The sequence below is a fragment of the Lytechinus pictus genome, chromosome 2 (genome assembly GCF_037042905.1).
Source record: "Lytechinus pictus isolate F3 Inbred chromosome 2, Lp3.0, whole genome shotgun sequence".
Classification (NCBI taxonomy): Eukaryota; Metazoa; Echinodermata; class Echinoidea; order Temnopleuroida; family Toxopneustidae; genus Lytechinus; species Lytechinus pictus.
In genome coordinates, this window is record NC_087246.1 from 10,244,027 (window position 1) to 10,532,384 (window position 288,358).

The following is a 288,358-nucleotide window of genomic DNA, read 5'->3' on the forward strand; positions in this document are numbered from 1 at the left end:
TGTAAAAAAATGAAACAATTATTGATTATGATTTCATGTAATAGGCCTACCATAAGAAAAAGTAAAGTGGAGATGTGACATCATGGCCCACGACCACGTAATGCATATTCATGAAGAAATGCCTCGAATAATATTGTTTAACCGGAATACTACAAATTAAGCTTTGTTATTTGTTATCCAATTATGATGAAATTTTTTAGCATTTTTCTCTGTGAATTTCAATTTATTTATTGAGATATAAATATCCTCAGCCCGGAGTATCCCTTTAATGATTGTATTTTTTCCAGTAGTGCTTCTTTTGCCACAGCATTAAGCAAGTATTAGCTTGGCAATAGGTTTATTGTTTAGTTTTTCGATCTTACGGGCTAGCTTCTACGTCAAGGAACAACAACACATCATCAACATCATTCATCCAGATCCAGTCAATTACCCTTTGCATTGATAATCAAACATTGATAATCAAACTTTGACTATCAAGTTCTGTCGAGGAGAAAAGAGTGTATATTTGGCACAATGGTACGTAGATCTTTATGCGAACATAATTATTTATTTACTGTGAAGTGTGAATTTTATTATTGATCTTTTGCCTATTTTGAATTGCGTGTTTGGTTGTGTGCAGTGGCAGAGAAAATTTGCAAAATTGCTGAATCAGAAAACACTGTAGGATGGGGGATCGGGTGTCCGGACACTTTATATTTTTTAAGCCTTCTTTTTTGTCTTAAGATTACACTAAAAATATGAATTCAATAGTTGTAATCATCTTATATTTTGTTCTCTATAATATTTCCTTACATTTTGTACTAAAAATTGATGACACTTCGCTTGTAATTTTTTCCAAATGACTTTCTAAAATTGATCGTCCGGACACACAACCTGTCCGGACACACAACAACTGGGTATACTTCAACAGACTTGACTCGTGCCATGGCTGCACATTGCATTGGCATTGCCATTGGAATTGCGCAATAATAAACAATGTCATGTCTGCACCCCCTTATAATAAGGCTGAAATCACAAAAAAGATAAAATTAATAGATCTAGACATGATACTATTGATAGATCGGCCTGCCCTTATTCTGAAATAAGTTGCCTCTTCTCGTGTGTGTCAGTGTGTGTAGCCAGGAGGCTTCTAGTACAAGTTCTACCACGGGCGAAGTTCGCGTTCGTGCAGGCTCCACTCCATTTCACTACCGCTGCACTGTGCACTACGCTCCACCTAACCGAACTTCGGGACGGTGAACTCGATCGGATATTCCGAGTGACAAAGGTGGGATGGAAATGTTATTTATTGTAAAAATTATAGAAAAAAAATATGAGAAAGTAAAATAGCTTAATTTCTTTGTACTCTTCACCCGTATTTCACTCCGTGTCCATCCTCCAGTTATCCTCAAAATTCCTCACACGTATTATTCACGGCCGATTTCAAAACATCGCATGTGATCGGTTTGACCTGCGACCGATCGCATGCGATGTTTTGAAGAAAAAAAATGGTACCCCATGTCTGCGCACTCATTCACTTTGCACACGATTCAGGGATTTTGATGAGAAAGGCTGCATTTTGAGGCCGTCACATGAAATGCCCTAAATTCATTATTTTTCCACTATTTTGAGTCAAAATTTTTCATGAATACCTGTCTATGTATTGCATGTGTAAAGTCTGTGTTCGTTGCGTATCTTCTTTTAATAGAATCGCGCAGACACGCGAGTGCACAGACAAGGGGGACTGCGCAGACTTGGGGGAACCTGCCATACTTACACTTACATGTAAGTCAAGAGACTTCATCATCATGGACTTGGAATTGCGCAATAATAAACAATGTCATGTCTGCACCTAGACAGCTGGCAGCCGTCTGTTTCAAGGAGTTTTTTAACATTTTTTTTTTTTTTTTTCTCCTCGTACACAGACAGCTTGCTATCATGCAGCCACCATTAGGGGGTTAACAATGCAAAATCCCCCCGACGGGGCTCATCGATTTTTGTCTTTATTTCATAATAAATGTATGAAAAGAACTGTACCAAAATAAAGGTTATTATTCTGTTTTGGCCTGAAATGCACCAAAACAGGGAAAAATAAACTTAAAAGGGGAAAAAACAGTGACTTACTTCAGCTGTCGCGCAACTTCACTTCCCTGTTTTATCCGAACTTAATACATAAAGATATGGCCATTCAGTCCCTGTACAGATTGAGCTAGAACTTTGGTCTCTGTATTTGGTGAGTGAGCCAACGGAGTTCAGCAGAACTTTGGTCTAGTCTGCACCCCATATAGATCTAAAGTTAAGGCTAAGAAAAATTTAAATAAAAAAAAGATAAAATTAATACCGGTACTATAGACATGATAGATATAACATTAGAGACTTCATGGACTTTGAGTAACCTGCCTGGAAATGCGACATGTTTTGTTAAGCTTTTCTGCAATATTGTTTTTTGTTCTAAAAAAATGTCTTTTCAAAATTATTGCCTGTCTTTGTAATGTAAGGGGGGGGGGTTGTGTCCAGACACTTAAAATTTTGAAACCTTCTTTTTTGTCTTTGGATTGCACAAAAAATATGAATAGTAGTAACTTTTTTCAGTTTTGTTCTCTATAAATATTGCCTTAGACTGTGCACTAAAAAATTGATAAAACTTTGCTTGTTTACTTTTCAAATGGTTGTTTAAAATCGATTGTCCAGACTTTGGACACACAACAGATGGGTATATCTTAAACCAGAAGCTTCGGTCTCTGTTTTATTGGTTGTTCCGCTGAACTCCGTTGGCTCCACTCACCAATTACAGAGACCAAAGTTCTAACTTGATCTGTACAGGGACTCGATGGCCATATGTTTATGTCTTAACTATTAAGTTTGGATAAGAAGTGGGAGATGCGTGACAGCCGAAGTAAGTCTCTGTTTTTTTTTTCCTTATAAGTTTATTTGTTTCTGTTTTGGTGCATTTCACGCCAAAACAGAATAATCATCTTTAGTTTGGTCCAGTTCTATATATATGTTTTTTGGAAATAAAGACAAATATTGAAGAGCCCCGTTGTTTTTTTTTGTTTTTTTTACTGTTAACCCCCTAATGGCGGCTGCTTGATTGCAAGCCCTCTGTGTACGAGGAGATATAAAAAAAAAATTGAAAATGTTAAAAATAGTTTTGTATCTTTGTTTGTATCTAGATCTTTAATAGACCAAAAGCTTCGGTCTCTGTTATATTGGTTGTTCCGCTGAACTCCGTTGGCTCCACTCAGCTCACCATTTACAGAGACCGAAGTTTTAACTCGATCTGTACAGGGACTCAATGGCCATATGTGTATGTATTAAGTTCGGATAAACCAGGGAAGTGGGAGTTGCGCGACAGCCGAAGTAAGTCACTGTTTGGTTTTTTTCCTTTTAAGTTTTTTTTTCCTGTTTTAGTGCATTTCACGCCAAAACAGAATAATAATCTTTATTTTGGTCCCGTTCTATGTATATATTTTATGAAATAAAGACAAAAATTGATGAGCCCCTTCAGGAGGATTTTGCATTGTTAACCCCCTCATGGCGGCTGCACGATCGCGAGCCGTCTGTGTATGAGGAGAAATTTAAAAAAATTCTAAAATGTTTTTAAAAAACTCCTCGAAACAGACAGCTGCCAGCTGTCAAGATCTTTAATTGCCGTTTGTTTTCACCTTCTATCTTAAAATTTCGTATATTCTTGAAATGTATCAGGAGTCTCTAGGACCCTGATTGCCTGAAAACGATTTTGAACAGGAGGTGTTGGTTTAATGAACTTTAAATTTGACAAGCAAAAAAAAAGGTTTTCAGTACAGAATGAAAGGTCAAGCTTCGGTCATGAAGAATTATTTGACAAGCAAGAGAAAGGTTTTGCTACAAATTTAGGTCATATTTTATTTTTGGTTACATTTCTGCTATACGGAATGAAGGCCTGCCGCAAACATGCCGTCAACATGATTTCTTTGCAAGTTCAATGCGGTACAGTTTTTCAGTTTTCTCTTTTTGATTGGTCATTTTGAAGATACAATTCTAAATTTGGAAAAACATTCATGAACTCAAAACAAAACTACACATTTCTTCATTTTTTGGCGACCCCTCATTTTAAGTTTATGCATTTAGCCACCGAGTGCTCAGGAGATACAGATGGAGCATATTTCGCATTTTTAATGGCTTAATTTGACTTTTTTTAAGGGGGTTTTGGAGTTGAAATCAAGGAATTTGATGTGGTGAGTGATAGTGCCTGTTTATATAAGACCAAAACTTCAGTCTCTGTATGTGGTTGTTCCGCTGAATGACATTGGCTGCACTCACTAATGTCAGAAATTGTTAAATAAAAATGTTGTTAAACTGCAGATGCCAACTGGTTAGACAGGTGCTTTACATACACATTACCCTTTTTTTTTTAAAGTAAATGTTCTTTGAAAATTTTAGTATATACCTCAACGTTATAAAATTCTATACCTCTGCATTGTTCTTTACGTTTTTAATATTAGGATTCTAGCCAATTTGAGGATTGCTTGGTGTATACATGTTTAGCAAAAAGAAAAGAATAGTTCCATCAGAGGTGGATCTTAGAAATGTACAAGAAAAAAGGGAAGGTTTTCACTCCCAAATTGAGGACATTTTGTTACAGGAAAAATTTGACATGCAAAAAAAAAAATGTCCTCTGTATGCATGACATATTTCCCTCAAATGTTTTTGGGTGCCTCTCAAAAGGGGGGAGGGGGCACAGGCCTAATGTGCCCCTGTGCCCCTATCTGGATCTGCCATAACCATGGTGGGAAACAAGAGGGAGAATTTAATAAAGAGAAAAAAAGGTGAAATATATTATTATAAAATGCAAGTCCTCCCCAGCAGAAAGTTGAATTTATTACAATAGGAAATCAAATTTTATATTTATTTCTTTTATCTCTACAGTTTGGATTCAACTCATTTGCCTCATTTCCTAACCAGTTCAAGACACAATACAGATGTTTTTCTGTATCTATGCTGTCAGGGACATACAGAGAAGATGTAGAAAGAGGAGGAAAAAGTAAGAGGAATACCAAGATTTGTGTGATGGGACACTTTCTGTTTATAATATGGACAAAACTTCTTAATTCAGGAAGTTAACAACCTTTTAAAGACTTTATATTCGATGTACATATTTCACCAAAACTCTGTGAAAATGTTTGACATTATCTACATGTACTTGAGTGATGTTTTGTGATGTTTATATGCTACATGTATGATATGATAAACTTGAAAACTTCCCAATCATAAACATCCTCTTTAAGGACATTTACAGTGAGGTTACTGTGTTCTGTTATTATCTATAATATTCCTTTGCAATAAGTGTAGAAATTAAAATACTAACCTTCAGTATGTCCATCTGTTTTTGGCAAATTACTTGGGGAATCCTCAGGACTTTGGCTTTCTGAACTTCAGAATGACTTTTTTTCTTATCATCTTATCGATCAAATGAAAACACAATTCATACTGTTGAGATAATTTCAAGATCAGCATGTGTTATTTTCTTCCTTCAAAAAGTCTTTGGAATTGGTAATTGGTGGTAATTGGTGTACTTAAAAATGCTAGAAAATAATGCAATAGTATTTGCTACTAATAATGATTTTCATTTATAGGTAATTCATTTTTAATATGGTGTTTCTGGTTTAAAAATGATAAGATATTAATATTGATTCTCGTTTCACATTATTTTTGCAGTTATAATGCCACCATCTGCCCTTGACACTTTGTGTAAGTATACATGTAATTTCGGAGGTTCTTTTTGAAAAAAAGTATTATACGATTAAAGGAAATTTAACTTTAAGTTACATAATTTTGGGTAAAGGAAACTACCCAAGTACGTACATGTAAGTAAGCCAACTAATATAAAGTAATTTATAACTTTTACCCAGTGAATTGGATCACATGTAAGGCAGGAACAAAAATCTTTGAATCATCTGCTTGTAAGGCTATAACTCTCACCAGCCCAGGAACAGTCACAATGATAAAGGAATAAATAACTTAGCTCATTTATTATTTTTTTTAATGTGACTTACATTTATAGTCTGCCATGGACATAAGAATGGAATTCTAATTTTTCAAACTTTCCTTGCAAGCCTTTTTCATTCTATTCACCAATTGTTTTCTTAATTTTTTTTGTGGTCATTTTATACATGGCTTGGGCACAACAATGCTATTTCTTCTTGACAGCAAATCAGATGTGACCATAATTAGCCATACAAAAGTAAAGGTTCATATTTGTTTGGTTAAAATAAGGCACTGCTTTAGTACATTTCATGTGCAATTAGGATTTGTTAACTCATATACATGTATATATCATATATGATAAACCAATATCGTTCTTTGCATGTAAGTCAGAGAATGCTAATTGGTAATACTACAAGTGATGTTTATTATTATTATTATTGACAAGTCAATGCCAGTCTGTGAGGAGTAATGTGACTTATTTTTCACCAAACAGCACGGCTTCACATTGAATACCCAATGCTATTCAAGCTCACAAACAAGAAAGCAAACAGGACAACACATTGTGGAGTCTTAGAGTTTGTAGCAGACGAAGGCAAAGTATATCTCCCATACTGGGTAAGTAATTCACTATAAATTGAAAAAAAACTGTCTGCAAAAATACTACTTATATCATATCAATCAGTGTATTGAGAAGAATCGATAACATAACCACAGCAGCAATAATAACAATAGATGATGAGGAGGATGATATTAATAATGATAATGCAATGAATATGATGCAACATTTATATAGCATTTAGTACGAATGCTTCCAAGTGCCTTTAGCATGCTCTGTCAATAAGGTACCTTAGCATTTCAAGAAATAAATACTTAGAACCCATATACCTCGACTCACCAATTATTTATATCATAAAGAACAGTGATATTATAATGATACTAATGAATGATGATACTATTTCCAATGATGTTCTAATTTTCAAGCATTTGATGGTAATTTGATGACACCTGTATATAAATCCTTACTTTGTTAGCTTACCTTGATATTCCACCCTTTCGTCCTACCCAATCATCTTTTCATCATTAATTGATGTGATATCATTTCTTATGAATAATTTTCAACCATATTCTAATATATTCCCTTTTTTTTGTTGTGTCTCGCCTGACACCATTTCTCTTTGCATTTATTAATGTCTTAATCAATTTTTGTTGATGATTTTCCAGATGATGCAGAACTTATTACTTGATCAGGGTGATTTATTAAACATCCAAGTAGAAGCCAATGGTTTGTCTGTGGCAACGTATTCAAAATTTCAACCTCAGTCAGTTGACTTCCTTGATATATCAAATCCCAAGGCGGTGTATCCTTTTAAAATTGTGTCAAGTAATTTTGTCATTTTGATGTTTAATCTTAGGATTCAAAATTTTCAAAATTAAATCAAAATATGTTTCTACCTGTACATGTACTGAATTTGCAGCAAATGTATTGTTGTGGTTATGTTCATTTTAGTCTAGCTTTACAATGTATTTCCTTTATCCATTCTAAGGTGTGTTTTTTTTTCTCAATTTGATTGTATATTTGCTCTTGCTTGAAACTAATTAATACACGAGTGTGTTAAAATAGCAGAAAAGACCATTTCGGTACCTTTATATACCTCTTTAAATATTGAATGTTGTGTTAATTGGTTCTTTGATAGATATTAGATCTCTTTTTTAAGCCTATGTTTCCTTAACCAAACATCAACCAACAGTCTTGAGAACATCTTACGAGGATTTGCTTGTCTGACCAAAGGTGATATGGTGGCTATCAAATATAATGATAAGGTAATGTCTACCTTAATAACATACAATGTATTTGCACTTGACATTGTTATCCTTGGTAGCTCACATTGAGAAATCTTGGTAGCTCTTTACAATGGTGTACATATGTGGGGCTTGGGGGCTGTTGACTCCCAGGACCAAGAAGAAAAAAAGAAAGAAAAAGAAAGAAAAGTAAAGGAAAAACTGAAATATTCTCTGAATATTTCAAAATTGATCACAATTTGATTTTTGTATCTAAAAGTTAAAAAAACAGCTTTTTGCTTTAACAGATTTTGCACTTAGCCATGTCTGGCCCATCAAAATGTTTTACTCATTAGGCCAAGTGCTGGCTCTGTATGAAAAATCTTTTCATTGATATTCACTGACTAATCTCTTTGCCAAATAGATGATCAGATCTAAGTGAAATTACTGTCATTCAGTCATATGTACTTGTGTAATACTTCTAAGTTTGCTTTTGTGTTGTCACATATTTTTAAAAAATAACTGTACTTTAAGCAGATGACATAGAAAAACCATGAATTTTGAAAATTTGGAAAATATTTAACTGGTTGTGATTATTTTAATATCTTAGTATTTAATGATAATGACTGTATTTAAATACTCTTTTTTACATTTGTACATTGTTGATGATTATGTCATAGGATTAGAGTTTGAAAGAGTTTCTAACTGTTATGGATGAATTTAATAATGATATATAAATATGCTTTATTATTTAAAAATGTCTTTCAGATCTATGAGCTAGAAGTTCTTGAAACTAAGCCCAGTGATGCTGTATCAATCATTGAATGTGATATGAGTGTAAGTAGAATTGATTTATTTTGAAATTCAAAATAAAAGGTGCTTTAAAAAGCCAAGTAATTAATCTTAGAGTTGAATTGTTACAATTATTTGCATTACTATATTCAGTCAGTCATATTTATCCACTGTACTATTAACCCACTTAGCCCTATGATACCAGGGCCCAGGTTTGAATTTAAATTAGACACTCTTGCTTTGTAAGAATTTGTTTACATGTGATTAACTTGAGTTTATCATTCATTTTGATATATTTAAGACAGTGGAATTTGGTTATTCAGGTTATCATGATTTACAAGAAACATGACACCGTCGTGAAATTCAAGGGTTTTGCCAAGTAGGAATTGGCAGCTTGACACAAAGAAACGGAAGTTGGTCTCCAGGGGGAAGCTATAAAAAAGGCCCGTCGTTTGCATAGGACACCAGTTTGCAAGTCTTGGGGGTTGGTGTGATACCCCCTGTGTTGCATATTTATGTAGGTTTTCTGCATGTTTGTAACATTTTTTATTGTTTTATATCACTACAGGTTGAGTTTGCACAACCGGTTGATTATGTTGAACCTCAAATACCAAAAGCAAGGGAACACCAACAAGAGGTAAAGTTATATTTCATTATCTTTTAACTTGTTTATTTAAAGACCGTCTACCATCATCTATCAAGGGAAAATTAAGAATATTTTGCCAAGGCAATGCAATTTTATCATTTATCATTTAGCCTTTTACGCTGTTGCCCAGAAGACGGATGCTGACAACATGCATTTCAAATTTTATTTCATTATGAGTGAAAATTTCAATCATCCTTTTGTGTTTCCAGGGGGGTGTTTCACAAAGATTTAAGTATGACTTAGAGTTGCACTTAAATACTGAGTTGCGATTTGTATGAAAGGCTTGACTGCATTGGTCAGATCGTGTCATGAGGACGCACACTACTGTGTATCTATCAATAAGATCGCGCATTGCATATCATATACGTGTCGGCATTTAAGTGCGACTTAAGTCATACTTAAAAAGTTAAATCTTTGTGAAACACCTTCCAGTACTTGAAAGCTCTCCCCTTTGTCTCTTGCATTTACCAGCTCCAGGGCCCATCTTATATTTGATTTTAGTGTGTAATGTGCACGTTGTTTACAATGCCTATTCTCTGTGTTTATTTGAAACAGGAAATGCAAGTAGACAACACAGATTATTCACAGTACATTGATGCAAGCAAATTCAGGGTAAGTTAATTTTTATCTCTATCTATATATGAAAAACTATTGTAATTGATTTTCTCTCCTCGATACTGTAATGTACTCACTTTACATAACATGATTTTTAATGTTCATTGTTGTCTTGGGAATTTGAAATGTAATCATCATTATGAGTAAAAATTTATAGTAGCATGCTTTTGAAGTCTACATTCACATCCACATGACTTTTCCTCTCCCCCTCTCTCTTTCTCTCTTCCTCTGTCTAGGCATTCCAAGGAGAAGGTCACAGGTTAGATGGCAAGAAGAAGAATGTAGAATACAAACCTGTCATTCCTCCTGAAGATATCCCACAGAGGTAGGCATCTAAATCTATCCCATTTTGAAAAAAACAATCTTTTTAAAGAGTCTCTTAATTCACAAAGAAAGTTTTCAAACTCTGGTTCGAGACCACATTTCATGACAATTAATCCACCAGTCATGCTTGATAATAGCTGAGAAAGGTCCAATTGAGAATACATGCTTTTGTAAAACGGCCCTAAATTCACACAATATTGACAATTTCTATGTTTTTTTGCACTTCCTTCATGGTGGCTGTAATTGTATTCCAAATTTGTATAAATGACTATAAAAGAGTAGTGCACTGAATTTCTCTTATATCCACAGATGACTCAATTTTGTGTCCAAAAGAAATGATTGAATGGCCCCATAGTGCTCTTTGACTTATCACATTTGCCAGTTCATTAGCATGTGTATGTTCATGGATGTTACTTTCCTCTTACTATAATTCCACTCAAGAAAACAAATACACTGACCTCTTTTATTCACTATTCAGAGGCATCCCAAACTATGATTACAAGAAAGGCACTTTGACGTTCATCAGGAGAATACGACCTTCTGCAGCTAGCAATGGGGTAGGCACGGTAAGTATGCAGGGATATGATGGGGGTGATTTAAGATTGTAATATGATTCAATTTTCTCAATTATCCCTAATAATGGGAACCCTGTTCTACAAAAATAATCCAAAAAATTTGGTCTTGGGTTTTGTGACTGAAGCACAAAGCCTCCATTGGCACCATAAATTACCACACCTTGTGTGCAAAGAGAATAAAGTACAAAATAGATTATGAATTTTTGTTTGTCTCTTTGATTGATGTCTTCAGTACTGATTAAATGAAGAAAAAGTAAATACATGTACCACAAAATATGATTTTTTTCTTCTTTTTTTAGTTGACAATTATTTTTGATAAAGAAAAATGTTGATCCATTCTACCTACATGGTTAACCATTTTTGTTGATGAGAACCAAATTCTAACAAGAGCAGGTCCGGGCTTGGCCTTATACATATATAGCAATGTAAATTCGGCTCTACGACAAGCCAGTAATAACTCTATACATAAAGAAAAAATATGCAGTCTTTTCCAACATCTTCCCTTTTTAATAGTAATGAATAATAATGATATTTATATGGCACATTGTACCGGTGTTTAAAATACAAATCCTTTTATCCTTTTTTCTTTCTATTCTAGGATGAACCAGACTCATTTGAAGCTTTCAAGGGAGATGGGAAGAAGCTACGCACAAAAACAAGAACAAAATAGAGACTAAACATCATACCATAGTTGTGTATATTTAACATTTTGCCATGTGGTGTATCAGAATGAGACAAACAGTGGTGATCTGGGGCCCGTCTTGCAAAGAGTTGCGATTGATCCGCAACTATTGACGGCCAGCAACGTCAGAATCTATTGTTTTTTTCAAAATATTTTCTAGCTATGATGTATATTCATGCATTTATTGTTTTCTTGAAAATTCAGTGTGCTTCTCTTTGGTTACAAAGGACATTGTGCAAATTTCCTGTAGAAAAAAATATGACCCTGGTGGATTTCCACAGTTACGATTTATTGGATTAATCGTAACTCTTTGTAAGACAGGCCCCTGGTATCATGCATGTATCATACTGTAAACAAAACAATTGACCAGAGATCTGCGCCCCATAACACAAAGGTTAAGCGATTGATCGCTCATTTGAAAGAACAATTCTGATTGGTTCCTTGTCAGACTACTGAGCAAAATGCACATGCAACAATGATCCTGATAGGCCATTTCATTTTGCGATTAATCGCTAACCTTTGTTTTACAGGGCCCTGGACCCTGTATCACAGAGATGTAATTGATTGTTATTTCACATGGTCTTGATATAACAAGGGGAAACCTCTAGCCTAGGTTCTTCACTTTCAAATGTCATGTAATAGAATCCTTATGTTACAATGTCATATGAATGGTTCCTATTCCCACTGAAATAACAATTTGACCATACAGCCAGACTAGGCAGCCCTCTTCTGTGTTCTTTGAATCTTTGTCGCCTTCAATTAAAAATTCACCCGTTCTTTAAAATTGCAGATTTTGTGTGTCCCAAGAACTATCCTCATATAAATATTTCAAATGTATATTGTCTGTGAGTCCAGGGGGCCGTTTCATAAGGCTGTTTGTAAGTTACGAGTGACTTTGACAACGACTGGTGATCCTTTCTTGTGGTAAATGATATTCACCATTAAATGTTCATTGGTTATTATTTAGCATGTAAGAAATGTTCACAAACAGCTTTATGATACACCCACCGGGCCATGTAACATAAAGGGATGCAATTCAAATTTGCAATTGATAGTAACCTTTTGTACACAGTTGACCACAGACTTATGGTTATTCTTAAATGAACAATTGATTGTATTTTTTATGTTACAAGGTCATACCCTGCTGGTCCACTTAGGATCAAACTTATATTGTGCATCAACATTTTTTTCTTTGGGATTTGTTTTAATCTCACTGACCATGATTTCATAAGATCATCATGCATCAATGCCCTTTAATGCTCCTGAAGATGATCATGTCATGTTCAGCCAGTGCTCGGTCTTATGACTGATTTTCAAACAGGAATTTTTTTTTTTTCACTTCCATACAGTATATAAATCTGACCCATTATACACAAGATCTTCCTCATGATTCATTTCCGTATATGAAAACGTATAATGTTCTTCAATAATCATGGCTGGAGTGTTTGTGAAGTGAAATAGAGAAAGAGCGGCAAGTTTGGGTCAGACATACAATAGATTGATTATTTTATAGAATTGTCCTTTCCATTTCATTATCCATTTGAATATTAGTACCATGTTTTGTTAAAATATTATTGTAAGTGATTCTGTAAGAAACAGTCAACAGATGAATCAGCAGATATATAACTTTACATTTTGCTATTTATTAAAACAAATCTTATTCTATCTGACTAAAAGGTAAAATATTGCTAACCAGCAAAAGCATCCTCATTTCTCACTTATGGCTGTTTGTACCAGACTGTATTATACTTGTCATCCATGGACTTTATTTTTGTGAAGGATATATGTGGGGGGGGGGGGGAGCGGTCATATAATGATAATGAAAAGAAACAGAAATTCTTATTTATTTTTGGCTTACTCATTGTGAACTCCTGCATGGGCATGGCTTATATACAGAATTATTTCATCTATTTATTTATTTAGTTAATAGTATACTGCTTCTTTATTGATAAGTGTATTTTTATTTCTATAATATAAAATTCCGGTACAATTGTAGTAGGCTTCCGGGGGGGGGGGGGGGGTGTTTCAGCAACAATTGCTTCAACAGAAAATGTGCACATTGAGCCAAAATCTAACTAACCGAACTTCAAACCTAACCCTAAGTCTAATATGAATTCTTTATAAAACATCTGTATAGAAATTAATTCATGAACAATTTTTATAAGGGCGTAGGCAATTAAATGGCAGGGAACATATTTACGATAAGTTATTTAAATAAACTATCCAATCACATTTATTTTTCATAACCCTGTTACGTTATGTCAAGCCAACATTTCTGTATTGCACAAGATATTGTCCCTGATTTCCCTGTCATGAGTCAATGACAGCATGGTCCCCCCCCCCTCCCCACTTTCAAAACTTTTCTACAGCCCCTGATGATATAGATAATTGAGAATCCATTCATATTACACTTAGTATTGTCAAATTAACAGGTCTTAACATCTTAGTCTTTAAAGCAATATACTTCACCATATTCAAAGAAGATTTATAAACGGTGCAGATATGATTTCTGCCATGTTAATGTATTTGTTTTGTAGAATACATGTAAATGTTTATGATAATTATATATGAAAATAGAATTAATGACAATGTAATGGTGTGTTTCTTTCATGTTCATTTCATGAGCAATGTGATATGGCAGTTAGCTTTACTGGTCTTTGTTCATTTTAGTTCAGGGCCCCATTGCATAAAAGTTACTGTTATGGTGACTTTATCATCCAATAATAACTACCATGGCAACAATACTCAACAGCTAATCAAAATCAAGGATTTCATCAAAGTTACCATTGGATGGCAAAAGTAGTTCATTTTTTATGCAACTGTGCCCAGATCTTAAATGTTCTCATGTTGGAGTGGATAGGATGTGACATTTAATTCAAAATTAGTATTTTTCACAAAGGATAGTTAATAGCTTTAGAAAATTAATATATGTATCACAAATTGATGATCCAGTCAAAGAAATATCATTTGTATTGAGAATTGGAGGAAAGAAACTTTTTATACTGGTATGAAGTGAGACTGAGAAAATGGAAATTAAAGATGAAATAGAGGGATTAATAATGGTTAGAGAAAGAAAGGAATATTGGAGATTTATTGAACATTTTTGGCTAGAAAGAGGGGGGCAGTGTCATCTTCAAAAGATATGGAATGAGACTGAGAAAGTAACAGATATAAACAGGGGACGAAAAGCGAAATAGAAGGAATTATGAGAGAGGGGCGGCGGGGCCTTCTTTTAAAGCTCTCGAATGAGACTGAGAAAGTAACATGAGATATAAACAGGGGACTAAAAGCGAAATAGAGAGAAGGAATTGAGAGAGAGATGACGGGGTAGTCTTTAAAAGAAATGGAATGAGACTGAGAAAGTTAAAATGAGATATAAACGGACTAACAGTGGTGAAATAGAGGGAAGGAATTAAGAGAGAGGGTGCGGGGTCGTCTTTAAAAGATATCAAATGAGACTGAGAAAGTAACATGAGATATAAACAGGGGACAAAAAGCGAAATAGATAAGGAATTATGAGAGAGGGGTGACGGGGTCGTCTTTAAAAGATCTCGAATGAGACTGAGAAAGTAACATGAGATATAAACAGGGGACTAAAAGCGAAATAGAAAAGGAATTATGAGAGAGGGGTGACGAGGTCGTCTTTAAAAGATCTCGAATGAGACTGAGAAAGTAACATTAGATATAAACAGGGGACTAAAAGCAAAATAGAGAGATGGAATTATGAGAGAGGGGTGACGGGGTCGTCTTTAAAAGATCTCGAATGAGACTGAGAAAGTAACTTGAGATATAAACAGGGGACAAAAAGCGAAATAGATAAGGAATTATGAGAGAGGGGTGACGGGGTCGTTTTTAAAATATCTCGAATGAGACTGAGAAAGTAACATGAGATATAAACGGGACTAAAAGCGAAATAAAAAAGGAATTATGAGAGAGGGGTGACGGGGTCGTCTTTAAAAGATCTCGAATGAGACTGAGAAAGTAACTTGAGATATAAACAGGGGACAAAAAGCGAAATAGATAAGGAATTATGAGAGAGGGGTGACGGGGTCGTCTTAAGATCTCGAATGAGATTGAGAAAGTAACATGAGATATAAACGGGACTAAAAGCGAAATAGAGAGAAGGAATTAAGAGAGGTGACGGGGTAGTCTTTAAAAGAAATGGAATGAGACTGAGAAAGTTATAATGAGATATAAACGGACGAACAGTGTTGAAATAGAGGGATGAGAGGGAAGGAATTAAGAGAGGGAGAGGGTGCGGGGTCGTCTTTAAAAGATATCGAATGAGACTGAGAAAGTAACATGAGATATAAACAGGGGACTAAAAGCGAAATAGAGAGAAGGAATTAAGAGAGAGGTGACGGGGTAGTCTTTAAAAGAAATGGAATGAGACTGAGAAAGTAACATGAGATATAAACAGGGGACTAAAAGCGAAATAGAGAGAAGGAATTAAGAGAGGTGACGGGGTAGTCTTTAAAAGAAATGGAATGAGACTGAGAAAGTTACATGAGATATAAACAGGGGACTAACAGTGGTGAAATTAAAAATAAAAACGAGAGAGGGGCGGGGTGTTCTTCTTTCAGAGAAATTGAATGAGAATGAGAGACAAGCAAGGACTAAAAGTGGTGAAATAAAGTTGGATGAGAGAGGGTGTTGTTTAAAAAGCAATGTGTGCATATCATCCCATTCATTAATATTTCATTAATACATGTAGATCTTGTAACTGAATATTCATATTCTTAAAACTTGGCGATGTTTCATAAAAGTTATTTAGTAGCAAATGCCCTTGACCAATAATGACAATTTTATATTTCAGTAGCTTACAATGAGTTTCATTCATTTTAGAAGCAAAACGCATAAAATAAATCTTTCAACGATATCACTGTTCCGATTCGATATCCGTGACGTCACTAGGTTCCAGTAGCTCCAACCAATAGGAAAGCTTCTTGGACTGGATCCAGCTATGACGATTGTCAAATGTGACGATATCTTTTAGGAGAGAAAAGAATATTAACTTGTATTAATAAATCTGTTTCTCAGTAGTGATGGTGGTGGTGGTGGTGGTGATTATGATGATGATGGATGATGATGGATGATGATGATGATGATGACACCGAGGTTGGAAATGGTACTTTTGATAATGGCGATGGTGAGGGGGATGTAATGACAGTGATGTTATAATAACGATAATGATGTTGGTGGTGGTGATATTGGTGATGTTGATGGTGGTGGTGATGTTGGTGGTAATGGTGGTAATGATGATGATGATGATGGTGGTGGTGGTGGTGGTGATGGTGGTGTTGGTGGTAGTGGTGGGGATGGAATAGTGTGCTATGTATGAACATTCAGGCATAGCCGACTTTGATTTAATTTCCATATAGGGCCTACATGTAACACTTTAGCAAACAATTTGAATTAAGTTTGTTTTCTCTGTCGAAAACAATAATTTCATAATAGACAAAAGTCTACTTACATTTTCCTGGCTCGGTTATCAAGACTTCACCGTTTTCTGGCACCATGTGACTGTTGTATTTCTCCAGTTTCAAAATAGCAGTCTTCTTACCATTCGCATCTGCTCTATCAAAGCCGAACTTGATGTCATTGCAGTCTGTCTGAAACTCATACCTCAGATATTCACGCACAAAAAAAAAATAATAAAGTTGATACGAAATTAACACTAAAAGTTACTTGATACAAATTTTGTTTTTCTTATGTGGATAGACTGGAATATTGTCAATATTCACAACCAAACAACTAAAAAAGAGAACATTTAAACAGGATGGTCGTTTTAAAGAAGAAAAAATGTAAATCGAAAAATCATTTTGGACACTCATGGGTTTTTTCCTTACAAACACACACAAAAAAACGTTCACTGTCACCAGCTCCTATATTTATAGATGCTTCCAAGAAAGAAAAAAAAATTACTGTAGGCCTATATTTTTATAAACCACAAGGCACTGCGTGGAAAAACGGTAAATTTTTGGTCTCAATATCATGACATTGATTGTAGGACGTACGTAAGGAGAAATATTTTTCCCACAATTGAAATTCAGCCGTGGAAAAATGTTAAATTGTTAGATAATTTAAAAAATATTTAAAAAAAGGCCCAAACAATGTTCATTACAAATTTAGATTCCTACCTTAATACACTGTTAGATTTGTTAACCTGATACTCGAAGGTAACTACCCCTGCTCTGGATACTTGATGAGTCGCCCAGGTGTGGGGCGGCTCACGGTCTTTCTGGTAGAAGGATGTAGGGATTGCACCTCCAATTTTGATCTAGAAGGGTGAAGTAAAGGAAAAAGAGCATCTATTTTGTAAGAATAAGGATATAGGAATCTTTTGAAGATATAGGTTCCTTTATTGACTTGTTATGAATGGATGAACTCTGGTTCAATCACACATATTTCAGTGTAAACATGGTTAAAGAGAGTTTGTCTTTTCAGAGATGTAAGATTTATACCATGTGTGGGCAATAAAGAGTATACAGTATTTATATTATCATACTGTGTATAGTATTTGTTCGGAAAACATACCAAGATCAAGTAGCAAGATATTTGCAGAGGCGTTTTATACCAGAATACTTTCTGTATTTTATTTTGTTAAATCATCATGTGCGCTGGGGCTAAATTTAAGAATGTGAGTAATTTTGAAATAAGTTTGAGTGATTGTACATCACCGGGTGTGCAAATCAGGGGCTTGGGCCATGTCTCCGTCTTCAAAAACAGTTTCCAAACTGAGAAAAATCACAAAGTGAAAGGAAAAAGGTTAAAATATAATATTATTTTCCTAATTATGTCTAAATTCTTCACAAATTAGATTTTTTAGTGAAAAGTGTCAAAGTTTTGCTCACTTGCTCTAAGTTTTTTTTAATTGTCCATATGCCGTGCCTGGCCCCCTCAAAAATATTTGCTCATTTATTACCAGTGAAGTACACATCTCATTTCCATCAGGGTCAGTCTTAGTTCCTCCCCAGTAAACTGGTAGCTGATCAGCGTCGATATGCTTCAATAATACCTCCTTCCAATTACCTGAGAGTTTTAGATAAATTCAGAATTTACAAATTAATTACATTTATATTTTCAAACCTACAATCCTCATATCTTTTCTATACAAGGAGCAAAATAAATGACAAATGCCTAGGGTATAAGATAATCGTAAGTAATTTTCTTTGATTGGGCTGAAAGCTACATCCGACTAATGTACAGGTATGGAAGCATATAGTAGTACTAGTCTGGCAATGCAGTGGATACAGGATTGACCAGTCGGGGTGGGGGCACCCTTTTCCCCCAAATTCGGTAAAAAGAACAAAATGGCCATCACTCCAATTACCTCCAATCAGCCTTGACTCTCAGGAGGGGGTGCTATTATATTAACACACCTTTTGTGTTGTCTTTAGTCATATATTTTCCTGGCCGGGGGGGGGGGGCTGGATCTGCTACTTGTCTGTAATGTAAGCTGGTTAATATCACCATATCATGTGAGAGAAAATCTTATTTTTGATCATCATTAATGTCATCATTGACATCATAATAGCTATTTTTTATCATTAATAACATCGACATTATATCATGATCAGCACCCACATCATTATACTGATGATTATAACGAATATGCTATAGCAGCATACTCATCATTTATCATCATCATCATCATCATCACCCTCACCACGATCATCATTGAAATCTTCAGCATTGTCTATTTCATTATTATCTTTCACCACCATAACCACCCGACCACCACCATAATCATCAACATCACCCCCAATCACCATCCCCACCACTTCACCTCCATCACAATGTATCACCCACATTGGCGGCGGAAGCCAAAAAATTAGGGGGGGTCCACCTGAAATTTTGGGATGGACACAGAAAAAAAAATTGACAACCAAAAAAAAAGGTTATCAACCAACATTTTAGAGGGGGACCACCAAAATTTTTTGACAAGCAAAAAAAAAATGGGTTGTCAACAAAAAATTTAAGATGGGACAAGACCCCCCCCCCCCGCTTCCGCCGCCTATGATCACCCACACCAATATGCCTATATATCAATTATTAGGACCATCGCGCCTTCATTTAATCATTGCTATATGTTTCATTGTCAAGATGATTGCCATATCTACCATCACTACAAAGACAACTTAACCTTACTTCCTAATATGTGTAGTTTTCTCCGTGTATCTTCCTGTAAGAATGGTTTAAAGATGGTGTAGGCCACTGGAAACACCATTGGAGCACGGATGACAAACAAGCGGTGGATAAGCTCGGGATAATGCTGTTCAGCTAATTCAGCCATCTATGGATAATTACAGAATTATTATTATGGATCAGATTTTTTCGTAGAATGTTCCCATGAATTATATTAAAATGTATCACTGCATCACGACCTTTTGTGAATTTGTGAGGAACACTTGAAAACTGCAGTCCGTTTCAAAAACCTAACTCTCATAAGTCATAACGAATATGAAAACTTGCCATCTATGCAACTACCATGCAAACCCTTGTTTTTATCATGGACCTAGTAGTAGGTCCACGTTTTTATTGACTGTTAAGCTACGTTACTCGAAAGTTACAAGTGGTGAAAGTTGCCTCTTCTTTGTAAAGGTGTTCTTATTCTATTCATGATATCTCTATTCTTATCTATTCGACTGATATACTAATTTCAATGTTTACGGGGCATGAATCTATAATATATATTTGCATTTACTTTATTATATATTTCATCATTATGAATTTGACTTGATTCTAGTCAGAATTTATAAACAAATTACACAATTGAATCTGCACGATAAATAAAAACATCTTGAAATCATAAATCGCAGTATAGAAATTATGTAATTTACCTTGATAAAGATATCAATACCAGGTTTCCATAAATGATGTACACCAAGATTCTCCATGTCAAAAATCATCAAAGAACCTTCAGTATGCTTTAGCCCTCTCTGACAAAGTAACAAGACAAAAAACATAGGGGATTCCAATAAATCATGAATTGATATATGAATATTGTATTTTTATAACTGCTCATACCTGGCATTTATGGGGATGTGTTATTTTGCTGGAGAAACGAGGAGAAATACAAAAGACAATCATAATTAATAGTTTGAATTTGAAAACGGACCGTCGACGTAATACAAAACCAATCAATGAGGAGGAGGGGACGTGATGATGATAATGATAAAGATTAAAATGGCAATGATAAAGATTAAAATGGCAATGCTAAAGGTGTAATAATGGAGTCAACTGGTGCCTGCCAAAATTTCCAGTAATATTGATAATATTCAACACTTAGAAAAGCATAATAACATATAGACAACTATGTCCGCTAAAATTTAATATGATACTCAATCTAATATTATAATATTTTGGTATCGACTTTCATCGAAACTGTTTATCTACTTGAAATTAAACCAACCAATATTGTTGAACTCTTTTCTAGAACATTAATATTTTTTCAAGTACCTGTTCGGATAATTTCTTGTGACAGTCAATCATTTCCTCGAGTGAGTGTGCATAGGTCTTTAGGATATCACTGGTCTTAGCTGAATACAATACACCTACAAAATAAAACTTTAGTGCATAATGATGAATCTAATAGATGGTCCACATCGGGTACTCGAAGATGTTATTTAGAGGATATTTTTGGTCTTCACTAAATACAGACCAACTATACATAGAATCGTAGAAAACAGATTGCGTCTTATCATATACTGAACAGAACAGTTATATCACTATTTTTTTACATTCACCTGCATGAATACAGCATTCATAGTAATTGGTTGTTTTTAGTACACGGGTCTACTATGTCGATCATTATGTATTCAAACTTTTTTAGTTCTGTACAGTGAGTAATAACGAAGATATTTTTGATACTGAATGATTATGTTCTGTAGCCTACTCATTCACATATTATATACATTATATATATTCACCAAACAATTTACTAATTATTCGTAAAAACTCTGAAAAAATACGAGCAAATTGCATGTTCGATCAAATTTATCTCATTACAGGGTCTACCATATACAGTAAACGAATGCATCCCTCTATTAGAAAAACTAAATGGACGTGTACTTAATTATGGTGAAAGTTGATTTCATTTAATTTCCTATACCTTTTGGATCAAAGTTGCCCATGGGTGATATATAAACAGCATGGCCCTCTTTATCCAAGCCAGATACACCACCACACCAATGCGTTTTCAAAGCCTTGAAATAAGAGAGAATGACAGCAATCTCGATGAATAACATTTTTAAAGTGGACAATCTAAAATTGCGACAGATTTTTATAATTAAAAAAAAAATTATGATATTTTATCATTTTCTCTTTCATGTCCTTTCTTCTTCTTTTTTCCCCCTTGGTAATGGAACTTTTTTGGGGAGCAGACAAACAGTAGTACCCTCCTCCGGTCCCCATCTGTTCGCCATACAGGGCTTAGATTGATGAATTGTTGATTATTCATAACAATTTGGGTGAAATCGCCTGTCTGTTACAAGCTCAATTACTAGACGTTTAGATATCAGAAATACATCGAGGAGATTTACCTCAGGGACCTGGTATGTTTCTAGAATAGTGCTGACGTTGTTCTCCTTTCTCCATTTGACATCCTAAATAAAATCATGTAGAAATACATCAGGTTAATCATAGCTAATTAAAAAGATAAAAACTCAAACTTATGAATTCACACATTTACGATGACCATTCACCCAAAACCCTTTAAGAATAGTGGAGGTGTTATTCAAATGCCATGTTTGTTATTGTTTACAAATCTGGCTCAAGGTTCATTGTCCCTGACTTATTCTTTTCAATACGTCAAGATAATTCGAATTCGAATTCAAGTTTTTCATTTATTCAATATAAACCTAGTCATTATACATGACACAGTTAACATGTAGTTACATTTGATACAAACAATTAAGTAGACAAACAGATTATTATTTTAGTTTAAAACAGTTAAATATAATTGTTATATTAATTCCACTTATGTTACAGTCACACCAACGAGACGTGACCCCATACTGACCGATCGTTTGTCATCAGTGTACGGTTGGTTTCGTTTGTGAGACTGCGACATCATGTTGTATGCCACTAGTTTAAATTTCGTTTAACTTACGTTTCTGAACATCAACTCTGCTTTACCAATGTCAAATTTCCTAGCTGAAGAAATAAATGAATAAAAGTGATTATCGAATATTATTATGATAAAATATTGTAAATTGCGCATGATTCATAATAGTCTGTTATGTTCAATTCAATTTATTCAATTTCAATTTATTTCATTCATAAAAACACATAAACATATATAGTAATAAACAAAATATCAATATAAGAATGTGGAGACAGCTTAGAAGAACCAAGTCTTATACAGTGCTGCCACCAAAATGTAAGCACAATCATTTAAAATGAACATTTTAACATAATAAGTAGAAAATAAGGATGATAAATACAAATACAAATTATTAATATTCCAAGACAAACCCTACACGATACTTGAACAAACAAAGCCTGATAATTTTATAAGTAATATTTTTTTTTAATAATCGTTTGAAATAATTGAGTGATACACTTAATTTAATGTCATCAGGTAATGCATTCCAAATTTTAGGACCCTTAAAGAATATAGAATTGATACCAATATTAGTTCTCTCAAATGGCAAGTGAAAATCTAATGGCTTTCGCATATTATACAAGTAAAAATCAGAATTCAATTAAAAAAATGTTGAAAGACTAGAGGGTATAATTTTATCAAAAACTAAAAACATGAAAACTGCAATATTAAAATCATTCATATCAAAAATATTCAATAACTTCAATTCTTTGAAAATTGGTTTAGAATGGGCAAGATAATTGGCATGAAAAACTATTCTTATTGCTTTCTTTTGTAAGAAGAATAATCTCATCATTGAATCTAGAATTGGCCCATACAATATTACAATAGTTTAAATAAGGTGAAATTATAGCATTGTAAATCATCAATAAAATTTTACGTGGAAAATGCCTCAACCTATAAAGTACGCCAATGCATTTTGAAACTTTGTTACAAACTTGATTGATGTGCTCATGCCATATCAGTTTATTATCTACAATCACCCCAAGAAAATTGATAGATGTAGCAACATTTATTTTAGTACCATTCATCTCAATAATAATGTTATTGTAATTAATTTTCTTATTGGTGAATATCATACATTGAGTTTTATTTACATTTAAAATCAATCTATTTACAACAAGCCATTGAGATAGTTTGCACAACTCATTATTGAAGTTAACCATTAAATTGTTAATATTTGCGTCAGACATAAAAACACTTGTATCATCAGCATACAAGATAAAATGTAATTTCTCAGAAATATTGCATACATCATTTATTGTTACTGTTCTTTATGATAATGTAATTCTTTAGATGCTATTTTTTTTCAAGGGTACATACAGTGTTATGGTGCGATGGTAATGTCTGCAACCATTTGGGGCTGGCTTTTCAGTCAAATATGACATTTAAGCCTTAATTTAGGATATACCTGATTATTTTACAATTCCATAGAAGTTAACATAAAACTTGTATAGGATTTGAAACATATCGATGCCTTATTAGGTATGTGATTATCAATATTGTATTATCAGACCCACTTATAATTATTCTCCATTTATTTCATTGAATGCAATGATTATAAAATAAACGGATAAATCAGTTGCTATTATTTAATAACAATAAAAACATACATTTTATATAATGGAAATGCTGCTATAGCGTTCTAAGAACGTGCCAGAGTTTGATAATGCTTGTAACACATTAAACTTATTTGAAAAGTGATGTTACCATGGCAAGTCTGCTTTTTAGAATGACACACATTGCTTTGACGAGGACTGGCTTTGACGACATGTGTTTTGAGAAGATAACTTGGCACTACATCCTATGTCACATGACGGCATGAATGTATTGTGTGCTGTCAGCTTGCCAAGATATGTTCTTCCCATAATTGAAGTTGATAAGTTCAGGGACAGCGAAAAGGGCGCTCATCCCATAAATTTGCAAGTGATGATCAAGAGAGAGAGAGAGAGTAAGAAAGGGTATAAACAAAACGTGTTTTGTGGTGTTACTATTCATTATAAAGATAAATCAAACACAACGTTAGGGTCATCCCCTCCCCACCAGGTTAAAACTAGTGCTACTCCTGGATAATAAGTTGATATTATCTTGATGACGTAGATTTGACAAACAAGACGTAATATATTTTTCCATAGTTAATGCTAGTATTACAATCATACCAGAAATGATCAACTCACCACGCAAAAAACGGAGAAATACTGCATCATCATCCTCTGGTCCAGAGATGTTTGAAAGATTTTCCTTTAACTGTTTCAATCACAAAGACGTACAGAGATTGTTTTAATCAAAATATAATGTATCCATATCCAACTCGTAACGATTGATATATTTTTACTAAATAATCATAACGTAACTATCATTTTTAATCATGTTTACATGACTTTTGGGCATGCTTCAATATTGCAAGTTTCATTGCCGTACTGGTACTGCATGAAGCAATTAAAAAAATGTTTTCGAGGATATGAGTTTTAGACCAAAAAAATCAATGAAAATGTGCGAGAAGGCGAAGCAAGCAAGATATCCACTTCCCGTCAAAATAGATTTATTAAAGGGGAGAATGTGTAGTGTTTATACGTAAAACTTAATGCTGTCAGATTTGCAATAAATTCAATGAACATTATAAAGTTAAGAATTTCTAAGAATTAATCATTCATTATAGCAAAACTGTTGAGGTATCCATTCCTTACTCCAGATGTGGAGAAAAGTTTAATAATAGGCCTACCCAATAATTATTTCCGTAGGCCTATGTCCACATCCGTATCTGTTAAGTTTGTTTTTATTTTGAACGTTGCGTATACATAATGTGGTGCCCTATTATATATAATAACAAACTTAATTGGCTTCATGACACTTGATGAACATTAATCATAACGGATGCAGATCGATGCACTTGATAAGTATTTTGTAATAGACATACATGTATGTACAGTATAATCTTAAGGTAAGTGGTTGGTCTTAAAGGGGAATCCAACCCAAATAAAAACTTGTTTTTATAAGAAAAAGAAAAATCAGACAAGTTGATAGGTGAAAGTTTGAACAATATTGGACAAACACCAAGAAAGTTATGAATTTTTAAAAGTTGTAAATATTGGCAATCACTATACTCATGGAGACTTCAAATTGGCCGCATATGGTATGTCATAGTGATGTAAGGCAAGGACGACTCTTCCATGTACTCCAATACATATTATGGCTAAAATGTCATTTTCCCAAAAGTTTTACTTCAAATTATATTTTTCTTTCATGAGGACACTAAACAAGTAATAAACTACCTGGGTTATATTTATATTACTGCCCCAGGGGAATGGGTACCTAGGAGAAAACCACAAATCCCTGATAATAAAGTACATGGCCTATGGAAAAGTTGTCCTTGCCCCTTGTCATAATTTACTTACCCAGTTGCCAATTTGAAATGTACATACTATTAGTGATCTCAATTTTAAAGCAGCTATAACTTTCTTATTGCTTGTCCGATTTCTTTCAAACTTTCACCATTCTGTTTAATTTATTTTTCTCCTTCCCAACAAACCATTGTATGGCCAAGGTTGGATTCCCCTTTAATACCCTTTTATTTACAACGAGCATGAAAATTAGATTCCTTGACGGAAAATACCAATTCACTGGCGTACTAAATTAAAAAGATTTTAAAAATAGAACATAATTATATACATCTACAATTGCCAATGAATATTCAGTCTATTTAACTTTAACTGTAACTGTAATTATAAGTTAGAAAATGAATGATACAAGTAGAAGAAACAATACATACCTTTTCTAGTTTAGCCTTCTGCCGTTCAGAAAGGTTACCTGGGAAACCGCTCATCTTAAGTTGGATTACAGAGTGCTCATGGGGCTAATCAAGAAGCAACCGGAGATCATGTGCGGTAGATATTTCTCGGTTCAATGAACTTGCTGACTTAAATCACAATAATATTATCTGTATATAGCCAGAGTTCAAGCCGGATACTTCAAAATCAATTCTTTAAAAAGTTTTAACCCACAATTAAATCATGAAAGAAATCTGAAATGAATTCATGATCAAAATGTGAGATTATAATGATAGACAAACCTATAAAATAGACTAAGGAAACTAATGTCTGAAGATATCAAACACTCCACTCATCACTCCATTTCAATGCTTCTTCTTAACGAGCAACGTGGATTAGAGCTTTACACTAAATTTGAGTGTTTCCCAATCAGGCATTAAACACCTCGTATAGTACTCGTATCATGCAAGAGCTTGTTGATGCATATTATGCTCCGTGTAATCTTGTCGGTAAAGCTCAGATGTCTGTCTCTATAGGTCTAGTGCGATTTTGGTCTGTGGCGTAATAAGCCACAAACTTTGTTCGGGGAGCTGACGGCGCTCGATTTCTGAGGGGGTGCGAGTGGGCAAAGCGAGTGATCACCAGAATCGACAATTTGAATTGAATGTGCCACACAATGAGTTGGCAATATGCCCCTATTCTAAACTCAGCCATTAACTAAAACTATGTTCTTGCTCTAAAGTGTCTTACGGAAAGTCAAGCGTTTTATACTGCATTCCCCCTTTTCATGAGTTTACTGGGTGAATAAAGTATTATAGTTATCATTGCAAGACTATTTAAAAAAAATAGAGTTGATTACGCTTATAATTTATATTTTGTATTATGTTTGATTTGATTTGATTTATTGTTTTCTTCTGCATTTATAACATCCGTATATGATACATTTTTCATTGCATTGTTTATCTTTAGCTCAACAGGGCCCTGTTGAAAAAGGGACAGTTTCTCAACATGTTATTTAATAAATAAATGAAATAAAACTCAAATGTAAAACATTATGTCATTTTGGCTCTTCATGAATTAAATCATAGGTTGAGGCTATGGTCTAAGTTCAGAATACAGGCATATGAGTACAAATTTATCTCCCAAAAGGACATGTCATCAGTCTATACCAGAAAGAAATTGGGTTATTGAAAATACATCACAATTACTTTTAAATAAATTTTTAAGAATAGGGGGTTGGAGTCCCTTACAGCTATACGCCAGATGTATTTTTATAAGATAGATAATCACTCGACACTTATTATATCTAATTATGACAACACTCTAGGTTACCTATAATCAGATAACCAGCAATTCATCTCAGATGGGGCCAAAGATCAAAGGGGGGAATGCACTGTGTTTTGTAATAAGTCATTATTTATTTAATGATTTATTCATTAGTTCATTAATTCATTCGGAGTTTAGGATTGGCTTAACATTCGGATATTCCATCTGAGCAATATTTTCGCCGGAGCAAATGCCATGGAACTATTCTATCATTGTTATTAGGTCTTGCGGAAAAGGTATAAGCCATATTCATTAAAATAGACTTTGGCTTTAACATCTTCATAAATTTTAACCACATTTTTTTTTTTTTTGGTTTCTTTTGCTTATCTGCGCTCGAGTGTAATGTCATGTTAAATGCAAGGGGGATCTGGAGTGAACCCCTTCCTCTCCCCCAATTAAAAACCTTCTGGCACAGAGTAGTCACTTTGATCTCTAGTCTGCATATATCTAAACCATGTTTTTGAAAATTCATGATTCCCCTCCTCCCTCTTCAAGCAAAAAACTTTTATGTAGAGCCATGTAATGGGTTGACTGAATTGAATTTCTAATAGCAACTATTGAGAAAAAATGATAAAATCAAATTCAGTTGATGAGCTTAGATTTATTCACATGCATTACAAACGTATTATACACATTGCAACGAACCACCTTCTGTAAATATATATTAGTTTATCTTTACTAGCAAAAATAGATATGAAATGAATCCAATCAAACTAATAAACCTTTTTGTAATCTCAGATTGTACTCAACTGCATGACGAGTGAGTATCAGAATGATACACAAGACTGATTACTATATTTTCCTACATCAATTTCAAGTTTATGATTATCATAAATTAGACACAATTGCAAGCTTTTGTTCATGTTCAAAATTTATGTGACACAGACAGTAATATGCACATTATATTGCCCTTTCCCTCATTTTCGTTCAAAAACCGATGCGATAATAAAATTATAACTGCATGAAGTAAACGTTCAATTTCTTTTTACATTTTATTTCATTGATTAATCATCTGTGACCGTGAAAGTTTCTGAGATAATAATGTACAAGTTAAAAACGAGATTTTTTGTATGAATATATCACTCTTTATTTCAGAACAAAACATTATCATATTCTTTGATTGATCAAATAATTTATACATAGATTCTAGCATCTTCAATATAACCAGACTCGACACACGTGATATCGCATAATTCTATTTCTGTATATTGCGTAATCCATCTACATATTAAATAACATGATGACAACATCAAAATGTTTGCAATAATCGTTCCCTGTGATTTACTAATTCTTATAATCAAACTTAAAAACTCATAATTCTATACGAGCATTGAAACAGACAATAATGGTCATTTCAATAGACATATAATCGTAATTTATACTGACTTTTACTTTTATAGGCCTACGTTAAATTCAAAATATGGACAAGCAGACTGTAAATAAAAACACAACCACACATTCACCCCCCCCCCCCCCATACAAGAGACATCGATCCTGGGGGGAGGCAGGGAGCAAACATACGTTTCACATCTTGAATAATTCATAATATGCAATGTAAATATATTATTTTTTTTAAGCATTGGTAAGCACTATTACATTAAACTTAAAGGTGCTTTCCGCGCAAAAATAATTTGGTGCGCAGGGCGTTCGCATTCTTCTTTATATTACCCTTGCGTGTGCATTCTTTGGCCGGTATTCTCAAAGGAGGTTTAGTTAGCCCGGGTTTAAATTTAAACCATGGACTAATTAGCCCGGGCTAAATTTTCAAAAACTGGTACATGTAACCCGAATCTAAATCGGACTCTGATCTGTCTCCGATGAATTTTTGAGCGGGAAAAAGGGTGAAAAAAAATTGCAACTTCGCATGCGCACGAAAGTTAGTCCATGGACTAAATTTTTTAAACCACCCATGAGAGCTGACTAAAATTGATGACGTAAAACGACGCGTTTAGACCACGGACTAACTAAACCCCCGACTAAATCACCTTTGAGAATACCAAAATTTAGTCCATGGACTAAATCGGAGGTTTAAACCACCGATTTAGTCCATGGACTAACTAAACCTCCTTTGAGAATACCGGCCATAATATCTTTACATTTCTCTTTTTCTAGATTTTCTCGTGTCCACATGATGTCGTGTATAATATTTAATCGTTGAGGTTGATGCTATCGACTCCTTCTGTCATCTCCTGAAACTCCGGTTCTACGTCACTCGGTTCCAGAAGTTCCAACCAATAGGAGAGCTTCTTTGATTTGGTCCAACTGTGACTGTTGTCAAAGCGAGCAACGTCTAAATAGAAAAAAATAGAGACCGAAAATCGTCTAACCGGAGTTAAATCATGAGAAATTGAACAATGTTTTTGTCATATTTACAATTATGTATTACAATGTTTGAAATTTTCAGTAACTTACCGACGTCGATTTTTCTCTACAAGAAAAGAGATTCACCTTTTCTTTTGATATTTTTCCCCATCTCCCGTCTTTTGTTCTTTGTTCTCCCAAATTTTAATTTCGACTGGTGTGATAATGTTGACCATTAATACTGGTGTGTCATATCGATCATTAGTAGAGTGTAATGTACAGGGACAGAGCAAACTCAAGCTTTGAATATCAAGATCCTTGGTCAAACAATATATTCCTAGCATTCTCAAAATTCTGGCTCCATTATTATAAGGCTAAAATGTGTGTGTGATACCTGATCCATCAGTAAATAAAGTAGGCCTATTATGAAGGCCCTAAAATTTCATTGAATGAGAACATGCTATCGTAGAGGGCGTACTTTATAAAATGAAGGTTCAAGTAGATAGGGTTTATTGACAATTCTTTTCATCTAATGCCAATTCGTCCAATTGCCAATTCGTCTAGAAACTATCATTTGGTCTACCATAAGTTCGTCCACTCACCACATGGTCTTCTTTTATTTAGTCTAATGCCATTCCGTCTAATAACCAGTTGGTCCAATAGCAATTTAGTCCATATACCATTTGGTCTAATTGGACTAAGTGTTATGAAAATGAAATGGATATTAGACCAACTGGTTATGAGACGAAATGGTCATAGACATAGAGACGTAGGCGGCGGAAGCGGGGGGGGGGGGGGCGGGGGATCCTGTCCCCCCTAAATTTGAGGTGGGGGCGGACCCCCCTAAAATTTCTGTTGATAACCTTTTTTTTACCGTATAATACCAGGACGTCCATTATTCTCTGATAGTTTGCATGGTCCGTGATGCCGCCCTGAAAGAAAATCTTTGTCAAAATAATTTATGAGTTTAGCACTTACATGTTCCAGGCTCTGCAATCATGATTTCTCCATTCTCTGGGACCATGTGACTGTTATACTTCTCAAGTTTCAAAATGGCCGTCTTCTTTCCTTTACCGCCGTCTACTCGGTCGAATCCGAATTTGATGTCATTACAATCCGTTTGGAACTCATACCTAAATTCAAGAATACAAGGTGCAGTAGATTAAAATTCATTGAAATTTTTAAATCATGGATTATTGCGTATCACAAAGTGACATCCAATTAAACATTGTATTTACTAATCAATGTTGTATTGTATTGTATTGTATTGTATTTATTTTCCATTCATAAAAACATACAAAATACAAACAAAATACATAAGATATAAATACAAAATAAAATGAATACATATGAATGGCTGGATTGCCCATTCAGAGTGGTAATTATTACCACTCTGTTCTGCCTAGGGGTCCAGAATGTAAGAAAATAGGTCAAATTGTATTATAAACATCAGTAACAAGCAGAAAAGAACATTGTTAACAAAATATGAAGTAATGAAAACTAGACAATAGACATGAAACAAAATTTAAAGTTATGAAATTTTAGTTATGAAATGTTCTAATCGGAATCCAGTATGCATACAGTTTCTGTAATTTCTATGTTTCAAGATCAAGGTCAGTTTTGGGTTTCAACTTATCAAGATTAGGACCTCCCTTTTTTTTAAGACCAAAAATAAACGTAAACCTTATTCAATGCAATGCTACAATCATTCCGACGTAACCGACACATGGGGGTCGAAAGTTGCTGGCACTGACTAAATTGTCAATGTTGACTATTTCAGTGCAAACCTTGGTTTTGATTGGCCAAGAAGCAAGAATGGCCGCTGACTGTTACTATGGAATATGTCGGAGGAAGAAAACTTTTCCGCCCTGACAACTTTCATGAAACGGTTCATAGACCGACCAAATCTGTTACTCTATTTCCAATTGGTATGACTATAGATTCCATACTGTCAGGAAACAACCATCAGTTCGATTGTGTGAAAATTTGTTTAAAAAAATATTTAGTTAATATCTTTTAAAGAGATATCGCGCGTACATTTTGTTTAGCTTGTCAAAATTTCCGGACCCCAAATAACTTTTACTTTTGAGTGATGCCCCGCCCCCTTGTAGCTTGTCAAATTGTGAGGACGAAACGCATCCCCTTAAAAAATAAACCTTTAATCGTCGGTTCAACTAAAATGAATAAAAAAAAAATCAATATTTTGTTTACCTCAGGACGCTGTTTGGATTCTTGACTTCATACTTGAATTCGATGACGCCCCCTCGTGACACCTCGTGTGCTGTCAGGGTATGGGGCGGTTCACGATCTTTCAAGTAAAAGGACTTTGGAATTTTGCCACCCACTCGTATCTATACATACAAGCATAATAAGTGGATGATGATAATTAACATAATGATAATGATAAGTAACGTTTCATGGCCCCCAAAATATAGGAAATGATAGTATAGTATATATTTATTTAGATGTCATTTTGCCAGTTGCTAAATATTATTTCTAATTTAGAAAACTATATTTTTGTTGCTAAATTTTCAGTATGAAAATTATAATAGTAAATAAGAAATAATTTGATTGAACATATCACTCTAAAGACTGGGTAAGATGAGTAAAGCGAACCAATTTAACTATCGAAAGAAGGAATTGTATTATGTTTTCCTTTTGAATTTAAATTAATTATTGATAAAAACATTTTAAATTACCAGTGAAGTACACATCTCGTTTCCATCAGGATCTGTCTTAGTTCCTCCCCAGTAAACTGGTAGCTGATCAGCGTCGATATGCTTCAGTAATACCTCCTTCCAATTACCTGCATTAAGCATGTTAAGCGTACATTCGGGTTAACCCCTTTCATATAAGAAAATATTAAAAAACCTGTTCCACTTTGGAAACAACTAAAAGACAGGGAATCTCTTCCTTATTCAATAACCAATTACTTTTATTATAATTTAAGATTCCCTCAAAAAAGTACATCAGGCTGTACATCAGTCTCACTTATTAAAGATTATTAGAAACCCACTTGTTCACTTCAATCCCTCATTTACTTGCCCCCGCTAAAAAGATTGCCTACGACCTTGCCCCATTTATTTTTAATGTAGGCGTAATCATCATTAAACGTATTCATTTTATCTATTATCTTCTATAGGTTTTGACTTACTTCACCACTCTACCTATTATCTCAGGGGTGGCACCTGGGTAAATCAAGACGACCTCAACTGAATAATAGGGGTGTTATATATTGTTAAACAAAACTAAACTATCTTTTATGATGTCCTTTCTATTTTCTCACTTTTCTTCATTTTCCTCTTTTATATTTCTTAACAATTCATAAGAGTTCGTCCCCTTCCTACTTTGGCTCCCAGCACAATTTCAAAATAGGTGTGGGTCTAATGCAGTGTCAATATGCAGCTACCATTATACGACCTCTATCTTTCATTTTTAATCAAAAAGCTTCATATAAAATGAAAAGAAAAAGAAAAGATTCTTACTTCCCAAGACCTGTATTTTCTTTCTGGTATCCTCGCGAAGGAAGGGTTTTACTAGTGAGTAGGAGACCGGGAAGATCTTGGGCGCTCGGATTATGAAGAGACGGTAGATCAATTCTGGATAATGCTGCTCGGCAATCATTGCTGTCTATCAATTTGTAAGAATTATCAAAAATATAAATCATACATAAGATTTCAATATTTTGCACCCGCCAACTTGTAAAAACAAATAGCTGGATGAAAATTGTAAATGTCTCGGAAATGTTTGTAAAATCCTTTAAAAAATGTAGTCTGATGTCTCGAGCCGAGAAAATAACTGGTCTGAAAGAAGAAGTACTTGACAAGTTACACATAGATCATTATTAAGTAAACATAGGCCTACAGCTTGAGCTTTATGTGGTGATCGTGAGTGAAATATTGCTTGAGCAACACAAGGACAAGCTGATATAATGAGATTGGAATAAGCAGGGTAATTATCCCCGGTAATTATATTATGATGATATAGATACATCCATTCTATAGTACAGCTAGGTCGTTTTCCTTTTCTCTATACGTCATCCACTTCGATTCCCACTTTGTTTGCTTTCTTTTCTTATTTCTTTCTTCTGTATTGAACAAAATGCGGCTTCATACCTAGTATCTAAAAAGCCAAACTCCCCCTAAATTGCCAACAGAGCAGGTAGGATGGGACCATAGTGGGCTCTCCATACGTCAATGATTTAAGTTTCACTCCGATTGATACACATCAAAGATTTATCAAACAAAAAAGCCTAAGCCCGTAACACTTGCCTTGATAAACATATCAATACCAGGTTTCCATACATGGTGTACACCGAGATTCTCCATGTCAAAGATCATCAAAGATCCCTCAGTATGCTTGAGCCCTTTCTGTTAATGAACATAAGAATGATGGTCATGGTCATGACTGAGGACAAAAAATAGACCAAACACCTTTAAGATAAAGATTGCTTTGCTATTTGACCTATAATTGAAAAGGGGACAACAATATTAAAAATAAAAAGAGTGGGGGGGGGATCATCGCTATTTTTTACACGTCACCCCCCCCCCATGGATTCGCGCCTGTCTTGCATGATGGGCAATAAAGTTATCTCATACCTCTTCAGTAAAGCGCCGATGATTCCTGATCTGGAATTCTATAGCATGTGTATATGTCTTCAGGATGTCACTTGCCTTGGCTGAAAATAAGACACCTTCAATATAAACAGAAATATACTCTTTATGATATGTGCTCAAAGAGAAAGAGGGAGAAAAAAAAGACAGGGCAAGCGAGAAATATATAGATATATAGAGAGGGGGAAGGGGGCAGAAAATTCTACTGCAATATGGTGTATTATATCAGAGCGCTTTCTTTTTTAAAAGGGGCACGATTTTCGGGTTGATAAAATATGAGTATAATTAGATAAACTGTAGATTTAGCAATAGCTTAATAAATTAGACCTACTTTGATATTAACCTGTCTTCATAACTGTATTTTATTTGGCAGATATCGATAATATTTGATAATTGCATGTTAGATTTATCTATTTCTTGCGCGATACAATATGTTTGATGATCGAAATTGCTATAATTGCATACCTTTGGGATCGAAATTTCCAACAGGTGATATGTAGACTGCATGGCCTTCCTTGTCCAGTCCACATACTCCGCCACACCAGTATTTCTCAAATACCTCAAATATGCATAAAATTTGGTGGCAATACTAATTAAATAATTCATCAATCAATCAAACAATAAATGTAAGATTTTCTTCATTTTAATTCGCGTATTATTATTTTTCCATAATTCATCTATTTATTCATTTATCCATCTATTAAAAATATTTAATTACTGATTAATCGTTCATTTCGATTAAAAAAAACACGATATTTCTACCCACAGGCTACAAATGATTTCATATAATAATACTTGTTTGTCCTTTTGTTTTATTTTTCAACATGCAAAACATTATACTCACTGACAGAAAGTAGCGTTACATTTGCAGGTAATGAAACATAAGCAAAATATGTTTGAAGCGCAGAGTCCGTTCAATAACATTGTAGGTAAGTTAATCGTTTAAGTGATCTGTGAATTTATCATATTATGAAAATCAATAGTTCCTAACAAATAAGGTAGTTTAGTTCTTAATCTACAAGAAAAACTGGAATACATGCAATGAATGTGGCATGATAAATATTTACCTTAGGAATCGTGTACCAGTCCAGTATAGTACTGACTTTATTTTCCTCCCTCCACTTGATGTCCTACAAAAATAATTAGTAAGCTCAAGTTAGAATTTATTTGACAAAAAGAAAAATGAAAGATACCACAAAATAAATTGGACTTAATCTGCCAGTCCAAGATTAGACCAGGGTGATAAGAATCGGCTAAAACTTAAAAACAATTTTAAAAAATCTCTTGAGGAACACAAACTTTGATAATGGCCAACATTAGTTAGCTCTCCAATTTCATGGATTTTATTTCATATCTTTAAAAAAAAACACACAAACAAATCAATGTAGAAAAAAATATACAAAGTAAAAGGCATCAATGTAAGAAACAAAGCAAAATGATTCCTATTCTGTTCCGACGAAGATGACTTTCAAAATTAGTCATAATGATAAGAATAGCTGGATTTATATAGCGCTCTTTCCAGAATTATAGATAGCATAACTATCATTAACCCGCCTTTAGCACGGGCTGCCACTTATTCAGCAGAACTCATTACATTCAAAGTGGAATAGTTTTGTCAGGTAGCCATTCACCTAACCAGAGTTGAGTGCAACATAATGTGGATGAAATTCTTGCTGAAGGAGAACTCGCCATTTTGGGGATTCGACCCCACGACCCTGTGTTTGAAAGACGAGAGTCAGAACCACTACAGACCAAGACCACAGTAGTCACAGTTACAGGTCAAGGCAAGGGCTACTCACCATACTCTGACATTATGTCACAGTCATACCACTGACATCGACTCCAGACCTAGCAATACTATACGTTATTACCAATGACATATACCATCGGTCGGTTTGGAGTAGGATTCATCGATGTGACTTTGTATCTTGACTTACCATTCTAAACATCTTTTCTGTTCTCTTCAGGTCAAATCTTCTTGCTGTAAGATGATTTAGAATATGAAACATGGAAAAGTTAGTGTTATAATCAGTCTGAGTTCTATTAAATTACTTAATTTCTCACATAGAACTTTGATGATATATATATATGTATTATATATCATCAAAGTTCTATGTGAGAAATTAAGTAATTTAGGTAATTTACATTTAATGGTTCATCAAGATGGATACATGGTAGAGGGTTGGTGTACATATGTATAAGGGAGGTGGGAGGCAGGGGCGGATCCAGCTTTCGCCAATAGGGGGGGGGGGCCGAAAAATATTTTCATCAACATTTTTCTCGATTGGCCGCTATAATCTGATTTTTTTTTGGGGGGGGGGGTTCAGGGGGTAGTCCTAACTAGAGACTGAAGTTTTAAGTATATGTTAGTTTTTATTGTTATAAACAAGATAAGGTATCTCATGTGGTCTTAATATATAATGCGAGCGCGAAGCGCGAGCTCAAATTCTTTGATATTTTATGTCCTTAGACCTGAAGATTCTGAGGAGATTTTATAATCATGTAAAAGATAAGTATCCAACTAAACAATGCGAGCGCGAAGCGCGAGCCGAAATTTTATCATAGTAACGTGAAAAGGGACTCAATTAGGACTGTTTTTAGTGATAAATGAAGAGGATACAAGTATCACCAATTAAATAATGAGAGTGCGAAGCGCGAGCTCAAAATTTTTGATATTCCGACCTGAAAACTGGACAGTCTAAGCGCGTTTTTATTTAAATACAGATAAAGCTGTGTGTCTCAAACAATTAAATGCGAGCGCGAAGCAAAAGCTCAATTTTTTTATATACTGACATGATAAAGGAGCATTTTGACAAATTTTGGTAAGAATTTCCAAAGAGGATAGGTAACTCACAAATCAAACAATGGGAGCGCGCAGCGCGAGCTGAAAATTTTGATATAAACAATTTGTGTAAAACAAAGTAATTAAAGCTTGATGTGCGAGCTAAAATATTGTGTGCAAATTGATTTCAGATCTGGATATATAAGTGTTATTTAATCCTCTTGAATGGGATTCATTGGCACAGGCAATGCGAGCGCGAGCGAAATTTTTTATATAAAGTTCTTTTTCCAATTCTTCCCCTCACCCTTTTCTTGTTTCCTTTCGGGGTCGGGCCGGCCGTTGCGAGGTTGTAAATTACACATCCTGGGTATGATACCTCTTTCCTACTTTTCTTTAGTGTTTTTCCTATAGTACACTTTTTCTGCAGGTTGACAAAAAATAGGGGGGGGGGCCGGGGCCGGCTCGGCCCCCTCCTGGATCCGCGCCTGGGAGGGGTCAACTTGTTACCAGCCTCAGGATAATAACTACCCTGATTACTATTACTGAAAATCAGTAATTTGATTAATATTATATAATTATATGGAACAGGGCTTTGCATGGTGAGATGGATGGGACTGGTGGGGGAAATTAACTTACCCCGAAGAAATTTCAGGAGTTTGACATCGTCATGTTCTGGCTTCAGAACGTCTGAAACATTCTCTTTGAACTGTTTGAAGAGAAAATATGTGGCTAATCAATCCAAGGTATTTTTCTTTATCAATAATTATAATCAATAAATTTTCAGATGTTCTAAGATCTATATTAACACAGACAAATGAAATATTTTAAATGGTTTTATTTGATTTAAAGACTACTCATTTTACATACATTGTTACCTAAGTGAATGAAGTAAAAAAGTATGAATAAAAATAGGATTAAGCGAAAATGCTATAAATTAATAGATTTATAAGTAAAAAGCAAAATTGTTATGGGGTTGTTTGCAGAATACTACTTCAAAAGCTAGTTTAGTAATGAAATCATTTTAGAAGAAACATAAAGTGCCATAATAAAAGGGATATAGTCTGCAATCTCAGCTTTTGATCGGTATACATCTCCTCAGTTATTGACATAAATTGATCGAAATGTCGTGATTAATGATATAAAAAAAGAAAAAGCTAACAAGATTTTGATGATGACAAAATGGTATATGTTTACAAACTAGTCTGGTATTCATTTAAAACAGAAGCATACCTTTCTCAGCTTTTCCTTCTGGCTGTCTGAAAGGTTACCTGGGAAACCGCTCATGTTGATGAAAATACCGTATACTATACGAGGATTGGGTGTAATATACGTCCTTCGAAAAATTTCAAAAATTCTCCTGTAGGCCTAGTGGTATAGTTTTCACTACCAATAGACAAATTCTGGTTTAAAAACAACAATCCGGTATCGTTAAAGATGAATATTTACAAAGAGGTAGTACCAAGGCCTCATTTCACAAAAAGGATATATTTAAATGCAACACAATAAATAAAAATCCTGTCCGATTTAATACGTGCCGCAGAATAGTTGAATTTCAAATTACGTTTGATATCTTTGACTTGGTTCCACTCGGAGGTGTGTCGCGATAAAGGGTTTGATATCTTACAATATCACGCTCTTTTACTCCAATCTTTCGTCTATATTTATCATAACATGAGATTACAACGACCCAAATCGCTTAATTAACCTGTAATTGTACCTGATGGAGTTTAAAGTCCACTAATGACAGGGGACTGTCGATCATACGCAACGGACGGGCGAGATGGGAGAAAAATAAACAAACAAAGTTCAATATTTAAGTGGGTAAAAAGATTTCTATCTTGGAGATTTTGGAATTATTACTTTCCGAAAGGGTTGAAGGAGACTGTTTTGGAAGTCCATCGATTGCCTATCACTGTTTTGCTCTTGAAGCCCCAGTCACATATAGACACGGATCCTCACGGATCAACACGGCAATGCCGGCATGATCCGGGGAGGTCCGGGGTCCTTTTGCCCCGGATTAAGTGTCGACGAGCGTTGATGATAGCACACACGGCATCTTCACAAGGATCTACACGGACCATGCCGACAGAGCACGTCGTCTACACGGATCATCTGGTCGTCAACACGGACCAACACGTCGTCAACACGGACCAACACGTCAGCAACACGGACCTACACGTCAGCAACACGGACCAACACGTCAGCTACCTTGACCAACACGTCAGCTACACGGACCAACACGTCAGCAAACGGACCAACACGTCAGCTACACGGACCAACACGTCAGCTATATTGACCAGCACGACAAATGAAAATCTGCTCATAAAAATGAGCTGATTTTTGTTTTATTTTTTTCATTCATTTTCTCATCCTTGTCGCAACATCGAAATTGTTTTCTGAGTGAATCATAAAAAAAAGTATATAAAAACTCAAAACCTCCTTAACCAGTACAAACGCTGTTTTATTTTTTATACAACACAGTTTACTGTTTTTAGAGTAGTTGTTAAGTTCTTGAAATCTTAAACAAGAAATTCAATTTTGAATATTTAATCTTAATTAAATTAAGCATATGCTAATGTCAACTGTTTAGTAACTACTGAAAAGTTCATACAGTAAACAGTGTTGTAGAAAATTGATGGGGAAAAAAAAAACACGGACTACTAAATTATACTCCAGGCAGCTACACGGACCTCCACGGCAACTACACGGACCTACATGTCAGCAACACGGACCAACAGGTCAGCTACACGGACCATCCCGGACTGCTTGTCTACCCGGCAGTCCACGGATGACGCCGGATGTTTTTGACAGTCAAAAACTGCCGTGTTGGCCTCCCGGACGTTCAAGGACCAACACGGACCACCACCACTGAACTGGAAATACGTATTTCCAGTTCAGTGACCACCACGGACCTCCAAGGATGCCCAACACGGATCTCTCCCCGGACCACCCGGATCAGATCCGGGATGGTCCGGGGTCTATTATGTGACTGGGGCTTAAAGAACAAACCAAACACGCAAGTGGCCTTCCTATATATACAAGTCATGTATGTGAATGGTATACATCATGACTGTATATACAAAGATCATGAAATCATTATAGAATAGATATTCAAGAACGGCCTAGGTATACATGATATAAGAAAATATCAGGTACCCATGAGTTGATAAATTGACATGTACACATGTTGGGCAACATATACTGTCCACTGTTTTGGGTAATGTATGTTGGTAAAAAAATATATATATTCTGGGCCATTATTATCCAATTCAGCAAATTTATCACCCAATTATTAGTTTTTATTACCCAATTTGGACATATTTTAACCAATAGTTGTGTGGACAGTATGTTGTCCAGTGATGGTTAAAAATTGACCATTTTCCCCCAACCTTTTTAAGAGTTTAAAAGAAAAGTCCTCCGGGCAAAAAAAAACACACAAAGAAGAGTCGATTGTTTTAGTGGAGATTATGATATTGACTACGATGCATCAAAATATTAATACATGTACTGTTAGATGAAAGTTCGCAAATTAAAACTCTGTCTGAAGCTTGCATGGTAATGATTTTAGAATATCGTCAAACATTAAATTCTTATAAAATTGTAAAGTGACCGTGAGATTTTTTTTCACCCGTTGTTTCATTCTGAAAAAAAGAAGTTACAAATGTTTGAAGTTTATATTTGAGGACATTTGGCTCTCTCTCTTTCTCTCTATTTTCTCTGATTATTTTTCTCTTTGATAAAAAAAACCCTCTTCAGCAAAATGAGAAATATTTCCATCCTCACTTCAAACAGGGGAGGGGGTATAAAACACCGTGTGTCTATACGTGCATGATAGGCAAACTGTGTTATAATGATAGATAAGTCAGGTTTGTTAGTATTTGTTTGATATATTTTACAATTGTCAGTTGGATCATTTCAAACCTACAGCATAGGCGGATCCAGGGGGGGGGGCCGAGGGGCCCGCCCCCTATTGGCGGAGCAAAAAATTAAAAAAGGAAAGAAAGAAAGAAAAAAGGGGAAAATATGAAAAAAAGGAGAGGGGAAAGGAAGGAAAAGAGAGAAGAAAAAAGAAGAGGAGGAAGACGAGTGAATAAAATAAGATGTAGGGAAGACTTGGAAATATAAAAAGAATATTTCATGTCACTATATAAAATTTTCGCTGCATTGCCTGTTAGGTGATTTTCATATCTTGTTCAATATGGAGTTTAAAAGTCAAGTTTGGAAGTTAATATACAAAACATATTTCACCTCGGAAATCGAACATTCATTATTTTGTGTAATTTACAAATTTATTTTTTAAAAGTGCTCTGTAAAAGTGTCAATTTTATGGTCTGAGTATTAACATTTTCTGCTCGCGCTGCGCGCTCGTAAAATTTTGATTTATTTGGTACCTATTATTTTCGTGTATTCCATAAAGTTTTCAAAATATCCCTTTTCAGGTCTGATTGTCAAAACGTATCAGCTACCGCTGCACGCTCGCATTTTGATTGGCGAGTTATGTATGTCTCAATATTGATTATACAACAAACTACTTAAAATCCCCTTTTCATGACAGTTCATCAAAAATTCTGGCTCGCGATTTGCCGTCGCTTTAAAGGTTAAAATATATTAACTGATGCATCCTATTCATAATTACAAAAGTGCTTGAAATGTCAAGTTTTCAGGCCATAATATCATCAGATTTCGCACCCTCATTAGGCATTAAAAAATAAGATATTAATTAAATTGTCCCTTTTGTTTCATCTCGCGCTAAGAAAGAGGAATAGGAAATTAGTCGTCATTTTCATATGCATGCCCTGAGGATGTCCCGGTCCTAAGTTAAAATTCAAAGTAATAATAATGTACGATCCATATCCACCTCACAATTTTTCTACAAAGCGCTTAAAATATAGAGCTGAAATCGACTCTTTTTTCAGATCGGAATATCAAATAGTTTAAGCTCGCGTCGCTTTGATTTTCATGACAAAAGATGTATTTAGAATACCTATAGATTTTAGGTCTAAATATGAAACACGCGCGCATGTTTATTTAGATACTCAACTTCTTCTCTATTTAAATCATTATCCAGTGTCAAATCACAACATCAAACATTTTCTGATCGCACTTTGTGCTTGCATTATTAATGTAGGAAGATCCCCATTTACTCATTTTTTTCATGATTTGCAAAACATGAATAGAGTGTCCCGTTTTTAGGTCTAAATCTCGATTTTTTTTCGCTCGCGCTTCGCGCTCGCATCAATTGCTTAGTTATATACCTATCTTGTTCACGATTACAAAAATTGATTAAAATTTTACATTCTTTATGTAGAAATGTCAAAAATGTTCAACTCGCGCTTCGCGCTAGCATTATTTGATTGTTTAAATATGTAACGTCTTCATGGCTATAAGTGCAAGCAGTCCTAACAGGTACAAAACGTTCAAAACAGTTCAAAACGTATATAAATTTTTCTGCTCGCGCTCTGCGCTCACATTATTAATGTAATGAAGATCCCTACTTACTCATCCTTTTCATGATTTACAAAACTTGAATAGAGTGTCTCGTTCAGTAGGTCTACATCTCGAAATTTTCCGCTCGCGCTTCGCGCTCGCACCAATTGTTTAGTTGTATACCTATTCTGTTTCATTTACAAAAAGTGCTTAATATAATTTCCATTCCTTAGATAAAAGTTTCAGCTCGCGCTTCGCGCTCGCATTATTTGATTTTTTAAAATATGTTACGTCTCCATGGCTAACTGCAAGCAGTCTTTAACAGTACTCTTTCCATCGTTCATTTCTGCTCGCGCTTCACGTTCTTAGTAATTATTCATTTGCATATACATCTTTTTCAGGATAACAATCATTGCCCAGAATGTTCAAAATTTTAGGAAAAAATACATAAGATTTCAAAAAAAATTTAGCTCGCGCTTCGCGCTCGCATCATATAAATAAGGATTATGATATTATAATATTTATGTCTATACATAGGAATAAAACTAAGAATAGACTATTAGGAATACACCCCTTCAAAGAAACCAAAAATCATTTTCGAGGGGCCGATTGGGGAAAATATGGCTGAAAAAAAATTTCGGCGAAGGTTGGATCCGCCCCTGCTACAGGGTGTGTAAAAGAGAGGCTTTTAAGAGGTGTGTTACAAGTGATTTTAACCGAAAGCATATTCTGCAAAGTATCACTGTCAAATCTCTATTTCTTTCTTTGCTTTTCTTCATTTTTTTTCTTTTACCACTGGAATATTGTTTTAAAGCCTACTTTATAGGAAATCAGGATGTATTTTATGAGATGCATTTGTGGACTTTACATGGAATTGTAATTTGGTCGGGAGACTCGGAATCACGACAAAAATAAAAAGAAATAAGTGCATTATTATTATTTTTAGGTATGAAACAATTTTCCAGGTATGAAATGTGCTGTAGCAATTTCGTTTGTAGCTTTCTGATATACAATAATATTACTCAATTTACAGTAAGATAGGTGTTGAATATTGTTCTTTTAAAAAATAAAAAAATTAAAACATTACCGAGAGAAGGCGCTAAATATCATGAAATGAAAAAGAATCTGGGGATAATAAGGTCACTATATACTTTTATCAGATTAGAATTGTAACTTATATTTTGATACATGCTAATGTTAACTGTAAGAACAGTTTTGTACTTAAAGCTATTGACAAGTCGACTCTGTCACAATGTCCTTGTAGAATAAATTATGTGGCCCTAATAACGATAACAAATAATTATAATGATAATAATAATAATATGAATATGAATACCAACCACAGCAATAATGGTAATGGTAATAATTATAATAACGATGGTAATAACAATAATGATATTGAACGTAATAATGATAATAAGTATGATGATATAAACGCTAAATACAGTGCGTCCCACAAAAAACGAAACCGAGATCTATCGATGATTTATCATAACTTATTCACCTCATTCACCTCATTCACGCATGAGTGAGCAAAAACAATTTGAAGAAAGGATACCAAAACCCATTTGGCAGGCCGTATCTGGGTTTTAAAAAGAAAATCACATGACTAAAAAGTTGATTATCTGCTCTTTAATTTGATACCTCAATTACAGAAAATGGTCAAGAAATAACAAAGTTCTGGTTATTTGAAATAAGGCTTGAATTTCAATAATTTCATAAAATGAAAAGGTTTTACAGGCTAGCGTTCAAACTCACTTGACATTCCGTTTTGTTGACGATCAGCCATGCATTAAGTCTTTTGTTACCGTGCGATAGCTTCTGTGGGTAACCGGTGAAAACACGTTTATTTAATGAAATTATGGAAATTCAAGCATTGTTTCGAGGGATCTTAACTTTTTTACTTCTTGACCATTTTCTGTGATTAAGGTATCAAAGAAAAGAGCAGATATTGAACCTTTTAGTCATGTGATTTTCTCTTTGAAATTCAGATACCCCCCGCCAAATGAGTTTTTTGTATCCTTTCTTCAAATTGTTTTTGCTCACTCATGCGTGAATGAGGGATTGTCTAAGTAATATCAGGTGAAAGAGGAGATTCTAAGCTTTACATTGGTAGGTCATTTGTCTATTTTGTTTATGATTAAGTTATGATAAATCATCGCTAAATCTCGGTTTCGTTTTTTCTGGGACGCACTGTATAACCTGCCTTTATCTTTACAAAAAGGGTTGGAAATTATCTATATGTGTGTTATGTCGAAACCAAAACAATTTTTTTTCATTCATTGTCTTTTTAATCTACGACTCGAGATACTATATCGCTGATTGAAACCAAATAAATATCAATTGCTTAATCAGTTTTCTGTATTAATAAACGCGAATTATATTGTCTCAGCTGTTCAAGTACAATTTTGCCAAGTGCGAGTTTCAATCTCTCATTTTCTCATATTGTCAGTCACGTGATTTTAACTGGCGAATAATAGACCGTGCACCATATTTGGCTCTTGTCTCACTGGTACATTTTTAATTCATAATAATCGGGATCAGGAAACGGACCTAAGGACTGAAACTCAAATAGAACATCGTCCTTAAAACGATGTAGGCTATGCATGTGCAGAGGTTGAAAGGAGGTAAAAGTTAAAGGAGTAAAGTTAAAAATCAACCGATACGTATCTGTTTTGTAAGAACCACTGAATGATTAACTGCAGTTATTTTGATGTACAATGTACTTTGCGAAAGACCACTGTCTTATGTATGTTTATATAAAACGTTATTATTCCAGTGGAGAATTGAGCAGTTTGGTATATAAAATGGAAAATACTGGAGGAAATTGAAATCAATTTACTTGCGACATCTAGGAATGACGACATCCATGATATGATAAAAACTATGCTTCGTTGATGTCATCATTTTAAAGTGAGCAGATATAGCCTCCGAAACCATGTGCAAATATTCCTTCAGGATGCAATCAAGGAAAGCATAAGAAAACACTTCAATCGACATTTTTTCTACGGTTTTCTTGCATGAATAAGGACCCGCTGTGACCAGTTGATTGAAAGTGCAGGATGGCTCTCTATCAGACTCTGTACATTCAAGTAATATTTATGCTTCTCCATGGACTCCTAGTTGGCGTGAGAGTGGATGCTGACGTGGGTGATATCAACACGAGACTTAATCATACATGCTTTTTAAACATGACAGAACACTTAGCCAATTGCTCATATCGTGATCTCCCGTCGATTCCTCAAAACCTTCCCCATGATATACGTTCTCTTAACGTATCTGACAATAAAATATCTGCGCTCTTGGATACATCGTTTACGAACTACTCACTGATTGATACTCTAGACTGTAGTTATAACTCTATAGACTTCATCCACAATAAAACGTTTCATGGTCTTACGTATCTTAAGATATTGATGCTCCAACACAACAAAATATGGTTCCTCCCTATTTCCCTCCTGGAGGAAAATATTCACATCTCCTTGCTAATCCTTCATCACAATAGACTTACTGAAATTTCTCCTGTTTTTAGGCAAACTGTACATTCTATAGGGGAAGATGGCGACGTTGGATGTAAAAATTTGTCACGATTTGATTTGTCTTTCAATAGAATCACATCAGTAGAGAAGGAAGATTTCGTAGGTGTTCAGCATTGTTTCATTGATAGCTTTTACTTAAGTGCTAACCGAATAAAGAGTCTCCCTCGTGGTGTTTTCACATACCTGCCTGCAGTCAATTTACTCATCAATCACATAGAATTACATGAATTCATCACCGCTTCTTTCATTGGTAATAAAGCGATAGTCAAAGCGACTATAACTAGGTCAGGAATAAGATCTATTATTCCCATGAATATATCGACTATTCCAACTAATCTTTTGCCAGGTGTGAATAAGCTTTACCTTCAATCCAATAAACTATTAACTATCCCAAGTTATGCCCTGCGAGGGTTTGAACATCTCCAAATTCTAGACATTGGATCAAATCATATCACTAGTGTGCATGGGGATTCCTTCTGTGGCCTTAAGTCGCTGGTTAGTTTGAGGTTAGCTGTGAATAAAATAAAAACTCTTCCCCTTAACTCATTTGCTTGTGCCCAGAAACTTGAACGAATTGATTTGTCACATAACGAAATTTTTGAATTAGATCCTGCGTGGTTTAACGGAAGTCAGCGACTACAAACTCTGATAGTATACAAGAGCAACGTAAAAGACATACATCCCGTACCGTGGAATGTATCTAATCTTCAAAGTTTAACGTTGAGTAATAATAATGTTCGTTCTATCAACAGATATTCGTTCATCGGATTAAGTAGCCTACGAGTTCTTGATTTAACAAGGAACCGTGAACCACTCGATATTGCCATGGATGCATTTGTACAAAATTATAATTTAGAAAGGATCATCATGGAAGATTTGATCAAATTGAATTTGAATGGTTGTTTCAGCAATATGCATCGCCTGAATTTCCTAGATTTGTCATATTCTGCAAGCCGCTTAGATATTTCATCTCGTGACCAATTTAAAAATACGTCGGCACTGAGAACTTTGAATTTGACCAGAACATACCTCCAAACAGAAGATTTAGTTCAATTCAAGGGCCGTGTGCCATTGTTTTCAGGTCTAGTCTCATTGATCATTCTTAACTTGCAACACAATCATTTTAATGATTTCCAATCAGTTCCTAATGCATTTACTCCACTTTACAATCTTCAGGAACTAGATCTAACAGACTGTCGCATAGAACGCATCGATTCCCGGATATTTAGGAATCTTTCGTCACTGAGAAAGCTCTCATTGGCCGTGAACGACATCAAAGATGTCCCTGAAGAAACTTTTCACGATTTAACAAATTTACGTATCCTCAGGCTAGAATTTAACGCTGTTGCGGTGATTGGGAAACATCTGTTTTCCAGAACATCGTATCTCAAAGTATTATCCGTCAACAACAATCAAATTTCCACGATAGACCCCTTTACAGTATTTCCAATAAATCTACAAACATTAGTCATTGCGAACAATCCTTTCACATGTACTTGTCAGCTTGCATGGTTCCGGGAGTGGATAGACAAGGTGAATGTAGATGTCTATGAGAAAAATGACACTCGTTGTTCTAGTACCTCGTTGGGAACGTTGAATAACCACACTCTTTGGTCGTTTAACCCAAGAGATTACTGCGGAGTCGATATATATCTTATTGTAGGTGTATCTCTGGCCGTCGTGTCTGTTCTGTCAATAGGAATTCTTGTATATGTGAAGCGGTGGTGGTTGAACTACAAGATGTTCCTTTTGAAGTTAGCCATCGTTGGGTATCAAGAATTTATTGAAGATCGTACAGCCGATGACTACGAGTATCAACTTAACTTGATGTTTCAGGAAGATAACGAGGAGTGGGTCAATGACAGCATGAAACCGTTCCTGGAAGAGAGGATGCCACACTTGGAACATATCGTCTTCGGGGATAGAGATCTACATCCAGGGTTTTTCTATCTTGACGCCATATGTGACGTCATCGAAAACAGTCACAAAACGGTCCTTTTGCTTAGCAACCAGTCGGTGAAGGATCCATGGTTCATGACTAAGCTCCGAATGTCCGTGGAACATATGAATGATACCAAGTTGGAGAAAGTTATCCTCATATTCTTGGAGGATATAGAAAATGACCACCTCCCGTATCTTGTCAGGCTTCTGTTGAGTCGAAACAAACCTCACCTGCTTTGGGTGGATGATGATGAAGATGGACAAGAATTATTCTGGGCGAAGTTTCAGAAGAGTTTGAAGGCTAACAGAGAAATGAATAATGTAATCCCAGTATAAATGATAACAGATCATAATCAACGAAAATGACTCCTTTAGTTAAGATCATCTCTTATAACTTGCTGTTGTAATTTTAATCGTGTGTTGGGATGTGAGGTATGTCTGATGATTGTGTCGACAATGAGAGGGGTGTTTTTGCATTGTTTTTGTTTGAAAAAGAAAAGGTGCATTTTTTACTTTGCCCCCACTTTCAACTTTGCTCCGCCGCCCTGTTAACATACCTTGAAATAAAGACTCGAACTTTTTATAGTCATTTATGAATACATAATCTATTGAATGTCATTAACGTCCACACAAGCAGAAAAATGTCAATTTGAATAAATAGAAGAAAATCCAACAAGCCTAACGCTGAAAATTTTATCAAATTGGATGTAAAATAAGAAAGTTTTGACATTTTAAAGTTTCGCATATTTTTCACCAAAAAAGTTGTAATCATTCACAACTCGGTGACATGTAAATGAGAGAGTCAATGATGTCCATCACTATTTATTTTATTATTCATTGTATAAATTATGCAATGCTTCATTTTTTACTGATTTAATATTAAGGTCCAACTTTACTGAACCATAAGATGTTAAAACAATGGTAATACCACATGTTCAGGAAGGAATAAATCTTTGTTTCACATGAAAATGAGGAGAAAAATATTTCATATAATGAAATTCATGTGCATACTGACTAGCATGTGCATTTAACTGTTTCGTTAGATTAACCGATGTGTTTTTACATCCAATTTACATGAAATTTCCAGTGTTATGCTTGTTTTACATTCCCCTTTTTTATTCAAATCACTTTGTCGTTGGGTGGAGTTGTCTTTTAAATGGGTTTTTCCGACCCCTCACTCACAAATTAGTGGAGTTTATTTATAGACTCTTTCGATTTGCCATTTTATTGTTAGAAATGGTATGATGAGCTCGTAGATCCGGATCACTAGGTATTAATGTGGACAACCCCCCCCCAACAAAATACATTAACGCGCTTCTTTCTCACGATAACCCATTTTCACTATCATTAAGAATGTAATGCGTTTAGAAAATTCATTCATATAACTATAATAATGGAGATACAAACACAGATTATATCCGTGTTATAATTATGAAAGTCCTTTTATTAGTATCTATATCTCATTAAGTGATGCAATGAAAATGTCTTCAAACTGCTGTAGAAAAATCAAGAATATTCATGTTTTAGAAAATTAATGAATTACAACAAGAGCTTATCTAAGTGTCTCTTATTTCAACGAAACAAAATAAATAAACAAACAAAAAAATCAAGGAATTCTTTCTGGTATAGATTGCCCCAAAAATGGAATGACGCTCTTCCAGAATATTTCATTTCTGAGTCAAGATGTTTTATGTTTTCATCTTGCCCTTTTAAAACCAAATGATTGTTCGATCACTAATTACGGAATCAGTAAACGCCGCTACGATTGTCGAAGCTCTTATGCAATAAGTTTGCCAAATTCATATCCGTTTCAAGTACATTTATCATTTTCTCATCTATATACTTAACGATCACATAATCTCAATCGACAACTTATAGTCCACTTGAATTGACGACTCATAATTCATTTATTCCATCTAGCGTTGCTCTTATCTAATTTTCATCATTATAGTAACCATTATCAAGTGGTACTGAAAAATAATGATAGTAAATTATCAATATAATGGTTATTTCAATAGGGATCTGTCATTATCCATAATCTTGGCAGACATTTGTGATTAACGGATCGTTCCAATTTGCTAATTTATATTGTTAATGAATTTGAGGTATTACAAGTCCGTATCAATATGCATAGTATACTAATGTTTTTCCCAACAACACTGTAAAAAAATGAAGTGCTAATTTAGCACTTAAGATGCTTGTATAGTGACTGCACTACGAGTGCTGATTTTCTAGTTCAAATTTAAACTAGAAAATCAATACTCGTATAGTGCAGTCACTTTACAAGCACCGCAAGTGCTAAATTAGCACTTCATTTTTACACTGAATGTATACAATATATTACCATCTTCATCACGCATACTTGAATGTGTAATGTGTGTAGAAAATGAATGTTCATTTTATATCATCTTTATTTTATTATGATTGCGAGTCTGAAACGCAACAAACTACACGGATCAAAGCTCACAATAATAAGTCGCATTGCAAGATAATCTGAAATTGGTTAAAATAGTAGGCCTACTTGATGCAATAAACAATAGAAATTCAGATAATTACCAACGAACGTAGAGGGCGTCAAAACTTAGGCATGAAAAACTATTGACACCCTCTGTTGAGAACGACCTGTAATGTTTGAAAGATGAACTCTTCCTCGACCTACTGAAGCACAGAACCGAAGTGTATGACGGGCATCCGTTTGATGAAAGGCTCAATGAATATGATAAACAAAAACGGATTAAGTTCATACCTTAGTCAAGAGTATTCAATACTTTTTAATGTCAATACCGATGATTGCTTGCCATATTTATTGAAAGAGGAATAGTGTATTGTTGGTCCCATTTAGTAGGTTTACGTTTATTGCTGTTAACTTTCATCAATATGGGCCCATAAAGGTTTAGGCATTTACCCCATGTCTATTATTAGCCATTAAATTGCAACTTTACAGAATGGATCGGAAAAATTATGAGCTCGTGGTACATTGAGGCATATTGTATTAATGTATAATTATGTATTTAATTAAAGACATTACAAGTATCTTGTGAAAGTTGCTTGCACAGATAAGAAAATCTTTAATTTTCTTACTCAAGTTTCATGGACTTGTAAATAAAGAATTCCTTCAATTAAACCATTATCACGCTGTGATCATTGTGTTCATACTCTGTCACAATGTTGTTTCCAGGTAGTACAATCATGGACCTACTACTGTAGCAGGTCTATGCATCCAGCATTTTGAGCTGGCGACCGAGAAAAATTTCACAGGTATAGCATTAATGTTGTTGATGTTTATTAGTCATATTTTATTACTACGTCAGTGAATTTTTAAGAAGAATAGTAATACCTTTTCTCTTCTTTCTGCATTTCTCTCCCTGTCTTCACTTGCAGACCTTTCATGCTAGACAAATCCAAAATGTATGTTGCTTCATAATAAACAATATCATAATCAAACTGGACTTTACATGTGTCAATTATGCACTCAAATTCCAAGGATTTAAAATAAATCTAGATCGGCTGTGAACTGAATAGTGACCAGCCGAATTATCTGTTTTTTATGAACAAAAACGCATCAGGTTATCAACAATTTTAAAGATAAATATTACATAAAGGAATAGATTTCTGCAAACACAAAATCTTTTGTAAATATTATATGGTTAATTTGTTTGTATATATAGTTATGATTTTTTTGTTTTAGTTCTCATTATCATTATGATGCTACGTTTGTTTTGATTCAATAATTATTATCATTCTGTATTATAATCAATTCCAATATCATTGACCAAATTATAGCCATGCAGGTGGCAGCTCTTTACCGAGCTTTTCGCTTTTCTTGCTGTCTACTGATAGAAATAATAAAATAATTCAAAAAATGATATGATTACTATTAATAACTGTTCATTTTGAAGAACTAAATCGAGCTTCCTAATCTGGACATAGCTAAAATTCTACTTAGGGATAGAGCAATAGTCGATGCCGCATTTTGCCTGCCTTGGCCTTAACCTTGGATAGAGTCGTATGCACTGACATAATTTTTTTTATTTAGCGGCCTGGGGTCCCTCGTCATCGATTCAATTTCCAAAAATTCACCATGTCATCTTGATAGTTGTTAATCTTCAAGTTCAGTAGTTCTGTCTCTTTATCGAATGATATCCTCGGGCCTATCCTCGAGCCTATAGTATGGTAGTAGCAATAGGTTAATGTACCACCCAAACTCGATGTTTCGACGAATATATTCTTGTCGTCTTCAAGAGAATGAAGAATACATGGTGTGTAGTGAAACCAACTACACTCTTAAAAATATTTCCTGTCTACTGCAAGTAAACAATATATTCTCTTCATTTCATCCTTTCATTCCCCTTTCAATTTTGTTATCTCCCCCCCCCCTCTCTCTCTGTTTTTTGTAACCGAAGAAGACGGATTGCTTGTATCATGGACCTACTAGAGAGTCCATGATTGTATCTGCTACAACAACCAGAACATATCGTGTATTCTAATGTCCCAATATATTGCGAATATACTATATTTAAACATACTTTTGATCTAAACAACTCAGATGACTCACTCTCACCTCTGAAGGAAATACATAGCACACGTGGCCAATGATTATTTTTTAATTAACACATCGGCGAAAACAGTTAGGGATTGATGAAAATTTTATTGATATTTAAAAGGATAAACCATGATAGGTCTTTGGTTAAACTATATAGTTCTTAATTCAACGCCATGATCATCACGCTAATAATGGTGGTAAGACGGGATGGAGTAAAGTGAACGCAAATGTTTTCATCAGATTCAGTTTATTTCGATGACAGTACTTTGTTAACGAATACATGTAAAATGATACAAATTTTTATTACAAGAAAAATGAACGACGAGATATTATATAATTGTAAAATGTACTGGATTTACACACTCTTTAAAAGGTTGGGCAAAAAAGGCCCAATTTTTAACCATCACTGGGCAACATGCTCTCCACACAACTATTGGTTAAAATCTGTCCGAATTGGGTAATAAAAACTAATAGTGGTTAATAAATTTGTTCAATTGGATAATAATTGCCCTGAATATATATATATTTTTACAAACATAATATTATCCAACACAGTGGAAAGTATGTTGCCCAACATTTCAAGTGTGCACATATGCATTGGTAGTTTGAAAATAATATTCGTTGACACTTTTGGGAGTAAAAAACAGTAAATCATCATTCTGTGGCCAGGCAGGATGAGCAGCAGGTCTCACATTATAACAAAATATGTAACAGTGTTATTCAGGGAAACACGTTGTTTTATATTAGAAAATTAGCGGGAAGAAAATGAGCGAAGTAGTGGGCATGGATTAACGTTCGCAGGAACAACAACATATAATGATGTATAATTTTTTACACCAAGTAATCTGATGAATGACCGGTGGCTGCTTAAGGTGTAAATACAACCAAATTGAAATGAAAATAGCCGAAAGTTTTATTACAATGCAGCATAGTTTTATTGTAAATAATAGAGTTTTCGAACAAATTCACTTTGGTTTGTTTTGGTAAATAAGAACAAATTCCTTTCCCTCTTTACCGATATTTTTAATGATATCCGATACACAAAAATCGACTCTCATGGCTTTTGCCAAGGTGCATATTACACCTATAAAAATACACAAAACCAGACTTCAAACCAAACCCTCTTGATCACACTGACACATTAATTCTGATCCAGAAATACTATAGAAACCTTAGAAATAACCACATGTATTTAAAGATTATAAAAGGAGCAAAAGTATCACCACTTAACTATCTGTCAATTTAACAGAACTATAATCCACTATATCCCTTCACGTTCAAACTGGTAAGAAAAACTTATACAATGAAATTCGTTCAGTATGTCCCCTTGCACACCAAACATTCACTATACAAGTACAACAATTCGCATGGAAAATATTTTAGCTTAAAACCCTTTTGTAATGTAGATATTCACAATTATTCGACGTGAAGATGATATTCAGTTTCTATTTTATGTGTGAATGGAATGCGAATATCTTTTGTCAACATAAGATGGATAATTCTATATTGACCATCATGATGGTTCTGCGACTGTAAACATTGATCACTTGGCGTACCCCTTTATATCTAGAGTAACATAATTCAACACACGCACACACACATCATCATCATTTAACTATAAAGTCAAACACACATTTTAATGTTTAATTCTGATTTCAAGAAAACACACTCACAGACGTGCTTATAAGCATCCCACATACTCGGCTCCCGTGCACACACGGCATAGACGTACACACACACTAAACTCACACACCCGCGCGCACACATACACACCCACACACACATTTGTCTGGGCAGTGTTTTGGCTTGAATACATTTTCATCTGGAAGATATCAGCATTTCTGAGCTAATTCAATCATTAAGATCAATTTGTGAAAACTCTTCACCCATCTCTTGAAAGTCTTGATCAGCGTCAGTGGGTTCTAGTAGCTCTAGCCAATAGGAGAGCTTCTTTGGCTTAGTCCAGCTTTCATTATCGAACTTTGCTACATCTGAAAAATAAAAATCATCGTTGAATAAAACGAATATAGGCATATTAAAAGAAGGTTCATTGGTATGACATAATACAATAAAATCAAATAATGAATCACACGTTCTTCATTAAAGTCTGTTTGTGTGGGGTTTTTTTTGGGTGCGGTGAGTTGGCAACACTAGGCCTATACCGACATTAAAAACAATCGTTAAAGAACTTGGATTGTAATATTAATACACATTAGGATAAATTACTCAATACGTGTGTCACTGATGATGTTTATTGTGAATTTTGACATTGTTTATCATTTTCATATCTATCCATTGGTAAATTTGAAGAGGAAACTAATTCAGGAAAGCTGAATCTCATTGCCAATTATTTTGATGCGTTTAGGAAAGTATGATATTAGAGCAATACATGTATTTACGTTCTCACTACGTCGTGATTCTGCCTCGAATTGTTTTTTTTTTCTGAAGCCAATTATTGCGGGGGAACACATAGTATTCCGGAAAGCTTCCAACACCAAGTAATTATTGATCAATATAGGCACTTTGATGTTAGAAGTATTTTAGTAACTTGATCGCAAAATATTTTCGAATTCAATCTTGACTCACATGTTCCCGGTTCTGCAATCATGATTTCTCCATTCTCTGGGACCATGTGACTGTTATACTTCTCAAGTTTTAAAATGGCCGTCTTCTTTCCTTTACCGTCTACTCGGTCGAATCCAAATCTAATTTCACTTGGTTCAGTCCGAAATTCATACCTTTAGAATAATAACACTGTTACGCTTTTTGGTGATAAGCACGTAGAACTGTATAAATAAGGGTGGCAACTTGTCAAAAATTCGATTCTCGTCGACAAGAATTTTAAATTAATCAATAATAAATACTTGATAATATCACAATATGTATTCATATACTTAAGAGGGGTTAAACCCAATACCACAGGACCACAAAGTCATAAAATGGTCGACGAATTCCTATTTTGGAGTATTTAATTTTTCCAATGGTACTTGATACGGTCTTGGGTCACCGTTTTCATTTTAACTTTTTTTTTAATTAAGGATTTGTAAACATATACATATAATAAATATGCACATTATAAATCATTTCAATGAATTATAACTGCTCCCCACACCAGCTCACACCTCCCCTCTCTACGTGAACGAAGATGTTATCCAGCTTGTAATGACAGTGCCAGGGGTTGTGGGAGCAAATAAATTAACACGTAAGATCCTAATAGTATACAAACCTGAATATACTGTCTGGTTTGTTGACGACATATTCAAACTCGAGACTACCTCCTCTTGAAACCTCCCGTTGTTCCTGAGTATGAGATGGTTCTCGTCCTTTCTGATAGTACTCTTCAAGAACCTTGCCCCCAGGTTTGATCTGAAAAAAAAAATCCAACCGGCTTATTCCCCCTATTATATTTATGAATGTAAATATTACACTTGACGTCGGGGGCTTTAAGCATGACCCTGGGAATCGGGGGTGCTGGGGGTGCTGCGTGTATGTATTATTCTCCATAGGCAGCACCCCCAGGTATTCTGTAAGATGTGTAAAGATTTAGAAATCTAACCCAAATTACCTTCATTTTATAGTAACCTCCCCCTTTTTTTGCTTTTCAATTTTTATCGTGACCAATTTTATTTCCATTTTGAACTGAAAACCTCTTTTTTTTCAAATATACATCAGCACCGGCCCCCAGTCAATAAATCGTTCCCAGGACCCTGGCTATAAGGAGGGATTTGACAACTCTCTTTTGTTTCGGATCGTATAGAAAACATCGATTTATCACCATGCAGAGAAGGATTGGTCGGTCGATTGTTAAATTGTCTTTTTTACGACACTGTCAACACTTGCGTGTCATGTAAGTGTCAAACACATTATCTTGATAAAGATTTACACTATATACTAAAAATTTCATCTCATTCACAATATTGTTCACAAATAATACTGGCTGAATCAAAATGACAAAAAATCTAATATATTAACTCCTTCAACGGAATAACTCCCTACTTTTTACGAAAGGCAAAGCAGGTTCTTTAACGTGTACTAAGTACGAGCACGTGCATAATCGAACATTTTCTAAATAAAAATACTGCAGAAAACACAAGTATTCTAAAAACTTGTCATTATAGCGTTTTCAATAAATCAGGTTAGAAACAAAAGTCATATAGTGTATTTTTTAGAACTTCAGATAAGTTGATGACCATGAAAAAGACGATTCTTAAAACAAATCACATTATTTTTTAAATCATAAACTGACCTACCAATGTTTCACACTTAGTATTACCATCCGGATCTGTCTTAGTCCCTCCCCAGTGTACTGGCAACTGATCAGATTCTATTTGCTTCAACAGTGCCTCTTTCCAATTACCTGCAAAGACAACAAATATTTATACCAGGAAACTGTTAAGATTTTTGATATTTACATCCGATGACTTTACATTTCCCATGTCATGTTCTTTTTTATGCATGTGCTGTAAATAGCCTTTGTACAATCTTAGCTTTCTTATCTTACTTGCATCTTACTAGGTATCTTTGTTTCTTTCTTTTTCTTTAGTTCTTGTGTTTTTGTTATCGTTGTTATTTGTTCAATGTATTTCAATGGACTTGAATAAATCAATTAAACGAAATTTGTATTTCTCAATAGACTTTAAAATATTCGCCATTCTCCGAAACATTTTTAACGTGTGTAATAAAAAACTATAGTTTCTCTGAATTATTATGAAAGTTTAAGAAGTTAGCACAGATGAACTTTTACTGAACTCATTTCAAGAAATCAAAATGATGGTATTTGTGTTCAAATTATAGTAAATTTTTAGCAAGTAGATGTTCATTAAAAAATGTTTCTTAGGAAGCTCTAAAGTTTTGCATTGTAGAAACGAGAATTGGCCTATATAAGGTTGGCGGAAACAAATTAAAATAAATTTTTCGTTGGATCTCACAGTTAAAGTTCTTTAAACCTATTTTATTCCTTTAAATATCTTTATTAATCTGAAATGTACCAAAGTCGTTAACAGGCCGTTTCGGGACTTTTGACATTGTGCATCTGCCAATCCCGATCCAATCAGATTTTGTGTCACGTGATTATATGGAATTCTTCGCTCAATGACAGTCCTTGCTTTTATAGATTTAGAAAATTAAATACATATTTTACTTCCTAAAACTTGAATCTTCGTCCTCGTGTCTTCTCTCAGGAAAGGCTTGACGAGGGAGTAAGCGATTGGGAAGATCTTGGGTGCCTTCACTATGTACATCCTGTAGATTGCCTCTGGATAATGCTGCTCCATAATCACTGCTACCTGACAAACGACATTGAGAACGACATCAAAAGGTGTGTCTCATTAAAAGCCATTACCATCATTCTCACCTGAAAAAGTCTAAGTTCTAATGCAGAGGACTGAACATTGCAGAATAAGAAACTCTCTATAGTAGAACACTAATTTGCGCTGGAGAATCCACTTCATATCAACAGCCGTAAAATTAAGAGGGATGCATTGAAGTTCTATATATTACACGTATACTTCAGGGCTGCTTACAGATGTACACGCAATTGAATTGTAATACCTTGGACACAAGGTGTAATAGTTGGATGACAATGACATGTCTTATATTCATAAATCAACCAATTCTATATCTATCTATCTATCTATCTATCTATCTATCTATCTATCTATCTATCTATCTATCTATCTATCTATCTATCTATCTATCTATCTATCTATCTATCTATCTATCTCTCTCTCTCTCTCTCTCTCTCTCTCTATCTATCTATCTATCTATCTATATCTATTCTATCTATCTCTCTCTTTCTCTCTATCTATCTCTCTCTCTATCTATCTACCTATCTGTCTATCTATCTATATATCTTTCTATCTTTCTATCTATCTATCTATCTATTTATCTGTCTGTCTGTCTGTCTATCTATTTATCTATCTATCTATCTATCTATCTGTTTATCTATCTGTCTGTCTGTCTAGCTGTGTTAGTTAATGATTATACGATTAAACGTATATAAATCATGAGATATCACACGAGGCTGTGTCATTCATGCTAAGAGGAATCTCCTAAAAGCATCATTTTAAAGGACCACGAGATAATAAATGCGTTAATAATCATATGTCCCTATTCCACTAAAATGATCAAAGTATGTTTAAAAATCAAAGATTAATATTGTAATATGGGACCTCGAAATCTGCCAACCTTCGGCGGTGGTTTTGTCGGATACATCCACTCCCATTTTCTCCATTCATTTGAGCTATATGCGACATGGAAATAGTTTATATTATACAATAAGCAGATACAGTTAGATTATAAATTATCAATTATACAGCTTCTGATTTCTATGAACCTACCTTCTGGAGGACATCAATACCTGGTTTCCAAAGTTGATGAATACTCATCTTTTCTAGATCAATTATCACTGTGACGCCCTCTACAGATTGTCCGTATTTCTACCAAAAAGACATTGCAGTCAATGAAGAAGAAACAATAAAGCAAATTGAGTAATGACTTGAAACACACAAATTTTCTCATCATAAAGTCACGTGAGATCGATTGACCAATCACGCAGATACAATGCATAATTCTTCATTTAGCGAAAAGGGTAAATAGTTATGACAAAGCTTCGATAAAATCAAATATTCTCTTAATACATTCTTATAAACTCTTAAGGGGTCCAAATTTATGCTCTTGTCTCTTAATAAAATGTTGTACACCTGCCCCCTATCTACGTTTTGTTAAATCATTTACATATGAAAAGATATGTCTCAATATTGTGCTTCCGTGCGATTGTAGTTTGGTATTTCACCATAATTATATACTTCTGATCTTCAATTTATTACGGACTACATTAATCATTGTCAACAGTGTTCATGTAATTGTATATTTTCATCATGCTTGTTACCCTGAAATGCTCGTCTTTATAATGACACTGGTCAATTTTTCTTCCCTTTTTTGTGGTGGTGGGGGGGGGGGGGGGTCTGGCAGACTGGCAGGGTTGGGCGGAGATTGGTGGTATACAGGTGTGAAGTGGTTCCTGCCCAGCAGGACCATTCGTCTTTATTACTTTATGAAAACTTATCCACTGTAATAAACCTTGATGAATTACCTCTTTTGACATATCTTTTTGTTGTTTCATGAGTTCTTCCATGTAATAGAGGTTGGTTTTGAGGATGTCGCTAACCTTTCCTGAATGCAAGAGACCTGGGTATAAGAAAAGATGTAGGATTCATGTTAACAAACATCGTAACAGGTATTCGTTACACAAAGCATCCGCCAATGCACTAGTACAACTGATAATATCATCATCATAATAATAATAAAGAGCACAGAACTAGAAAAGTTAAATCTTTTCATTTTCGTAGCTATTTTTGTAACGATATCTTACTCTATGATAAAGCATATAGGGTTGGAAACGGAATGCCACATGGAATTCTAAACATTTCAAAACATTCCTTGTTACCGCATTCACCTCACATGCATATTCCGGTTTTTCTCATTGTCAAAAAAGCCTAAGTACTTTTAGTCACGTTTGTCCATCACAGATAATGTAGGATCTATATTGTTTTACTCTGTTTTAACTTCTTTGTGAGAATCAGGTTTCAATAAGATACAATAAAGCGCACATATCCATTTTCATCATTTTGGAACACTTAGTTATGCACGTTGCAGTCATAAATCCAATGACTTTGTTCAACGTATATCAGATATATATATATATTACTATCATACCCTTTGGATCAAGGCTCCCAAAATCGGCAACGTATACAGCATGACCTCCCTTGTCCAATCCGCTAACACCTCCAGCCCAATATCTTTTGAAAACCTGAAAAAATTGAAACAGTCAATCAACTGTTTAATTGAAGGTGTTCATTCCAGAAATTTGGTTAAGGGGTGGGGATGGATCGACAGAGATGTGAACGATTAAAAAAAATCGTTGGAGATCGTTATATCTGAATGGCATATTATCTTAGTGGCACTGGAGTATTGGGGGGGGGGGGCTTGGGAGTACTGGGCACTGGACCCCCCAAAGTTCACAGACCGAGAAAATCAAGAGAAAATGAAACAAAGGGAAGGGGAAAACGGATAGGTACCAGTCTTAAAGGGGAATACAACCCAAATAAAAACTTGTTTTTATAAGAAGAAGAAAAATGAGACAAGTTGATAGGTGAAAGTTTGAACAATATTGGACAAACAACAAGAAAGTTATGATTTTTTTTAAGTTGTAAATATTGGTAATCACTATACCCATGGAGACTTCAAATTGGCCGCATATGGGATGTTTTAGTGATGTAAGGCAAGGACTACTCTTCCATGTACTCCAATACATATTGTGGCTAAAATGTCATTTTCCCAAAAAGTTTTATTTCAAATTATATTTTTCTTTCATATGAGGACATAAAAAATATACTACCTGGATTATATTTAGATTACTGCCCCAGGGGAATGGGTACTTAGCAGAAAACCACAAATCCCTGATAATAAAGTACATGGCCTATGGGAAAGTTGTCCTTGCCCCTTGTCATAATTTACTTACCCAGTTGCCAATTTGAAATCTACATACTATTAGTGATCTCAATTTAAAAGCAGCTATAACTTTCTTATTCCTTGTCCGATTTCTTTCAAACTTTCGCCATTCTGTTTAATTTATTTTTCTCCTTCCCAACACAACATTTTATGGCAAAGGCTTGATTCCCCTTTAATGTCTTAAATGTTGTTTCCTTTGAAAAGGGAAATAATTTCTAAGAAAACACTCATAAAAACTAAAAAAGTGAACGTTGACACCGTTATGAACCTCCCATTCTAGCTTTTTTAATTGTGATTTAAATTTTCAGCTAAAAAAAAAAATATAGTGATTTGGTAACAAATATGACCTGTAAATTTATGCTATTTGGTTTGGAATTTTACTTGTACGTTTATATACATGTAAGGGTTAACATGGTGGCAATACTTGTATAGGTTAGAATGATAAATGAAGATGAGAAAGACATTTTAATCACCTCTGGAACTTTGAACCATTCCATCACCGTATCAACCTTGTTTTCCTCTCTCCATTTCAAATCCTTTAAAGATCAAACATTATAAGAGTTATCATTCAGACAGGAAGCATAAGAGATACAACGCAATTAACTCTGTATTTATCTCCCTATAGGAGCCGCTCTAGATCAATACGTTACTTTTCTTTTATCTCACAAAATATTGTATCAACAACGTAATATTGATTGATAAGTGCTAAAAATAGCTTACCACCAGGCCTATAGTTATTTTCCAACATATTCAGTTAATTTTCAAAGTCCGATATTCTATCATTACTATATCTAACAACAACTTGACTATATCAAAGATAAAAGATTCGATCAGATTGCATAGTATAGAGCTTAAAACTCCCACTGAAATTTGTTCAGCTTATAAAAATATATCAGGGGCCCGTTTCATGAAGGACTTACAACGGTTGTAACTTTGCCATTATGGCAACTACCATGGTAACAGGGCTTATCAGCCAATCAGTATCAAGGTTAACATGGTAGTTGTCATAATGGCAAAGTTACAACAGTTGCAAGTCCTCTATAAAACGGGCCCCAGATTACGATTTTTAAATATTTGCGAATAACCAAGTAGATATATACGGGGAATATAAAAACACTCTTTGAGTGGATATAATTTTGGCACTTTTTTACAAGATGAAGGCGGTGATTGATAGCAACATAACTCTTTTCTCGTCTCACTACAAAAGATAAATATTTAGAAAACCACACACTAAAAAAACCATAGCACGTTGTTTAAGCATGTCACTCTAACAACAAGTTGTTTAAAAAAATTTGTACTTGTTTAAACTTTTTGAACAACGTGCTTAAAGTTTTAAACAGCGTTTTTACAGTGCATCACAATTCAAATGTGCTTATACACCGCTGTGTTTCAATGAGTGCTATCAGTTAAATGGAGAAAATCTAACTGACCAAATCTTGGCACAATTTGAAGAACTTAAACCGAGGGGCTATACGAAATAATGCTAATTAGTTCACTTGCCGTATGACGGATAGACTAGAACGAAAAGAACAGTTAAAGGACGGATAGATAGACGATCAGATTTGTCTTACCTTTCTGAACATATCTTCTGCTTTCTTCAAATCAAATCTCCTCGCTGCCAACGAATTGAATAAGGAAAGTGTAACAAATCAAATAAGAGCAATATTACTTTTTTCAACAGAATTTAGTTTTATCTCGACCTAACAGTCTAAATACAGTCACATTGATGGAGTAATATGTTCACTTGCATATTTTTTTCTCTCTCTTTCCATTACAATCAAGTTGTGAGCACTCAATTTACAGGTTTATAATCTTATTTTGACGGGGGGGGGGGGGGATAGAGGGATAGTAGAATGGGTCACAATTCTGTTTATTTTGTGTTTATCTTTTATGTTTGAAGTTTGATTTAATATCTAGAACTGTCCATTTTCAGTCAAATCTTGATCTAATTTAATCTTCTCAATATCTTTTCACAAGTTACCCACCTTTGAGAAATTTAAGCAGCATGACGTCATCATGTTTTGGCTGGAGGACATCTTTTAAGTTGTCTTTGAACTGGAACAATGAAAATAACATCAAACTTGACAGGAAAATCATATCATCAGGCTCTGTACAGAGCGGTTAGCGATCAGTATTTACTTTGGTGATCATCTTTACGGTGCAATATGTAATCAATCGTACATTCTACAACTTTGCAAAATTTTGTACATTATTGGTAAACATAAACAGCCTATTGAATTTCATGAAAGCAGATACCTTTTTTTTAATTATAAAATGCAATTATTTTATTGCATGAGGAAATAATTTTATTTTCAGTGGAGTAATTACATTAAACGAATAAGGAAAGACTAAGGGTATGTGCTAGCAGTAGCGCGCGTGTGTGTGTGTGTGTGGGGGGGGGGGGGGGTGGCACGTGCACGGCCCACTTCCAAGCCTGTCTTTCAATAGGGACGCAAAAAATACAAGAGGGGGAGGGGATGGAAAAGGTGATTCAAAGAATAGAGAGAAGAAAACAAACTTGCATGGCCAACGGAGGATCGGCGTTAAAAGTTGGGACACGATTACTGCGCTTGCCCAGCGTGATATGTTGGAAGGGGAGTAGTTTTAGGCTGCGTTTATGCGACCTCAAGCCAGAATCATGATTTGAATCATGATTTGAATCATGATTCAAAACACAAACATGAATCACAATATCACAGAATCAGCGTTTAGACGACCTTCATTCCAATGCTGTTTCTCCTCAGATTCGGGCCAATCCAGTGCGCATCACTAGTGCGCAGTTTGACAGAGGAAGTTTTTCGCACGTGTTTCGGCTCTCGAAAAATCTTTTGCTTCCAGAATTCAGTCTATACCTCATTTTGTTTACTTCTATCATGTAGGGTCCATATGCTTCTATTCATCTTGTTAATTTATCCAAAATGGTGTTCGGAAGTGAATTTCAGCGTAGATCCAATTTGATATTGATACTGTATACTCCAGGGGCGCGTAGCCAGGGGGGGGGGGGGCGGTGGGGGCGGTCGCCCCCCCAAAACGTCCCCAAAGAAAAAAAAGAAGGGAAAAAATAGAGGAAAAAAGGAAAAGGGAAGGGAGGAAAGGGAAGAAAAGTAGCTTTGTCGTTTTTTTTCTCTCTTTTTATTCTTTATTTTTTTTCTCAAAAGAGAAACTCCTTCACTCTTGCTTTAAATTTATATATGAATTTTGCTTCCGCGCTGCGCGCGGTTAAATTACAATATTGAAGTTCTCCATTGTTTCCCCCACCCTTTCTCTAACCCTCCTTTTCCACCTCAGCTATATGTGTTTCTTGCCAGTTAAAGTTCAAATGTATATATTAGGGCATGGAATTAGAGTAAGGTTAGGCCGAAGTATATGAAGTTATCTTTTTTTTTTATTGATCGCGCAACTTCTGGTCGGGTCGGCTCCGGGCGGGTAAAATCTTTATATCAATTTCTGCCGTCACCTCCATAAAGTCAACTTCTCCCGCTTTTCAGGTCATTACTAAACAACCATAATTTGGGGCAAACAGGTTCCTAATTTAAAAAGAGGAATGTATAAAATTCGTGTCGTATTAAATAAAAAAGTACAATATTTTTTTTCAAATTCTATTAATCTTCATGTTATTTCCCTGCACATTCATCTCCTGTCCTGTTTTGCGCCCTCAGTTTGAAATTTTGAATGACACTTAGGTTTCTTTATAATTCAAAATGAAGCGCTTCAGGATAAGTCAAAGAAATTAGGCATCCTTTTTTATATAATTCTAATAAATCACAGAAGTTTAAACTTTTTGCGCACTATTTTCCTTGTAATGAAGTTCAATAATCTTAGGAAATCAATTGAATTAGAGCCGATGGGGTATTAGATAAATCTGCATTTGATGAAACGTCCGCCCTTTGAAATTTCAGAGTTTTATTGCTCTGCGCGGGGAGGAATATCTTCCTCCCGGCATATACACTTCTTCTCCTCTGTTTTGCGAGTTAAAGATATGCACTGTCGCTAAATTGTTTGTAATCAAATCTGATATTTCTAAGGGAAGTATTCAATATATCTTTGAGAATACCCTTTTCTCGGGACCCTTTTCATGGCAAAAAAATTGATAAAACGCTTTAGCTTCCGCGCTTCACGCGGGGTTATTATGATTTTAATTTCCTCCATTGTATTCCTATTGCGTTCACAATCACTTTTGAAAACAAGGTTCAAAATCACAATAAAGTCAACTGAATTGGAGCTGATATAGGTACTAGAGACAAGAGAGACGGCTCCATTTCATTAAAAAAAAAGCTCCCCCTCCCTGCACCCACCCCCTAGGGAGCGCGCTTCGCGCGCTCTGTAAGTGTTGGCACGCTTCGCGTGCATTTACCGCCCCCTCCAAAATGAAATCCTGGCTACGCGGGTATACTCAACAACAACTGAGATCATTGTCTGTCCAGTTAAATCATTTACTAGAACTTGAAGACATGACCAAAAAAAGAAAAGTAGTGGACGATGCGATGACCAACACAGAACTTGAACATGACAAGAAATGCATGCGTAGTACATACAATGAGCCTATAGTATAGAGCGCCTTGAGCTTGGCAATTAACCGAAAGTAGCCCGACGCAACAGTGAGGTCATAAAATCATGATTGTAATCACGATATCGTTTATTCGAACATTTTCGTACGTGATTCTGCAGAAACGTCTTTCCAAACGCCCCTTTTTTCGTGTTTCATGTTTGTGATTCTAATCATTATTATATTCAATTTCGACTAAACGCAATCGTGATTCTGCAGAATCATGATTTGAATCATGATTCAGATCATGATTCTAGGGTAAAAAAGTGGCGGATAAACGCAACCTAGTCGATGTGTTCGTTTTGTTTTTGCTGATCACTAAGCTCTCTCCTTCAATACGGAGTGAATTGGTCAAAATAATATGATGGGATCAAAGGTAAATTATTCTTACAAAAAGGAACAAACCAACCATCTTACCAAACATACATATCTGTACCTTCCTACTCCTTAATGAAAAAGGAGAACATTTCAAACGGGTCTCATCAATAAGCTATAATGGAAATATTACCATGTTGTGTAGTTGATCAAGGAGGGGGATTCCCCTGTCCTGTGTGGACCTGAGATGTCCATTCATGGCTGGTTGTCAACGGTCTATTTTCTTTTAATTACATTAAATAAATTAAATAATGTACATTACCTTAGTAAGCTTCTCTCTCTGTTTGTCAGTCAGTTGGCCCTGTTGTCCACTCATGTTGATGAAAAATCATTCAAATGCAGTCGGTAATGTTACTTTGTATGCCAAAGAATATTGCAGAATGTTCAAAGGTTGACAATACGCTGATAACTTGCTTTTCTATACCATTTCACGGACAGTTTGATCTAGTTGGGTCATTAAGCATACGACTTTAATTAATTTGATAAAATAAAAGTATACTGGGTGTATATTGTGAAGTGTCAAAACAAAGTCCAATTTGATTATGCAAGTACAAGGTCTTAATGAGATAAAGACTAGATAACCCTATGACTTCACATAAGTGTACTTCTACGCTTCATTAGGATAGGAGAGAGAGAGAGAGATGGGGGGGGGGGGGTAGGGAGAGAAAGAATAAGAGATAGAGAGAGAGAAAGAGGGGAGATTCAGATTCACTGAAAGTGGATTATACAGACTTAGTATCATCCATTTTTGGGCAGGTTTCTTGCATATTGATGCATTCTAAGAAAGCAAATTAAAAAAATATTCTTATATAAACTTTCTTAAATCTAATTGTTGAAGTAAATATAATTTTATTATCATTACCATTATCATAATTATTTGTCTGATTGATTGTTTTCAGTATTATTGTTAATACCATCATCATCATCATCATCATAATTTTTTATCACCACCATCATGATCTTTGTCATTTCTCAATCTCCTATACTCAATAACTTCACACTTGACTATCATCATGCATATTATAAATCGAAATTAATTCAACCATTCCAAACTGCTACAAAAAGCAAATCATTCAAATAAGGACAGAGACACAGCTCAAAATTTCATTTCAGATTTATATTCATTAAATAAATCATTTCTTGATTTGTTGAAAAAAGCCATAGTATAAGAAACAGAAAAGTACACACACACTCATGTACTACATACATAATTAAAAAGGGAACATATTCCTATATGCGACTTCACAATCATATCCAGAACATGATTGGTATTTCTCCTAAATTATAAGTCCAATTCTGTAGAAAAATTATTTGTATTTTTCATTTCAACTCCTACTTTGTTGTCCTCTATTGACCATCTAGCAAAAAATGATTAAAAAATACAAGTAAAACACATTAATGTTTCTTTTTCATTGTGGAATTGTATACATAATGCCATCTCTATTCTCCAGCAGAGAGATCAAATAAAGCTCTGCAATAACAAGCCCCCCCCCCCAAAAAAAAAAAGGATGAAAAATAAATAAAAATACCCAAAATGAAACAAAACAAACATAGAATTGAGAACCACAGCAAAGAGAAAACTTGATAACACAACACAAAATAAATAAATACCAAATAATGACACAAACGTTCAATAACATAATTCCTTTAGCACCTGGAAAATATAAATGATAAATAATTCGTGTGAATGACGAAATAATGTTAGAATGTAATTGCAGATGATTCAACAGTAGGTTTCAATGTTAAATCTAATATTCTCCTTTAAAGACCACAGCTGTGTATTATAGAACACTTTCATCAAAGAGTGGATGAATCTAATGATTGGTCGAGGCTACAGAAATTCAACTGACTGTAGGTAATTTTCTTTTTAACAGTAAAAGAGCACTATTCTTTCTTCGTGAAATATTGTCAAATATATACCATAGGAATGGTTTTGATAAACAAGGATGAGATAAACAAAACATGAAGCACAAAACAATATGTCATTAGTTGCAGAGGTAATGAAAGCACTCAATTATGCCAAAAACCAAAATGACCCTGAATTAATACCATATTGGTCCTAGGACTCTCTAAAATTGGAGGAAATGTGGAATAAAACAGGCTGTCATTATCCAATAACACTGTAAATGGCTAAACTGATGACTTGATACCCAAACTGAATATTTCTTTTGTCCTACTTGAATACGAAGTATTATATCATGTAGACTCCATTTATATCTATTATGAAATGTCGAATAATGTTCCAAGTGAGAGGGCATAATTTGACAAAAGATTAAAATTATGATATAAAATGATTCAAGTTTGGTACGGATTCCTTTGATTTACTTCTTTGTCCTGAAATTGATAAAACTTTATCTTTAATTCATTTTTTGAAATACCAAATATACTTAAAATTGAAAGTTACTACATCTTTTGATCTGCACACATCTGGTATGACTTAATATCATGAAAACTGCCATAATTTCTAAAACTATGTAGCAGCTTTTTCTGTCTGCGGTATTGAGGTCCCAAAACAATAGCACAAGTTGCAAAAGAAAAGAAAGATCAAAATGAAATAAACAAGGTTTTGTGAGCATATATGTAAAATAAAAATAAGAAGAAATTTTTCACATCACTTGTTTGTACACCAAGGCATTTGAAGAAGAAAGTAGAAATAATAAGAACATAAAAATTGTAGTCTGTATTTTACAATGCAATATATACACTTCTAGTTAATTTATCATTTACATATGTACATATATGTATACACTTTTTCACATACACTTTGCATGGCATAAATATAAGAAAACTACATCTCAATTCATTACATATAAAGGCTGGTCAGATATACATCTAGGAGGAAGACAACTTATCAGGATAAAATAATAATAATCTTAGCATTCAAAATAACAATCTGGATGACAATACACTACTTCTTCAACATGTCCTTAAAATACAATTCATTTTATTGTTTGCTACTAATTCATTCAGTATATTTCGCAGATGATTAACTTTCAAAACAAGCCTAAGCCATTTTCATCGTTTTCTATGACTTTACACCCTGGCAAGCACATTTTCACACAAAAAAAAACGCATTATGGTTCACCATTTTCCCCCTATCTTGTGAGATTTTTTTTGACCTAGCAGTGACTGGTATTTTAGTCGATTCAAAATAATGACCGAGAGAGATTTGAAATGATTATGCACAGTCAAATTCAAGATCACATTCCAAAGCTCTAAGTTATATCGATTGTAATTATGAAGTTATGTGATTTGTGAATTCTGATTTGCAGGAGTGTTTTGATAAGGAGATGGCAAACCTAGAGCTTGACATTAGCCAACAAGGAAGTGCTTTGATCCCTTGCTGTACTCTGTCATCTCGTATGCATTGTACAGAGACTTTCCAAATCTAGTAGGCAACAGATTAACTTCAATTCCATTCTTGAAACGTTAATCCTACATCTCCTCATTTAATAATCAATCTTCAAACATACATCCCATTATGCTGTTGTAAAGTATCATACCCCCCATCCTGTTATCAAAGCTACACACTAAAGGATGTAAATAAGATAAAATAAATACATTCTATCAAATATCTAATGCACAATTCAATGCACAAGTATAATAAAAACACATTCATTTAAGAAATACCTGCCTATCAGAGAAGATTACATCATGGACATAGCGCTCTATAGGCTTTTAACATACTACATAATTTATATATCATCATTCATAACTATCTTCATATAAGTGAAGAAATTGGCATAATCATGGCAGTACGCTGCACTGGAATGCGTATTTAGTACATTACACACAAGGTATCGTAGGAATGTATTAATTTTCTACTCCTGATTCCAAAGTATTCATGGAATTGACCAATAACACAGGCAACACATGTATGATATTGGTGATCATTCGGAAGTTTAAATGGCAAGAATCAATGACTTAAACATGATTGTTTGTAAGCATGCAATACCAAGAAATTATATGAGCTTTGCATAACATTCACATAACTCTGATTTAGTACTTTTTATTACCAGTTACATGATTATATATCCACTTAATAATTACTTCCCTCTTTGTCAAATAAAGCAATACTTGGACATTAAAAGAAAAGCCTTCATATTTTGAACAAACAAATTCAGTTTCTATTGAATCACATGACAGCAAATGAATAAAAGTATATTGCTGTCTATAACTTCATAAAAGAGAGTAAATCTGCTACAATGATTTTCTAAAATAAATATCTTGATAAATCTACTGTTATTTAATATGATTTACATGTAAGTTTTCATGAATGCAGCTAGATGTAGAGGCAACAATCTTCTCAAACTGGATGCTGTAGACTGCCAACACTTTTTTTGCATTCAAAACATGAGGCCTGCATACCAAAAGCCAGCATATTCAATACAATCATGGACCCAGAACTTGAAGCTACTCAATATGGGAGATACTTCAGCAGAAAAAGAGACAGAAATTGTAATGATGATATAAGAAACTCAACATCCATCTTGTAGAATTGTACATTCAATCAACTAAGGAAAAATTGAAGGGAAATCAGGCACAAGGAAATATGCATTTGAGTTGATAATCTTTTTTTTTCTTCAGAATTCTCGAGATACAAGATTTTCCGAAATACAATGAGGTACATAATGAATATCCAATAGCATTTACTATGAGCATAGCACACTGGATGCATCCAATCTTATAACTCTGTTTATTTGTCAAATGGTTGGCTAGTAATGTGAGTGTATAGGAATTACGATTACTATAATGATCATCATTCTGTAAACTTGTCTTACATAATCATGATTATTACAGGCATAAAATGCATTGAGAATGGTAGGATGTCAAATGAATTACATCAAGCACCTTTTGAACTGAATGTTAGAGTAATTCAAATGAGACAGAGAGTGAGAAAGAAAGAGAGAAGCTGTGGGAGAGTGAGAGAGAAGAAAGGGAAGGCCAATGTACTAAAGATATTGGTCAACAAGAAGGGGGGGAGGAAGAAGAAAGAAGACTATCTATACAACTTCATCAAGGAATTTATCAAATTTAAGTAGAAGTAAATGCATAAAGGAACCAATGATTTTACTAACAGTCTTAAAATTATATGGCACTAAAGTGTTGAAAATTTGATGAGCTTTTCTGTTCAATTTTGGCACAGCATTCATCATCAGCACGGTCTCAAAGCATTCATTGAGCATTATTAATTTGGATTTTATTTCCAATATTGAAAATAGTTTTCAAAATCATCCTCTTTTTGAAAACATCTAGAGTTATGGTTATAAACCATCAACTGCACTGGTTCAATACACACTTGCATGATGTTGACAAATTACAATTCTTGACAAACTATTCAAATATTGAAAGTATTTATATTATTATTCATCCAATACACAATTCACGTACAAATTATATGATTGCCACTGGCAACCATATTTGTTTCGAGTCATATAGTTTGTCCACATTAATAATTTTTTAGGGAACTGCACAGACAACCCTCTTAGAATGTCCAGCATAAACAACCACCTAAACAATACCTTTTTTACTTTTGAATCTAGCCTGCTCTACTAGTAAGTTGATTATCTTTTGGTGAAGAGGATTTCCGACCAGACATATCATCCTTCATTGCCCATGTCCTTCACAAGTTAACCCGGTGACTACTGTATTCTATAATTCATATAGGCTTTACACAGGGATCACCTTGTTCCAGTAGGCTATGGGTTCATATATCACCATCATTTTATAATTCCTACAGGCTTTACACAGTGAACACCTCGTTCCAGTAGACTATGGATTCAGATATCACCAGACTCGGCTAAATATAGATAGCCGACAACAGCTTCAATTTTGATTTAAAGAAGACACTTGGCATCTGGGCACTTTGAATTTCTCTGTGGTATATCAACATTCTTGAGGAAATACTAGCAATCAAGCCATTACAGTTAGGACCTTGGTTTCAAGGGCACCTCTCCTGGATACTGATCTCTACCATGATTGGTCTTTCTCTGTTGCAAGCAGATATGGAGAGATGTAGGATTCATGCTAGTCCCTCATGGACTTTGACCATCTCAATAATCCTCACAAGGTCAGAGCCATCTTGGGTTTCCTTGCAACTCCTTCAGCAGCGTGCCATCCCATCATTTATGTTTCTGCTTGTTATCCGAGCTTCCAAGTTTCTTGAAGAGAGCCTTGCCCTTGGACAGCAGACCCTTCTTCTTCTTGGAGTGCTCTGGAGTGGATGTTATGGATGTCTGTTCTGCTGAGTCTGAAATGACTTGGGTCACCTCACTCCCGTGGTACTGCGCTTCGCCGTTCTCCTGCTGCTGGGCTGGGACTGCGTACTGTATGGATATAAAGGAAATGGAAATGGGTTGAGTACAACAGAACAGAAAAATTGGTACCCCTTGACATTTGATCTGAGCTCCATAGTTTATTTCCTTAGTAGAGCAGAATTGGTAATAATTGTGAAATTCATATAAATGGTTAAAAGTTTGTTTCTATTGTTCTTTTACACTGGATAAGTTTAGAATGACATCAATGATAATAAAACATGATGGTTTCATGGTATTCTATGTATGTTTGCCTCATAGTGGTGTAATGTTTGAATAGTGTTTAGTGCAAATGGTAATATAAATATATACTTTAGAGGAAGTACTGCTTTGAGGACAATGATTCTTTTTATGTGGGGGGGGGGGGGGTGAAAATTAAAATTAAGTTACACATCAAACGTCAGTTCTGCATCAACCTTATAGGCATGAGAGGATTAGTTTTTCATCAAGTTCAATCTTTAAAACAAAATACAAATTTTGCAATAAGTGAATAGGTGATGTTCTCTATATAGTATGGATCAATTCATTTTTAATCACATCATCATTTTTTTTTTTTTTTCCAACCACTCACACAGAAAACCTGACTTCAAGATTGAGCTATCATAGAAAGACACATGAAGCATGTCTGGTCATGTTTCTATTTTACGACAAACACAACATTTTAACAATTCATCCCTCTACCCCATTATAATTGAGACCTGACATTTACAAACAAAGAAGTACATATCAAGGAAATAAATGGATCAGATTAGTAAAATTGAGCATAGGAGAATTCATGCACAATCACAAAATTGAGTCATACACTGCTGTAAATGTTTGTTATGGTGGGCATCCCAAAGTCTGATAAAAAGCATGCTCAATAGAGCAATAATCCACTGCTTGCAGTTAATGAGTTTTCACACCCACTCGCTAATAACAATATAGAAATAGAAAAATAAATAAAAAGACTTCAGACAATATCTCGGAACAATATTCTTGATATTGGTAAGTGAATGTAGATGTAAGTGCCATGTGTTGAAGAGCAGATTTTAAAGGGACTTCATGAAAAAACAGACAGCATCTTGAAGATTTATAGTTTCATTCAAATCATTTCTTACCATTAAAATTGAAGAAGTTCAGTAGTGCACTCAATATCTTTAAACCTATTCTTCACATTTTAAAAACAAAATGTCTAAAACTTGACAAAAGCACTTTATCACAGTGTTAAGAAAGAAGTAGCTCACTTTTTCTGCAATTTTAAGGGTTATTGGGTGCACAAATATCACAAATCAAATCAATAAATGCTTAAAGCACATCAAACTAAGCCATACACACATGCCTTACCAATGCGTTGAAGAATGCTACATGAAAACATGCAGGGGGAAAAACATGGATGCAAGGAAAAAATGAAGTATCATGTAAAGCAAAGATATTCATGCAATGATGAGAGTTAACTTAATTTATTGATGTCTTTGATGTTTCAAGTTTGAACCCAGACGGAGGATAGGAAATTAATCTGCTTATCATGACTCTTCAGATAGATAGGGTAATATGAAAGTGAACACTTTTAGCATGGATAAAAGAAATTATTTTAAAATATCAACCAAAATATATAACCAGGCAGTTTGTGTATCCAGACAGTCGATTATAAAAGCAATATGAAGAGGTTCACATGCTACTTTACAATATTGATGGACATTCCTATTACAATTAACTATTTGTATATGAGGCAAATTTTGTGTGAGATAACAGGCAGCAGGGACAAAATGATTTTTTTGCTAATAACACAAAGACAATACCTATTAACACTATCCTCCATGTACTTCCCCACATCTTCCCTCATTTATAAGATACAGATATACTGAGCCAACTCAAGTTTTCAGGAGTGTATGAAATATACAAGCTTGAAATTGGCAATTTGCATGAAAAAGAAGAATTAAATTGCTTGCTTGACGGAAATGTAACTCTTTACTTTAAAAGGAAATTAAATAAAAATAAGACAACTATGCAGACAGTGCTACTGAGTATGGTGTCTAATAAAACATCCCTTTCCACCTGGATGTATACAAATGATACACATCTAAGCAAAGAGTAAGAATAGCTCACACGAGGTACATTTAAAGACCAGTGCTGACCACACAGAAACGTTGTTAGCCTATCAGTGCGCCCAGTCACATCTTTCAGATTGTGAAGTTAAAATATTTATTTCAATATTTAAGTATCGCATTGTTGTAACATTGGATATCGCTGCTACATTATGGGTTGTAACAGGGTCTCTGTTAGTGCATTGCTAGGGCTAACAACATTTCTGTGTGGTCAGTACAGTTCGAGCTTTGGAGACTGTATTGTTTGAAGATACCAAGCATGTGTAATTATACCAATGGTGAAAAAATAAGCATAACTTTTTATAAAATGATGTGGATCCTTGACATTTGTTAAATCAATCTTGTCTGTCTATGTAAGGTTACAAGGCAAAGTAAATGCCTTGCTATGAGTGCCAATCAATAAAACATTTTATCCACACACCATTATCATATGATATATAATTATATCTTCTACCTACATGTACACTCCTACATGCACAGGTTGAACCCAAAGATTGTGATCATGCAAACATATATATATATATTTTTTTTAATATCAAATGACTGAAAATATAAAGAATGTGCAATACTAGCACGGATCCATGGAAGCAACAGAAATTGAAGCTGAAATATGGAACATGAGGGAAAAACTTAGAATTAACACACAGAGGAACAAGTGCATGGGACTACACATTGTAAATTACAAGAATATGCATCTGCTAATAATACAGCTTGATCAAAACTTTCAACATAAGACAGTAATGGCAGCTATTGATATGGTATAGTTGTCAATATTATATCTTTTTTTACAATGCATAGTTACTGATGTTGCATAGCTTTAGATATTGCATAATTCTTGATACTGCATAATTTTCCACTACATAAAAGCAAGTTGTTATATATTTGCGTTTAAAAGAAATAAAGTAATCTATACAGAAATTGTTGATAACTAATCATTATAGAAAGTTGCACTAGCAAAGTTTCAAAAAGTCGAAATTACTGACAGATTTTCACTGTGCCTTGGACTAAATTTGTATATTTTGTTTAGATTTGCAACACTGACAATTACTGTGATTCTTATTCTGTTGAATAAAAATTCAACAATAAATATGCGAGTATGTACAATAAATTCCATGCTGTAAAACTGTTAACAACATTAAATCAGTCCTACCCTTTCATGCTTTATTAATCCCTCATTATTAAATCTTATATCTTCAGGTAAAAAATATAAAACAATCAGAAAATAATGCTGTACTTCTAATAAAAAGGCTATGGATATTGGTACGATCACACATAATCTATGATTATACAACCTATTCCAGGGACTACATACCTTGTCTTTGGTGGATTGTTGTTTATTCTCTTTGTTTCTGTTGAAGGCAGGGCTATAAGAGTGTGAAGTCGTGCTGGAGTCGATGTCAGACACTTCTTCAAGGAAGTTGGAAGGCACCAGTCCTCTTTTACCTCTAAGCTCCCCCTAAAATTAATACAATGAAGAAAAAAATCATATGAAGAATAAATAAAATGTTTATATACGGTGAAGAATATCTGTTTTCCAGAATATGGTTTTATCTTTCTTACGTCTGTTCATGCCATGCTACACTTTGCCTTGAGTCCTGTAGCAATTCAGAGTGGCACTGAAGATTCAGAGTGCAGCAATTGTATAGCAATATCTTGCTACAAAATGATCATTCACAGATGGGAGTGGCACCCCCACATCGTAGTTCAATCCATATTTTCTTGAAGAGTTGCCAATTAACAGTCATAGACAATAAGATATTCAATATACATGCTGTTTTTTTTTCCTGAATGTAAAAATTTGTCTTAAATGTTTCTCCAAAAAAAATACTCACCATAAAGAAGCCGTCTTCATCCATCTCTCCATAAACCATCAGGCTATCACCCTGACGAAAGCTGAGCTCCATATCAAGGTCAGGATTCGGAGACAGTTCCTGTGGGTTATAGTCAAAGAGCGCCCTCATGTGGTGGGGTGTAGCATCCTTGGGAATAACCAGCTGTCCGTTGGAAGGCAGACTGTCATACATGTTGACTGGAGAATGAAGAAGTGGGCAGACAATGGTAGTTATTAATTTTACAATACAGGGGCCCTGCTTATGATAAGTTCAAAGCTTCTACAGATTTTCATTGGCTGATGGTGAAGTTGAGCAGAATTTATAATGATATGTTTTGATAAGTTTTATATAATGAGACCCCAAAATGCAGTCAAGCATTCATATCAAACTCACCGTAACTCACCTCCCTCATAAAACTAGAGGACGGAGACCTTTAAAGTTTGTTGATTGTATATGTAGGGATACAAATAATTTGTTACATGGCGTACCATTGTTGATTCGTTCTCGGATGCGTCCGATTTTTAGTAGTGTAAGTGTAGTAGTAGTAACTACTACAAATTATCATCAACCCCTCACTCACTCATTTTAAAACACTGTGTTCAGACTGTGATGAAATCTTACCTTGGCTACTACCAGTTGTGTTCAGACTGTCATTGAATCTTGACCTATCATGGCTCTGTGATAAATCTCCTCGCTTTGCTAAAGGCGTCTGCTCTGGACTTTCAATCTCCTCAACCATGTTGCATGGTACGTAACCACGGCGACCATTCATCTCACCAACAAAGAATCCATCGGCGTCTTTATCTCCAATGATCTGTAGATAGCAAAATGAGACCATGTATCAAGATTAAGATGGTAAGATAGATAAAACGAAAATATATGCATGTATATAATTAACATGAGATACTTCTAATATTCACTCACTGTTGCAAGTCAATCTTGCAAAATATATGAGAGTAATGAAAACAACAAAAGCTCATGAAATAATGTAATTGTAAATATTTGAAAACAGCAGCCTGCATAATATTTTGCTTTGTATAACAATATGGTCGTAAATTGAGGACCAAATACTTAAACAAACTCAGAAATAAAAGAGGCATATTATTATGTCAAGCTTATGGTAAACAAATAATATAAATAAATTACACGAATCTTCTCAAGACTGAATGATGTAAATAATAATGAAACTGAAGAAACTGTCTCATTAAAGAATAATCAGTTCACCTTCAGCATGTCTCCTTCCTTCAAGAATAATTCCTCTTCAGCACCATCAATATTGGGTGACATAATAGCAGGATTGTAGTCAAATATAGCAATGAAATATCTTATTGTTCCATCATCAAACAATTCTTCAGGTTCACTTCCTGAGAATCCCTCCTCTTCATCATCAAATGTTTCCTCTGATCGAGAACCTCTTGATGATCTCTGAAGACTCAGACTGCTTTCAGGTGTTCTTAGACTGTCACTGTGTCTACTATGGCGGGTCCTTTCGCTGCTCTCGCTTCGTCGATGACTGCTTGATTCACTCTGAGGTCTCCCATCCGCTTGACGATGATGTCTATCATTATTAGATTTGGCATCATAGTTTTTATCAAAACTCCCAACATCGCTGTTACTACTCGCTACTGATGAAGGGTTCCATTGTGAGTTTGACCTTTGACCCTGTGTCCTTGATTGACCCCTTGGGTCTGACCTCAGTGAAGCCATTGGCAGTGAGTTTGAGGCAGACGAGACCGAGTTCGTACCAACTACTTCAGTTCTTTTCTCAGGATTGTACAAGTCTGTTTTACGGGAAGCAGCTTTTAAATGTTCATTATTGGCATCTTTGGTTATTTCTATAATATTAAAAAAAAACAAGCAACATATGAATAAAAATCATGACACACTTGATTACGGTAATCATCATGCAGACACTACAAACCTATAATGCTCCACCTATATTACACATGTTTAGTCTACAGTTAATATCACTATTATCATCAAAGTACGACTTTCTAATGTAGAGAATGCCCATAATATACCCCTTTTATCTATCATTATTTCAAGATCACAGATTACATTAAAAAAATATATCACATTTTGATATTGAATATTAATATATTAATTTTGATATCAGTACTATATTACTAATTCTATGGAAAATCTTTCTTAGTCAGACAAAATCTTCCTGCCTGCTTGACACATACTATATCTAGATTGCTGATGTGGTTTACGGTACACCATGTGGAGTGTTATAGAAACAGTGGATAGAAGAAGAGAAGAAATGGATAGGCGAGAAAGTGGAGATTTGAGAGTAGAGTATTCTTTCTTGAAAGTAGTCCTGAAAAGGACTGTAAACCAGGAAAGATTGATGAGTTGAGAACAGCTTGAGTAGTATAGCTGATGAGGAGATGCTGGCTTGAGTCGGCTTGAGTCTACTACTCATCATCTCTACTCGCCGACTCAAGCCAGCATCTCCTCATCAGCTATACTACTCAAGCTGTTCTCAACTCATCAATCTTTCCTGGTTTACAGTCCTTTTCAGGACTACTTTCAAGAAAGAATACTCTACTCTCAAATCTCCACTTTCTCGCCTATCCATTTCTTCTCTTCTTCTATCCACTGTTTCTATAACACTCCACATGGTGTACCGTAAACCACATCAGCGATTGTACATGCCACCATGCAAACCTTCAAACAACATCTATATCTAGATTGCAGCTGAAATATTGTAAATTTTGATTGTTTGTCTGTATAGCAATATCATTTCATATTTATTCTTATAACATAATCGCAAGGATGCTCATTATTTCATTCAGTAACCCATGACTTACCAATTTGTGGAACTTTCTTTGCTGGTTTCCACGGTACGGGTTCTACCACTGGATTGTGAGGGGATTGTTCTGTCTCTCTTTCATAGTCCCTCTGAGATCGTATGATGGGGATAGGTACTACTTTGTCTGGTTTGTTGAGAGACTCTACCTCTGGGTCTGTGTCAAAGTCTAGCGATGGCTTGGTGTTGTACTGTTCAAAGAGGAATATAAATAAGTCAATCAATAGGTACCGTATTTTGCCTGTCACTGACAAATAATCAACCAGTTTGCAAACTATGGTGGTGGCTCTGGAGATAACCTATACCAATAGTTAGAAGTTCAAAATAGGTTGTTTTTATTATCAATCTCAATATATTATTGTTCTTGAATATTAGAGAACAAAATATATTTTGCTCTGAATATTCTATCATGAATGTTAAAGATTGAAGGACTTACCTGCAGCACTTGAAGTGTCTCCTGGACTTTTCTCTTCTCATCATCCCCTCGCATCCTTCTCCTACCAGATGACCTCATACCTTCACTGCTATCACTAAGACCAGGAAGACTGGCATTTCCAAACTCTGAGAGCTCCTCCTCAACTTCTTCCTGGATGTCAGATAGCTCAGAACGATCGCTGTCTGACATGTAGTCAGATTCTCTCAATGCACCTGGTTTCTCAGTTTTCATGATGGGCTGTTAGGAATGAAGAGGTCAGAAATCATTAATAAATCTCTCTTCAAGGATACCCTATCAGTCCAAGTGAGTTCTTTTGCGTGGGGGCTTCCTTAAATACTATTGCCCTTGATGGATTTGAACAAACTGCACTGGGTATTGCAATCCTTGCCCCTGCACCATGAATTTACACACTACATTACAGTATCTTTGTCATCAATTTAGCTCTGAAACTACATTTAAAAATATCAACATCACCCTCATTATCCAATCTCAAATAATACCAAAATCATGATCATCATCATCAAGATCATCATCACAATCACCATCATTGTCATCATCATCATCATCATCACCACCACCATCACCACCACCAACACCATCATCATCATCACCACCGTCACTATGACAACCTCCTCCTCCTCCCTACCTTGAGTGGTAGAGCATCCTCCTTTGGAGACCCGTCTGCTTTTAAAGAGCTCTTTAGACTGCTTTTCTGCATGCTATCTTCCTCTGATGACCTTCGACCTGATATACTCCTGCTTGTACTACTTGTAGAACTATCCTCATCATCAGCATTAGCATACATAGCTGCTTTGGCCTATTTCAGAATGATATCAAAGAGAATATTATATGCAAGTTCACTACAAGCACATGTTTGTTGAAACTGTTAAATTCACACCACAAAAAGTTAAAATATGTGTGAAAGGGATATGTTGGAGGGTAAAAGATAGTGTGTGTTTAATACATCTAGATGAAATATCTTTTCTGGCTCCAAGTACTTCATCATCGATTATATCAGTAGTATGCACAAGATAAAAAATATAAGAAAAGTAGCACTACTCAATCCAGCATTAGGATTGTTTTTGTTTTTCAATAATATTTTCAGAGGCAAAAACTATCTTTTGCAGTCACATGTACACATCAAGACCAGTTCTGTTGGTAATCAACTTGATACATTTTAATATAAATTCTCCAACATGAGTCAGAAATTCGATAATTTTCCAAGAGACATCAATCAACTTGATAAGCAAACAATAGACATATCATTAATCAAACATTCATGAATAGTACACTTACATGGTTTGATATTAAATATCAACACTATTGGGTTAAAACAAGTTGATATTACAATTCATTAAAAAGGTTAAAGAACAGCATTTACGAATCGATAACGCAAAGTACATTGGATAACACTTGAAGAGGTAAGGTGCAATTCATGATTAAAGGTATGGGGAATACTACAGTGATTTGTTCCTAAATGTTAGTCATGTCAGAAAATATATTGCATTAATTAGATCACAGGTGAAATTTGATATGATTTTACTGCGCTTTCACAGAGATGACCCAAAGTTCTACTTCTAACAGCATAATATACAGTATACCGTACCACTTTGCAGGGAGAAGAGTCCGATCTCATTCTATTGTTTTTTTTTTTTTTTGGGGGGGGGATCTCTATAACATACTTTTCATGAAAACATATGTTTTGTTTTCAAATGTTGAAAAATTAAGAAAGAAATTCTAAAGCTTTACACGATGATGTCATCAGAGTATGTTTGATACCAAGTTTTAGAACAAACTTTGTAATAAACATTGTCATTTCAGAGACTGCTGCTAAAAGCTAGTATGTTTCTCTTTGAAGCAGTATTGATATCTTTATCAAAAGGTAATTTTTTAACAAAACTAATACTTCCGTCATCACTGTTAATATGTATTAGATCAAAGGTTCACATCATCACGTTAGGATTAAACTCTGCTTACAAGAGGATCCTCATCATCAAAAGTGACTTTCTTTCGACGCTGATTATGGAAAGCCACGTGGCATGCAAAGTATGGGAAGATGAGGAAATTTTATATGTTCGATTAATACATGAAGTAACTGTTTATATTACTCTAAAAATTTCAAATCTTAGATGTCAACTAAAACTGATTGAAATACACATCGTCCAAGAAAACACTAAGCTTGAACACTCTTGCCACTGGTATGAGTTGGAGACAATCATCATCCCAAGGTATAATAATCTCAAGATATCTATATCTATATTTAGAATATATTTCTGCCAAGTGCAAGGACAATCTGAAAGGATATTTTCAAAGCAACAAATGCCGGAGAATCAATATGTTACAGTAAAAGTTCAAAATTTCTAATTAGCAACTGACTTCTGTAATTCCCATAACTTTAATACAAAGGCCATCTGGTTCTAGAAGGCAATGGGTTATAGGCATTCAGAAAGTTTTTCACATATACATGTATTTCATTAAAATAGACTGATCTAACCCACCTCAGTACCTGCTTTGTCTAATATAAAACTGAAGTGACACTGGATAAGTCTGATGTTTGAAATTGACACAAATATATGTAATTTCAACCCATCCAAAAATAAATAGAAATAATAATAACAATATAATAGTATAAATGAAACAGGGATAAAATAACCATAAACATTTGTACTGAAATATCTATGGACAAATCCATGCATTTTAAAAGAAAAAAAAAAACCCAAAACTTATCAGCAGCACAAGTGACTGATCTGACACAACATCAGATAATATTTTATCTATTCATAATAACAAGTGGAAGGCCAAAGGTAAAATATTGAACTTAAAAATCATGCATGCTATTTTCTTACCTTGCCTCCTGATATGACCTTTCCTGTAATTTTGTCTTTTCTTGATTCTTCAAGGAGTTCTGATGAGATCTTTGCTGGTAAGGAGTCATTAGAACACCCATTGGGAGACAATGTTCTCACAACCAGCTCCTTTGCTGATAGCATGCGTAGCTTAGACTTTGGAATGTTCACACGGTCAGCTGCAGTAAAAAAAAAAAATTACATAATACTGTCAAAAAGGATTCATGGAACTAGTTGGAAAACAATTGTTTTCAAAAACATTTACAAAGCATCTAGACAAATTTACTTCTGCAATTTAAAAAGGTAACTGCAAGATATTTTAGCACTCATTTTTGTGTAAAAAGCTTTTACAGAAATAAGCCTACAGTCCTCTGCAATGGAATAGATCTAATACATTAAAATAAGAAATTGAATTACTGCTATTGTTTCATAGAACTCGAGTTCAAAATCATAGAACTTGTTACCTATAAAAAAAGAAAAATAAATATGACAGATTTTATTAGCATAAAACAGAGGCTCAAAGCTTGCGAATGATGGCAATTGTTCTGATATGGAACTCAAGATCATCGTGGAAAACTCCTGAAAGAATTCACCAGGATCGCATTGCATGAAGGTCCCTGTAACTATTACTTATCATCCAATAGTATCTACCATGGTAACAATGCTCAACAGCTAGACAAAAACAAGGATTCCTGGGATTCCCTGGGATTCACCACTGAACAGCAAAATTACCATGATAGCAAGTTTTATGTAGTGGGAATATCATGTTTCTTCTGATTTACAAAAAAATGGTGAGCTCCACTCACCTGTAGGAGACATCGTTTCTGCCACTTTGTTATTGTTGATGTAGACAGCATATCCCATGATGACAGCACCATTTGAAAGACTTGATGTTGTTATGGTAACCGGTAACCATTCAACAGACACTAATGAGTCATTGGTTGCTTGTCTGACCTGGACATCTAGAGGTGCATCAGGTAATCCTATAGGAGGGGGAGGGGGAGATTGTGATATCATATATTCTTACTGCCATTACAGTTATGGTGTGACACAATCTTCTGTTATTAGGTAATAATCTTCTTTTTTTAATTGCAATCTTTTACCAATCTTGCATATGCATGTTAATTCAAGGTCATATATTTTTCGATATAATTGATCAAAAGAAAATACCTGAGGGTCAGAAGGGATATCTAATTTTAGTCATATATCTACCACCCTCATAACAATAAAAGAGGAGACATACTATACATATCATCAAAGGTTTAATTTGTAGGATTTGGTTGTATGATACTGAGGTATCCAAGTTCGATAGTTGTTCAAAATTTTGTCAAGAAATTGATTTATCACAGAACATTGATGACATTATTTCCCAAAGAAATTTATGCTTAGTATCAATACATAAAATACAAATACAATACCAACATTGAAAAACTTCTTAAAAATACAAGTACATGTAATAGGAAAGATTAATTTTGGCCACTGGCACAAGGGGTCCTAAAAATAAAAGATATAAAAAATCATTAAAAAAGCATTTGCTTAAATACAGAAGCTTTCAATATTTACAATAGGCACTGCATTCTGAACAAGCTTTAATTCACTTCTCATATTGAATGACAAAATGTGAACTTTCTTGTTTCACTATAAATAAATAAATTATGTACATTGAGTGTAAAAATGAAAAAAAAAAAGGAAACAAAATATAATGATGTCTAAAAATAAGGGGCATATATTACACAATTTTACTGGTTTTTCCCTCCAATCCACATAAACAGAATTTAAAGAATAGCAAAGCAAAACTACAAGGAATTGAAAAGCACTAAAGGAAAATATTCATGAGTAAGAATCATGTGTTACTGGATTTTTGTTTTGGAGATGAAGGAAATGTACACACTTGTTTATAATCCATAGCCATGTTGTGCACCTACATTACCCTTAATCTGAATTCATGATTTCAATAGATTAGCATTTGCAGCACAATTGAAATAAACTTTCCTCTTTCTTTCAGAAAAAAATCTTATGATTATATGGGTCACACAATCTCTTGATTATTTCCAGGCAAAAATTAGAACAAAAAACAAATCAAACGACAAAATAATATTGTCAAATTATCAAATAAAACAACAATTGATAATACAACACTGGCTTACATCACTTCACATTTTCAAGTATTTTGTTTTGGGAGGTGTATGACTAAAACATAATCTGCACATAAAACAAAGAAATTTGACATATAAACATATGGCACTATACAAACCTTTTGATGGGTCTGAGTGAGAGTGATTGTATGATAGTGCCAACAAAAGAAAAGATGAGAGTAAGACAGACAGAAAGAACAAAACAATAGACACAATATAATATCTGTCCGTTATCAATCTAAAACCACACTCAAGTAACAGAAAAGACAAAACTATGCAAATCACTTTAAAAATATAGAAAAATGTGCCCTGAACAGAATCAAATTCATCAGTTGAATGAAAATACAGTACATCCTACACAAAATCAATTGTAGAAAGCCCTTAGCATTGCATTTCAAGAAGATAGAATATTATGTATATCATCCCAAAAATATTTTTTTTTCTTCTAAAGATACATGAATATTTGCAAAAAAAAACTGAATGTCGGCTGGACATGTAAAATATATCATTGTAGTAGACACAAGAATTATTGGCCTGAAGAAATAACTAACATATTGATATACACATACATGTATGAATTAAGATGAAAATAAGAGTAGAAATGAAAAGATATAGCTTGAAAAGATGCCAATAATGAAGTAAACTTGAAAATTTGTTTTCTCTGACATTAAAATGAAAAAGCAGTTATAGTTTAAATAATTTTTAAAGTAGATAGCCTGGTTTATCTTGATTTAGCAAAGATTCCTGCACAGATCAAACAGGTGTGTATGTGTGTGTGCTACTGAGGAGGTTATTGTATGCAGGTGATGGTGTGGGGGGTATAGCTTACCTCCTGGAAGAGTTTTGAACTCAATCTCTACAGAGTTTTTGCTTGCTTGAGGATTATCTGGCACAGCAGTCTGGCGACGACTCTTGGCCCTTACATTGACCCTGTATACTGACAGTGGCTGGAGACCTGTCATGAAGGAGAGACAGAGAGATATAGTAAGAAATTTAATTCAACTCTAATGATGTTTCAATCAACAGAAGAGACCTAAGAGAGTGGAGGGTGGCAGAAAAGACGATAGGGAGAGAGAAAGCAGGGAAACAAGAATGGAGAAAGTTAATATTAAGTACGGCATACCAAAGCTCAGCAGTATTTATCTTAGTGTTCAGACATGATGACAGATAATGCCCCATTTATGCTAAACAATGAAAAAAATAAATAATAATAATGAATATCAAGAAGCACCGAATAGAGTACCAAAGCATATACCATATATGAGTACATTAAAAATTATTCATTCAAATAAAAATATACATTTTGGGTGGAAATGGAAAATATTAAGGGAAGTTAGTAAACAACACAGTATATGCTGTAAGTCAACCAAAATTATCGAAACTTACAAGCAGACATGTTTTGATGTCTCATAACCCATTGATTTTGAACACAAATATGCTGCTGAGCTCCGTTGTTAAGATTTGCTGCACCATGTCTAAATGAACAATGAGAGAGCAGTAGAACACATCAGGAAACTGCCCCAAAACTTACCTGAAAGTGAATACTTGTAGATGCCCGGTTTGATGATTCGTACCTCCTCACCATTGACGGAGACGACATGTGGAAGATTACTATTAGCTGGAAGCCAGCTTATATTGGCTGAACTAGGGCCAACATTGGAAGCTTTCAGATTAGTAGGTGCCATCACAGCATCTAGTTCGTACAAAGAGAAACCATGAAATAATGCATTGACACATTTCATCTGGTTATAGCTTTTTAAAAGCGTAAGGGATTGGAGGCATTTTTACGGGCTTGGTGAGCATGCATATTCCAGAACTATTGTAAGGTACATGAATTGAGTCGAGGGAAGGTGATTCATAACTAGCTAAAATCAATTTCAACAAGATGTAGACAAGTCAAATTTCCAGAAGATAGACTTTTCTCTTGCTTTAAAAAAAATTTCAGCTGTTAGTGAAGCTTCTCCAGGAGAAAATTCAGAGAAAATCTAAACTAAATCAGTGAATTCTACAAAGTGTATTTTAAACATAAATTACTCAATAAGCAAGGAAATATCTATAGATGAGCCTCTCTTATATCCACTGCTCCACCTAATGCAACAGTTACAAAAACGATAACAACTCCAAACTGACCAATGATTTGCCATTGGAATTAATGTAATAGCCTTGGTCAGTCTGGACTCAGGTTTTGCCATTGTGACTGTGGCATTGGCTTCTAGACTTACCCCTGCCTATGACCAGCATACATGCTGCTTCCTCAGACATGCCCTTGGCTGTGACAGTGCGTACTGAGATCCTGTACGTCCCTGTCGGCTCTACATTCTCCACCAAAGCCCTTGTCTTGGCTCCCTGCTTGGTGGCAGTACGGTACTGACCATCAACATAGACTCGGAACTCCTGGATCTCCTGTAGGGTGACAGTGTCAGGCGCTACCCACGACATGATGACACTGTGCTTCAATTGACGATCTAGAGAAAGCTTCCTAGGAAAGGGGACTAGACGAGAACAAAAGAAAGAATATCAATGAAGTGATTTCTGAAAATAGAACTTATTGATTTCTGTATAAAAAAGCGAAAGTGTTATGGTAATATTTCAGTGCTTAACTTATAATCTTGTGACATCTTTCTCAGACAAGGAAATTAACAGGCACAAGCAAAAGAAAGAGGATCAACTAATTGGCTTTCCTAGGAAAACAAAACTGATGATATCACTCATGATTCATTGAAAATACAAAGTCAGTGACTTCATCGCTGACCTCTTGAAATCAAACTGAGAAAAAAAATAATAAAATACTTTGATCAGGAACTCCTAGTTACTGTATGAAACAGCTTATCACAAATCTAAATCACTGCCCCTTAAATAAACTTACAGTAATTATAAATAACTCAAATAGTAACAAAGTGAAGTTTCAATTTTTTTCCCATAGCAATGGCATCATTGACCTACCAACATAAGACACATCACTGCCAAAATCACTAAAGGATGCGAGGCTTGCATCATCACCATGACGACCAGCTACATGATGGTTATCATCATCTTCATCTACTTCTGGGATATCTTCTAGATCACTTGGATGATCACTCTGAGCACGAGCAAATCCTAGATCACCTGAATAAATTATAGAAAAATAAGTGTTAGTATAGATATTATTCATGATTATTAAAATTCAATTCATGAAACCTTGGAGGAAGACTGCTGGTTGACAAGATGCGAAAGGAAACAGCCTCAATAAGTCTGAAATATAGTACTTGAAAAAGAAGCATTTTCTAGCTTCTCTTATTTTCCGCTATTCTGTCACAGAGCGTGGTCAAGCATTACAGCTAATTGGCCCTGATAGCTACACATATGTGCTGCTGCTCTCAAAGATGAAATTTGCAGGACTATATTTTGCAAATTAAAGTTTGAAGGTTTTGTATTTATTTATAATTCAGTTTGCTTCATAAATACATAAAACATAATTTTTTATGTATTCTCATACTTTTATGTAAATTATACCACTTTTTTTTAAATTTCTATCTTTTATCAGTGTTCAACTTCTGAATATTTTTTATTATCCTGATTTTTATCGATTTTTATATAGTTCTGTAACCATTAATTCATACACTTTGTCTCTGAATTGTGTACTTTAATTCGTTGTTAAATACTATAGTTAATTATATTTACTTTATTTCTTTGTATAACATATTGTAAATTTTCTTGTAATGCATTGTATCACTTTAAGCACAATTTTTTAAATATTACTTTGATTTTTATCTCATCTTAAATATATTATTGATTTACATATATTTATGTTTTTAATGTCAGGACCATGATGTAAAACAGTTTTTTAACTGATCTTGTCATCCTGAATAAATATATTTGAATAAATAAATAAATAAAAATGAGGCAATATTATATGGTGATCATGTAGAATATTTCAATAATGTTGGGATATTTAAATTATATTTGTAATATTGATATAAAAGATGGGTAAAGATGAGTAAAGATAGAGATGCTAAAAAACTTTTTGACTTGTAATTCCAAATGCAAGAATAATCACACAACATTGGTATAACAATACTAGAGAATTAATTTTGAAAAAAAATACTATATGCGACACCTTGGAGTGGTAAAAATATCTGTAAGTTGAATACTACATTAAAACGGTATGGTAGCCTACCTGAAAAATGGTTGATATTTGAATGCCTTGCATCTGTATCTTCACTGTTGAAGTCAAGATCACTCAAAGGATCTTCTAAAAAAAGATTAAAAATACACGATATTAATCAAAACCATACCAGAAAATCATTTCATACAACTCATGAATCAGGCCAATTCTTTCATTGAAAAATTCTGCCTTTTTCATTTTCAACTTCACCCATTATCAGTTCATTGATTTACGAGACATGATTAAATCTGTATGTAAATAGGTCAAAAAGAAAAATAATTTTGGGACTAATTAGAACCTTGTTAACACTGATTCATGCGAGACAATAAAGTATTATATTAAGATTTTCTGTAGAATCCTGTCTTGATTTGATTAAATCAGGCTAGTGAGAGTTCAAGTGATATAACAAATATTAGGATAAAGTGGTAGTATGAAATCAATAAGTGCACCACATAGAATCTGATATAGAGGAAACATGGCATGAATCTTTAATGTTAATTAAAGTGCTTGAATTGTAAATGAAATAAGAATGAATGACAAAAAAGAAATGTAATGATTTTAGTATGAAAATAGAAAAAAATGAAGATATATCTAACGACAAAATCCCTAAGTAATATGCCTAGCAATTGAGTCTTGGAACTCTTGTTGGAATGCTCCCCAGGGAGTGGAGAAGGTGCATACATTGTATGCGGGCATGCAAGGATCCGATGACCGGGGTAATGATATATCTGTAAAGCGCTTAGAGACGTCGTTCCGATGTGTTAAGCGCTATATAAATGCGGAATATTATTATTATTATTATTCACCTTTCCTTAAAACAATACCACCATACATGTCGATTCACAATACTAACATCAATCATCCATTCTCATGTGCACATGCATGTTTTCATCACTGTCACTATGCATCTGCAAAGATTCTTTATGTACAATTTTGTTTTCCTAAAGTAGAGTATATACAGGACTATCATCTGTATAGGACATCAGAGCAAGTTGAGTTTTAAATCATTCTGACTCAAGTTAAAGGAGAGCTGGGTCTATATAACACCTCTTTTTTTGCTTTCATAATTTCATAGTATCCATAAAAAACAACTTGAGCATAATGCATGGACACAATAAGATTAGCAATAAACGCGGGCAATACAATCTGCATTCACAGAGATAACATAAATATGGATTTCATTTAGAACTGATATGCAAATGTCTTGTAGATATTAAATCAACTTACCTTTCAGAGGATGAATTTTTTTTATATTGCCCTTATTCAATGATATCAAAAGGCCTGTCCATACTATTTGATTATGTATGGCATATGAAAGGAATTAATGTAAAGTTGCATAAGAAAAGAGGGCATACATGAATATTGGCATTCATTCCCCCTGTATAAAGTTATAAACGCAATTAACAGGCAATAGAAAAAAAAATACTTTCATGCAAATCCAAACAAAACAGTCCCATACATACAGATTCATTTTTTTTTCTAATCAGAGTGAATATGGATAGTTCTACACATGAAATTTCATGTTATCAAATTACAGTATGTGCAAATCAAGCATGACAGACTGTAGGCATCAAATGAATGTGGAATAAAACTTGAAAAACTAAATTTGCACATTGGCACCTTCTTCATTGATTGCAGATGCTTTGGGCGTGTCTTCGCTGGTTGCTATGGTAGTGGTTTTGATGGGTGGTACCTTGGCAACCAAGGGTGTGGCCTTTGGAGCAATCTTTTGACTGCTGCTGTCTGTGTCTGTGATATAACAAGGTGAGGCCCAGGGGTATTGGGAGGGGGTTTGGTAAGCATGTCAAAGCACACACAAGCAACAGAAAGGCAATGTCATGGAATTTCACGAGGTAAAGATTCCGTAAATCGGCAATAGCAAATGGTAAAGTATAGTAGACATGTAGGAATTAACACAGCATAATAAGAAAAAACAAAGTGAGGAAATGCATAGATAACATTTGAATTGGTTATCATATTCAATGGAGGTGTAAATAGAAATTTAATGGTAATATAAACATTTCGAAAATTGTTCCATAATTCGTAATCAATCAAAAATGTGTGATGGACAATTTAGTATTCACATTGGAATATAAAATTCAGACATAACCAAATTTAAATCAATAGGATAATACAGAAAGGGGGAAGGGTTGGAAATAAAAATAATTTTTATGGTATGATAAAATCCCATTAGAGAAATTCATATAGTTAACATGAATGATTAGGAGATAGTTAGAAGTCAGGTATGTATTATTAATCGGTTCAAAATGGCAGTTGTTATTAAGTGCAGGTATAATATGGATTAGAGAATAAAAGAAGAAGAAAAAGCAGAAATAGCATTTAGGAAGGGTGATGGGTTAGGAGAGGAGTGATATAAAAGGAAAAAAATGATAAAAACTATGTGAGTATTATCATTAATGTTAGACATATGATGCATGAAAACATAAGCACCAGTATCAAATGCAATGCAACGTGCTTGGATTTAGTTTGCAGTAATATTATACACTTTATAAAAATACATATCTCAAGTACAAAAGTACCATAATATTGCATCCCCACACACCATTCACTACTTTTGACAATTTTTTCTTCTTCAAATTTAGAAACATGATCATGACATAAATTCTTAACATACCGATAATCATTATTTCATTTATTTTCATAAATTATGAAATTGTGAAAATGTACAACAAGATATTATGACAAATTTAACAAATTCTGTCTGATGAGAAACAATGTTACCATTAGATAAAGAAGTCTTTCAAATATGTTGATCAAATTCATCAAGAGCTATACAATATAAAAATAGCTACAGAGTATATACACTTACCGTCCCCCTGTGAGCCATTGTATTGCATAAAGTCTGGAAGATTTTCCTCTGTAAGAAAAGAGATATTTTGAAAAATAATAAATTGGTGCAATAAAAAAGGCAAAATTGCTCAATCAGTTATGATGGAACGATTAAGGCCTTTTATTCCTCATCAGCCCATTTTGCTTTAAAAGAATACTGTAAATTTTTACAATGTATTTTGATATATTTCTGGATATCTTAACGGATTTAAGGTAAATGTTTTATAGTGGAAAATTTTGACTGTACAATTGACGGATGATTAAAAACAGGTTAAAAGAGAGAAATTAAGGAGGGAGAGGAGAGAGAGAGAGCAAGAGAGAGGGAGAGAATGGAAGAGAAGGGGATAGGGAAGAGAGACAGAGAGCATTGGGCTGGAGGAGGGCAAAGGGTAATAGAAATTTGAAGAGAAAATAGTTTATAACACAATTTCTTTAATTTCTACAAAAAAACATTTCCATTTGGTTCAAAGTTGAAGACAAAGAAAACAGGCAAATGAAAAACTATTTCTATTTCTATGTAACTAACACTAGTGAATTTCCGTGCATTGTGATCTACATAAGATATCATTATGATGTAACTAATGAGGTAGTATCTACATGTAAATTGATGGAGGTACAGGTTTCACAAAGACATAATCTTTCTAAAACAGTCCTACAGAAGAGGCGAAATTCATGTTGGATTATAGAAAATAGATAGATTAAAAATTATGTTGGAGAGAATTCAATGGTAGAAAATAAATACATATATTCCTCATAGCTTTTTTTTAGGGGGCATAATGTTGAAACAAATCCTCTTGATAATGGAAAATTAATGTTGATGAAATATCAAACAGAAAACAAGGACAAAATATGATGGAAGTAAATTTTTTTCATTGGGAGTTGGAATGATCTATAGCACAAATGTTTGATGCATTTTTCAGAAAGCTATTGGGGGCATGTTAAAAAAATTCTACATGTACAAGAGTTTCCCCCGAGATAATGTAAAATTTATGTTGATAAGACTTACAAATATAGCACAGATTTCAGACTGATTGATTTCCATTGGAAGTTAGAGGAATAAAAGATACAAATTACAAATCTGCTACACTTTTCTAACAGCTCTTTGAGGGGGTGGGGATGTTTTATAAAGATTTGGCATCTTTATAGCAATCCTCTTAGTAACGTGACATATATCTTCAAAGATAGAGAGATAAATGGTTTGGACAGATTATATTCTTCAATAAAAACTAGTATGATCGATGAAACAAATATTGAAACATTTCACAAAAGCTCTATGGGGAAGTATGTTTCAAAGTGCTGAAATGTTTGTAAAATGACCTTTTCAATAATGTGAAATTAATGTTAATATGACATCAGATAGAGAAATATGGAATTAGTGATGGTACAAATCTATGATACATTTTTGTGACAGCTCTCACAAAGGATCTGTAAAACAAGATTGATTTTCTATTTCAATGCTGTTATACAGGTAGAAATACAGCAGGGTTGTTTAAGCCTATTTTAAAAGAAATATATTGTGTACTGTACAGCAATATAATTTGAATCACAAAAAAATTGGAAAGAGGCATATAACTAGGTTCATGAATGATAGAAAAAGAGATTGACAAGTTGTTTTTTTATAATGATCAAAATTATAGTGATGAGTTATTACTGCTTAAGGAAATGGTCAATACATTTATTAAAGAAAGACAGGAAAACAGTTACAGAGGCCTATGACTGACAATGAAAACCCCTGATGAAATGCATCCATGATTTATCCATAGAGAAGAAATATAATTTGAATAAAAGAGAAAATATTAAAACAAGGATGACAGACAATTATTTTATTTATACATGTAAGAACCCAGATGTAGTGTGATTTCATTGGAATGTTATACATGAAGAAAGAGAGACAGTCAGCAGAACGAAAAAAGCTGCTCAAATAGGGAGAAAGTAAAACATGATGCTAAGAACAAATAACCAATGGGCCTAAAAAGCACAAAGAATGTATTACTTTATACAAGAAATGGTCAAATCCTTGTTTAAATGTGTATTAGCAATTCTTAAATAAAAATGATATAATGAAAACAAAAGTCAATGGAAACATACAAAGATAGAAGTAGAGAAAATTAGATTGGGCAAACAAAAAAAAAGCATATAAAAAAGGGAAAATAATACTAATAAAAAAAGAACAAGAAAACGAGGAAGAGAAACTAAAAGTAAGAAAGAAAAGTGATAAGGAAGAATTAAACATAAAGAATAAAGAGGAAAGGAAAAGGAAACAAAAACATGCATGAAGAAAAATTTATCCAAAAATAAAATAAAGAAAGAGAGAAACAAGTAACCAAAAGATTTAACAAAAGAATGAATTAAGACCAATGAAAATAGGCTCCTTTTAACTCGGAGAAAGAAACATTCATCAAATGACTCAGGTTGGATTTACAAAAAAAAAGAAAAAAGAAATTAAAACTTCTATATCTACAGCAAAAGAAAAGTGGCAATATGAAAGAGTTGGAAGACAGGGAGGGTTTGGTATGATCTGTGCACCTGCAAGAAATCAAATCCATTGTACTGATGTGGTTGTGTGTTGTTGAATGTCATACATGTATACATAGGTCTGATGATGTGCTCACATATCAAAGCATTCATGAAAATGAGATACAACACTGTTCTGGTTTTGTGGCTTTGGCTAAAATGAATGAATGAATGTTACCTCCATCTCCTACAAGGAAATTAGCATCTTTGGTAATAGATGGAAAAGTATAGAACATAAAGAAGAGAACTCAATAAGCATTTTCTGAATGCTAGAGATTGGGTTGGATTCTACAAGATATAAGAGGGTAGGGAAATGGATGCTACAAGATCCTATTTACATTCACAAGTCAAAATGCTCCTTGCATTTTTAGTTCAAACTCATTCTAAAGAGCAAACTATAAAAAATAATAGAAAAGAAAGTTATTCTGCCATGAAGAAAATAATAGTGATCTTTTAAAGATCAAAGATTCATGCATTGTGATTAAAGAATAAATAATATTAAGCAATAAAATAATCAGAAGAAATATACCCCCTGAGTGTATGTGGGCCTTAAAACTACGTTTGTTAATTGCTGTGATGTGATGCTGCTACATGTGACTTTTCAACTCATATCAAATGAGTGAGTTCTCTTGTATTTTCACTTTAAAGCCCCCACATTTTGTATCATGGGGAAAATTTAAATGATTAATAGAATACCATATAAATCTCATGCATTATTGTTAGTAAAATAATCATTTTGTTGTTGTTCTTTTTGGTGCTTGTTCTATAGGTAGAGTAGATTAACACGATATGCTTCAGTTAAAAGTCACAAGTCACTTTCATATTGTGTGTTAAAACAACATTTTAATCTAACTCCATGATTCCTACAACTCAATGGTTCATCAATTAAACTTAGATCTCGGTAATGATGATATGTGGGTCAAATCCCTGGAATACGATTTTACATGTAGATACAGAAAATAAAGAAAAGTGTGAAAATTATACAAACAAATTAAAATGAAAAAAAGAAAAGGAAAAAAAAACACTGTTATTGTTTTGATATATCATTTGATGTGTGCTATCTTTGAGGACAGAGTTGGATAAAAAATGGTAACATACCTGCTATTCTCTCAATGAAATTTGATGGGACTAGACCTCTCCTACCGTCCATTAGCTCACCTTCATAGAAACCATCCTAAAACAGAAAATTAAATGTGGTCAAAACTTGCTACATTCACTGAAATATTGTTTTTATCTACTTAAAGGTACTGGCAGTGGTTATATTTAACGTGACTGCTATAAAGAAAACATGAGAAATAGTGAGCAACTGGAGGACTGGCAGCATATGTTCCTCTCAGAAGACTGTAATTTTCATCATTACATTGATCATCAATATAATTCCTCTACTATCAGCAGCAACAAATGAGAAAGCATCATAACAATAATCATTATTTTGCTCAAGAAACATGAAATAAAATGCATTAAATATTTCCATCCAACTCATTAAAATCAATAATATCATCAGCATAATCATTGCCATCATTTTCATAGGCATCACCATCACTACCATAATTTTTGCCACTGCCCCCATCACTACTTTACCATCAACACCACCAGCATTACCTCATCACCACCCCAACTACCACTGCGACAACTACAAACACCACCACCACCACCATCATCACTTACATCACCACCACCACCATCATCACTACCACTACCACCACAACCCTTAACACCATCACCACCATTACCACCACCACAACCATCACCACCATCATCACCACCATCACTACCACCACTACCACCACCACCACAGCCATAACCACCATCACCACCACCACCACCACCATCACAACCACCACCATCACCACTACCACCACAACCATCACCAATCGATTTACCTCATCAGGATCACCATATACATAAATATAGTCGCCAGCTGTTAGTGGAAGCTCAGAATCAGAGTTGTCATTTGGGGAGTCTTGGAAGGGGTCATAGTTGTAGCGGGCAATGAACACAGCAAGCTTGCTGATTGGTCCAGAGGAAACAGAAGCATGGTGAAGTTTATTAAGCAAGACCTGGTCTATCTTGTCACTTAGCTCGTCTAGGAGATCCCCCGGCTCACTGATAGAATCCGTCTGGAAATTGATGAAAAAATTCAGAGTAATAGCTAATTTGTATGAACAACAATTTTTTATATAAAGAACTAAGAAAGAAGTTTCAGAAATTTAATATTGACGAAAAGCTATATACTTGTAAAAAGTAAATAATGAGATGAGAGAATGAAGAAGAGCAGAGGAGAAAGGGAGAGAGATAGAGAGACATATAGATGTGCAATACAATTACACCTGAAAATCAATTATTTATAGAAAGGTAGGGGGGGGGGGGTAATAGGTAAGTGGAACGGAATGGGTAGCAGAATCAAATCTTAAAATCTGATTAAAAACTAATCAAGAGAAAGACTTAGAAATGTTTGAATATGAGTGTGCTTTTACCTGACCATTTCTTGCTGCAGACCTTTGTGAGCTCTCAGAAGCTTGGGATAAATCAGCTGCATCTAAAATACAAACACCACAATTATTCAATTATACATTTATATCAAATATCAAACTATTATACAGAGTACAGTCATATGTCTTGAATTCCGACCTTAAAAAGACTTCAAGTACAACTTGCTTTTATACTTAAAAGATAATATGAATAATAGTTTTGGGATTCAAAGAAAAAAAAATCACAATATATATCCTCTAAGTAGAGGTATAAATATTCTATTATCTTTCACAAATAAAGGAAATGCTACAGAGGTATTCAAAGAGAATCCACAGATCTGTAAAGTTCAACAATTTCTGTGAGATGATAGATACAAGCCTAGTAATGAAAAAACAAAGGATGCAAAAAATATCAAAACACAAGTAAGGGATATATCAATAATTGAAATATTGAAAATGAGGAAGGAAGCAGCAAAATGTCTGAAATGAAGAAAATGGAATGTTTCTAACCAGTGTGAACGTGCTTAGAGACGTAAATTCTGGTAATAAATTTGTCAGAGATGAAGTCTAGTACAAACTCCCCAGAGAGGGTAGGATAGACATGGTTATCTTGGGATCTGAGGAAATTGAAGAGATGTTAATATATTAAGGGGTTTCGGAGCTGAGCAAAAGGAAGTAAACAATGAATGGTGGTGGTGGGGATGATGGTGGTGGTGGTGGGGATGATGATGGTGGTGGGGATGATGATGGTGGTGGTGGGGATGATGATGGTGGTGGTGGTGGGGATGATGATGGTGGTGGTGGTGGGGATGATGATGGTGGTGGTGGGGATGATGATGATGGTGGTGGGGATGATGATGGTGGTGGTGGGGATAATGATGGTGGTGGTGGGGATGATGATGGCGGTGGTGGTGGGGATGATGATGGTGGTGGTGGTGGGGATGATGATGGTGGTGGTGGTGGTGGGGATGATGATGATGGTGGTGGTGGTGGGGATGATGATGGTGGTGGTGGTGGGGATGATGATGGTGGTGGTGGTGGTGGGGATGATGATGGTGGTGGTGGGGATGATGATGGTGGTGGTGGTGGGGATGATGATGGTGGTGGTGGTGGTGGGGATGATGATGATGGTGGTGGTGGTGGGGATGATGATGGTGGTGGTGGTGGGGATGATGATGGTGGTGGTGGTGGTGGGGATGATGATGGTGGTGGTGGGGATGATGATGATGGTGGTGGTGGGGATGATGATGGTGGTGGTGGTGGTGGGGATGATGATGGTGGTGGTGGGGATGATGATGGTGGTGGTGGGATGATGATGATGATGATGGTGGTGGTGGGATGATGATGGTGGTGGGGATAGTGGTGGGGATGATGATGGTGGTGGTGGGGATGATGATGGTGGTGGTGGGGATGATGGTGGTGGTGGTGGGGATGATGATGATGGTGGTGGTGGTGGGGATGATGATGATGATGGTGGTGGTGGTGGTAGTGGTGGTGAGGATGACAAAGAAATTCATAATTATGAAAAAGATAGTACAGAAATAGATGTAGAAGTAGTGGTTGTAGCAGCAGCAGGAATAGCAGGAGTAGCAGCAAAAGCTAAGAGGTAGAAGAAGAAGCAGGAGGACAAGAATAGGGAAAAAAGAAAAGAAAACCGAAGAGCACACATAAATAATTTTCAAGATAATTGGTTGAATGTGTGAGTGTGTGTGTAAGAGAGAGTGGGGGAAGAGAGATAGAGAAATTCTACTTATAATTAATCCCTCTGCCGCTCTCTAGAGAGACATGCATAAATAATATTAGTTGTCAGAGTGATTTATGTCAAAGAAAGACAATCGACCATTTGAGAATACAGAAAAGAGCAAAGAAAACACACACAAATAAAGGAATCAAATGCAATAACAAAAAAAAAAAGAATCAGTACTTAAAACAGATGAAATAAATAATGAAAAAAAAAACAGAATACGTACAAAAGATATAGAGATGAAGAGAGGAGATAGACTGGGAGAGAATAAGAGGAAAAAACATTTAGAGATTTTGAGGGATATCTAGAGATGAGTGAAACAGAGAAAGATGGCAAAATAGTAAGTAATCATACAAAAGGGGCAAAATAGATACAGAGGGAAAGAGGAAGAAGAGACAGAGAACAAGAGAGGGAGAGAGGGATAAATATTGCCTGAAAAAATAGGACAGGTTATAAATATATATCATAAGGGGTAATTAAATTAGAAAAGGAAGATGGGAGGGAGGAAAAAAATGTGAAAGATAAAGAGAGAAAGAAAGATGGAAAATAAATAATGAGTGTGTAAGGGCAGGCAAGGGAATGATTCTCAGATGATACATAGTCTGCATGTATGACGGTCTGTATGCACCGCCACTACTGACAATTTCTCCTGGGAAGCTTGAATGAGCTCAGGCTGTCAGAGTCGGTTACTCTGATGAGCTCAACCACTGGGAGATAACGAAAATAACCTGTAGCTCAACCCAAGACCTTGTTCATACATAACATTATAAGCCAATAGACTGTTACTCTGATGAGCTCAACCAATGGGAAATAAAGAAAATAACATGTAGCTCAACCCAAGACCTTGTTCATACATAACATTATAAGCCAATAGAATGTTACTCTCATGAGCTCAACCACACAGAAATATCAGACTAAACTTAGTTATTAAGTAATAAATGTGAAAATTCTGACACATCACAGATTCTACGGATTCCATACCTTGTGATTTTAGTTTCGAACCAGAAGCAGCTGCCGTCACCTGTGAGGGCGTCCTAGTCACAACAGCCTCTTCTGCTATCTTCTTCCAATCTTCCTTTTCAGTTTCTTTGCTTCTCACTGTTGATGAACCCAAGTTCTGTCCTGTTGATGATCTATGGAAGCATACAACAGCATAATAGTTAATAGATGGAACTACACAGAAAATGTGAATTGTACTTATTATCAAAATAGTATTAGTAATCCACAGTTTTGAATCCATTGCTTCACATTATCTGCAACTGCAAATTGGAATGCTGGTATGGCCCACTCAGACCAGCCTTTTTTCTCAAGTACTCTGTCAGATATCTGTAATATTAGGTAAATGAATCTATATCTCTTGATCTATGCTAAGTTGTTCTAAATATTGTCAATTTGGGCCCTTCACACTTCTATAGAGGAATTCAAGTACTACAATCTTACGATTTGGAAAATTTGTATAACTCTGCATTAAACCAATTCGTAGACCACCAAAATCATGCAATCAATCTCCGCCACCCTATGGAACTAAGCAGCATACAATGACCATATGGGCAACCTAAAACACCCCCTGGCATTGGTTTCACATACCTAGATGCTGAAGATTGAAGCGTTTGTAACTGTGAGTGTGTTTGCTGACGTAGACCACTCAGCTCAGCAGCATTCCTTCCAGAGTTCTGACGGGTCTCTATCCATTGCATCTCCAAGTTCTGGACCTTGTGCTCTAGTCTGGCTACAACATCTCGGTTCTGAGTCATAACCTCATCCTGAGCCTGGTCCAAGTGAGAATAAAAGGGGGGGAAATGTGAATTCTGGAAATATGCATATGGGCAGAAATGGGAGCTCATATGCTATGTTGACCAAATGAACATTGCACATTTTAGTTCATGGAGAGGCATTTCCACACCTCTAATAAAATTGTTATAATTGTAACAAGCAACATTCAAATAGCGCTTTATACAATATTTTCCATGCTCCATATATCATGTTTCACAATAAAAAACAATTTATATTTAAAGGAGGAAAGTGTTTTCTTAAAATTCAAGCTATTAATGAATAAAGGCCCTTTGATTCTGCATAAAAATAATCAAATTCATATAAAAAATATCATTGATGTTTTCCTGTTACAAAGGTCTACATCATATCCTTACCCCTAGATACAAAAGAAAATCCCCTTTCAAAATATTTTCATTCATATATATATATGAAGCTTGCTCTCATCATAGATTATCAAAGAACATGAAACCAAAATGGCCTGAAGCACAGTCCAGCTTATTAACTTCCAACTCTCTTTCAAATGACATGGCTATACCTAGAGAGGTGTCAACCAATTAAAGCCAAAAGGACATTTGCTCCATGTGGAGGGGTATGATGTAATGCCCTTTTTCCACTGAATGAATGTTGTGGGGATGATCAGGTCCTATCTGAAGACCCTCGAGTGTCAAGTAATAAATTGCTTCAATTACTGCTCCAAGGGACAATTCTTTTTTTTAAAGGGGGGGGGGGGTGGCTCGGAGTGAACACTCAAGTCTACACAACCCTCTGGGCTTCTCACCTGCAAAGCTGTAGACAAGAAGATGCAATTTGGGTGCTCATTAAATGAAATGCCCTGAGAGCACTTCCCAGAATGCAACAGTTTTAATCAAAGTACTCTATTCAATCTGTTTATTTCATACTTCCTCTCCTTCCTTTCTTGACATCCCCTCTCTCTCTCTCCCATCCCACCCCCTCTCTCTCAACACAATCTTTATTTCTTTCACTTTCTTTTAAACAACCTCTTCTTTTTCATTTTTTAAATTCACTCTCCAAAATCAAAGAACTAAAATCAATGGTATACTTATTTATCACTCTCTAAAATACCCTCAGTACTTCTCATGATGTAAGTGTTCACTCCATGTAATCCATTCATCATTCATTACCTCTTTTCCCCTCACTAAAAAAATAATTGTTTTCTGTTTTAAGTTAACAACCTTTCCCATGGTATCTATATCTCTCCTTCACACACATTGGGTTCTTACAAACATGTAAAAAAATTACACAAGCAAGTCCCTAATACAATCACTTTAATGTATACTATCTGCTACTTCCTTACGACGTGTGAAGACTTACATGTACTGTACTTATTGAACTTTATTGAACAAGGGTAGTATTTTCTCAACAAGCTCCATGGGCATTTACCCCAGCGATATCACCCTGCTTGCCGATATGGGAGTTGTAGGGTTTCGGGAGTACTTGAGCTAGTTAGGCACCCCTAGACAGACCTGACACCTGAAATGTGTTTCTTTATTGAAAATGAAACAATCATGAAACTGAAGGGCTATGATACCTTTCAACAGTTCAGTTCTTGGTGCCATATGTAAGCGAGGCTTTGAAGGAAAATTCAAACAAGAGATACACCACATACACCACTTTAAGAAGAATTACGAGCAATCCTACATTGCCCACAAAGGAGGCTACTTAGGTTTGGGAATACTTGAACTGGAATAGGTACCCCACTCAAGCCTAGCACCTGAAATGTGCTTTGGGAAAAACAAAGTAATAAGTACATGATACTTTCTAAATTTGGTCTCCTGCACCACATGTAACTAGGTTTTGACAAGATCTCACTGATCTCATAGCAACCTAAGCCAATGAGGCTACAGCTAATTTGGGGGCATTCTCAAAGACATACTAGCAATCTCTCAACAGAAAATACACCTGTAATATGCTTCAGTCAGAAGGAGTAGACATCAAATATACTATGGAATGATATAGCATGAAAAATGCAAAGCCTGTGTATTGCTTTGGGATAGGCACTTAATTGCTATGAAATTCTCCCATGAAAGTGACAATAATGCTTCAACAAAATTCTTTTCAGAGAAATTGTTAAAAAATATATTATTTCAGAAACAAAAATGCTAAATGGCTTTCAGTCCTCTCCTGGGTATATGAAGAAAATAAATCCTTTAATCAGAGGCAAATCAAACATAACATGGTCTGATACATAATTCACTACTCATCCATCACACTTCCAAGTAATAAGGAATGTGCTATAATCAACAAAGAACTTAATAACCAAGGGAAAAAAAGCATTTTAGTGTTCCAAGTAAGCTCTTCCATCAGAAAAAGCTTATAATATATAGCCAGAAGAAACAAGATTTGATTTCATATTATGCATGAGACTATTAAATGAGATTACAAATAGTATTGGAAGCAATTTTAACTTATATTAACCCTCTATTTGATCAAACCAATAGATTGCTGCTTTTCAACAGACAACTCCCTATCTTAAGACTCTTTGAGAAGGCATTGAAGCAATTAATCGTTTCAGATTTATTTCTAGAGGCAAATTGATAATTTTCCAATTATAAATAGTGAACCGATATTATTTGCATGCCTTTGGGGCATCTGTAGCTAATCATGGTTTTGCCTTGGACTATTGTGTGGAGGAATGGATAGAGGCCTGGAATGTAAAGAGATTTAAAGGAGGAGGCCTTGTTTTGTAAGATTGACAGGAGATAGAGAAGAGGAGAGGGTGATTAAAGTGGAGAATAGGGGAAGAAAAGGCATCAATATAGCAACTGCAATGGATACATCATTTCAAGAAAGAATAATTTTTTTTTTAAAGGCAGGCAAAAAAAGGTTAATTCAAGGAGGAAATTATATCAAAATAAGAAAAGAAGTTGATAAAAAGAAGAGAAAGAGACATACAATTACAGAAAAATGAACCCTACGTCCAAAACTAAGTGTTGAGAGTATACATTTCAAAAGAATAAGACAGTAAGAGCAGCAACAGATATATATGAGTGCATAACACAATTTCCATCACTTTTTAGATAAAGCATGACTGTGTCACTTTAAGCACTTGAGGGAAAACTGAAATTAAGTTCATTACATTTGAAGGCTTTGCTCTTTTTGACAACCAAATAGAAACACCATTGATATTATTGCCCTCTAGCTCTAGCATCTGTAAGGTGCAGAAGGAAACAAGCTGATATTCAAGTACATATATCAGACAGGAATGAAATGTTCAGAGTCAAGGGGTGAGTTCCTTCATGGGCAGTTTAATAGACAATAGTTGATTTTTGTAGAAATATCACATGGAAAGTACATGCATGATTTTATAAGGTCCTCATATACACAAAACATAATAAAATGAGTTGGTTGCAGTATAGATATGTCAAATAAAATCTGCTAACAGCAGTTGCATCATCATAATAACCAAGCAAAGCATATGGGTTGCATTGCACAAATGAATTCATACCATAGTTTTTGCTTGTTTGTTTTTGTTTATTTGATGGAGGGAAGTTATTGGTAATAATAATACAAAAATATGCAAGGCTTGGAGAAAGTATAGTGGGGAATTAATCATTTTTGGATGGATAATTCCCACTAATACCCTTCAAAAGAAACACCAGATATTTGTTATAAAACCCCTCTTAAGTTGAACGATAAATCTGGGTTATCTTGAGCTAGTTGGTCTGCATCCCCATTCTGCCCCATATTGGTACACCCTCTGTGGTGCTCAATGGCTTGTGATCAGTGTCTGTGCTGCAACATCGCAAGGATGGTCTGCCAGAGACAACCAGCTATTTGGTGTGTCTGAGAATCGGCAAGAGCTCCGATTAGATCATATCGGGATTTTATTGATATCATGTGATGACCAATGACCAATCATTCATTTATAATAATCATGAATATTCCTAGAAAATATTAGTAATTATTCTTATGAGTTATTTCAGCTTCATTAGCTGTTCTTCCAGGGGGTCCTGCATAGTATAGTGCTATTATTACCATTCTCTGTTCTAATATGCTGAGCAACTGACTATAAGGCAGAAGGAATAATCTTTACAGGGGGCCATTTCATAAAGCTGCTCGTAAGTTAAGAGCGACTTTAAGAACGACTGGTGAACCTTTCTTACGCGATAAATCATCGCCAATGAATATACCATTTACCACAAGAAAGGATCACCAGTCGTTCTTAACTTACGAACAGCTTTATGAAACACCCACAAGGTCACTGGTGTGTTTCTAGGTATGAAAACAACAACACAATATTTACAAGGAGATCTATCATCATTGGTCTAGCTTAATATAGATTTGAATCCATTTATGAGTACTCAAGATTCAACACTCTACATGATCTTATGTCTTCCATTTCTATCTTTCTTTCTTTGCAAGAACTTTAGGAATGTGCCTCTCTATATTGCAATGGAGGTCTTTGTCCTTTCTTTGTGTACTATATACATACACTTGAATAATGCACCACTCTTTAATTTCAATTTTGTAGACTCTCAGGAAACTCTGAAGATAAAAAGAGGGGCATGAGTTTGTTTTCTTGCTATGGAAGCGTGGATATCTGATCCTCCTTCATCTTGTGAATAATGATGGCTACCGATATCAGATAACAATCACTGTGTATCACAGTGTTTCAGCTTGATGATACTGGTATTATCATCATCATCATCTCTTCTCAAGAAGTCACTCAACAGAGTACGGTTTGTACTTTCCATCTTCACCGTAAGGTTATACTTTGTCTTTACTTTACTTATTTAATTTCTTATCATATCCATATCACATATTGTTAACAAGTGGGTGTGAATTCAGCATTAAAATGTGTAAAAGTTTTAGCTATTCTTTAAACAATGCTTCTACAGTGCGTCCCAAAAAAAACTATACACTTTTGAAATGGCTGCCAAATAAAAAATGTAGCACTTTGGGGAAAAAGACTTACATATATGGAAAGCCAATAAAGTCAACTTTCAAATGACACCAAAAAGTTGGAAAACTATTCATGCTTGAGCGAGCACTGCCCACTGAAACAAAGGGTATGAAAATTAGGGTGGGCTGGAATTAGCCTTCCGATTTATGTAAGTTTTTGAGAGGCAAATCCTTTCGAACTTGCAAAGTTAAGGGCGATGTGATAAATTAATGATCAACCATGACCAGTTTTGGTTGCTTAAGCAAATTTTATAAATTATTAAATTGAACTTTAATGCATGAGTGAACACAAGTTACACTTTTTGGGGAGCATTTAAACTTTATCATTTGGATCTCTTTTTGGGCAGCATTTCAAATTTATCATGTGGATCTCAGCAATGTGTTCATGGGCGTCGGGAGAATAGGGGGTGAGATAGGACTTAAGTCAGAGAAGTAGGTTGATGGAATAAGGGTCAACAGAACATTCAGCCCCCGCCCCCTCCCTCTCTCCCGCCCTCCCTCCTGTTGAGAGACTGATGGCTATTGTCATGTACGCGTGAAGTCCAGAGCAGAATGTTGATTTAATGATTAATTCTGAATTGGGACATCAACTTTTTCCTATCAATCATTTAATCAACAATTTATCAGTAAATCAACTTATTCAATGTGCAATGTGATCAATCAAACATTCAGTTTTTTTTTTCAATTAATTATTTCATTAATCATCATAATCATTAAATTTCTTGGTAATCATTGAAAAAAAAACTGACCATCAGCCACCGGTCACTTGGCAGTTAAGTTTTGAATAGGCTACAAATGATGCAGGAAGTGAGACAGAGAGAGGGGGGGCTGGGAAATGGAGGTGGAGAGGGGAGGGTACATATGACTTTTAATTTGTAAAAGGAAAAAAAAGAAGAGGAGTGCCCTTTTAACCAAGTCTTAGCATATCTCGCCCTCTTGCTTGTAACGGGTACCATCACATTACTCTGACTCTCACGAACACACTTCTGAGGTTCACAAGATGAATATGCAACAATAAAATTACAATTCCTGTTCACTCATGCATTAAATTTCAATTTAGTAACTCATGAAATTTGCCTAAGAAACCAAAACTTATCTCACTCATTAATTTAGCTTAACAAGTTCCAAAGGACTAACCACTCAAAAAAACTGTAAGGCTAATTCCTGCCCATCCTACTTTAGCTGAGCTTAGTCTCTCAGGAGGAGATAAGCGGGGGGGGGGGGGGGGTGAGATTGAGAGAGGGGTTGCTAAATGTTCTGTTGACCTTTATCCCATCAACGTACTTCACCTACCTAAGTCATATTACCCCCTCTTCTCCTGACTGTCGTGAACACATTGTTGAGACCCACATGATAAGACAAAATGCTGCACCCAATTCATGATCACTCATGCATTAAATTTCAATTTAATAACGCATTAAATTTTCACAAACAACAAACTGATCACAACTGATCTTTAATTCACCAAATAACCATCAACTTTGCAAGTACCAAACAAAAAAAACTGAAAGAAATTGGAAGGCTAATTCCAGCCCACCCTAATTTTCATACCCTTTGTTTCAGTGGGCAGTGCTCGCTCAAGCATGATTAGTTTTCCAACTTTTTGGTGTCATTTGAAAGTTGACTTTATAGGCTTTCCATATCTATAAGTCTTTTCCCCCAAAGTGGTACATTTTTTTATTTGGCAGCCATTTCAAAAGTGTATAGTTTTTTTTGGGACGCACTGTATAATGATATCAAGCATCTCAGTTTTGCTTGATTTTGTTTTGGATAAAGTATTACGCACCTAGCTAGGACAGCTTTCCTCTTCTTAGAGAATGGGAGTTGACTTACCAAACTTTCTCAAGAATGGATTTCCCCCTACCATTTTATGTTCTTTGGTGTTGTCTGAATATTAACATATTTTCATATTCCCCTAAATCTCACTGAATACTCTAATATGCTTTTCACACTGTATTTCCTTAAACCCATACTATCCTTAACCCCGTACTATCCTTAACCCCATACTATCTTTTTTTTATTCACACTGTCTTTCTTAACCCCATACTATTTGCTTAGCCGAAGTTAACGCCTTAACCCAGGACTATCACACAGCTCACGAATATTGATGATTTTACCATACAGAGCGTGATTAACATGCAATTTCGACTTCTGTGATTGGCTAATGCTTAGACCCACTTTCCCATAGCCCAGTTTCGTTTCACACTGGATCTCTTTGCACTGCAATTGTGGTGCTAGCACCACAATAAGCTGGCTAATCCTGCTTTTTTGCAGGGCCAGATAGTACCGTACTATTTACCGTGCTAGCCCACTTTGTTAAAACGTAGTGTGAAAACTAAGTGGACTAAGCTTAACCCCAGGAAATTGGTGGGGCCAGGGGAGGGGGGGGGGGGTTAAGGGGTTAAGGAAAAAAAGTGCAGTGTGAAAAGCATATAAATTGTCTGCTCACATCTGTTTTCTGTCTTTTATTTATCTCTTTGCAACTACTGTCTGATTTTAACACTAAACAAATCTTCTTCTCATGAGGTGCATTTCCACCATTTTTTATACTTTCATCTGCAGGGCTTGTTACAAAAGTTACATAAAAACACAAATAAAAACAAGGGAAATCAAGTGAATGAGTGCTTCTTATTGGTTAATATCAAGATGTATTTTGTCATATTTGGTTATATTTTTATTTTGTACAACAGTCTCCAGATCTAAATCTGGCTCTGTTCCAAGTCTTCAAAAACCTCAAAACTTCATACTTATCTTTACATTACCTTTCTCTAATTCTTTCCAACCACTTTTCTTCCCTTCCCTTACCATCTGCAGACTTCTGGGTCCTGTCTTAGATTCAATCATATTCCTATCTCTTCAACTACATAATTTCAAATCAATTTCAATTTTTTTATATAAAAGGATGCCCTGACATCACTCTTTCCTCCAGGCCTCCAAAGTATTTCTCTAAAATCTCTCTTTCTCTATATTTCAATCGTTCTTTCTATCATTTTCTCCCCTCTCTCTCTCTGTTTCCTTCCATCTAGCAATCTTCATTCTTACCAACTGTAGTCTCCTAATCTCACTCTGCTTTTCCTCCAAGTCTCTAAGTGCTTCTTTATTATCCCCTTTCTCTTTATTTCAATCATTCCCCTTTTCTCTCTATTTAGCTATCTTCATCCTTACCATCTGCAATCTCCTAATCTCACTCTGCCTTTCCTCCAGGTCTCTAAGTGCCTCCTCGTAATCTCTCTCCAACTGCTTACGCTTTTCCTCAGATGACTGCATCAGCTGCAAGAAAAGAAAAAAAAACAGCACATTCATGAATTTTGCCATTAAGAGGTTTGTGAATTAATTCAGTGAATTTCATTCATGAGAAACTTTAAGCACCTGACTTCTAATAAGAGATACTGGGTAGAGCAGCTATGATAATATTTTATGTATGCATAGATTCACACGAACATCAGATTGCAAAAGACATGGGGGGTAGAATTGAAGAGAGAGAGATAGAGAGATAAGGGATAGGATGGAAATTGAAGAGATTGAAGAAAACATGTGGCTACCCCATTCAATAAAAGCAACCATAAAAATGAAAGCTGTAAAATTGAGAAGACATATGAACAAGAAAGAGATGTAAAAAAAGCCCCTTTGAGCAAATGCTCATGAATTTTCTTAGTCCATGAATATAAAAGGACAGATCCCCATCAGTCAAAAAGTAGATTTTTTATGGGGGGGGGGGTAGTTCATTGTCAAATAGATTATTTGTGTTTTTATCATGTCTAATTGCATTGAAGCATTTTCAATCACAAAATACAACAAAAATGATCAATAACTATAGATTCTAATCGAAATGGGAACTTCATATCTAACTAAGATATGAATTGACGAAACAAGTGTAAAATATAATACTTGTATTGGTAAAAAAACATATCGATAATGTCAATTTAGTGAGCACTGAGAAGATTATTGCTAATATTTGACAACAGTAAGCTAACTGTCTAATACAAAATACACTCCATACTACCATCAAACCTAATTTGTACAAAAAATGAATTTATTTTTAATTAAGTAGACACATTTCTTAAATTGCGAAACATGTCATTTGATAATCGGAAGAAGTGGAAGATTTATCATTAGAGAAAATGTTGTATGTAGTATGGGAATGCTGCTGCCACCTGACAATTTATCTTCTCAATTAAAGAGCCCATGGAGATTGAGCCAAGACTTGTCTAGGGCCAGAAGAGCATTGACTCAACTCATACAATGTTAACCAAAGTTAATCATTAGCAAAAGACAGCAGAGCATGTAAGAATAAAACTGCCTATTTGAAAACTAGCTTGCCTTTGAAGTACATGATTACTAACATGTGGTATAAATGAAATTCTCATGGGAATGCCTTGCAGAGAAAATGAAACAAACAGCACTGATTGTCTGAGCGGCGCCTAAGACACTTGTCTTTGCGAAGTTCAGATAATATATCGGCCATGATTAAAGAAACAGCTCTCTCTCACATGTACATCTTACAATATGATAAATGCGCGACTACATGCCTAAACACGAAGACATGCTTTTCTTGTTTTGAATGTATTTGTTCTGTCTTCAGAGCGTAGTCATAGCGAGCCGTCTCAATAGAGACAGATTACCATGATGTACACAGGAATGCATTTCCTCAATTTGTTCACTCAAGGGGGAATAGCCTAGTGGTACTCTTCAAACAGTTTCATCAAGGGGTGGAATGCACTGCCGCATGCTTGGCAAGGCAAGTTCTAGAAATTGAACAAAGCCAGATACTTGGGATACCTGTTGACTCTTCTATTAGAACTTATTTGCATGGCCCCCGTAACGCAAATGCAGGGAAATTATGGATGCAAGGCGTGTATGACGAAAGGAAGTGCGGTTTCATTGTGGAGCCAGGTTTGCGTTTGCACGTCAGCAAGTCGGAGGGTCTGTCACCAACAAGGACAGGTGCGGCAGCGGCAGTCAATACAGAAATTGATTACCAGGGTATAAAAATAGAAATAGCTGCACTGTCAATTTAATAACATAGCAGGAATGTAACAGTGCTATATGAAAAATGTAATTCAAATCGCTTGCTCATGAAGGTGCCTTTCACACATTGAACATTGAACAGTACGAAAGTCTGTAGATTTTGAGCAAATGAGAATTATGATAGTGACGTCCATAAACAGCTGTTTCTATTCCCCCCTCATTAGATATACTCTCTGATTTCACACAATCTAAAACAGAAATTATTCCTGGCATATAAAAGAAATTCCTGAGCATTTGGAAATATTGTATGAAAAAAAACAATTTAGGCTTGTCATCTAATAACACATTTGAATATCAATCATATATTTGGAAATCGCATGTGTATGGAAGTTTTGTATCATGTACGTTGCTTGTTATTTCACAGTACTTAAACTTCTGTCATTATATAAAATCAAGGCAGGACATGAAATGTGAAGTATATGGCTGTTGTGGATTCAAGAGGTTTGGTTTGAAGTATGTGACTGTGAATATATTACAGAGGAGTCTCTGGCAATGACTTGGAATTGAAATGTAATGATATTGTTAACCAGTTTCCCACTGGAATTGAATGTTTATTGTACTACAAAGTCTATGGGAATCTCAGAATTAAAGGCCAAGTCCAACTGAACAACTGGTAGATTTCAATAAATAGAGAGAGAAAAATAATTAAACACAAATGCTAAAATATCATTAAAATCAGAGGTAAAATTTAAGACATTTAAAAGTTTCACTTATTTTCACAAATCATATGGTGGTACCAATAGACTATTTCATGGGTGTTTCCCAAAGAACTTATTTGCATGACCAATTCATCTTAACTGATATCAATCCGTTGAATACTGGAATGGTCACCGCACAAAGCCAAATAAAGAATCAGAAAAACATTTTCAATCCATGCCTGTAAGACATAACTCATACTAAAAATTCTCCAACACCGACCATTTCACCAGCTTAAAAACATTCAAAATATGTACTTTAAAAAAATCATGTTTATTCAACCATTCTAATGGGAAAGATTCAAGTGTAATTTGATCGTCATGGAAGCATTTTATCTCACACAGCAAATGTTAACCAATCTCTTTGGGTAACCTTATCATGAATGTCTCCATCTTTGGGGAATCTTTAAAGTCCATTCACTGACTAGTCGATGACTTTGCTATTAGAAAACAGCGGTTTTCAACAAGTTCCAGTGGGTTGTTTGTCAAAGTTTCCGGGACCCACTTGTGAGAACATTGCCCTTCATTTCTTTGGTTGGCTGGATGGAGGGGAGTGGTATGGATGTTTTTAAGGTTGAGACTAAAAGCTAAAAATGTTTGGTTAGATGTAATCTCAAACAGGAAGTTCTCAATCAAATGACTATCATCAATGTCTGAAGTACGCTCCACGAGAAACAGACATACAAGGAAAGGAATATACAGATGTAACTTGCTTGAAAGAATAGTGAAGAATATATGGGCAAATATCCCTAGTTCATATTACTTTTAGCTTCATTTAACTTGCAGACAACCCTCTTCATTATATCTTTCTTGTTGATAAAATATGAAAACATACATGTGTATGCTTTCAAAGTTCTTCGATGTCAGGGACAGCTTTAATGTTCAACTGAAGAATACATTGTAAAAAAAACCCGCCAGATTTGGTGACAACATTGCCAGAACACCAAAATATAAAAAAGATTAATAGAATATGATCAAAGAAAAGGACAAATATTACAGCAAAGTTAGTATGCAATATGTAAATTCAATTTCTTTACTGCAAGACCTTCTAGAAACATAAAAACAGCCCTTTCTCATCACATTCCTCTTTCCTTAGAAAATTTCCCAAAACAAAAGAACTACAATGTCTTCTTTCTGTCTCATCCATCATTCTATGATATTTTCTTAAATCCTTTTCCATAAAACCAGTCAAGACTATTTTTATTTCTCTTTTAGCCTATATATCATTTGGTCATAACCACTTACTTTCTGGCTTGGTAGAGACAGATTAGCATTAATGACTTCTTTCTGACATTAGACCGGTGCATATCTGGATTAATCTGACAGGCATGTTTTATGATACACTTCTGTTTAGTTGCTCCAAGATTTATTCTTTAATGGAACTTGCTTTGAACTTTGGAGTTTTGATTCCTGACCAAAAGCCAAGTTTCAATCAGAGTAGTTACTAATACCCCATACCCAATAATTTATGGCTTCATAGAAATAATTTAATATTAATAATTTGTTTGTGACAATGGAAAGGTGCATATCTAGTTTAATCTCAAAGACAAATTTCATATTACACCCCTTTCATGAATTCATGCTCAAATAGTCCAGATTGAATGCAGATCATAACAGTGGCAATAAAAATTGTGTTCATGAACTTACAAAGCCAGGAGAAAGTGCAGCTTATCGCCATGGTAAGTCAGTACAGTGCCTGCACAGGGAAAACAAGACCTTCAACCACAGAATAAGCCACATTATTTGAGAATCTTGTTCATGAAGTCAAACATGAAACAGAAACAGGAAAATAATGTGGATTATTTCTAGTCCTCAACCTTACGTGAATTGAAATAAGCCGCTTCCACTTGCATCTGCAAATTCGATGTGTTCATTCTTACCACCCCCCTCAGTTTTCAGCAAGAGCTTGGAACTAATAAACCATACCCATGCAATGTTTTCATCAGCCGATAAGAATTACATCTAAAAGATGGGTGCATATCTGGTTCAATCTCAAATTAATTGAAATGAACATGTAGTATCTGTATCTTTCCAAAATTCCAATACATACAACAATCAGATGTTGTATTTGTAAAAATATACCCAATGCAATTACAATTTCTATGGTAAATCTGATCATGATCAAATCCTTCATTATGTGAAGGTCACAATTCATCTCTTGCTTACAATGGCATTGGTGTATTACAAGTTACCCCAGGTGAAGTCGACAGAGCCTCAAGGTACCAGACGGAAAGGCTCACTGCAAAACTCTCATTTTTATAGAGATAGAATTAGCATAATTGATTGGGCTTGCGACATAAGGCAGAAACACAGCGAGCGCAATGATTTCAGAAATTCTGATTCATAGCACGTACCTTTTAAGCAAATTGATTAAAGAGATCAGACAGATAGCACTGGAGTAAGATAGGATCTTCCCATTTATCATCAACAATAACATCATCAAATTAAGTTGTAGTATTCAGCCCCCAATGTCTCTTTTCCCGCCTTTTTGGTATCAGATACAGATGAATATATGAAAATATGACAATATTCATAGGTTTTAAAACATTCGCCTAACAAAAATTGTACAATTAAAAGATACCATACTACTATGTTACTTGTATCAAAGTCATTTTGTTATAATATTAATCCTAATACAATTACAAGGAAAATTACTTTTTGTGTTGTGTTCAGTTAAACTTTTCATGAATACACAAAACTTCTGTGAAATATCACAATCTTCAATATAGCAGTTAAGATATACTAACAAAAATATAAATACTTAAGAACTATTCACATTTGATATTAATATCATAAACTTGAATGTAGACTGTAGAATGTAGTCATGCCCCCCCCCCAAAAAAAAGAATACATAAATAAATGATGAAAGTAGGGAGGATATGTAGAGTATGTAATCTAATTGCTTTTACTTTTTACTTCAGTTAATATCCTGAAAGTGGGTAGGTAGTATTACACTCTGAAAAGTTAGAATCCATCAAGATGATGCTTAGCTCACATTTCTTTGGAGCGTGATGCGGCATTAATTTCAAGAATCTCACCAAACAAGAGGTAGAAAAGGAAGAAGGTCCAAAGAGATAGGAGGAGGAGGAAGGACAGGAAGAAAAATGAATGTGCAAAAGTTATGTCTTCTAGATATTAAGGCAAGATTGTCAGGATGATAAGAATAAGGTAACGGCCTTTAAGGGACAGATTGGTCGGCGCAAAGGTAGACAGGTTACAAGATTACAAGATGATCAGGAGGAGATGGATACAGACGATATAGGATGACTGTTTTAAGGTCTATGATGCTATGATATTTCTGATAACACATCAACTGAACTAGCAGTGTACTAACAATGTATATCATTAAGCAGGAGGCGGGTTCACAGAGAGTTAAATTTGACTTAAAGTTATCCTTATATAGAGTCAATGTGTATTCTGTATACATGCATAACCTCATTGATGACTGCACAGTATGGATGTATCCCTGAACTGAACAAGGACTAAGATAAGATATATTGTGAATGGAACTAGAATTTTCAAGAAATATTTTAACAAATATTTTCCTTCAATTAATATAATTCATTATATATCAACAATTTTGTATATTTGCCATATCTTAGGGCAGCAGATACTGCAAGCAAAATGCAGACACTTCAAAGGTAAATATCAAACACTGTAAAATTGTAGATATTGTGGTCAGTTCATTCACCGCGAAGGTGATTTTCATTATGAATGCAGGATTTCAATAAAAAAATTACCTACTTTAAATAAATGCCTTGAAATTAAATACAATTCTTGGGCATCTCTGATCCAGTTCTCCCCTCCCAATACCAATATGAATATACGATGAGCTCCTGGGGATGATGAAAAATGAGAGGCTTGGTGTGATATGGTTTGTAAAATGTGCTGACAACGATCTTGAACAAAGTTCCTCTTACTTAGCCTAATCGCTCAAAATCTGCCAAATGTCACTTAAGATGAGAACAATAATGCAAGGTAGCTTTTGAAGATGCCTCTGGGAGGTGTCTAACATTAATGTAGCAGCCGTCATGACAGTTGGCTGGTCATATCATTTCCATTAGGGAAATAGAGCAGATATTCTATTGAGTGATATGTAGAAAGAAGGGTAATTCAAAGAGGTATTGTATGTATCATCTATCTATCTATCTAATCTATCTATCTATCTATCTATCTATCTATAGCTCTCTGAGTATTCATTTTTTCAACTTGACTATTTGTCTTATGCCAATTCATCCCACTATTTAAACTTTTGATTGACGTCAAAATTTTCATCTGCACTTTCTTTCATCCTGCGCTCACCTTTCTTCCCTCCCTCCCTCCCCCATCTATCCCGCCCTCTGCTTCTTCACTGACATCAAGGCTTAAAAGCGAGAAGTCTAGAAATAAACTATTGATTTTCCACTTAGTCAGGCAGGAAATGGATGGACCTTTCCCATCAGGAAACAGTTTAGGAATTCTAACCGATTCAACCTTGAAACATTTGTGCTTGATTGAATACGTAATGTTGTTGATTTTTGTTTTCACACGAACAGAGGGAGGTACACCTCATATTGGGTAGGATGAAAGAAGGGAGAGGTGGGTTGGGTTGAAGAAAAATGTTGGAGAAGAATAGTAATGAAGTAGGAAGAATCAAGGAGAATGGAGAGAAGATTAAAACGATATATGGAGAAAATTTGAGAGGCCAAATATAGAGTTGAGAAATTGAAAAGGCTAAAATAACAAACTTGAGAGCTGAAAACGACAAGAGCAGAAGATGAAGAAATAAACATGCAGACATGCTGGAGATAAGAGTGAGGGTGGTGATAGTGATGATGATGAATGTTGTTGATAATGGTGGTCTTGGTGGACAATGATTACGGCAATGATGATGATGATAAGGAAAGATGGAATTAAGAAGGGAAAAATGAAGCAAAACAAGATAGGAAAAATAGGTATTACCAAATAAGATAATTTCAAATATTCTTGGATGAATTAAAAAATTAACACAGACACATAACACTCTTTATAAATACACAATATGTTAACATCTTCTTTAGATAGCAAAACAAGGCACAGAGAGGTCCATGATGTAAACTCATAGTTGGACATTGTGTGGAAATGGAATATGCTTATGGATCTGGGAAAATGATGTACTTTTAGAACTTTGCTCTCAAAGTTCAATATCTCCACTAAAACTTTGTCAAGGATTCCCACTCCCTCCTGCCTTCCTCTCTTTCCAAAGACAGCAACTTCAAAGAAATTTGTCTCAACCTTGAGTTTGGTAAAAGCCTTCGCACGTACACTCCCAAACACAATTTGTGGACTATTCAAAAAAGGAGAGAATAATTGTAATGAAATGGGAAATTCTAGATCCGCTTCCTGCGACAAGGCATTTGATCTGTGACTGTCTCCTGTACTAAATTTGGGGCTTCCTTTGTCGCAGCCGATTCTGGATAGAGCAACACCTTTTCTCTCAATTTGGCTCAAGTGTGCTCGACCGCAATCCATATTTTTCGTCTAACCCAGTTTTCTATGGTTTCAGGAGGGAGGAAAAGCGGGTCAAAATGAAACCCCGGAGAGGGATATGAGGAGGGATTGTATTAGCTTACGCTCCATCAAACTTTACCTAAATCTGCTCAAATCTTCTCCAGCTCAGCAACATGAATTAAACATTCCATGGAAGGGGGGGGGGGGTGAATGTCTTCCTTTTCATCAACTATAAGGTGTTATCCCATAAACTAAATCTCTTATTAACAGTATAGATCATCAAATTTTTTCTCTCTCTAAAGTACATGTTAATGGACCTTATAATTTCCATATGCTTAATATGGGAAACTGCAGGTTCTTAAAAAACTGGGTTAATTCAAGTCAATGAATCATGGAATTACAAACGATGAAGATAACCAGCTCCCTGAAGCAGACAGACTGAAATCATGGCTCTAAAAATGATACTAGTACTTGTCAGTTTCTGAAATATTTTGCGCCACAATATTCAGTCTCATGTGTGCAACTTCATAAATCAAACCATTATGTCGCAATGAACAGCAAAATGCATAATGAATGTATCAAGTAACAAATTCTTAAATTTGCAAAGCGTACTATTTCTCTTGGCTTTTTGCTCAAAATGCTAATAAATTATATGCTCTTTTGTAATGAGTAAAGAAAAGATTACAGTCAAACCTGTGTGAGTGGCCACCCTCAAAAGTAGCCATCTGCCTATAGTGACAACTAAACAGATTCCAATTGGGGCAGATTGTGTGTATGGGAACATGCCTATAGCAGCCACCTGTCCAGAAAGGCCATATTTTGTGTTCCCTGGGGTGGTGCACTATAGACAGGTTCTTAGATGAACATGCAGGTCTTCAATGTGCATGGATTGAGAATGAATAACTCTGCATCAGATACAAAACCATACCGGGGCTACTGAATTTTGCCAAACTTCCAAAAACACACCCCATCTACATGTACACATGTTCATAACACTTAAAAGAGGGAAACCAAGTGTGGTTTCTTAATTGTGAAAAACATGCTTTAAATTTCATGTTTTAGCTGTGAACATGATCATGTCACAATTTGGTGTGTAAAACTAAAAGCAATATTCTTTTCATATGATTCATATGTTATTCTGCAATTTGAAAAAATAACAGCTTGAATAGTAGGTAATGCAAGGTATTCAACAAGTGAAATATTGCTATGAACTGGAGAAAGACATTGATCCAAATTTATGACAGTAGACAACACAGGATAAAAAAAAATTGGACAAGCATCTAAATGTATACCTCAAAGAGTCCCCCATCCTTTACCTCCACTCCTGAACCCCCAAAGACGCTTTATTAGCCTAATCTTACAGATGAGAGAACACATCATGAATTAAACATCAGAAACATTTGCCAAAGCTAACATACTCAACTTCTCTAAGCCTATATAAGCGGATAAACACTGGGCTTGGTAGACTCTTGTCTTGTCTATAGTGGTGACGATGCCTCTGATAGACATCTAAAGATGCCCAAAAGCACCCCCCAAAAGGTCAAATGTCAACTTCAAATCATACAACACATTAAAAGAATGCCACTCTAGCCACCTCTGTTACTATCTTTATCCTATACTGAAGTAATGTAGTTTGACAGGCTGATCCCTATCAGGGCCCTCAGACAGCACCTCTGTGGAAAAAAAACCACATGTAGTGCAAACTCTTAGACTTCCCACTAGAGCTTCTAACCTTAGGAGTTTTCCCAAGGCATTTGAGGGATTAAAAAGGAGTACATCACTTGAAGAGTAAAATTAACTCCAACTCAGACTTGACACATATACATTACATAGAGCATAAAGAGGAATACTGAGAATAAAAATAGATAGGGTAGTAATGGACAGAAAACAAGGGACTGGAGCATGAGGAGTTGGGCAACAATAACAAGAAAGAGGTGTGTGAGAGAGAGAGAGGAGTGAAAAGGAGAGAGGAGAAATGGGGTGAAGACATGAAAAAAAAGAATGAAATAGCAAAGGGATTAATTCTGCAATGAGAACTATGATCGGATACAGTTAAAGAAGCATGTTTAAAGAATAATCTTTTCACATCTACTATAGATAACAAATGTACAACAGGGCCCTGTTACATTACAGTTACTATGATAGAAACTTTGCAATCAACTTATAATCACCATGGTAACAATACTTAACAGCCAATCAAAATCAAGGATTCCGAATAGTCACCAATGAATGGCAGAGTCACCAAAATAGTAACTCCTATAAAATTGGGGTCCGGCCCAAAAGAAACAAAGTGGATAGGGAAGTTAAATTGGGCAGATGGGGGAAAAGGAGGGGGACAGGAACTACAAGGTACAGAGATGAGTGAGGGGAAAGTAACAGGTGTGAAGAGAGAGAAGATTAAGTTTGAAAAGAGGCAAAAAAGGGAAGAAAAGTGAGTAGGTGAAAGAGGAAAAGAGGAAGAAAGTTAAACTGCAATGTAAAGGAGAAAAAAATTGAAATATTTAACACAAAAAATTCTGAATACACAGCAGAGAACATGAAAAAAAAATAAAAAGAGTACAATGAGAAAAACCAGACGCTTTGGACAGATACATATATTTTCAAACTGTATACAACCTCTTTAAGACTCCAATATCTCATTCTCCTTGTGGATCCTGAATATTGGCAATTACCAAACCTGTTTACATCCAAATAGGATTTTTCCTTTTGATTACAAACTAGCGCACCCGCCTTCAGGCAGCATTATCCTTATCATCATGAGCTACAGGATGAATATAAAGCTGATTACAACTCTTCCGACTGATATTACAGAGAAAGTAAAATCTCAAAGATCAAATTAATTACATGTCCACTTGTGTAATATATGGTATGGCTCATGAATAGTGACAATTTTCTATTCTACTTGAGCACGCATATCCATCAATTTATCAAGGGAGTAGTTGGTGATCTTAAATTATTCAGGTTTTTCTCACAGCATCTGAAATAGCATGGCGCCCATATATTTATGATGTACATTTCAACACAAAGATGGGATAAGCTTAGTCATATTTGAAATTTGGTAATGGGGATTTTATCAAATGCAAACCTTTGTATTTTATATCATTTGACAAAGTATATTAGTATCAATAAACATATGAAATATAAAAGTTAATATTTATTTCAAGATAAAATGCCCACTACTGATGCTAAAGGTGGATAAAGTTAACTCAGATTAATAATAATGATAAAAAGGCATCACTGAATATTGTATTTGCTGATATTAAATATCCCTTGCTTTAGATTGAATCACTTGCCCTGCATTTTTGAAAACTAGGATCTGACATACTAGAAGACAAGAACACCTATAGTTTAATTTCAAGATTATTTTCAACACAGGCTGTGGATTTCCAAGAAGACTGAAATTTTGAACCAAACCTAGAATTTTGTTGGAATATCAGACTATGATTATGAGATCAAACTTGATATTTCTCTCCAATCCTGGGTGTATTGTTTTAATACATGCTTGACTGCAGGCCGTGATTACACAAATGATATTGGATGAAAAACTTAGCCTTAACCTTGAAATTGTATACTGGTAGATCACAAAGGAGCTCCTCAGATATTTCCCCCTGGCTTTATTTTCCTTAGTCAAAGATACATCATACAGTGACTTATGACGCTGTGCTGACAGAGAGATATGGGTGGGTCGTGAAAGATTGGATTTGAAGATTTTGTACATGAACACGGGAGAGTATAAGAGAAGAAAATGACAAGACATGGAGGAGGGAGGAGCAGACAGAGACAGGCAGACAGAGAAAAAAAGACAGAGAGAGACATACATACACACACAAACACCCAGACACTTAAGATGGGGTGGATAGAACACTTTAATGGTGAGAAATAATAATAATAACAAACATGAATATTGAGATGCATTGAATAGAAAATAAAGGGGGAGTTGAATTGGATGATGAAAGAATAAAAGAAGGAAATAGAGTAAAAGGGGTTGGGAATAATCAGTCCAGACAGTGATAGAGGGGGTGAGTAAACATAACACCTACAAAAAGAAATAGATCCAGTGGAGAGAAAATGACATACAGGAGAAGAAAATGTGAGCGAGAAAGAGACTAGTAGGATCTACACCATGTCACCATTGTTTGAAACATGCGAGTATTGTTTTCAGTTATTGTAAATCCCCTAATCTTAGGACAGAGATTGTCAGCTGTAGAAAGAGTTGTATGCTACACAGTGACCTCATATAGTAAAGAGGTGTGTACATCAAGCATCAAGTTCAGACTGTAACACTAATAACCAGGGAAGTGTTACTGATAAGAGGATTTAGGCCCTATTTGAACATGAATAGGTGACACTGTGATCTATGTTATGTTGAGCATGACACTCATTGAGTGGTGTTTGACATGTATTAACACAACAATTACATGTAGGGTGTAACACTAAATGGTGTTTACACCACAGTATAAGATCATCCTCTCCAGACATGACACAGGTGTACTGTTAAATACATCATAGAAATGTGAAGTGTTGAGTAATTGCAGTGTCAAACTACTCAGAAATGAGTGTTCATAAACATGAACAGCCACCGATTTAGATGACTGGGACAACCTCTCCAGACACGAGTCAGGTACGGCTATACATGTTGTGGCACCATGAAGTGTTGCATGTAACGCTGACTGTAATTTTTTCACACCAACACTCAAGTCATTGATTAGGAGAGCGAGGAAATCTTTCCAGAAATAAGTTAGGTGTATGTACTATCAATGATGTCAAAAACTATGAATAACATATGGTATACATCTAGATAAAGCAATCAGGTCATTCTTAATAATGTCATATATGTTTTCTCTCAAAAACACTGATATCAAAATGAAACTCACATATGTTAACAAAGCAAAATATCAGAAGTATTAATGCAAAATGCTATATGCAGAATAATAAGAACATTACTGATTACTCCTTTTTTAACAACACAAAATTTCTTTCTCGGGTAAATGGGTGATGACAACCACATACTGATGGGAATTGTTAAAAAGGATGGCCCCTAATGTTTCACTGCAGCAAAAGAACCCACAACATTTACAAACTCTATAGAAGGTGGCAATGTTCTCTTTCATCTAAAGAGTCTAGAAGCACATCGAACATGGCCTGACAGAATTAGAACAAGTTGTTGCGAGGCAAAAGAAGACTTAGTAAAGCAAAAAAGCAGGAGGTGCTTGGAACAACAACCACCCTTGAAAACTCATTGGAGTAAAAAGCACTTGTGTTGCTTTTAAGGCTTTCTGGTGTTTTTACCAAGCTCTAATTTTTTTGCAGCCTACTTCTCGGCTCATTGCGACACGAGATATCGATGTTTGTCCGATGCTGATATGATTAAGTATCCTATGACGGAAGATGTCCAGATTGGGCTTAAGTACATGCTGCGTAAACACAGCGCGAGACATGATGATGAGATAGTAATGAGAGCAAGGAGAGAAAAGGGTTTTAGTATTTGAGAGAAAGATAGAAAGAGACAAAAAAAATAAAATAAAATGAAATTGAACAAATAAACTTGCTTCTCTTTGTAAATATAACTTCCAATATTTCTTGAAGACTCACTGGATAATAATGTTGTAATAGCCAAATATTATATTCATTTATTTGTGAAGAAAAATATCTACAATCACTACATCACCCCCCCCCAAAAAAAAAAAAAGCTTTTCACTACTTTTTTTTCATCTTTTGAAAGTGCTTGCTGTAATTTTATGGAAGATAATATTGTAACATTTGAGGATTGCATTCATAAAATTTGACAGAGTCTGGTTTGATACTCAAGACAAATCCATTTCTCTCTGAATCCAGCACTCCGTCCTACTAATTAGCTACCTGAGGGGGATTGTACACCCACAATAAACATGTTTCATTCTAAGACACAGAAAAAAGGTTAAAAAGTACATGTATATGAATACTATATTGTTCCTCTGGTAAGGGATAACCAAGGTGGCACAGGAAACAAGCTTTGTGAAAAGTCCCGTGTCTAACCCCCTTGCGGAGTGCACTGACATTTTCTTTCAAAGCCGGACCACGTGTTGCAATTTTGGTGACTTTTGTTCAGAGCATCCATGATTATCTGCTCTAGTTCTCCCCATTTTCACAGGGCACATGTTGATATGGCGGTGAAGCTAGCGTGTCTTCGACTGCTGAGGCACTCTTTGGGGGCTTTGAAAACAGCCCGGCTGTCAAGCCAAACAACTTTAGCATAATTGGAGATAAGGATGGTAACAAAGAGAGAAAAGAAGATGCATATAAGAGACGGAATGAAGGAGTTTGACAGTGATAGATTGGGAAAATACAGTATTGTAACAGGATAAAATACTGAGAAAGACTAGGGATGATATAGACTAGTGTAGACAGCCAAGAAGATTGTATAAGGGCACATCTGATACGAATAAATAGGTTTAATGACAAAGAAGGGAGATACATGTATATATATCAACATATCTCAAAACACAAAACAGATACCAAAAGAAATATGACTTGAGGCATGAGGTATTTTCGAGAGAGAGAGTGAGAGAGACTTGGGATGAGAAGAGCCTTGTTGATATGTAAAGAGGACATTATTACCTCAGTTACTGAAAGAAGAAAATAAATAAGTTGCTTTTTCTTAAACAAAACAATTCTATTCACAAAGGGAAGAAGTAATAGAAAAGGATAGAAAGATTGATGGATGGGTAGGTGGGTGGATGGATAGATAGACAGATAGATAGATAGATGGATGATACATACAATACCTCTTTGAATTACCCTTATTTCTACATATCACTCAATAGAAGACAGACAGAAGAGAAAGATAAATGCAGGCAAAGAGATGAGGAAGAAATAAGAGAAAGTAGAGAAGGGCAATATGAAGCAGCACTACAGGAAATACACCATCTAAATCAAGTCAAGGTAGTTTAACTACCAGAATCAAATCAATCCAAGATTTGTTGAGCAATAATGTCATGGCTGTTTTACTAATAAAACACCAACCATAATACAATTGCACAAGTTTAAATGAATTGCCCCCCTCTGAAAGTGCACATCACCGAATAAACTTTTTCTTTTTTCTCACAGTATGCAGGAAAAAGAAAATGCCTGCCACTTGTGAAAATATTTCCCCTTTCTTCTGAATGCGCAGTACTGCTTCGTACCTCTGCAGATGTTTTTCAGGCACCAAGAGCGGTGAGAATCTGTACTTTCTGGGAGTGATCTTTCCACATGATGTTCTTAAACAAGTGTGAAGAATAAACACATTAAAAACATGTTCATTGAGTAACAGAGAACATTGTCATTCTCCAGCATCTGTGTCTTTTATAGAATGTGTTATCTTCCACTCAATATTGCTTCAGTCACATATTCAGTTAACACTTGTTACATCAATTACATGCAACATGGAGAAAGGATTTATGATGACTTTCTGAAATGTTCACTATTAAAAGAGGCAGAGGGACACTGCCTCCTGGCTTTGTAATGCTCCTGTTAGCACACAAAAAGAGATTGGTAAGATCAGTTAAGTAATGAAGTAGGTACATGGTCCAACCTATTCAAAATTTGAAGAAGGTTGAATCAATTAAGATGCCACTTTGTTATACCAAACCCGACTACACCCACCATCATACAATAGTGGGTAATACTGCTTATTATTTTTTTTTAATATATGGTCATTTTCACAATATATGGTGTAACTCTGAAATTTCAATGTTTTTATCTGTAGCAGTCTCAAAAAGCCACATAATTTAAAGATGCTTTGACATATGAGTAACCTCAATGAGTGCTACCTCGGGTAGCATAGACATCTTCACTCATTACTTCGTTTAATTTTGGCAGGCACATAAGTACCCTAAGTTGCACCTTTTTTGTGTACATAAAATACATAGACTTTTTTTGGAATGCCCTTTCTTATTTCTGGAATGTTGATGATTACTTTTGTTATGCAGAATGTGAAGTTAGATGTTCAATGAAAAATACCAGATAGGTTTTTAGTGTGACTGCTTCTTTATTTCTGAGAACGGGGTGGTCCAATTTGTTGTTTCGGAGGCTTCATTTTCCGTTAACAATAGCTAACAAACTTTGTATTCCGAGCATTGGTTTTCAAAAAATAAAATTCTGCTCCCTAGGACCTTTATGCAACATTTGAAGTATAAACTTCCAAATAAAAACAAAATATCTTGGATCACACTTCTTTTTACAATTTTTTCAAAGCCTAACTGATCAAGGTTAATTTTCCGTTAACTGTTTTGAAGCCTCCGAAACAAACTTTACAGACTGCCCATATAAATATGAACGAAGGAACTTGTCCAATCAATACATCACAATGTAGTATATGGACACCTAGTTCACCTGTCAATAAATAGCAGAGATATTCCTTGCTGTTTGAAAATAAGAGATGATACTAACTTTCCGTTAACAATTGAAGCCTCCGAAACACTTGAAGCCTCCGAAACAGTCAAATCACTTGTTTTTATTTTTTTGTTACTTCAGTCCAAAATTTGTAGGTTAAATTTGTATTATAATCATATGTTATGTCGTATAGACTGGCCTCAGGTAGAAATTGTATGAATATCAATTCAATTTTTTTCAGAATTCGCTGATAACATAAAAATTCTGTTTAGGAGGCTTCGAACATAAGTTAACACATGTTTTTTTTTGTTATTCTAAATTCATAGATAAGAGAGTGTTCACATTTTATTTTTTTGTTGTTGGTTTTGATCTACTTAAGAACAGAAACATATTTGATTTTATAATTAATAATATTTCTTAAGTTATACCTGAGCTAAGTATTTGAGATGGGATTTTCCACTCATAAAACATGCATTTCCCTATTTCTAACTCAGAATATAAACATTAGATATCAACTAAAAGAAAGAAAAGTCACACATATAAACCATGTAATGTTTATTAATATTGTAATATACAGTGGCTCAAAATAAAGCTCTGCATTTTCCCAAATTGACAGGCATCCTAAACTTATGTTAACACTTGTTTCGGAGGCTTCAAACAAGAGTTAACACCATATTTTGTGTTATTCCAATGTCCTGGATAAGAAAAATTAGGCATTTTTTCAACAGCATGTTTGGTTTTGATCTACAAAATTACAGGAATGAGTATTTCTTCATCAGATTTTCAAATTTTTAATGATATACAAAAGAACTTGTATTTGTGATTGAATTTTACATTTGTAAACGTGTGTTATCCTCAATCAAATTCAGGTTACTCAGTGTGTAGATACATGCATACTTACACACATACGCACAAATACAATATTTAGGAACATTTTAATATACAAAGATTTAAATAAATCTTTGCATTTTCTCAAATTTTCAAGGTATCTGAGACATGTATGTATATATGTACATGTAAATACATGTACATGTAAGTTCTATGTTTCAGAGGCTTCATTCTCTTTGTCATACCATTATAAGTTAAGGTTTTAAGTTTGTCATCCAAAAACCATAAATTGGTGGACAGACCATCCTTTTATAGATTCTGAGGAAGTAATAGTGTTATTACCACAAATGACTAGATCATGATGAACATGTATTGGTATGGAGAAGTTTATGTAAATATTTTAAGCAACATCTAATAGCATATGTATCTTCAAGATAGGCATGAATACCAAATACAGGGTTCTCATTCTCCAAGCACTTAGTCCATAATAGTACATTTGCTTTTTTCATTATCATTATTTTATCAATATTTTCTGCACAATTTGTTTTGATGGAATTGTGAATTCAAGTATTTTCAAAATATAAAAGTCTGTCACTACAATTTATTTCAATGAGCTCTTGGTAATAAGTACATAACAATTGGCATTACACTTTTTGAGTAATGTATGAGCAATGCAGAGTGACACAGCCTTATCATGTTCGCAATCAGTGATTGTGAATTGTGATCATCCATTTTGTACATTGATTTCTTCTGAAATACAGGTTGGTTAGACTGTGACCAGCCACCCCAAACCTACAATAAGTCACTAGGGAATGTTCTCTGTAAATAGCCAGAATATTATGTTTTTGTAAAAAAAATAGAAAAAAAAAACTAATTGGAAAGAGTAATTTTTCTTCTTCATATACAGTCAAAATCTCAAGCAGTAAACTTAGATAGAAAATCAGATAAAATAGTCTTGACAGAAGTGTTTGTGGACTGTTTGGACTTTTCTCTGAGATCGCTGCATCTTAAGCTTGAATGGACCCTAAACTTTGAACATTGTTTTTCCCTATTTAAAAAGTTTCTTCTGCATTCAATCAATGACTTACATGTATGTGGGTTATAATGGATTAATTTTGACATGTTATATACCTTTTAAAAGCTTGAGATGAAATAATTTAAACTCAATAAAAATTTCATAATTCATTTTGGCAACATATACCCTTTTTACACAGGATTTTCTTAGCCCCGGACTATCGCTAACCCCTTACTATCCTTAACCCCGTACTATTTTTTTTCCTTTTTACACATGCCAAATTGTTATTGCTAACCCCGGATAAGGAATGCTTGCTTTTCACACACGAAACTCGCTAACCCCGGACTAGTGGTTTTTGTCGATCATTCGTAGTACAAGTACTTCACTCGTACCTTTTTACACACGCTACAAATTGTCATTTAGCCCCACCTATAGTACGGGGTTAAGCTTAGCCCACTTTCGTTTTACACTAGCGATCTTAACCCCGTACTATCGCTCTTAGCACCGCAATTGCTGGGATAACCCTGCTTTTTTGCAGGGCCAAATAATCCCGTACTAAAAGGTGGGGTTAGCCCACTTTGCAAAAATGCTGTGTAAAAAGAAAGTGGGCTAAGCTTAACCCCGTACTATAGGTGGGGCTAAATGGCAATTTAGCCCCACCTATAGTACGGGGTTAAGGAAATTTTAGCGTGTGTAAAAAGGGTAATATACACTGTAGTTGGATTCGGGATGGCTGGTCACAAATTACCTATCAAAGCAATGTTAATCCCATTAACTTTCTCAAATAAAATTACTATCTGTGAGAGTTGTATCAGTTTGCCTTGAAGGATTTTCATTTCAGTTTTTAGAATATGATTTGAAATGATTTGTTTATAAATACTTAATGTACAGCTTACAATGCATGTCTTGATTGTCTTTTTTAAGAAAAAAAAGTGGGAAGAAAACCAAGTGCCAAAGATATGGTAACATGAAAAAAGATCAAGATGAAAGCAAAGCATGATATAAAACCTTTCAAGTATAATTTGATTAATTTTGTGAGCTTAAGCTCTAGGTTGGTATGCAGACAGTACTTGTGCCATAAATAAAATTACCCTAACTCCATTCACTACAAGTGATTCCAATACCAACAATTGTTTTGAATTATAATCATAACTTACATGTATTGTATGTACTTTTTTTAAAAGCTTGTTGTTGAATGATGCAAAGTAAAGTGCTATTAAGCACTAATTTGAAAGTGCAGTATTAATAAATTCAAGTCCCTAGCATAGAAAATTTCACTAATCACACATACATGTACATGTTTGCTCATGGCTATGTTCCTTAACACTTCCATTTGATAAAACAGTAAGGAATAAATATTCAATTTTATATTGTCATATCAACAATATAGTCGAGGTGCCGCGGCCAAGTGGTCTAAGGTGCCTTGCTATCCATGTACTTGGAAAGTCTGGAGTTTGATCCTCGGCCGTGGCACCTATGCCCGTTAGCAAGGCATTTAATTGACAATGCTCTTTTATCCTGCATTCAAATAATTGGAAATGCTATTGGTATTAACTAGGTGTGCATTTGTTTAAAAAAAATCATACATTTCTAGTGTCAATTCAATTCAAATCCAAACTGCCTTTTAATGTGTGACTTTGATGCACGTACTTTACTTTGGTACTTTGGTATTTTGGGTAATGCACATCTACCTAACAAGCATAATTTAAATATAGAAAATATTTCCTGGACATGTTCATTGTAAAAATATTGGATATTACTTTAATATGCATGTATATGTTACAGAAACTGTTGGACTACATGTATTAACATCATTGAAGTCTCCGAAACATACACTGTTGTTACCTAAAGGCATACAAAAAATAATTGTCAACCAACTTTCTGCATTGAACTTAACATATAATTCTGGATTTTTTTACAATTGGATTTAACATAATAATAAACAAGTGTTAAAATTGAAATAAGCTGTTAGCTATATGATGGAAAACGCAATATGTTAACATGATTGAAGTCTCCGAAACACTCTGGGAACCCTAGCAAAGCCACTGAAACACAAGTTTCAGTATTTCATCACTTTGTTTATGCATCATGAATATTCTTTTCTGTATGAGATGTACTTCTATTACTATATTCCCTTTAAAGCTGAACAATTACCTATCTTGGCACCAAGGCATTGAAATATGATGTCTTTGTGCAGTAGTTAACATTCGTGAATTACATTTTCCCATTCACGAGACATTAGTTTGTTTGATTTTGTTTACATTCAGTCTTATACTGATATGCCATTTGAAAAAGATAGATTTGTAAAAGTAATCAACTTAAATGAGGGACTTTCATAGTGCTAACATGACTGAAGTCTCCGAAACACATATTTTTGTTAACTGAAGCCTCCGAAACACACTTGGGAGAAATTTCCAACTTTCTTATTTGGTATCTGATTTCCATGGGATTTGTGTTAGTAATTAACCTTCATGGAGAAGTAAATGTACAATAATTTTTGCTTTCCTCTTCCTCTTGGAAGACATGTAATTTTAAACACTTTGTTGTCAAAATCCAAATTTGTGATAAATTTCAAAAACTCATAGAAATTTTTAGAAAACTAATAAACTTTGACTCCAAAACTTTTAAAAACCTCAAAGAACATTTAATTTGTGAATGAAAAAGTGCAAATGAAAATGTTTTCCACGAAAAAATGTGTAATTTTGGTAATGAAATCAAAAGGCTGATTTTATTCAATTTTTCTCATTTTTCACAGTTGCACATAATTTTTTTGAGGTTTCTCAAGTAGATTAAGCTCCAGAACAGACAGAAATGAAGAATTTAGACATTTATTGACCTGTTTTTATTAGAAATGTTTAAGAAAGTCCATTTTGAAATTTTGATCTTGAATTTTGAAAGTTACACCCTTGACCGTGAAAAGGATATATATATAACTCATGGTACTATTAATTATTTATTAATTATAAGTACACCAACCAAAATGGAATTTTCACCATTTATGGGATTCATATACATCAATTTGGTAAAAAAAGAAAGAAAAACACCAAAATAAGTTGATGTAACATAAACCAAAGTTTTGGTGGTTCACTTGCAATAAACCAGTGATAATGAAGGAAATACTTACTGCTATGTCACTGTTCAATTTAATGACAGAGTCTCTTAGCCAGTCTCTTTCGGCGATCGTTGAGTGAAGGATTTGGCGCTGGTCCGTGAAGTCTTCTCTCAACTGACGGCATTCTTCTAGTACCTAGGTTAAAGGACATGGCAAAGACAACTTTATTTCCATTCTCCAAATATACAATATGCTTCATATCCACATTTATCATATCCACCACTAATACAACAAACAACACAATTTTGAAATTAAAAATATTGCTATCAATATCAGTACCCCTATCACCAACAATTCCAGGGAATACCATGATCATGATCAAGTACTAAGTACATTTGGTTTTAAACTACTTGGTATACACTCTGTATGACCATCTTCATTCAGCATTAACACTTTTGGTCCCTGGTATAATATGAACTTGGCCTAATTATCATTTTGTCTAATTATTATTTGGTCTAACTGCTATATAGTCTTTGTCAAAGTGAAAATAAGTCAAGGTATGTTAGAGAAAATAGAGTTAGCTAAAATTGATATTTAAAAAACTAGGTGAAGTCCAAATTAAACAAAATTGCTAGGAGACAAACAAGTTATAGGCCAATCAAAGGGAGACAGACTAACTGCTAATTAGACCTAGTGGATGTATCCCAAGTAAACATGTATCTATCTTTCCATTGCTTCCTACCTGATCAAGAAGAGAAAGTTTCCGGTGCAGATCTCCAAGCTGTTTGGTTAGAAATGCATTCTGGTTCACAGCCTGTTGTAAATCAAGGGCCTGAAAAAAAAAATTGGAAAAGAGGAAAATTACAAATCAAATAGTAATGTGTCAACTAATTGCATAAAATGTATCCATCAAAATCATCCATGCTGTTGTATGGCCTCCATCCAATACATCAATTTTTGATTGTTGGAAGAGGTTATTGGCAGGCCTTCAATGTTTCAAATCAAAAGTATGTAAATTAACATTATATACATAGTAATTTATGATTCAAATTACCGGTTAGTATTGTTGTTTTTTCTATTTGTTATTTCCCCTATTAACTTGTAAAATTCATGCAAAATTAAACCAAGTACATTATGAAAGCATCTCTTCTATCAAATCAAATGGCAGTTTACGTCAGAGCAAAAAAAAAATAGGAGATAATTTTATGGCCAAGTTTCATGCCACAAAACCTACATCAGCTCAAATGTATATACATGTATATATTTCTTTTTAATCTACTTTTGTCTGTTTATATACATGCCACCTTACCAACTCCACCAATATAGTAGTTGGAAATATCTGTTTTTCAATAAATTGTCAATAATAAACCAAATATATATTTGCAAAACTACAATATACTTATACAAGCAGGCTGAACATCAATATCCATGAGGAAAACTCATGCAGAATGTGGAACAAGTGAAAATCAATAACGCAGTCGATTTTCTTTGAATAAATCACTCATCTTTCCACAAAGAACTTATTCTTATCCAGGATTTTATTATATTCCTCCTCCTCCTACTGGAATTGGAAATCAAATTTGAACCAATTTGAACCAATCACCTAATTTTGAAGTTTACTTGAGCTTTAGTCAAAGCTGCTTCTTTCAAATATTTTCCTCTGTGTCTTTCTTTCTCTCACCTACCTTTCATCTTTCCATTCCCAATCTTTTAATTCTCCTCTGTCTCACTCTCTCTCTGCATGTCCGTCTCTGTCTCTCTATCTCACTCTAACTATGTCTGTCTGTCTGTCTGTCTCTCTCTCTCTCTTTTGCTCGTCTTTCTGGCTGTCTCTCCCACAAACTGTAGGCTGTTATTTTCGCGGGATTGATTTTTCGCGCTTGGCGGCTTCCAAACATATTCGCAGGTTCTTGAATTCACGCTGCACACTCCATAATCACAAAGTCACTTCCTTCTTCCCCATCTGAATGGTTTGAATTAACATTTCCGCAACGAAATTGTATTTTCTAATCACAATTCTAGCTCTAAAGCGGGGTAATTCAGCATTGTTTTGATCCAATCATGAGCTTTTGTGACATTTAGCACAACTTTTCTTTGTGGGGCGGACATCGGAAAAGGAAAAACGGAGGCGCTGCTGGCCAAGCATGGACGGCCGAGCACTGGGTAAGGACCAGGGGGATTATGGCTATTCAAAGTGCATGGGATCAATCAACAAACCTGGGCGATCGACAAGACGTCTTCTTAAAAACTAAACAGATCTAAATGCTCACCAATCAAACAGCAAAAACAACTTACATTTCAAGCAAAATCATAATTTAAATACCGATCTGCGACTGTTAAAAAAATGATCGCATTGGAACAAATTCTTGCGATGCATAACTTTTATGATTTTGGAGCTCAAGCTTGCTTGCTTAAATGTTGCCCTCTATAGGTCAAATTATGCAGTCTCTTTGCCACAACGGTACACGCAATTGAACTACGGTTCAAAACTTTCATTAAAATAGATGCTCATAAATTCGTGCTTGCCGATCTTGCCGCGAAATCCGCGAAAATTTCCACTTTTACAGTACCCCTCTCTCTCATTGTGATATGTGTCATTTGTTACCCAGTGTGGACTTAAATATTTTATATTGTATATCCCTCCTTTTATTTATCTGTCTTTCTCTCTCTGGACCTTCTCTATTGTCTGATAGGTCAATCTTTATTTGATCATCTTATACTCGCCCATAATGTTGTCCAACTCATGCCTTTTCTGTTTGTCTCCCCCCTCCTCCCCCCCACACACAATTATGATTTTCACTTTTTTTCCTAAAGTCTACAAAATATATGAAAAGGTGCCTGCATTAAGCAATTCAATATAGCAGCAGTGTTGACTTTGACATTGAAACATTTCATCTTTTTTATTAACCCTTTGATGAAACTACATTGTTGCTGATAAACAAAAGGAATGGCATCAACAATTGGGGGGAAAGCTAGAACAGAAAGATTAAAGACTACAAAAGAAAAACAGTCAAGAAGAGAAAGAGATCATTTCAAACAGAAAAACGGATGACCACATCTTCTGTGCATGGGTCAGCGATTTGACAATTTCCTGCTATTTTAACGCGCTTGTCTGGTCACATATAGCAAAAGAGAAATGGGTAAGTCACTCACAAATTCAGTTAAGTGACATGAATTCGTTTATTTTATTTCATTCAAAATCTCTCTCAAGTCTTTCTATTTTTGCAAGCATCTCATGCATAAACTGGCCAGTTTCCCTCACTACTTTCTGATGACATCAGGGTCAACAAAATAAGATATGATGCTATTCTTTCCTCATCCAGTATTCCAATCTTGCACGGTGATCAAATCAAGTGTCTATACTAACTCAATAAGTGTTTAGACTGTTTCTCACAAACTGATATCATCTTTTCTCTTTCTAAATGTTTGTTGATTATAGGCCTGCTACTTTGAATTCTAAGCAAGATGTATACTTTCAGTATATCAGATATTGAAATCAGCTCTTTTCCCCAAATCTGAGTTAATAATTTATGAGTATTTAGAATGCAAGGCATATAAAAAAGGAGAAAATTCGGTGAGAATTATCTGAAAGAAGCTGGCATTATTTCATAATATTTATTTGATATGTCAAGGTACAAGCTAATGTTTATAATTTACTTAAAATTGCGCACTTAGACCAAAGAAGAGCAAATTATGTGTCTTTGAAACCTCAGATTTCTTTTTTATAACAAGATATTTATATATTTGAAACAGGGCCTTGAAAACTTTGTTCCTTTTTAATCTTTAAAAATATCAATTTACACGCTTCAATAAAAAAAAAAACACCACGAGGTCCAGTATTTAACTCACAACAAGCACTTTAATGTGGAATAGGAATCTGAAAAATATGCGAATCAAAGAATTGAATAGGCAACCAGTTCTAAAGGCATTACATGTATTCATTTTGCACTTTGTGATAAAAAGTCTTCTAATATGGCTATGTATCTGGCCGCAACAAGCTAACCCCCCCCCCACAAATCATCCAGAGATGACATGACTAAGACATTACTTCTTTAAAACCACCTGCATAATTAGATATTTCTTCTTTTATCTTTGAAAATATGTTGAGAAATGGAAATGATAATAGTTGTGTGTGATAGAATGACATAAACCAAATGATATCCTTCTGGCTATTTGAGAAGGAATTCTTAAAAATTAAATGAGATATTTCTATACTACAGCATTAATCTCGCTCATTCTCAAGATATAGAAAGACTGACTTGAATGTTTTTTCCATTAAATGATTTATATTCAACTCAAGTTTTCTTATCTGAAGGACTGCCGTTTACTCATCCTTCATCATGCAATATTAATCACTATCGAATGGAGCACTATTGTATCAGCCAGCTTCAACCTGTAATAACACATCCCATCTCCTAATGTGTGACATGTTTGTTTAACCATTACACATGATCACCTTAAAATGCACATCATACATTTGGAACAGAAACGGTGCACTGATATTCGTTATTCATTTTGAAGAGCTTTCTACCTCTAAAGAGCATAATGCCACCCATACATGTATATATCCCACTTACTGATTTATCTATATTCAAAGTACCATGATTCTTTCTTTTCCTGGAAATGTATGTATTCAATCTTCCACTGTCAGGTGTTTGCAAGTGAAATGTAAAGATGCTTTGACTATACCACAAATTTTGTTTTAAAGTTTGAGTGAATAATCATGAGATTATTTTTCCTTCTTTGTTAAAAATGGTTCTACAATCAAACCTTAGGATGATCCAATCAGTCAGGATTCAATTTTAGCCAATACCCGTACACATGTAAGGATAACAAGTCATTGAGATCTCATTACCTACTTTTCATTTCCTTTGCATTAAGGGACAGGGTAAAAACTCTCCAGAAAGCCCCCCTTGACTCTTTAAGCAATTATTGTTTTTTGTATGATGATCTTCATTAAGATTACACTTTCAAATTTATGCTGAAATACTAAGCAGTGTGTTTTGAATGTAGATATATCAGTAATTACATCATCCACCAGACAAGCTTCTGCTAAAAGCTCACCCGAGGTAATACCTAATCAATACATTTCAATGTCATTGTATAGTGCCAGGAACTCTCCAACACTTGTATGAGTGCATTCCCCCCTTTTGATGACACATCTAAGAAAAAATTCAATTACTAGTAATACTAGGGCATGTACTTTTCAAATATCCTTTCTACTATATAATAGCAGTATCTACAAATATCAGAGTTTAATTAGGTACTGTATATTCCCGCATTACCCATGTGGAAGAGAAGAGAAATAGAATGCAAAGAAACATAGGTCAACATTTCGCAACAACAAGTATCAAATTCTGACAATCCTTGTGCAAACATATATTTTTTTCCTTTTTCTTTTGAAATAGAATCATCAAATTAAAATGCAACCAAGAATAGAATACAAACCCACCATATACAGATGTCCTCACAAATTAATTTTGAGGGGAAAATTCTAAAGCCTAAATGGAAGGCTAAATCAATACATATTTTTCAATATTCTCAGTGTATGCATGCGACAGCTGACTTCAAGAAGGGAAGGGGTGAATTTTCCGAAGATGAATTCAGTAAATATTATGCCATCCCACATGAGCACATCGAGAATATGCATTTTGTATCTTATTATCATTTTGTATTTTCATCCTCAATAACTGGAAGCCCTTTGAAGCCAATTCAATAAATCTCTTCAAATTTCAATTTTGGCAGAGAGATGTGACTCTTTCTGACCTTTTCCAGTCTCTACAATTGCGTTGAGAAACATCAATCACAATCGGAATAAAATTTGAAGCGGTTAGTGGTGAGTCCAATAAACTAAATCTGACGTGGGACATGTACCGGGGCAATCTTCAAACACCGTAATTTGTATGACCAGTGAATTTCTGCCCCCCCCCCTCCCTCTCCTCTCCCTATTTTATGATATTTAGAGTACATTTAAATTTTTTTTTACTCATTCAATCATGATGATGAAATGAATGTCTGGGATATTTGTTCTCAGTCCCATAAACTGGATAATGTGATTGGATATGCAAGCTGAAATATTAAGTTTTTCTTATTCTATCCCACTCCCTACCTCCTTCAGATAATAAATCTTGAATACATGTAGGTGGATAATAAAATGGTTTGTTTTCAGTCTTGAATTATTACCGCAGGGATTCTGTTCCCTTTTCTCTCCTTTGATACTACCTCTTCAACAAAGGAGAATGATATCTGAATGAATGAATGAGAACACAAATACGATGCTCTCTGCATAATTAATCTTATTGTCCTGAATAAAGGGCATCCTTGCCAGAAAGTTAGCAAATTTACATTTCAAGCAGGTTAAACCAATCTCATCAAGACTATGTTATTCATCATTACAACTCACAGCTTTGAATACAAAATGAGTACACATGCTTCTTGGTTTTTTTCTTTCCAATTACTCTTTCATTTCCTATCGGTGATCTTGAATCCATTGGATTATAAAACAAAATCCAGCATTAACAAGAAACCTATAATATATAATTTCCTTTCAAATCTTCCTATTTCTCCTCATTGTTTTCTATTATCCCATTCAGTCATCTGTCCTGAATTTGTTCTAACTACAAAGATTCAAAAGATATTGGTACAAGATGACAAAATGAGCAAGGCAATCTTGGAAATACTTTTGACAATCATTGAAACAGGTTCACAAATGCTAGCAAAGCGATCTTCCAAACTGGTTTCCTGAAAAAGTTTCCAGTAAACCAGTTTTAGAAAGTATAATGAGAACAGTGTCTATGGTCTTCCCTCTAGACATGGTTTTTATTTAAGTGTCAATTTGAGTCTGTGCTTGCAGACTAGGCAGGGGGGGGGGAGAATGAGGCAATTACGATTTGAAAGAGAGGAAATGTGTACAATCACAAAAGCAGTTTTAACCACACATTAAATATATCTTTTGAATATTATCGATATTTGTCAAATAAATAAAAGCTTCCTTTAACACCAACTCTCAATAATCTTACTCTACATCAATCTATACCACATGAGCCCCTGTTGAATAGGATCAATACTGGTATCATTTGATCAAGTTTGTAACATATCTTGATCGAACACGTTCTACAAATCGACTAAAGTGGGTCTTTAGTGAGTTTTTTTTTTACAGCCTGATATTTCCTTGGGGGCATTTTCTCTTTACAAAAGCTGTTCCTTCCCACTTTCCACAGCTAAATTAGTTTTGTCATATCCCCTCGCCGCTTTGATTTTCTTCTACGATATTTTTAACTTAACTTATTTATCAAATCTTGTAAATTTATCTGATAGTGGTTAATCTGTTATTAGCCTCCTGAATTGGATCTCATCCTATATTGATTAATTCCCCAACATGATTGACATTTTGAAAAATGCATTTCCTGTAATGGAAATTAATTTGCATACAAATCCCTTCAATACATTTCATCAATCCTCTTATACTAAGCTCCTATTCCTATAAAGTGTCAAAAAGTGGAGTATGTTTCTGCTCAGTAATATTAACAATCTTTCAGAAATATTTTTGTTTTCTAAACATGAAGTGAGCAAGAGTGTGTGTGTGAGAGGGGAAGAATGGAGATGAGAGAAAAAAGAGGTTTTGTAGCAATCAATATCAATCGATTAATGGATGTTTTTGTTTATGTACCCTATTTATTCCATCTATTTATAAATCTATTTATTTCTTCATACATCAGTTTATTTTTCAGAGAAGATTCAATATTTATATTAATTCATTTTTTCATTTAATTCATCTACTTGTTAATTTTGATTTATCATTATTGTATACCTGGGATTTATTTTATACTGATTAGACACATTTCACATACAAGATTATGAAAACAGGTACTGTAATTTATTATTGATAAAAAGTTTTATGTGCACAAAATAAGAGTAAATTTCGAAAATATGTGACAATTTAATGTCTGACAAAACCTTGGATTTGCCCTTATCATTATTCTTTCAGAAGAGTCATTTGTACTTGAATTCTGCACTAGATACCTTTCAAATTAAATCACAGGAAAGCAGACAAACGGAAGAATGTGGCAGGCAAAGGTCATAAAAATCAAATTTAATTAATCAACTCAAAGAGGTCTAAAAGACGACCACATTGAGCAGGCGGACTGCTGGGGTACAAGAAAACACGGCTCATATATATCACCGGACTTTTCTACAAATTTATGAAATTACTGTGGTATTAAGCAGCTAGACTCACTTATAACACCCAAGGACTGACTAAGGAAAGCAAATACATTCTTTCTAGCAGATTCCACAACAGAGAGATGTTGGATACAGTATTGTTATTGTTATTTCTTTATTGGGGGGGGGGGGGGGGTGTTGTTGTTGTTGCTACTGATACTCTCTTTTTTTTTGCTAGTCATATTATGGGTTGATGATTTAAGATGATGTTATACAGTAGACATGTATATTTGTGTCTGCATACAAATGGCCCAATTTTTTTAACACATATATTTCTTCTGGTAAATAATGTGAATATGAATTAGAAACAGAAGCATGAGGATGATGCAAGAGCAGCTACCATAATTAAGTATGCGCTTGCAGCAAACAAGCAGTAGCACACATGAAACAACACCAAGTTTGCAATATCTAGTAGATACTGCCTCCTGTCAACTAAACATATATAGTAAAATAAAATAAGAGTCCATGCTCTCCTACAATAGGACCTACATCCCTAAATCAGTGGTATATACAGAATTTCAGGGGTTGGGGTTATTTTCATAAAGATGGATATATGCTCACCATATGTGATCAATAAAATAAGGTTTAGGTTCCCCTGTTAAAGGACAGAATAACCTACCAGAACAGTGCAGACAACCAAACTAATGAATTAACTACCCATGCATGTATGTATATGAAGTTTAACATGATTAGAGGATACATTTACACCTGTGAGACATTTAATTTTCTTTGTGGTGTCTAGTATGACTGCTCCATTTTGGGGAGGGGTTACATCCTGCACTGCTCTCTATATAGTTTTCTTCATAAGACATGAGGAGAAACCAATACCCCCATCCTAACTAGTTAGAAGCAAAACATCATTATCCATAGACAATCCCTGATTGATATTCACTGTGAACAATAGCCTCTAGTAGTCTGACCCACAGGTTATGTTATTGGATTAAGTTTAGTGTGATTGACAGAATCACTCCAGGCCATCTATCTTAGGCCGTGTTTATGCTTCCACTTTTCAGGCCAGAATCAGCGTTTCCAAACGTGATTAGTCCAAAACACGGTTGCGTCCATGCTTACTTTCATTTAAACGCTGTTTCAAAACGCCGATCGTAAACGCACAAAAAGGTGCGTTTGTAAACGTCGTTTTACCAGAATCAGGCTTTCTGGGGAAGTATAAACAGAACCACGATCGTAAACGTGTTTAAATTACGTCATTTGTTACATGCTTCCGGTGAGATGAAAATCCGCGGGCAAATACAATCGCATTGCTCCATGGTCGCATGTTACCTCCACGGAGTTACCTCTCATCTCCCTTGTTTTGCATTAGTACTATTACTATACTCTTCCAATTTGTCATCACGATGAACGTTGAGGGATTTACACCAAAAAAACCTGGAACATGAGTTATAATGAGGAGACATCTCCAAATGCCCCAGTAGCATAAACAAATTGATATTTTATTATTTTGTATACTTAATATTCTTTATTTTTTCTTACTATTATCCTCACCATGGTGGAAATTATATGGCTATATCAAGAAGCTCCATGCAATGACTAAAATATGGGAAATTGTTTGATGTTTATATAACAGTCGACGTACCTTCCCTATAACAACACTCGGAAAAAAAAACTTTCGAAAAAGGGCGCGCCCAATTTGACATCGCTTTCCTGCTCAACGAAAATTACGATGCGAAGCCAGCTGGAGATCGTGATTTCGCCTCTGAAAAGTTAAGCATGATTCCGTCCTCGCAATGGAAGCATAAACACACCCCAAGTGTCTCTGACTTTCTTGCATCTACCGTCAACACTAAATTGTCTTTCACTCTAAATATGATGTGCTGCTTCAATGAATAAATTTCCATAAATACAATTTTCCTTTTCTCCAATTAGGTATTCACACACGCAATTTTTTTTCAAATTGGGTAAATGACATAAAAAATTCAAGAATAGTCAAAACACAACATAAATTAATGAATAAATCAAATACAGTCTATGGAATCTTGTATATGAGTATCCATGCATGGATATCAGGAAAAAATTTCAGAGAAATTACAGAATTGTTTTTTTTTTCCTATTTTGTATGGCTTCAAATAAACTTTAAAATGCAATTACATTCTTTGTAAGGGTTCATCTTTCTCCAGCTTCAAACACAAAAATAATCAGAAGTTCAGTATCCATGATTTAGTTTTCAATTCTATCTTTTTGTAAGATTGACAGGTAAAACCTTTCAAAGTAAGATATTACCACTATCAACCTTTTGCAGTACATCAAGTCAGAATAGGAAATTAAAGATAGAGAAAGAATACAAGTAATGAAATATCTTAATGAATTTAAAGTATTGCTGTCAGAGTTTATAACTATTTTTTTTCTTTAAGGTAATAACCTGGTAACAGAAGACGTACATATCACTTCATCAAATTAGGTTAGAAGATTTTGTGTCAGGGTATATATTATATTCCTTTTACACCTTTGAAATGATGCATTCGTAATTTTTGAAGAAAAATATTATTCATTCAGTATACCGATTCATGTCAACTTGTAATTTTGTTTTCATTTAATCATAGGAGAGGTTTATTTTTATACATTTTTTTACACATTTACATCAATTTTATATATCAAGATAAACAACAAGTAATGCATATTTCCCTGTAATTAATTTCCAATTATCATACTGCACAATATAACTTTTTGGCATCACAAGTATTTACTTAAAGGGGAGGGGGTATATATTGTTCTTCTTGATAATGATTTTTCTCAAGATAGCGATACACTTTATCATAAGATCACTAACAAATACATTTATTAGTCAGTGAAAAAGAGAAACAAGTGGAATGCCTCTGGCCGTCTCACCTGCATCACGCGATTCAATATAGCAGCAGTGCTGATTTTGAAAACTACTATAACTCGCACAAGATGTTCAGTGATACTTGGTTACTCTTATTTCCACGTTTTATGAACTAGACCAATACACTTATAGAGATATGATGGCAATTCAACAAATACCCCCAACGTGGCCAAAGTTCTTTGACCTTACATGACCTTTGACCTTGATCATGTGACCTGAAACTCGCACAGGATGTTCAGTGATACTTGATTACTATTATGTCCAAGTTTTATGAACTAGACCAACACACTTTCAAATTTATGGCTGTAATTCAACAAATACCCCAATTTGGCCAAAGTTCATTGACCCTAAATGACCTTTGACCTTGATCATGTGACCTGAAACTTGCACAGGATGTTCAGTAATACTTGATTACTATTATGTCCAAGTTTCATGAATCAGATCCATAAACTTTCAAAGTTATGATGGTAATTCAAAAACTTAACCTTAGGTTAAGATTTTGATGTTGATTCCCCCAACATGGTCTAAGTTCATTGACCCTAAATGACCTTTGACCTTGGTCATGTGACATGAAACTCAGGCAGGATGTTCAGTAATACTTGATTAACCTTATGGCCAAGTTTCATGAACTAGGTCTATATACTTTCTAAGTTATGCTGTCATTTTAAAAACTTAACCTCAGGTTAAGATTTGGTGTTGACGCCGCCGCCGCCGTCGCCGTCGGAAAAGCGGCGCCTATAGTCTCACTCTGCTATGCAGGTGAGACAAAAAGTGTGATAGTGATCTATCCATTAAATGTTCTTGAAAGTTGGTAAAAAAAGTTAGTGAAACTTGACACCAACAAGATGTTAAGGACTAACCGACAAGTCAGTAACCGACAGAACTCTGATATTAATAGTCAAGAAAGGTTTTAAATTAACTTGTCCAGGACATTTATTCATGAAAGCAATATCTAACCCCAATATCTACCAGGAGGCAACAGTAACCAGATGCAAGCAGTCTGTCACATTACACATAAGATGAAATTTCAGCTTAATTGTTCCTCGTCAAAATTACATCTCAAATCTATCATGCCATTACGATCGTTGTGATTTGGTGCTGGGTTTTTTGGTTTTTTCTATGGTTGCGAGAGCCCGGAGCAGGCTCGCGGGAGTCGGCTCTCCAACGACAGGAGAGAGGTGGAAACGTAATCGCAAACGGTACACCTCCAAGCTCTTAGTCGTAATCAATGCAAGCCTCTCTGGTAGTAAATGAAAACGGAATGATCAGGATCCGTGAGAGACATTCGACGAGCTAGGGGTCTTAACCTCAAATGGCTTATGTTTCATCACTTAGGAGTTGCTTAGCAAAGCCAAGGAAGAAGAGAGAAAACAAGAAGCAGTGGCAGACTTGCAAGCCAAAAAAAATATGGAGAAGCGCAAACAGGAACAAAGACACCTGGTGCAGGACATGGTAATAAACCACTGTCACCTTCAGATTGGAAACCACGACGTGAAGTGCTAATATTTGGTTGGGCGCTGGCCATTTCACGTTTGCGGAGTCGGATTTCAAGTTGAACAGGATATAAACTGATTATGGAGGAATTGTAGGTTCACAGGAGGTTTGGGATGGAGGACAGGTAGATGGAATTGGTCTTGAAGAGAAGGAGAATGGCAAGGATATTGGACGGTTGAGAGGAAGGATGAAAGGAACTTGAGCATCAATAGATGAGGGCCTAATTCAAGATAATGACTGTTTGAGAACTTGATAGAACTTTCTTTTTGACCAAGAGCTTGGTCAAAAGCATTTCTAATGTGAGAATATAGTCTCTATCAAAATGAAATAAGATACAGCGAGTCATGAATCATAAAAAAATGAATAAATAGTAATATGAATTTCTCTAATGAGCGAGCATTCAAATTTTATTTCAGAATTTCAGAGTTACTTAATTTTCCATTAGGTCAACCATTAACATAAATTTCAATTGCACCTATGGCTGATTACATATAATATAATTTTAAAAAGCCCCTAGTATCAAAGGAATTAAGTCAAATTGATTTATCTAATAAACATTTCTGAATTCAAGATTTTCCCAAATTCAAAAACTAACATAAAAAATACACGATCTACAACTAGAGTCAAAGGTCATCTCCATATGTTTCATGTGAATTACTTTTATCATAGTAATTTACTATTTACCATTTCTGCCATACAGTCCAAATTGCATTTTCCTTCCCTATTTCCTTATCTCTCTCTCTTTCTTTCATTTACCCTTTTTTTTCCATTCTATTATAATCCCAGGATAGCAGAGCTGCTGAAGAGATTACTTATAATGCTTTTAACTCATCCTCATCTCCATTTTGTATCTCTCATCTCCATATTTCTGTCCTCACTTTACACCTGTCTCTTCCTTTCTGTCTGTCTTCCTATCTCTCCACAACACCCAACAGGTATTCACCGCATATGTTAAATAAACACAGAACCATGGAACCTTAACAAAATAAATGAAACATAATGGCAAATTGAAAAACCTGCCAGAAATTGGACAAGACAGAAAGAGCAGAAGCTGTCTGAATGTTAGTCAAATGTACAGCACACTGGCCAATCTGAGTCTAGCATTGCCCTCCCTTGGGACGTACGAGGGCTCACGTTTCTCTCGACCGGGGTACAGGTGTCGCTGTAAAGCCGGCGAGCTCAAGGCAGGTGAGGTTTCGGCTTCACACGCAAGCCCGATGGTCGCGGATGCAAATAGACCAAAAGAAAAAGCAAAGCATATTATTTACCTTCTACATGTCTAGGTAAATACAGGGACTAAGGTTGGGAATGTAAGGGGGGGAAGAAAAAGAAAACACAAGATGGAGTTATAATGTCATTTTGACATGACTAATCTTAACTGCTTCTATCATTCAACACAAATAGCATACTATGAGTGAGTTGCACACTGTACCACTTCTTTGCATATAACCAATTTGGTTTTTTTTCAATCTCTTTCTCTCTGTGTCACTCTCTCTTTCTCTCAGCATTCAAAATTACTTCAAATTTCCCTTCCATTCTGAAAATCATGTCCTTTTTCAATGACATTGCACAAAATCTGAACCTCAGGAACAACTTTCTTCATCCATTCCCTTTGTAAATGGTTTGTGGTGTAATTTGTAACTCAATAAGGACTATTTTATCCCCCTTACCCCCCCCCCCAAAAAAAAAAAAAAAATCATGAAAAGATGAAGTCAAACACAATTTGACCAAAGAAAGAAGGGATTTCCCTATCTAACATCTGGAAGAGTTATTATTTTGAAAATAAGAAACCCTTTTTGATTTCCATTGCTACAATCTCTATATATAATTTAAAAAATATCTTACTTTAATAAAAGTCAGATAAAGATACTACCATATATTACTAAAACAAGATAAACCCTTCAGATAGTACAATTTCCCCTTTTCTGATATAACCCAAATGCACTATGACTTCACAGAACACTAAAATCTTGCAAGGTAAAATTTGCAATATTTTGATGAAAATAAATATTTCCATGATCTTGCATTCAATTCACCTTCCTCTTTTCAAATAGGAATTCATCTGGTCATGCTATTAATTAATACAGAGATCAGACGATCCCTCCCTTCCTGGTTATAGAAAGATCTTCAAAAAAGCTCAATATAACATCAAAACAAAATAAGATGGATTTTGTTTAAGATATTTCAGATGAGACACTTTGAGAATGGCTTTCCAATTTTGAAACCAAAACCTTCTAGTCTTAACAAATACTCCCCAAGAACAAATGAATAGGCAAATGGAATGTGAACAACCAGCATGCAAACACGTCGCTATTGTATTTCATCAATTTAGCAACATGATAGTATAAAAGCTTTTAACAAATTTATCTCAAGCAGTGCATGAATTTATTGTATTTGCAAAAAGGAGTAGGTAAAGTCCCTGTCTGATCTAATACAGGTGGAATGACATTGTGAGGAATGGATGTAAAAAAGGGGATGTATGTCTGGTTTGGGATGAGTAATGTTGGTGAAGTAAAAGCCTCCAATTCTCAATCCCATTGAACCCTGCTCTCTCTAATACTGACAAATAACCGATACCACTTAGCTGATACCTCTAACAAATCAAAAGAACAGGCACATCTCCAACATTCAAAGCTAAATAAATCTTCTTTAGTTTTGATTTGATAGAAATTGAGTCAACGTAGAAAATGAATGTGGGGGAACATGAGGTCTAAATTAAAAGAGGAAATTCCATCAGACAGGGGTATAAATGGTAAAAGGAGGGATGTTCTGTTTGATTGAGAGCGGGACCTTTCAGGATGCTGAGTGAGGGAAGATACCAGACTGCTATTGGAAATTATATTATCCTTATATATGAATAATGTTATATGTCAAAGCTCATTCAACACTAAAAAAAAGATTAATATTTCAATATACTGCGTAACATTAAACATTTGCTTAACTCATGCAAATGATGAGATCATGTCGGCTAATACATCATATCATTCTGTGGCCCACTCCTAAACATGACCCAACAGTATCATTTAAAGACAAGAAATGAACACATGGACGGTATGCTTCCTCTATATTTGAAAAAAATATCATCATGTGGTTATTTTGATAGTCAATGCAAACATTATGGTACATAAAAACAGCATATTAAAATACTAAATTTCTTCAAATTATTGTAAACAAGACATATACTATACCAACTAAAATATACTTTGAAATAAGCAGTAGTGGGAAGTCTTAGTGCAACTGACACTCAAAATCCTTGTTATGCTCTTGAAAACACAACAAACTGTATAACTAAGTCCACTGTAGAGCAACTAGGGATGAGGGAACCTCAATTTACATCTCACGACCAATTCTAAATGAGCGTATCTTCTTCTTTATTACCCCTCCAAAGCGTAGTGGTTTTGATGCGCAGGCTATAATAAAAATGCCATTTTAGGCAGGATACATGTCTGCGCTTGGCACGCATTGTCTGTTCGTTTTTACTCCAATTCATCACATCTGACAATCCTTATTGGTTAGGAGAATGCTCTAAGAGACTGCAGATATCAATAGGCAATATCAGGGATAGTGGTAATGTGACATGAACCCCTTCCTTTCATTGCTTTATTTTACTTTCCCTCTCAGTCAAAGAAAACATCAATGATTAACTGTGGTTTATCTCTTGAATCAATATCTCAATTGGAATAAGAACTGAAGGGAATTTATAATAAAAAAAACAAATTGAAACAGAAATAAACTAATATTTTTTCTTTAATTTATGCAAGATTGAAAGTTCAAGGACGTTGCTTTTCCTTCAGCAAGTTTGACAAAACTGAATTATTTGTTCTGGTCCATGAACTATTCCTATATGTTGTTATAATTAATTTCTTAACCATTTCTTTCATGGATTAAAAAAAAAATCATTCTCTTATTTAAAATTGTAAGACATTTACACTTCAGTGAATCGCTACAAACAAAATATGTCTAAGGTTCAAAAGAGACTTATAAAGAATTATATATTTTTTTTAATCTACCCTTTCCTTTTACATTTTCTTTTTATTTCAAAATTAGAGCTTTTTCCAAACAGTTACTTATATTCATGGCAATTTAAAAGTATGACAAATGAACTATAAAAGAGGCAGTAAAGTTACCAAAAAATAGTGCTAAGCATTTTCAAAATGTTCCTTTTCATGAAAATAACTTTGATGAACATAATCATTTAAATAAAACAGATTTCATTAAAATTGACTTGAATGTGAAATGCAGTCTTACAACCTTAAATTAGTTTGATAAATATAATTCTGTGTTATAACTGAGTGACTAATACACGCCACAATATATCGCTGTTATATTACTGTATCTTAAATTCTAAGTTCCAAATTCTCCGGGGAAAGAATAAAACACCTGCTTTTAAAAGATTTGTATTTGGTCAAAATACTAATAAAGGTAAGAATAGACTCCCATAATTTATTGACTCTGGGCTATCAGAAGAATACAAAACAAATGCAAAATCTGGTTTATTATTCCATATTATAATTCACCATAGTTATTCATCAAATATGACATTGTGCTTAGAATAATTGAAAGGAGCTTTGGTAACTGATAAAATGTCTATTTGCTCTTAAAACTATAGTTTCAACACTATAGTTTCAAGCAAATTTTCTTGATGTGCATAGGTCATTTATCAAATTTGACATTTTGTTTTCAAAATCCTAGCTTTTTGTTGTGAATGAATATTAGAAAAAGGGTTGATCTGTTGATATGGAAAATGGATACAGTATCCCTCTTGACATTTGAAAGATGCTGTGGGAAATATGATTATGTCTTTTCAAATCTAGAAGAATCCTTTCAATAAGAAACATTGGATATCATTTAAGTGAAGGAGAGGAGTGATGTGAAAAATGTAAGATGAAGCATTTTTTATATATTTTGATTTCATTAATTATTCCATCTAAGTTCCTCATAGTAGTAGCCTACCATTTGAACCTTCCCATCTCTCATCATACTTCATTCTTCTCTGCAAACTCCCTTCTCTCTCTCTCTTACTTTCTTTCTTTCTTTATTTCTTTCTTTCTTTCTTTTTTTCTTTCTCTCTCACCTTCTCTCTCTCTCTCTCTCTCTGAAGGGATCTCAAAGAAGAGAACATGGAATACAGTTGAAATTCCATCTTTAATTTCCATAATTTAAAAAAAACTCTCTTCTCTCTTTTTACTTGGATCAAACTTCTCTCTCCCTCTCCTCTTCCTCTTCTGCTTTTTGCTTACTTTATAATAAAAAAGGACAAAAATTCAGATATTCACCAAAGTCTTAGGCTAACTCTCATCTCCCTGTAGCCCATCTGTTATCACTGGCTCTAACTCAAACTATTCCAACTCCCCAAGCACTGCTAAGATACACTCACTGCACAATGCAAGATACAAGACAGCATAAACAATGGCATCAAAGTCATCCACCGACATCACTCAAGATGGGTAAATGGAGAAGATGGAAACAGACCGCTGATGACGCGAGCACGTTGACTATGCTTCATCAACAGCTCTTTATGTGGTGTTTTGGGAGCAGCCTGTTTAGATGGTTCTTCATGCTTCACTTCATTGTATACAGTGATGAAAAGCGTCATAAATCTCCAGGGGTATAGTGGTCATGACTAAAGAAGATAAAGTCAACCCTTTATAAGAAATATAATTCAAAGAGGGTTTCTCTATTCATCTTCCTTTCATTTAGACTATATAGGTAATATGTCTTGGTTATGGACTCCTCCCCCCTCTATTTCACTAACTTTCTCTCTGTCTGTCTTCGTTTCTTTATTATACATTTCTCTCTCTCTCACTATTTCGCTTTCTCAGTCCCTCTCACTGTCTCTTTCAGTCCTTAGTTACATTATTTTGCCTAAAGTAAAGTCAACATAAACTTTTGCATCATTTTTTTTTTGCATTTGCTTCCCTTGATAGAATTTTCAAGATTGGAATGTTTATCAAGGAACCTGAATTCTCAGAAAAGACTACTTTCTTTAAAGACTAACACGTTTTACAAACACCGACACTTGACAACAATGAAATAGTGGGTTCAAAGCCCAAGAAAGGTCGTACCAAAGACTTTGAAAGAGGACATTCTGCCTTCTTGCCTAGTATTTGTTATGCTTGTTATGCTATTAGAATGAAGAAAGGCAATAATTATATAATATTGACTGGTCTTGAGGGGAACATCAAATATATTGCCAGCAAAAGAATCATATTGGCCCGAGTCTTTAGACGAGGGCAATATGGGTCTTTTAAGGGCAATATATTTGATGTTTCCCGAAAGAAGGGCAGTCAATATTTTTATTATCATCCAAATCAGATATCTAGAGCAAAAATCATGATAACAGTGATATCTTTTAAGAATAGAGTTCTGTTGTGGAGCGTTGTGGCCCAGTGGATTAGTCTCCGGACTTTGAAACAGAGGGTTGTGGGTTCGAATCCCAGCCATGGCGTAATTTCCTTCGGCAAGAAATTTATCCACATTGTGCTGCACTCAACCCAGGTGAGGTGAATGGGTACCTGGCAGGAATTTATTCCTTGAAATGCGTGTGCGCTGTAATCTTAGTAATTACGGCTGCCAAGCTACAGCTGGGGTAATAATATCCAAGTCCTTTGGAAGCGCATAGAGACATTATTCATAATCGTGATATGCGCTATACAAGAACTGTTTATTATTATTATTATTATTATGATAATATCAGTGTCTAGGCTCTGCACTTTACCATTATGATCAACGTACTTGCAAGCGCCCAGATCCAGCGTCGTCTTTATTATGACGTAGATCGTTGGTGCGCGGAACATTATGAAGCGTATCACTTCATTCGCATCCTCAAAGGCCCGGATGTGAGACCAGGGAAAATACAAAGGTATATTTTGCGTCGTCTCTGCATGCAAAGTCAATACGCGCATTGAGACCGAGGAAAATACAAACAATATACCTATCCCTTCCTGATAATAATAAAATACAGGGAAATACGGTTTTGTAAATGACCAGCTCAGATGTCTGATACGGGTGATAATAACATATCATACTACAGGGTCCCGTAGAAAAACAGCTTAATATAGCTGAAATGCCTACACTGCATAAATATTTCATGTTGGCTTGGTGGTGGAGTATGCCAGCCTGATGGATATTAGATTGTAGGTTCAACACCCAGTGAATCTGATATCAACAGATCATTATGCCTTCTAGACAGGAACCTGGCCTACACGGGTCCCCTTGGATGATCAAAGGACTAAAATGGCCACCCATAATAAACACACTTCTTCCTTTTCAATGTAGCCTCTCCCATTATGACAGCTCAGCCATCTTTACTTACTAATTGATTTGATTTCTGTCTCTCGTCACTGAGGTCCCTTTCTAAAGCTTCAAAAGTCTTTCTCTGTTGACTGACCTCAACTTCCTGTGGGTAAAAAAAAGGAAAAGAAAAGGAAAAGACAGCAATGTAAACAGTTAAATTTCAAAGATATGTTAAGGGAAAAAGTATTTATTGTATTAACAGAACCTTTTTACTAATGACGTTTTTATAACATGTTTGACAAATAAGCATAGAGAAAAAAATTATATTGAACTTCTTCAGTAGATGTGAACCTGTTAACATATGAATCTAACAGAGTTCATGAGGAAAAAAATCAGAAGAAAACAGAACAACCACAAGCAGCAAAGCAGAATGATAGCAACACCCATGGTCTAATCAGTGATTTACAAATTCATTGAAAATACACATATACACATACAATTATATATATACATATATATTAATTAGAAATTTGCTAGATTTGTGTAAATCTTTCTTAAAACTAATGTAAAACAAGACAAGTGTTATTAAAAAAAAATAAAAAGAAAAATAGTAATTACTTCATCGGAAGAAACACCATAATATCTTTAGACCGATCTAAACCTCTGGTAGATATGAACATCCTAAAATATGTTATTTTTTAATCAAATAAGGGGGAGGGGTTGAAAGGAAGATATCACATGAAAAAAAAAGTAATCAAGGTCTTGAATAACTTAAATGTACAGATCATGATATGACCCCCCCCCCAAAAAAAAAAAAGAGAACAGACCGTTTACAATGCTGCTTATAACATAAGTTATTAAGTTTGTTATAATATAAGTCTGCAGTACAGAAGTAACAAGTTTTATTTGAACAAAAAAATAAAATCACAATTCAGAAGTAAAATTAAACTTACTTCACATTTCAACAATGCTATGTGAGAACGAAAAAAAGTTCCTGCTGAACTACATGAGAAATTCACACCAAATTTTCATAAACATGCTGCGTATTCATACATGGTTGTGTTACTATACTTCATGGTCATATTACAAATTGTAGTTACCATGTTTCTTTCTCCTGTCCTACACACCACAATCTTCAAAAGAGACATTGAGACAACTCCAGGGAATATCTTCAAGATCTAAGCAACATTTGACACTCCAAAAGTGCATTCTTGAACCACACCACAACTTCTATGAGTTCACAGGTAACCTTAAGCCACACTTGTCACAATCTCTACAACCTATACCTCCACCTCACAGTAACAGACAGTGCAAGAGTTCAATCAAAATCATGGAACAGGGAGAACGTTTCAACATAACAATTGCTGGCAAGATGGATTTAAACGACTCCTGAATGTGATGCTGTACTTTCCTCGTCACCCTAAATGATACCCATTCCATGTCCTCCTCTCCTATTGCCAGTACCCCAATATATCCTTATTTTGTTCCTTGATAAAACACGACTGGTCCACCTCGTCACCCTAAATGATACCCATTCCATGGCCTCCTCTCCTATTGCCAGTACCCCAATATATCCTTATTTTGTTCCTTGATAAAACACGACTGGTCCACCAGTGCTGCAGTCGGCATGTAACACGATGACGTGTGGCCTTCGATTTGCGACATCCATATTGCCAATCAAGAACATAAAGATCTCCAGAAGATAGGAAACATGATTTTCATAAATCCCAGCCAGTCGGGGTATTGGCTTTTGAGGCAAGAGTTCATGAGAGTTCCCTACATCTTGTCTTTCTCCTTATTTCACATGTAATATGTATCAAGCTTCTCCCGTTTGCCTTAAATTTCCTGCATCTTAGAGCCATCAAGAGTGTGCCAAGTTCAAAATATTCATAATGTAATTGGATAACAGTCCTTGCCATAAAATCCTGCACATCACACCAAGTAAGATCTTTCCTGAATACAACCATCAGAACAGAACTCCCACCAATATACAGGCATTTGACAGAGAAAGTTGACTGTCCAATTGCACTGCATCCTCGTACATAATCTCTCAATCTAGGAAAATATTTGGGCCGGGGCGCATCAAATTTCCTCTTCTGGCTCCAGATATGATCTAGATGACATTGCTTTTGCCAGCTTCAAAGATGCATGGTGTAATGAGATAACACAGACCAACCTTCAGAAGACAGAGCTAAATTGGCTGAATGCAATTAAAGATAGCCCCATCTCCAACCCATCAAGAAATCTGCAGTCATATATCTAAGCGAGTATAAAGCCTTTTCAGTAGGCAATCATGCAAGTCTCTACTACACATTGCATGTCAAGCATAAACATTATGAGGATGAGGGGGTTGTTTAAGAATATATGACATGAGTTGAAAGCGGCAATTCATCCTGTCCTTGGTATATTTCTTAATACTGAGACCTCAATCTACATGGAACTTGCAGCTGAAAGGTTATATAGTTATTTACATGGAGACTTAACTTCTTGACAGTGGAATTAGCCACTAATTGCACAGAACAAGAATGTCCTGAAAGCACACCTGACCTCCTACCTTTCCCTTTCCTATCTCACCGACCTTAAACAAAAATCTTTATTTATCGGCAATGTGACCAGGGAGAGAAAAACAACAGACCTCTCCTCCAATGTATGTACATGTATATATGTAATTCTCCTTCTTGCTTTGCCTAAAACACATTTTTCATAATATTCCTACATTGAAATTGATGGAAACAGTCCACAAATTGCTACATGCTTTAGAATTACCAGGTTGTCTCAGTCTTTCCATGTGTTGCTATCTTTAGAAATGTTAGAGCACATTCAAACATGAATTGGATCAGCAGTGTCCTTTGTTTCCAATTCACTGCACAATCACTCACTGGAAGAGATGGATTCTCAAAGTCAACAAGAATGCTCTGCCTCTTTCATCAGTGATCTTAATTCAGAATGGTTTATTATCATGTCTTTTGATTCTGAGTCACGCACCCTTCAATGTTGTGTTGCTGAAAACATGCCGGAGAAATGAGAACCATTACTCATCCCCCTCAAATTGGGATGGCCCAAGTCGCAATTAATAAAGCAGGAAGACGTCCGTTTAATAGCATCGATCAAATTTATCAAGAATCATGCATGCATCTCTGAATGTAAATAGAACAAATCAAAATGTAAGGAATAAGAACCGATACTTATTTGTGTACTTACATTGTTGCTGTTATTCTTTTTTTTTTTTTGGGGGGGGGGTCCTAACTCACTTTGGATTTTATTCAACCATTAAACACACACTCTGACTACAGAGAGGGTGTTTGATAAATCTACATAAATAAAAATATACAATGGCTTTTCGAAAACCATACAGGAAGATTTATTACCTGAATTTACAAATTGTTTGTAAATTAGTAATCAAACTTTCATCTGCTTTCTGTTAACAAATAAGCATAGGAAATACAGAGCTTGTGGGTTAGCTTTTACAAGGAAAAAAGCTGGGATTTCAGATATATAGCTTTATAAATGGTGGAGAAAATCTAAGTAATATAGGGCAGAAAGCAATAAGATTAAGTATTGATAGTTGATAGTAGATGTCATATACTATGAAAATGTGTGGAGCAAATGAAAATAAAAGAACAAGAAAGCGATAACAGGGATAAAGGTATGTATTTTCATGTATACTACCATGGTTGAGAACATCCGAATTATCAGTAAAACATTATAAGATCTCACACTCATGGCAGACATGCCCCTAAAACATTTTCTCTGCATTATAAGTATTTAAAAAAAAGGGTTAGAGGAGAAAGACCCAAAATAAAATCTCTATAAAATCAGCTTTTCGTCTAGGGTCTTTGAATGTTTGGACAGAAGCGCAGGTGTGTACCGCCCCCTGCACTAAATCTAGGTTTAATGACCAATATCAATGGCTACAGAATTAATGCCGCAGGAAAGGACCTGAGAATTAACACTAGAGGTTGTATGTTTGGGAAACGATTTGCACTTTAGCGAAAATGTCTGCACTGATACACTTACAGATCTCTTTTTACACAGACAGGTTAAGTTAATGTTCCTAGGATAAGAGGGTACTATAGACAGAAAGAGACCCCCCCAAAAAAAAGACAGAGAAAGAAACGGTAAAAGAAAACAAGAGACAGTGAGGGAGAACAGGACAGAAACAGAAAGACAGAGAGCATAAGAAAAATACTTGGAGGGAGAGAGAGAGAGACAGGGGGGATCAGGATAATACATTTATCATAAATGAAGATCACAACTTTTGTTAGTGACATTTGGCTAAAAAGTATTAACATATGTACTCATCTGGAATAGCATACAAAGCAATGTTACAATCAAATAACTTCTCTCAATTATCAAAAATCTAATATGTCCATCTTTACCTTTCAGTACGTTTATTAAGTCCTTTATCCCTGTTTCCAGTGATATTTTTTCATCTAGAGTGATATGTGTGGGATATTTTTATCAATCAAAAGATATCTTGGGTTAGTAGGTCAAAGCAACATGAATTCCTCTTCATACCAACTAGCTCCCTCAACCAATATTCACCTGCCAAAAGAAAAATGGCCCATGGGCACCCACACGCGCTCATCTAATTACAGCCCGCCACCAAAATAACGCCGCCGACACATTACACGTTCTATTAGCCACTTGCATTTACCGAGCCTCGATTTGCTTTCAGGCACATTGTGTGCTAGCATTGCAAAAACGCTCATTATGAGAGGCGCTTTGCTCTATTTGCTTTTAGCGTAATTGCGATGCGTACACGTGCTGCGTAAACATAAAACCGAGACGGTAGCGTGTTGGATGTAACAAGCATAAAAATCAATTAGATTTCATGTGGGTGTGCCATTTCAATGAAAACGAACAAAACTATGGGAATATTTCTCTTTGTTATAGAGTTGACTGAGCTTTTTCAGGTTTTGTAATCTCTTTCAAGCACTTCAAATAGGATGACAATTTAACGCCATAGAATCAATTAGATTCCTCCGAGATACACTATTCAGAGTTAATGACTCAAAACATTTATATTTCATTCAATCCCTCAGATAGTTACCTTCAGTTTGATAATGTGGGAGTAATTGAAAATATATTTGCTTTATCTAGGCATGCCTGGATAAATCTCAAGAGAAAATTGGTTTGGATTGTGTAAGTTTAGGAAGCTATTGTAATAATGACTGAAAAAAACCCCCAAAGTTTAAACCTTATTTCTACTGCTACTGTACTTTAATGTGAGGGCTATTTTTATTAAAACAATTACAAACATTCACCAGGAAGGGGGAGATATTTCATTCTGTAAAAATTTCGTTGTGAAAGGGCATCAACTCATTTAACTTTAGGGGGAATATAGGCATTATTTAAAAGGCATTCAAGAAAACTAATCCATATAGCATGAATGTACTTCCACAGGAATAGAGTCACATTGGGTAGCTCAAATTCTTTACTATTATTCAAACTATCTTGTGTTTAAAATTGTGTTGATGCAAGCATGCCCATAACACTAAACTTTTGTGCCCATAAAAAATGCCCTTAGCAGCATGCATATGAGCCTTGTGCGGTGGCAAAAATATTTTACTAAGCTTGTTCTTGCACCAACACAACAAAATGCAGGAACTGTTTATTATAATAGGTGCATAAAATTACCTTTGCCTGTAAAACTTTCCTTCCTCAACATGGTCTAAATAAAGACAGAGAATATGAGCAACTCAACATGGCTTTTATAATAATTCTATTTCAGTCTACATACATTTTTGGAAAACTAACATTTCGAAAGTACAATTTTTCATGATGGTTTTAAAATTACCATTGATATTTTTGTTGAAAGATCAGGTAGACAGCTGAACATCCTGATAGCAACAAGCAAAACTTGCCTTTTATATAGATGACGTATACTAGTTATGAGGGGGAGGAATTTTCCCTCAAGGTACAATCTTCATGACATTTTGGTCTTTCCTGTACCTCATGTCAAGTGTACTATTCAACAAGGATGGGATTAATCAGGCAAAAACACTCTTTAAGCTTCAGTCACATGCACCAACAAAACTGACTCCATACACTTTAGCTTCCAAGGAATTAAAATAAATCCAGATCGGCTGTAAATGGTGACCAGCCAAATTTTGGATTTATTTTTAATCTTTAGGATTAACTTTAAATCTCAAATGATTTAAATTCAAATCTTTTTATACCTTTATTTTTAAGTCCTAATGGTTTGAATCTTAATCTAATCTAATAGGTAGGAGCAAAGAAACAACCGTCCTTAGCAATCATGCTGCAGTTCCAACAAGAGAGGAGCAAGGGTTGGAATAAACACGAAAATGACACCTTCCTTCATTCGAAATTGCTACTATTATACAGTGCGTCCCACAAAAAAGGAAACCCGTTTTCAGAGATAGATTTTACAATTATTAAATAGGTTTTTACTATTAATTTGAAACTCATGGCAAGAGTAAAATCTCAGCTCTCATTTGATACCAACAGCTTAGCAAATTGTTCACGCATGGCAGATAACAGACAATAAATATTGAAGCATATCAGAAACGATTTGCGCAGAAACTTAAAGTGTGAACCTGATCCAATCTCATTAGGGATCAGGGAGAGAAGCTTAACAAAAAATACAAAAGAAATGCTAATGAGCCAATCGTTGAATATGCACGGTCATCGTATCACGAACCAATCTAGTCCAATTTTTCTGCGCAACCTGGTTTTGACATCAAAATTTCAAACTCGTCTTGCTCATCAATGTGTGCAGTGTTTGTCTCATATCAGGTATCAAAATAAAGAAGAATAATTGAATTATATGATTTATGTAAATGAAACACCATAAATCATTTGCCTTTGATAAAAGACATGGGAATCCCGGTTCCCTTTTTTCTGGGACGCACTGTATATCAAAATGGAATAATTCAATACTCATTTCTTGCACATCACTTCGTCAGTAGGTGTAGGTAAGAGAAGGATAAAACTTCATGGAATGATAAAGACTGACAGGCTAAAAGGTTAGCTGACTTCACATTCACATCTTGATGCAATTCCTAATGAAATATCGTCGGCGTTCATCCGAAACGTCATCAGTCAATTTTGGTCAAAAATCAATTTTGAGATTTCTGCAGAAAATGAAGCTAAATTTCTGGGCAGCATTTTATTTCAGTTTCTGAGATATGAGGTGATCTTCACGGCAATGACATAAATTTTAAAAATGAAATGCACGAATCCCATTGGAAACGTGTACTGTAGCTGAGCGATACAACGTTTTGACTGACCGCGATTTCAATGCGCGCGGTCAGCCAAACTGTTGTACGCGGCCATCAACACTGCATTGACTTTGCACGTGAAAAGCAATACAATGTTTTGACTAACCGCGAGCATTGAAATCGCGGTCAGGGTTGTTTTATCCCCCATGACGCTTTTGTACAGGGGAAATCTGAACCGCTCAAACCGAAATTACGAGCATGGAGCTCTTTTGCGATATTTTCTCTGATCCTGTGTTAAAATAAGGATACAAGCAATTGTCTTGGTCTTTCCAACCATGTATTTTTCTAGCAATGAATATGTTGTAAGGTTGGGTAACTAAGTGTGAAAATTACAGTAAACTTTGAAGTAGATTTTCTCTGAAATGGGTTTGCACCATCGTATAGCGATATGACAGTTCGGATGACCACCAACGATATTAATATATCTAGCTGACAATTAAATTGGTTTATCTATACATCTCAAGATGGCAACTAAAGGATGGTAATGATGTAGATGATGGTGATGATGATAATGACGATGATGATGATGGAGGTGGTGATGATGATGCACATAATGGCGATTCAGATAAATTGCATGGTACCATAATTACAAACAATGAAATGCTTATATATATATATACCTCCAAAACAGTTGGGAACAGACAATTTACCCCAGCAAAAATAACTGCCAAATTCAACATATATTTCCAATCAGAATGAAAAGAATAAAATATCACTTTGATATTTCAACCATGGAACACTTGTCTGAATATTATATGCCAGGTTGAATTCATATTCCATGATGGAATGAAAGAAAAACTCCCTCAAGGAAATTGTTGCATCCATTTGGCTGTTTCCAAGTCCAGAGGTATACAAACACTGTTGCTTCTAATCGGAATAAGGCAGAGTGTGTACAAAGGTGCAGGAAGAAAAGGTACTTTGCATCCTGTCCCCCCCTTTCCCCTTCCTACATTCCGCAGGCTCCCAAACATGAAATGGGAATAGAATGGTGAGAAGTAGAGTGTCTGCACACATATCTAAAGTCTTTCCATTTGCATTTCAGAAAATTTATGCATCAACTAATGATCAAATGATAATCAGATAGTGGTGAAAATTTGTTGATAGATAAGGGTCACAAATTTATTCTTCATAACTTAAAAACTTTTCCTTGCTTGCTTCTTGAAAAAGCCATTACATATAATTTTACATCTTGTACAAATATACATGTATCAGCTTTTCATCACTTGCTTTCTTTAAGTGCAAATGCACAGAGAACGGGAACCTGGTATGGATGTGAAAATGATGGAGATATTGAGAGAAAGAAATATTACATTCTCAATAAGACCAATTAAAGACCTACCAGGATGTAGCTGGGAATTTCAGTGGTGATGGTGCAGGACTGTACTGTGATTTAAGATGTCTTTGTCGACTTTATTTATGTCTATATTTTGTAGTTGTTTATATGTATAAAATATTTATATCCGAAGGAACTGTTGCTGCTCTAGCGCCATAAGCGTCTCTAGACGGTGTAAGCACTCTATAAGATATCACAATTATTATTATTTATTATTATTATTGTTATTATTATTATCATTATTATCAAAGAAAAAAGGGATATGACCACCATCACACTTCTTAATAAAATATACATGTATATCCAAATTATAAATGTTTGTGAAGCATGGAGTGGGGGAGACGGGTTTATGAGATGTCCAGTGCCCACCCCTATTTTTCAATGACATTAACAGAGTGAACTGAAAGGAGCATTATTGGTTGAAGATAAGATTCATCTTCTTTAATGACAGGCAGTAAAAGTTAAACAGGCAGTCTCCCTTTCTAAGGGAAACGCAAACACTCCCGAACAAATTTTGGGCTTAAATATAAGTGGTTTGTTCAGTTCACATCAAACAGAGGCTAGCTTCTCCACTGTGTATCTAGTCATTCCCTCATCCTTCTGTCTATACCTCTTAGCTCCCGCTATCTATGAATATATATGCTCCCATCCTCTTCTATATATCTCTCTCTCCCTCTTCTCTTTCTTTCTCTTCATTCCTTACTCTCCCTTTTCTTCCATCATTACATTTTCATCTCCATCTGTTTCTCATTATCTCTAACTCTCTTTCTCTTTGTCATTGTCTATCTCATACACAAACACACACTCACCTCCTCTCTCCATCTCTATTCTCCTCTCCTCCCTCAACATTATTGCTAGGTTCTTTCACTCTACACATAACGCCATTGTAATGTACTTGCCATTTCCCTTAAAGCAATCCCTGAAGGCATGCCTTTATATTATTATGTACAACTGTTGCTTAAATGTAAAAGAAAGTAGTTGCAGCAAACAATTATTTCATGAGAAAGTCTTTTAAATCAAGGTTAATTGTCACCATATTATCATATATATCTAGACCTGATACATTATGTAAACTTATCTTTGTAAAATCGTGAAATCTTAGCTAAAAATCGATAATTCTGATGATCACTAACCCCAAAAATCATACATGGGACAGTGCATCAATATTGCTTTAAAAAATACCCAACATTTGATGGAATTCTGGGCTTATTTTGCTAATTTCTCAGCAATTACACATTATCTCCAGAGCCATTTGGCACTTTTTATTCATACATACATGCACTTGAGTGGCAATTTTATTGGATTCTGTTCAAAGTTATTTTGAGATTGTTACAACTGGTATTTATCTTTAACTCTAATTAAAATATCCTAAACCAGATCTGAATACGGGATAATCCCCTACTGGATTGCCATTCTCTGCACCCCTTTATAAATCTTTAAAAAGTAACTTTTCAGTTTATATTCTTATCAATCACCATTTGACATTCCATGACTTTGGATAACTTTTAGATTACTCTCCCTTTTCACATCTTAATCCGCTTTTTATTAATTGAATTAATAGAGTTAATATTGCATGTAACATCACATTAACACCTCATACTTTGTGAAGATTTGCATTTTGAATGTTAATCTGAAGTAAAACATGGGAAAAAGAAACTCATGTTAACATGAAGTATGAATTCAAATTATAAAGGGACATGGAAAGAAGACTGACAATAAGCCAATCACTGTTGTGTAGCATTTCTAAGTGTGATCTCTTACATTTGCAACAAGACGTAGCCATTTTCAAGTAGATTTAAGATCCCTTCCACTGAGTTCAGTAAGGCCGACAGGATAATGAATCCCCTCAATACAGACGACACTACTTGCAAAACAAATCTATTAAGCTTGTCTGAAAGTATATATCATTACCTATTAAGCTAATGCAGTACGCAAATTAGTCAATTCTGACAAAAACCATAAATTCAAAAGCTCAGAAATTTTCTTCTCCAGAGACCAGAATACAAGTTCTTTATCACATTCCTTCGAAGGTTTTTCTGTCTTATAAAGCATAATTTGTTTATTTGAAATAACATTTTGCTTTCATTCAACCAAAGGCCAAAAATTATTATTCATTATAAAAGGGACAAAGCAATATTTATGAATTGGTTTCCAACTTACATAAACAATTATAAAGCGCTTTTAAAGGTAGTGTTTAAAGGCATTTTTTGTCAATGCTACAACTTAAAGGAATTCTCTATCACTTTTAGATAAAAAGTTTTCATTTATAAATTCTTCTTTAAAAATGTGATTGGCTGGGACTGGCTGGGAGAGTCTATCTGATGTAAGAATTAAATACCTCAATGATACTATAGAAAGTGTGAATTCTCTCTCTAGCTCCCCCCCCCTATTTGAATAGAAAGTCTTCCTTTTTCGACTATTACTCTATTGATCAATATAGATTTCATTGATTTTTGGCAGGGAGCAATTTCAAGAGAACAATTTCATTTCTTTATAATTTACAAAATGCATAGGAATGATTACCTAAAATGAATAGGCAATCCCATCATGTATAGAGTTGATGACATATGCCGCATGTGACAGTAATTAAATATCTGCCCAAAAATGATATTTTCATTGGCTACGTTTTAAGATATATCAAGATCCTTTATTGGTAGATCCCCCAAATGCAAAGAAAAATACACATCCTTTCCTAATAATTTTTAAATGAAACAAAAATAGACATTGTAATAAAATAACAATTGAATTGTAACCCAAAAACGAAAAGACGTTTTTAATTAAAACCTCAAATATGTTGTTGACATTTTCATATCTTCATTAGATAAGCCCTGGGGGCAATTTCATAGAGCTGTTTGAAAGTTAAGAGCGACTTTGAGAATGACTGGTGAACCTTTCTTGCGAGTTGAACCATCGCCAATGAACATTTTGGTGTATACCATTCACCACAAGAAAGGATCACCAGTCATTTTTACAGTTGCTCTTAACTTACAAACAGTCTGATGAAACACCCACCTGGCCACTTTTCATTAAACCAATTATATCAAAGTTAAGCTACTGATTGTACTACAACTGTTGTAAGATGCTGAAATATAGGTATTCGATTGGTTGGAAGCATATCTTTTCTTGTATATGTTTTAAAACATTTTTTTAGGAAACAAGGATGCTTTTCACACTGCATTTGCTTAACCCCATACTATCCTTTTCTTTGGTTTCACACTGTCTTTCTTCACCCCATACTATTTGCTTAGGCAGGGTTAACGCCTTAATCCTGGACTATCGCACAGCTCATGAATATTGATGATCTTGCCACACAGAGCATGATTAACATGCAATTCTGACTTATGCGATTGGCTAATGCTTAGCCCCACTTTTCCTTATCCCGGTTTCGTTTCACACTGCATCTCTTAGCACCGCAACTGTGGTGCTAGCACCACAATAAGCCGGCTAACCCTGCTATTTTGCAGGGCCAGATAGTACTGTACTATTTACCGTGCTAGCCCACTTTGCTAAAACGTAGTGTGAAAACGAAGTGGGCTAAGCTTAACCCCGGGAAATTGGTGTGGCTAAGACCCCCCCTTAGCCCCACCTATTTCCTGGGGTTAAAGAAAATAAGTGCAGTGTAAAAGCATAAAGGACATGGACTGGATAACCTTCTATTGAAATACTGGCAAACACATAATGAAAATCAAATAGATAAAGGCCAGACAAATATGAAAGACAATCAAAAGAAAAAACGGAATATATGTATAATTAAACCAAAAGATATTATCATGTATTTAAGTTCAGTGTAAATCATACATAAAAATATTTAACATTCTTTACTTTAAATGATTCATTAAATAAATTTCAATGATTTATATAGAAAATAATATCTCTAATATACTTGCAAATTGCAATGGAAAACTATAAGTAACAATCACTCAGAGCATTTTTAATGTTACTTCTAAATATCTGTATTTGTTCCCAAAAGAATTATTATTTAAAATGACATACGATCTAACGTTAGATCTACTGCCCTGGGCTGGCTGTGCACAGCCAAATCTCCACTGCAGGCCCAGGCAGCCGTATGCGCTGGCCCCCGGCGCGGCCCGGGCATACACACACAGCTATTGGAGGTCTGAGGCTGCCTCATACTCATAGATCTAGTCAATGCAAAGCTGTATCTGGCATTTTGGGTATAATAATGCCTTTGTGCCAACATATCAGGTTAGGCATACATATTTATGTTGTCCAGGGTTATCGAAAGGTCTGCATTACAATTTGGAATTTTCATGCATCAGGTAAATAAATCATGCGTCTGGTAAATAAATCATGCGTCCGGTAAAAAAATAATGCGTCCGGTAAATTTTTTCATGCATCCGGTAAATTGAATTTACCGGACGCATGAAATTATCATGCATGCGTTAAATCATTAATTTTTGTGGTTTATTCAATAAATTGTTCCATTCTATAAAACAGATGATGCATGGGTTTCTTTTGTGGGTCAGTGGAACTGTGTGAACACGGTAACTTTGGCATTATGATCTAAACCCACTCGGCTGCGCCTCGTGTTTAAACCATGCCAAAGTTACCTTGTGCACACAGTTCCTACTGACCCACTCTAACCCATGCATCATTTGTATACTAACCAATTGTACCAATCAACAATAGAAGCAATAAAAAAAAGGAATGTAAGAAACCTAATCTCCTTCCTACACAACTGGATGCTTTCATAAACAGGAACAAATTCATTTCATTTCATCATTTTCTTATCCTGCCAAAGCCTATTGGAATTATTGACCGAATTTGCTTCCTGCTTTCTAATGGATTATTTTAACACCGAGACTATTGCCCTCACACATTAGCATCTGCCTGATGAATTTCATTAGTAGCAATATACAATCCTATCTTCCGTCCCTAATCCCTTCCTCGTATTTTTTTAATTCATACTAGCCTGTCAGCTTTCACCTTAATGATAGTTCATTAACAATTCATTGGAACAATTATATATTTAGAATTTAGGTTATTATTCATATCAAATCAATTTACATTGAATTGGGGTAAAAAGCCTTTTATTCAAGAGTGGTCTACAGAAATGGAATTTGCAATTAGTTCCCATACTAGCATATGCTACATATTTCTTTTGAATGAAAATATCATATTTCTCCGGTCTTACTTTTTAAAGAGTAAAATTCACTCTTTTAATTTAAGATTATATTACATTTTTAACCAGGGGACAATAATTGATTTTGTACTAAAACTTATATTCACAACAGGGATTTGATATTTTGCAAGAATGAAAAGATTAATTTTCACATGAAAGTCTCCTTCTTTACTAATATTTTTCTTTTTATTTAACACTGAAGATATACATTTCTAACAAAAAAGGCTCTTTTCTCAAGAATGAAAAGCAATCCAGAAAAAAAAATAATGTAGATGATGATGAATTTCTCAATATACTCAATACATTATTCTTTTGAATTATTGAGTAAATTATTCAAATCCCCAAAACACACAAGCAAGTGATTTGCAGTCATAGCTAAAGGTCATCACAAACACTTGCTGCTTGTCCACTAGCAAGGGAATGGGGCAATGTGTCTTGGGCTACAGGCTACAATGAAATTCAAGCACTCCTTATTCCACCAGCCTTCCACCCACAACAATGCTCATGGGACATTGCACTGAGGAGACGCCAACGCAAGGGTACGACTGGCCGTCTCAACCCCATGGGGATCCGGATATAAAAGGTTAGAAAGGAGAAAAGTTCAATGGCTGTTAACTTAAGCAGAAACTAGTAAAAAAAAATCCACTTGTCTACTTTTTTTTTTTTTCAGGACTTCCATGTGATACTTGAGATGATCTAGGCTCATTATGACAAAGCCACATGAATAATGCCGATTGAGAGAGTGAAGTATACCTTGCCTATCTATTGTCACAAATGTTATCGCTTCTTTGTCCAGACTCTCTTATTGTTTGTTCTATTTTCTTCAGCACTTTTTCTTAAGTATTCAGAATGAGTAAATATATTTTACCTATTATAAAAGAAAATTGAATGAAGAAATGAATAACTGAATCAATGAAATAAGTCAATCAATATAAAAATGTACATCAAAATAAAAATGTTTTAATAAGAGTCATGAATAATTTGTTTAATGAAATTGTATAGATTTTCCAGAATATAGAAACAAAAATAAGAGTGCCCCCTGGCCCCCTAAAAGAAATGAATGAACAAACTTCTTGATTGATTAAACTTACAACAGAGATACAGCATTCGCAGTCTCCAAAGTGTGTTTGTGCAATCAGCTCATTATTCCTTTGATGTGGGGTAGTAAGCAAATGATCTTGGGCATGTACAGCAGCCATGATACCTTGCAAACAACTGGCCTCAACATGGCAGCCAAATACCTCCTACAACCTCCATCCCATCAAATGCATCCAGTCCACTTTTACTGAGTAAGTCTACACCACGCAGATACTCCAAAAACTGAGGGTCCAGGCGACAGCGTTCCCTGACAATTTATTCAAAGAGTAGTCTCCAAGAATGTTCTTGAGTTTGAAAGAGTATATTTTCCTGTTTTCTGTAGTCTTAGCGTGGAATATGATGAAAGGCAGAAATAAATGAATTTTCACTTCAACTTTAAGTACATAAAGCGCAGAACTTTCCGGTGGTATTTTATTCAAACAAGTCTGATGAAATCATTCTTGAATATCAGTACAGAATAACATCTTCATTTGGCAAATAAATGTCTTCACCAATACAGAGTGTAAAGACAGAATTCACTCATGACGACCACAAAGTTATCACCAATCCACTACATTTTCGATTTTCTCTTCTCAGCTTTCTTGGGCTGTGCCAAAGTCCTTGTTAACTGATGCCTCACTTTGCTCAAACTGAAGGAATGAGCATGACAGTCGTTTATTTAAGTTTGGTAAAGCTTGTATTGATCGCTCGCTTCTAATGAGCAAGGTGGATTACTACTCTGCTAGTATTAACAGTCTCGATTTCGAATTGCATCGTTCCTTTTTCCACCCCCTTTCTCCTTTTCTCTCTCTGTCTCACTGACTTATCTACCCGTATCCCACCAAATGTGCCGCTTAGCTATGTGTGTATCAAGTTCTCTAGTGCATGGCCCATGTTGGACATGGACGCGCATAAGGACTCCGGCACGAACTTTGTAATTCACACCCAGCCCGGGCTGATCAACTTCTTCATACTTTCAAGCTCCAATGAGACATGATGAAAAGGATGGGAAACTTTCATGTGTGAGGTGCCTAGGTGCGTCGTCCCTCTGCAAAAGAATCAATCCCCTAAAAGATCAAATCTACTTCTGACTGTTCTACATGTGTCCAACTGATGAATACACCTCCAATTTACAGGTGGAAAGGGAAATAAATGAAAAATGGAGTCACAGGTTTCCCTCGCTTTCCTATTTTAAGCAAAGGGTCTTGCTCCAGATATTCAAGAAGTTTTTGGCTCATCTATTATTCAGAGACACGGGAAGCAAAATTGGGCATGGTAATCTAGGTTATACAGACCTACCATCCTCCTCGTCAATATTCCAGAGCGCTAACCGGTAAGCATCCCTTCGAATAGAAGGGCTATGTCTGCATTCTTTTCATTACAATTCAGCAAATCGTCCACTAAAAGGAATGGGCTTCCTGCCTTCATAGATAGATGCCTGGGTCTTGAAAACAAAAATGGCCAAACTTGGTAGAGAATGTCCGCCAGGGAATAAATGACATATACTTTGTGTCACTAAAGGTGTCTTTTTTTCTTCATGTGAAAACGAAAATAATGTCAATTATTTGCCTTCACTTGCCAGCACAAATGATTTGAACTTTGTGTTTATCATTGTCTGCTATCAAATTCAGGATGAATTCACCATGTTATGCCTATCTCATTTAAGTTCACACAAACATTGTTGATCTTTGTTAACGTCATGCTCGATTAAGAGACATTCCCAGATATGAGTATGAAGTTCACACCATTCTGTACGATGCTCCCTGACAGACAGAAAACTAATGATCCCACTGAACAAAAGGAGAGTAAACAAACCTGCAAAATTATGGTGAATTTTGTAATCTTGGTCGTACTTATTTGTCAGCAAATCACTGGGTTGCCACTAAGAAAGCATCCTGGGAGATTTTAAACCTAAAGAGAGGAGGCACCGTGATGTCTGAGGGTCGTTTCAGTAAAGTCGAGGGGGACTTGCCCTCACGCATCATCGCAGCAATCCACTTCCCCAAGATTCAACTGCACATTAAGGCAAATATTTTTTCATGCCTCTATGGGTCTGCACATTCTTTCACTGATTATAGTGAAGAGGCAATAAACAGAACAAGTGGTTGGTGGCGACTGAGCTCGGCTGAATAAAAGATCCTGTTTCTTTAATTTTGTTCAAAATCGGCTTTACAGAAGTACCTCACAATAGCTTCTTCCTCTTGCCAAGCCCTGCATCACAGCAACAGCTTCCCAGTACGCATACATATATTCATAGATTCATAGATGTGGAGACGATTAATCAAAAGATTGTTGAAAAGCAGCATGCTCCTATACATAAATAGAATATTCAAACATATTTTATCATCCTGGGAACTAGCTCCAGATGCAGTTTAGACAACACATTTGTTTTTAGTGGGAATCACGAGAAATGATCTTATTTCATTTCATTTGATAGTTCTAGAATATTCCTCCATGTATTGCATATAGAAAATAGTTCCCTTCTACTAATCCAGTATTTTTTTTTACTCCTTTCCACAAAGTAATATTTTCCACTTCTTTTGATGGAGTCAAAATCAAAAGGCCCTGACCGTGACCTAAAAAACTTCCAGTCATTAACTCTAATTCTCTTGGTTTTCCCGATGCTTCTGTAATCCTATTTTTTCTTTGACGAAAAAGATGGCGTCACTACCACAACATGCACTTCCTATTTCTTCATATTCTCAGCCTGTAATGGAGTAAAACCTCTTCCAAGGTGAAGAATGTCTGACTTTGACAAGGAACTGAAGCAAACAAGTACGGAATTAGACTTTCTTGGCAGCAATGAATATATCAGGAAAATCTTGTTAAGATGTGGCCTCTGAGACTGGTATTTTTCTTCTATTTTGTTCAGAATCCTCTTAGCTAGAAAGGCATCACTTTTATTCTGGTCACCTTTTTTTTTAATACAGAGTTTAGTCAATACTTTCACTTGCCCTATATCCTTGTTAGTGTCAAAGACGAGTTATTTTAAATTTCTTTTGCTTTTTGTGAAGACAGGTAACTCAGTCCTTTAATTGAGATGAAATCCAGAAAAAAATGTGTGAAAACTAGAAAGAGAATATTTTCCTAGTGAGATAGTGTTATCATGTGAATCCATTTATTATTTTTGGGATGAATCCAAATAAAACTGCAACCAGCAACGCTTCCTCTGAAGTACCCCTACAGACAATTACAAGGAATTTACTCAATATGCTGAAGATATTTGAGATGTATGACGCTAATGGAAGCCCCAATTCAAACCGCATCCGACGAACATGTCTCCATTAAAGCACTCGCTTCATATTTAAGCGATGGACTAAAAGTCTAAAACACTTTGAACAATTACATTTGCATGATCCTCTCCCAACCATGTTATTCTGTGCGTTATTATTTCAAACAACATCATCTATTACAGTTATCAGCAGGAGTTGATTCATCACTATGAGTCTCTCAAATATCAGGATTTTCAACCAGCTAATTATGCAGCCAGAGCTTGACTTTATGAATCAGTTTTACCTGGCTCTATGTTTAATGAACTAGTTAATGCACTGTACGTCAGAGGTAAAAGACATATATTTCAGATTTTTAAGTAAGGAAATTCTTTATGAATTGGCCAGTGATTCACTGTTCGTTTATTAACGATGGATTTCCACAAGTGCAGAGATTATCAGCATTGCTTTATTAGCCAGGGAACTAACACCTCGATTAGGCTAGCAGCGTGACACAAAAGTGCGTTTGTATCTAATGCTGGAAGAAAAAATGCTCTCCTAGGCTTGTGAGTGATGGATTTCAGTTTTATAAATAGCCCGGACGATGAATGGAGGCCATTAGTGAGATATGCTTGTTTCCAAATGAACTGTATTCAAGCTTTACACATTTCCTCAATTACATTCTTGCAAAGTAGAGTTGCAGCAGAGCTACAGTAGTGCAGGAAAATCGTGTTCACTCTTTACCGAATATGAAGTAATTTCGATGGAAAAGGACTATGTCTAGAGCAGGAAGCAATATAGGCAATGATGCAACAAATGCACTTAGAAGATTGCTGCAAGTTGAGAGAGTTGCTGTCCCTTGTAGAGATTTTTTACTTTTCAAATTCAACAGGTTGGTGCTAAAGAATAATCATCATTCAATCACATAACGAATGTGGATAAAGCTGAAGCGTAGAAAAATCCAAACTGAACAAAATATAATAATGATCGTAGTAGCTAAAAAAAAAGATGCTTCGTTTTTCTTCTGCTGAAATGGTATTAAAGTTTATCTCGTACAGAAAAAAAAACAGTCAGGTGTGCTTTGTCCTTGCCCTGGGCATCTGTCTATGCTAAAAGTCCATGGGAATTGTGGTTATGAGTGACAAAGAGAACGTCTTTAAATACCGTCCTGTGACATCACAATCATGAACTTGAAGGTTTAATGCGTTATGAAAAGTGCTGTAACCCCGTGTTCTCCTGGTATCACGAGAGAAGCTCAACAAATGAAGGATGAAAAGGGAGCTCCCATGCTAAGGATCACTCCAAACTAAGTGAAATTCTGATCACATTACATTCTAAGGATTAACACCCAGCGCACACCATGACTGGAGTATGTACCATGTAGTCCCATATGAAGACTCTTGTGTTTGTGAAGCTTGTGCAGAAGCGGGCGAATCTGAAGTAGAATTATTCTCTCCTCGTGTTGATTGCATCTGTTTATCTATCACTCGATGGCGATGCAGTGGGAGGCATAACCATCACCACCTGTAAGAGACTGAATCTATCCTCATACTGTCCCCCTGATGAATTTGTGGCTAGAAAATAACTCCGCAGCAAGACATCTCCACTTTGTCTAAATCAATTCCCAATTCGTAGCATTTGTGGAGTTGAGGGAGAGAGAGAATGAGTGAGCTGTTTTACGAGTAGCTTTCCCCCGTGGTCTTTGTATCCAAATGCCCGCCTCACAGCGAGCATGTGACCTGTATAGCACTGTGAGCAATCTTGATATTGCTAAGGAATGTCGCACTGATTTCAAATCGATGTTGACAAGATGACGAGCAGAAGCGATGGCGACGCGGCCCTCCTCGTTACCGATGACCTGCACGACCTTGTCTATTGGGCATGATAGGCCAAGGGGATGGGAACCACCGATCACAAACACCACTCCTCAAATATCGAATGACGACTATTGATCCAACATACTCTAACTATGTGTCAAAGCAGACAATAATCGCAAGAGTGTCAGTTGGAGCAAAGCAGCTCCCGTAGTTCAAAGTTTCCTGGCTCGGACAATCTTCAAACGTGCCTATTACAGGCCCGGAGAGCTCTTCTCATGTCACACAATCAAATGTGATATGCACAGAACCTGCTACAAGTAGGGCACCCTCATCAGATTTGATTGGATAATACTGTGCCGATTGTCCACTAATCCCTTTTTGGGACCGACTTTCCTCACGGCCAGCTTGAAACAGACGACAGGCGATGAACAGATTACGACACAGGCTACAGGTTGGAAATTAGGAGGAAGGAGACACAAGTAGAGAGGAGGAAGAGATAGCAGAGATGCTAAGCAGAAAGGAAAAAGGGAGAGAGTGAGAGAGAGAGGTTGAGAGAGATAGAGAATTCAACCCCGAGTGCTTTGTGTGTGCATAATTGATGCCTACAGCATCCACTGTATGCCGATTTGACAAAATGCCAGTCCACATGACCAAGCGAGGGAAACACTTCCAGTCTCGCTACCAAAATGAGCATACACGTGTGTACCACTGTGCACAGTCTTTTCATTTCTTCAGTAGGTTCGTGTATGTGGGTGGGTGTGTGTGTGTGAGTGTTTGTGAGATGGAGAATGAAGAGGATAAGGAAGAGCGACTTAGTGTGAAAGAAAGAGGACACTGATCACCAAACTTAGCATTCTAGCACTTGGGACCAGATTAATAGAATTTGAGTTACATGTGTGGGTGGGTGAAAAAAATCTCTATGAATAAGGATGACGGTATTTGAATAAGCACAAGGATAGGAGGCGGGGTGTTGGGCCTTTTTAATTCATTAACAATTAATATTTTTCAAATCTCTTGCTTTTCAAAATGATGTTGTGTCAGTTATTCAGTAATCGTGCAATGTCCCACCTTCTTATTTATTTATTTATTCAATTCATTTTTTTTTTGGGGGGTGGATGGGAACTTCTATGAACAATTGAACATCATGTGGCCTTTGATACCCCCCCCCCCATTGATTGGTCAAGTTTAATGTGTTTTGTCATTTTTTCACCATCTTTCCTATGCACATAGTCAGACAAGACTGAGAAAGAAATATGTGGTTTTCACCTTCCTTCGGTTTGCTTAGAAAATCAATAGTACTAAGACAAATATTTCAATTTCCATTCCAAACAAATATTGCCCTGACATTCTACATCTAGGCCATGGTTCTTATTCACTTTGGTATTTTCCAATCACTTTCTTCATTCCTTCATGCAGTTTTTATATCCTAAACAAACATGGAATCCCCTCTCCCCTCTTTTTTTTATTTATAATTTCTCCCTTCAAAATATCTCTCCCTCCCCCTCTCTCTCCTGCTCTTAATCTTTGAAGCTATATCTCTCTCTCTCTCTCTGTACAAATTTAATCCTTTTTTTTCTCACTCTTTCTCACCTATCTGAAAAGAAAAAAAATTGAAGAGAAAAATCAATTGATCATAAATTTTATCATCTACATGTAAATTCCTATCTACTAGTAGTACTCTACCTATTGTCAGTCTCGGATTTTACCTTCCAATCAAACAAACATGCACTTTTTCAATTCATATGTCTATCCCACATTATTGTGACATTATTTACATTAATCAAAAATCCATTACAGGGCAAATTTCCCCCACCTACTTCAAATGAAGCTAGTTTGATCTGGCACTTTTTTTCTCGGCTCACCAACAAGATCATATTTCTCCTTTTCTTTTTCCTGTTTCCCCTTTTATTCCACCATAAACTACAAGCCTTGGTTAATTCACTAATGGCCCCTAATTATTGATCAAAATCTTGCTGGTAAATTGCCCTTTCTCTGACAAGATCGAAGCAAAAAAAAAAAGGCGACAACCTCCCAGGGCAAGAGCGAGACCATTTCGGCGATGTCTCCTGCATTGATTTTTTTCCCAGACAAGAGGCATGCTCGGTGAACTTGAGGAAGGCCATTTAGCAGGTTAGAAGCCACTTTCACTCCTGTAAAGAACTGGTCGTGATAGGTCAAAAGGCTCCTTTTCCTACCAATCCTACCCCTCCCCATCCACTCTTCCTCCCTTCTTGATGGAGGTGATGAAGATTGCTCTACCTTTGTAGAGCAATGATACTTGAGACTTCACCGGGAGGCATTTTCCATCAAGTTCTTGAGGCAGTCATGTCTTCCATGAAAGGTGTTTCAAAAACAGGTGGCAGAGTCAGATGACAGAGGTAAATGAGCAGTTTGAAGGATGGGAAAGGAAGGGGAAGAAGAGGGAAATGAGACAGCAACAAAGTGTTTAAAAAATTGAATAAAGTTAGAAAAGGAGTTTAATGCGTGGTAGTTGTAGTACTTGGCATAAGTAAGACTGTAGATTTTCATCAACTGAGCTTCCCATCTCATTTGAGCAACTTATTAATATACAACTCTGCTTAAAACATCACCCACCCTAATTCAATCTTTATAGCATCTCAAACATAATATGGCAGGTCTTCCAACTTACCACAGAAATGACATCTGTATATTTGAGAAAGAGCAGATGTTGAACACTACATCAGAATGAACAAGAAAAATCAGTTGTTGATAAATTGGACGAGGAAGAGTGAAAGAAAGAGGGAAACAAAGTCATGTGTCATGGGATGGGGTAATTTTCCTGGTACTTAGCTGAAAGTAAAAACAACACGACCAAATTGAAGTACATACACACTCCTTGTAGAGTTCTTAATTATACATCCAACCATCATCAGCATTACAATCAACAGGTTTGATCATTGAATGAGGTCAAGAATCAAGGGAATATTCTCTTAATGGATGAAGAAGAATCACACTTGGCAGTTCTATTGGATCACATCATTAGCTGCTCTACTTCTTTCTCCCTTATCTCTCACGTTTGCTGCCTTCTGTCTCTTCAATAAATTGAACCTTTTCTCTATTACTTTTGCCTTCAAATCCTTTTCACACTATGTGTATACTGCTTTGTTCTTTGAACCTTTTTTCAATTTTATCATTGTTTCTATATTCTTTCTTTTCTGTCCTTTTTTTCGAATGTAATGTTTAAAAAACAAAATGCATTGTTCAATTAAGATGCTTTGTTGTTATGCCTTTCCTTGATCTAATATATATATATTTCAACAAAACTGGGTTTTGATAAAATGTAATAAATAATAAGCAATGTTTTTTTTAGAGAATCTGTAATTTTCATTACGATGTTCTATGCTTGTTCATTAATCAGTAACAAATATACAAAATATAAGAACTTAGTTGGAAATGTGGAATAAAACCTTAACAAAATCTGAAAATCAGTTTGAATAATCTACAGGATTCATCTACTGATGAAACACCCCCTCATATATGACAACATTTAACAAATTGCTTTACATCTTAATCTGTTAATCATTCACTATCTTATTCAGAGGGTGGAGGGGGCAGGGGTTTAAATTTATTTATAATATATCACAAAATTTAACTTCCTAGCTTGATTGTTCAAATTCAAAATATATTCAGGGGCATAATGCCAGGCAAACAAGAAACTGTATTCAGCTAAACCTTTCAAGTAAGAAAGAGTAGGATGAGAGTGGGAGAAGGAAAAATAGAGGAAATAGAATATTTCTAGAGGGCATCTTCTATCTGATGATGTCACCAATTCTCTTTTGGGACTGAACCTCATCACTCATATCTATCTCATAATTGGCTTGACCGCTTACAACACTAGAGAGACTAGAAGTGCAGAAGGGGAGAGGGAGAGAGACAGAGAGTACAAGACAGAGACAAAGAGAGACAGAGAGGCAACCACAGAAAGAGATACACACACAGAGAATGTTAAGGGGTAGAGAAAATGGGTAGAGAGAGAAAGAGAGGAGTAAAAGTGGAAAAGAGTACAATGAAAAGAAGGAAAGAAAGGGGGAGGGGTAGAAAAAAATATAATTCAATGGAAAGAAGATTATTGATGTTCTTGCTTTAATGAATGCTGCAGGAAATACATACTCATCTCCCTGAGCCCCTACAGTATACATCTTGGAAGATGTAGGTATTAATGGAAGCAAATCATACCATAAGTTTTATCTATATCAGCTGGAAAAGCAGCTACTTCTTTATTTACATATTCAGGACATTCCGAAGGAATCGCAGTGATCCCTCATTCAAAGAAATTATATTAAACATATTCTAAGAACCATTTATAATATCAAATTTGTATTTACACAGGGGACACTTTTATCCCACAACTCGATTTTAGTTGATAAAAAAGGCATTTTTAAAATACCATGCATGATTGCATGAACAATCGCCATCAATCATTTAATTTAACTAATATTCATATTGCATGACAGGTTTGTAGCATATTTTTTTCTCTAAATTTGTTAAGTGAATTACCCAATTTATTTAATCAAACAAATTTCAATCAATACTTATCAATTTAATGATTTTCAACACAGAATGCTGTTTTTGATAAACAGACACAATTACTGATTAATTCGCTATCCCACTAGGCTGTCTGAAACAAAACTCTTAATCAATTTTCACAATTAATTGGTGACAGAGCCTTTGCATGTCTGTTTCATGCATTCTGTGCGGTGAGACCTGTGACTCATTTCCATGTAATAGACACACAAACGAGGGCGCCTTCATTGAGTGTCAGACAGTAATCAATCACACACTGTAACACACATGGTGTAAACTCATTAACAACGATCAATCAACGCTCTCATTCATCAGACCTTCTGTGTTATGGGCTTAGGGTTGTTGCTTTTAAGAGACCTTTGGTAAAAAGAATTTAGGACACATACTCCCACAACGATCATTTGGGCTAGCCATACACAAAATATTTTTTACTCTAATTTTAAATATAGGCATCCACAAAAGCAATGCATTTATGTTACCAAACATTTTCGCATATATATAAGCTTTGCAATAAATCCTGCGAAAATCATATTCAGAATCAAGACAAACATAATTACTTTATTTACCGAACTGAATTGTGTTTTACTCCTGTGTAAATGCCCAGAACACATCTAAATGACCTACCCCAAAAGCAAAAATAAAATTAAAAAAACTACCCCTTTACAGTTTGCAATAGACATGAGCAAATGTTGCTACATAAAACAATGGGATATCTACAACTACTGCTGTTTCTTGCCTGTTTTTCTTAATTCATTGTTTTCATAATTCTTTTTTAGGAATCAGACCATTGATATATCGCTCCCACCTAACTAATATGCAGTCAGTTGAGACTACAGCTACAGTGACACTAATGGTTATTACATGCTAAGCATTTACTATTGATTGAAAATGGCAATAAAGATGATTAGATGTAATTTTACTTGACATATATATGTGATGCATTGTCAATTGCCCTAATGACAATCAATTAAAATCATGAAAGGTTAAAGGTGAGGGTCTTTTTGTATTTAAAGCTACTTCTTAGTATTTATCTGAACATAAAAGAAAGCCCCAAAAATGTTTTGAAGTTAGAAAAGGATGTGGTTAAATTAAGAGAATTTTAGAAATGTCACAATAAGCAATAAGTTCTTCCCTATAAAGAATGCAACAGGGGCTTGTTATTAATAAATCAATTGCATTTGATTCTGGTCACGTTTTATTGAACAGAGTCAAAAGTATCTGCCAATGGCCTGCCATAAATAAACAAGAAGCCTCTCAACTTAATATAAAAAAATGCAGTAAACACGATGGAAATGAGATCGAAATGAATACAACAAAAGCAGGTATGAATATGATGCTGGGGGCAGTAACGATTAGTTAAAATAAAAGAAAAAAATGAAATGAAAAGAATGACATGGCTAACAGAATTCAGAAATGATTATAACTTTGTATTATGAATATGAATGCTGATTTCTCTCTCTCTCTCTCTCTCTCTCTCTTGTTTACATCAGATTTTGGAAAAAGCTTATTGCAGTAGTACATCGATCAATAGGAAATGCTGCAGAAATACAAATGAGAAAATAATCAATTTCCTATATATATTGCCTGTACCTATATACTTTACAGAAAAAATAAAATGAGAAATGAAATGGGAGAAATGCCAAAAATAAAGCTGCAGAATTTTTTCAGAAGGGTTAGGATATCAATTAATTAGATTCAATTCCAATTTTTGAAGTGTGGTATACAATTAAAATTTAAAAATCTATATATTGATATTTCTCTGTGAGAAGAAGCTGAATATTGACAAAAACATTTGAGTTTAAATTGCTCTACTCAGATTTTTTTAATTATATTTTTCCAAGAGAAATAAGAAAAGGAGCTATATGGAGAGGAGGTATATATGAAAACTATCACGATTAAAAATGTGGATTATTACCAGGAATTTCATGCAGCAATTTGTTGTTTTGATCATCATCATCATCATCATTATCACCCTCACCATCATCATCATCACCATAATAATCATCATTACCATCATCATCATCATCACCATCATCTCCATCATCATCACCATCATGCTAATCATCATTTTCATCATGACCATCATCATAATATCAACAGCATTATTATTATCATTATTGTTATTCTTCTCATTGTTATTTACAAACATCATCATCATTATTATTATTATTATCATTATCATTAATGTTGTTGTTGTCATCATCATCATCATTATCATTTACATTTGAAAGAGTAACATGAAAAAAAAAAAAACCATGATTACTAAACTAGATTATTCATAGGAATTTGATGCCTCAGTGATGAGGGAGGGGGGGGGGGGCTCTGGAATGAGGTTGATGAAAGAGAGAACTGGTCTAGGGGGAGAAACAAAGTTTGGATGCAAGTCTCATTTTGATGAGGCCTCTGGTAATATTGTCAATATGCAATGGCGTCATGACAATCCTTTATGTCAGCACAAGTATTTTCAACATCCGTAAATTCAGAAATCCGATACTCTCTCCCACAGTACAGTGTGCTGCCCAAAACGAGAGGGATAATTTGCTTTTCCCTAATCATCTTGGTTTTTCATCCTTATTTTTATATGCTATTTTTCCTCTCAATTTTTTTCTCCTTCTTTGTAGTTTTAATCTCATTGTTGTTTTACTTTCCCTCTCTTCATATGCAATGTTCATAATTGTAAACTTTTCCTTTTCAAATTTTTTTTTGTATTTTCAAATCCCTCTGCCCCCTTTTTTTTCTCTCTCTCTCTTTCTTGCAGGCTTCTTGATTCCATCAATTGAGAAACATACATTACGTACCTTGTATCCATTCTTAATAAAATGCACTTTATTTTTACGAAAAAGCTTGTTCAATTATGATGAAGAAAAGGGAATAAAACTTTTTTCTCCGTAAGTTCACATATTTAAATTTAACAATCATCATAATATTTAAGTATAATGTTAATATCAGAAATTTACAGGACCTATCTTGGAATAGTGACAATTCACATTTGTAGGCAAAAGCATGTGACAGTAAATTTTGATATCTGAACACATCCTACAGTAATGTACATCAAGAGAATGATGTATGCAATACAGCGAAGATCTCCAAAATATGTTTGAGCGATATTATACGAATCAGCACTAAGCTCATCTATGAATAAATAAACAGGTACTAGTCTACACTCATACCCATTTTCTCTGATAATGTATGGGATGGATCTGCAGCTACCCCGGTTGATTTGAAATAACTGAAGTGACAGAAATGTGAATGAATATTCTCATTTCCATTCCCCTTCTCACCCGGACGAAAGCTGCATAACTCTTTAGAAATAGCTGGAATATATTACAGTTTGTCTTTTGCAACCACTTAATGATGTCCCATATTTAATAAGCCGACTTTAAAATGAAATAATTCTTAGCTAACCGCTGTTGAATGTTTGCATCATAAATACAGATACAATCCTTTTGTGAGGTGAATAATTTTGACAACTAAAGAGAGACCACATGTTCAATCCTCTAACCTTTTAAGCCATTATTACCTTCCTTGATATGGGTTTTGATGTCTATAAGTCTCAGAAACTTTAACTTATAAATCAGCATTTAATCCATATCCAACTATAATTAAAGAAATTATGTCAATCCTTATTCTTAAATGTTCATATCTACTCAAGATGAAAAAAAAAATGCTGAATGAAAAAAAACTCCACATCTGCAGTGTACTTGAAGTCAAGATGGCTCACAAATACTAACAAATGTTGAACATTATTTCTAAAAAAAAATAATAAAATGAAGCATTTCACAGTACATATTTAGATATTAGAGAAAACCTTTTACCTTATAATGCTCACATCTACTGTAGATCAGAAAACGGATACAATACAATTTTTTGTTTTTAATCTGTATCTCATTTGATGTCAAGATTGCTTTTAATGATGAAATTGTATAGTGTAAACAATAAACAATTCTAATATATAAGCATTGTATGGTATGCATTAAGATATTAAAGCAATACTAGCTAAACGCTGGGAAAAAAACCCAACACGGTGGCAACATTGATGATCAGCAAGTAGAAAGCAAACAAGTGGTTTGGACTTGCACCATGAGGGCAGCAGACAGGTTTCAATTCCATGGTATCATTGAGTCAATCTCACAAACCTGACTGTCCAACCAGTCTTCGCCCTCGACTACATGCATGATGAAAGGATTTTCTATTAAAATAATAAACCAAAAGTCATAAGACAAAAAGCAACCTAAATGTTAGCTTTATTCATATGTACCTTCAAAGCAGCCCAGAAAGCCAACAGACAAGCAAGCAAAATTAACTTTACCATTTTTACTCTTCTGTAGAAACACAAAGTAGTAGTGGACCCTCAATGAAAACTCACATGCAAATCATGTCTGCCTCCCTCTTGAGTAAGATAGTAGATAGTCACCTATCAATCATATTAGTCTATCAGATGTAATTTCAGCCAATAACATATTGAAATTTTCAAGGAATCGTCCATCATATTCATATCACAGTATAGCTTAGAAATAGAAAAAAAGGGAAATATCGAGTCAGGTAATCTTATCGAGGAAAATACATACAACCAGATTTTGGAGAAAACAAGTACATCCTTACAGCAAGTAATTGTTACTGCTAAACACAAGTCGACTACTTCAACTGCATATGTTTTCCTCCTTTTTGATACCCCCCTTCCCCAAAGAATGGAAAAAAGGGGGAAAGACGATTGTAAACGGTGTCTATTTAAAAAAAACAAAAAAACATTGACCTTGTTCTTTAGTATATTAATGGAATAAATTACTTTTTCAACACCCTACCTGATATGAACAATCTTTCTTTTTCATTTTGGGTGTGAGATTTATCATTTTTGATAGTGCATCACTTTTGGAATAGAAGAGCTAGGATTGATAGATTAATTAACTTATCTGAATAAAGTTTTTTCCCTATAAAATTTGAGATATGAGATTTTGCCATTTTGCAAGAAACAACAATATGCTATTTATAATTAAATCATAACTATTTCAAGTGTATTCTTAGGATGTCTGAATGGAAACTGAGCTTTGAATTCATATGAAAGATGAAAGAAAAGATGAATATCCATATTTCATTGTTCGAAATAGACTTGAAATGAAACACTCCGAAAATATTTGCTTTGCCCAATTGATCGTGGGCATGACAGCCACTGTGCAGCGCCAGATCTACAAGGCTCTAATCCTTTAATCGTTGAACGCCAAACAGGGTAGCAGCAACTCCCATCTTTTAGCATCTTTTGGTCTGACGCAGCCAGTGTTTGAACTCCCAACCTCCCGGTTGTGAGACGGACGCTCTACCAACTATGCCAACACACTAGTGTTTGGAATAAAACATCAAATCTTTTATCGATTTGCCATTATTCAACTTGTCAAGAAGTTATGTAGCGGTGCTTAGGATTATTATAAACTATATATACCCTAAGACATTACAATCTACTTCAAGATTCCAGAAGTCAGAAGAAAATGCCATTGGTCTAAATTTGAAAATATACATCTATGATAAAAAAAGGATTTGAAATAAATCTTACCCAGAATGACTCAATACATAGGTTCTTCAACCAAACTGGTTTCAAATAAACATACCATGAAACATAAATGGAACAAATTATCACTTGCGTTGTGGCGTGCGCCTGTAATCCAAGCTATGTGGGGAAGTTACAAATTGATGCAGAGGTTCGAGGTTCGAGCCCCGGTCACGTCTTTCGGATGGTGACGTTAAAGGTCGGTCCCAGACATAAATAATCATTTCTGATTGATCTACGTCTGACAAAACTCAAATACACACTTGCAGATAAAATAATCCTGTTCAGTACAAACTTCCAGAAGAGGATGACCTATGGGTAATTTGAAGCCCTTCCCTCAAACTATGGATGGTAACTAATACACTCTCCCTACAAAGAAAGAAAACATAAGTGTGACTTCAGACAAACTTACCAATTTCTGAGTGGCAGATTTGGAGTCCTCTTTGAGCTTTTGTAGCTCGTCCTTAAGGGCGCTTTTGGCGTCTTCAAGGACCTTGAGTTTAAGGGTAGTACTACCGGTAGAAAGGGAGCGTTGTAAGTCCCCCTGTAAAAAATCAAATGGAGATGAAAGGGGTCAATATGGTTATGATTTGCAGTATATATGTGTAATGATAATTACATAGAGATTATTGTAAAAGCTGGAATAGGAAGCTTTTTTTTTAATACATAACATATTTTGCCTCCACTACATAATATCAAACAAAATGACACAAATCAATATTCAATCAATTGCCAATATTCGGATGTAGAGACTCTCATACTATCTACACAACAATGGCAAGCTATAATTCTCGACATCATGTTGCATAAAATGAAAGGCATTACAGGTATACAAATCAGCCTTTGCATAATTAAGTCAACACAGGATGAAACTGCTCATACATCAATTATCCATCTTGGATTATAATGATACATGCTGTGGAAAGATATATATATCTTGCCTAGTCGATACTTGTGGCACAAAAGGAGCAGCAGGCCATAAAATTGATCAATGAATATTTCATTACACATATGAGAGTTTGAAACACACACTAAAGCTTATGTCTGGAATGATACATGGTTATATACACATCACATATAGTGTCTTATCTAAATTAGATAGACTATAGAAAAAAAAACGAACTGTTGGAAATTTTTCTTCATGGGGTTTTGTGAAAGTAATGGAAATATTCTTACAGCAGTTGGTGAGCTCTGGTATATTTTCGAATGGTCTGATTAGTCTAGCAATGGGTGAGAACTACGTTACAACATGACACCCACAATCTGATTAATATAGGCACATTAACATATTTATACCAATCTATCAATCTTAATGAAATCAAGATATACACAAGTGCCTTTATGCACCTGTAGGTAATTATATTCAAACCTTATACATCAAACTAAATATAAACAAACTCCACTCCTTGGAGAGAAATTCCAGTCAATGATATTTCATATACATTCTCAATGTTCAGAAAACAATTAGTTTTCACTTGTTCTATTTCAAAACCTAGTTGGAGAATTGCAAATGTAAATGAATGCCTTTCAAATGGAATTTGTGAGATGGGACTTGAACCTTCATCTACCAGCTTGAAAGTCCTTTGCATGAAGCACTACACAATTAAAAATTCAGCTACAGCCTACAGGTAGAAATGCAACTTGCAAAAAAAAAATCTACGTGTGGTTGGGGGCCATGGATAGGATACCACACTTCTCTTGTGAAATAAAATCAACAGCAAAGAAATTTAGAAGGGGTAGAATAAGCCCCTATTACTTTGAAACGTCTTCAATTTCAAGCCAGGTAATAAGGGTAAGGGTTAAGCGGCTTAAGCCCCACCGAGCATTAAAGGTAAATTGTGACATTGGTTTATTTCAAAACTTTCTTTTAGATTTCACTCTTCGCTTTTCAAAATACTCATAAACAAGTTCTGAGTCCATAAAATGTATTGCATTGGCCAAAAGAACTGTTTTTATTCTCAAAAAAATATATAAAGAAGAGAAATTTTGCCAAGTGAGCTTTCTTTTGATGCAGATTTTGAAATTGATATAAAAAATGAAGAGCGCCACCTTGAGACCAAATGACATCAATACCTGCTCATGAATATTCATATCCATCGCCTCTGCGCTTGTCTCACGTGCCGATCTGTATACCGGCTATACAGAACAGTATCGGATTGAACGGCGGAGTCTGTTTGCGACTTTTTCATTCGTATCCTGTAGGAGCGTGTGCATTCGCGCAGTCCCTCGACGGCAAATTAAATAACTTGGAAACAACCAAGGAACTTTTTTAAATGACCATCATAATAATTGTGATGTTATGCACGTTGTTTTTCAAATCGCGGAGAATAGGTCCTACGTACATCTTGATATCTGGGCAGAGTACCAGGTACCGAGAGACGGCTTCCTTCCCTTTCCTTGCTTTTCATCTTTGCTTCGTTTCTCTAGCTGTATTTTTTTTCTTTACTTGTCCAGGGTATGAAGGGAGGGAGAATTATGGTTGCTTGTGAAAGGGCTATTCTTATTTTTTTCCCCGTTTTTTATTTCTATTTTATAATTATATTTACATACGCATTTTTGTTTCGATTCCGATTCACTGAATCGTTATCAATTTCTTCAGGTTCTGTATTTTGATTTGTTCATTATTATAACGTGTTGTAACATTTTTTTTAAAGGAAAAGGAAATCCTTTTGTATTGAACTAGCTTTGCCGCCATTCTTCATTATTTTGCTTTGTGCGTTATATAGGCCTATAAGATGCTCTTTCTCTTCCAGTGATTATTTGTCAATATACTGCCTCAATGTATTTATCACAAAAAAATGACAAATACCGCGTGGCCTATGCCTTTTTTTTTTAAACAATATATTCTGGGGCGGATCCAGCTTTCACTAATAACGGGGCCGGGGTGAACAATATTTTCATCCACATTTTTCCCGATCGATCGGCAGCTCAAAGCTAGTTTTTGTTGGAATCTATAGTCGTAACAGTACTAAACCCTATAAAAAATGCGAGCGTGAGGTATTATTTTCGGACTGTGTATTGTGTCCTGAAAATTGATCTGAGCAATATGATCATTAAACAATTAAGATGCACACTGACGGATAAGGTGCTCAAAAATTTGAATAAGTAAAGGCCTATTTAGTTCCCTTGTTCGTTTTACTATAAGCCCTTCAACAATGTTTCCGTGTTTTGTATTACATTGATCAGTTAATATTTCTTTATGTCTCATACTATTTCGATATGAATTATACCTTGTCATTGTACTTGTTACTATGATTTTATATACTAATAACTCTGAACTTGTGAACCTGTTTAACCATGACTGAATGAATAAATCAATAAATGAATTGGTATAGATGAATATATGTTCCATCGAACAGGCAATGCGAACTCAAAGCGCGGGCTAAATTGTTTTTATACTTGTGTAGTGACATGATTGGCTCCCACCCCTCCCCAAGTCTGAATTCCCCTCACCTTTTTTTATTCATTCTTCCTCTTATATTCCCCCCCCCCCCCCTCTGATTTCGTTCATATTACTTTGCGCCGCCAATATCGGGGGGGGGGGGGGGGGGGTGGGGCGTAACGTCGGCCTCCTGGATCCGCCTATGATACCGGTGCGTAGGTCTGTATGTTATAACCATGTAACATCGATCCCCCTCCAAGTTTCTCTTTGCATTTTTCTTTTCAACTTGTTATGGTAGTATACTGAACAAGAACAAATATGACGTCTCCTAGGTGCCTCTCCCTCCACCCACTCCTCCTCGGTCCGCTGCATGTGCTCGGATAATAAAATTACGTACTTATCATGGTGATATATATATAATAAAATTGCAAATTTTATTGCAAAAACTGCATTACTCGTGAATTTGTGTTTCGCATTTCTGATGTCTTATTAAATATATATATATATATTCGAGGACATACAGCTAGGCGGAACTATTTGGGGGAAGGGGTCTTCCATCTCTGTGTGATTCCGAAGTTCCGATGATGGTTCAGAGAATGTACTTCATGCAAAATCACGTTTTGGCATGACCTCTCAGCGCTGGGCATATCGACGGACAAAAAAATGCAAAAATGTGATGGATCGAAATGGTAAAAAATATATATTTTAAAGAAAACCATCGTTATAAAATGCAGTCATACCAACATATTTTTGTTAATACCAGTTTGAACTTAGATAAAAATTATAACCCGAGGCTATATTAGCAGCAGGGGCGGCGGAACCGGGGGGCGGCAGGGGCACTTAACCCCCTACATAAAAAAATCCCAGTAGGAAAAAATGCCTTTTTTAAATGGAGAGTGCACTTATTTCAAAATGATGTACATGAATGTCCCTTTTCAAAATAAAATACCCTTTTTGAAGTCAAACGATACATTTTAGGTTGGAAATCACAAAATTTTTGGCTCGCGCTTCGCGCCCACATCATTTATTTTTTAGGAAGGCACTCACTTTGTTTTGGTTACAACTTGTGCTTATAATGTTCAATTTTCAGGTTTAAATGTCACAAATCTTCAGCTCGCGCTTTCCGCTCGCATCAAAGGTACACATTATGTTCTTGGTTTCAAACTGCTTAGAATATCCAGTTTTCAGGTTGAAATATTACAAATTTTCGGCTCGCCGCGCTTCGCATCAATTATTATTTATTAAGACACACAATTAAGTTCTTGGGTTAAAAAAGTGCTTAGAATGTCCAGTTTTCTGGTTGGAATATCGCGCTCGCGTCCATTCTTCAATTAGATGCACATCTTTTTCATAACAAAATTGCTCGGAATGTTTGATTTTCATGTCTTATTAGTCATGTTAGTACAAGCAATGTCTAGAATTTATAGCTCGCGATTTGCGCTCTTAACACCTCGCAAGAATGCTCTTTTAACAATAATTTGCGCGATTTGACCAAAAAGCGGCGAGTTTCACAACTTCAGATTTGAAAATGTTCAAACTGTTTGCTTGCTACGCTCGCTCCCGGAAAAATAAAGCCTAAATAGATATTTTATCAATCAGAAAAGACTTTAAAAAGGTTTTGCTCAATTTAATTACTACAAAACGCACAACTACTTAACACAGATGATAATCTCATGGTGAAAATATAAGTTTGCATAAAAAATGCAATTTTTTGCATATAAGTGCCTTTTTTCGCTTTGTCCCCCCCCCCCCCAAAAAAAAAAAAAAAAAAAAAAAATTGAAAATACGTTCCGTCGCCTATGATTCCGTCACCTATGGCACTCGCTGGTATTTGAATATATCATCATTCACACCCTCTCAAAGAAAGCAGACTTACTTTTGCCCTTTATTTTGCCCACAATGGAACTTACAGGAAAGCATATCAAACAGGATGCAAATGGAGGTCTATTCAGCCGGACGTTATTATACGCTTTGGAGTTTGGATTCTTGTTTGCCTAGAAAACGTAAAGTATTTCAAGAGTTTTTATATTTTCATTACATCTTTGTCCTTATTTCTCTATATCCGTAGCTCTACCATGTGCGTATTCGGGGGCGCCAAAATAGGGAGAAAAGGGAAGGAAAGAAAAGGGGTTGACGAATTGCTGTTTGACATGGGGGGGGGTGGATGCGCCGAATTGATGTTCAACCTAGAGTATGTATATAGCGGGTGCCGAATTTATGTTTTGCTTAGGGGCGCCGAATTGATGTTCGACCTAGGATGTGCCAAATTGATCTTCATCCTAGGGGGGGGGGGGCGAATTAATGTTTTACCTCGGGGCGCCGTATAGATGTTCGACATAGGGGCACCGAAGGGCACCGAAATGATGTTTAACCTTGGGGATGGGGCGCCGAATAATTTTTTTCTATATACGGTTGTCGAGTTGCTGTTTGACATATAGGGGCGCCGAATTGATGTTCAACCTAGGGGGTGCCGAATGGATATTCACCACACGCCAATTTGATATTTGTCTCGGTGCATCAAATTCAGGTTCAATTTACCTAGGGAGGGGAGGGGGTGCCAAACTCATGTTTGCTCCCATCAATTACCAATCATGTTCATGATTACCAAAAGTGCCTAGAAAGTCCTAATTTTAGATCAGAATATAAAAACAAATTCATCCTACTCTTCGCATTAATTGTTTAGTAAGGTGGCGATCCTGTTCATGGTAAGATAAGTGCTTAGAATGTCTGACTTTGTATCAAAATATATAGATTTTTATTCAGCTCGCGCTTCGCGCTCGCATAAACTGTTTTGTTACTGATCATCCTTTTCATGATAACCGAAAATGCTTACTCAAATGTCCAAATTTTAGAATATGAAAAAAATTTCATCTCGCTCTTTGCGGACGCATCAATGTTTAGTTAGATGACAATCCTGTTCATGATTACCAAAAGTGCTTAGAATGTCCACATTTTAGGTCAAAATATCAATCACTTTTTAAGCTCGCGCTTCGCACTCGCACAAATTTACGAGGTCAGAATATCAAAAAATTTGAACTCGCGCTTAGCGCTCGCATTAATTATTTAGCTATATACCCATCCTGTTCATGGTTATAAAAAGTGCTTATGATGTCCAGTGTTGGATTGGGAATTCAAAAATTGTCAGTTCGCACTTCGTGATCGCATAAAATGTTTTGTTACTGATCATCCTTTTCATGATAACCGAAAATGCTTACTCAAATGTCCAAATTTTAGGTAAGAATATGAAAAAAATTTCATCTCGCTCTTTGCGGACGCATCAATGTTTAGTTAGATGACAATCCTGTTCATGATTACCAAAAGTGCTTAGAATGTCCACATTTTAGGTCAAAATATCAATCACTTTTTAAGCTCGCGCTTCGCACTCGCACAAATTTACGAGGTCAGAATATCAAAAAATTTGAACTCGCGCTTAGCGCTCGCATTAATTATTTAGCTATATACCCATCCTGTTCATGGTTATAAAAAGTGCTTATGATGTCCAGTGTTGGATTGGGAATTCAAAAATTGTCAGTTCGCACTTCGTGATCGCATAAAATGTTGATAGATACTCATCCTGTTCTTGATTGCCAAAAGTGCTCATAGATTTTTTTCCCCTCAAATTTTAGGTCAGAATATAAAAAAAATTCAGCTCACGTTTCGCGCTCGTATCAATAATAATTGTTTAAATAATTCATATACATATCATGTTCACGGTTGCAAAAAGCGTAGAATGTTTGATCGGAAAACAGATGAAAATATCCCCCTCCCCTATTGGCGAAAGCTGGATCTAGCCCCGGTTAAGAAATTACAGCTCCCGCACATAATTTTAGTATGGTCTACCACTCTGATGAAAAGTTGAACTAAATTGAAACCCCAAAACGCTTAAAAATTCTATGCTTTCTGGTCGCATTTATTCTTTTCAAGAAGTGGATACAACTTTGATCTTTTTTTACATGGACACACTATGGACACATTAAAAAAAATGGTCTTCGATTGCCTTTTTCACGTGGTTGTGGAATAAGACAATTCAAAATGCATTTAGGCACTTTGATTGCCTGAGTGGTCGGGTCGGGGTGCAATTTTCCGAAAAGTTCACAGGGGCGCAAAAATAGTGACCCCCTCGTGGTGCAAAATCCTGGATATGCGCATGTCCGTCGGGCATCGTTTCCACTTTTGTACCTCTTTATCTATATCGGTGTGATACTATATAAGTCCATGGATCAGTTTACTTCCATTTCGTCTGATGCCAAATCGTCAAATTGCCAACTCGCCTACTATCATTAAAGTCTACCATAATTATGTTCATCCACTATCGTCTAGTAACCAGTTGGTCCAATAGCCATTCAGTCCATATACCATTTGGTCTAATTGGACAACGTGCTATTGTGCAAAATGAATGAAAATGAATTGGATACTGGACCAAATAGTTGTTCGACGAAATATTGATGGACGGAATGGATATGGACTAAATTAAATCAGACCATGTGGTGAGTGCAAGTTGGCACTTGGCAGTCGACGACTTGGCAATTTACCAATGGACCTACTAGGCCACTAAATTGAACTTGTCCGAGTGTGCCATAACACCTAAACTGCAGGCTTTCTCATATCCGATACCCCCCCCCCCATCCCCGCCGCCCCAAGAAAGGGAAGGGGGGCATGGAGGAGAGAGAAGAAATAAAGAAAGAAGTAGATTGTTGAAAGGGAATCAAAATAATATGAATCAAAGGGAATGTAAACGCAATATCATACTCTGTTTGAATCGCTTCTCTTTCATGGAATTTATATTTTGAATAGATCGTTTCATTTCAGTCTTTCACATTATTTTACTTTCAACCCTGTATTTCATCAGCTTTACTATCAAAAGCCTGCGTAGCGAATTACAAAACGTCCCATCCTTGTTTCACCACCCATGACATTACGTAATTATCATTTTATTATTATCATGTAATGAAATTCATACTGTGTTTACACGCTGCATCTGCTGTCAGTTTGACTACCTTGTAAATATTTATTTACAAGGTAAAGCTTATTTCCAAGGTAATATTTATTTACAAGGTAAAGCCTATTTCCCCACTGGAAAATAGCTTTAGAGCTTTCGTGGGTCATCCTGTGTAAGCCTGTTGTTTTTAATGCTACTGTATATATATTATGGTGACTTGCGAAATAAAATCAATCAATCAATATTTTTTGACGATATCCAGTTGAAATCAGTGGCGTTCAAAATAATGGGGAAGGATTGGGGCTATATGGATTCCCAAATTTGTCACGGCCAATACAAAAAGAAAGCGAGAAGGGGAACTAATATCTGAATATTATGTCAAAATCTATCACCGATAAAAAATGATTTGTGCCCGACACATATATCTGGCCCCTTAATTCATATATTTTACGTTTATTATTTACGCCAATAGTTCAAGCAAGGTTCCTAACATCTTTCTGTATTTTTCGATGTTTACACAATTCCTAGCCTTGGGTTGGGGGTTGTGTGTATTCCTTATGTTCGCATTTTTTAATGTTATTTTTCTATTTATTTCAATATTATCCTCTCCAACTTTATTATGGTATGACTATTCAAGGAATTATAATTACTCGTTTGCTTGCATGCTCCATGACCGCTTTGCCTTCACTCCGGGGGGGGGGGGCACTTACATTGACGAGTGGATACCATGCGCGACCCCAAAAACACGTAAAAAGGATGTCTTTTTGTCAAAAACACAAAAATATTTAAAAAAGGGTATCTATGTTGCTAGGAAAGCTACGTGTTTAGGGTAATATTTTCGGGGATGATGAAACAAAATTAAAATGTTTTATAAAGGATGTCCTTTTTGCCCCAACACTACGTGTTTAGAGTCCGACTTGCGCGAGTTGTGGAAGGTGCATGGGGCCGTACTAAACCAAAATAATGATGTGTAAAGGTAAAACCAACGACCGACGGACCCGACATAACAATAAAATATCGCTGTACTTGTTTAGGGGTTCATTTCGGGAATACTTGCCAAGAGTATCGTTTTGTTTCCAATACTTGTTAAGGGTCGGTTTGAGACGCCAATACTTGTTAAGGGGTGCAGTTTGAGAATATGGAAAATACGTGTTTGGGTGCTTTTCGAGACCCCATGGTCGCGCATGGTATCCACTCGTCAATGGAAGTGCCCCCCCCCCCGGCCTTCACTTCTCTCAGTGCGTATTCAGAACTATTACTGTATTCTCATTGATCCCCCTGGAGTTGTAAAAAACCCATAAAGGCAAAATATTATATTTTCATCGGCAGCACATGTGCATTAATTACATCATCATAAATTAAGTACATCAGGGTCCATGATCAGAAAAAGCGTATACCCATTAAACCTCGCCAGATGGGGCTTGTCCCAAAATAAAAATTTTATTTTTGTCTCGTTTCGAAATTTCATTTTTATTTTGGCTGCTATATGCTTCAAGCACATATTTGCTTACTGTATATAGTTTGCCTATGCATTTTACTCATTATATATATATTTTTTTATATATTGTATTTCTCCAGTCACTACATATACGATTGTCACTTGTATTATGATCATGTCTCAAGCATTGTAAATTTGTTTTGTATATTATTCCAATAAATGCAAAAAAATCCTGCAAAAAAAGCCACATCACCACATAGTTGAACCATTCCAACTATTTATACGATCAATACGATCGCCTCGACTGATCTGATACGATTAATTATTCCGCGATTATAATTAAGGCCCTTGGAACCGGGGGTGCAAAGCACCCCCAAGATTTTACAATGGGGTGCGGCGTGCATTATTTTCCATGTAGGCAGCTCCCCCTGGAATTCTGGTATAGGTGTCGAATTGGATAAATGTAGGAAAATTACCAACATTTTGTATTGGAACCTTTTTTAATGTTTTTCTTTTGCTTTGTCAAATTTTCCTCAGCACCGCCACCAAAAAAAAAATCGTGACAGTGTGAACTTGGCACTTTTTTTTCAATCATAAAAAATGATTATATTATTTTCCCGCATGAGTTTTGAAATATTGACACGTACGCCAGAATCTCTTTGGTCCTAATATGAAGCATAAATTTCCACGTCTATAAAACAACAGTTATCATTCGTTTTTCCTATAGTTATAGCAGGGAAATGGGAGTTACAATTCCATTGATAAATAAGTCTAAAATGTTATGCCAATCAAGATGCAAGTCCCGGATGCAAGTAATGTCTTTGTCCTGCTCATGTCGCAGTCATTCACATTTTTTCAACGGTTGAACTGCTCGTGCACACTCTGTATGCGTATAGGCCTTTCCCGGAGGCGAAATTATTTTTCCCACCGAGTTCTGGACCAATACATGAATATTCATGACTTGCGTCTTCGGATTGAGAGTACGCATGCGCGTGGACTTGGCCTCGACCAGTGCCGATCGTAAGCATTCACGTTGCTCAGAATGAATTAGCATGGTCAAATTACCGGTACCCTTACATAGTTACATATGTCTTATAGGCTTAGATCTATATATATATATATATATATATCCAATTCTTAAACACTTAATAAACTAGCTGCCATTAATGGCAATACATGTGCTAGGGTAGGGCTAGCTTAGGCTAGCGCATTAACTTTACCTCAAATCTGGACCTGTCTAATTAATGCCTATATAGTACTAATCAGTGTTATAATTTCTGAAGGTTTCCATGGCGAAGAAGAATAGTGTAGTAGGTTTCACGGTACACCATGTATCTTTCTTGGGCAGATGTTGGTCCTGAAAAGGACCACCCAATCTCGACGTTTCGACAAGTGTGTTCTTGTCGTTTTCTCCTGAGGACGACAAGAACACACTTGTCGAAACGTCGAGATTGGGTGGTCCTTTTCAGGACCAACATCTGCCCAAGAAAGATACATGGTGTACCGTGAAACCTACTACACTAATCAGTGTTGTAGTGCCTTGATGCTCGGCCTTGGCCTTAAGGCGCCTTAATGCCTAGCTACTTTTTCAAAGCCTTGGCCTCGAGAGGGCCTTGGCCTTGAGGATTTTGAGCCTTGAATTTTTTTTTTTTAAGGCATTTTCAAGGCATTTTGTATTTTGTACTTTCATTTGTTTTAAATAAGTAATTATAAATGTTTCAATTGTTTTTTTAAATATATATTTAATAACACTAATGGTCAATACTACCAATCACCAGTAACAGTAGCAGCAGCAGTAGTAAGTGTACTAGCAGTGTCATAAATTGTAATTGTCACCATTATCAAGAAATTCAAACAAAGAATACATCAGTTATGAAAAATAGCATTATGTATTGGTAATGTGTTGTAATCATATGATGATAATGACAGTAAATAATAATGGTCATGATCAAGATAATAGTGCTTTGATGACAATAATAATTTTTACATCTGACTGCAATTTTGACAACAATTGTCATACTTTAAACATAGCTAACTCTAAAGAACGATAACAAGGTTGATTTCTATTCCATTAGGATTTTCCTTGTATTATTTTCTTTGGCCAACAAGAATGTTTTAAGTCTGAATGATATTCTGAAAAGATTAGGTAAACTTGAACACAGTCTCCAATTGTGTCATATCCAAATGGGTTATGTCAATGGCATGATGAGCCAGAAACTTTGAGGGGCCAAGCATGGCATATATAGAGCAAAATTTCTGTCAAAAAAAAAGAAGAAAGCGATTGAAGCGAGCGAGTGAACAAAATTTGTCCCCCTCTTTCTATAAGAAAAGCTAATTTTGCAATAGATTGTTTAAAAAATAATATCACATTTACTCCATCTTTTCCTTTCCCTTCCCCCCTTGTCTAAGTTTATTCTTGGTGGTGGGACTTCTTCTTCTCTCTATCTCTCTTCTAAATTTTATATTTGTTTTGGGTCAGATTGACAAAACAAAGGGGGAAAAATGTTTACTTCTTTTTAATCATATATCGTTCAACATTGAATCTCATTTCTCTACAGTTTCAAGGAAATAAGCAACGTATTTGTTTTTGTGTCAATATGGTTTCAAGAAATAATAATTAACAAAAAATAATTTAATAATTAATAATTATTGATATTATCAATAAGTATTAATAATCAATGATTAATTAACTGTTTAATAAAAGTGGTTGAAAGCAGAAAAAAATATGAAAACTGACAAGAGTCCTAAAAATGACTCATTTTCAGTTTAAGCATTTGAAAATTTTAGCTTGCGCTTTGTGCTCTCTTGCCCCCCCCCCCCCAAAAAAAAAATCCCTGTAGGATTTTTTTTTTCAAATGAAATATGCCCTTTTTAAAAAAGAAATACCTTCTTTAATAATAAAACATAATACATTTTAGGTTTGAAAATCACAGATTTTGAATCGTGCTTGCATCAATTATTGTTTAGTATACAGTACTGCTATGGTTACAAAAATGTATAGAATGTTGCTTTATGGTTGAAATATCACAAATATTTGGCTCGCTTCCTGCACTCGCATCAATTATTGTACTCGTTCTCTTCCCGTTCACAAAAAAATGCTTAGAATGTCCAGTTTTCAGGTTGGAATATCACAAATTTCTGAGCTCGCGCTTTGCGCTCGCATTATTTTTTTATTGGTAAATTATGTATCTTATTTAAAATGCAGTAATTAACTGCTTAATTAACTGCTTCCTTTACTGGTCAGTATATAAAAAGAATTAGCGAGCGCAAAGTTATTTTTTAGTTAGATACACATCTTTTTCATGATTACAAAACCAGCTCAGAATAAAATAATTTCCATGTCTTATTACACGACATGTCAAGAAGTTTGAGCTCGTGATTCGCGCTGGCAACATCGCGCAAGGAAATTTCAACAATGATTAGCCCCATAATTGACCATAAATCAAGTTTTACAACTTCAGAATTTTTTTTTTTTCAAAACCGCTTGCTCGCTATGCTTTCTCGCTGAGAAGTAAAACCTAAAGCAAAATATCTATCTTATAATTAAAAATCACTTTAGAAAGCCTTTGCTCAACTTAATTTCTATAAAACACACAATTACTTCACGCAGTTCATAATCTCATTTTTCAAATACATGTATCTGTTTGCACAAAAAAACTCATTTTGAAAAATGGGTGCCTTTTTGGCGTTGACCCCCCCCCCCCATAATAATTTTCTGCTGCCCCTGTCCCAGGGAGTGGAGAAAACATACGTTGAGAATGCCAGGTTCAGATGACCGTGGTAATAATAATTATTGCAATGTAAATCGCCTATAGAAAAATTATGGATTATGTGTACACAGGTAACTATATCATTATTTTAATATGTCTCTATCATGAAATTATTTTTGTTTTAAATGTACAAAGGTTTTTTTTTCTCGCTCAATCCCCTCGCTCACATACATTTTACCATGTGTGATGTCTGCCGCCTAAGTATTGTTAGTTCATTGTTCTGTATATCGTAAGTTTGAAATGCCTTGGCCTTTAGGTTTTCAGGCCTTGGCCTTGGGTTTCCATGCCTTGGCCTTGGTCTTTGGTATTGAAGCATTGGCCTTGGGTATTAAAGCCTTGGCCTTGGCCTTGGATGTTTGAGCCTTGACATTCAACACTGAATAGCCGACTAATGCCATGGTTAACTTCGAACTGGTTAATTCCGAACTTCACGTTTAATTAGGTTTAGACAAATATTAGCTTATTTGCCATGGTTTAATATGTCTAGTCCGTATACAAAACCAGTCCTAGATCTAAAAAAAAATTATCTTAGTTCTAGTCTAGTCTCTATATCTAGACTCTGATCTACGCTGTATCAGCATGGAACCACTAGTGTACCAAGGGGGGGGGGGAGACTGTCCCTCTGACGAGTCACAACTGATTCAGGGGACGTGCCCCCTTTGAGAAGCCAAATTAATAATTTGTAATGTAAAAATGCAATGAAAAAGACGTATGTCCCCTTTTTTTAACGTGAAGATCTTTTTTTTTTTTTTTTTTTTTGCTTGTCAATTTTTTTTTCAGCTAAGAAATCCATAATTTGGGGTGAAGACCCCTTTTTTTTTTTTGGGGGGGGGGGCTTGTCACATTTTTTCGCGGACGAAATATCCTCAAAAAAATTTGCCCCCCTTTTGGAAAATCCTAGGTACACCAGTGCGTGCATGGAACGTATTCTAACGTCAGGCACAAATTAACGTCAGTGATCTTGATCCCCGTCTTCACCCAAAATTATGGATTTTGTAGCTGAAAAAAATTTGACAAGAAAAAAAAAAAGATCTTCACGTTCAAAAGAGGGGAAAAACGTATTTTTTCGTTGCATTTTGACATTACAAATTATTAATTTGGCTTTTCAAGGGGGGGGGGCACGTCCCCTGAATCAGTTGTGACTCGTCAGGGGGGCAGTCTGCCCCCCCCCCCTTTGGTACACTAGTGGTTCCATATGCTGATAGCGCGTAGATCAGAGTCTAGATCTAGAGACTAGACTAGAACTAAGATATTTTTTTTTAGATCTAGGACTGGTTCTGTATACGGACTAGACATATTAAACCATGGTAAATAAGCTAATATTGGTCCAAACCTAATCAAACGTAAAGTTCGGAATTAACAAGTTCGAAGTTAACCATGGCATTAGTCGGCTATTCCTATTAGTATTAGGCATTAGACAGGTCCAGATTTGAGGTAAAGTTAATGCGCTAGCCTAAGCTAGCCCCACCCTAGCACATGTCTTGCCATTAATGGCAGCTAGTTTGATAAGTGTTTAAGAATTGGATGTATATATAGATCTAAGCCTATAAGGCCTATATGTAACTATGTAAGGGTACCGGTAATTTGACGATGCTAATTCATTCTGAGCAACGTGAATGCTTACGATCGGCACTGGTCGAGGCCAAGTCCACGCGCATGCGTACTCTCAATCCGAAGACGCAAGTCATGAATATTCATATGTCGGTCCAGAACTCGGTGGGAAAAATAATTTCGCTTCCCGGAGGCCTTTCTTCCTCTCATTTGTTATAAAATTTCATCTTTTTATCAATTCTTTCTACTTGTTTACTGTCTATGAAGGGGTAGCAAGTTGATCTCCCATGGGGTGCCCCTATCTATTGCTGCATCATTTGTATCCATTTCTCTTTGACCATCCATTTCTTGGGAAAATACATCAATTGGATGATCCATTTATATATGCCTATCCATCCATTCTTTCAGTCATCCATCCACCGGTCGTGCTGATGGTTTGATTATAGCATGGACCTAATAGGTCCATGATTGTATAAAGTATAAAGCGCCCTACTATATCATTATAGGCTACCCCCACCCCCTCCCCATACTACATAAAAACTCGGCGACCCATGTACACATTTCAAAGCAGACGTAATGTACATGCACAATTCCCTTGTACATGTTGCACCTTGCTGCTTCTCCAGGTTTGCTTAGTCTTCTTTCACATACGTTGTTGCACTTTGCCCCACGGCGTGCCTTGTAAAGTTCTGTTGTAAGACTCTACATGCTGGTCGGCCCTGGAAATCACAACTCTGAAGCACGTGCACCGCGCAATACTCAACTTCTCATTTTTCCATATCTCGATGCAAGCTTTCTTGTGTGGATGCAAAAATAAGAGTTTTCCCAGAAATCTTGTCCCTGACGTCATGTCTGCCCCCCCTCATTTTTTGACTCATGACGCCTTTACTCTGCTTGTTCGACCTTGAGCCGTTGGTCCCCTGGTTGCTTGCTCACAGGCATTCGTGCTTTCTTAGCAGTCAGGTAAAAACCTCGGCACAGAAATAACAGAAATTAGCAACTTGATGCGTACGTTGGTCACATTCATGCTATCACGGTCTACACAATGTAGACTACACGTACGTACTTCGCATCAACAGGTTTCTCAGCTCACCTTTTGACCTCGCGAGTTCAATCTAAACAAACGAAGAGTAGTCAAGTGTTGCATTGGGATTGTATCTTCGTTATGTTTTACTACAGGCCTATATTTAACCCCGCATTGGGGTTGCATCTTCGTTATGTTTTACTATAGGCCTATATTTAACCCCGCATTGGGGTTGCATATTCGTTATGTTTTACTATAGGCATATATGATTGCATCTTCGTTATGTTTTACTATAGGCCTATATTTAACCCCGTATTAAACAAACCCTGTTTTATATCGTAGAACCTGCTCTGAAAGTAATCGTTTTTTTCTTCGCCCTTTCCCTTCATGCTTGGCTGTAGACAGAATGGTGGCCGGTGGCCGTCTGTTTAGAGTTTTAAATATTTTTGGTCTAACTTTTTTTTCCAATTTCTCCTCTGTACTTTGCGAGTGGATCTAAATAATCTGAAACTGACTGAAACATTCAGGAAAGATAAAAAAACACCAAAATATCAAATTAGGGTATGTTGTATCCATATCCCTTTATGATGGCTCTCCTGATTCTCTTTCACCAATCCACTTCTTTCTTTCTTCTCTCTCCTCCCTCCCCCTTTCCTTTGGGGAGGGCCAAGGAGTCAGTATACAGAGTATACATACAGTGAGCTGCGCTATAGCGCCTCGCTGTAGTTCCCGTATATGTATCACGCCAAGCTATACATGAAGGGAAAGGTGCATAAAACTAAAAGAGCTACAATCCACATGAATAAAGATCAAACTCGGAACTCGGCCCTTGCCCATCTCTGGGATTCTCGTATCTCTTTTAGTCTTGGAGTACTTTCAGATTCATGACATAAGAGTCCGAAAGTAAGCCGTATTGGGCAATCCTTTGCTTCGTCATTCACGTCAGATAATCAACGTGTCTGAATCCTTTTTCACGCGTACGATACATTTATGGATATAGCTCAATATAGTATTCTTATCCTGTGTGTGCTATCGCAAATAGTGGATTATATCTGAAACTAATGCAGAGCGCAAGCATGTCGCTAGCCGCCTAGCATCGGCTCATTGAGCTTGCACGCACCGTTCGATGTTTGCTTTCTACTCAGCTACACACACAGAGTACTGCACTTTGTTGATACGGGGATTTCTTGATACTGCGCATGCGCCATGACGTATTTCATCAATATGCATGAGTCGTAATGAATATGCATGATTCGAACGGTGTTCTAATATCAATTTATTTTTTAACCCGAGAGGGCGTCAATAAGAAAGTTCAAACTTTTATCGTTTAACCGAGATTTGTTATAATATATGTTTCACCCCTCAATATCATGAGAATATAAAAGTTATGCAAGTTTCTTTTCCGTGATAAAATAGAGCAATAATATAGGTATTTAATGAATGTAATAATTTCAAAATTGATTCATTGCCCTTGTCTGAGATCAACCAATCATACACTATACCTTTAAGGTATATCTAGGATCTCCATCAAGATTGAGAGAGCCTTAGATTTACCAGCGCTTCTTCCGTGGCTTCGTCTGTTTTAGCCAACCCAACAGCTTCCATTTGATTGTCTTTCATTTCTGTCTGTCTGTCTGTCTGTCTGTATGCCTATTGTGTATGAGGATATTTGACTTCTGGTGATTTTTTCTTCTTCATATATTCATTAATTTGTTATTTACCAGGATCTCTGCCCCCTCATCAAACATGAGCCTACATGCCACAATCTTCATCCTTTCACTCTTTTTTCTAATTTTATCTCAATAGCCTCCATTTCCTCTCTCTATTAGATAGAACAGTCTGAAAATTTCAAATGTTACCTCAATGAGATAGGAAACATAGACCACAGATAAAAACATTAAATCATTTTTTTTTAAAGCTTCTCTTTCTTCAATCTGAATTTGAGATATTTAAGGAGAAATAACGATATTCTGACATCTGTGATGGGCTTTCCATTATCATTTAATTGCAGTCATGTTCTAATCTGAATTAAGATCTATCTCAACAGAAGGCATGAAGGTCATGTGGTCTAAACCTTTCATATCTATCTCACATATTCCAAATTAAATCCTGATTCAAAAGACTTAATTTGTGCATTTTTGTAGCTATCATGTTACAAAAAAATTCAATTTCAAAAGAAATACTGTACTGCTAGTCAGTTGTGTGATTGCATTTACATACATCAATGCCAATTCTACATGGTTGAGATTACCTCCATCAGTCCACTAAATATCCATCATTAGTGAGATCTGAGATACTCATCAGAGACCTTTAATGGGCTCATTTTATTTGACAGGCAATGAGGGAAAAGAGTGATGATGATGAGTTAATTATAAGCTCAGAAATGATAGTAAACCATTCGAATGACCTTCCTCCTGTGAATGGGTTTTATTTTGGGATATTAGATATATGATGCCATCTATATTTTAGGTGAATGAGGCAATTATCAATGCCATAAGAGCATTTATTTTCAAGTTTTTACTTAAGGAATCAAGGAATGTCTACCATGCATAGTATTACCCCAAGTTGATAAAGATTACAAACTTGTAAATGTATTTAGACCCAAGCCTGTAAACTACTGGCATGACTAGTTTGTTGTAAGCTATCTGATATCGAGGAGTTTATCATACAATCTGTATTTAAAATGCATAAATATGAAGGAAGCAACAAAGAATGGAACACTTTCTTTGACATTTCATTGGACAGTGACAGTCTTGAGGAGCTGATATCTATGAAATAAAATAAAATTCAAAGATAATTATCCACTCAAGAGTACTATTAGTCTTTAGAAGTTCACGCAATGGAAAATTGTGGGCTGTCAACAACAGGAAAACTTCCACAGAGTTAAAGATACAACTGTTTGAAAAAAAGTAATAATGTTTGTGGGAAATAAATAATTCAGCATTCAGAACATTGATACATCATAATAAAAAAATCAATCAATTAAACTTTTTAATAGGTGAGACTTTATCAAAGAAATACCAATTAGATTTTCAAAAGATTCCTGTTTTTCAATATAGCATAGGCCTACACTATTGTGTGGTGTATGCAAATGAAATCAGCGTAAATGTATGAAATTCCACATTCCAACCCAGAACTTCGATACTTACATATCTTAATACTATTGTCTATTTACTTTTTCCACTGCAAAACAGTACAAAACCATTTTATTGCTTCACTCCTTAACATTTAGCCAGTGCAAGGTAAGAGTTGTACCTTTAAATGATATCTATCATCATACCATGCTATTCCCACCTACCCTATTACAGCACCCTAGTGAAATATGTATGAATAGTCATGAGGTGTCTCCCCATCCAGTTATTATCAGTCGAGCAGAGTCAAGGGGGCTATGTCTAACCTTGGTTTCTATGCTCTTAAACTCACAAGTATCTTCTCTGAGTCACAGGTGAAAATGGCTGTTGATGACTTTACGATGGTCTTGAAAGCTACCGGTACTATTCATTATATTATACCACTTTTACTTTACACTTAAACATATAATTTACTCATTCCTCGTAACTGACATATATAAATACATATAACTAGTGATGTTCCCCCCCCCCCCCACACACACACACAAACAAGCATTGGCATTCAATGCCTTATAATAAGACAGCAAGATGGTCTCCTTGAAAATTTTATGTTTCTTGTGTATTTGGATGAAAAAAATCAGATTACAAAAAAGTGATTAAAAAAATTGTATTTAGTGTGAAGTATCAGCCAATCATTCCAAGATATAGGCTTTCATTCAAGCTAATGCCAACATGGATAATCAAAGATTCTCTTCAAAATAAAGGAAATCCACAATAACACAAAAACCAATCCGCCATATGAATGAAAATAATAACATCAATAAAAGATAAATACCAGTTGTGGTAAAAAAAGAAAAGAACCACATGAAATCACAACCCAAGTGTTCATATGCATAAATAAAAATATGTGCTGAATAACTCTGGAAGAAAATGTATAATTGCTGAGAAATGAGCAACATAAGCACAGAACTTCATCAAATGTCTGGTATTTTTTTAAGCAATATTAATACACTGTCCCACATGTTTTTCTGCATTAGTAATCATCAGAACTATTGATTTTGAGCTAAGATTTCATAATTTTACAAAGATAAGTTTACAGATCTAGATGTATGATAATATTTTGACAATTAACCTTGATTTAAAAGACTTCTCATGAAATAATTGTTTGCAGCAAATACTGTCTCTTACCTTCAAGGCAAAAAAACAGATAGGACCCAGATGGTTAATTATAAAGCCTCTGGGAATAACAAAATTATTGTAGTCACAAGGTTATTTATTATCTTACATCATGTACTTTCTTGAGTGATATGAAATTAATGAAACTTATTTTCATGAATATGCCGCCTCTGAGCAGCAGTAGCAGAGAAGAGGGAACATAATAAAGACAGAATACCACTATGCCAGTGTAGGTATTTTTCAACAAATTTAAAGGACAAGTCCATCCCAACAAAAAGTTGATTTGAATAAAAAGAGAAAAATCCAACAAGCAAAACACTGAAAATTTCATCAAAATCGGATGTAAAATAAGAAAGTTATGACATTTCAAAGTTTTGCTTAATTTCACAAAAGTTATATGCACATCCTGGTGGGTATGCAAATGAGGAGACTGATGACGTCATCCACTCACTATTTCTTTATATTACATGAAATAAGGAATATTCTATTTTTCTCCTCATTGTCAATTGAAACAACGATTAACTCCTCCCTGAACATGTGGAATGAGCATTGTTTAATACTATATGATTCAATCAAGTTGGTCCTTATGTCAAATCTATAAAAAATAAAATATTTTATAATCCAAACAATAAAAAACAAAAGAAATAGTGAGTGAGGGACATCATCGACTGTCTCATTTGAATTGTGCATATCACTGTTTTGTGAAAAATAAGCAAAACTTTAAAATGTCATAACTTTCTTATTTAACATCCGATTTTGATGAAATTTTCAGCATTTGTTAATTTGATTTTTGCTCTATTTATTCAAATCAACATTTTTCTGGGGTGGACTTAACCTTTAAGCATGAACAATCTTTGCTAGAAGACTGTGAAGCTGGATGATGCCTGGTACCTAGGTAGCATAGATCTACTGCCCCTCATGTCAGATGAGTCATGGTGATAGAGAACGGAAATTATCATACCAAATACAGAAATCAATTCAAGTGCCACCATTCAAAGGTTTGAATTTCAGCTGGACATTATCATAAAACATGCTACAAATCAATGTAAGCACAGTCAATGTAAAGATTGCATTTCTAGGTTTTTCAGTGATGCAGCCATGGGAATTTCATATTTCAATTGCATTGCTTTTTAACATGTAGTTTGTTCATACTTCGAAATAGATTTACCTGTTAAATGCATAGACAAGATAAATAAGTACATGAGTGTGTAAAAATAAAGAAAACAAATTTGAAGCTATTTAAAAATACGAATGACCTATTATAAAATGCTACTAATTTCAAGTTGGTGCCCGATTTCTGTAGAGGAGGATGTAATTCAATATGTTTCCAATGGATAGATATTCTTGGCTAACGCACAAACAAGATATGCATATAAATTTAATATAGTGATACCACTATATGTCTGTAGTCCCATACAGTCTGCCTTGCATAGGGTTCTGACTCACTCATGTGCATAACTGCCTATAGCTGAACACAGCTTCAATTGATTTCTGCTCTTATTTTCACAAGATACGTAACTCAAGTTGCAGCATGGATGGTAAACACAGGCCTCACAAGTAAATCACGGTCCCATGCACTCGATTCCGTGCGGGGCTCCACTAAAGCTTACCCAATTAAAGAGCTCCATTGATTTATCTTTGTTTTTGCTTCTAAATACAGAGTATCTTTAATAAGATCATCCGGGCTCCGTGGTCATTAACGAAGTGGTCGCCAAGGATGAAATTGAATTTTCTGAAGAGGTCCCTATCAGTTCCAAAGGGTAAGCTATGAACAAACATGGGTACCTGAATGATCTAGACTGATTTTATAAGCTAATGCTTCTTAAAAAACAATAAAGCAGAAACAGGGTGACGCACAATAAATAAATTTTCAAGACATGGGGGGGGGGATTTTTAATAGTTTATGCAGATCATAGATTATTTCAGCAGCATATAAATCCTTCCTTATTATCCAGGTATGTAGAATTTTATAATGATAAAAAATAACCCAAAATAAATGTTTGAATAAAGTACAATAAAGAATACGGATGAATAAACTAAATAAAGCATAATTAATGAATTTTAGGTTCTTGTGGCAATAAATGAGCAAAGACAGTCGATAGGGGTTAAACCATTCATTGTGCATGGTTATAAAGACAAAAAGGTAATTGAAACAGCAACGTTAGTATCATACACTCTAATCAATAATATCTGGATCCTGTAGAAGCTGAAGGGCATATTTCTGAGATGGTTGGGTAGCTTAGCAGATGCATCATGGCGGCAAGCTCTTTGTACTAAGGGATGGCCAATGGAAGGCTAGACTTAGAGATAATGCAAAACTGTTTGCACACACATTTAAAGTGGTTCATATGAACAATGTAACCATGGATATTCCTTTGATAGGGTGTCTGTTTTTTAAGCTAAAGAGGAAAGGCATGATAAATGAAGCAGAGCAGTTTTCTTAAGGAGGTAAACACCTTTACCATGTAAAATAATGAACACCGAGTTTCTTTTGATACTTACTGAATCTTAGGAAATAACATCTTAATGCCTTTAATAATGATAATACAAAATGAGATTCAGCATAGCATCTATCACACCAGAATGATGTCTGGCTCATTTTATGATATAATCTCCACAGCTATGGATTTGTGTTTGCCTCCATACATTTAATGCAAAATTGAATGGACAAGTAACACAAATTGCTAAGCCAAAAACTTTGAGGTTTACATTCTAATTGGTACCAATTTAAAACCTGTGTGAAGAATGGCAAAGTGTAGATTGATGTCTTCCCAATGGACACCAAAGATATGGTGAAGTAAAACAAAAGCCCCTCTATTTACATGGTGATAGGTCAGAATCACTTCATCATAATGCTTCAATGACAATTGAAGCTTAAGTAATACCTCAAGTATTTGTTAAAAATTCACACAACAGCTTCACATCTACTACGGATGATCATCGCACCATAGATTTGAGGAGTCTTAATTGCTTCATCAGTCATTCAAATATTATTACTTATATGTAAATGAAATTACTTCTTCCTTCTCCTTTCTATATCCTTCATATCAAAAATTATGTTTTGATGTAAAACTCTGAATATTAAAAGATTGATTTGTTATTAACTCATTGACTCTGCAATTTTCAGGCAATAAAAGGTAATTGGATCACACAATACCATTTCCTTACACAAAAGCCTAAGATTTTTTTTAATTTCATACCTATTTTCATCAAATATTTTAATACACTCCATGTGACAGATTTCACTTTAAAAAAATTGATTTACAAATAACTAATAAGAGACAAAGATTGACAGTCAAAAATTTTTGCTTCAAAATATTGGCAGAAGGCAAGATGACAAGTTACATCTATTTATATCCCACAACCAGAAGCAAAGTTATAACAAACTGGCTATTCATATCTGATGCTGCTATATCTCATAGATAATATTTCATACAAGAGATACATACCGGATGAAACAGCACCAATGGGAAAAATGAAAGAAGTTGAAGGATTTCCTTTGGGTAATTGCAGTATGACATTTTATCTTCAAACAGTAGACTTGTTCACACTTTCACATAAGGAACATGCAGATTAAACTTGCAAATCATATTTAGACTATGTAGTCTGGTTATTTGATCATTCAAACTGAATTTGCACAGCTAGAATTCATCCCGCACATATAAAATTCATAAGCTTATGATTTATCATGAATTTTTGAATAGGCAACGGCTTTCCAGTCAACACTTTCAAAGTACAAAAACACTATTATATCACTTGTAATATTCCATACACACTGCAAATTATAAAAAAATGGAAAGTGCTCCTTGGGCACCAAATACCTTATATCTTGACTAAAACAAATTACATTTCTGAAGTAAGTGAAAGAACGTAGAGTGAAAAGACTGCCTTAACAATTTATGCAATGGAATTCTCTTCTTTTTTTTAAGATATGAAGGAATAACAAGAGTGATACAAGCATCAAGGCAATGAGGCAACTAGATTATGAAGTTTAATTTCTTTCACCATGCAATCTTCAGCTACTGAAAAATCATCTTTTTTGCAAACATTCATTTTTTGGATGCAAGATATGTTCCTGGTTTTACAGTAGCCGAGAGAGATGGGCAATTTGACGGTGAAGTTTATCTCCATACTTGCTAAACTAGGAGATGAAATGTAACCATGCGGATACATTCTGTACCACCAATTACAGGTAACCTTAGACAGGCAAGATGATGAGAAACCTCTGTCATACAAATCTCTCTGCATCTCAATATCACCGTCTCAGACGAGAGCTCTCCGCAGACACATGATTACATTTTAAAGGGGATGTCCTTCCCTCCCAGGTAATCAGACATTTCACATTTTCAAGGATAAAAGTTTTAACCATATTTGACCGTTTCATATTAAATGATTTCAGATTAAATGAAAGACTACAGTTAATACTATGAGATATAATGTTTCATAGCATATCAGACATGAAATATTCATCAATATTGGCACCTCACACTGATCTATCCAACTGCTTTACATGATCTTCGATCCTTGGTTAACACTAACATTTTATCTTTAAAAAAAGTAATAAACGATCTATTAAACGATATTGATAATTCATACTTTTAAAATTTGTTTATGAAAATAAAGAAGCATAACTTTTATGTGTTATGATAAAATGGGAATAAAAACTTTTCAGCACTTCTCGCCTCTTTATTTTGCTATTTGATACCTTTCATTTCAAGTCAAAAAGCAAAAGATATAGGACAGAAAATGGACATGATCATGGTAATCGTGGTGTTGCAATTATGAAACACCTATCAAAATTATCTCTTTTTTTTCTCTCCCTCTCCATCTCTCTCTCTCTCACACTCTCCCCCTCTCTCTCTCTCTCCATCTCTCCCTCTTCTCAATCTCTATCTCTCATCCTCATGTTCTGAATTCGGCCCATATCCCCTGAAATTAAGATTGAGGGATGTTTGAAATTTGGGCATTACAGATGATATATGGGAGGATTGCTGCCCATCCTAGTCGTATGGATAGGGTTTGGAGAAACTTAAGGCTTGTGCCCATAAAAATATATTGGCTTAGTGGTGATGTTAAATGAGAGGTAAGTGATTGGATTGTAACACCTTAAAGGCAAAGTACTACATAAAGATTAAATAGCATCAGCTAGGGTGCAACATAGCACAAATTAAAGGTCATGTTTTCTTACCCAGAATAGATGATTTTGATCATGTGGTCGATAATCAATAGAGTTATTACAAAGTTACTACTTTAAGTTTTACAACACTCATATCACACCTGCCAACCTCTGGGAATGAAAAATTGTATTCTGTGATAACAAAAACTGTATTTTCCCCAAAAAAATGTATTTAAAAAAAAAAATGTGCGGAACGCGCAAGGGGGGAGTTGTCCTCCCCTCCCACATAGGAACTTTTTTTGTCATTTCTTCCACACATGCAAATCAAAAATAATATCATATGATAAAAATACTTAGTTAATTGACCTTAAAATATCCTTTGCCCTTAATCAGATGGAAAATTATCAGTGATAAATGATTACTCTAATGTCCAAGTTCCATGAACCAATATTATAGAACTCAAACTTTTTTTACTTTCAAAATTATGACATTTCAAAAACTTAAAGATTTGTGAAAATTGTTCAGATATTCTGAAGAGTCAATCAAGTACTGCCTTCATATAAATTGTGATCCACATCATCAGAGCACTCCATCTTTCTTTCATTTTCACACTGTTCACTCTCATTTGGGTTAAAAAAAAGAACACATTGAAGTTTAACAAAATATCAGCGTACTCGTAGCTTACGCTAGACTCCATTATGCACAACATGGCCGCAGAGCCAGTGCAGTGCAGCAGCACAGCGCGATCATCAGGGGAGTTCGCGGCCGGCCTGGCACTAGCAGGCACATCCCGAAGTGCTTAATCCGCTGTGCCGGGAGTTTGCATTTTGACAAACTTACTTATCACCGCTGCTCATTCTCCATCTTTTGGATGGACCAGAGTGAGAATCGCCTCTGTTACTCGCCTTTTTCTTAGGTATGAATCCATTATCCGAGATGAAATTATCGAGAGTTCAAGGAATCAAACACCGCTGCCATGGCCCACCACACACATGAGCCGCGAACACCGAAGCCATTGCTTCGATCGCTTGCAAGGTAAGCGCTAGCGCTAGCTAGCCACGGCCACCGGCACCATGCACTCACGCTTCGCCCGTTCAACCATCGAAGTCTTATCTAATTGAATGGATATTGTGCGCGCCTCGATCACCATTATCCGCCATCTTGCTACCCCACAATGCATCGCCGTATACATAATGTTGGAACAACAATTACAGCAGCCACATGTTTTTATGACACAAAATGGCGGCAGACCGATTATTTGCCACGTCAGGGTCCGATTGGGCATTTAGCGTGTGAGTTTGCGGAAGTGCCGCGATCTATGCAAGTGCCACTGAGCTTCAAAATTGCTTTACAGTATGGAACGCCAAAATTGCAAAAAAAAATTTACGTGAAAACATATATTTTTGACAGAAAAATCGTATGCCTGTATTTTAATTGAAAAATCGTACTAAATACAGGAAAATCGTACTGGTTGGCAGGTCTGTCATATTACATGTATGTTGCTCAGTAACAAATTGACACACAGGCATGGCCATTTTTTTAAAATAAAGATCTAAGCAGATTTAGTGGACAAGCTCCCCTATTTAGCACTGCATCAAAGTTAGCAAGCATACTAATAATAGATGTGGTCACTTCGCAGTAAGAATTTTTTTTTCATGACCCCATCAGTAACTCGTATAGCAGAAACAAGATGGGAGCTCAGTATTATAAATGCAGTAAATAAAAGTTCATTGAAAATTCTCCCTATTCTATGATCATGTCCAAGTGGAACATTTTCATCTAATGGAAAATGGATGTTCGGAAATGAATTAAAAACACAAAAAAGAGGCAATATCATGATAGCATACAAAAGGGCTCCAATAGAAAACAGGGAAAATTGCCAAACCTCAATTTTTTTTTGTCTCTTCTTACAATTAATAACACAATATCCCTTTTTTTTAATTTATGTTGACTCATTCCTTGTCCAATTATGGAGTAACCCCTACCAGATAATCTAATATAATACGGTATTAATACCCACCAATTATTACAGAAAGCCCATTAACCAAAACATCTACGATATATTCCACAGAGAAAATACAGAACTTCCTCAGGTGTATAATGCTCCATGATCATAATTTTCATTATGATAAAACAAATGCATACTATTTTTGGTTCATGGATAGAAGTTTGTATGCACCTTGCACCAATTATAAAACAGAATGATGATAATTAATGAGGGCATCCTTTTATAGGGTATAGCTCCATCAATTCTAATACTGCTATTCTGACTTAGATAGCACAGGAGCGTGGAGCGTTGTGGCCCAGTGGATTAGTCTTCTGACTTTGAAACAGAGGGTCGTGGGTTCGGATCCCAGCCATGGCGTAATTTCCTTCAGCAAGAAATTCATCCACATTGTGCTGCACTCAACCCGGGTGATGTGAATGGGTACCCGGCAGGATTAATTCCTTCAATGCATGAGCGCTGAAAGGCAGCTCAAGCTAAAGCCAGGGTAATAATGATGATAATAACAACGCGCCTCGGAATATAATATTTCTAGATAGATGGTGCTATATAAATGCCTATTATTATATTTATACTGAGCACTGAGGATGGAATGTGAAATGCATTGATGCATTATTGTGGATGAGACACATCAAATATAGAGACAATTCATAGATTCAATCATAATTTTAATTTCTTAACTTTGTAAAACTTCAGTTGATCTATATGCATATTCCTGAGGGCTATAAAATGTGAATACACTTCACTTTGACATGAATTATTAGAAAATTAAATCTTTAATGCAGGAAAGGAACATTATTGGTCATACATGTTTCCTGTCTGGAAAATAGGACTCTGGAATATTTCCTGTCATTCTTAAAAAATCTTTTGGATACATATGTATGTTATAGGTACAAAGTATTATCATTTTTCTGTGTATCAAAGTATTATTCATATTAGTTCCACTCTTTGGATTCTTTAACCTACTCATCGACCAGCTCTCCCTCCATTCCCTCTATCCCACCTTTTCTCTAACTGTGCCCTGCATTTATCTACAGCAATCATTCTTATCACTGTTCCCTTCCCCATCTAATTTCATATCAATTCACCTACTTTCCCTCCTCCTCCAAATCCTCCCATCCATTCTTTCTTTCCACCATCCTCCTTAAATCCATTGCTCTTTATAACACATTCTTTTCTTTTTCGTTATCCCCCTATCCTCCTTGTGTCCTTCTGCTTTCATCTACCCCTCTATATTTACACTTTCTATTTCTTACACCCCCACACCCATTCTTCCCCCTCCATCATCCCTCACTCCTCGCTAACCTCAACCTTCTTCTCCCTCTGTGAGTATCTCCTTGAATCTATTGATTTCTGAAACTCTTATTACCTTCATTCAACTCCAGACTACAAATAATTGTCTGGCTATTTGATAAATGACTCAAAGCTCTCAATGTCTTACCTATCATTAATAGAGAACTAGTTTATAACCAAAGATTCTAGGTTTCTGTTTAATAGGCATTTGATGCACAATGAACTCTTGAGAAAAAAAGGACTAAATCCAGGGTCTGCATGACACAGATTTCCCCAATTATTACATGGAAACCAAGATGCATTTATAATGAGATGTAGTATTTGACCTTTGAGATAAATACATGTCCAATAAAAATTGACATTCTTATTTTTTCATATCTCTATCACTTCATTTCTTCCGAATCACTGCCGAAATCTTTATTGGAAGTGACTTGACACCTATGTTTGCCACATGCAGTGGAAAGAGTTTAAATTCAGACAGTTTTCTCATTTGAAATGCTAGACTGCCTCTGAAGCGATTTAGGTTTCATTTCAGAGATGATGATGTATGACAATTAAAATGCTACGACCAGTAGACACATGGCATTTCAAATATCTCTCTTTCATTCAGGGATCAGTAGTGGAAAATTTCTAATACTGGTGATCTTATCACTTGCTAGTATGAGATTTTTATAAATCCGTTTTTGTTTCAACACACAATCTGTTATCATTTTAATAATTTGTATGTATGTCTTTGCCTAAGCAATTGTCTTTTTAGTCCTACATTTTTTTGGATAAAGATTATTTCATAAATATCTTTTACGAAGAAATGTCCATAGTTATTAGGCCTTAACAGTTAACTGCATACCGATGAGTTATGTAAACCATACGAGAAAAATATATAAGGAATAGCACAATGTCATTACTAAAAAGTGGTTAATTTCTCTTTGCATAACGCAGAAATAAGGCTCTTATTTAACATATTTGCATTTTTTAAACATCCTTGTTAAAAAATTTTCCCAAAATAATTATAACCTATATACAGTTGGACATTAACATACTGATCATATATATATTTATACCTTAAAGCCATAAAAGCTTTAATAACAGGAAATTAGTAGTCAAACCTGCTTCCTTTTAATGCATACAGCGTAGTTTGGAAAATTATTTATGAGATTTATATTAAGGAGACAATCATATCCTAATATTAAAGGGAAATCTAAAATAAACCCTCTCACACATATACTCGGCGATTAAAAAAAAAAATTCTTATCAAAATTGAGACATTACTTATAACTTATAGATAGTGTGCATTGCTTTATCCTCAAAATGAGAAGAAGCTTTCCATTCATACATGTTATATGAGATATAAAATGTCATTCTAGTAATTTCGTGTGCTGAAAAAGACGTCATATTGTCCTCTGTTAAAGCAGAGTGACATTGTTTATTCAGCTAATTGAACATTTCTGCTTCTTATTTATCATACAGTAACTACCCGTACAAATTCAAAATTAATAACTTTCTCTGTTTTTTCCAAACCCCAATCAATCAAACTTTCACTATTCTACTTTTCTGAATTGTCCGATTCTTTTTTAACAGTAGTTGCCTTGTAATGTGTAATATATGTATCCTGCACAAAAATTGAAAATGTTTTTAAACCCTTCACAGGACTTCTAAATTACAAGACAAAAGAACTAGAATTTTAAGTATATACTTCAAGATTTAAACAAAATATTTTAGCATGGGGTGATAAAATACAGTGGCAAAGTCCCAACATAGTTGATATACATTTACTTCTCTAAAGGTCATAACTTCCTACAGCTCATGGGCTCAGAAGCAAGATGAAATGCCATTAATTTCTAATGAGTAGGCTTGTTTTCTAGAATGCAATTGCCCATCAACATTCACACCCAAGGCAGTGATTTCATACATCAGGTATTCATGACCACATTATATCTTGATTTGTTCCAAAGATTATGCCATTCATCGTATTATTGGATTCTAGATCATATTTCAACAGGAAAATGTAAACGTATGCAATGCGAATTAGATCACTGTAATATTACAGGAAGCAAATTACACATTGAATAAGTTTACTTAATAAGAGTTTGAATTTCAAGATGGTGAATAAATGTCATTATTCTAATGATAATTAACAATTCCTATTTAACCAGATTAGCCACTTCAGCTCCTATAAAATGGTCTTCCGGCAGGCCCTGCATAACATAATGTTATTGTTACCCTTCTCCATTCTAAAATGTTGAGCATGTGACATGAAAGCAGGAGGTCCCATTTGTTTTTAATTCTTCAGGATGACTCAGCCAGGGATTGAACCCCCGTCCTCCTGTTCACGAGGTGGGTGATCTACCACTGAGCCATTATGTTAAGCATGACTAAAATGTCAGAACTACATGTATTGAACATGGACACATTCATATAATGTTTTAAATCAATGTTCATTGTCATCGAGACAGAAAGTTAACATTACACTGCATTACACTAAGAAAAATTGTTTTTCATTAAAACAAAGAACAAGGATTAAATTTCCCCTAACTTTAGAAATTATTCAGTACTTTACCTTTAACGTATATGTTTCCTGTTCAAAGAACAATACATCTTCTATGAATAAGAAGTTTCACATAGTATACAGAACACATCAATACACATAATGTATCAAATATCATTGTTCCTGCTTGTAGTGACTTGAACTTTGTAACTAGTGATTGGTGTCAATATCATGCAAGTGGTTTAGAGAGTTATTAAACTAAAACAAAACACAAGTTTGTAAAGACTATCAAAGATGGTATAATGAGTATATCACAAAAGCTGAAATGTTGGCCATAGTTTTATATTTACAAATTTTGCAGGTCAACACTGCTTTAGTTTCACTTTTGTACAGTACTAAAGAGCAATATTAAAATTCTGAATAAGACAAGTAAATATGTAGAATAAGCAAATAAAAATCATGAAAACAATAGGTATGTTTAAGCATTGGCCTCTAAATTAGATGGTAATCATATCAGAAAAACAAGGATTATCCCTAAAAATATGATCCACAAAAGTATAAAAGGGATTTTGGTAAGATTTCTTCATTTTTTGTCAAAGGCATTAGCATTATTTCCATCAGGAACAAGTCAGATTAATAATGTTTGATATCAATAAGACATTATGCTAAGGATTTCATGACAAATGTACCCACAAACAACTTTCTGAATACCGCCATTACTTAAAGTTCCACATAAAGACAACATTGTAAAATCATATATACTCTAAACACACAAAGGAGAAAAGGGCAGATGGTCATTTCCATCCTTATTAAATATGCTGTCACTACTCAGAAGTGTTAAGGGTGATTTATCCCTTTCCACCCATTCATTTTTTATAGATAGCAGTGAAAATATAATGAAGTAAACACAAAATCCTAATATATATTGGATATACATAATGAGACCGACTTGCAATCAACCATTATTCAAAACACTGAAATCATACATCACAGAGAGAGAGTGAGAGAGAGAGGGGAGGGAAGCAAGAATCGATAAAGATTACCTTCTTACGCTTCAGAATGGTAAGGCCCATGATGGGCGGTGTAGGGCCTAACGATACTGCAGCTCCAAGCATTGTGTTCCTAATTCATAGTTAATTGATGTTTGATATAGATGACTTGATATATGTCACCCAGTACGTGACTAGCCGTCTGAATGGCGAGTGAACGCTTCTCAAACTGGTTTCAAATCTATTCATAAACATTGAGGATTGCCGTCTTTGCTTTTGGCTCATATCCTGTGAAAGAGCCTGTCTGTGGTAAACGTGATTATGGAATATGTTTTGCTTGGTTATTTCCCTGAAGTTCTATTTGTCAAGATAGAATAGTGGCATATATTTCTCCCCCCCCCCCCTCACTCACTCTCTTTCTCAAAATGAGTTTATTAGGTTATTGGTTTTGATTTCCATAAACATGAATGGGTTTCATGTCTGACCATACTTCCTGCAGAAATATATAATCATAACATAACCTGTCTACATGCTCAGTTCATGACACGCACTGTTCCCTTTCCTCTTTCTTTCTTTCTTTCTTTCTTCAATTCTCTCCCCCTCTCTTCCAGAACTGATTAAAAGCAGTCATTCGAAAGAGTGATGAGACTGATATAATCATAATAAAATAGTGATATTTCAAAATGAATTTACAAGAACTCTTTATGTACAGAAATAAACAACAATTTGTACTAAAGAATAACAATATTACAAACTTCTGGAAGAAATCTTCCAAAAAAGAATAAACAGAGAAAGAGTTGGTGAAGGAGAACAAGATTACACTTTGGGAAAGAACAAGAACAATGACAATAAATACAGAAACAAGGAGCAGTAAAAAGAGGAAAAGAAGAAGCAGAAGATAATGATGAAGAAGAAGAAGACAGCGACGATGATGGTGGTGGTGGTGGTGCTAATGATGAAGAAGAACTAGAACAAGAATATGATTATGATGATGGTGGTGGTGGTGGTGCTAATGATGAAGAAGATCTAGAACAAGAATATGATTATGATGATGATGGTGGTGGTGGAGGCGGTGATGATGATGAAGATGATGAAGAAGATCTGGAATAAGAATATGATTATGATGATGGTGGTGGTGGTGGTGATAATGATGAAGATGATGAAGAAGATCTGGAACAAGAATATGATTATGATGATGGTGGTGGTGGTGGTGGTGGTGGTGATAATGATGAAGATGATGAAGAATATCTAGAACAAGAATATGATTATGATGATGATGGTGGTGGTGATAATGATGAAGATGATGAAGAAGAACTAGAACAAGTATAAGATGATGATGATGGTGGTGGTGGTGGTGATAATGATGAAGATGATGAAGAAGAACTATAACATGATTATGATCATGATGGTGGTGGTGGTGGTGATGATGAAGAACTAGAACATGATTATGATCATGATGATAGAAAACAACAACAACAACAACACAGAGGAAGAGGAGGAAGACAACTTCTTCTTTTTTACAACTTCTCTCAGAGCTAGAATTACTATGGGGATTTATTATCCAATTAATTGATTGCCTACTACGAGAAGAAATTCCAAATTCATTCCATTTTGAAAATCATTCGGTAAATGAAAATTGATGCATTGAGTGCTTTCTTTTAGCATTGATCAAGCAGAACTATGTATACAATAATCTTCCCATCATACATTCTACATTCAAAGCAATCAGCTTAAAATTTAATTTCAGGGGGGTGTTTCATAAAGATTGAAGTGTGACTTGGAGTCATGCTTAAATGCTGACATGCACATGATATGTAGTGCACAAACTTATTGATTTAAACACAGTGACAGGTGTCCTTTTAGCATAATTTTGACAAAAGCAGTGGTGCCCTTTTTACTACAAGAAACTGGGAATATGAGTGCAACTCTAACGCACACTTAAATCTTTGTGGAACACCCACCTGGTGGCAATCTTTCAATATTCTCAAAGAAACAAGTGCAGACCATAAAGCTATTATAATGTTCCACATTATTGGTTTAACATGGCTTCTTGTTCTCATGAATAGTGTGAGAAGGCATACATGAGTGGCATAACTGTTCTGCATGTAACTAGGAGAGCTGTCTGAGGGCATGGTCATGCCTATGTGGTACCCCCGAGCTGACAGAAAAACACATCTCAAATATTAAAGCAGTCTATGAATTTTTTATTCACCCAATTAATCTAAAGTTTATTTGCCATCTAGTACGGATCTACTATAAAGCAACTATTCGTTGCTGGCTATTCTCTGATAAGCTGTTGGGTCACCGGAAAAGCAGTTTACTATCTCCAGGAGACCCAACATCACAAGCATACTCATTACGACCATCCAATTAACCTACATTTGTATATTACAAGGATAGTTTTATTAATGACCTGAATATCTCACTCTGTATGAAGATCATCTATGACTGACTTTATTCATTTCTAAGGTAATATCTTGAGTTTTTGGAAAATAATGGAAAATAGATAAAAATCAATGATAGGCTTGTTAGATTTATAGAGTAGATTCAACATTAGATCTAATTAAACAGGTTAAATGTTCAGTGTAGGCTACGGCAAATTGGTTAATCATAATCCTTAAGAAGCAAATTCACATTTCATCGCACTCTGAAGATATATAGCATAACTTTAAGCTTCCCTAACACCCTATGTCTTAAAGAATAAAGTGTTCTTTATGAATGAGTATCTAATTTAGCCACTAATGGACCTGATATGACCTTTTTGTCTCTTGTTTTGAGGTACTTTGATGACACAGGATATGAGAGAGCTCTTACACTTCCATCTAACCTCAACAACGCTATTTATACGGAAGTCCAAAATGTAAATATAAAAAGACAGAATCTCAAGAAAAACAAGAGAAAATAAGATGAATGGTTTGAAAACTCGGGCAGGTATGAACTTGCTGGTAATAGATACTAAATAAAATTTATGATAATCTCATGATCTGTGGCTTCACAGAGATCTTTTAAAAAAATAAATGACATTGAATAATAACAAAAAATCTTGTAAATAATAAGTGCAAATGTATGAAATTTTCGAGTTGATATAGCAATGATCTACTTAACAATACAAAGCTAAATCGGTTAATTAGACCTATCTCTTTCAAAATAAGTACAAATTATAAACCATTTTATACATATTTTTTGTTCATGTGCCATACAAGCTGTGAACTAAAGGACAGTCAGGACAAATAAACTTTTTGTACAAAAATTTAGTAGGTGTTGAACATTATCATTAACAATTGTGATTGTGATACATGTAAAATGTAGGTTTACACACTGACAAACCTATAGTTTTTTTTCATGGGACACAATGTATTGATGTCCAAGAAATTCACACAGTTCTGTAAAAGAAATATAGTACCAGAAAGTTCACTTGGATCAAAATCTAAAGTTTTTATTCCCTATTTGCACTACATTCCACCCCAATAACAGTCATATCAGTTTGAACCAGACATTGAGTCATTCATGACCTGTTAATAGTGCTTCTATCAACTAGTTGAATACCTCATTTACACAATGAAAATTATATGATTTCTATACAACAGACAGAATTGCAGTGTAAGCATTGCTGCAATGGTAGCAAAAGGAATGGTCCACTTCAAGTACTGAAGAATACTATACAATGATTGGCTGAGTGTAAATTGTTCATAAGTCTATCAGTAAATGAACGAAGATAAAATCTTCTTTTTCTTTTTCTTCTCCTCCTTCTCCTTCTTATTTTTCTTCTCTCTCTTCTTCTTGGTCTTATCACCAATATTATAAGTATTATTATTATCATCATCATCATCACCATCATCATCATTATTATTACTACATTTATCATCATATCATAATTATGTACATGTACATGTCCATTGAGTCTATATGCCTTTTTCTGTTTAATCCACAAGAAACATGCTGAACACATTCCTTGGTCAATGACCTGAAATTCCGCTGGATAATAATCTATACAGGAAAGGAAAGGTGGCAGTGTACTTGCAACTTCACAAAAGGATGCATATATACAGTTTCTATACCACAAGGGAATCTATTTAAAAGGTGATTCCAACTGATAAACATTGGATTTGGGAAAGCAGAAAATTAGAGATAAAATATCAGTAAATCTCTTCACAACTTTCTTGATTTCTGTTTGTCAAAATAAGTAGGCTTTCCCTTCATTGGAAATTTATATTGAAGTTAAATGAAAAGTGGAACATGTATTCATTTAAATGTAAGTATCATAATGAAATAGAAATTACAAAAGCAAAAATATACTTTGAATACTTCCATTTGAATTTAATTATTTCTGATCATTATGTCTTCCCATTTAGACAAGCATTTTTTTTTAGACAGCCTTTACAAAGGCTTTAATACAAGAAAATTACCCATTATGCATGTCAACATTGATTTCATGTATTCATGATAATATGTTGATTTAAACATTTGGGAAGAACACATTTCCATCTTTCAAATACTTAAAAAAAAGTAATTTCATGAGCATAATGTAACATTTGACTATACTGAGAGACAAAGAGCTGATGTAGTTGCAGTCAATTCAAGAGCATTGCAATGCAATAAAAGTATCAATATCATTATCAATTAATAATTGTGAAGTAAATTTCTCTTTTAAATCAAATTTAATTTTGAAAATATCATGAATCTCAACAGTCTGATCAAATAACGTTTTTGAAATAACATGAGGCAATACAAATTGCATTCTCACAATTATGACTATGGCGTATATTGGTATAACCTTGAAATATACCATCAAAAACTAATATAATCTCTTCAAAATTTGTATTTCAATTATTCACCCGTTTTGAGCCATAAAAGTCATTATGTCTGTGTTAAACCTCTGAGTACAAATAAAAATAATATTGATCCTCAAAGTGGCAATGAATTTTTGGTATGTTGCTCTCATCATGGCCCCTACTAAAATTGTTTTCTTGATATAAAAACTAAATACATTACAAAGCCTCTAACCATGGACCCCTTCAAACAGAAAATTTATAGACAATTTCCAGCTTCCAATGAGGTCCACATTCTAAAGTGATGCAAGTATAATAACTTGGTAAGAATGTTCTTAGTCTGATAAGGGCTTATTTTGAAATTTGAATTGAAGGAATATTAACAACATTTATTATCCGACAATGTTACTGATTGAATTAGTTTTTTATTTTTTTTTCCAATTCTTTTCATTTCTACAAGACAAATGAAGTGAGGGCATTTCTGGCCTAATTTTTACACTTTCATACTGTTTATACCTTTCTGACATTTTCATTGTTAACCTGCTTGCACTAAAATCATGAAATAATTGTAAAGAATATTTTAAAATCTATCATTGATAAACTTTTGATTATCACTGTATGCAAGAGTAAGACATATTTTTCTCATATTAAAAAATAAATGCATTAAGCCTATATAAAATCATATTGACTATAAATCTGATACAGTACAAATTTAGCTTTTAAATTATCCCCAGCCACTGTGAACTTCATTTATTATTTAGAATGTTTGCTTATACACCAATCCATATGCTCTTTGAAGAAGAATTAAACTAGGATAGGTCATTGGGATATATGAACATTCAAATCTATGGAACGATCGTCCAGTAATTGCTTGCCTTGAGGTGCGATGAAGCGACAAGCCAGTCTTATGCCAATGGTTACATTATTAGAAATATTATTAAAGGGGATGACATGAAGTTTGAGTCATGGTCTGACCAGATTGATATGATTGCATATATGTGGAATAATTAAAGAATTGAGAGGATAATGTATAATGATATAACAATGACATATCACAACTCAACATAATGTTAATACAATAACAGACGCAGGAAATTATAACAATATTTGCCTTGTATGTTCTAGCCACAAAGAAGACAAGCCTCATCAAATAATTACAGCCAGTCAGATGTAGGGAAACCCATTCTTTGAATTTTGATCACTATTCTGAATATTTCTTTAAATTAATTTCTATTGAATTATTTTCTATTTTCAGGTTTTTTGCTCTGGTCTATACTATAACTAGTTACTGATATAACTTGACACAATCAAAGTTGTTCCAAAGAGTGCAGTGTAAAAGGGTCCTATATTTGACATATCACTATTGAAACAAGCAGAGGGAGAGATTACACATGATGGATTGGCTTGTTTAATTAGCAGATGCTACAAACATTGGGTTGGCGTAACCGCTAACTGAAGTAGAAGGGAAAGGGGGCGCTCCTAGTGTCAGATTTTGTAAAGCGTGAATTATAGTGATCTATATTGGCTCTGGAGTCTGCATTTACTCAAGTTTGCAGGGTGGTATTTCAAAAAGTTGTTTGTTGAAACTCAGTGATTGTACATGACCTATCACAGCTGGTGAACCTTTCTTTGGTAATAAATGGGATTCTCATTTATTGCCATTTTCCTTAGCTAAAGGTGAAATCCAATAAAACTTCTAATTGTTAACAAAAGAGCAAAATATTCAATATATTTCAAAATTAGACTTATAGGAAATCCACTCGCATCATTAATCAGGCACCTCGCTCAGCAGCAGAATGGGTCACAGGTTATTTGTAAAGTCGTGCATAAAATCATGCTTCAAAAGCAGTAATGAACAAGAAACAAGTACAAGAAACTGATACCCAAATTCAAAATTCATTTCGACAAGAATCCACTCTATCCTTAGACTAAAAATGTGGCAAGACTATTTTTTGTATATCATGGTCATGTAGCTTTCAGATTTTTCCTCCTTGGTTGATTTTTCTGTCTTTACTTAGTAAACTTGATTATAGAGCCACATGTACACTGTATCGATCACCCTTAAAGAACAAACATGATGCAAGATCCCTTTCTCTCCTCTATTCTCTTCTGTTATATCACTTTATTACTGACACAAAACAGCTATAAATTATCAAGAGACATACATGGCTCAACTATGGGCTGAAATAATCTCAACTCCAAACAGGGAAATAACGAACTATATCACTTCAGGTTCTTGCAATGGATCAGTAATGCACTTACGCCACAACACATGCTCTGGGACTACACAGGAAAAAAAGGAGCAATAAAAAAAGAATTATGTATTGAAAACACACGTTAAGAATGGCTAGGGGCTGTAATTGCAAACCCCACATATCTGAAAACTAATTTCCTGCTCATTTAATTGCCTCCTCCATTGAGCAAATACACCTGAGAATCACCCAGGTAGCAGAGAAATCCTTTTGAAAAGCTCTCAAGCTCACTTCAGATGCGCTCTCCACGATCAATTCAAAGATGAAGATTTTAATGAATTTTTCTATTGTTTCTCTCATTTCAAGTTTCATAATCATATATCTAGAGATATACTGAAATGAGAATGCAAGCTCTCAGGCGAATATGTTGGGCTTACCACTGTAATAGAGGGCAAAGATCAATGGTGGAATAACAATTAATCTTTATTCTTGTTTTGAAAGCTCTACTCCAAGTCAGCACTGAAGGAGAGATACTCAAATATCTGAACATGTATTAGACAACTCTCATCATAAACACTATAAATTTCAAGGATTTACAATAAATCCAGATTGGCTGTGAATACTGACCAGCCGAATATTGAATTTATTTCAAACTTTAAAATTCAAATCTTTTAGATTTAAATTAACAAGGTTTAAATCTAAATCTAATATTCGGCTGGTCACTAATCACAGCCGATCTGGATTTATTTTAAATCCTAGGAATTTAGAGTGTACATTTATGTGTATAAGAACTATATTTGACATTAGTTTTCATATAAACTGTCTGAGAATGTTTTAATAGTAACAGGCAGATTTTGAATGTTAATACTTACATTAGTTCATTAAAAATTAAAAATAAACACGGGAAATTAAAAATCAAAATGAAGTATGTGACTTTTTTTTTCAAAAATATATTATGCAATTTTATCATAATTGAAAAATGCTCAAGGCGCTCCAATATTACACCGGCTAAGCTAGTCTACCGATTCTGGTGCGCACAGCTTTTTGAGGAATTACTTTCTGCCAGTACCCATTTACCTCACCTAGGTCGAGTGCAGCACAGTGTGGATAAATTTCTTGCTGAAGGAAAATACACCATGGCTAGGATTCGAACCTGCGACCCTCTGTTTGAAAGGCGAGAGTCAGAACCACTAGACAACGACGCGCCCACACAGATATAAGAATGAAATGTTATCTGGTTACCATAGTTATGGTCTGTTATGTCTACAGTTTAATTTCCATCAGTTCTCGTTTGTAAAATAATTATACACTGGATTTGAATGCTCGTACATTCATGTTAAAAGATAATGGTGAGAATTGTAAAACATTCTTGATTTGATATATTCTCAGGCGTGATGGCTGAAACTAATGTATTGAGGACTATTAAGGACAAAGAAGCATCCCTTCCCCATCCTGAAATCAGTACTTAACAAACAACTTTGCATCTGTACCAACAAGCTTTAATTGCTTAAATGTCATATTGCCTGCATGAAGAGTAACATGCAATTGAATTATACGAACGCCAGACCTAAGTAGGTTCTATGCTAATTGACAGGACCTGGTGGATGCATTTTTTCATTATCCCATTCATATGATGCTGAATGCAGAAGCAATTCTTAAGCGACTAATTACCATGCAGAGATTATACCTCTCTCTGGATAGAATCAATCTATTTTTCTGCAGCATTCTATATATGCCACAAAAAGTCAATAGTAATTTCAGGAAAAGTTACATGCTCTGTTTTACGAAGGTGGAGATTATTATTATGTCCCTCATGCCTAAGAAGAGTTCAATTTTTTTCATATAAACTCAATCTGAATTTTAAACAAGTGGAGCGCCTCTGGCAGTCTCACCTGCATTGATCACACGATTCAATATAGCAGCAGCGCTGACTTTGAAAACTACTATAACATAATTATTCACAAAAACACAATTCATATAATGATACAATACTATGTTCAATGACAATGAATGACAGTTGACCTTGATCATGCGACCTAAGACTTGTCAGTGATACTTGATTACCCCTATATCCTCATTTTATAAACTATATCTATTAACTTTGAAAGTTATGACAGCAATCTAATAATTACCGCCAAAATGGCCAAAGTTCATTGACCTTAAATGACCTGAAACATGCATGAGTTGTTCAGTGATACTTGATTACTCATATGTTCAAGTTTTATGAACTAGATCCAAACACTTTCGGAGTTATGATGGTTATTCAACAATTCCTCCTAACAAGGCCAAAGTTCATTGACCTTAAATGACCTTTGACCTTGGTCATGTGACCTGAAACTTGCACAGGATGTTGATACTTGATTACTATTATATCCAAGTTATATGAATCAGATCCATAAACTTTCAAAGTTATGATGGTAATTCAACAAATACCCGCAACTTGGTCAAAGTTCATTGACCCTAAATGACCTTTGATCTTGGTCATGTAACCTGAAACTCGCACAGGATGTTCAGTGATACTTGATTACTCTTATGTCCAAGTTTTATGAATCAGATCCATAAACTTTCAAAGTTATGATGGTAATTCAACAAATACCCCCAACTTGGTCAAAGTTCATTGACTCTAAATGACCTTTGACCATGGTCATGTGACTTGAAACTCAGGCAGGATGTTCAGTAATACTTGATCACCCTTATGGCCAAGTTTCATGAACTAGGTCTATATACTTTCTAAGTTATGCTGTCATTTCAAAAACTTAACCTTCGGTTAAGATTTGATGTTGACGCCGCCGTCGTAAAAAGCAGCGCCTATAGTCTCACTCTGCTATGCAGGTGAGACAAAAATGCAGCAAATTCAATTATATTTCATTTATTCCACTGTTTACCCTTTTTCCTGGTTCTGTCTACAATGAAAACATTGGCTGTTCATCAGATGAAACTTTCAACTTTTATCTGTTTTTAAATTCTAAACCCCTTGATGGCCACCACCCATCCACTCCCCCCCCCCCCAAAAAAAAAAGTGGCATCTACTCCCCTAGATACAAGACACTGCAGACTTTTTTTTCCCTGGGAGATTCAAAAGCTGATTGATTTTATATCTACTAGAGTTTCTTTATAACTCTTAGAAGCATTGGACTACCTCAAGCTCCAATTCATTCCAAGGCTTCTAAAAATGCATGATGGGATGCATAAATGTAAAGAAAGTTATCATTGAAGAGTATGACAGTATCTTCCTTTTCCATTTCCGTACAAGCATTGAGAATAGTGAAGCAGGTGGTTAGAGACAAGCTGGATAACAAACCCATCCGGTATTTCCTATTCTCTCCATTGCAGTTGGATAAAATGGGGCCTACTCTTCCCCCTATTTCAAATATGATCTTCTATAAATTAGACTACCCTGGAGTGATAGACGAGTGATAAGGTCCCCCCCCCAAAAAAAAAAAAAAAAAAAAAAAGAAGTTTTGTTTGCCCGAGAGGAAAAATGGGGGTCAATCTGTCAATAACTTTTTTTTTACTTTATGATATGAATATGAAAGTTCTTTTTTCTTGAATCTATTATCAAATTGGGATCGAGTCAGGGTCAAGTAGGAACAAGTGCTATCAATCTGCTCTACCATGCCTTTTGCCAGTTTTTAGGAATTATTTTCTCGTCAGCACGTTTTTTCTTTCTTTATTCAATTTAATGAATTTCCACTGCCAATTATCTTTAATAATTTGTGCATTTTTTGTGGAAGTTGTGTCAAAATTAAAAATGTTAGATTCATTTTTTTAAAACAACATCTAATTCTGTTTGTTCGAACGTATTTACCAGAGATTTTCATCAATTCCAAAAAGTTTATTCTAGATTAAAGACAACTCATGCAATGATATGAAAAAGAACATATTTCAATATTTGCAATGATAAGTCTCAAAACTATTTACACATCACACCATCTGATAACACGAAGATAAATTTCTTTGGAGTACGAGAGAAACACACATCATCCCATGACAAATGGAATGATATATACCCTTGGGACAAGAAGAAAAATACATAAAGCCTTCATGCAACTTAATATCCTCTTTCCTCCCTATTTTGACTACATAATCACTTAGCTCCCATGCATTTCAATTCAAGATTATATTCTTAAGGGCAATGAAAAAACAGAGGATATTTTGATGCATTTCAAAAGAGGTGAACATTTTTGGGGTCGAGAGAGAATGTCTTGTTTACCTTCAGTAGATGTTCTTTCAACCAAGCTGAGAAGAAACTTCTCTATTTCATGAAATATTTTTGAAGGGTGCGCTGATATCATATCAAAAGGAAAATTAAAGAAATGCAAATTGAGACAAAAAAAACAGAAACTACTAAGAGTGGTGTAGAGAGTGAAAACTGATATCATATCTTTTGCATTTTAATGGAAAAGGAATATTTAAAATTTAACAACTCATACTAATCAATATCCCATGTATGAAAACGACATGTCTGACTTTGATTTTTTGGAGCAACTTATACCACAAGAATGAATGTTTCAACATTTATTTCATGAAGTCTTCACACAATAAGGATATCTAGTCCATTGTAGTAATTTCTATTATCCCCCTTTCCCTTTTGGTCCTTTTTCATGACCCACCCCCCGCCTTCTCAGCCCTTTTTTTTCTTACCCATATTTTTCCCATTTAAATTCTCAATGGAGAAGAAAAAAAATCATGTAATGCCCTTTTGCAGGTTCATTCAAGAAAAAAAATCACATTAAATTTCCTGAACGAACCTCGCATGGCTTTTATGTCTTTCTGGTATGGCCATATTCACATTTCCCTTACATTACAATGTGTGAAATCTGTCCGTCAAGCAATATGGTTTTTCTTATATTCCAGGGGAGAGAATAGTTCTGCTCCATTTCTCTACAGAGGATGGTTTGGCAGAGATTGATCCATTCTGCTATTTACATTCTTAAAGGTAAAATCGTCAGCCCTATTGCAAAAGGGCCTTAGCCGTTTTTTGACATACTTTAAGGTTCTTTACTTTCTTAAATTGTAAAGTTTGTGTCTATTTCTTCGTTTGTGAATTCAATCTCAATATATGATTTTTAATGACTATATTTTACACAATACTATATGAAATATTTTGATAAAAATTCTGAATATTTGATTTTTTATGCAAAAAACGTAATAGAGACTTTTTGGCATAGTTAAAATGACGTGTATTTCCGCCAAAAGGGCCATACCTGAAGCAAACTTCTGCCAAAAGAGATGTAACTGAAGCGTATTTACAGTTATGAAAAGAGAAATGCCTCATGCCAAAAGGGCCATTACATAGTGTGTGCATAATTTTTTGGTATAAAGAAATATGTAGCAAACGAGATGAATATCATTGTGACAAAAGGCCAGTTGTAATGTATCAATGTATTGTGGCTGATGATGATACTATATGGCACAATGCCGCCCTGTTTAAGATCCTTTCGTAAATAACTCAAAATCCCCCATATTTGGGTTTAGGTTCTTTTGGCATGAAGCCGACAAAATATTCATTTTACCATAACTAATTTCAAAAGAGATATTTGAGTATACTTGCAATTCATTGATTGAAATCATAGTGTCTACACTCTAAAAACAAGTGAAAAATTGTGAAAAGTGGTAAATCAGCCCATAAAGATCAGAGGAGTGGCAGCACTGAATATATTAAGGCATTAAAGAGCTACTAAAATCAATAGATTTGCACATAATACTATGATCTCTTGTGATCCTATAAGAACTAGCATACATATTGAGTCAAAGCAGACAAAAATCTATGTTCCATGTTTGACATTTAAAATGAAAAAAAAGTAGATTACCCTGAAGAAGGAAGCATATTGATGATAAGATTGCCCACAAGATGCAACTAAAGTCCTACTTTGAAGCATAAGATGGCTGTAAGAGAGGTCTTTGATGTGTTTGGAGGAATCTTATCTGGCAAGATAGCATCTCAAAGGTTTTGGGGACATTTCAATTATCCGCAAGCAAAGAATTAAACTAGAAGCATATTAAGGGAATCTGCACTTTGAGCGTTTCTGGTAGTTAAGCGGTCTGAGATCAGATTCAACATAAATAACATTGAGGGGAGAAGGAATTCCTTTCCTAAAAACAGGAAAGTGTCTTAGTTACAGGATATGCAACTACTTTGAAGAAGATGGAACATACAGTTATTTCAATTTGTTTGTTGAATCATTAGTAATACTTGCATTACTACCATCCATTTTCATAAAAGAACTTCTTTCCCTTGTTGTTAGACAGCTTTCTACAAGATGATAAAATATTTAAGAAATATTTAATTGTACATTGAATCTGCAAGTGTAAGGGAAAATAAGGTTTAATCAGAAGTACAAGTGAAATCCCAGGTATACAGTAGTGTTTGAATGAAGTTTGTTCCAAGATTAACAGAGAATAAAAACAGGCTAGGATTGATATTCTTGAACTATTCATTTTGTATGTGAATGTGATCTATACATTTTGTCAATGATAGATAGATAGATATTACTGTCAGGTTTCAAATTATTGTTCAGATTTCATATCAGAAGGAAGATGCAATGTGACAGTGACAATACTTTAAATACAAAATGCACTGTCAGCTTACAGGAATAAATTATATCAATCAACATCAATTTAAGGCAACAAATATCCCATATTATGAAAATTGTGAATTTCATTCACTCATTATTTTGTCATGACAAGGTAGTCCTAGCATGTACATGTATGTCATGCATATGAATAACATGTGCCACATGTATATGAAACTGAAGTCATTATACCCAAGTTTCCCATTTTTTCTGTTTAGAATCAGAATCTGTGTAAAATCAACTAAAAGGGTCAATGGTCTTTGTTAATAATCTAAGTCTAAATGGACTAATAATGGAATATGAATAGTAGAAGGCATCAATGCTACATTACATGATATTAATTGACCTCCTTTGACAAGATATAAGAGTCAGTAGGTCATTTATTCTGTCTGGTATGATGTAGATTCACATTAACATATAAAGACTCATCTTGCTTGGAAACACTATCATTTTAAACTAAATATTAAAAGTTTTTGTAGGCCAAATCATATTTTACCCAAGGATACACTCAAGTGTAACTTTTTTCTGTTTAGAATCAGAATCTGTGTAAAGTCAGATAAAAAGGATCAACGACCTTATGCCCTTCACAAATTAAGCCTTCACAAATAAAATCTTGCCTGGAAACACTATCATTTTAAAACATATATTAATGACACTTTTATTTTGAACAAAACAATATACCTTCAATGGTGAGGTGTTTATTGGACTAATCCTAGTCCACAGGACATAAATAAAATCCTTCTTACTTTTTCCTGCAATTTAATTTGCCCTTTAGGGGTTACATGACTGCATCCGTATCATACTGGACAGAATAAATGACCTAATAACCTCCTGACTTCCACATCTTGTCAAAGGAGGTCAATTCATATCAGGGCTATTTCACATTAAGTGTACACTTCTGAAAAAATGGATTATCCCCCTTTTTAGCTGATTTGTAGCATTCAATTTATTGTACTTGCGATTTGGTTTGATGCACCTGATCTATTCCAATCTACAGTTGCAATTTCATGATGGTTCGAGTACTTTTTCTGTTAATTTTCAGCATTTTTTGTGCATTTTTAACAGAAAATGGAGTCTCATTCAACATTTTCAAAAAAGTTCATTGATATCTTGGATAAATTTGAAGAGAGATGTGTTAAATATTAATGTTATGGAAAAGTACAACTAGTTATCAATATAATAAACTTTATTTGATCGAATTTGACCCATAATTGAGAAACTTATGAATATTCTTGTAAAATGTGTCTTCTCTGTTAAACAAAAAAGATATGTCCTCTCCAGAACATATATGTCACCAGCAGTGAATTAAATTGATAAATGAGTGCAAAAACTCTGCTAATTCAATCTTCAGAATGCATGTAAGTCAAGACATATGTCAAATCTTTGACTCTAATTTGCTGGATACTTTTTATCTCTTGGCTATTTTGATGTATCAATTCTCTGTTAAAAGTGCGTCCTCTCCAGAACGTTAAACTTTTTCATTTTTTGAAGCACTAAGGAATCTGATACCCATTATTGTGGTGTAGAAATAATAGTATACTTCAGTTCAACATTATGAGATTGAATTTTCCCTCTTAATTCATATAGATGGTGAGTAATTCACACTTATGCAAAGTTAAATGGAATGTCCTCTCCAGTACAAAGGTACTTCATTTTTTAACAATGTGCAGAAATAATAATTTTAACAAGAAAAGCCCTTCTTTTATGTAAGAAAATAATGATCTGTTGTTGGTCACAGAGATATAATTCATAAAATATCATTTTATTTATGAGAATTCCATTCTCAATTGAATTATATTTTACATTATCAATATAATTGGGCAATATAGGAGGATCAGACGAAAAAATTCTCACACCATGTTTGGATATTCAAGAAAATTTAATGTGATAGTATTTGTAATTGTGTAAATGACAAAATCTGCTGATCCTGGCACTTATATACTACCCTTACAAGCAGCAAACTGTATGGTTTCATGTTGTTCTGGAGAGGACATTTATTTTAACACAATGGTTGCATTTACTCTTGGGTCACTTGTACACATATCTAGAGCTAACTACTGATTTATTTTTATTTTAAAGTTGTAGGGTGGCTAAATGGCATTATGGTTCTTACTACAGGGCAATTCCATGTTGCTCAAATTACACATTGTAGGCACCCTAGAATATATTGTAATTGCCACATTTTTTACCATGGAGTTTGACAATCTCTTCTGTACAAGGTGTGTGATTTCTTAATACACCTTGGGATATTATTATAATTTGATTCAACAAGTCTATCAGAAAATTTTGAAATTATGCAAACTTTTGGTACTAATAAGAGCATGACTTTATAAAAATAAAAAAAAGCCTCATACACTGTACAGTATGTACATACCAAGCAGTGGGTAATGGGTGTGTGATTTCTGACAGAGGTTCACAAGTGTACATGTAGAAGCTCAAAATTTTAGAAACATAATGATTGACAATTTTACCAAAATTAGTTTTACTCATGTTACACATTACATAATCATTGTCATGCTCCTGACCATGAAACTTTAACAGCTTGAAGCTGAATATTTAGATACATGATTATTCAATATTTGGGGCATAAAACTGTTTCTTACATGTATAACCTACATGTATTTTATATGGTTAATCGTCAACATTCAAGTAAAATATTCTAGTTATAGTACATTTTATTAAGTGAAGTGGTGCAGAGTGAAAAATATTGTCCTTCTATTCTCTTTAAAAATTAAATCACGTGCAAGTTTATGTGGTTCACTCAGGAGACTCTTATATTTTAACCGTAGTTAGTCCTTTAAGATTTTTATCATTGTTAAATTTTTTTACAACTAGCAAAATGAGTATTCAAAATATATCTATAGACTCAACTGTGCAATCTTATCCAACCAAACACGTGAATCAAGCAAACCTATCTGATGATACTTGTACATTATAACTACATGTTCTTGAAGAACAGAATAATCTTGTAAAAGATAATTAAATTACTCTGACCAAAACATTTTCTCTATTGCATTTCTTGATGAAAGAAAATATACCCCAATAAAAAAAATGTGAAAACAGAAAGTGCTACCCTTTGTCCTCTACCAAACTAAAATCAAATGCAGATGTACATGTATATTGGTTGGTATCCATTTGTAATTCTCACCCAGGTTAATCATTTAATTTATATTTCTACTTGAAAGCAATGTACATGTACATGTACATATAGTACCAAAATGGTAGAAATTATTGGTAGTAAGCATTTGGCCATATGCAATAATCAGATCGACTTGTATAACGAAAGATACAGTTTCATTCATCATTATTGATGAAAAGTCTGAGAAAGGTGTGATCAGAAGACCTGAAATGGCTGTGATTTTTGGTTAAATCAGGTTTATCTTACTTGATCTTCAAGCTTTTCTTGCGGAAGAAAATTTTATCTCTAGGATTTGGTCACTATCAATGCACTCGTTCTGTGACTATGACTTGGTAGTCACCCATATTTCCTACTGCAATTACTTCTCCTGGGTAAAGGACCCCTTCATTCTCAACAGCATACAATGTAGCACTAGCCAGTCTCACCGAAATGGACAGTATCATGGCTCATGGTTGATAGTGATGTGGGCATGCTACTTTCATCAAGAGGAGCATCTTCCAGAAGCTGGTATGCAGCCACACTCCCCATGCGCCTTGAAAAGATTCTATTTGATAGGCTTTGATTTCTGAAAAAATTATTGCAGAATAAAGCTTCTGTTTCTGTGATCGCTTTGATTCATTAGTGAAACACTGAAATTCATCATACCTGATGCAGCAGCAACAGGAGTGGAAGACATTGAACCATTCGTGACAATTGCCTTTTGTGTTTTACCTGCATTCAGACATCATGCTTTATAAAACCCTGATCCCTTAAAACTGGACCTTTTCCCTGCTAGGTCGCAAGAAATTTTACTTCAGATTGATCTGTTGTCTGGCTTTAAGAACTGGTATTGCTTCAGCAAATATACTGGTTTTTAAACAGCATTGCTAGTCCATCAGACTGCCAACACTTTGTTCTTTGCGTGATTCAAGTTGTCACATACAATCAGGAGTCAAGTTTTCCTGCAGACCACTTTGCCACTGTCTTTGGTTCCAGTGTGCACTTTGAATATCATCTTGGCAACACATGTATAGTTTTTTGACAAATCCACAGGCACAAACTATGTGGGAGTTTACTACTTAGTAGTAGCCTAGTAGTTTATATCGCATAAATTTTAGCACTGTCGAAAGGAGACCTCTTTGCAGATTTAGCTTCTTTTTTTTTTCTCTCTACAGTGCAACACTTTTCAGGGTTTCTTCTTAAAGTTGGTTACAATAATTAAGTTCCTTCAGCTAAAAAACCAAAGACGGGGGTATTTAGTCACTCTCTGCATTAACATACTGCCATTTATCTGTTCTATATGAACTCGAATCGATAGCAATAATAATAATCATAATAATTATAATAATGTTATTAATAATACTAATAGTAATGGTAATAATAACAAAAACAACAATAATAAAAAATTTTGATAATAATAATAAAACACTACTACAACTACTACTAATATCATAGTAATAATGGTAAATAATACAAAAAATGTTTCATTAATCATGTTAAACATAGTCAAAGCAGGTGCTAAATGTGCACTTATGTGATGTTATTTTTCATGAAGACCCGATGATAACTATGAAAAATGAAAGGCCTATGCCAGTATTATTAAAGGTATGCCTACATGTATTTTAATAATTAATAGTATATGTACTTTGTTAAACATTGTCCTCTGATACTACAGGACACCTGTGTAAGTTTTCATTTTGGCAAATGGGCTGCATTTTTAGTGTTTTAAGCATTCATCATTTACTACTGCACCAGCAGTTAAATATACAAGGAACGTTGGTTTGGATAATATATGCTGATGTTTTAGTTAAAATTCCTACACCTGTAAATAGAACTTTTATTGTTGTATGTAGGGTATATATGTTTACTGTGCATTTCTCTTAAGCAAAGAATGTCAAATGATTAAGTTCCAAGCAAGAAAGTTGCATTCAAATAAACTGTTAAACAAAATGTCCTCTCCAGAATTTATCAATGAGTAACACTTCGAGGGCTCACACTACAAAAATCTAAATAACATTAATAATGAACACACCAAGAAACTTCAGAGGTATCACTTTAATGATAAAATACTGATTATTTGATATGTCAGTGTGTGTTATTAAAAACTTAAACAAATTAGGGCCATATTTTCTGACATGTTATATTTAAGTTGCATTTATGGTGAAAACTTTGTAGTTTATATTATTCCCAAATGTGTCATTTTGCTCTGTAACATTGCAGTAACATTTGGCATGTTATATAAAGTATAATTGATGCACAGTTATTCACATATTAACTCACATTCTTGGAGTTCATACATGTAGGGAATATTGTTGAACAATTGTCCTCTCCAGTATACTGAGATAAATGAAGGTTTGGAAGCTCATGTTTGATTAGGTCTCTCACTTATTTGACCATTATACCCCTAAATAAATAGTTTAGACCTAAATAAAACAGTGTAATTCAAATTTGAAGCTATATCAAAAGAAAAAAATGGATTCCATGATGTTATTACATAAATTTTACCCCTTTGTATCCCATTTCGCCATACCGCACACTAATTTCATGGCAAAATACAGAATGCCTGAAGGTGAAATGAGTATATTGACATTTGATAAGCAATACAGATGCCTACAAATGAACGCAAAACCATTTGTATAATAGTTACAGGGTTATAAGGTTGATGTGTTTCTTGTTAAACAAAATGTCCTCTCCAGACGCCTATTTTTCTTACCGTATTTCAGTGAACTTTTTAAACATGTAAAAATGGACTTGACGCTCTGTAATTTTAGATATTAAAGGTATATATCATTAAGTTTCAGAATCTGTGAAGTTTTTCACCCAACAACAACTTTCATTTTTGACCCCCAGTGAGACTAAAAGTGTACACTTAGTGTGAAATGACCCATCATGTAATGCAGCATTGATGTCTTCTACAATTCATATTCAATTATTAGTCCATTTAGACCAAGATTGGTAACAATTAACACATTCACACTTCTCTACATACAAATTAAATTCATCGGGTGTATATGGAAAAAGACTATGCATGTTATGATTTACATAATGCATCCTAGGGCAGACGGTGCTACATGCATCCAATTATGATTTGTTATCATCTGCCCACCAGGGGCTTCTGTCAAAAGGCCTAGATTGGTTGGGATTAATGGGGTATCAATAACACCCAGTAAAGAGAACAGCTTAGGATGGGACAAGCTTTCTAATCAAGCATATCTGAAGGAGAAGATTGGGGAGAAGGGGAGGGGGAGGAGATGGAGAGGAAAGGGAAGGTCATCACATGATGTTCATATCTACATCTGATTGCATCTGATACCAACCCATAGTACCACCCCCCCCCCCCACTCCCTTAAAGGAGACAATTAGAGAAAGGAGAGGTAGAAGGGGAGGGGAAGAAGAGAGGAGTGAGATGGGGCGATGGGAGCGGAAATGGAGGGATGGGGAGGGGATCACAGGATGTTCATATCTATATCTGATTGTAACTGCTGCATAGCCCCCCCCCCCCCCTTCCCCAACTGTTTGACCTTAGTGCATCAGCTTTTGGGGCACTTTTCAATATGACTTGCAACAGAAGGATGGAAGTTGCCATTTTAGAATATCTCATATGGTAGTATATACCTATAACCAAATATAAGAGCTTAATCACACCCCCCCCCATAACGGCATCATATTTTACACAAAATAATCATGTAAAAGATTTGCGAGAACAAATAATGAGGAAGGGTGAATAACAAAATGTCTAATTAGGATTACTTAGCCCCAGTTACACCAACTCTTACTTTTAAACTAAGCATTTTAAGGACTAAAGTTTTTTTCAGTAGAATATGTGATAGGAGGCTTAATTAGTGGGAGATTGATCATTACATGTAGCTCTTATGAAATCTCTTTCAAGAATAACAAGATGAATGTAAGGCCCAAATTCACAAAGGTGGTTTTTAAAACCATCGGTTGAACACATGGTGTATTTCCTGTATGAATTATGCTTATTTACTGCATATATTAAAAAAACGTCCAATGCTGGTGCACGCTTTTGTCACAGTGCGCCAAATTGACGCCTGTCGCCGTGGCTATTTACGCTATTTTATTCATGAGTCCACTGTTTTGAATTAATGAGTCTACTCTTCAAACAGTGGACTCATGAATAAAATAGCGTACTTAACCATGGCAACAGGCGTCAATTTGGTGCACTGTGACAAAAGCGTGCATCAGCATTGGACAATTTTTAATATACGCGGTAAATAAACGTAATTTATACAGGAAATCTGCATAAATGATGGGTGCAACCGATGGTTTTATAAACCACTTTTGAGAATTTGGACCTAAACGTCTGAAGTTCAAACCATTAATTATTCATTATATCTGGTTCAAACACAACCACATGGAGATAAAAGGGAAGATAAATACAAGTGAGAGTTTCACATCTTCATCTGATAGGATAATAAAATATTAAAAAATGTCATAGAACCTCTATCTTTTAAAGAAAACATGTTTTCCTCTCTGACATACATGTAGGTATCCAGTCTGAAAGCAAAGGTAGAAAGATATATAGAGGAAAACATCTGCATGCCTACATTTCTTTGAAATAATATCTCCAGGCACTTTATTGTGACCATCCGTCAATGGTGAAAATTGCCCTTTTCTATTCCGTCAAAAAGGGACTGTCCCTATCAAAGTTAGTCATGCATGCTCTTTGTTATATTTGGAAACTAAATGCAGGGAACTTTATAGGAAACATTCCTTGAGAGAAATGCTTGATATAGAATGGGAAAATTAAAATTATGAATCTAGAAATGCATGAATTAGCTTTGGTACAATATATGATAAAATGCCTGAATCTCTGACTTTACAAATTGTGACCTCTGCTCACAGGTGCAAGCTTCTGGTTTTATTCTGACCAAAGGGGTCATCTTCCTATCCACATAGGTACAGGTAGACTTCTTAATCAATATTCAAATAATCAATATAGTCTTCTGTTTCTAACTATTAGGATGTTGTAATGACAATGGATGAAATTTTTAAACTGTAACTGCAGAAATAAATGTTCATACATCTGTAGTTATATACTGCTTGGAATTACAGCAATAGATTGGCATAAGAATATAAATGTACAGGTTTAAACCAGGGAATACACCTAATCCCTCATAACTTGGGTATTATTACACATGGTCCCGAGAGACAGCAGTTGGAATCTCTGACTGCACAAATTGTGACCTTGCCAGACAGGTGGGAATTCTGCAGAGGGTAATACAAAGTGGTCATACTGATACTTAGGATATCTAAGTATAACAGAAGGTGATAATAATATGTCGGCCTTATGTGAGGAAGACAAATAACATGCCATTACCAAGGCAATACATTACTAACGCATTAAAATAATGTGTCTTGCATGTCTTAATTCCAAGACCAATATGATCGATGTGTGCGCCATATTTCATGCGCATTCAGCAGAAACTGAGGAAGTGGTTCAAGCTGCAAGATTTGCAACAGACTGACTGACTGGTCAAAAATTCAGCCTCATAACCATAATTCCTGCATACAACCTTTTTTTGGCAGGCAATGATGGAAGATGGTCTAATCTTGTCACAGGATTGTTTCATATATTCAAGTTGAAAAATAAAAACCCTTAAATGTCAAATCCACCCCAAAAAAAGTTGAATTGGATAGAAAGGGAGAAAAAAATCATGCATAATGATACAAATTTAAAAAAAAAGTGAAAATCAATAGGCAATAGGATATTCATATACTCTAAAATATATAAATACTGAAAAGAAGAAAGGGGACAGATGACAAATTGATTTCCCAATTTTAATTATAATGTCAATGAAGTTGACCTTCAAAGGGATGAGTGGATTTCCATCTAAATTTATTGTATTTGTAGATGCACACGTCTAATTGCTTTTACCTGCAAAGAAGAGGGAGTGACTTTTATTGAAAATTTTGGCAAAGAATTGAAATGAAAATATGTTATATTGTTCACAAAATAGATTTACAAGGAAGATGGGAGTTCATCAATCTTTATTCAGAAAACCGAAGATATGAAGATTGAAGAGAATCTAGTTGGGGTACTGTATATTACCTTCCACAATAAACTGGTTTGAAAATTCCACAGGGGATTTCTAGGAACTGGCATTCATAATGCAAAAAATTGTGATAAGATTTACTTTCTGAAATCTGAAAATTTTCCATGGATACATAATACATTGAAAGACTTGTAAGCTCTTGTTGGTGACAGGGTCCCCACACCTTTTCAATATACAGTATGTAGGCTAGGCCTATACAAAAATGTAAAAATGACAATCTGCTGAGCCCCCTCACCTCCCCCCAACCCTCCCTCAGTATCAAAATCATTCAACATCCCCTGAGTGATATGTGCTAGACATAAAGATGAATTTAACACAGTGACACTTGAAGAATGACATTTAGACAAAAACCTAATAAATGATTCCATAAATTGCCATAAAATATTCATATTTCAGATAAATTTCCAGAAGAAAAACACATATCCGACGGCATAATGTCTTGGTTAAATTGATATTGCAAAGGCTCATTGAATTCAACAATTGATATTGAAGAAAAAAGAGGAAGTAGGCTGGCAATCCATCATTCTGCTTTAAAAAGAGAAAATAAATTTTATCCTACCTTGGTTTAAAGCCACCAGAGTCCTGTCAGCTAGCACTCTACAAAATCCACACCAAGAAGAATGAAAGAAGACTACACTACTATAAACTGTCCTGTTTAGCAAAGCACCAGAAAGCACATGTACCAGACGCTACGGTCCCACAAAACATTAGCAGCCGTCCGTATGGCAACACAAAGAATGCACTCCCTGGGACTCGCTATGTTGATATCTACCGCAGATGATGATGGTTGAAGAAAAACTCGGGATGCTCTATCAGACCGGTGGATGTCTGCCGTGGTGGTCGGTCGTTATGAGCATGAGTGTGTGTGTGTGTGTACTTGTCCGTGAATCTTCATTAAGGAAGCCCAATATGGGTACACCGTGTGCAGGGGGTGTGAGTGTGTGTGCACATTTGTTTGCCCTTGTCCTGTAATGTATGTATGTGGCATAACGAGGGTGATGGTGTGTGTGTGTGTGTGTGCGCGCACTCATTTACATCCTGACGTGTGTGCTCTTCAATTTGTGCTTCTATTAATATCACATACTCCTGTAATGCAGCCACAAAGGACAAAGTCCCATTTCAAGAATAGCGAATTAAAAAGACAACTCAACATCATAATCGCATCACTCCGTCTGCTATGCAAATATGTGTCCTGTATAAAATAATACCCCAATGCGGAGAAATTGATATGATTTCATGGTCATACCAATGGGACTGTAATGCCCATATTGAATCCATTATTATGATTACTGCCTTAACCTTTTAGTCGTGCTTCAGGGCACTTTGTTCTTTTGCCCAAGAGCAATTTTGGCGAGTAAACTAGCTTCAATTATTGCTTCAAAGACTATAGCTATAAACCTGTTGTTGATGCTGCCCAGTTGAACATGTCAAGATTTTAATCAGAGATCCATATTGGCTCTGGATGATGTTTTTATTGCTTTAAGAATTAAGATCTCCAAGATCTTATTTCATAGATTTCAGTAAGCAAGTGGGGTCACCTTAAATGATAGATAGATAGAGTAGTAGCAGTAGTAGTAGTAGTAGTAGTAGTAGTGGTAGTAGTAGTAGTAGTAGTAGTAGTAGTAGTAGTGGTAGTAGTGGTAGTAGTGGTAGTAGTAGTAGTGGTAGTGGTAGTAGTGGTAGTAGTGGTAGTAGTGGTAGTAGTGGTAGTAGTGGTAGTGGTAGTAGTAGTAGTAGTAGTAGTAGTAGTAGTAGTAGTAGTAGTAGTAGTAGTAGTAGTAGTAGTAGTAGTAGTAGTAGTAGTAGAAGTAGTTGTAGTTGTAAGTAATAGTTGTAAGTAGTAGTTGTAAGTAGTAGTAGTAGTAGTAGCAGCAGCAGCAGCAGCAGTAGTAGAAGTAGTAGTAGTAGTAGTAGAAGTAGTAGCAGCAGAATTAGATTAAGAAATACAAAACATTAAAAAAGATATAAAAATGAAATATCACTCCTTGCTAAATTACTCCCTAAATTTGGAACCAAGATTGCATCTAAAATAAAGGCAAGAGAACCAGATACATGGACCCATTACCCACCTGGGTAATGAACAGCAAATGAAAATCGATGATATAATAAAGGACGTTTGTGCTCAGACAGTGATATGATTCTTAAACCCCAGATCATAACATATCTTTACGTATATAAAACCCCTTTACCTTTCAGTTGTGGTTTTCTGAAGTGATTCTCCAGGTAACATGTGAAGAAGGGTTAAGTGTAAACCCTCTACAACTGCTTTTATGCAGTGCTTCTGAAGACCAAGTTCACTCAACTGACTAGATAGTCTGCTGATCTAGACTTTATTTTACCTTTGAAGGATATTCCATAATAGGGACTCTACTATCCCTTATCTCTTTGTGAACCCTTTTAAATATCAATTCAAGAGACTGAAAGAAAAAAAAACTTTTTTTCTCTGAAAATTTCAAAAAAGAAAGAGTAAACACATACTGCCTAACTTTATTTCTCAAAAATATATTTTTACATACAAAATTAGTTTTCTTTATGAACTGTGTATAACGCAACCCACAACTGCTAGATCATTTCAAGGATGAAATAGCTAGCCAACCCTAAAATAATGGGAATTTACTTTAAAGATCTAATGGAAATAATGATTAAATACAATACTAATAAAAATAAAAGCAATAATGCAAATGTGGAAGCGTTAAGAATACTCAGTATTAGGATTAGAGCAAGAACGAGATCAATACAAACAAATTTGAATAGTCTAATTTTTCTTAGTCGTGTGGAGCAGAAGCGAGTCTGAATTGGTGGTTGTAGTCAATCTCTTTGGGGAACAAGAATATATTCAAACAAGGAGAAAGTATGTCTATTTTCTAGATAACCTGCCTAAGTTCCTTTTTTAGTTTGAAAGTGCCGTGATGGACCACCCTGCTGCGAGGGGATTAGCGGTGCCGCGCATGGGGCAAAGCGTTCGCGAGAGCCAGATCTCCATCCGTAGTAGCTCCATGGTCCTACAGTCTTGAAATTGTTCTATGTATCAATCTCAGGCAGAGTTAAGGTTCAGGCGATAGATGATAAAAGAAAAGAACATGACAGCTGCACAATCTCACAGACCTGACATTCACCTTATCTTAATATATGACTGGTGTGAAATTGGCAATCAATGGCTTGTTTGAGTATGCAATGCATTATTCCATCACCAACACTGCCGCCACCACCAGAACAAAGTTTCCCCTTTATGGAGGAGAGACTGAAAATTACCATTTCATTCTATTAACCAGGATGTGGTCTAGGTTTCCTAGCCAGAGAGATGGTGAGCCTGACCACATTATCACCATCCTTGCGGGTTATCTGCATCACCATTGAGCAGACGAACACCACGGCCCCGTAACACAAAGTTTAGCAATTAATCGCATTTTGCTCAGTAGACTGATGCAGAACCAATCAGAATTGTCCTTTCAGAAAAGCGATTAATCGCTAACCTTTATGTTATGGGGCCCAGAAAGGATCAGAAGTATGGATGATGGGGGGAAACACACGGAAAGAGAGCTAATTGATCTTTGTTAAACACATAGAGGCTGTTCTCACTACGTTCCTAAAACTAGTTTACTGGGAACCGGTTCAGAAAGCCAGTTTGGAAGATCGCTTTGCTAGCGTTCTCACTTGATCACACGAAAGTAGTTTTCAAAATCACTTCACGTAAAGCGCTCTTGTTGCTATGGAAACGCTCTCAGTGGGGTGACACGTTTCGCGCGGAATTCGAAACCGCAGCATAGGCATTCTACACCTGTCGTGTGGAGTAGCGCGCTCAAAATGTGCGAAGATCGCTTCCCGAAGAACGGTTGTGTCCTCACTTACGCTAAAACCACTTTTCCGACGCGAAGCGATCTTGAAAACTACATCGCGAGGTGGTCTTCCAAACTGGTTTGGAAGAGCGCTTCCAAGAGCGCTTCGACCGTTCTCACTTAGCGTTAAACTAGTTTCCACTAAACTAGTTTCCAGTAAACTAGTTTAAGGAACTGAGTGAGAACAGCCTCATAGATTTCCTCTTTCAATCCAGTCTTTGAAGCCAATATCAGAAATAGCAATTTAAAATGAAACATTTCAAAATTACTTTCCTTATATAATCCAGTGCATTTTGTCATATTTGCGCATAATTTGTACCCTTATTATGACATCACACATGTGTGCTAATCCTGAGATATTGGTCGACCACTACGTAATCAACATGTTTTAATCATATTTATTCTTTTTTCAAAGTGATTTAAAACCTCATTAAAAATACTAGTTTTCCTTGGATCACACTGCATGTTCTACTGATTAACTTTATTTTTCCCTAGAGATTCATTGTTTTTTATTTCAATATTTCTTCTTTTTTTATTCTCACCTTGAGGGAGGGGAGCATATGTATTTCTTTGTTTGCTGTCTGTTATTCACATTTTGGAAGAGGTTAGATCAGGATAAATACACTACTTCTCATCATCCTCCCATTTCCTCACTAAAAGGATTCGTGTGAATAAACACATTTCAAAGTGCCTACTTTGAACACTAGACAAACTGATTTTAATATTCAAGATCCGACCAAACCAACTTGAACAAAGCCCTTAGATTCACATTCACCTATCACATTCAATTAAAAAATATAATAGTCCCCAAATCCAGTAACAATGCCTTTATTATTAATAGATCCACGAGCTTGAACATACATAATTAATTTTCTTTAAATTGTTTCTAAGTTGTAAAAAAAATACTGTATCCAAAACCAAGCATTCAAACAATGGTGAGAAGAAAAAAGGCCTTTATGGATGAGCACATTGCATATGAAACACTTGAACTAATTCATGCAATGGTTTGGTCTATTTTAAGCAGTGGAGATATATTTTTACCCTTTTTCGATCACACTGAAGGGTATCTGTTTTAAGATATTCAATGTTCTTGGAGCCGTAGGCAATGCATAAACGGGACTAACCAAATTTGCCCCTGATTGCTGTAAGACAAATCACGTAAATTGGAGTGATAGCTTCCATTCGAGTCGTGTTTCTCAGGAAGGAAATATTTTATTTCCCTTCTTTTTCTCTTTATCTTTAATCTGTATCCCAATTTGTGCTTTTCCACACTTCCACTACTTTCAAAATTGAAATATGTTTATTTCTCGCTCTTTATCCCAATTTCAAAATTAATCTTTCTCTATATCTCTACATAGTATCTCTCTCTTGCTCTCTCTCTGCTCTCTATTTCTTTCTTCCTCTCTCCGTTCTACTCTCTTATTACATTTTCCAACCATTAAATTTATATATAATACACTTCTTAGGAACAGACAATTTCCTTCAATCAATAAAAAAATCATGATCGGGTAACCAGCTCTTGAGTGATGCTTTCAGTAAACTCACATTGTTTTACGAAAAGCAAGCATAGTACTGATAAATTTGTTTTAGCTTCTCACAGAACTAAACATATCATAAAATATAAAATCAGAATAAACTTCTGGAAAAAAAACTGTACCAAGTATTTGGTATTCAATGAAAAATGAGATATTACAAAATAAAAGTTTATTTTGTAATAATGTAGAACACCCATCATGATCACATATTAAATCAAGTGAAATCAAATCAGAATTAATAATAACACTTTGATATTTGTCAAGGTGAACAAAATTGAAATAAACCTTACCGGATAATCATTTGCATTTCCATTGCGATAGACATGATGTTTGTATCCGTTCATCCCACTGACGCTGTTAGTACCATTCATCTCAGAACCGTTCATCTCAGAACCATTCATCTTAGATCCATTCATCTTAGAACCATTTATCATCATCAGGAATCAGATCATTTGTCAATCAAAATCTAAATAAATCACGTCTTGCTGATCAATTCTTGAATGATGTTATCAATAAACTCACATAGCTTTACAAAATAGCTGGCATACTTCCCGATGACTCCCAATCTGGGATTTTATTCTGCGCTATTTGGGCCCGATCACAAGTGCAAAATGCTTGACCGGAAAATATAGTACACTCGATATTTTCCACTGTGTTAGGCAAGATTCTCGTTAAAGAGATGGGGAAGGATTGAGAATTGATCACATCATAACGTCTGTTGGAGATTACAGGAGCATCCTTCTGAGATGACAAATTATGGTGAATTATCCCCAATCAGAGGTTCTTGATGCAGTGCTGTTGAATGTCTGCGAGTTTGTTAAAGCAATGAGCATGGCAGAACTGGAGCATGATAAACCAAAATTGTTGAAATCATTCGCTGATATGGATGATCACATGGGGAAAAATAGGATCCGATGATTCCCAACTGAGCAGCAATCCTTAAAATCAAGGTAAGAATCATCAGTTGAGAATTAAAAATGGTCTGCAAGTTGAACAGTAAAAGGTAATGCAGATAGCAAAGCTCTTGAATGTAATCTGTATTACGAAAAATAAATGTCAGTATTGTATTCAAAGATCTCACAAAGCTTCAGAACTCCACCTGCATTAATCACAGCATTCAACACGATATATATCAAAATGGAAATACATAAATATATGGTAGTGAAATGACAGGTCAACAGACATTCCTACTCAAACAACCAAGCAGACCTAAAACAAACTTTACTTGATTCTTCTGAAGTGAAATTGTAATAACATCACTGAGCTGTCAAACAAGCTAGCCCCAGTTCTCTGACGATGTCGTCAAAAAATAAGCCCTATCAGCAACTCATTCGGCAGTTTGCATTAGCTTGACTAAGCCACCTGTATAGATATCACTGTTATGATATGTTTTTACTTTATGCTCTTATTGACAGGGCATATCACCAACTGCCCATTTCACTACCCCAATCTTGTCACGATCAATATGCAAATGGCCTCGTGTTCATTTCGGAACTTAAATAGATTAGTCCAGCAATCAGCTCGTCAGGGTAACGAGTGGGAGAAATGTACGCACATCCCATGACATCTACACAGACAACTATTCTTGTGGAGATGTTTTTTCCTCTTCTTTTTCATCATTACCAGATGGATATCATCACCGGTTGGGTATTACATTGAAAGCATTTTGGGCCTTATTGGTATGCCGATACACCGGGAAGAAGCCATTACAGACAACAGGGCTATTAAATCATTAACTACAATTTCCATGGATTCAAGTGGCAGAAAGGAAAAGTGATGATAATTGCAAAGAAAATTGGGAGGGAGAACAAAAAAGACTCAAGAGAGAGAGAGAGAGAGAGAGATAGAATCGTTAAATAAGAGAAAATGAGGAAATAGAGGGTAAAAAAAAGGAAAAATGATAAAGACAAAGGAGAGTTAGGAAGAAAAAAATAAGAGGGTGATGAATAAAAAAAATAGAAAGAGAAAGAGAGAGAGAGAGAGAGCCAGAAATACAAAAGAAGTGATAGAGAGGCAATGATTACATTTATAAATTATACAAACCACAAGGATCAGCACCAGAATGCAATTATAAAATGTGTGATGTTGAAAGCATCCCAAAACAATACAACAAGAAAAGAGATAATAAACAATAGAAAATTTTCCATCACTCATGATATGATGATCAGTACCCGTGAACAAAAGATGCTATCTCTGATAAAGTAATCTATATAATGAAAATGGAACGAGTGAGAATACTATCATTATCAAGTCTTCATCAGTCTCAACCAAAATATAATACAGCTCTTAAGCAAGCTGTATTTTTATTTTTAAGGCTTCCCAGTGCAATATTCACAAAGAATCACTTTTGGAATTGAAAATACATATTTATTTGTACTGTATATAAGACATATATGCCCTTTGTGGCTAAGTTAAATTTTATCTATTAATGAAATACAGTATGGAACAAACATCGATAAAACTTTTGCAGAAAATGTTATTAAAGCAAAATGCATTATTTATTGTCATTATTTGGGGATCCTTCAATGATTTCCAATGAATTTTAATGCATCATTCTAATGAGAACTTCAAAAATCAAGGCTATAAGTCAACACTATGCATCCAACTTGGAAAGTCATATATTTATTGCAATCTACACATGCATAGAAAAATCCTTATTCCATTTACCAAACTACTACTACAGCACCTAGGTCGAAATATATTCCAGGACGTTAGCCTACCAAGAATACAGCTAAGTAGAGAAGTTGATTCCTGAATATGTGATCTAAGTTCAAAATCCAATGAATGCATAAATGACAAATATGGAAAGAGTTTCATACTTGTATCTAAAAAAAAAGAACTTAAAAAGCCCTGTCTCTTCGTATATTACTAGCAAACACATGCCGTTGCAGTCAGGTAGCACCCAAAAGCATACAGAAAGCAGAACTTTAGAGGTTGACAAACTGGCATGACTAAAAACGCAATGCAAACCAATCCGATAAATAAAAAGGAGAGAAGATGCATAACCATAAGTCCCCTAGGTATTTTTACTCTACCGCTAGAAGATCTAAATAAGATATGAAATCCTCCCTACAACCTGCAATTAAATTAATAATCAACAAGCAGAATAGAAACATGTACTTGAAGATATTATCCTTGAGAGAAATAAACCAAGATATCTGCTTCACAAACATAACACTGCTCTCTCATCTAGCTTTTGATAACATCAATCTCGCGTCACTTTTCTCTCAAACAAGACTCGACATCACATAAGGAGTAGAACCGACGTTGGAAAAAGGTGATGAGAAATGAAGTCTTGATATTTTCTAAGCAACATGGGCTGCTATATTAAGGGTGGCATGTTTGTTGGTTGCTTCGGCTATTCCCAAGTGTATAATGGTGCGATAGAAAATGATGCAATAACAGCAAGAAGCGGTCCTGACGAGCCAATCAAAAATTGAGGTTTACTTTCATAAAAGAAACGCTGCAGAAAAGGAGCACATCGGTAAGGTAGTTAATAATCCCAAAGTAAATGTTAAAAACATACTGCTTTTGAAAAATATGAAGGGACTAAATGGTAATACTGAAGTCATTCCATAAACACTAGTCAAACAAATGTGAAGGATGACGATCCTATGTATATTTGGAAATCATACCCAAAGCAAAATTGAAAGCTTAAGGTATTAGACAGATGGAGTAAAGTGTATTAAAAGATAAGGTTGGCATATCAGTCAAGCAAACAGAAATTTATTAGCGTACAAAGGTTATTCATAGCAAAGTAGGAATTGAAATAACAATTAAGAATGTAATGAATGAAGTAAAATCCAACTTTCATGCCCTTTCTTTATTCCCTCTCCATTATTCCTCTTTCACAACATTATTATTTTTACCATTTTATTCAACCTAGCCATTGTGCCTACATGTATATACTTGTACTTCTTTTCCAACCCCTTCTATTTCTTTCGTGTTTTACCTTCTGCTAGCCACTTTATCTTCCATCATTGTCCTTCTTCTACCCCCTACACCTTCCCTCATCTTTTTATTCTTTTTCACCTGCACATCTGACTCTAAAGCAATTTCAATGTACAATTTTAGCCTATTGGTATAACCCATGAGCGTTCATTTTCTCAAGATAACACCTGAAATGAAATTTAACAGAATTTTTTTCAGCATAATAATAATAATCTGCTTTTATATAGTGCTTGATAAATCAGAACAACATCTCTAGACACTTTACAGATATATTATTACACTGGCATCATGAGATTAAAGAAGAGTAAGTGTTAAAGTGAATTAGGGTCAAGATAATTTACAACACATAAAGATATTCATAAACCCTAAACCCTCCATAGATATAAACTTTGTTCTTCTATTACATTTTTTAAAGCTTTAGTTATCTTGGATATGTTATGTCACCAATCTGAATATTCATAGTCCTAGGAATTTCTAGCTTAGACATCTGTTCATAGCCCTTATCATCAAAATGGAGATAAGTCTTATATTCTTAAAGGGTGAAAATAATAAAGGGTTTTCAGAGGTGATGTCATCTCCTCAGAACCAATGAACCAATAAGCAGAACACATGTCATCAAGAGCAACATGGTTTCTTTATTCAGTTTTGGAATAATTTAATCACCTGTCTTTATTTTCAAAAGCTACATGATAATGCTTTTAATACTTATAAACACAGGAAAACACATTGAGCCATCGCTTCCAATACGTCAAGAAGGGTGATTAATTATAAATGGCAGCTTACATATACATGATATTTATGATCAAAAACACATAGCTGCATTATCATACATTCATCTGATAATGATTTGCTCATTTGTGAAGGTATTTCATATCAATTAGTTTTATAACTTGTAGTCTCCAAGCTGGCAGTGGATTCATTAATCTCTTATCCCCCTCCCTCATGCAGGTAACCCTGAATTTCAACAACCAAATGAGCTGATGGCATTTCTTTTAGGAAACGAGTAAAAATATGATTTAATGCCTTATGGCATATAGATGCTGTCTAGACAGATGATGCTGAGGAAAAAGATATCCTTTCAAAATGGATAGCATAATTGAGTGACAGGCTCTCTGTTTCAAGGCTTAGTTAGTAGATGGGGGTTTCTTAATCAATAGAATAGGATGATCGCTAGGTAGATGGAGATATCTTTTTCCCTGCAAGGACGGCAGGCTTTTAAGACCAGCCAGTGGTAATAATCATAATGATAATTCATGGACATGTGGCTAGAGCTGGAAAAGTCAGGTTAATAAAGGATGGATGGTATTTGGGCTCTACTGAGTACTCATTTGATATTCTATATTTTTTCTATTCGCCTCCTGACGTGAACATTAACACAAACACCCCCTATGCCTCCCCCTCCCCTGAATCTCCCTCCTCCTCCTCTCTCTCAATCTCATTCTATCACCCCCTGCTCTCCCTTTCCCTCTCTCCAAATCTTCCCTCTCACGATCTTACTTTCCCCCCTCTCACGATCTTACTATCCCCCCTCTCTCTCTCTTTCTTCTTTCCCTCTACTCATATCCCCGCTCCTAGTGATCAATATTTTTTTATGAATATAACTACCATTGCACAGTGTATTCAAAGTGATTCAAAGTACTGAATGCAGTTTTGTCCTCATGGACAGGGCTGGTCTCTTTTCCCCACCCTCGCAGTCATTGCCTTTACCCCCACCTTCCACTTTATATAGAAACCAATCCACCTCGTATTGCAGGATCCTTACCTCAATGAGCCTATCCTCTCTGCTGATCTCCAATGTCTTCTTGATAGCTTCTAGCTCCTGCTTCAGGTTCTCCACCTCCCGGTCCCTGACTAGCGCCCTCTGGGCACTCTCTGCCATCTCTCTGGCCTTCTGCTTCACCATCATCCTCTTCATCTGTTCCACGTCTGGAACCATGCCGGTGGAGGTTGCCGGGCGTGGCGACTCTTGGAAGCCAGTCGTGATAGCATTGGTGGTGTTAGTGGTGATGGCGGTAGGAGAGATGGGCGTAGTTGATTTGGATACTATTGGGCCATTGTCTGTACCTGATGACCTCTGCAAAGGCAGAAATGGAAAAGTTTGAAAATGTTTGTGAAAGTTTATCACTGAAGTGTGTGCATGGCATTAATACCACAAATAAAATATGGATTGACATCAAGGTAGGATATACACTTTCACAAAACAAAGCAAAAGTTTATTAACCTTATAATTAAAACTAGAGAATATATGCATTATCAAATCTATCATGGCAACTTATCAAATACAACAAGGAAATATAATAATTTGCAAGAAATTTAAAAAGCTTGAAAAGCCTGTGTTAATGCCCTATTGGTATATTAGTCAATCTCTATGAGGAACAAAATGCAGTTAAGTTTTTTTTTGTTGCAACATGTACATCACAACTAGCTATAAAGAAGAAACGTTAATTTTTTCCTCCAACGATGAGAACCTGCATGGTGAAGAACATGGTGGAAGCAAGGAGATCGCAGACCAAATACTTATTACCCTTGCCCTAGAGGAGTATGCTTGTTGTAAAAAATCACGTAATTATTGATTACAAAAATGGTTGGTGTCTATCATCCATAGCTGCCGACATGACATTAATGTAACAGCAAACATGGCTTGGATGATTGATGACCCAATTCACATCATAATTTCCAAATGAACACATACTATCATCTGGGAAGTATTGCCTTCTCACATCTGAAAATTAACTTCCTCAGAATACACTCTCATAAGAACAACTAGCAAACATGTTGCTCTTATAACATAATTTCATCATACCCATTCACATCTGAAGCTTAATTCAGGCTGGAATCCCATGAATTTATCAACCAATAAAAATTCTTGTAATTGTAGTAATGAAGAAGTATTGATAGGCCTATAGTATTCATTTCAAAATTTTAGGAGAAAATGAACTATAAAAAAAAAATAGGCCTACATATTTCTACCTTATCACCCTACTGAATTAGAGATACATGAAATTTGACATCATATTTTTGTAACCCGATAAAATCACATAATTTTTTTTCAAAATACAACGGAGCTTTGCTATTTTAATACACTGACTTGTGTTGGGGGTAGAGGAGATGGGGTCAGTATTCAATACCCAATATATTTAACCAGTAAAATTCACTCTGAACTCCAATATTGGAACAACCTTCAAGTGCAAATACTTGGAAAAAAAAGAGGTCAAGTTTTCCTCAATGTTTTTCTCCTGTTTGTGCATCCACACGCTCTCTCTCCGTATTTCTCATATACTTCAAATTCAAATAAAAGCTTTTCTTGACCATCTGTTTTACTGTGTGGTGTGAGGAAAGTGGGAATGTGAAAGATGACATCCAGGCATGACATCGCATACTGGAGTGAAGTAACAGACAATAGTACAAATACACATTCCTGTGCCATTGCACTTGCATACATTCCAGTATTCAATTATAAAGATATCCCCTTCTGGTCCTTTATTTTTCCTTCTTTGAATTCATTTGTCTTTTGTCATCTGGAGAGTAAAAGAATAGCAAATTTAATATATTCTTTTACAGCGCTAGTGTTAACCATATTAAATGGCAGGGACTGCACAATCAATCACCTCCTGATGACATACAATCACTTCATACATTGGAGAACCAAAATTATGATTTACTAAAACTCCTTTGCCAGTCTACTTCTAGTAATATAGATATTATCATTACATTCAAAAGAATGATTATGTAATAAAGAAGAAATTAATTTATCTCTAGTGTAATTTAAATTTCAAGCATTGATATGTTATTGGTTAGCAAAGAAAGGACATGGTGCAAAGATAAAAGAAAATAAATTTTCCATGAAATATGGTGGGGAGAACTGGCACCCGAACGAGTAATATTCTCTTAAGAATTTGAGAACGGCAGGGATAATGGAATGGGCAAACAGGAGAGATGTAGAACTATATGAAAAAAATGACCATTAATGGTCACTGCACTTTATGGGTCTAATTTAATATCATCTTCCACATTGGGCTCTGACTTTGAGAAACAGAGATCACCCTGTATTGTTAAAATGACCACCTGCCTCAACCTTATTTATATGCTTTTTCTATTTCGTTTTTTTCTTTTTGCCTCTCCAGTCTTCTTAATTTCATGTTCTTTTCTTCTCATTTCCTCAAATTTTCCAATCTTTCCTGTTTCTCTTTTCATCTTCCCCTGTCTTTCCCCCTCTACCTCTCATTTGAATTTGAAAAGTGTGTAAGACAAGAGTTCTCTCAATGAATACACACCGGCATTGGTAATAATCAATGTTGTCAAGAAACTAAAATAGGATTGGCCATATTTACTGTCCTTTTGTTTGAGATTTTTTTTTCAAGTGATTTGCCGAGTGCCAAATATGCCATGCTGGCCATTCATACTGATGTCCTCAGATGGTTGTTAGTTTGCCAGAGCCATAACCAGTCACGATAGCTACATGTAGATATTCTATGAATTTCAGATGAAGCAATATCTAACAACCAAAACCAACTGTTATGAAATGTGCACCAAAATATGCATTCATCAATGCTCATGGGATTGGCAAAAGGACGCTATTCTATTTATAGTTTGGAAATTACCTCAGATTTATACATCGAAATCAGGAGGTTGTGAAACTCTTCCCTAGTGCTATGACCATCCCCATCCTCCACCATACCAACACCGGTACTGACCCCCATACCAATGCCATCTCTTGATCCCTTCCTGGCATTAGTGCAATTATCCTGACTGCTCTTGGTCAATGCCAGATGATCGTGATGACGATGCTGAAGCACTGCTCTCTTGGCCTGGATGATTGGGTCTTCGTTGTTGTTGGTGATGTGGTGTGGGTTGGCAGGTAGAATACGGTGCTGCTGGTGGGTGGTGTTGCCAGGGAGGATGCGATGTTGTTGGGGATTGTTGCTGCTGTTGAGGGTACGTTGCTGGTGTTGAATGGTAGTTGTGCTTTCCTGGATGATTGGAGGATGGGATGTGGTCTTTGCTGTCAGCTGGGAAGGGACATCCTGGGATGCCGGTGCATCCTGGAAGAAGGACAGCTCGAAAGGAAGGCGGATGCTGAACAAAGAACTCATGATCACTCAGTGTTTCATGGGGTCCAACAAATGGTTCATTATTAGAATACGTCCATGCACAAAAAAGTTCAGTAAAGGTTGCTTGGAAAATCAGTTATGCCGTAGTCAGAGCATACACAGGGAAAAGTTGTTTTCAATAATTATACTGAGCACACTTCTTCCAGGAGGTCAATGGGTGTAGAAATATATTCCAAATGTATAAATTCCACAGCTCAAATAATCCAATGAGAAATATATATCAGCATGTACCTATAAACAAATTTAATTTGTTCTGCAGGTGATTTCATAATCACAATGTGAATTAAATGCAATGGAATCTTCGCTTCATATCAAAATGTGCACTCCAGTGAACTTCGATGGATCATTAAACAGGATTCATATAGATCTTTTCAAGAAAGTGTAGGACTATCAAGAACTAGTTCAGTTATCTCTCATCAAAGAGTAGCATTACACAGCAGGTTAGAAGTGTTTCCACACTTTTTAAAAGCATCACTGCCTCAAACATCCAGTACGTGTTGCCACTCAGGACTCATGTCAATAACACGTCAGATGGGTGTATAACACACTTTCCAAAGTTCACTACAGAGTGGTTCAGAACTCCCTAAATGCTGATAAATCACCCCTATTTTTTAATAAGAGTTCAGCAATTACCAGCATTGAACCCGTGTTCATCTGCTGATCATCAAAACCGCTACCACAAGAAGTAGAGGGAAACAAAGGCCGTTCATTACAAATAGATGAACAATATGATGGCACACCCTAAGCGGATGAAGAATGACCAAAATTTATTGATTTTTTTTCTTTTGTCGACAACAGAGGTGGAAGAAAGGTGGAACCTTCACAACTCCCCCCAAGAAGCATAATTCCTTGCTGATCAATAAATAGACCATAGACAAAAATAGATTCCCCTAAATTGACTTTTTTGATTGGCTATGTGATCTGGGATGTGGAGGTGTAACCTAGTATAATTATTCAGACTGTATGGTAGTTCATTTTATTGGCGATTTTACGAACTGACATGAACCTCGGCTGGTCTCCAACGATTTGGAAATAATCGCATTCAAAGTTTGGATGTTTTTCTGATGTTCATTGCTTCCTACACTGATAGAAACAAGAACAATTACTTAATTAAAAGCATAAGTCCTATCCTTTTATAATGTGCAACATTTTGTTTAGTATTCAAATCTATTTTTGTCAATATTTTAAAGCACAAAAATACGGATTTAAGAAACTTTATATTTAAGAAAAGAGGGCGTTTTTTAGGTCATTCGTAAAATCATGTTATCATGCTCAAGAAGCAAACTGCATAGTTTGTAAAATCATTCAGTGCACAGGGTCACATCCTTATGGTAAGTTTGAGTCAAGTTATTTAGTTCTAACTAGGTGGCACTGGCTCGGAATCTGTCAGATAATCACCATTAATTCTGAAGGCCCATTTTCTTTGATTTCTTTTTATAATCAAGGTTCTTGGTAAGTTAGAAATCATTAGCAAATACATTTGATAACTTACTTGTATTCATGCAATGTTTATTTGAGCCAAATTATAGAACCATCTTAAGTAGCCTTTCCCAGTTTTACCAATAGGTTTGTTACAAGTCCATCAAATACAAATTTCAAAGCTGAACAATCATTTTAAAGCTGCACCCAGTATCCTTTAACAGTATATGTTTTGTACATGTATACAAGGTATGATTTTGAAGAATATTTATGCTATCTTTAAGCAGGGGTCCTTTCCAACAAACCAAATAATTCCAAACAGGCATCTCATTAAACATTAACCCTTTGCGTGCGACGGGCTTCCACAGAAGCCCAGCGAGTCGTTCACTTAGCTACGACGGGCTTCTACAGAAGCCGAGATATGTTTGGTTTAATTCAATGAAGTTTTTCAGCTTTTTCGTAATTGTTATGTACTAAAATCTCTGCCACTATTTCCTTTATAAACCTATTTCGATAACAGATTGAAAAAAATATACAGCTACGTGGGGAAAAATCCCGAAATTAGGAAATCATTTCAACTTTACCCGATTTTCTCGTTGGAGTCTGACGGGGAGGATAAATTTTGTGACGAGCACGTACGCGCGCGCACAAGGCCTGATCACGTGATTTGTTCTGATCACGTGATTTGATCCATATCGTTGTTCTGATAGATGTACGCTATCTTTTCTGCAAGATCGTCACGTAATAAGCTACGCGTTTATTCACCATTTTCGTCTTATTTGTTTCATCAAGGAGATATCACTTTAGATAGAATGATGTCTCCTTGGTTTCATTGATCGATTGTATTTTCAGAAAAACAAAAAGCTTGTTATGTCTTAGTACTTTGAGCTGATCTTGGTGCACTTTTGAACTTTTTCTCTCCCCATTATCCCCCTTCTTATTATTTTTGTCTACTATTCTGAAAAAAGGAGAAAAGAAAGCAGTTAAGCACACCATTCATCTTCTGCTCTTTTAAAAAAAGAAACGTCCATGTAGTTCATGATATCGGCACTATCCGAACAAAAGAATGTCTGGGCGGCCACTCAAACAAATTCCTTCCGAAAAGAGCAGGATACAGATGGTCAACGCCCCGAACAAAAGGAAGATTAGTGTTTATCGGCAGGATGACCCATTGAATGCTTTTCGTACTTAGCAATACAAAAAGCTTTTATGAATACTTTTTTTTCGACCAACAAACCGTATCTAAAAAGAAAAAGTTGTCTCATTTACCGACAACGCAGGTGCTTATGACATCCGTCAGTGATTCATATTGCATAAAAGCGCTACCCCTGGGTGATGATGCATATAAGGATGAACGAAGAATCATTTAGGGAAATTATAGAAAAAATATGTTCAGATGTCACGGAGAACGAGAGAGAATGAGAGACAGAGATAAAAGGGGGAATAGACAAGTGCGCTTTTGCTAAAATCCATGAATATCTACTTAAACGAATAACAACATGACTTTATTTTTTGGTTAGATTACTTTTAAAAAATCCCACAACGTTTGTTTGTCGCAACTCGATCCCCAGACCCTTGCCATACTGACAAATTGTTATCATTATTCTTGTTTGACCTTGCCCCCTCCCCAGATGGAAATGTTCTGAACTACACTATAAACTTGCTTGTTTGTCTCCTCTCTCCGATTTTCTGTTTTTAATTGCGAGTAACGCGGTAGAAAAGATAAGAATAAAGACCGTCTTGGCCACTTTTTTTCCCCGTTACGACCCCCCAAAAAAAATTGCATTTGGGGCGCTTACCATGGTTAGCATCTAAACCAAAATATTTGGAAAAAGATGTTATACAGGGACAGCAATGTTTTGTTATGGTGCAGGGGTTGAGCTGTGGGACGGGGGTGAAGCGGCTAAAAAAAAAAAACAATTTGTTAATTCATGTCATTTTACAGAATGAATTTATAATAGGTTAGGTTTTAGAAGCTCTCCATCTTATTTCCTTTTCTCTCCCAGATGAAAACTTTTGCATTGAAAAGTTGCCGGAAACATAATCACTTCAAATGATAAAATCAATAATGAACTAAAAGTTTCCTCGCGCGAAATGGAGGAAATAAAATGATACAGGATGATAATTTGTTTGTCTGGTGTGTCATCCGATAGAACCCTCTCAATCCTACAAACTTTTATTCATGTTTGACCTACACCCCCCCCCCAAAAAAAAAAGATGTTGATACCGACCCAAATTTTATTGATTTTCCTACTTTTTCGCCAATTTCTTTCTTCTTTTTTTTAACCGGCGAATAGCGTGGTAGAAAAGATACATAGAGGAAAACAAATTGTTTCCGTTACTGCAAACAATCATTTGGGGCGCTTACCCTGGTTAGCATCAAAACCAAAATATCTGATTTTTTAAAATAAAAAACAGGGGCCACTGAGCGTTTTTGATAATGGAGGGGTTGAGCTGAATGTGGGAGGGAGTGGACCGGCCCCCAAAAAATCATAAATTTATATAGACTTCGGATTTTTTTTGTACATGTTTGCTGAAAGGGGTGAGGACTGAAACTTCCTACCAACTCCGCTGCCTCTGTACTATGAGATTGAACGATTAAAACGATAGAGACAACAATGAATTCTAACTATTGTGAATGTTTTTTAATGATTTATTTATTACTTTGTTTTCGGCTGTGAAATCAAGGAGACAATATAACAAAACGAAGGAGATAATCGAACAAAACGAAAGAACATGATTACGGATGCTATAATTTATTCAAGAAAAATTACTTTCTCTTACTTTCAGTAATTGCTATCATGGCTCTTTTTGAGGGAATAGTAAGATAAAGAAAGAAACGTAGAAAGTGACAATAAGAGAGTTGGGAGGTATGATTTCAGACTTACAATTTTGGTCACTTTCATTCGTTTAACACTTTGAAATAATTTCAGGATATAACAAATCGAATACAGGTGCGCAAACTTCAGGAACAAAATTATTTTATCATTATAATACTAGTAGCTGCGTGGAAAATCAAATTAAATGAGACATATAATTTATGAAAAAATATAAAAAAGAAAATTACTTTTAGTGAAAGATTGAGGCCTGTCTTGCCATAACCCTAAGCCCCAAGTTCACAAATAGTTTAGTTGTGCATTTTTATACAATGATGATGATCATCATCATCATATTGTCTTTTGCGAAAGATATCTACCCATGTTATCAATATAGAAAATGGAAGATGATATAGAATTCATTGTGAAATGACAGTTACAATAGTAATTTTAAAAGGTTTTTCGAGACATTATTTGAGAAACTGGGGGAAAAACCCCCAAAATTTTCGACATGATGACCACGATGAAATAGAACGAGAGGCCCACAAATCCAACCATCTCCGATACAAGTTGGCAAAAACGAGGCATTCTCTCTGAACCGTTTCCGATGAAGAGAGAAAGAGAAGGGGGAGACGTTAGATGTAATGTAAAATGACAGGTACTGAGAAGAAAAATCAGAAAGGATTGAGGGGGATGGGGGCGGGTATATACCTCGTAATCCAAATCGGGAAGAAGGAAGACGATACAGATATAATTTAAATGAGAAGAACTCAGAGAAAAAAAGGTGTAGAAGGGAGGGGATATAGAAAGACGATAGATATAAGGGAATGAAAGCTGTAGATAATACATTCGGTTACAGGTTAGAAACCAGAGAAAGGGAAAACGAGGAAATCCCTAATTGGCACCGTTTTATAAATACATTATACATGTACATTTTATATTGACAAATGCGCAATAATTTAAACAAATTTACCATCCGCCAGTCAAATAGAAGGATTTCAGTAGCTTTCAAGTGTTATTGAAAATTTGTAAACAAATTTTATATAAAACGGGCCCCTGGTTTATATTTGAACCCCCCCCCCCCTCCGCTTTCTCTCGTTCTCTCATCCTATATTGCTCTCATTTTTGTCTTCTATTTCAAAGGAAACAAACAGAAAATAAAGGAATTTAGCACACCGTTTATCCTCTGCTCTTTTGAAAATGAAAAACGTCCATGTAGTTCTTGATCTCGGCACTCCCCAAACAAAAAGAAAGTCATGGCGGACGCTCAAACAAATTCCTTATAAAAAGAGCAGGGGACAAATAGCCAACGCCCTGAATAAAAGGAAGATTAGTATATTTCGTCAGGATGACCTACTGAATGCTTCTCGTATTTAGCAATACAAAAAGTTCTTACTGCTTTTCATATTAGGACAGTAACATCAAAAAAATAAATGTTTACTCATTTATTGACAAAACATGGCAGGCGCTTAAGACATGGCAAGAACATTTTCTTCTTGAGCATGACAGTGCTTTCTTCACAAAAAAATACAATTTCCCCTGGGTGATGATACATAGAGGGATGGAAGAAGATGCAAGTGAGATTTTTAAAAAAAGAATAGAAAATGCAAATCGAGATACATGTATAGGAGAATGATAAAACGACAGAAAGGATGGAAGGGAAAAAAGAGGAAATGGACCAAAAAGGTATAATGTAAACCATAATGTGCGCTTTTGCTATTTCATGAATATTTACTTATAAAGAATTATAGAATACTAGTCCCTCACCTCAATTTGTAACTCACGCCATTTTATAGAATGAATTTGTCATGTTAGGTTTTGGAAGAATTTCATCTCATTCTCTCTTTCTCTCCCAAGCAGGTGAAATTTTTTGCATTGAAAATTCGACAAAAGCATAATCAGTTCAAACGCTAAAACTAACAATGAACTAAAAGTTTCCTCGCCGGAAATTAAGGAAATAGAATAAGAATTTACGTTGAGGCATCCACCTAAAAAAAAAAACATGTTTGTTTGACGTGTCCCGACAAACCCCTCTCAATCTTACACCTAACCCTCCCCCTAAAAATGTTATTAATTTGTTTCGCCAGTTTCTTTCTTCTTTTTTTTTCTTTTGTTTTTCTGGCGAATAGCGTAGCAGAAAAGGATCCATATAAAGAAAAAAAAAGACAGGTTGACCTTTTTTTTGGGGGGGGGCGCTAACCCTGGTGAGAATCAACACCCAAATATTTGAAAAAGATGTATAAATATATTTAATTCAGATGCTACAATTTCAATAGATAAAAATAATTTACTTTCTCTCATTGTGACGAACAGTAATCGGTAGCATGGTTATTTTGGAGGGAAAAGGGAGATAGAAAAATGAAACGTAGAACAAGACGAGGAGAGCGTTGGGAGGTATGATTTCAGATCCACTATTTGAGTCACATTTACCTCCTTCGCTCTTTGAAATTGCAACAGGAAAACAAATCGAAGACTGGTATGCAATCTTCAGGAACAAAATAATCTTTTTATTACAAACTATAATTCATTAAAGGAGAAACAAAAGGCGATTTTAGTAAAACATTGAGGCCACCGTCTTAAAGCCCAGAAGCCAAAAATCACAAAATAGTTTCGGACTTTCGTTGCGCAGCATCATCATTGTACTTGCAAGGGAACATTCACCCTTTTTTATTCATTCTGGAAAATAAAGGTATTTGGTATGCTGTGATTTCACCCAAAACGGATTATCGTCGTAATTATTCACTTTGCAAATGATCTGTATACAAGGGGGTTAAGAGACCATTCATGAGGAGCGTGACAATAGGCAATGCCGAAAAAAAGCACCAGAGCAGACAACAAAGCGGTATCGATCGAACCCGACTTGTCCGCGCGTGCTGATTGCCCTTACGCATTTTTGTACACAGTGCCTATTGACTTGGGAAAAAGCGAAGATTTGGCAAAATAACAGAACTTTTTCCTCATAAATTTCTTAACTATTCTGTTGGTTTGAGAAGCGAGATCTTTAGTTCTAGAAAGAAAAATGTCTGATCTTTCATCTTTACATTTACTAAAAATCCTGAAAATACTTCAGTTTGGCGCAATTAGCAATAGATTAGGAAAACACCGCCACAGATCCAAATACCAGCAATGTACAAAAACAGCTCCGCCGCAGGGAGGGGTATCCGGTTTCACGGGCCCGCACGCAAAGGGTTAATCATCTTGGCAAATGCAAAGTGTGGCTTTAAGTCTGAAGATAATTATGTATAATGGGTATCTTAGCACCTTGGACTTTCTAGAAGATAGTGTAGAAATATTTTGCTCTGATACCTGACAATTTCAAGAAATCTGAAATTTCTTCAAGTTTTTCTATATTGCACATGTATTCTTTGATATTCTTTGAATTATAATTCAGTTTATCTTTAGGTGATCTGTACTAAAAAAAGGGGGTTGCCCTCTGAGACTAGAGAATGATTCATTGAAGAGGAGAAACGTGTATTGAGAGAAAGCAAGACTCGTACAGAATCTGAAATTTCGAACCAGTAGATATGCAAATATCAATAGGTCAATTTCACTTCAGAGACATACAGACACTAAAATATATATGGGACAGGATTTTAGGCATGGAAAAGGCAAATAGTTGAGAAAAAAATGTGACATATTTTTATTATGGTAGAATAGTCATCCATTTCTCCAACAAAGCTGCCTCTTATTTCAAGATGTTGAGGTTGAGGAGATATTCTTCTTACCTTGAATGGGAGTTAACCATGTTACCACATAAAAAAATAATAATTACTTGAGCTATGTATTATGGTATACACATGGATTTGTACAACTCAACTTTTGAAAAACAATCACCATAAGACAGAATGCCATGTACTGAAACAAATTGGAAATTGGAAATAAATTTGATTGATAAATCATAATTACATGTTATCAATTTTTTTAGTGCCCTCAAAAGCACTATCATGCAGTTCAGGAGTAAGGAAACGTCATATATCTCAAAAAATAGTTCTGCTAGATGTTTCTTTATAGTATTAGACAATGACACCTCCTCACAAAGTCCTTTTTATTACCATTATTATTATTTCATTAAAAAATGTTAACATTTAGAAATTAAATGTACATATGTGTGTATTTTATGTGATACCAACACATGACTTTGGCATTTTAAGTGTTAACAAACAATGTAGTTTAAGCATGCTAGTATATCAATGGTTTAATCAAGTAGAGTGACCAAATACATTACTGTCATACCAACGGCTCATGAAAATGATTATAAAGTGAATTTTCAACCCATTTTACAAAGCCCTTTTCTTGTGATTAATTGTATTGTCTTTTTAAGTTCAGAGTTCTATTCATCTACATGTCAGTTAACACAAAATTGTCAAATATACAATTACTCCTGCTTTCTACAGTAAAAACAAGGCAACAACTAAACAAATTTAAAAGAACTACATGTCAGCCATAGCAAATATTCCTTGTATAAACTAATTATAGTAATTACAATCGCCATGATGATAGAGGATGTAAAGAATGGCATTGGTATTGATGGAGAAAGAAACCTAACAGGAAGGGAAAACATAGTTCTATTGTGGAGCACAGCCATCACATGTTGTCATGACAACCATGAAAGAGCACTGTAGAGTAAAGAAGTAATTGAAAAGAAACTTGTTGAATACAGTGTAATTTAATCCACATGGATGTAATATTCTCATTTTTATTCCCTTTAAATTTGATTCTGACAAAGAATACAAATATAAAATGAACTCTTCCATTCACAGAAGGTAGACTCGTGTAGAGTGATGCATAAAATGTTGAATAGAATGATGCAAGTAGACTTCTGTTTGTGACGGTCTTTTCTGTATTTATTAAATTACATTATTCTTCATGTCTTCTGACGACATCAAACATCACACATCCTACATGTACTTCATCTCTCACTGCCTGCACTTGATCAACTAGAACTATCACTGAAAGGTGATTAATACCCCCCCCCCCCGCTCTATGCCGTTACCAAGGCAACAGTTTCCAACACATGGAAAAAATATATATTGCACATCTTTACCTCAAAACCAATGTGTGAGCCAAATTTCATGAGAATTCGTTAATTTTTTACCCAATTTTTGCAATATAATGTTGTTATAATGGCAACATGATTTCTGTCACACAAAACAATATGTCTTGCGCATCTTTACATCAATACCAATGTCTAGTTTGATGCGCAAGATTTGCAATGGACAAACCGCCCGACTGAGCGACCAACCGTATAATGATTCATATATACCCCCTTCAAACTTTGTTTGGGGGGGATAACAAAATGCAGTTCTAATCAATAATTGAAACCAGACACTTGCGATCAAGCATTTCATGAAAGGACTTGTTAGACGTTTCATGATCATCTGACAAGTCCAGTTTATCCGACAGTTACCAATGTACCAGTGATTCAGAGCCAATCAAAATCAGGGAAAGTTGTCAGATCTGACAACTTGTCGGACAAAATGTTGATGAAACACTCCCCTGACACACCTTCTTCCCTCTTTCCCTCTCCTCCCACTCTTTCCTCTCCCCTTCCTCTCCCCCTCATTCTTTTCCCTCTCCTCTCATCCTACTCCTCTCTTCACCCTCTCCTTCCTGATAATCTTCATACCTTCCATTGTGTTGTTGGTCTATTCTTCATTTCTTTAGCCTTTTCCTCCAGCCTCTTAGCCATGACAGCAAGCTCTGAGTTCCTCTTTCTAATCATCTCTCTTTTATCTATAGATTGCTCGTCTCTTCGTGGTGACGGATTCCCATGCTACAAAGAAAAACATCAGAACGAATAATTAATCAACTTCTATATGGGCGTTGTTTCATCATGGACCATACTAGTAGGATCTATGGTTTCATTAAGTTACAAATAAGTTTACATACTGGAACATGGCAATCCATCTGGGTTTCTCACATGATAGAATTGAATGTATTCACATTAGCTAAAGTCTCAAAACTCTGAATTACGCAAACTTACATTACCCACACATGTTTCTTCTATGTGACTCAGTAAAATATAATTAATTTCTGATAATTTGGACGATTCTTCCACAAGTTTACCCCATGAATCAATCCCTTCACTAGAACTTCTTTTATAAGTAATCAGAACTAAGGTAGATGAGTTTTGCTGTCCTCATTTTCCTCATTTTCCCATACCTTATTTTGAGGAGATGTGTCCTCCCTTCCATCAATGCTTCTCATAAGTTTATCTGCTTCATCATCTGTATCTTGTGACTTTGACCTGGAACCACTTCTCAATCTTGAACTCTGACCTTTGACCACTGAACCTTCACCCAGCTGTCTCTTTTCTTCATTCTGAACATCATTGGCAGTATCATTGTATCCTTGATTGTCAGCTTCTATCAATGTCCTTGACCTTCTTCTCTGCCCATGAAGGTCAACTTTATTCTCTGATCCTCTCTTTCCTTGATCACCTTTGACCTTTAGGTCAATCTCATTTGACATTTGTTCTCCATCCTTCCCTTGCAGATGAAAGTTGGACTTTAACCTCTTCTCATCATCAGCAATATCCTCCAACTTTCTTTCTGAATCTTTGTCCTGCTCAACTTTCAACTCACTTCCAGTTTCAAGGTCAATTACCTCAAGACCCAGGTCATTCATTGGAGACAAGTCCTCAAGACTTGAATGTTGGAAGACCAACTCTTGTTTTACAGGGTCCTGTCCATCATCATCATGTTCAGGCTGTCAATACAAAGATAAGACCAAAACAAATACTTTTAATTCTTTAAAAAAAAATGAAACACAAAACTAACGTTTGAATGCAAAATTAGTGCTATTTCTACAAGAAATTAAATTATATTTCAAAAAAATATTAAACTTGTCATTCGAGTGTTCCTGATATGCACACTATAATCAGTGGGTGATATTGATGGTGATTTGTACAAGTACAATAAATGGATGATCTGACTAATGCAGTGAAAAGAATTATAAAAACTCACTACATCATGGTTGCCAAAATTGTAACATGTGATCAAACAAAATTTGAAAAAAAAAATTAAATTGATGATCCTCAATCAGAATAAATTCATTTTGGCAAATCATTTTGGGTCTGGTCACGTTGACCTAACAATCAGAATAAGTATAATGTACAAAGTTACATCCATGTAGTTGATGTGCATTATAGACATTACACTCGTACATAAATATGCAACGCATATTTGGGGTAAAATACAGGACAAGTAGTAAATGACGTCATAAAGGTATATTGCACCTGAAACTGCCAAACTGTGGAGGTGCAAAAAATAGGCTGAAGCCTGAAATCTTCATTTTGTGCATGGAGTTCCTCCTTTACCACCATGTTTGTAGTTATTTCTTAACTTGACAAATAATAATTTTGGAACTGTAGATATTCATGATTCATGATTTTCCTGCTTATAAAAGAACTGTCTTTCAGCAATGGGTACCACCATTTGTGCCACATACATGTACCCATCTGTTCTTCAAACAAAGTCATTGAATAAAGATATCTGGTGGTTTTTTTTTCGTTTTATAGGGTTATTGACAAAAAGATAGTCCTATGTACGTGTATTCCATTGTATCTATGTTATCCTCTGATCTGAAAATCCCAACTGAAGCAACACATGAAACTGCATATCTACTAAACAACAGATGGCAGCAGACAACTTTGAAACCAAATAGGATCAATCACCAACTTTGTCCAGGAGCACTTTTAACTATATGTACTGTATGTTCTTCTCAGTATACCAGTCAGTCCGCAAGCCCCGAAAAAGTAGCTTCTTTTATCCAAGTGATATTCATGACTAGAGGGTTTTTGCATAGTTAATGAGCTTGGTGCGAACCAACACACCTCTTTTTATTCGGCCATTGCTGCTCTAAATATTGACCAAATTTCATGTTTTTGGTATCTTTGTAAAGAAGAAGAATCATTCTTTCAAATCACGTGTTTGGATTTTTAAAAGAATGTTGTAATATAGGAAAAACTTTTGATCTAAAACATGAAACAAAATATTTTTTTTCATGCAACAAAAGTTGTTGTTTTCACACTTAATTTCTGTTTGGGCACAAATGATTTTTAAATCATGATAAAGCTGAAGATCTAAGCTTTAATATGATATAAATTTATAAGAAGATGTATTTTAGATGGGTCAGCAGCCAGCTTTTCATAGGCCAAGTACATTTTGCAGCTCAAAAACAAGAATACTGCGCTCTGATTGGTCATAGAGACCACACACCCACGCAAATTCCAATGTTCCCCACACTGGGCCTCTGCAAGGTCACACTCACCATGTGGTAATCTCTTCAAATTACCCGCGCCTGTTTGTTTTGAAAACAGTATTCAGCCAATCAGAACTCTGGATTTTATGTTACTCAGAAATTTCAGAAATCTCGTCTTGCATCTTGATGGAAAAAGCTGGCTGCTGACCCATCTAAAAGATGCCACATATCAAGAGTGACATTGTAAGAAAGTATAGAGTTTGAGCTATCTGATAATAAAAATAATGTTGGTGCCTAAAACACAAAATGTTGCACAATTTGCAAGTGAAAATAGAGGAAGAAAATTCTGTTTGATGCATCTTTTCAGGTAAAAATTCACTTACAAAATATTTCATTCAAAAGAAATGACCAATATAAAAGAGTAACATTTACTCTTGCCCATGGTACAAAAATAATCAATATTACTCAAGGAGAAAGTGGTTAAATTCTTTGAGAAAGAAAGTCTCACAATTCACGAGATTTTGCAGGGACATGAATTCAGCCACGAGAGGACTTGGATAAATCTTGCTCATTTGCTCATTAACACAGGGGCTTGCGGACTGACTGATACATGTATGGATCATTCCATCAGGATTCACCCAGTGGTTGCACCCGACCCTCTCAGTTTTTGTTGTAAGTTGATACACATAAAATTCCCCATGGCCCAAGCACAAAACAAAAAAATTATTCCAATCGGTCCGTCAGTTCTCAGGCTACGGCCCGCCCTTTTCTCCATGTTTTGACAAAAATGGGCGTGACCTTCAACTTTCAATGGCCATTGCGTCGTAACGTGTTGACCAATGTTCATGAAACTGGTACCATTCAAAAGGAAATTCAGAGAGGAATCCAAAACATGCATCAAATAATGTATTGGAGCAATTTATAAGGTCATGACCTTTGACCTTTACTTTGACCTTGAGTTTGAACCCCGGACAAATAATTTTTAAACTTGATTTTCGCATATGTTAATTATTAGTTTAAGATTGACAAAATATGTTAAAACCAATGATGATATTTTATTTCTTCACCTTTTAAAATTCTTCCAAAGATACCAATTATCTGATCTGAAATTTCACTCTAGTCCCACATACTGATATTCATGTAAGTAAAGTGTTTACCAGTCCCATGATATATGATTTCTTCAAATCTTAAGTTACAGTAACTATGCAAACAGATGAAAAGAAAGTAAGCTTATCAGTTGAAGTATTTTGATATTGGACAATATATAATAATTCAATAACTGCTGGGAACTGCAATATCCTGCTTTCTAGTCAGCTGTACTCCCCAAAGTGAAAACACCCTTGAGATCCTTTTTTTTTTTTTTTAGATATTGAAGAAATGTACCGTAGATAGGCCTACTCTGGGAAAGTCAAAGCAAATGCTCGGTTTCTCCATGAAAAAATGCAGTACATGTATCTACAGATGGACCAGAATTCCATTCAGTTTTATTATCACTTGCTTAATTACCATGAAATAATGTGTCAGTTTGTATTTCAAGGGGAAAATAATACCTTAGATACAAAGAGGATGCCCGGATAAAAATGAGTTTAATTAACATGTTCTTCATCTGTGGGTACTGCATTTTCCCATGGGAGGCTGAGTATTTGCTTAAAATCTACATTTACACCAATATCTCAAAACATGAAAACAAAATTTGTATGGGGATTTTGGCCTGAAATAGGCATTCTACAATTTGATGATAAAGGAATACTTGAGAAATAAAATAGTATGGATAGTACATTATCTTGTGCAAAATGTAGATACTGGGTTTTGCTGATTACTTAAAAGTTGCTTTTCAGAAAGCAATTGGGAAAACTGGATGTGTTATGTGAAAAAAGTGGCTTACTGACTACTTTTCTGAAAAAAATTGGAAAAAAAAGTCAGACACTGCGTTTTTCCAGAGGGGTGCAGTGTAAAGATGGATAAATGTACCGCTGGATAGTTAGAAACAATATTATCTCTCCAATCGATCATCCATCTCTAACATCATCATCTTTAAGAATGTATGATGCTTCAAGGATCTGAAGGATGTATCCATATCGCACATCTCTACCTCGAAAACAATGTGCGAGCCGAATTTTGTGAGAATTTGTTGAAAATCAATGAGGTAATTCAATCCGCAAGATTTTTTCCCAAATTTTCACTATAGATATAATATGTCATTACAATGGCAACATGATTTCTGACACAAAAAAAAATTATGTCTTGCACATCTTCTTCTCAAGACCAATGTGTGTGCCAAATTTCATGGAATTGGTTAAAAAATGAGGAAGTAGTATGAACTGCAATATTTTTACCATATTTTTGCCGAAATATACCGTTACTATGGCTACACAATTTCTGACACATGCCAAAAAAAAGTGTCTTGCATGTCTTTACCCAAACATCAATATGTGTTCCAATTTTCATTAGAATTTGTTCAAAACTGAGGAAGTAGTTTGAGGCTAGTTTGCTATTTCTTTATTCCTGTTCCTATAAATACCCCCCTTCAAAGTTCGTTTGGCGGGGTCATGGGGTTATGAGTGTGCAAGGTCGGGTGAGCGAGTGGCGATGCTGATTGAAAAGGAAGCATTTCAAACAAGCTAATTTAAAGATTTAAGGAGATATCTCACAATGCTTGTGAAGGTTTGTGAATTTTTTTTAATGTACCAACTTCTTAAAGGTCAAGTCCACCCCAGAAAAATGTTGATTTGAATAAATCGAGAAAAATCAAACTAGCATAACACTGAGAATTCTATCAAATTCGGATGAAAATAAAGTTTTGCTTATTTTAAAAAAAAAACAGTGACAGGCACGATTCAGTGACATGCAAATGAGACAGTAGATAATATCCTTCACTCATTATTTCTTTTGTTTATTATTGTTTGAATTACACAAAATTTCATTTTTTACATATTTGACAATAAGAACCAACTTGAATGAACCATGCTAATTCCATGTCTTCAGGGAGGAATTGACTTGACAATGAAAAGAAAATTTGAATATTTCATATATAATATAATAAAATACAAAAGAAATTGTGAGTTGATGACATCATCAGTCTCCTCATTTGGATACAGACCAGGATTGAAACTGTTTTGTGAAAACTTTAATTAAAATATCACAACTTTTTATTTTACATCCAATTTTGATGAAATTTTCAGTGTTTTGCTTGTTGGATTTTTCTCTTTTTATTCAAAGCAACTGTTTGTTGGGGTGGACTTGTCCTTCAAGCATGTGTTGCAAGCAACTGCAAGCAGATTCTTGCTAATATTTGGGAGTACGTTTGCAAATGCTTCAGAAGACTTCACAAAACTAGCACATCAATGATGTGGAGCTCATCCGGCATCTAGCAACGAAATTTAACACAATTTTAATTTCAGCCCAGTTGACACTGTAGTGAATGATATTGGTGACATAAATTGATATAGAATTGAAATTGATGAAGAAATGACATAGAAGCATTTTTTGTGATCTATGAATAAATTTCATATAAATCAGCACAAATAATTTTCTAGTCAAAATTTCAAAATTTTGTGTATAAGTTTGGTGTTCCCCATGCAGCTCTACCAGATGGAAGAAAAACAAAAAATCAAAATTGGTCAACAAATAAAGAAGCATTTTATATGAATTTTTAAAAATACGCATAAATTAGCATAAAAAAATTTCTAGTCAAAAGTACAAAATTCTGTGTAGAGGTTTGGTGAACCTCATGACGCTCTACCAGATGGAAGAAAAAAAAAATCAAAATCGGTCAACAAATTCAGAAGAAGAAGCATTTTATGTGAATTTTTAAAAATATGCATAAATTAGCATAGAAATTGTTCTACTCAAAATTTCAAAATTCTGTGTATAAGTTTGGTGAACCTCATGAAGCTCTACCAGATGGAAGCAAAAAATTCAAAATCGGTCAACAAATAAAGAAGAAGAAGCATTTTTTGTGAATTTTGAAAAATGTGCATAAATTAGCATATTTAATGAGTTTCAAAATTCTGTGTAGAAGTTTTGAATCCCCCACTTAATGCTATCACATAAAGCAAACAGAATTGAAATCAGACTTGAAATGGCGAAGAAGAAGCATTTTGAAATTGTGGACGGACGACAGACGCCACGCCATGGCATAAGCTCATCTTGCCCTTCGGGCCGGATGAGCTAAAAAATGCCTTTACAATATGCAGTATGCGACACTGGCACTGGTCCGACGGTCCTAGACCAGTAAAAATTGCTGTCAGGCCAGTATCTTTTCAGAAATAGCCAGATTTACTGATCTGACATGACCAGTAAAAAATATATCAAACTAATATAAATGATATTTTCTCCATGGCTTTCCAAAATTGAGAAATGGTTCTTATTATAATTGTGTTGTGTGTGTATGACAATGTGTGCACTGTTTGTTAGTACGTTTTTTTTTTTGGGGGGGGGGGGCAATAAAAGACGGCAAAATAATCAAGTGGTTTTTATTTTTTTCGTTATTTTGGGGGACCAGTAAATTTTAGGTTCGGACCAGTAAAAAATGGAAAAACTGGGTATCTACTGGTCCGACTTGAACAGGTTGGACCAGTAGAAAAAAGTGTTAGTGTGGAGCCCTGCTGAATATGAAGAACTTATGAAAGCATCACACTTTCTTTCACAAACCATGACGGAGCCTAAACTTCTATGTTCACAAACGTGTTGCTCAGTATTAGATACCCATTTATCAATCAGTTTGATTCATGTCACAGGTTACATGTAGGCCTACATGTACAAAATTTAAGCTTGAGAACTTCCCCCTATATGTACTTTCATTCCAATTACTGTATAATTTCACATTGTACAATGCCTACTTAGCTTGTTGTACGCGAGCAAATGGGAGGCTGAATGTCAAATATTTGTATCGTTTCACAAAAGACGTACCATCCAAAATGTACCGTTGCACGGCTTTAGGTGACGTCACAAAATGGTTTTATTCATTGCGCTCAGTAAAAATGCGCGTATAAGCCTGCTGGCTAAATGCGCAATGCTGCCCAAGGTCATGTGCGCTTGTGGGATTTTGCTTTCCGCTTTCAGTATTTTTGCTCCCTTTCCATAGATTACTATAGGGATAAACTCTTGTTTTTTCATATTTTCGCTTAATTCCGAGGCGTTGTACAACACAAATAGCGAATATGATATTCTTATTCGTGCAATTGTGCGAGATTTTGCTAACGCCTCGTTGAATAGAGCATCTTTCTTTCACCTCATGCGAAATCTCGCACCATCGCACTCATGCCTATTCGCTATTTGTATACTGCATACATGTAAGTTTCAGATCATAACCACTACTAGAGTGATATCATACAAATGTTCACATGACTTTATCATCCAAGTACAGGAGACTAAAGTGATTGCCTTCAAATCCCCAAAGCACATACTAACATGATTTTCAAAATAACTTGATCCCATCTTCTAAACCTGGGGTATCCCTTACACTAGAAAAGGCACATGAGCAACTTTGGGACTCACAAATTAGAATTACTCATGGAACATCCAGGGGAAGTTTCCATGGCAACCATCAACAGTTTGAAGGCAATTGAAGGAATAACTGATCAAAGTCCAACCACTTAACATTGTTGGGTAAATTAGATTTGAGACTGGCTTTCTATAACAGTGCCTGGGTTTACAAGGGCAGAGTCTCACATGTAGGCCTTCATGTACATAAAATCAAAGAATTCAAATTCTATAATTATCAGATTCAAGAAAAATGTCACCACACATCCAAATATCATTATATGTCAAGCATAAACCACAACGAAAAGTTGTCATATAGTAAATTGCCGGTATAGGGCCCAATTCCATGAGTAGAGTTCTGAAGAGGAAGTTCAATCCATACAATTTTTACATTTATTGATGTACCATGCCGTTACCATGGCAACAGTTTCCAACACATGCGAAAAATGTTAATTGCACATTTGCACATCTTTTTACCTCAAGACTAATGTGTGTGCGATGAGAATTTGTTAGAAGCCGAGTACTAAAGTTGTTTTATCAGCATCATTTGCAATCAACCAACCACCCGCATGCTGATTCCTTGATGTAAACCCAAAAAGTTTTCTCTATTAAATATTGTTTAATACTGGGAGAGATGGTGCTTGTTTGTTTGTTTGTTTGTTTTTTCGTTCGTTTGTTCGTTCGTACGTTCGTACGTTCGTTTATTCATTTATTTATTTATTTGTTGTATTGGGGGCCCTGTATAACATAAAACAAAACAAGATACATGCATATATATACAATACAAATGGAAAATACAAATCCTGAACATAAACAGATGGAAATTTCAGGTATAAATCTAATAACAGAAAATTGTGTATGAAATTGAGAACAATAATTTAAACCAGAGCTACAAGTTGAAAGAAATAGGGAAAGAAAGATAGAAGGTAAAGATGAGTTCAGGTAATAAGAACACGGCAGAGAGCTAGAGCGGGAGAAGAAGGCACATCACCATTTACACCATAATGCAATATTATAATATCTTTCAGTTCCAAACTGCATGGATCCAGTTTTAACATACCAGGTGGGCAACCGCGTAGCCAGGATTTCATTTTGGAGGGGGCAGTAATCGCACGCAAAACTTGCAAACACTTACAGAGCGCGCAAAGCGCGCTCCCTAGGGGGTGGGTGCAGGAAGCGCGAAGCTTTTGGTGTTTCATAAATTAAAATGAAAAGGAGCCGTCTCTCTTGTCTCTAGTACCTATATCACCTCCAATTCAGTTGACAATATTGTGATTTTGAACCTTTTTTTCATGAACCTTGTTTTCAAAAGTGATTGTGAGCGAACGCATAAAAAGGGAATACAATGGAGGAAATTAAAATAATAACCCCGCGCGAAGCGCGGAAGCTAACGCGTTTTTTCAATTTTTTCTGCCATGAAAAGGGTCCCAATAAAAAAGTTTTTTCAAAGATATATTGAATACTTCCCTTGAAAAGATCAGATTTGATTACAAACAATTTAGCGACAGTGCATAACTCGCAAAACAGAGGAGAAGAAGTGTATATGCCGGGAGGAAGATATTCCTCCCCGCGCAGAGCAATGAAACTCTGAAGTTTCAAAGGGCGGACGTTTCATCAAATGCAGATATCTCTAATACCCCATCGGGTCTAATTCGATTGATTTTCTAAGATTATTGAACTTCATTACAAGGAAAATAGTGCGCAAAAAGTTGAAACTTCTGTGATTCATTGAAATTATATAAAAAAGGATGCCTAATTTTTTTGACTTATCCTGAAGCGCTTCATTTTGAATTATAAAGAACCCTAAGTGTCATTCAAAATTTCAAACTGAGTGCGCAAAACAGGACAGGAGATAAATGTGCAGAGAAATGACATGAAGTTTAATAGAATTTGATAATAAATATTGTACTTTTTTATCTAATACGACACGAATTTTATACCTTCCTCTTTTTAAATTAGGAACCTGTTTGCCCCAAAATTATGGTTGTTTAGTAATGAGCTGAAAAGCAGGAGAAGTTGACTTTATGGAGGTGACGGCAGAAATTGATATAAAGATTTTACCCTCCCAGGGCCGACCCGTCCAGAAGTTGCGCAATCAATTTAAAAAAAAAGATAACTTCATATACTTCGGCCTAACCTTACTCTAATTATATGCCCTAATGTATACATTTGAACTTTAACTGGCAAGAAACACATATAGCTGAGGTGGAAAAACAGGGTTAGAGAAAGGGTGGGGGAAACAATGGAGAACTTCAATATTATCATTTAACCGCGCGCCGCGCAGAAGCAAAATTCATATATAAATTTAGAGCAAGAGAGAAGGAGTTTCTCTTTTGAGAAAAAAAAAATAAAGAATAAAAAGAAAAAAAAACACAAAGCTACCTTTCTTCCCTTTCCTCCCTTCCCTTTTCCTTTTCTCCCTTCTTTTTTCCCTTTTTTTTTCTTTTTGGGGACGTTTTTTTTTGGGGGGGGCGACCGCCCCCACCGCCCCCCCCTGGCTACGCGCCTGCAGGTGGGTGTTTCATAAAGCTGTTCGTAAGTTAAGAGCGAATGCAAGAACGACTGGTGATCCTTTTTTGTGGTAAATGGTATATTCATTGGTGATGGTTTAGCGCATAAGGGTTCACCAGTCGTTCTTAAAGTCACTCTCATCTTATGAACAGCTTTATGAAACAGCCCCCAGATCGATCACGGTCAGGGACCAACCAAACTCTGAAATGATGGTGCTACATGTACATCACAAATTATAATTTTGTTTGAGCTAGAATGTCCAAAAATGGTAAAATTTATATAAAACATAAAAAAGAGTGTTGTTCTGAATATCTTAGGATGTCACTTATCTGAAGAACCAATGAGATTTCAATGTGAATATATGTGTGTGTTTAAATTCTGTGCAGGAATTTTCCTGCAGAAATCATAGCCATGTACATGTAAGATTAATTTATTTCCAAAAAATTACCAAATTTTAATTGTGTCTGTGAAATGTGAAATGAGAATGTTTTTAATCTGTTTTTTGGAAACACCAATTATCCTATCTATAGCTACATGTACCATTTCTCATCAAAACATAATAACTAACACATCAGGGTACCTTTACAAGTGGTTAGTTGCAGACAAATTGATCTTGACTCAATTCATTTTTAGATGAATAAATCAGTACATTTATGAGGTAGAAAAGTCAATGCTAAGAGGAATCCTTTAAAGGAGAATGAAACTCTCGGAGCAAGTTAGCTTTTGTGAAAGCAGAAAAATCAAAGAATAAGATCAACAAAAGTTTGAGTAAAATAGGACTAGAAATAGAAGAGTTATGAACATTTGAATGTTGAGATCACTAATGCTATGGAGATCCTCCCATTGGCAACGCAACCAAGATCTATGATATCACAGATGAACAACTCTCCCCTTTTGGACACTGAAAATATACCCCAAAACATCTCTTTTTGCTCATTCTAATCATATGACAAACGATTCATCAATGATATGATGTTGTGAAACCTCTGTACTTGTCCTCTCATAAAGAGAACACCTCACCTTGTGATAGATTCTATAAAAGTGAGAATATAAGTGAAATAAGTACTAAAGCAATGAGGGAGTTGTACGTGTGTGACATCACAGATCTTGGTCGCATTGCCAATGGGAGGATCTACATGGCAATAGTGATCTCAATATTCAAATGCTCATAACTTTCTTATTATTCATTCAATCTTCCTCAAACTTTCAACAATATGTATCTTTGATTTTTCTCTTTGATATGGATTCAGCTGGTTTCAAGGGTTTCATTCTCCTTTAATAGTGAGTAGGCCAACCAAATTCCTTTGCAACCCCCAAGAAGCATTATGTTCAAACAACTTTGTTCTAACCCAGTGCCTAAATGTAAAGTGTACAATTCATCAGGCTAATGGCCAAATGTGTACATTATTTCTTTTGTGATATTTTTACCATGTTACATAAAGACACTTTTTTCTTTAATTTTAAAATACAGGAGATGAAAGTGTTTGCACCACGCTATATACATGTAGATCAGCACTCATCAAACACCTCAAGGCCCACTTTGACTTTCATGCATCTTTTATGGCCCAGATTAATTTCTCATGTATTTTCTAGTCTTGTCTCACAAGATACACAAATATTATAATATTATGTAAAAGAAATTGGAACAAATTATGCTAAAAGGCCATGAAATATTTGAATCACATTGCCTACCAGCACCATCCCCAAATTCAAGCTTTTTATTATTTTTAAAAGTAATCACAATGCCTTGCACCTTGATGATTTTGTTTTAATATAACTTCATTGATAAGATGAGTTGTAACTGGAAAGCTACATCGCCAATCTGTACAGAATTTCATCCATGGTATAAAACTAAACGTTCACATATTTTACTTGTTCCACATTCACTTTAATTACCAAGAACCATACTAACGGAGCACAAATTGTTCTAATATTTAATACTTCCCTGCAACATTGTTGCGTAATGTAAAGCCAGGGAATTCTCTGGTAAAACAGAAGCCTTACAAATTTATGTGCTTGAAGGACAGGTCTGGGTAAGTCAACCAGGTTACGCATTTGGTTGAAAGGATTATCTTAATACCTCTAGGGATAATCCTTTAAGTGTTCTATAGCATCCTGTAATGAACCCTAATCCCCTTTGATCACTTGCTTGGAACTATTATATGCAGTTCTGATATACAGTTTACACTATTAGGTCTTGGTATTAACTTCTTTAACAGGTTGCAATAAAAGTAACATGCAAAAATGTTCTCCGTTTGACGTAAAGGCCCTACATGTTTCATGATCTACTGCTGTAATACAACAAAGTTTACTCAGTCAATGTTACCAAATAAACAAAGAAACAGTTTGAATATATATTAAGCTGTATTGATATACTCACACGAAAGCTGTAATCTAAACTTTGTATTGTTGTGTTGATGATGACAATGAGAACAGTAAACATAACAATAAAAAAAAATGTAAAAAATAAGTCTTGAATGTAACTTTGTACATGTTTGGAAGATCATAACATTTCACTTGTATGTACAGTATGATTTCACATGAAAGACTAGTATATGAATTGTACACATGCAGGATTGTGTAGGCCCTAACAGCCAATGGTTACTATGGTACATAGATTAATGAGCCCTATTAATTTTAAGGAGTAAGGAAGGGTTAAACTCTATTTCACCTTTTTTTTTCTTTATTATTGAATGATACGATATAAAGCAAAAATCTGCCTCAGTTGTCTGCACTACATCTTTGCTACACATATATAACAAAACTTTGTCTAAAATTGTTTTATGAGGTTCAACAAAAAATCTAGTTATATCATCAGACAAAGAGTTTATTCTTCTTTTTTATATACAGTGTAGTTGATGTTCCTTTGAAGTAAACTTACAGGCAGTAGAAGAGCTACAATGTAAGGGCAGAGCAGAAAAATATTCCACTCTGCCCCTCTCAAAATTCATGTAACCCACATAATTTAACATTAAATTGTCAATATATAAAAAAGACATGAATAACCTACAATGATACAAATACATGTAGATCCTGAAAAAAAAATCTCCTCAGGCCTGAAGTGAGTATCGGGGTTAACTATCCCCTTTAAAGTCCAGATGTTGAAATCCCATAGCTTCAGTCAGTAACTCTAAGGGTGTGTTTATGCTTCCATTGCGAAGACAGAATCAGCGTTTTCAAACGTCGATTCAAAACGCCGATCGTAAACGTGGTTCTGGGAGTGCTGTTTATGCTTAACTTTTCAGAGGCGAAATCACGATCTCCAGCTGGCTTCGCATCGTAATTTTCGTTGAGCAGGAAAGCGAGGTCAAATTGGGCGCGCCATTTTTCTAACTTTTTTTTTTCCAAATGTTGTTATGTGGAAGGTACATTGACTGTTATATAAACATCGAACAATTTCCGATATTTTAGTCATCGCATGGAGCTTCTTGATATAGTCATATAATTTCCACCATGGTGAGGATGATAGTAAGAAAAAATAAAGAATATTAAGTATACAAAATAATAAAATATCTATTTGTTTATGCTACTGGGGCATCTGGCGATGTCTCCTCATTATAACTCATGTTCCAGGTTTTTTTTTTTGTAAATCCTTTAGTCCTCAACGTTCATCGTGATGACAAATTGGAAGAGTAATACTAGTAATAGTACTATACACATGCAAAACAAGGGAGATGAGAGGTAATTCCGTGGAAGTAACATGTGACCATCATGGAGCAATGCGACTGTATTTGCCCGCGGATTTTCATCTCACCGGAAGCATGTACCAAATGACGTCATTTAAACACGTTTACGATAGTGGTTCTGTTTATACTTCCCCAGAAAGCCTGATTCTGGTCAAACGACGTTTACAAACGCACCTTTTTGTGAGTTTACGATCGGCGTTTTGAAACAACGTTTAAATGAAAGTAAGCATGGATGCAACCGTGTTTTGGACTAATCAAGTTTGGAAACGCTGATTCTGGCCTGAAAAGTGGAAGCATAAACACGGCCTAACTCTAATATTGACCTTTACCATCCTACATTACAAGGTAAATAAAAGTTTGTAAGTACAGAGCCAAGTGTAAATACTAGTAAGTTGCCCACAAATGTCATTTATGTAAAAAAAAAAAAAAAAAACAGCCACAAATATCTGGAAAGGCCAGGTCACACTACGCGATCTGATATGAAAGGACTTTTTACAAAGTGCACTTTGCATTAAATGTGACAGTTTACATGATGTAAGATGTAAAATGTGAAGTTTAACATAATGCTACATGTAGGAATACTAAAATCAGAGTTCTGCTTTGCTGCAAGTCTTAAGAATAAAGTCCAAATCAGTTACAGGTCACAGCTGATGATGTCAATGTGATTTGGAATTGAATGTGCTTAATTATTTCTCAAGATTTCTGTTTCAGTATTCAATCCACTATTCAAAACTTTGATTATTAAAATATGTTTATCAAATGCTAAATTTAATTACAATTTCTTTCAAATCGGACCGTAACTTATCATGAAGTGTGCATGAGGCCTCAATATTTAGGTCTAACATTTCTCATTTGTAACTCACATCCATGCTAAAGAACAATGAATGGTGATTGTGATTGTCTAATAAAGGTCTAAGTCAAAATTCACACAAATGCAATTCTGGAAAGTGCCAATGTGATGTCATAAAAAAAACAAATGTTGTATCTGATGTAAATGTTTAGAATCAGGTCAACATTGACATCAATGGAGAGCAGGTAAATATTGTATTCATGTGGTCATATCTCAGATCTACATGTAGCTGATTCCTACCAAATTTGGGCTATGGACGTTTTTCATCATGCTAGTCTGAGATATGAACAATGAAATGCTAAAAAAAACCTGTGATGTCACTCTACCAATTCATCAAAGTTAATCTAAAGTTTTGATAAAGGTTCAATCTAACAATGATTATCATATCAGTTTTCATATGATCATTTGTATTTGGCAATTAACCAGATATAGCGCTCCCTCTTGGCACCAGGAAATTAAAGGTTCTTCAAATTCTTTGAACACAGCTTGAATATTGCATTATATATGCAGAAAGCTACAGTATATACATGCACACAACAACAATGTTGATATTTTCATCCCATTCCAACATTGTACATGAGCAGTGTTTTCATACCAAAACTTTCTAAAGCGGGTATCTTCAGGGACCAAGAATTTCTTTTTCGTTATTAGATATTTTAATTTCAACAAATTTTATATCAGAGCTTGATCCAAACAAGATCCAAAAATGAACATCCAAGGGGTTGTGCATAAAATGTGTGCAATAATTCTGATAGATTATGCTTAAAGAAAAGATAAAAAAACAAACACAGCATTTCTGCATGTACATGTAGACAAGAAATAATCAATACACAATTACTTTGTAGGCCTATTGCCAATCTTCACTTTTTTCAAAATTCTGCTCAACTCAGAGAATACACCCTTAAATCTAAAACTCCATGCTATTTTCATAGGAATATCTCTTCCTATTATGGTTACATGACATCTTTTTCAATCTCGTGCCAAATAAATTTTCACTTTGCCAACAAGCACAAAAATGTTCAGAACCAATATGGGCATTGTTTCCAAGAGAATGATGAAGCAAGGACTTGAAGAGTATGATTTAATTACACCCTTCTGAATTCAAACAAAGAGTAAAACTTTGTAAAAGCCTACATTGTAGAGAAAACCTTGTGTTCCCTTCAGTAGTCAACTACAGAGAAATACATTGTAAATGATTTGTGTCTCTTGTGCAATAACAATAAACAATGCTGAACAATAAAGAATGTTCAAAGAACAAAAGGGTCTTAGAAAATAAGATTCCACTGTTGTAAGCCTGTACTCGGGATATCACATGCAGGGTTTTCTTTATTGCAGATTACTCTAGCTACAGTGTAGATGAGAAGATGACGAAATAACTGTTATAAAATTCAATATTAGAAGTAAAAAATGCATACATTATGCTTCTTAGTTTAATACACAGATCGTGTAAAGTGTGATCATTACACGTACATGTAGGTCATGTTGATATTTGAAGCAAGATTTTCATGGAGAGCAATTAATTCATTTTCATTTTACTATCTGGCTGGAAGGCAGTGTTGAAATTACTTTTTATTTTTAGGGAGCCATTTTGAAAAATAAAGGAGAGCCATTTTTCATTTAACGAGAGCCATTTTCAATTTTCGAGAGCCATTTTTTTTTATGATTCAGCGCATTGTTTACAAATTTATTTAATGTTAAACATTGTTTATTTAATTGCTTTTCTTTTTTTCTTCATTGTTATTAATTATTGAATTATTGTTTTCTTTATTATTGTCCATTTACATGTAGATCTAATGTTTATTGTTTGTATCTCATGACATTACTTCTCGTATATTAAATTAAATGGATGTTCTAACTTCTTTTTTATATATACAATTTTGTCCATCAAATTGAAAAGGATGGAGTTTATCAAATTTATTTAGAGGAATCCTTTTCATAAATACTTTTTGACTAAAACCCACTTGAAAATTATTTTATGAAATATTGAATACATCACAGCCTGACAGCTAGCGTCATCATGTCATTTATTTCTCAAGCTAGGCTACGCTATGCCTATGCTAGCGCAGCTCAGCCCCTGAACATAGCACAGCTCTCAGTCACTCATCACCGCAACGCACAGCAGGGGCCGCGGAACGGTTTTCAAAGTGGGGGGGGGGGCTGAGCCAAAAGTGGGGGGGCTGACCATGCTAAAAATCACAATCATATGGTAATTTTTACGTTTTTGTACACGGTTTTGGAAAAAAGTGGGGGGCTGAAGCCCCCCCCCCAGCCCCCCCGGTTCCGCGGCCCTGAGCTCACAGTCAATCATCACCACAACACAGGCGGGTATGAAACGGCATTAGCGCCAATACATGTATACACTTGGGCACTGAACGTTACTCACCAAAAATCCCCACAGAAAATCCTAATTTCGGTCTGAAAATTGCGGGATCTGCGCCAAATTTCCAGAGTACCAAGTGGTTTAGTTAAGATTTGAGAAGTGGAGTCTCCGAAAATTACTCTAAAAATTAAAAAAATAGATTTTCTTCAGAGCTCACGATCTTATTTCCTTGCAAATTTAGGATGGTGTCTTGTAAAATTAATCCAATAGAAAAGGAATTTTTTTTCTATCAAAGTTACGGCTAGGCCTGGTGCCGCGCAACGTTTTGAAAAATAGTACAAGGGATATCAAGAGTTTGAAACTTGATACGCATTTTCCGAAGTGCCGCGCCCGTGATTCTAAAAAATCTACTAAGTTACACGTCAGAATACGTTGATGCGGCTGCGCTGGCCTGGCTGTCTAACTGCTAGTATGCAGTCGTAAATGGGAGACTGGATGGGCGCGGACGGGAGCGATTTTCATGTTGGGAGTCGCTCGGTACTTGGCGGTTTTAGGCAGTTACGAGAGCGATTCCAAAGCACACGAGGGCGGAATCGCTCGTCGCTCCCGTGTATTTTCAACCCTGCTGGAAGGACACAAGTGTACAGATGTGTACATGTACCATGAATTTGTTGTTTTATTGAAACAAGTGTTCAAACTCCCAAAATTTTAATGTGTGAGGTACACAACCGGCATTGGACATTATTATTACTGAACTTGTTGTTAATTGTATATACAGGTATATGACATACTGTAAACCCCATGATTAAATCACCCAATCACTTTTATTTCCATTTCATTCAGTAATCATATTCTCAAATTTATCCTGGTAAAAATTTAATTAAATACTGATATCCTACACACCATATGGCTACCACTATGTCAACATAAGGCTATCATAAAAACTTGTGCAATCCAACCCTATTCAAACACAACCATAACAAACAGACCCTGGGAGGGTTTGTTTGTAGTATACACAATACATATTTTGTTCCTACCAGTCCAAAATATTAAATCCTCAGCCACAATACCAAAAACTACATGTAATATAGATTGTGAATTACACTTTAATTTATTTTTTAGACATCTTTTAAAAATGAATTGATACATAATCAAATGCATTTTTCGCACATGGTTCTATACTATGAAAAGTGATATCATCATGACCTTTTTTCAAAATGGGAATTTTAATATGGAAGACACTCACATGCAGAACTTATTTTCCCCTTTGATGGATTTTCACCCAAGACACCATGTAATTGATATCTTTCTTCTTTTCTAATTAATCATCATTATTTCTCTAATCATTTTTTAAAATCTTATTTCCTATTTTTCAGTTTATTTTATTTCAATTATTTATTTGATTATTTTTTATTTTTTTTTTGGGGGGGGGACTAACAAGACTTTAAATTAAGGCAAACTTTCCAATAAAGTTCTTTGACAATTATATACATGTACTAGCATGTATGATTGTGCAGACTGATGCAGACCAGGATGTACAAACGCACTGCCTGGAAGTGAAAATCTTCCACTATTTTTCCACGCAGCTGTTCACTTCATATTGCTTCTTAATGAAAGTGGGAGTGATGCTCAGATAATGCCTACCCTCAAAATAGCATCACTTAAATTTGAGGCAATTGTGCAAGACTAGATTTGTTTGATTCAATAAAAACCCTCCCATGTACATGTAGGAATGTACTGCAGTGAACAGTGTACCACGGATACCAATATGCCACATAATCTGTATGCAGAGTAAATTTTCCAATAATTTCTTTCTTCATTTTTAATAAATTTTGCAACTATTGAACTATACATTTCAACTTGAAAGTCTCTAAAAAAGTAAAGGACTTACAGGGTGTACGCTTGCTTTACATGAGCATTTCATTATTTTTAATAAATAGATAACTACTAGACATTAAATCCTCACCCAAACCAAATAACCAATCCCTTTTTATAAATCCCTAAAAAAGAGTTCTGCAACCCAAGATTGAAAGATGATACACTTTTGTTAATCAAGTACAAAGGAGGAACTGGTATCATTGTAAAGTTTCATTGTGCCTCTTTTGTGTCATCTGCTGTGATTATGTATAATCATGGAATGTTTACATATAGTTACAGTTAAATATAGCCTATAGGGCAAAGTCAGAATTGAAATGTTGCCTAAAATTTTTGAAACACATTTTTTTCTAAACAGTCTCCAGTTCTTTAGAATTATGCCTAGGATGCAGGTGACAGTGAATGTTGTGCAAAAATGAAATGTTTGGGTGTCTTTGTTCTTGTGTCATTAATATCTCAGTCACATTTCCCCTACGATGGCCGTACGGTGGGTCGAAAACAGCAGTTTTATTCATTTTTATTCAAACCACCAATATGTACATGTAGCTGGTACAAAAAATGTTATAACTGCTGTTTTCGAATTGCCTTAGAGGAAATGTGACTGAGGTATTACATGTAGGTTGAAAGGAATGATTTGTATTGATGAAGACATGTTTTGACTGTTTGTTTGAGTGTTTCAGATGAAAATCGTAAAAGATGGAAATATTGTGTGATTTATGTTTGCTTGAAGTGAAAGCTTAAAATGTTTAACTACATGTACAATGAAACAAACATTTCCATCTTTTTTAAATTCAACGTCTTCAAACTTTTTTTAAATGACTTTGTTCAACGTTATTCTAAACACATTTAATCCATTATGCAAATGAGAATCCACCATCAAGTGGACTTTCACGCATCAGGGCATCAACATCATTCAAAGTCACTCCATCCTCTAAACAATTGGAAATTCACAGTTCTAAACAAAATTCAGAAACAACAAATTTTGCAACATTTAGGCCTAAGTACATTGCTGAATCAAGTCTGTGCATTCAATGATAACATTAGCATTACAAATGACACATGATTGTAAAGAGGAATAATTATGCTTTCTAATGATAACTCATTCACTGTGATGAAGGCACACTAAGAAATTTATTACTCCTCAAACTTGAGTTGCAGAACTTTTGAGGGGTTTATATACATAAGCTTACATTTAAATAAAATATAGACCTATATGTATATTACATGCAGATTTTCCAATTCGCAGAATGCAGAGTCTGAAAGTTAACAAAGTTGACAAATCAGGATTGTAATCCTGTTTTTTGTTCTGAGTTAAAATCAAATTTAAAGGTAAAATATAAATCCTAGTAAAAGCCATGCCAAAGTACTACCGTACCAGGTATTTCTGGCTCTTATTGATGAGAAATTGGGGAAATCTTTTTCCAACATTCAGCTCAAGAGTTTTAGATGAATAAAGGTACATTTATAGTTAAGTGAGCCCTGATCATTAGCAGAGCTTGTCAGCATGGAAGGAAATCCTGGGGTGGGGGCTGGGGGAGAGAATCCTCCCCTTGAATTTCTAAGTTTATACATCTCGTGAGTCATCCCACCATAAAATGACAAGATATTTCAAGAAATTGCTGCACATATGCTCGACATACTTTCTTTAATCTTGACTAAGAAGCAACATCAACTCCATGTACCAGTATTCAAACATTATAGTAATTATCAAAACAACAAGTTATATTTCATTAATAAAAACAAAAAGTCTAATTCTCACCTGATGTTGCTTTTGATGGACTTTCTTGCTCTGACTGCTAGAACTCTCAATGTCCTTTCTTTTTTCAGAGTCAGCATTCTTTTTGTTATTCTTCTTCCTACGTGTTCTTTCGCTAACTACACTGCTATCACTTTCTGACTTCAAACTTCTCAATTCAAGCTCTACATTTGTGCTGTCTTCATCATAACCATTGCTCATGTATGAATGCTTTGCATCAGATTTGGTTCCTCTGATACCATCCAGAGTGTTTGCACTGTTCTTCCTATCCAATGACAACCCATCCCCATTGGGACCACCTCTTCGGTCTTCCCTTTGGGAGGGGTTTTGTCCTGGAAGCGAAGAGTCTTTTCGGGTAGAAGGTATATGTCCTTCATCAGTACTTTCACAAGATATGACCCGAATCATCCGATCTGGGGTAGAGGTCCGACTTATGTCACTGTCATGAGGAGTTGCCTTTGAAGTTCTTTTGTCCATTTTTGAGGAGCCAATACTGGTTTTGGGTGATGAAGATTGAGGTCTTGTCTTCTTGCTCACAGCAGTGTTAGCTTGTTGTTTAATACTGTTTCCTCTTCGAGTGGAATTTTGACTGACACTACTATTTGCCTCACTGTTTGGATTTTTTGAAGTTGTTGTAGCTTTTGTAGCTGTAGCTGCAAGTGGAGAAGGAACAATATTGAATGACCTTGGAGAGGATTGTGGAAAACTAGCCTTTCGTTTTGTCGAGATTCCGCTTTTGATCAAGTTCCTTCTTGGGTCATTCTCACTCATTCTACGTACAAACTGAGGAGTACTAGTGTTTACTGGTGTAGGTGTAGACTGTGGTGAGTCAACCCTGCTGTTACTACCACTAGTATATGCCACAGTTGGCATTCCACTTTTGGGCTTAGCACCATTCTGAATCTGAGGGTTAGAGTTTTGTTTCAATCGCTCAAGACGTCGCTTGAGGACTTCTGTCTGAATAGTTCCTTTTCCACCTCCTGTAATTTTCTTAGCTGTCCCACTGACACTGGAAGCACTTGCCTTTGGTGCCCTCTCCATAGATGTTGCTGGAGAATTTCTTTCACCATTGGATCTGCTGGGTGGAGCCCTAAAGGCTGATTTCCGTAGAGGTGAAGACATGGTGATCTGAATAGCACCACTTTGAAGTAATACTAGTTGGTGACGTTTACAACAGGAGCATTATGCATTCATTATGTCCATCCTGAAATTAAAATAAGAGTCATGAAAAGATTGGAAAATTTTATATATTGAAAATATCAGTACACACAGGGGCAGATCCAGGATTTTCCAAAAGTGGGGGCACATTTTTCAGAGGAAAAATTTGACAAGAAAAAAAAAGGTTTTTAACCAAAAAATTAAGGATATTGCGTCCCAGTAAAAATTAACAAGCAATAAAAATAGGTCTTCACTTTCAAAGGGGGGAGGGGGGCACACTTCTGTTTTAACAGCATTTTTACATTACAAATTTTAATTTTGCTTCTCAATAGGGGGGCTCGGTCCGGTTGTGCCCTCCCCCTGGATCCGCCAGTGAGTATACACTGTAGCACATCAATGATGTGGTGCTCATTCAGCATCTGGCAGAAATAAAAAAATAACAGTTTTTAATAATCTGTACCCAGTCAACGTTCTCGCTACCACGCGTCACGGTTGGCGGGCGCCGCCAACCCTGAAAATTTTCAGGGCAAATCCGCCAACCGTGAACTTCCCCGACAACCGTGGCCGACAACTGTAAAGCAGGCCTAGATCTACACAAAAACTGAATAATATATTTAAAAAATAATCTGCTTTTCAGATCCTAAAATAAACTTGTCGATTATTTCGTCCACGATTTCTTCCCGGGATTTCTTTGACTCACTCACTACTACTAGTGCGCTATATACGATACGACCTCGACTTGAGGCCCAATCTCTTTTGTGGGAAGCGCGAAGATGTTTACTTCGCATTTGCGTATCGCATTGCTCACATTATTTACGTCTTTAAAATGGTAGTAAATACGCTCAAAAACAAGTGAGGGGAGAGGGGTATCGTGGGTTACTGGCTTGGGCAATGTACTTTAGATTATTACGAATTTCAGTTGATATTGTCACTTATTATGTCAAAAATAAAGTGTGTCAAAATTACTATCAAAATTCGATCGAAATATAGTTTTATCTCGTCCCAGGCCCCAGCCTTTATAGCTACATCTACATGAATTCATTGAATGCATTTCTGATGACACTGCCGTAGAGCGAATTGAGAAAACTATTCAAAGATCACATTAATAATGACAAAGCCAATGGAATGGATTGATATAATGTCCAACTCATTTACTTACATCAAAATGATTTATTCACATTTAAATTCCGATTTTACGCCGTTATTTCCAAAGTCTTGATCTCTACATCGATCTTTTGAAACTGTTGATTAATTTCGCGACGGCGTGTCTACCAAGTTCTAATTCTGTGCCACTGCACTTGCGCTCGCAACGCACGGTCACATTCATAATACAAATCGCACATGGCATCAAAATCCTTGATCCGGGGATCCGATAGTCTTCCAAAATTAGATGGGATCCAAAACTAATTTAATTTGATTTTTTTCACATATTCATTCAATCTGTTATAATTTTCATAATTAATAATATTTATTAATATTATTCACATTTTTTATCATTACGACTCATTTTTGAATGTGAGTTATACGTACAGTGTATTTTCATTTGTATTGTTCTTTATTACTCTTTGCCTGCCAATTAAATAATGAGCGCACCTGTCACGGGCCTGAGAAATGTTTTTAGTCATCACAGTGAATGCTTTATGAATTTGTTGTACAATTGCTTAACTACGATATAAAATAAAATATCATTTGAAATTAATTTGTGTAAAGGGAAAATAGAGAATAATGGGGGGGTGGCCGTGGGCAATGTAGATGAAAATGATGGGATGTTTGTGACTTTGTGGGGAGGGATTGTTCGTAGCGAATGAAATTGATATTCATTTATGGATGTGTCTACTGTGATTGTGGCTTCATAATCTTTATGGCGATTGGAAAATCCACCTTGGGTCGGGAGGGGTACGTGATTCAATAGATTTCGATAGAAGTACACATTCAACAAAGTGGAATTGGCAATTCATTCACAAATATTCGTTTCAAGTACGAATTATTGAAGTTGATATGTGTGAACGTTTTAGAGGATATCGGATATGTATATCGTTTTTTCGCGCCCACAATGAGTTGCTAGTATAATTTGAATATCGTTGGATGAATTTTTCAAGTTCACTTACCGGTATGTAAAAATAGAAATCTTATTTCCTGTCAATTAACCTATACTTTCAAAACATTTTAAATAGACCTTATCGCAAATAGATTCACGCAAAGGATCATGGGATCGCAAAGGGGGCAATAGCGCCGCTGTTGTCCGGATGCGACCATGCGAGCGCAAGCAGCCGACAATAAAGTGTACGATTTCCATAGTGTATCAAAATACGATCGACGCCCGCAGCCAACATTTTGCTAACTTCCAGTAAACGCCTCGTCATATTTGTTCTAGAGTCTAACATTACTTTTCTTCTTAATCATAGGTGGCAGAGATATATGTGCCGTCTATAGCTGCAAGAATTACCACAGATTTTATGAAGACAAGTGCAATTTTCTTTCATTTTCGCGCACTGTCTGTGCGTATTTTGAGCTGTGCAGCTGCTGTGTGCTTTGTATGCACGGACAGCGGGCATGCACTCTCGGCCCAGGGGTATACGTCGGCGAGGCAGTGGAGGAAACTGGTCCCAGAATTCCAAGCAATAATAAAATGATGATCAATAAAACAAACTCTGCAGTAGATTTGATTACTTTATTCTAGTGTTATATTTTTGTAATATCAATCGATAGTCAAGAATACATGTTTCATAAATAATTATCTCAATCATGATTTTATTCAGAGTAGGCCTATAAACCGAGCTGTGTTTTCTTTTTCTCTCCACAGATAAGCTACATAATATTATTGCAACTTATTCAGGATCGTGGTCGGACATTCTGAAGTTTTATAAGTTGCATGCATAGACAAAATAATGAATTAAATATAACAAAAAATGAGAATAGATGAAAGTATATTGATAGAAAAATAAGCAAAAAAAAAGAAAAAAGAATTTAATGAGGAAGGTGATCTGAAAGAGAAGTGACTGAATGCGATGAAATTAATTGAAGATGTAAATGTTGAAATAAGATTTATTTCAAAAGAATGGAATATATATCATTTATATGAATTAAATATCCAGTTTCAGACAAAATAAAATTACAGAGGTTTGAGGGATAGTGCCTATACGGGATCATAAAATGTTTTCAATTTTATTAAAACTTAAAATGTTTTAAATTTAAATAAATTCAGATATATAGTATTCTGCATGTCATAGGCCTATTATTATGTATATATATATATATATATATACTAGCTTATTTTTGGCTTTAGATTTGTCTCATGCACCCCCTATATAGAAATTGTATGATAAAACTAAACAGCCCGATTTGCAAAAAAAAAGGACTAAATTTCCCCCAAAATAACAAAAAACTTGGCTAGCTAAATTTATATGGAGATATATGGTCTACATTATGTTTCTCATGAATATTCTCTAATGGAAAAATATGCTATCTAATTTGGATCACTGATCGACGTGCTCTTTTCTAAAGACGATCGGCAATGACCCGCAATCACCGTCTCACTTTTCCCACAAAATCTTCCCAAGTTTAGCCCCAGAAAACTTCGAAAATACTGTGAGTATTGAGTTCATACTTTCACTGGGCAATCATGATACAAAGATTGTTCTATAAATCCACATTCAAGTATCCAAAATAATTTAAATACGAAGAAATCAGACTTTTAAAAAAGCCTGGATTTTGAGTGACACTACACAAAACATATGGCGTTGTATGGCTTCCCGAAAGCCGATTCCGCGTTTGCCCCCTTTCGCATCCCGTGATCCTCTGCGATGACAGACGCCCTCACGCGACAGACGCTATTTGCGATAAGGTCTATCGCAGTTTAGAACAACAAATTTGTAATATTAGAGTATTATGAATGACTAAAGATATTTCTCACGCTCGTGATGAAGCACAGCACATTCATTATTTTATAGGTGAGTAAGGAAAAATACAAATGAACACAGCAATAATTGACAGTGATAAAAGAATCTCGATTGGAAATTATTAGTATAAACATCATCAACAGAAGTCTTATGAGAGTTATAGTTTCAGTGAGTTTCGAATAAACCAAACAAAAAACCATGCAAATTATATAAGTTGGGGACCCCGTCTCATGAATACCGATGCCCATTATTTGGAAGCCTCGGAAGAAAACTTCCGAGGCTTCCAAATAATACCTCGGTCACATTTGCTCTACAGCGAGTCGAAAACAGTCGTTTTATTAATTTTTATTCAAACCACCTATATTCAGCTGGTACAAAAAATGTTAAAACGGCTGTTTTCGACTCGCCGTACGGCCGCCGTAGACATGTGACCGAGGTATAAAGTCGGAACAATCTTTGGATTTCGTAAGGGCGTGACGCAGCGCAAGCTCAAAGGGCTACGCATGCGGTCCGTAGATGAAGTCGGGCATTGTCATAAGAAACAACACGCATTCACAAAATTAATCGCACTTTCTAAGGATGTAGCGATATCGATCTGAACATTGGAAAGTATGGAGTTAATTTATCGATGTAAATAATCTATAACTGTAAGTATAAAATGAGATTAACTTCAATTTTTAAGTTGCCTTTCTGCTTCAATTGCAATTCGCGCAAGCGTTACGGCTGTGTGGCCGGAGAAGCATTAAATAGACATAAAATGTGGTGCATTTAGCAGCAATCTAAGCTCATCGATATTGATATTTTCGATAGCTACCGCGCTTTGCGCGGGAGGGGGGACACCCCCCTCCCGAACCCTCCCCCCGTGCGTGCTTCGCACGCACCGAGGCCGCTGCGCGGCTTGCTTCGCTTCGCGCCGCCAAGCGTCAGAGTAAACCTGGCGAGAACGTTGTACCCAGTTGACACTAATGAATAAAAAAAACATTTTTTTTTTTATATTAGTGACAAATTGCCTTTTAAAAACCTAATTAAAATATTATGTACAATAGGTATATTCGATGAGAATATTTAATGAGTCTGAAAATAAAGCACAAGAGAACATCCCTCAACAACATATATCATCTAAAACTAACAGAACTGAACTTGGATCAACAAATAAAGATGCATTTTTATGATTAAAAAAATAAGCACATAAAAGTCATAAATTAACATATAAACAATAAGTGTGAAAAATTATGTATTTAAAATGTTAGACCTACATGATTAAAGTTTTGTAACATTCTAAGCCTAAGGAACATGACGACTCGACCTGTAAGGCCGTATCACTCATTCAGGGGATGGTGCAGCACAGCGCAGTGGACGCTATAGCAATTCGCATGCTAGACAGGAATAACCATCGTTTCTTGGGATTTCTTTAACAATTTCTGACATTTTATAACTCCGGTCCAAGCAGGTACGCAATACTTAAGTTGTTATTTCTATTTCCCCAACAATGGAAAAAATGAAACTGTAAATTTTGCTTTTTAAATTTAAGATTAAACCGTTGACAATCGCGACCTATAAGTTAGTTCAGTAAACCACTGTCTTTACCTTAGTGGCCTCAAAGCTCTTCACTCATTGTATTGGTGAGTGGAGCCAACGAAGTTCAGCAAAACAACCATTACAGAGACTGAAGCTTTTGGTCTATCCGCATGCATGCCATAGTGACGGACGACGCCGAAGCCAGGCTGTGGCTTCGGCTGCAGTGCAGGGGGCCGTGGTCTGGCAAGCCGCAGCGCTGGTGTCAGTGACGTGACGCGAAGACACATACCGATTCAAAGTCGAAACTGCATTACATTGAACAATCCTATACAGCTTTCATACAAATAAATAAAATTATGTGATTTTCCTTTCAATGTTAGATATATTAATATGCTCCTTCTTACCATGAAAGTAACAAATATGTAATATTTTCCTAGCTAAACAGCATTCCTTTACACGTAGCTACACAAATCAAATCAATCAACAGAAAATTGCGTACGGTATGGTATCGTGAAAGGGTCAAATCTCTCTTCCGAATTCCTTGAATTCTGAATTTTCTGATAGCTTGTAATTATTGTCGCGAGGTCTTGATCTGCATGCTTGGGGAGCATTTCATGGAAAGGCTTGTCCGTCGTTTTAACTAACAAGTCTTGTTTTAGGTACCATAGGAACTGAACGTCTCGGCCAATGAAAATTGAGGAAAGTTGTCAGCTCTGTCGACTTGTCAGATGAAAAATGCCCGGAAAAATGTTGATGAAACGGATGAAACGTTCCCCTGATCATTCTGCTCTGACAGAGTCGGGACAGAGTATGTTCCCATTTTGTTTTCAGTTTACAAGTTATTCCCTGAGCTCAGGCTTGTACGTATAATATGCAAAACAAATAAATTTATATAAATGATTTTTTTTTTAATATTTTTTTCAGATTTTATGAACTTTATAAACATTTTCAAGTCCTTAAATAAACATGCATGCTGCGTGTTATACGTGCTCTAAAATGTAAATTTCTGCTCTTCATATCAGAAAATATTATTTTCTCGCCATAGCAATATGATGTCTTAATGTATAGTACATAATCGAACCTCCCTTTTTAAATAAATAACCCTCGCCCTTACAACGCCTACCCCAATAATCAAAATACTAAGTTTAAAATCAGAATTTTAATAATTTTGTTCACAATCGTGCTGATTCTTTGTCACTCTTTAATTAACATGTTGAGAAAATTCTCACGATTCGGCCGCTATAATCCTCTCTGGAATTGGGTAAGTTGGTTATAAAAGTTAAGAGACTTATTTTCACCCTACGATTACATTCTCGGATCCGGGGTCATGTTCCTTTGTATATAGTACATTCAGGATTTTTTAAATCAGTTGACATGAGTTGAATATCAATAATAAAGTGCTCCAAGTAGGCCTACTATGGTATTCGTTTCATTTTTTTTCTACGGTTACCACATTCAATCATATATAATAACTTGAGGAAGGGTTGTTATTGACGTTAAAATCTGATTTTATAATGTTCAAAGTTCTCGTTCTCTCGGGTATATGAATAATGAAAACTCTGAGTGACAAGAGGGGGACAACACCGACCACGATTACAGTCTTGCCCCTCCCCCATCACCTCTTATAAAATGGAAGCCCAAGACATGGGTTTTCTTTATTAGGAAATGATATGGGTATTGTTTTGTTTTGATTTTACCCATTTCCTACTGTAAGCTCATTATTTTCGTTAGTTTTATTCATAATTGATTTGTATTTATGATTTTTATTTTTACAAAATGGATATAGAAATGAAAAAAAAATCAATTCATTAAAATATCTATAGATAAAAATATTGCTCTAAAATGCATTCTTAAACGGAAAGCTCACCCTGACAAAAAGTTTATTTTAAAAATAGCAGAAAAAATTAGAAAATAATAATAGGTGAAGGTTTGAAGGAAATCTGTCAAAAATTTAAAAAGTTATTTTTTCATCTTTTGATTTGTGAAGTCATTTTTTTTAATAATGAAATGTCATTTTCATTATAAAAAATGAAAATGGGTTTTATATGATCTATAGTATTACAACAGACAAATTATTTCACATCCACCCCTGAAAGAAGATTTTTTTTGGGGGGTCATCATCCTACCATTATGCATTTATATTACATAGCATTATGGGGCAGCCGCTCGTATAATTATGACGTCACAAATAAAAAAATTGACATTCTAACTTTCTTAATCTTTAAGAGATTTCCTTCACCAATATTTTTTATCATTATTTTCTGGTATTTTACAACAAACTTTTCATCAGGGTGAACTTCCCCTTTAA

The 288,358-nt window shown here is 35.2% G+C and overlaps 9 protein-coding genes across 14 annotated transcripts; 2 read left to right on the forward strand and 7 right to left on the reverse strand.

The window, feature by feature from the left end:
* The first annotated feature begins 370 nt into the window (after positions 1–370).
* LOC129254844 (ubiquitin recognition factor in ER-associated degradation protein 1-like) lies at positions 371–13,942 on the forward strand. Of its 4 annotated transcripts, XR_010295649.1 has the most exons (14): positions 371–516; positions 4,888–5,002; positions 5,677–5,709; positions 6,440–6,561; positions 7,168–7,304; positions 7,695–7,767; positions 8,494–8,562; positions 9,086–9,154; positions 9,719–9,775; positions 10,015–10,103; positions 10,581–10,668; positions 11,276–12,560; positions 12,821–13,354; positions 13,687–13,942. XR_010295649.1 is itself a non-coding variant. In XM_054893381.2 (12 exons), the coding sequence occupies exons 1-12, from the start codon at positions 514–516 to the stop codon at positions 11,345–11,347; spliced, it is 927 nt and encodes a 308-aa protein (XP_054749356.1). In that variant the 5' UTR covers positions 371–513; the 3' UTR covers positions 11,348–13,942. The 4 variants fall into 4 exon arrangements, 1 of the variants encoding a protein (XP_054749356.1); XR_010295647.1 differs by having other exon boundaries at positions 11,276–13,354; XR_010295648.1 differs by having other exon boundaries at positions 12,821–13,942.
* On the reverse strand, positions 13,257–26,791 carry LOC129275731 (SEC14-like protein 2). Its single transcript, XM_054912223.2, has 12 exons — positions 26,236–26,791; positions 24,644–24,713; positions 22,473–22,516; positions 21,904–21,966; positions 21,474–21,567; positions 20,822–20,916; positions 20,203–20,301; positions 19,511–19,655; positions 18,285–18,391; positions 17,500–17,639; positions 16,833–16,984; positions 13,257–16,348 (listed from the first exon to the last, which is right to left on the reverse strand). The coding sequence occupies exons 1-12, from the start codon at positions 26,287–26,289 to the stop codon at positions 16,239–16,241; spliced, it is 1,173 nt and encodes a 390-aa protein (XP_054768198.2). The 5' UTR covers positions 26,290–26,791; the 3' UTR covers positions 13,257–16,238.
* Positions 26,792–28,892: 2,101 nt separating this feature from the next.
* Positions 28,893–38,889, reverse strand: LOC129275720 (SEC14-like protein 2). Of its 2 annotated transcripts, XR_010295650.1 has the most exons (13): positions 38,486–38,889; positions 37,892–37,961; positions 36,411–36,454; positions 35,541–35,603; positions 34,939–35,032; positions 34,459–34,553; positions 34,132–34,230; positions 33,346–33,490; positions 32,560–32,666; positions 32,072–32,211; positions 30,839–30,993; positions 29,642–29,849; positions 28,893–29,242 (listed from the first exon to the last, which is right to left on the reverse strand). XR_010295650.1 is itself a non-coding variant. In XM_064109167.1 (12 exons), exons 1-12 carry the CDS (start codon positions 38,537–38,539, stop codon positions 29,707–29,709), a joined length of 1,209 nt encoding a protein of 402 aa, XP_063965237.1. In that variant the 5' UTR covers positions 38,540–38,887; the 3' UTR covers positions 29,618–29,706. The 2 variants fall into 2 exon arrangements, 1 of the variants encoding a protein (XP_063965237.1); XM_064109167.1 differs by lacking the exon at positions 28,893–29,242 and having other exon boundaries at positions 29,618–29,849; positions 38,486–38,887.
* A 6,693-nt stretch (positions 38,890–45,582) lies between these two features.
* LOC129275709 (slit homolog 1 protein-like) lies at positions 45,583–49,795 on the forward strand. The gene has a single exon (XM_054912207.2). It carries the CDS (start codon positions 45,745–45,747, stop codon positions 48,496–48,498), a length of 2,754 nt encoding a protein of 917 aa, XP_054768182.2. The 5' UTR covers positions 45,583–45,744; the 3' UTR covers positions 48,499–49,795.
* A 2,997-nt stretch (positions 49,796–52,792) lies between these two features.
* Positions 52,793–66,574, reverse strand: LOC129275700 (SEC14-like protein 2). 2 transcript variants are annotated; one of them, XM_054912198.2, is made up of 12 exons: positions 66,400–66,574; positions 63,202–63,271; positions 62,788–62,831; positions 61,690–61,752; positions 60,422–60,515; positions 59,799–59,893; positions 59,044–59,142; positions 57,846–57,990; positions 56,956–57,062; positions 55,932–56,071; positions 55,292–55,443; positions 52,793–54,696 (listed from the first exon to the last, which is right to left on the reverse strand). In XM_054912198.2, exons 1-12 carry the CDS (start codon positions 66,451–66,453, stop codon positions 54,557–54,559), a joined length of 1,203 nt encoding a protein of 400 aa, XP_054768173.2. In that variant the 5' UTR covers positions 66,454–66,574; the 3' UTR covers positions 52,793–54,556. The 2 variants fall into 2 exon arrangements, with proteins under 2 accessions (XP_054768173.2, XP_063965252.1); XM_064109182.1 differs by having other exon boundaries at positions 57,846–57,986; positions 59,040–59,142; positions 66,400–66,526.
* A 665-nt stretch (positions 66,575–67,239) lies between these two features.
* LOC129254843 (RIMS-binding protein 2-like) lies at positions 67,240–193,080 on the reverse strand. Its single transcript, XM_064106162.1, has 28 exons — positions 192,970–193,080; positions 179,566–179,697; positions 130,197–130,286; positions 129,527–129,649; positions 108,181–108,285; positions 99,907–100,088; positions 99,301–99,452; positions 96,582–96,643; positions 95,988–96,224; positions 95,203–95,278; positions 91,571–91,618; positions 90,361–90,489; positions 88,753–88,827; positions 87,540–87,701; positions 86,819–87,088; positions 86,128–86,289; positions 85,426–85,551; positions 83,268–83,444; positions 82,462–82,640; positions 81,593–81,631; positions 80,262–80,432; positions 79,616–79,852; positions 79,181–79,370; positions 77,592–78,202; positions 76,989–77,181; positions 76,368–76,564; positions 75,848–75,991; positions 67,240–72,463 (listed from the first exon to the last, which is right to left on the reverse strand). Exons 1-28 carry the CDS (start codon positions 193,078–193,080, stop codon positions 72,260–72,262), a joined length of 4,584 nt encoding a protein of 1,527 aa, XP_063962232.1. The 3' UTR covers positions 67,240–72,259.
* A 50,292-nt stretch (positions 193,081–243,372) lies between these two features.
* Positions 243,373–249,236, reverse strand: LOC135156605 (uncharacterized). The gene is made up of 2 exons (XM_064109186.1): positions 248,047–249,236; positions 243,373–245,519 (listed from the first exon to the last, which is right to left on the reverse strand). The coding sequence occupies exons 1-2, from the start codon at positions 248,536–248,538 to the stop codon at positions 245,076–245,078; spliced, it is 936 nt and encodes a 311-aa protein (XP_063965256.1). The 5' UTR covers positions 248,539–249,236; the 3' UTR covers positions 243,373–245,075.
* Positions 249,237–257,356: 8,120 nt separating this feature from the next.
* LOC129253562 (uncharacterized) lies at positions 257,357–260,115 on the reverse strand. Its single transcript, XM_064106165.1, has 4 exons — positions 260,110–260,115; positions 258,954–259,499; positions 258,418–258,564; positions 257,357–257,407 (listed from the first exon to the last, which is right to left on the reverse strand). Exons 1-4 carry the CDS (start codon positions 260,113–260,115, stop codon positions 257,357–257,359), a joined length of 750 nt encoding a protein of 249 aa, XP_063962235.1.
* A 17,152-nt stretch (positions 260,116–277,267) lies between these two features.
* Positions 277,268–286,547, reverse strand: LOC129275689 (probable serine/threonine-protein kinase dyrk2). The gene is made up of 2 exons (XM_054912189.2): positions 286,455–286,547; positions 277,268–280,679 (listed from the first exon to the last, which is right to left on the reverse strand). Exon 2 carries the CDS (start codon positions 280,595–280,597, stop codon positions 279,440–279,442), a length of 1,158 nt encoding a protein of 385 aa, XP_054768164.2. The 5' UTR covers positions 280,598–280,679; positions 286,455–286,547; the 3' UTR covers positions 277,268–279,439.
* Positions 286,548–288,358: the final 1,811 nt, after the last annotated feature.

Bases quoted from the DNA above. Each gene is read 5' to 3' on its own strand.
- LOC129254844 (XM_054893381.2), top strand. The intron at 5,003-5,676 runs GTAAGAGGAATA...TTATTTTTGCAG, and splicing joins TGTAGAAAGAGGAGGAAAAA to TTATAATGCCACCATCTGCC. The intron at 7,768-8,493 runs GTAATGTCTACC...AATGTCTTTCAG, and splicing joins CTATCAAATATAATGATAAG to ATCTATGAGCTAGAAGTTCT.
- LOC129275731 (XM_054912223.2), bottom strand. From the start codon at position 26,289: ATGAGCGGTTTCCCAGGTAACCTTTCTGAACGGCAGAAGGCTAAACTA. The intron at 22,517-24,643 runs GTGAGTTGATCA...TTATTTCTTCAG, and splicing joins ATTTCTCCGTTTTTTGCGTG to CTAGGAAATTTGACATTGGT. The intron at 20,917-21,473 runs GTATAGGAAATT...TTTATTTTGTAG, and splicing joins GGGCAACTTTGATCCAAAAG to GTGTATTGTATTCAGCTAAG.
- LOC129275720 (XM_064109167.1), bottom strand. From the start codon at position 38,539: ATGAGCGGTTTCCCAGGTAACCTTTCAGACAGCCAGAAGGAAAAGCTG. The intron at 34,554-34,938 runs GTATGCAATTAT...TTTATATTGAAG, and splicing joins TGGAAATTTCGATCCCAAAG to GTGTCTTATTTTCAGCCAAG. The intron at 34,231-34,458 runs GTATGAGATAAC...GTTCATTAACAG, and splicing joins ATCGGCGCTTTACTGAAGAG to AAAGGGCTCAAGCATACTGA.
- LOC129275709 (XM_054912207.2), top strand. From the start codon at position 45,745: ATGGCTCTCTATCAGACTCTGTACATTCAAGTAATATTTATGCTTCTC.
- LOC129275700 (XM_054912198.2), bottom strand. From the start codon at position 66,453: ATGAGTGGACAACAGGGCCAACTGACTGACAAACAGAGAGAGAAGCTT. The intron at 59,894-60,421 runs GTATGATAGTAA...TCTTATACCCAG, and splicing joins TGGGAGCCTTGATCCAAAGG to GTCTCTTGCATTCAGGAAAG. The intron at 56,072-56,955 runs GTAGGTCAGTTT...TTTTTTTTTCAG, and splicing joins ATACTAAGTGTGAAACATTG to ATCAAACCTGGGGGCAAGGT.
- LOC129254843 (XM_064106162.1), bottom strand. From the start codon at position 193,080: ATGGCATTAGTCGGCTATTCAGTGTTGAATGTCAAGGCTCAAACATCC. The intron at 96,225-96,581 runs GTAAAAGCACAC...ATCAATTTCCAG, and splicing joins CTGCAGCAAGAAATGGTCAG to ACGGATTCTATCAGTGAGCC. The intron at 79,371-79,615 runs GTAAGTCCTTCA...CTCTTTGAACAG, and splicing joins AGACACTTCAAGTGCTGCAG to TACAACACCAAGCCATCGCT.
- LOC135156605 (XM_064109186.1), bottom strand. From the start codon at position 248,538: ATGAGTTCTTTGTTCAGCATCCGCCTTCCTTTCGAGCTGTCCTTCTTC. The intron at 245,520-248,046 runs GTAATTTCCAAA...CTGCCTTTGCAG, and splicing joins TTTCGATGTATAAATCTGAG to AGGTCATCAGGTACAGACAA.
- LOC129253562 (XM_064106165.1), bottom strand. The intron at 258,565-258,953 runs GTATGGGAAAAT...TTTTCTTTGTAG, and splicing joins ACACATCTCCTCAAAATAAG to CATGGGAATCCGTCACCACG. The intron at 257,408-258,417 runs GTATGAAGATTA...TTTACTCTACAG, and splicing joins GACCAACAACACAATGGAAG to TGCTCTTTCATGGTTGTCAT.
- LOC129275689 (XM_054912189.2), bottom strand. From the start codon at position 280,597: ATGTCTTCACCTCTACGGAAATCAGCCTTTAGGGCTCCACCCAGCAGA.